We start from the raw sequence: 288,358 nt of genomic DNA on the forward strand, positions 1-288,358 counted from the left end.
GCTCTGCGCAGTGGAGAAGCCAAGGCTCATTACAATACTGTCCAAGCTCTCTCTAAGATAGTCCTATCAGAAGCTTGGCTAACCAAAAGCCCATACAATGAGTTATGAGGGACTATTTATAGTAAAGGGTGGGGTGACCCTTGACATTCCCCTTTGTGACAGTTCATCTATCCTCATGACTCTTCATCTACTCTATGACTGTTACATCCAACTATCGACACTTGAACTTACACTTGACAAGATGTTACATTACAATGCACATGTACCCATGTGAGACAAAAAATGGCTTGAGCAAGCCATGCTAGACATCACTATGACTCAGACAACTATTGGAAGACCAACTCTTCGACATCTTCATTGTGATTGACAGTAGCGAATTGATGCCAAGATCAGTAGTTCGCGATGGTGTCCTTGTGCTCCAAGGTGACATCTTTCTGGATCCTGACTCTTGCCTCCATAGCATATGGGTACACTACTCGGGCTCCTATGTCCAACTCGTTTGAAAGCATGTGCATCATTGTCTTCAATGCGGCCAAACCAACAACATACTTGTGCATGATATCTACACTAATGGGCAAGTCTGGGTTGGTGGCAATGCACATCAACTTGTCAAAGTACGAGTCAAGCTCTAGTCAGACCTATACCTTTGTCTTCACCTGGGTGAGAGTCCCAATAGATGGGATCTCATGTACACGCACCACAACATCCATACTCTTGAATACATGTGCATGGGAAGCCTGTAGACTAGTGATGAGCTGTGGGAGCTCTTCGTAATTCTGAATCTGACTCCGGATGCGTGCCTTCAGCTCGACTGCTCTAAGCTTCATCATCTTAGGCAAGTGAAGCGGGGCTCCCTTGTATCTCATCGTCCATGTTTTCATGTAATCAACAATAACATGCACGTTTGACAAGATACATGCTCTTCTAACACATCGCTGCTGCCATCCATTGAGATGGACGACTGCCTTATGCACGGTACCAAACTTGGAATACAACGCTCGCATAACTGTGTCAAGGGACAATACTTCATCTAGTATTGCCTTCTTCAGTTCAGCTTGGGCGGATGCTATCACCAACTCCCCTCCTTGCTTGGTCGTTTGTAGTTCTTTAGCCATTCGCTCATTCTCAACTATCAGAAAGCAAACACTTGAGCTAGTGGCTTCGACATATGCTCTGGTAGCATTGGCCAAGGCTGCTGGATGTTTGCACACGTCAGAAATGATCACTCATTCCTCATACTGTGCAAGAGATGTATGATCTTCTAAAGTTGACACTCTGCAGGATTGCACAACTCTATGTTGAGACTCGTCAAATGAGATGTTGTGCAACTCTCCTTCCGGCTGATCTCTAAGGATCTCAGTGTCTCCTTCGTCACTTGGGACTTTCTCATCTTCTGGATGTGATGAAGCTAGTGGGTTGACCACTTGGTGGTGAGGCATGAGGTCGATGTCTTGCTCTAACTCCTGCTGCTCCATGTCCGTATCCATCCGTTCAAGTGATCGCTCTATCTCCTGAGCAAAGTCTTGCTCCTGCGATGGTTCACCCTGTTCGCCTGATGCCAGCTATTCTAATGAGTCCACTACTTGTACGAGATCTATTTCATCCATCTGCACATGTTGCGCCCCCATACTATACCTATTGCTGTTGAGCTTCCCTCTCTTGATTTCACAACTCTTGTTCCTTTCGAAGTTGCTCCTTCAACTCATGCAACTCCTTCTCTGTTTCCTCCATTCTCCGTTTCTCCCTCTGCCTTTGCACGATTCACTTATCGTGCTATTGCCTCTTCGCCTCTATAAACATAACTTCTTTCTCTACAAGTGGATATGCTCGTAACTTGCAGCTTTGCTCTTCCTCCATGTGATTGACAATCTTCCTCTTGCCCTTGTCGTGCACTGGTATGTTCACCTCTACTGTTGCTGCTGCTTCTGGTGCTTTCTGGGATGCTGCTTCACTAACCACTCTACAAGGAAGCCGACCTGTTCATTGGCTCTGGAAGATTTGTAGCAATATCTCCATGGGTCCTCCTCCGCCCAATGAAATGCTCTGTGGATGGGAACACGGGGTATCTGCATGCAATTTGATACAAGCTAGACTTGAGGATGTTCACATATACCTGGCGGTCTTCGAGTTCTTCCCCAAATGTGCTTGTAAATGCATCATTGACCTCTTGCCATTTCAACTTGATGTCCTTGTCTAGAAACAACTTGGTATCTTCATAGATCAGTAGACTTGTGGACACTCACTAAATCCCTACTCTAGTTGCACTTCCATTAATTTCCTTTGATCCTACTCTCTTGGAGGGCATTGATCCTGAGCTGTTAAGAGGCGGATGAACACCTTCTAGATCTGGAGACAAAGTGACATGCATGGAAAGAAATCTGTCAGCGAAAACCAAAGCAAGTTGGAGGAATGATATAACACATGCCTGGGGAAACACTGGCAGGGATTGCGCAATTTCTTCTGGGAGGCTGAGTGACTGGTTGCCAGAACTACGCAAAATGCAGTCTGGGCTGTCTCGGAGGCATGACTAGCTGCCGGGATTGCACAATGCACAATCCAAGCTGACTGTTGACTGCTGGAATTGTGCAATGCGCAATTTCAGCTAGCAATGGCTGCAATCTCAGTGAATGCATTGCGCAATTTTCTGAGCCAGTAGTCATTGTCCCTCAGAATTGTGCAAAGCAGGCCTGGGGAACAACTGCTCGGAAGAAATGCGCATTTCTTGAGGGGAAGACAGAGCCTTCCCTCTCAGGTTTTCACAATGTTGTCTTGGTGAGGTAGAGTCCGGGCCAAGGCTGCCCAGACCCACCGACGAGCAACTGAAAGCATATGTTAAAGTGAATGCATGGCGATACTGAGTGTAGGCAAAAGTAAATGATCGTGCATGAAAATAGTGAATGGAAGATTTAGAAAAAAAAACAACATGCATGTGGGTGAAGTGAGTTGCCGAATCGACGACCGTTCGTGAAAAACAATTTCGTGTATGCGATATCAGTGAGATAGCAACAAGCTAGTATGCATGTAAATGACAACAAGCATTCAAAGAAATCAAGAAAACAACACTCATACAAGCAAAAACAAAAAAAGCAACAGAAATGTTGTAAAAGACAAGTTGAGACCACTTACCCGTGAATAGATGAGCTGGATGTGTCGAAGAGTCCTGGATGTGCTGTGGGATGTCAGAGCTCCAAGATCGATGTGAAGAAATGAGCTCTGAAGCATCAAATAAATAAGTTTGAAGCTCATGACGTGCATGCCACAAATCTAGGAAAAAGCGACACTTGGAGGAAAGATTCTAAAATGATCTTTGCATGTAACCTCCAGCTGATAAAAGTAGCTCCCTAAATCATGGGCTGCTTTTTGCTATTCTAGGAAAAAGCAAGTCAAGTTTCCTTGGTCCCGGGTGGAATTGGTCAAACCAACTGCACATGCAAGAGCCTTCTCAATTGTTGGGAGAAAATGCGCATTTCTGGAAGGGAGCTGGGCTGACTGCCCAAGAGATTTGCGCAATTTCTGGGTAGAGCAACTAACTACTGCCCAAGATTGCGCAATTCTTAGGCTGAGCAGCCCTGTTGGGAGGAAATGCACAATTTTCTAGATGAAGATTGACTGGCAGAATTGCACAATTCTGGAGCCCAGCAGGCTGCCAGACTGAATTGCGCAATTTCTGGAGGGAAGGTTGGTTTCCCTCCAGAATTGTGCAATTTCTTGAGGGAGCTACTCAGCCTGCCGCTAAACCAATTATGGAGAAACAACCTGTGAGGGGAATGCATCAAGCTTTGATAGACAGGCTGCATTTCTGCAAGAAAATCACTGAAGATTGTGTAGTTGACATAGCAAGACATGATGCTATGATAGGTTGGTAGGGAGGCTCCAAAACGAAGTTAAGGCAAAATATTGGAGGGTGGTTGTAGCCGCTACAAGAAATTACATATTTTAAAGAAGCTAGGTGCTAAGCGAATTTCAATTAATTGATATTGTGAACTGATAATAAAACAAATTAAAGGGGAATATTTTGCTAAACATGCAAGGATGAGAGTCTATAGGAATGTTGTTTTGGATTTTTTAGAATCCTTCATTGAGTATAGCTTGTCTGTGGTCCCTAGAGATCAAAACATCCTACCTGATGGTCTTGCTACTTCAGCTAGTACCTGTAAATTTCCATTTAGTCCTAGCCACCAATATACTATTGAAATAAAAAGCAGACCTACCATACCAAACAATATCAGATACTGGCAAGTTTTTGGGAATGATGCCCAGATTGAAAGTTTTTTGCAGTTAAAAGATGAGTTTGAGTATGCTAATATAGATACAGAAGTTGACTTAGAAGATAGTGTACATAACGGTGTGACTAAATTATAATTGAAAGAAATAGATCAATAAAAAGAAGAATAAATTTTTTACAGTTAAAAGACAATGTTTTTCCTAAAGGATTAGTCCCCTTAGAAGATTTGTTTGACTTTAATGACGTAGCCAAAAAGCCTAAAATTGAACCTACTGGACCCGAAGTTGAAGAATATAACATTGGAACTGAACAAGAACCTAACATGGTTAAATTGTCCAAATCTATACCCCCAATAGAAAAACTAAAGTACATAGACTTGTTCAAATAATTCATAGATGTGTTTGCATGGAGTTATGAGGATTTGAAATCCTATGACAACAACATTATACAACATAAGATTCCCTTAAAAGAAGACCACAAGCCTTTTAAGCACAAATTAAGGATAATCAACCCAATGCTTATGCCTCTAATTGAAAAGGAGGTCAAAAGAATGTATGACGCTAAGATCATAATACCATTAAGATATTCTAAATGGGTGTCTAATTTAGTTCCAACTAGGAAAAACACTGGAGAAATCAGACTTTGTATTGATTTCCGAAATATTAATAAAGCCTCTTTGAAAGATAATTACCCTTTGCCTAAGATGGATCACATTTTGTAGAAGGTGGTTGGATCTAGTAGAATTTCCCTTTTAGATGGCTTTTCTGGTTATAATCAAGTCCTAGTACATCCTGAAGACCAAGAAAAGACAACATTTACTACACCTTGGGGCACTTTCATGTATGTGAAGATGTCTTTTGGTCTAATGAATGTTGGTGCCACTTTCCAAAGAGCCATGGAATTTACCTTTGCAGATGAAATGGGTCATTTTATAGTCATATATCTTGATGATATCATTGTTTTTTCGAAAACAGATGAGGAACACTTACTTCACCTAAGGAGAGTCTTTGAAAAATGTAGGAGATTTGGTATTTCCCTCAACCCAAAGAAAACATTGTTTGGTTTACAAGAAGGAAAACTGCTAGGACATATCATTTCAAAGGAAGGAATTAAAATAGATCCCAGCATAATTGAAGCTATATTAAAAATAAATCCCCCTAGAAATGTAAAGGAAGTTCAATCTTTCATTGGCCAGATCAATTTTCTGAGGAAATTTATTCCTAATCTAGAAGAGCTTTTAAAGAATATAACAAACATGTTGAGAAAAGATATAGAGGTAAAATGGAACATTGAGGCTAAACAATCATTTAATAAGGTAAAACAAGTCTTAACCCAAGCTCCTGCGTTGATTAGCCCATATTTTACAGAAGATTTTCTGATTTTCTGATTTGCTTCTGAGCATACCATTGCTGCACAAAGAACTAATGAAGGACATGAACAACCTATTGCTTTCTTTAGTAAAGCCCTGAGAGATGCTGCATTTAAATACGATATCATGGAAAAATAGGCTTTCGCCTTTGTAAAAGCATAAAATATTTTAGAGTGTATATCCTCCATTCACATATAATTTCCTTTGTTCCAAATGCAGTGGCAAAAGACATACTAACCCAAAATGATACTAATGGGAGAAGGGGTAAATGGATTGGCATTATCTTAGAATATGACATTGAAATCAGACCTACCAAACTCATTAAAGGTCAGGGGTTAGCTAAATTAATGGCTGAATCTAATTTACATGCTTTGGATATAAATTTTCTAGCTATACTTGACAAACTAGAAGAGCTGGCGACTCCACAAGTAGCAGATTATTTTGCTACCTCTCCTTGGTATGAAGACCTTATTTTTGTTCTACATCATTTACAAGCTCCTCCTGGTTTGACCAAAACGAAAGCTAGATTTCTTAAACTCAAAGCTATGAAATTTTGTATTTTAGATAATAATCTGTATTGGAAAGATACTGGTGGAATTTTACTAAATTTCTTGTTGAAAGATGAGGCAGATAAAGTGATGCAGGAATTTCATGAAGGAGACTGTGGTGGACACCTATACTGGAAGACTACTGCCAACAAGATCCTAAGAGAAAGTTTTTATTGGCCAACCTTATTTTCTGATGTCCAAAAGAAAGTCACCTCATGCCACAAATGCCAAATATTTGAAGGAAAAAGGAAACTATTGCCTTTACCCTTAAAGCCCATATCTGTTGAAACTCCTTTTCAGCAATGGGGTTTGGATTTTATAGGAGAAATTCACCCTTCCTCTTCTTCCCAACATAAGTGGATTCTTACAGCCACTGATTATTTTACCAAATGGATAGAAGCCATACCTACTAGACAAGCCTCTGATGCAGTAATCATTAAATTCCTAGAGAATAATATTCTTTCAAGATTTGGATGCCCTAGGAAAATCATTACAGATAATGTTGCAACATTTAGGTCAAAGAGAATGGTGGAATTTTGCAACAAATATCAAATAACGTTGGGACATTCTACAGCCTATTACCCTCAGGGAAATGGACTAGCAGAATCTTCCAACAAAATTCTGGTTAATATTATCAAAAAATTGTTGCAGGATAACAAGAAATCATGGCACAACAAGCTTGTAAATGCATTATGGGCAGACAAAATTACAACTAAGAAATCAATTGGTATGTCTCCATACCAATTAGTTTATGGGATGGATGTTGTTTTTCCAACTTCGTTGGGAATTCTTGTTTTGAAAATGATGCAAGAATTGGAGGTTGAACCAAATGACCTACAAAGAAGAATAAATCAAACAATTCACCTGCAACAGTCAAGAGAGGAAGTTCACAACACAACTCAATTGATCCATGAAATATATATATGTGTGTGTGTGTGTGTGTGTGTGACAGAAGAACTAAGGCAGATGATTTGTAGATAGGCAATCATGTTCTGAAATGGGATTCCATAAGAGAAGATAAAGGCAAGCATGGTAAGTTTGATATATTATGGGTGGGACCTTACATAATCCATTCTTACAGAGGAAATAATGCATTTTTTCTGAAGGACATGGATGGAATGAAGCTACCTGGAGGACCTGTCAATGACAAGATGTTGAAACATTATGTTTTTCAGGAATAAAAGCAGTTTTCATCACACCCATTGTAGATACCATTTCTTTTGTATTGTTATGATTGGGTAACTTATGTCTGAAAGTTGAAGCCCGTGGAGAAGACCCTGAGCTTTTAGTCATTTTTCCACCATAACTACAACAACCACAAAAAAATTAGATGCAGTAAAACTATGAAGACAAGGATTCAAGGCTACTAGTCCACTGTTCTTGACACCTCACAAGGAGAGTACCATCCCCAACTAGAGCGACCGTTAGGGTTCTATAATCTATAGGATCAAATGGTGATTGGATGTTTTCTTTTAGTATTTCAAAATGTAAATAATATTGCATACTCCAAATGATTTCCAATATATATATATATATATATATATATATATATATATATATATATATATATATATATATATATATATATATAAAATGAAAAGAGGGTATATATAGAAAAAATTGAAAAAAAAAGAAATGATAAAAGAACCCCACAAAAAATGAAAAAAATGTGAAAGTGATGCCACTTGAAGTGCCACTGATAGTAAAATATTTTTGTAGAGAATAAATTCATGAAATTGTGTCCAACTTGTCTAAAATGCCACAATGAATCTTTTTGTTTGTAACATAATGTTTAATCATGTTCAAGCAAATTTCAATTTATGCCAATTAGATTAGAATGAATAACTTAGCCAAACAGTGTAATCTTGGGTAAGATTATGTTAGGTAGAATAGGTGAATAAATTAATCCAACAATTTAATATGGATTAATGAAATTATCATACTAGTTTAGTTGTTTTAATAGATGCTTTTAGTCCTTTAAAATGGAGAAATAACTGAGGGTTTGCGCACTAAATGCACCCTAATTGGTTTAGTTAGATTAGATTAGGGGAAAATGAAATTTATCTCAAGGAATGCTATTTGTAAATATTGTTATTTGTCCAAGGTCAAGCCTAATTGTAAAAAATATAGGCCCGTGATATGACGTTGTACCGTTGGTGTTAAAAACCGTACATCTCCCCACACCAATCATGATCCTATTTTAATCTGATCGCTCTAAGGCCATTTCTGCACCCATGCCATATTCCCTTTACCAGCGAGGGGAGGGTCCGAAAACCGGTTTCCCCACCGCTATGTGTCCTCCCCTCATCATTTCGCACCCCCCTCTCAATACCACATACCGCTCCTACCCCCTCTGAAAGCGTTTTCCCTGCTCCCGCCATAACTCACACTCCCGGTTACGTCACCCTCCACTTCCGCTCCACCTCCACTACCCTATTTCCACATAGCCCCTTCTACCTATCACCTCACGCCAACAGTCTCGCACCTTCATCCGCCTATCCCTTGCCACCATGTCGACGACCATTACACCTTTCCGTTGCAACTCCCTCCCGTTGCCTCCGTCCCGTTGTTGATTAAATGCTCCTGAACAACCGTTTAGCCAACGGTCCTGCTCCACTAACAAATCTTCCTTCTCTCCCACAATCACACTCTTTTCTCACTCTCTTACTCTCACAGTGCTCTCGATCCATACTTTCTATTTTTCTTGTCGACTATTGATCATAGAGGAATTGCCTCAAAGCTTTTTCCCATGCAATTAATAGTTTCCCTCTGCAAATTCCGTCTGTCATCCTCTGCATTTTCATCCTACTACCACAATGGATCCCAAAGCTAACACTGATGCTACTGTGGTTAACCTGATTCTCCCTCCCCCTGTGGATTTAGACCATATCCCCCTAGCTGACAGAGATTATAAAATCGTTGAAACACAGTGTGAATTTGACCTCTTCGAGTTACAGTACTGGTTTCGTGACACTTATCTTGACGAGTCTGATAAGATTAACCTCTAGCAATCTAGATTACACCTCTTCGTTTCTCCCAATCGTACTATTTCCCTGAATTATTCCTCAAGTGTCATGCCTCTTATCTCTCAAGTAAGAGGGCTATCATCTCCCCTATTGGTGAAATCCTTTTCACCATTACCTCTGAAAATATAAACCAAATGTTGCAAGTCCCATACAGTGACTCTCTGACTCCCTTTTCCATTGAGGTTCTTAAAGAAATTTATCAAAAACTCACTTTTCCCCAGAGAGCCAAGATTTTTGAGGTCTTCCTGCCAAAATATTCTCAACTGCCCAAGAAGAACCCCCCTTACCCCTCTTCTATTGTCCCTCGAAGAACCAGACAAATCATTTATGTCTTGTCCTGCTTACTTGGATACTTTTAAGATGAATGGGTAGATAAGCCTATTTTAGGCTTTCTATCCACCCTTTCCACAAATGAAGGACTATTAGTCACCTTTCACTATGGTCACTTCCTTGCATATGTAATTCATGAACAATTCCTTCAGTTTTTAACTCAATGAATATTAAGGTAATCTTCCATTCTTATGTACATGTTTATTTTCTTCAAGAACGACAGGTTTCCCTTTGTAGTGCAGAACCTCAATCAATGAGGAGAGACTCAGTCCATTATTTTCTGGACCTCCATTATCATAAAGCAATCACACGAGTTCAGTTTCAAAGAGTTTATTGATGAGTTTGTATATCCAACAACTTGTTTTCTAAGTGGCCAACAATTTCCAAGAATCAATGAGGACATCCAAAAGGTGCTACATCTCAGTGAACAAGTGAAGACATGAGATTGGTATTTGTACCAGTAATTTACAGAGATCGGAGTTTATGGCTCTGAGCTGCCACCATATAAACTTCCAAAGTACCTTCCAATGAGGATATTTTCCTTGGAGTATATCAGGAAAATAATCCACTCAAACAACATCCATTTTGTGGCAGCTAAGAAGAAGTCTCAATTCAAAATTAATACACGGATAGGACCTTTTATCTGTAACAACAGAGCAACATGAGAGGAAGCAGATCTCTTGCTGAAACAATTCCCTCTTAGCTTTACATGGTCTTATGGCATTCTTACAGGCACAGGGTCCTCAACCAAAGTCAACAACCGACTTCAATCAGACTACCTTTGAGTTTGAGGCAAAGGATGTTCATCCTTTGGATCAGATGGAAATGCATAGAAAAATAGGAGATATGGTCTACTCAACATTCACACAAACTTCCCTTACTGCTTCCAAACTACAACTTTCTTTGAACAATGTTCAATCTCAGCTCAAAGTGGAGAATATTTCCTCCTTGGCCAAAGATAACAGAATTAAATATTTGGAGGAAATGGTCATTAAAGCAAGTTTTGATCTTGGTAATTCAAAATCCATGGAGGATATAATTAAGAAAAAGAATGTTGATATATGATCTCTAGGGAAGAAATTGAAACAACTTGCTACTGAAGATCCCCGGGCAAAGGAATTAGGAGAAACAAAGATACAGAAAGAAGAAATGTTGAAGTTGTTGGTGGAACAGAGTGCACAGATTAAGGAAATGGAGGCATAGAGGGACAAGTTGATCAAAGAGAACGAACAAAGTTCTCAACTAGCAGTGGTTCCTCTTGATGCAATGCCTATTGCATCCATACTTCAAACATGTATTCCTACAACAACTACAATAGTAGGAGCATCCTCTTCTATAGTACTTCCCACATCAACTGCAGATGATTCAATTAAATTGGATCAATCAATGGAAAACATGTCGATATAGGGAGAAGAAATTAAAAACTGAGAGAAGATGTGAAATTCCTATAGGAGCACAACAATAGATATGAGAATTCTCTCATGATAGAGATGCAGAAGTCTCAGACACTTTCCCAGAGATTGCAACAGATGGAAAAAGAGACTGTTGTGGGTAATACCCTCGCCCAGGTTAAAGAAAACACTTGGAAACGGATAAATGAAGATATGATAGATATTTTTCCATCTATACAAATTATATTTGAGCAACAGGAACTGATTGAAAGATCTAATGAAGCCATTGAAGAAGTCAAAAAACAGTTGGGTGACAAACCCAATGAAGCTACTGAGCTCATCAAGTTCCTCAACTCTAAAAACAAACAGGAATCAGAAGAGCTAGAGATTGGAGATAGAACAGAAACTATACTGGAGGCCAAAAAGGTGTTGACTAAGATAAATTTGATGAGGCAACTTGAAGAAAAGGTTCAAATTTTGGACATTGGTGTACAAAGGTTCTTCAACAAGCTAGAAGCCCTCTACAAAAAGGGACTTCCTAATTTATTAGTAATAAATGATAAGCTCAGTACATGGTCCAATTACAATGAGAAATTGATGACCAAGGCTAAAGACAATTCTAAAGTTACAAGAGGAAGAATCAATATGACATGAAAAGAATTCTTGGAAGCATTGGCATATGACCTAGACATTTAGTATGAAATTAAACACAACTTCATTTCCAAACCAACATTCGCAAAATACACTGAAGTGGATGAGGTTTATAGAAAGTTACTGAAGACACCTATCCCTAGTGAGCAACGTTGGGATAAATTATGCGAATTACTGGAGTAAGCAGAGGATTTGGTTGTACAACTTAGCATCAACAACACAACATGATTCAAAGGGCCAGACAGTCACCGGTTCCAAAAATTTAGTGCCAGCACTTTAGACAGTTCAAATTTTCCTAGATTTTTGTAATAAGTTAGATAGATTCAGTTGAGGAATTCCTAAATACATCCTAGTCATTTTTTATAGGATTTTTTGTAAATATCTTATAAATACTTCTCTTTTTGAAGTATCAAGGATTGATTTCTGCGTTGATTTTTGCAATCCAGAAAAATATTGTACTAATTTCATTTGATGAGCTATTCAGTAATAAACAAGATATTCTTCATAGGATTCATGTGTTGGACTATTTGGTGAAGTGCTTCTCTCACCGTCTATGTGTTTATTCCTTTGTTTCCATGCTTATGTTTTCTTAAATCTGAATTATTTTACAGAAAGTTGATGAACAAAATTTGTTGAAAAATACACTCTGATTCTGGTTGTGGATAATTTAAATGTTTTCTTCTGATATCATGTTAAGGAATTATTAATTGCTCTTTAACTTCAATTGAACTTATATCTTTTCTTTTATCACACTTCATTTAAACATAAAGGATCCAATTAGTTTAGCTACCTTGCCCTGTGAAACTCCTTTGAAACCCTGAAACAGATCCACGTTAAATTGTAGACTCCATAGCCCAATGGAAATTTCAGGCATTTAATCAACCAATCAATTTTAAAATCAAAATCCCAACCCTCATAACTAGCCTAGTATTATTTAGAAGAACATAGCTAGATCAGAGAGAGAGATCCCTCTCTGGAGTTGGAAGGGCTAGATTTCCAACTCCCAAAGTGGTTTTGTGGTTACCTCTGTGTTTTCTTTCACAAACTCGGAAATTACAGAGTGCTAACAATATTTATTCAAGAAAAGAAATATTATTTTTATAATATATGTCGATGAGTTTCTTGCTACTTGAAATATGTCTAGCACATGTTAAAGTGCTATAGGTGAGTCAAATAGTCAAAAGAAAATGTTGAAGACCTTGAGGGCATGTTGCACCATGTATATGTTTGTATAAGATTCAAAGAATACTCCTCCAAGCAAAGTCAAGTCTCCTCCAAGGAAGAAACACCATCAAAGAGTCTCCTCCAAAGCAAAGACACCATCAAAAGAATCCAATCGAAGCTAAGACATCAAGTCAGCCTACAAACAACTAGTCACCCTTCAAGTCAGCCTAAATGAGGGACAATCCTCTCTATATAGAGGATTTCCACTCCAAAGATAACACACTCATATCTCTGAAATTTGCGAATAAAAGAGGCAAGTAAAGGGTAACGAAGGACGAAGAAGAGGTCTCCAAGTGAAACAAGGAAGAAGGATACATAACCGAGCCTAAGAGGACTATTATAGGGCTAGTTACAAACACACATGCGAGGAAAGGAAGGTTGTCTTTGTGGTTATGACAACAACAACAAACAATCAACCATCTCCCATTGTTTAGGGTTAAATCTAGGCCTACAAGGCCTCCTACTCAAGCATATAAGAAGGGGACTCAAGTGAAGGAGAGAATGGTATACAACATCAAGTAAACCTCCTACACGTGCGAGAATCTAGAGCTACTTTGCATTCACTTCAGTCTACACCTACATCTCAAGAAGGATCTCATTTGAAGGAAGGTGTCTACATAAGTGAAAGATATCTGTAAGTATAGAAGAGAAGCATCTCATCTAGAGCAAGTGCAACAAGGTTTACAAACAGTTGAAATAAGAATGAAGTGTCGAAAGGAGGAGGATGAAGTGCCGGAAGAAGGAAGTGTCGAGGAACAAAGTGCAGAAAGGACAAGGACTTGACTTGTGCTTGGAGGACATTCTAGTCAAGGGTCTAGGGTTTGTCATTGATCAATAAGAAGCTTCAATAAGAGAAACTTACTAAAGGGTTTTCCTCTCAAGAGAAGAGAGGTTTTGGCCCTAGAAAAGAGACAACATCTTGTGTTCTTGTTCTTATGTTTTTTGTAGTAGTTTGATGAAGTGCACACACATGCATTAATGAGAAGAAGAAGATTAAGCTAACAAGAAAAGTAAAAAGACTCCACAAATTGTTATCAAGTCAAGAAGAATCACACACCTAATTGCCCTTGATTCTTCAACATGGTATCGGAGCTAAGGTGACATATCAAGGAAAGGGCATCTCAAGAACACTCATCAAGGAAGGAAATCTACAAAAGTTGAAGCATCAAGCCAAGACGTATCAATCACTTCAAGTACAAGAAGGTCTACTGTCTATCTTTCATCAAGGAAGACTACAAAGCAAGATGAAGAGCCTTACATAAAGGCACCTACAATGAGAGCAAATCAAAGTAGGACCTACATCAAGCTACAAGTCATCAAGCAACACTCATCATCAAGCAAGTCCACTTGGAGAAAACAACTTGAAGAACGTCAAGATCTAAGAAAGGCAAGTCATCAAGTCTTCAAGGAGAAAGCAAGTCTACTACATCTCAAAATATATCAAGTAAGTATATGTCTCCTTCTAAATATACATCAATGTCTTTTTGTAAGGAAAGCAACAAATTGGTAGGTACCAATAATTTTCTTGCATGGAAGAAGAGGACTGATTTACTTCTCAAGAAGAATGAACTCCTAGAACACATCAAAAGGAATGTTACTATTCCTGCTAAGGAACAAACTCAAGCCTTAGCCAAGTATAATAAGGATGAGACAAGAGCTCAAAGGATTCTAATAGAATCCATCAAAGACTCTCTCATTGCTTATGTCTCCAAACTTGAAACATCAAAAGAAACCTATGATAAACTAGTAGAACTATTCTCGGTAACCACAACTGGAGAAGTGATATCTCTATGAAATGAATTGTACAAGATGCATATATCAAGGAAGGAATATCTCCCTACTTCATGAAGATCTATGAGATGAGGGATCAACTTCAAGAGCTAGGGGAAGTCATGTTTGATAGAGAAATGACAATCGTAGTACTCAATGCTCTACCTGAGGATTGGGGAAACTTCACATCAAGCATATATTAAAATAAGGAAGCCACCCCACTAAGTGACATGTGGTCTCTATGCAAGATAGAGGAAACAAGACTCAAAGAAAAGGAAGATGTGGGATCAAAGGAGAAAACATTTGCTACCATGGCCAAGAGAAAGGGAAAATTTGGCAAATTTGGTCCATGAAAAACAAACAACAAAGATATGTCCAAAATCCAATGCTATGGATGCTAAGAATATGGACACTACAAAAGGAATTGTCCTAAACTAAAGAAGGACAACAAAAACAAAAGAAAAAGGGAAGAAGCTCATGTGACTCAAGAAATGAAAGAAGAAGACATGAAGCAAAAGAAGGAATATCCTCATTATCTCTACTATGAATAAGTATACTTCTTTACTTGAGGTCTTCTTTCAAAGTTTTGAGTAGTATAGGAGCATGTAGGAATAAAATAAAATTGCATGGATAGAAACATCTTCTAGAATCTAGAAGCATGATGTACATAGAGTTCAAAATACTCATTAGAATGAGCATTTATAAATAGAACAAAATGAATGGTTTGAAATATCTCCTAGAATATAGAAGCATGATAGATATAGCTCAAGATATTCATGTAGAAGGAGCATACCTAGTATAGGACCTCATCCACAATGAAAGAAATTTTATCATGATTAAGAATCGTGGAAGACCACCATCATCAAAAGGAAAGAAACATTTGCAACGTAAGGGTCTTCAAGATCCTATGATGGAATCTTCAAAAGAAGATTCATAAACAAAAGTAGATGTCTCATTGGGAATCCCATTCATGGGATTCAAGAAAAGGATGATATGTAGGCAAGCTAAGATGAAGCAAGAAGGGCCACATCAAGGACAAACAAAATCAAGCTAAGATGATCAAATGAGAATCAAGATGAGGTATGTATGCATCAAAGTTTAGTCATGTTATCATATGTATATTATTGAGTCATGGGAATATTTCTATAACATGGTCAAGTAGGAAAGAATCTCTTTCACCAATGACAAGCTCGAAGGCATGTACTACAATGAAATCAAGGTCAACAAAAAGGGAATACTCACATATGGAGTATAAGATCACTGACTAAGAAGCAAGTAAAGAAGAAATGCTGACTAGTCCTAGAAGCAAGCAATGAAGAAGTGCTATCACAAGGAGCATAAGGTGGTTGACCAATATATCCAAGAAGAAGCAAGTGAAGAAAGGGATCAAGCATGTCAAGAACACCATGATCACCAATAATAACTATCTTACAAGATACTTTGAGGGCATCTCCCGAAAGAATGCAAGACAACTTTGACTAAGAAAATATCAAAGGACCCTTGACACCTATGAAGACCTTGGAGATATGAAAGGTGCAGATAATTGATTCTACTCTACAAAGATGTCATGATGAACAAGATATCCAACAAAAACACTATTTAATGTTGAAGCAATATCAGGATGAAGTCATAAAGGGCTACTATATCAAAGCATGAGAACAAGCAAGTACAAAGAAGCATCCATGTGAAGGGTATTCTGAAGCATAGAAAAGATGACAAGGAATAACCAGATGACAAGAGAACCTGATATATGACAAGGCCATTTTCCATGAAGGAAACAATGACATGACAAACCAGGAAGGAAAGTGATCAATGGATTGTGCCCTACCAAGAAGAAGTTCGAACAAAGACTTCATGACATCAAAGGAAGGAAGGAGATCAAGCAGCTGGAGGACCCATGAAGAAGAAGTTTTTGATGAATGGACAAGTCCCTACCTAAGAGGGAGTTATAACAAGTTCCCAATTACAAAGGAACTTGGACAAGTACCTTGTCAGAGGATACTTGGGCATGTCTTCCTCAATTGAGAGGAAGTGATAGACACAACATTCTTGTCTTCACTTGGGAATAAATAATGGGAGGATTGGGTAATCATATAACATTCAATACTCTTTGAGGATGTATAGGGCATCCAAGACAAGAGTAGGCAAGAGGACCGATACTCTTTGAGGGCTAGGAACCCAAGACAAGAATAGTCCTAGAAGGTCATACTCAGTGAACACCCGAGTGGGTTTGTAACTTGAGAGATAATGACTAAGATGTCTATAATTCATTGGTCTCGCCAACATTGTGCTCTGATCTATTGAGATATAGAGTTGTCAATCAAGGCCTTGCTGCAGAAACAATGTTGGTTACTATGATGCTATAACAGATGGATTACCAATCTGGTTTCTCTTATGTGAATTTTTCATGTTTGAAACATATCCAAACACCTTGTAATGTTGTATGAATACCTCCTTAGTTAAGAGGGAGGGTTGAAGGAAATGTAACTAAGTTCCGTCTTCATAAATATACTTTTGATATTTGTATTTATTCAAGAAAAGAAATATTATTTTTATAATAGATGTCAATGAGTTTCTTTCTCATTGAAATAGGTGTAGCACACGTTAAAGTGATATAAGTGAGTCAAATAGTCAAAACAAAATATTGAAGACCTTAACGACATGTTACACCATGTATATGTTTGTATAAGAGTCAAAGAATACTCCTCCAAGCAAAGTCAAGTCTCCACCAAAGAAAAGACACCATCAAAAGAAGCCAACCAAAGCTAAGACATCAAGTTGGCCTACAAACAGCTAGTCAGCCTTCAAGTCGGCCTAAAGGAGGGACAATCCTCTATATATAGAGGTTGTCCACTCCTCCAAAGATAACACACTCATATCTCTGAAATATGTGAAGAAAAGAGGCAAGTAAAGGGTAACGAAGGACGAAGAAGAGGTCTCCAAGTGCAGCAAAGAAGAAGGATACATAACCGAGCCTAAGAGGACTGTTCTAGGGCTAGTTACAACCACACATGCGAGGAAAGGAAGGTTGTCTCTGCGGTTATGATAGAAACAAAAAATAGTCAACCATCTCTCATGGTTTGGGATTAAATCTAGGCCTACAAGGCCTCCTACTCAAGCATAGAAGAAGGGGACTCAGGCGAAGGAGAGAAGGGTATACAACATCAAGTAAACCTCCCACATGTGCGAGAATTTAGGGTTGTTGTATAGTGACTTCAGTCTACACGTACATCTCAAGAAGGATCTCATATGAAGGAAGGTGTCTACATAAGTGAAGGATATCTCTAAGTATAGAAGAGAAGCATCTCATATAGAGCAAGTGCAACAAGGTTTACAAACAGTTGAAAGAAGAACAGAGTGTCGGAAGGAGGAGGACGAATTGTCGGGGAACGAAGTGCCGGAAGAAGGAAGTGTCAGGGAACAAAGTGCAGAAAGGAGAAAGGACTTAACTTGTGCTTGGAGACACCATCTTGTGTTCTTGTTCTTATGTTTTTGGTATAAGTTTGATGAAGTACACACACATGCATTAATAATAAGAAGAAGATTAAGCTAACAAGAAAAGTAAAAAGACTCCACAAACTGTTATCAAGTCAAGAAGAATCACAGTACACCTAATTGCCCTTGATTCTTCAACAAGAGGGAGCCAGAAAAAGAAGTTTCTTACTTGGAAGAAACTTGGAAATTCCTAAGTCAAGAGGGAGCTTAGGTACATTCCTTTTGTAAGAATGAGTACATTCTTTATTGGAATATGGCCTCCCTATTTGAGAGGGAGAGATGGACATGACATTCTAGTCTTCACCTAGGAAGACATAATGGAGAATTGGGTAATCATTTGGCATCTGATACTCTTTGAGGATGAGATAGGGCATCCAACAAAAAGAGTAGTCATGGAGGACCGATATTCTTTGAGGGCTGGGGAGTCCAAGATAAGAATAGTCCTCATGGAACATACCTTGAGAGAACCCAGGTGGGGTATGTTCCGAGAGAGACAATGATGAGGGTGTTTATAGATCATTGGTCTCGCCAACATTGAGCTCAGATCTTGTGGAGATAAGGAGCTATTAGTTAAGGCCTTTCTATGTAACAATGTTGGTTGATATGATGCTATACAAATGAGTTACCAATCTGAATTCTTCTTATGAGAAATTATTCAGATTGAGAGAGTCCGAGTACCATTATGAATACCTCCCTAGTTAAGAGGGAGTGTTGAAAAGTGTAACTAGGTTCGGTCTTCATAATGACATGTAATTATGATTTTATGTAATGAGATGTAAAGAAGAAAAATAAAATTATTATTGACTTGCTTCATGGGTTTCATGAGCAAGAGATTTTGTTTTTGAGTCAAGACTCTCATTGAGAGTCTCTAGAAATTATTTGTCATCAGCCTCACTTGAACACAAGAAACTCGACTTGCATTCGATCAAGAGAAGTGCGAAGAAGGAGCAACAAAAGAAGATTCTTCTGGGACAATGAAAGAGTTTCTTCTGGGGCAACGAAAGAGATTCTTCTAGGTCAAGCGAAGAAAGGTTCTTCTGGATCAACAAAGGAGATATTCTTCTGGGACAACAAAGAAGGTATTTTTCTGGGCAAGCGAAGGAGAGGTTTCTTCTGGGCTAGCGAAGGAGAGTTTTCTTATGAGGCAACAAAGGAAGGATTCTTTTGGGTGACCGAGATAGAGATCTAGAGACCGAGTTTCTCTAGAGAAGATCAGTGAAAGCCTAGAGACTTAGATTCTCTAGAGGAAGCCGAGGAGCAGTGTGAAGAATAAAGGTTGAGTTTCTCTAGAAGGAGTCGAGGAAAGTTGTTCGAGATCAAGAAGAAAGTCGAGGAAGAGAAGAGGCAAAGCATCAAGATTAATGACAAGGTTCTTATTAGGATACTAGAGTCAAGGGTTTATGTGATGGTCTTGGCACTCATCAATTGAAGATCTAGAAGAAGAATTTTGATCGGGTTTTCCTCTAAATAGGTGAGAGGTTTTGGCCCTCTATGACAAGCCTACATGCTGTGTCACTTGTCTTTTATTGTGCATATTGGAAATTGCCTTAATGAAAAGAACACAATAATAACATAACAAAGAAAAGACTATAAGCTAAGAAGTAAAAGTATATCACAAGCAATTATCAAGCAGAGAAATCTTTTAACTATTCATGCCCTAGATTTCTCAACAACTAAGCCTCACATAATCCTGGTGACAACATCCTACTATTGGACAAACCATTTTTCCATTAAGGCTAGCCCCAACCTAGGAACCAAAAACAAAGTTATTAACAAGTGAAATAGAACTTATATTTGATTATGTTTGAGTGATAGTTTGTGGTTGTGATATCGAACTTCAACTATCATTGTATATTATGGAGGTTCATTTTAATTGTGCCTTTTTAAAAATCTAAAAGGTTCATTTTAATTGTGCTTTTTTTGGAGCCTCAAATAATAATTCTAGTTTTGTAATTGCCTTAAAAGAGGTCATTGAATATTGTTTCCAAATTTTGTTCTTTGTCAATTAGTCTTTGTTTTTCTCGCTTTGAAATGTATACACAATGCATTTTATCTCCTTGTTGAAATGGGAACAATGTCATATGCAAAAGGTTGAAGGATTGTAATTGGTATAAAAGTGGAGACAAAATTTGGGATATGAATAACATTCTAGCCCTATCAATTTTTTTTTCCCATACTATTATGGTCACAAGAAGGATATCATAATAAAATCATATTTTTATTTGGTTCATGCATCTTGGACCTGGCCCAAAATTGAAATAATGGGGTTTAAGGTACACTTGGTGTTTGTGTGTGATAAATCATTTTTGAATGTTTAATAATATTTTGTTCTAGTTTTTTGACACATTTAATTTAACAAATGGGGAAACACACTAAGTAGCAAATTGTAAATCAATCAAGAACAAACACTTCTTTGAATTAAGAGTTGATTGAAAATCTAATTGTAGAAATTGAAGAAGATTAAGTCATTGAACAAAACCATTAGATTGTATTGTAAAAAGTTGTCTAACAACCTATCTAAAATTGAATAAAGTCATTGCCATAAATTAAATGAATTAATTAAATTTAAAAAATATTGTAAAAATCACAGCTTGGAGTGCATGATTGATAACTACCTAACATGCTAAGGTTGGCAACATAGAAAAAAGTGTAAATACAAGAGCATAAAAATTGTAAAAAAAAAAGGAGGATTTGCAAAATGCTAATCAAGAAAGTAAATGACTATAGAGAACTCTTCACATGAATTAGATAATTGGATTATTATTCTTCACAAGTAAATCGATTTGGATGATAAATTGATTAATTGAAAGGAGTAGTGAATTGAAAATATTGGTTGACACAACTTGTGACACGAATAATCTAATGCAAATTGTTGATGTTAGTTGTGATGTAAATGACTTAATAGTTGATACAAATACAAGAAGTAATATGTGGTTGATGATTTCTTAACTAATCATGAGAAGGACCCACTTATAGACAATGAATCAATGAAGATTTTTTAAGGTGAGTCCAAAGAATAAGCAAGGAGTTATCTTTTCAAATCTATTATCAGACCTTGGGAAGAAATCCATGAATACAAATAAAAAACAAGACTTGGATATGATAAGGAAGTTACATTTTATATTACCAACTATTCTAGACCAATCCATTTGTATAGTGCAAGATTCCTTAAAGGAGATTCCACTTTTCTTATTCCAATGCAATATCAAAATGCTAAGTGCCAACATTGTCATCAAGTTGGTCACATGGAGAATCAATGTCTTCATCTCCATCTTTGTTTTCATTGTGGGATGACAAATCAACTCCTATAAAAATGTTAATTAAAAGAACAAAACAAAACAAAAAATCAATAAGCTCATTATGTTTGGATTAGTGATGGAATAAACAAGTCAATATTTTGCACAAGCGTTACCATCTAGTTTAGACATAGATAAAGACATTTGAATGGTTAAACTACAAAAGCCATTGATTAATTATTTCAAGGGATGATTTTGGCATTATTGGGCTCAATCCAAAAAAAATTGAAAATTGAGTCCATGACTCTGGATAGGTACTCTTGCAGTTGAAGAGGGTAGTAATTTGTCAATTTAAAATCACTAGTGGTCAACCAAAACCACCAAATACAGTAATGAAAGATTCATTGAAGGCTCAAAAGCCCAAACTTGTCCCTTTAACAATCTTTTCCTCTTGCAATTGGCAAGCGAGAATATCAATGATGATATTCAAGGTTCAAGTTTTGAAGTCCCACCAATCAAAATTCATTAATAATTTCAAAATTCCAACATGTCAACAAGTCTCCTCAATAAGATATCTATAATTCAAACAACTTCAATTAATCTCATAAAATCAACATATTTGGGAAGTGTTATTCTCCAAAGGGTAACTACATTAGAGGCACTCCCATAAGGGTGTATTGTTGTTGATTGCATGAACTTTCTTGCTAAGACTCTCCAAATTCAAGCACCTCTCTTAGTTTCTCCTTAAGAAATATCATTGTGCTAGCTCAACTATGGTATATTGGATGCTCCACCCCCATCTATAATATTGATATATGCATTTATGGATGGTAGAGTTTGATTTAACCATACTTTATTATATATTCAATGCATCAATTGTCTTACCTAGATGTGATGCTATAACTTCTAGGTCATCTTGTGAAGTGGTGAACTCTAAATGAGATTTGATAACACACCATAGTATTATACTTTTATTTTTTTCCTCATTGTATCATGGAGAACATGATTTTCCTTTAGAAGTGTCATCATTTCTCAAGTCAATTCGTACCACTGAGACTCTGGTTTACGTAGCATCTTCCACCCATATGTAACACTTTTCACTTGCCCCCTCCACTCCATCCTATCCATAAAAATCTATCCCATTTCGTGTTTGACTTATTAAAAGATCACCAAAAGGTATAAATGAAGAAAAACCTTAGTCACTAAGCCGGAAAGCCTAAGAGGTGGAGAGGCAATAAAATGTAAGGCTTGAGTGAATTGACCTTGCTATGAGGCCATTGCCCCTAGTTTCTTGCTTATCTATGAATATCTAAAGGAAAGGGGACCTATTCATTGAAACAAACACATGAAGAAAAAGGAAAAAGGTTTAATAAGAAACAATCCCAGGAGAAGACAACTTGATGCTAAGTTCCCTCTATAAAGGCTTATACATGAAATTCCTAGCTCTTGAAAGCCATATGATCAAATATAAGACCTATATGTCATTACATGACTTTGAGAGTCATCACATAAAGCTTTCCCCTTCCCTTTCATAATTTTCGATCACATCACCTATCTTTTACTTAGGAACTTGAAAAATACACTTTGTCCTAGGACTATATAAGAGTTAATTGTTATTCCCCCCATGGTAAAACTTAAGCAAATTTAAAATCTAACCTTTATTATGTTCAATGGGAAGAAATCACTAAAATTATACCGCCCAATGACACATTAGGAAGTTGGATCTACCACCACAAGTGGGCACTTTTCATTGCAATTTGTGTACCATGCATCTTGGATCCATGGCATTGCATTAGGATCCATGATGTTGCATTGGGATCCATGTGCTTATATTTGGCCATATCTACAGAGATTAGATCCATGCCACTTTTCTGGAGATCCATGTAGTTCATTGTGATGGATGTCATCACATTAGACTTCATGACAATGCATAAAGGAATGACAAGGATGCCACATCATCATAGTTGACACATTGCCCATTCAGAGATGGCCCTGTTGCCCAATTGGATGCCTTACTCATATAAGCATGATTATTCCCTACTTGAACCACACATGAGAGTTTCTTGAGGCATTGGAGGATTCCTAATAGTTGGTCACACAAAGTCATATGTTGTTATAGTAGGTTACAAATGGCATGGCATGGCAATTGACCACCTTCTTTTATCTAAGGAGTGCCCTACTTGAGAAGCCACATATTCCATCTCACATTGGATTCTATCTTGGAAATCCCACATGTTTGGGGTGATGTCATACAAATGGAGGTTGTTATTTCTTGTTTTCTCCACTTCCTTGCTTTTGGGAGTTGGTTTGAGGGGCACCCTAATCCCCGGGCCCTTGTTGATATTTTCTTCACTCACTTTTGGGATATCAACACATTTTATGAGGGGACATACTTTCAACCCCTTTAGCCCACATGCGTGGCCACTTTTTTAGAATATTTGACCATTTCTAGTGGGGTACTCTTCTTTTGGAGCATTTGAGGGTGTTTTGTGCCAACTTCTTGTATTCTGCTCATGGTTTTAAGATGAGCTAATGATTTTTTCTCATGGTTTTGAGCTAGCACATTGTATTCACATCTTATATTATGGAGGCCACTCATTTTCATTTGTTAGAGACTATTGATAAAACTTGCCTAAAAAGTTCTTGTGCATCTATCTTTTTCTAGGTGATTATGTATATATTTTATAAGGGTTAGATTAGGATATTTTTCTAAATTTTCTAGAGAACTACTACAAGGCCAAAGAAGGGCACCTTGCTCCACTTGGAAGAGTAAATCAAGGTATAGTCCTTTTTCCTTTATGTTTTGACCATTGAGGAATTGTTACATTCCATTGACGTACGCTGTTCTTGGGCTCTCCGCTCTTGCCTCGACCAACTTTTGAGATCACCTTGCTAGCAATTGGGTAGGATTCCTAGAGGATTATCCCTCCATCCATCTTGAGAAAACCTAGTAACCCTAGCCAACACTAGAGATATTATCCCCCTTGGCACACTCAACATTGTGTCATCTTAAACCCTAAGCTTCACCTAAGATTTGTGTAGCGACCCCATATCCCTTTCTAAGCATTGGTCTATCTATTTCTTCACCAAAAAGCTTCATTGTTTTCCCTTTATATTTATTTGTTTTGAAACCTAGGGATTTACTTGTTTGATATCTTAATCTAGGTTGTTGGATTTAAGGTATTTCATAGTTATATCATTAATTATTTAGATCTTGTCATGCTTTTATCAACCTTTATCATCGGATCAAGTCTTATTTCATGTGTCAATCTTTGAATCCTACCCTAATGTTAAGGAAACTTTGAAGTTGTTTGAAATCTTTCATATCTATAAGGTTGCTTTAAATCCATGCTTGGAAACACATAAGTATTGACCTTACTCTCAATTCATGCCAATGTTGAGCCATTTTTGTGATCCATGTGTTAAATGAAGATAGGTTGATGGTAAAATAACAACAACAATCCAACTTTTGATTGAAACCACTTGCATTTGAAGTTGGAAGTCTAGGGTTTTGAACTTGAACTTTCCAAATCTGAACATGTTCATATCAATGTTATCATATTTTGATATCTCACTTGACACTCACCTAAGCACACCAACCTTTCTTTTATTAGTCCAGCTCTTTAGCACTTGAGAATACGGTACATGGGTTTACATGAATTGTTTAACTTTGAGTCTTGTACCATTGGTTCTTCTTGCAAACTTTTGATAGATTTAACATATAAGGCACCTTTGGAAACAAATCATTGGACCATTAAGAGGAGTGACTTGCTTCAAAGGGGAAACATCACCTAGTTTCAAGCCGTTGTGAGGAACCTTAACTCTGGTTTATTGCAAAATTATGCTCCTTCCTTCAAATCTGGGTTATAACACTTTAATATATCAACTCTTTTAAATACTTAACATTTGAGACAAGGTTTGGTATTTTGCATACACTTTTCTTGCAATGTTTGGGTGCATATGATAAGTATTCGTTTGAGGGATTTACTTATCGCAGAATGTGTGGTCTCTCATATGTGTGAATAACAAACACTCTTAACACTTGATTTGATCTAAATGAAACACGCTTTAATATTGGTACATAATCATATGTAGCTTACATTGTATTTTTTTTATATGAATCCCAAAACTTCTCTTTTTACTCATTGCATGGTGGATGGTTAATTTCATAACTGTACTTAAACCTCAATTTAGATTTAAGCATCTAAGAGGATATTACACTACTGACATACTCTTTCATAAGTTCACATAACACTATAGTAAATACTTGTTATTCTAATGTGTTTTCTCATGATAACAGACTAGTGGTAACATACCTTTGAGTGCTCATTGTTTTATGGGTTAAACTTAGTGCTAAATATCTTGTGGCAATATATGTTAAAGAAGTTGATTTTTGTGTAGCATCGGGAGGTATTCCCACATGCCAAGAGACCTCCTAAGTCAGCCGAGAAGAATTACAGATATTAAAATAAAAGAAATTTTATTGGACATCATGAAAGGGTGACACTTGAAAGTCAAGTCGGCTCCACCATGAAAGGGTGTGTTCCTTGGTAAAATTCACCCATTCGACTTGTATATATATACATGGTGTGACACTTCATTTGATCACTCACTCATCATCAACTCTATCCTATAATAGCCACACGTGGGAGCAGATAAAGGACAAATTTCACTGAAGTTTGGACTTGAATTTTGGCACTAATTTCTAGACAATTTGGAATTGTAAACCTTGCTGAAGAATAATTTCTCCTAGAAGAAAAGTTGGGTTTTCTCCCAAGTTTGGGTTTCCCAGGGAAAATTTGTTGTCTCTATTGTGCATGGCTGTCTCCTTACGATCTTACTATTTTCACTACATTACTGTTGAGATTTTATGTATGTAAATGCTCAATGATATAAATGGTATAAAGATAAATAGTTAAAGATCATTAGGTAGTAATTATCATATTAGAAAATTTGGTTTCTATTGTTCATGTTGTAGAAAATTCAATAAAAGATTGACTTCATTTTGAGTGTAGTTGGCATATAGGACTGATCATTATGAACACAAATTAACATTATGAGCTTATATTTAATCGACACTCTCATGGTTAAATGATGCACTAGTAATCGATGTGGGCATATAATTACTCACCACTCATTCCATTCTTCTAGAATATTTTTTCATGGTCACAACTTAAGCATTCAAATAACTATGTATGTTTGAAGCAAAACATTTATATTCCATGGTTCAATTCTCATGATTAAACAATGCATTGATAATCACTGGCTAGCTTATTGGATGATATAGCTATGCTATGAGTTGGTTGTCCTCTCTGTTCAAAATAACAACAATATACTTTGGTTTATCACTGCAAATCTTTAGTACAAGACCTCTTGATGATGATATTAATCATTGATGCTATGATGTGATGGACAACTAAATGGTTTTGAGCCCTCTAATTGTTAATGTTGTTCTTTATTTTCATGGTTATGGATGCAAATGGATGCATGTTTCACATTGTCAGTAGCACTTCGTGGCATACAAAAATTTGAGCAAGATTTAAGTTTTCCTCTTCCAAGCATAATTTTCGATAAGCATTGTTATCTAATTTAAATATCTTAAGCTTATTCACATTTGGCAATTTGATCTACTATTCACACCTACACAAGCTTACCCTTTACCTTTAAACTAGGTGGTATCTAGTTGTCTTAGTCAAACCAAATCATAGAGTTCCCCTTTATTACTTAATGACTTTGACATGGTTTGACCCTTAGAAACAACGTCCTTAGGGTTAGGAACCTTTCTTCCTTGGTCTTAAAGTGAGGGGCACAACCACCAAGGTAATAGTGGGCGGCTTGCTCAAGAGTTGCCTCTTGGCTCTCCCGTTGGGGTTATAAATTTTCCTCTTAGGTGAGAATTTGAGTTACAATAGGAAGATCTAGCACAATATTTATTTGGTGGTCACAAATCTTGGCCCAAGGAGAATATTTTTTTCCCCAAAATTCCTTGGTTCTCCATCATCAACTTTTTCAATTATGGCAATAGGGACAAGGATTTAATTGATAGACAAACAAGACCCTTATGACATTATCATAACTTAAAGATCAATTTAGATTGGCAAACCTAAACAAGATTATCATTGATAGCATCAAAACCCTTGATTCACTCTTCATTAAGGTTGACCTCCAAGGCTCTCAACTTTGGTATTTGACAGAAAATGGAACATATCTACGACCTTTGCTACATTTAAATCTAGATGTGGTTACAAGTGGCTATGACTCAAGCCCATACTAGATGACTTGTTTAACTAGATCCAGACATTAAGATCAATATTTAAGACTTGGCCTTTAAAGCTCTGGAGCATTTTGAAGTCTTTGACGGAACCCAAAAATACATTATTTGCATAGTCACTAATAATGGTGGCCTTCATGTTGGTAGGCAAATAAATCCCCTGGGATTGTTGCATCCTAGATGTTCTCTTTAAGTTGAAACACTCAAACACCTTTTCTAGTTTTATCTACTTGCCAAGCTTCCCTAGGAGTGGGTCTAGTGTTTCTATGTTTAATTTGTGCTCATCCACATCATTGAAAGTAGCTCTATGAGACGATAAACTCCCATGGGTTGTGGAGTTTCAAACTCCATGGCAACTAATAAGAGTGGAACATCCCTTTTTCATTTGCAAAAAAAAATATCGATGCCTTATTTAATTGCGTACACCCTACTAGATGTTTCTCTTGGGATGACAATTCCATAATGCATTCAAGCTTGTTCAAGTAGAGCCTTTGTGCAAGTTTACGTGGTAATAGACGGTAACCCGCTTAAAACAACTTCTCAGTTTTGGGGGAGGCACCCTATGCTCTATGTAGATAGCCACCTAAAGGCTTCCCAGCACATTTAGATCACTCTCGGCAGTCACAAAGCTCTAAGGGGCACCAAACATCAAGTTGGCCGAGTAGTAAGAGATAGGAAGGAATCACTGACACAATTGCTTATCTCTTACAATGGTTGAGGACCAACCCCACAAGGACATGATGATCCACGATGCAAAATTGCGCTGCTCCCCGACGTTGTTGAACTTTTGCTTGTTTCTAGGCCAAGGGTTGCTCGATTATGATATCGTTTGGTTGCTTTATGAACTACACACACACAAAGCATGCCCAAAGGGGAAATGTTAATGTAGTGGCCATTTTTGGTGCGTAACCAACTCAACTTGGAGCTTTGCTACTGCTTGTGGCTGTTGTGATGGTAGCCCACGTTTTATTGTATAAAATATGTATGTACATCTTTTGTTTATATTATATAGTTTATCACACCCACAAATTTAACCAAAAGAAACCTAGTTGTCTCTGCATTATCCACTTACCCACCTACCATGGTCTGTTTTACCAAAGTACGGGGGAAGATTAAGTGTTGATATGGCTTTTGGATTGGGGTATACACCATTGTCACAGGAATCACAATTTAAATCACCAAATTGTGTTTCTAACTTGGATCGACACTCAAAATATCCGATAGGAGTTTTTGTCACAAGCTTGCTCGACTCTTGGCCTTGTTGTGTCTCTTCACTTGCCTTCACTTATCGACCTCTGGTGAACCCAACGTGAACTCAGCGCAAACCTACTTGGTTTTTTCACGCTCTGCGACCTTACATACGGCTTCCTCACCTTTCAATGGTCTGACGTCCCTTCAAACCTTTGGTGAACCTCTGATGAACTTTTAGTGAACTTCGAGTGAAAATAATGAGACAACTACTACACAGCAGACATTTTATAATAACACACAAGTATTCAAATGCAGAAATTTCTTCTCATATTATTTCTCAGGAATGGATTCAGATTATAGATCACAGATTACAGAGAGTATTCCTTTCAAAGATAGACTATGGTTGCATTTATCGGACTTTTGCTTCTCATAGAAGACTAAGCATTATCGAAGGCTTCCTGGTAACACATAGGCTCTGTCTAAGAATATATAGACTCGATTGACTTCCAACTTCTAATAGATTTGGCCACTTTAGGTTCTTATCAGTGCCGTGCACACTGATACACAGGCTTCTTAGATCTCTAAGACTCTAAGACTCCGAATGCCTCATTAATGAGCCTTACCCTCTTTTTATAGAAAAAGAGGGGGCAAACATTACTGTAGGGCATCTAAAAAAAGGATGGAATCATTGCTTTTGGGTAACACCGAGGTGACATCGGCACTAAGATTCTAGTCCGGAAAAGTAAATCTTACAGAAAATATGCTAATTGTATAAATTACATAAGCCCACGAGAAAAGCTGGCCACAATTAAGTCATTGTGACTGGACAACATGATTACACTGATGGATGCTTTTATTGGTTAAGCCCATGGGAATCGTCAAAACACAGTGATTTCAGGGAATCTACGTTTTTTATATGGTAATTCATCCCATGCTTTGGTAAAAATTCTTCGGACAATCATGGGTTTCCTTAGAATGATTTGATGCTTTACTTTGGTTAATACAAGCCATTCATAATGTCTGGCCATGTATTCTTTTAAGGACTTATTTTCATCATGAAAAGGTGACCATTCTAGTGTCATCATTTGATTAACAGTTTTATATGGTAGATGAAAATAGTCTCCAATGTTGTACTCAAAACATATATCATAATGGAGTCGACAGTGTGCTTCATGATATAATGGATCCATTGCTGTCCTGTTGACTCCGTAGTCAGCCCACCATTTCTGTAGCCAATCGCATTGTTGATTTCTTTGCATTATTCCAGTTGTGCTAAATTTTAATTTAGTATAGTGGGTTTCTTCCTTGTCTACATTTAGTAGGTCCCACCATAATTGTTTATAGCTGTGGAAATCATATACTGTATCTGGAAAAATTAATTTTGGATCTCCTCCTAGCCATAATGCTGCAGTTTGTGCAGGCATGGGCCATGTAAGGTTTCTGGTCCGATTTATACAAAAATATTTTTCATAGATCCCTCTACGGATTCCTCCATGTGACCAAATACATGTGATATCATGAAAATCTCTTTTGAGAGCATCTTCTGCATATAGTGCATCAATCTTGGCTTTTCTGTAAATCATGTCGTGTATCCATCTGCTTCCTTTTGGGTACACTTTTCTTTCTGGTACAAAATGCAAAATATCTGTATGTGCTTGTAGATTTGCATCCAATACTTTGGTATTTCTTAACTACCAGGTTGGCTTCCAATTATCTCTGTATTGTGTAGGCATGGGCCATGTAAGGTTTCTGGTCCGATTTATACAGAAATATTTTTCATAGATCCCTCTACGGATTCCTCCATGTGACCAAATACATGTGATATCATGAAAATCCCTTTTGAGAGCATCTTCTGCATATAGTGCATCAGTTTTGGCTTTTGTGTAAATCATGTCGTGTATCCATCTGCTTCCTTTTGGGTACACTTTTCTTTCTGGTACAAGATGCAGAATATCTGTATGTGCTTGTAGATTTGCATCCAATACTTTGGTATTTCTTAACTACCAGGTTGGCTTCCAATTATATCTGTATTCAGACCAGTCCTGGTTATCTGGTATTGTTCACAGAACTTCTTGTTTCTGGCTTTGGTCCCATTCTGTGACAATAATCATTATATGTTCTTGTTGCTGGATAAATTCTCTGCTGAGAAAGTCTGGTAAACAATTTTTTGTACCTTTTATATGTTCAACCTCAAAGTCAAAATTGGCAAAAAGGGCTTGCCATCTAGCAAATTTAGCTTCACCTGGTTTCTTTATATCCTTAGTCAAGCCTTTTTGTAAGGCCGAGGCATCTGTTCACAAAAGAAACTTTTTGTTTACCAAATGGATGTCAAATTTACTGATACAATTCCATGCAACTTTTACCTCTTTTTCAATTGTGGAATAGTTCTGTTCAACAGGATTCCAAGTGCCTGATGCAAACTGGACAATTTGTTCAGCACCATCCTTCTTTTGTTTGAGGATACCTCCCCATCCTATGTCGTTGGTGTCTGACTCTACGATCTTGAATGAACTGTCATCAGATACATATAAAATAGGAAGAGTTTTTACCTTTGCCTTGATTTTCTGGACAGCTTTGGTATGTATGTCTGACCACTGGGGTGGATCTTTCTTGAGTCTTTGATTCAGTAAACTTCTATCTTTGGCACAGTCCTGGTAGAAGTTACTAACATAATTTAAACATCCCAAAAACCTTTGAAGTTGGGTTTTATCTGTGATAACATCTGGGAATTTATCAGAGAATTCAAGTGCATGCTTCTGCAAAGTTATTTGGCCATTAAAGATAGTATGGCCAAGAAATCTGATAGAGGTTTGAAAAACTTCTATCTTCTTTTTGCTCAGGACCAAACCATTTCGTTTTACCAGCTGTACAAATGTATGGATGTGCTTGAAATGGTCTTGGATATTCTTTGAAAATATCAAAATGTCACCAATATAAACTATAAACCAATCAAAATAAGGCTTAAAGATTTTGTCCATTACCTTTTGGAATTTTAATGGAGCATTCTTTAATCGGAAAGGCATGACGTTCCACTCATAATGTCCTGCAGGAATACTGAAAGCAGTTTTGAATTTATTTTCTTCAAAAATGGCGACTTGCCAAAATCCTACCTTCAGATCAAATTTGGAGAATATCTTTTCTCCTACTATCCTTCCTATTAGATCTCCTTTATGAGGGATAGGATAAGTGTTATCTGCAAGAACAAAATTTAGAGGTTTAAAGTTTATCACTAATCTTGGAATTCCTCTAATTTGTTCCGCTCTCTCGTTAACATAGAATCCATAATAGTTCCATGGAATGTCATATTCTCGAATGAGCTTGCGATCCAGTAACTGTTTGATTTCTTTTTCACATAGATCCCGATATTCCTTATTCATAGGAATAGCTCTACTTTTACAAGGCTTGCCTGTATACCCATCTTTGTAAGGAAGTTGGATTGTATGCTGTTTTCTGTGCCAAAAGGCATTTGGCTCTTTAGAGCAACATTCTTCTTCTATATGCTTTTTTAGTTCTTCAATTTTTCTTTTGACTTGAATAACTTTTAACTATTCTTCTACCTTCAATGTAGACTTCAGATCTTTTAAATATGTCAATTTTGCTTCAGCTTTGTCTAATTCTTGGACAGTCTAGATCATAGTAGAGATTCTGGGGTTTGAAATATAGGGCATCTCAATTCTTCTTCTTGTTCCTTTTGAAGTGGGAACAGTGATGAAATAACCAGAGTTATTTCCTTTTAATCTAGTTGATCCATGAGGCTCAACTGTTGCTAAGAAGATATTTCCCAGAATGCAATCGACTGGAATTTCTGCAACGGCAAATTTCAAATTTATACAGTGATTATCAAAACAAATGGAAGCTTTTGGAATTTCATAGTTGAGCGTTTTGTTGCCTAGCCCAACAACTTTTCTTTTTGCAGAGACCCAATACTTTGCTGGAATGACTTTTTTTATTTAAAATATTCACATCAGCACCTGAGTCAAGAAGTGTTGTTACTACAAACATTTCTCCTTGTATACAGATTTTAACTTGAACGTGACACTGTTGGTATGATATGGCAAGAATTCTCATTTCTTGGAATCCTAAAACAGGATCTTGTCTCCCTTCATTTATTTCAATATTTGGATTCTTGCTATATATTGTTGTATCCCAAGGATGTGCGGATTCTTCTATAGCTTCTACAACGTGTTTTCTTTTTTGTATTTCAGCTATTTGAGATTTCAAAGTTGAGATTCTATACTTGAGCGTTTTGTTGCCTAGCCCAACAACTTTTCTTTTTGCAGAGACCCAATACTTTGTGGAATGACTTTTATTTAAAATATTCACATCAGCAGCTGAGTCAAGAAGTGTTGTTAATTCAAACATTTCTCCTTGTATATAGATTTTAACTTGAACATGATGATGTTGGTATGATATGGCAAGAATTCTCATTTCTTGGAATCCTAAAACAGGATCTTGTCTCCCTTCAATTATTTCAATATTTGGATTCTTGCTATATATTGTTGTATCCCAAGGATGTGCAGATTCTTCTATAGCTTCTACAGCCTGTTTTCCTTTTTATATTTCAGCTATTTGAGATTTCAAAGTAGAGATTTCTATTTTGATGTTATGGATTTCTCTACTTACCTAGCCCAATGTGAGTGAGCGAACTTTGTCTGTTGGAGTCTGGTGTCTCTGGAACGACCTGGTATTTCGTTCAAAAGAGGCATCAACAAATAATGGTTTCTTAGCTGAATTTTTGGAAGAGCCGGAATGGCGCTGATCCATGAATGCTTCTGTAACCCTGTTCTTCATTTCTCCTTCATCCATTGCACAGATCTGAGAGAGAATTTTAATCTCTTCCTCTTCTGTGGCGGCCATCAATATCTTTTCTTTTTGTGGGAGAAAATCATGTTCTTCAATACTAGAATCACTGTAAGATTCAGAATCAACGTCAGTATACATGTGACAAGCACAATTTTCTGATTCTGAGCATGAACGGTCTGAGTATGAGCAAGGCTGTATATATGCCTGTAATTATTCTTTGGATGAAGAAGAACTGTAAGAGTCAAGAGATGACTCTTCGAGCTGCTGCTGGTGGATTTGGTCTCTAATAACCACATTAGGACATCGTTCTGTTTTATGGGTGCGAGAGCCGCACTTCATGCATGTAATTGTCCCTCAGTTTTGACAGTTTTGCCTCTTTGGAAGAAAGCTTGGGACTTTTTGCCTCTGTTCTTTTTTGACTCTTTCACCTTCTGGACATTTAGTTGAAGTGTGTCCAATTTTTCCACATAACCAGCAAGTAAGCTTGTTCCATTTTTCTTGCTTGGAGGTATGTAGATGAATATCAGAGGGCTTGTAATAATGTGTCTTCGGGGCATACCTGTAGTAGCCTTTTATTGCTGTGGAGGAATCTTTAGGCCTGCGAGGGGGTTTTCTTTGATACTTATGGAATTTAGCAGTTTGTTTATACTCCTTTTTGGCCCTTTTCTTAGCTTTCCTTTTTCTGACCAAAGGATCATCAATTGTGAGTCCATATTTGCTGCAAATGGACTTTCTGTCTGGAAGCTTGGAAAGTTTTTCCAATGATCTGTTCACTTTGGAACTTGTACACAGACTGACTAATGTCTTGGTTATGTGAGAATAAATTTCTCCCCAAGTATATGACTCAAAAGGCAACTGAAAGATTTCTTGCAATCTGATGTAGTCAACAAATCTAGATGGAAGAGCAGCAAGATATACCTATTTCCATAATAGATTTTTAGAATCTTTCACTTCATAAATTCTTTGCATCCAATCACAGTGAAAGTCTTCAAATTGTGACATTTTGTGGCATTTGAGATTCATCAGAATAACTTCATGTTTGTCTGCAATCTCTGTTTCACAGCCACACCAATGCTCTAATATCATGGAAGTTAGAGCTCCAATCATGTTGCTTGTTGTTGTGCCATCTGTATTGTGAATCACATCTCCTGCTTCATCTTTGAGAACTTCAGCTTCCATTTTTGCTAATAATGCTGGAGATGATTCTGTTTCCCACCATCCGAGTAGTGTTCCTGTAAAACACTAAATAATGGTTTTGCATGCTTCTATTTCACTCTTACCTCGGAGGTACATGAGATTATATTCGGTAAACATCATATCAAGCAACTGTCTAATATGATCAACACTCAGATTATCAATATTCCATTCACGGTGTGATTCAAGGAAAAAAGTATGAGATTCTGGAAGTGTGCCTTTTCCTTCTATATCAGGTGCAAGATACTGAACCGACTTTCCAAAGGTTCATAAATAGGGAGAATCTGAGGTTCATATTCTTTCTGTTCTTCTTCTTCCTTGAATAAGGAAGCAATTGTAATTTTCTCTGTAGCTTCTGAAGATGGGGCTACTTCTTTTGGAAATAATGTCGGAAATCTGTCAACTGGTTTGACAGGATCTTGAATCTTAATATTTCTTTTATAAAGAAATGAAGTAGGAACTGGTTTATCAACTTTGGACAAGCTCAATTTTTCAACTTTTTCTGTTAAACTAGTTATTAAGCTTTTAGTAGTACCAATGTGGTCTACTATTTTTTCTTCTACTTCTTCTATTTTATTCAAAGATTCTTTGGCATATGATCTAACAACTGATGAAGAATATTGTACATCATTGAGGCTTCTGTTTACCTCATTGAGAGAAACTTGAACAGTATCAAACTGTTCTTTTATTTCAGCAGTCTTTGCTGTGTTCATTTCTAGGCCTTTAATTGCAGTATTGGTCCAGTTAATTTGCTCACTAGCTTTTTGAATTCTACCATCTATTCCCAATGCATTATCATCTTTCTGAACTAGAGGAATTGCTTTTGTTGTATTATGGTTTTCTCCTATTATGATTCCTCTGTATGGGGGAAAAGTAGATGGTGTCTCCACTTTGCTACCATCTAAAGCAGTCCAGGAATGTTTGGTAGAAGAAGAAGATGTCCCAGTGATTAACACTGCTTCAATATTAACTTCTCTTTTCCATTCATAAAAAGAAATCCAAGAATTGGTTACTTCCATGTAATGTTTCCAATCTTGTGATAACCTAATCGTTTCTTCAACAGAATAAGACCGACCAAATTGTTCTACTTCAGGATGAGTAAATAAATCCCAGTTCAACATGGCTTTCATCCATTTAGAACTTATTTGAGATTTTAGCCAGTGATTCATCAAAGTAAAGAACTTATGCATTTCCATTACGACTGGTTTTTTGCAATCTTCTGGAATGGGGCCAAATCTGGATGGAGGGATTAGACCTTTTGCTTGTTCTAAATACCCTAATCCATATTTTGGCTTGGTTGGCCTCATCGTGCTGAATATTTTTGTTAATCTTGGATCTTCATTTTCCAAGGTAACAATTTCATGCATCATCAAAATATGATCAGACTCAGGTTCATGTGGAAAAGGAATGTCTGAGCATTTTGGATTTGGACATGGATTGACTGATGTGGAAGGAGGGGCTTCTCCAGTCCTTGGATGATGATTTTCATGAATTACTGATTTAGCAAGGGTGCATAAATTTACCGCAGACTAACATTCAGGGCACTTGACTTCTACAGAAGAGAAATTTACAAGTTGGGCAAATTCAAATAAAGAAATATCTCTGCGAGGATTAGAACTTGAGCAGGCGGTATCTATAGTGGATGGATCACGATAATATCGATAACTTTTGCAGGCTTGTTCAATCCTTCTGTAATCTATTGTAGATCTTCTTGGAAAAGATAAGACAGCAATGGATTGGTTTTCTTGGATGTTTGCAGAGGTTATCTTTTTTAGCGCTGGAGGCTTGGGATTTGAGACTACCCAGTGCTCAGGGAATGTGAGGTCTTCCCATCGAATAGTCTCGTGTTCTATCTTCTGGTTCTTTGAATCAGTTAGAACAACAACACTGGCTTTTGAATCTCGACTGGGCGTATGGAGGACAACAGGATATAAAGTATTGGTATACCTGAAACATCCTATAGTCTGTATGGCTATATTATGTCTTTTCTTATGCATATCAAATCCTGTAGTTTGAATCTGTAATTGTAAGATTTGATCTATCGTTTCGTAAAACACAGACTGAGAAATTAGGGTAGCAGTGGAAATAAACTGGGCCATTTGACATAGGTGCGACAATACCTCCTATTAAAGAATCGATGTACTTATTATGCGTAAGGTCTCTAACTGTGGCTAAAACAAAGGTGTTTAAGCCTTGGTGGGTTAGAGGATTTATCCCGATTCTTATACATCCCAAATGTAAATACTTTGTATTCAACCTCTTAGCTTCAGCCTGTAATTGTTTTGGATTAAGAAGAGGAATGGACTAGATACTATCAAAATTTTATTGGATCTGGGTAATGGACTCTTTGATACTTATTCTAATAGCGGCTCTCAAATGAAAGATAGACAAATCACCATAAACTTCAGATGCAGAGATACTAGGGAGTTGCCATCGGGCAGAAGGTTGTGATTCTTCATATTCTAGTTCGGCCTGATTTAAAACACGACTAGAACTTGATGCAAACATATCTCTGAGTGGGTTTTCTATGGCAAAAGACTCTCTTCTAATTCACGAAAAGATACAGATTTCCTGAATGAATCCATTTTCTTAATGAGTGATGTATTATGAATACCAACCTCTAGAACCAGAGGTTACTGGCTCTGATACCAATTTTGCAGCAGGGGCTTCTGTCACAAGCTTGCTCGACTCTTGGCCTTGCTGTGTCTCTTCGCTTGCCTTCACTTATCGACCTCTGGTGAACCCAACGTGAACTCAACACGAACCTACTTGGTTTTTTCACTTTCTGTGACCTTTATGAATTTTTTTGGAGGTTTTTCGTCATGTTCTGCCGTCTGTTTGAGCTAGTTCCTCCTCTACCAAGTGAGGAACATTGACTATCAGTGATCGGGATCCTACATCTACTTGGCTTAAATTGGAGCAGACTCCTTTAGCCTTCAGAACTCAGAGAACCTCGAGGGTCAAGCAGCCAAAGACATGGGAGAATCTGCTTTTTAGTTTTTTCACTGTCAACTCTCAGACTTCAGTATTTACTATCTAATTAAATTTTATAAGCAGATGCTTCCATCTCTCTGTTTGGAGTCTGAACTCATATTATGGAAGAGATACCTTTCCATCTGTGAAATTTTGGATATCTATTGATATTTTGCATCGTATGGACATCGCTTTATTATATATCAATGAAAAATGTTTTTCTAAATGAAAAAATGTGTATATCTTTGATTTTTTGTATTTACCAATTTTTTCTTGATCGAATTCAAACTCTTCGCTCATTTGCCTCACTGAAATTTTGCTGATCATCAATTCTGGACATTTATGCTTTAATATTCAAGAACAGGTGAATCAAATGTAATTAGACACATAGCCCCTCGTGGTGCATTTGCAAACAAATACCAAATTATGCCCCAGATTAAGTTGTTCCATTGTCAGACCCTGACCTACCTACCCACAATCAGAACAGCAATTGATCCCTGTACAAGGAGCAAATCCCTGGAACAATGCACTGATATTAAACTCGTATTTTCTTTTGGCCTTCAGAGAAATCATTGCATCACTATCATACAGTTCAGAATCAATATATCAAATATCCACAGATAGAATGCATAAAACTATTCCATCTTAGCACAAAATAAATTGTGTGCTTGGTTCTTTACGAAAGGAACCACAGTATTCATGCCATTATACAAAACACCATCTGATCAATACATATCGACCATATCAATTATGTCCCCTTTGATCATGTTAAAGCTCCAGTTGTCCTTCCTACCTTTGTAGTTCCAGCTATTCTTCTGTCACGTCCACCTCAGATGTCCACACAATGTCCTTTAAAGCAGTAGAAAAATTCTCGTAGAACTGCATTTATGAACAAAACTGCATCACCTTCTTTAAAAGAGTAGGCAAAAGGACTATTGATGCTCCTGCTCAAGTTTTACAGTTTTGTATCTTACCAAAGCTTCCAGTCAAATGATGGGTCATTATCAAATACATGTCCCTTTATGATCAAAGAAAAACAGTACGCCAATTACCTTGTTGTACTCCAGGGTATCCCCGCCAGCTTTTTTCACTTCCACAACAAAGAGAGAAGGAGAAACTTCAAAAACCTACAAACAAAAAATTTGTATAGGACTTTAGCGAATAATAATATTTTCCTAAATAGTAAAACCAAAAACAAAAGGCCCCTGTAAAATGTGACAATTAAGCACATTCTAGCTGTTACATAAAATGTGATTTAAATGCTGTTCTAATAAAGTTTCTGGATGTCAAAACAAATGCTTGCTAGTTGTCGAATCTTAAGGGGAAAAAAATCTAGCCTCACCTCTGTAGCTACAGAAAGATGCCCCTTTCTACCTGTTTCAGACCCCTGGAACCTCATCTGTTCCAAAGTCCAACATTAACAGGAAGGTAAGTACATAAAAATGCAATAATTCAAATTTTAAACTATAAAAGTGATTTAACAGGTAACTACTAATTCCTAAACCTATATAAGATAGAAATGAATCATGACTCTTCAGTAGTAAGGCCTCACCATGCCTGTGCTGGACCTTAGAGATGTTTAATGGATCTGTTGAGCAAGGGAGACAAGTATGCAAGGACAGTAGCTTCATAGCTCCTATGGTGGCATGTACACAATTCCTGCCCTGAATTAAGGTGCCTTTAAAGGATTGAATGGTATGTACTACATATAGAAATCTGGAGGAGAATGGAGCGTTCAGGTTGTACAATGTATTACTTCAGTCTTATGATTTATCAATGTTCTGTTGGAAACTAAGTTGATTGCTGGTAGAGTGCTGTTGCATTGTTTTGTTGTAAAATAAGTTGACCGCTGGTAGAGTGCTGCTGCATTGTAACTTTGAGGGTATCTCTATTTTCGGAGCATACAGGAGAATGTTACTGTTAATTCTAGAGGCCTCTGTTCAAGGCATTTTTATGTCATGTCCTGATGGGTAGAGGTGCTTCCAAATTCACTCTGTTCTAAGCTATGGGCTAAAGAATGGTCAATGACATAATGTTATTGAATAAGACTTACATGACTTTAAGAATGGTTGGATATCTTCCTGCTAAAGAGGGAAATTTGTTGGGAAATTCTTATGATGTCATGCTTGAACAATGAAAACCATTCTGCACAGAGAAAGGTGTAATTTTTTTTGTATCCAATTGTCTTTTGGATGGTACATAAGATAGTACAGTTGGTGTAAATTGCTGAATCAGTGTTTATCACTGGAGTTAAAATATTATGATCTTAGGCATTGAATGGCCCTGTTGGGTGGAGTAAATAGTTTCTCACATTAACAGCTTGCAACCTTTGATTTCTCTTCCTCTTTACCATTATGTTTTGTGGGATATTTCTGGCCAGATGTTTTGTCGTTCTTCCTATTTGAACAATATCATTGTTGTGAGAAATAGTGGCCAGGCAGTGCAAGTGTTGGACCAAGTATTTTTTTCAGTAATAGTAGCCTTACAGCCTCTGGCTTCTTTAAAACTGGGGAGTCTTGACAAATGCCTGTCCTGAGATCTTAATTCCCGAGAGCCCTCAACAGATCCAGTATCATCTATAATGAGGAAATATTTTGAGAGATGATAAGCTCCATGCCCTATGATTGAGCCTGTAGATTGAAACTGTAGACATACTTGCAGTTTGTGCTTGGTTTGTCTTTGTCTTGTGTAGCCATATAGAGTTTACGGCCTGTAAGGATGGAGAGTTTCATTTCCATTCCTCCTTCCACCCCCCTCCCCTCCCCACCCTTGTTATTTCCTGTGAAGCTAATATTTCCAATAAACTGATCCTCTCAAGCCCGAAAACACCAACATCCCTTATCACCAGCTTGTACACGGCTCTAAATAGCAAACATGTGCTGTGTATGAATGATAGGCACATTTACAGGAACTAAAGAGGTTAATAAGCATGACAAATTGACCACAGAAGCAATCCTGCTTGGAAAGACTTAATGCATACAACACTTCACCTTGTAATCACGTCTTTTAACATTGAACCCAAGTGGCTTCACGCTCTCCTCCATCTTTGTGATGATTTCTGTAGCTGGGTGCTTAGATGTGAACCTTGCTTCCCTAGTAGCACTCTGAATAGTAGACCATAAACAATGAGTTTTTGATATATAACAAATTTATCATTTCTGACATTTTGGAATTTTACTTTTATTAATCATTGTAAAACCAGAAAATGACAAAAGGAGATCATTATTAAAAACTAGAAATTATTCATAAAACAAAAGAGATTTTAAATTAAAAAACTAAGAATTGAACACACCTGTTTTTTCTCAAACAGACCAGATAGATTCAGCCCCTTAGACAATGAAATGATATCAAATGCATTCATAAGAGAAGGTCTGCCCCCCTTCAATTCCTTCTGTTCCATTACAAGGTGTTCCTGTGTTTGGAAAAATGGCACCTTGTTACTACTTAGGTTCAACACTGATGCCAAAGAAGAAATGCACTTATATCTGAAGAATCTATCAACTGTGCCAAAAATTAACCCAAAAATTTTGGTCAGTGAAAGCCCTGGTGTGCTCGTAGAAAATAGTAAACACTGAGGCAAAGAACACTCATCATGAAAGGTGTGGGTGTAGAAAAACTTAACATAGGAAGCAGCCTAATGATTGTTGATGTTTTGGGTAGCATTAGGGGTATTTTCATGCGTGGGGCAAGTGGGCTAAGTGATGGGGCTTTGCACCCATAAACCCATGGTATTCTGATAACCCATGCTGTAGATCCATGGTATTGCACCCTTCGGGAAGGTATAAGCACAAGGGTGAGTGATTCATTCTTGTGGCTTGGCAAAAGGGCCAAGCAAGGCACAGAGATGTGCAATAGCACATGACATTGAGAGGGATGCATGAGTAATATTGCAGGTTTGCTGTGAATGAGATACTCAGTTGCGCTGGGTCCAAGGAGAGAGCATGGAGCAGCAAAGGAGATCCACATCAGCCAGTTTGATGATGGATCTAGGGCTTGATCTGCTGGATCAGATCCAGAGTAATTGTTGTATATGTTAGTTTTTGGTAGCTTGGAGGTACTTCTACGTTGATGGTGCCTAGCATATAGAAGTAACCAAGCATATTTCATTCTCTAAGCACTACACTTCATAAAGTTAAAAAGTGACTTTATGGGTTTATTAAAGTCGTGTGATTTTTCCTTACCTAATGAGAAAATACATGGTACACTTTATATTATTAAAGTGATTTTATGTTTTGAAGTGACTGTGTCATAAAGTACGTGGTACACTTTTATATTATTAAAGTGACTATGTTTTAAAGTTACTTCATGTGTCATAAAGTACATGGTACCTTTTATGTTATGAAAGTGACTAGGAGGGTCAACTAATGAAAAGGGGGTCAATGTGAGATTAGATCTCCACCATTGATCAAGAGGCTGAGATTTACTCTCAGCCCTTAATCCTAGGTTAGGTCTTTTTATTCATTATGAGAACATAAAAGGGGGAAAAGACACTTTGAGAGAGTCATTCTTCATGTGTGGGATTAGAAAAGAGGAGGCTGAGAGAAAAAGTACAACAGGAGAAGAGCTAGTACAACAAGGAAAGGACATACATTTCAAGTCTGAGTATAGCACAGAAATTGAGGTACTCTCCCAGCATTTATTGTAGCCATGTCAACGAATTTTTCAAGACAGACAGGGGCTGGGTTTCAAGGGCTGTTAGGCTGAATTAATTGCTGCCAGGAACAACATGAATTTTGGGATCTCAGGCGTGAATTCTGAGGTCTGACAAGCATTTATTGAAGCCTGTTAAAACTGCAAACCAGTGTGGAAATCGAGGCTGCCTAAGCATAGATTTGGAGGCAACCTAAGCAGAACTTTTGTAGGTTTGTATGTGCGAATTTTGAGGCAACCTGAGAAGAATCTGGGCATGGAAGTCGAGGCTTCCTGAGAAAAAAAATTGTGGGTCTGTCCACACAGATTTCAAGGCAGATTAAGGCATGAATTTCGAGACTGTATGAGCAGAAATTCAAGGTGCTGTTAGGGACAAATTTCAAGGCTGTATGTACACAGAAATCAAGAAGCTACTGAGGAACAACTACAACACATTTCCCAAGGAGTTCTGAGCAAAGAAATCAGGGAGATAAGTTGACTGTTTTGTTATAAAATACTGTTCCAAATTTCTCTTAAGAAAATTAAAAGCTCCCATCCTCACTGGTTTTCCCTTTGGGTTTTTTCTAGGGTCAGCTTGACCAAAAATTTGTGTCCTAATTTCATAAATGTTTGTGTTACTTCTCAGCAAATGTGAAAATTAGAGTAGCTCCCTTCTGTTGCCTTTTGCAATTTATATTCAAGTTTATATCAGTTGTTAATAATGAGGGGAAATGCAATAAACTTGATGCAAAAACCAAACTTTGAAACCGGGAGGGATTTGTAGTGCATAATACATATTTCCTACATGGTATCAAACCAAGTGGGTTGGACAGCTGAGAACAGTGACCAAGCAATAACATAACAACAGTTTAAACTTTAAACAGGGTTGTGTAGGACCAAACAACAGGTTAAATAGGGTTGTGTGGTTGAGAGGGAGTTGAGTTTAACCTTGGGACAGATTTGTGTTGGGTTCTTGAAGTCATGGCAACTAGGTTGACGGTGGAAGATAGGCTGAGTGGGGCTGAAAACTTTAGCCCATGAAAGAGAGATTTGTACTGGTGCTTCAGGAGTTTGAGTTGTGGGACATTGTCAAGAAGACAGTTACTGTACCCATTGATCTAGTACAACTAGCTGATTTTAACAAGAGAAATGTTAAGGCCAAAAGGCTCCTTCTTGATGCTACTAAAGATCACCTTATTCCTCATGTTTCATGGAAGACTCATGCCTTTGAAATGTGTGCAGCCTTGATCAAGCTTTTCTGGAGAATTAATGAGAACAAGAAGATGGTGTTGAGGGAAAAATTAAGGCAAGCCGAGATGATTAAAACCGACACTATATCCTCAGAGCTCACCAGGGTCACCCAAGTAAGAAATGAGTTGGCAGCTGTGGGTAGAACCATCTCTGATGAGCAGCTGGTTAGATCAGCCATGAGTGTTTTTTCCAAGGAGTGGGTTGCCGCCATTGATGGGATAGTTGCCCATGATAATCTTCTAGATTGAGGAAGAATGTGGGATGATTTCCATCAAGAGGAGATAAGGCGAAATACCAAGAACGGTGTGCAACATGGTGGGCGAGATGAGGAGAATGTTGCTCTTGCGACAAAAGGGCAAAGGTAAGGTAAGGTAAAGGGAAGTGGGGGCTTTGCTTCTGAAAAGGACACTAGCAATGTCAAGTCCTTTGCATGTCACGAGTTTGGCCATTATGTAGGCCAATGTCCGAATAAGAGGAAAAGTTGTTGAAGAATCTAGGGCAATGAGATGTAGAGTGATTCCTTGGGACTAGATAACAATTTGTGAAGTCCTTTTACAATTTGTCTTTGTTAGCTTAATCTTCTTCTTCTCTTATTAATGCATGTGTGTACTTCATCAAACTGCTATCAAAAACATAAAACAAGAAAACAAGATATTGGCTCTTTGCCAGGGCCAAAACCTCTCTTCTCTTGAGAGGAAAACCCTTCGATAAGTTTTCTCTTATTGAAGCTTCTTTCTTGATCAATGCCAAACCCTAGACCCTTGACAAGAATATCCTCCAAGCACAAGTCAAGTCCTTCCTCCTTTCTGCACTTTGTTTCCTAGCATTTCCTTCTTACAACACTTCGTTTCCCAACACTTCGTCCTCCTTCCAACTGTTGTTAGATCTTGTCGCACATGCTCTAGAAGAGATACCTTTGATGAGACCCTTTCCTTATGATGATCCCTTCCTTCTCTTCACCAACCAACGAACTTGTATGACTGTAATGGGAGGGCTGTTATGACAGCAGAGACAACCTCCTCTTCGCACATGTGACTGTATTCCTTGTGATATTGACCTCTTCCTTCTTCGCTTGAGTGAGAGGCCTTATAGGCCTACTTAGATTGCCCAACCAACGAAGTTATGTGACTGTGATAGTAGTGCTGTAATGACTGTAGGAAGAGGCTCTTTCCTTCACATGTATGACTGTAATAAGCCCTAGAACAGACCTCTAAGGCTCGATGTTTCTTCCTCCTCCTTTGTTGTCCTTGGAGACCCTTTTCTCGTCCTTTTGTTACCCTTTACTTGCCTCCTTACTTCGCTGATTTCAGAGATATAAATGCATTGTCTTTAGAGGAGTGGAAAACCTCTATATATAGAGGACTCTCCCTCCTTTAGGCCAACTTGTCTTCTTTGCTACAGATGGGTTCTTTTGATGGTGCCTTTGCTTGGAGGTGACTTCTTTGACTCTAATACATAAGTATACCTATAGTAACATGCCCTTAAGGTCTTCAACATAATTCTTTTGACTCTTTGACTCACCTATAGCACTTTAACATGTGCTAGACCTATTTCAATGAGCAAGAAACTCATTGACATATATTATAAAAATAATATTTCTTTTCTTGAATAAATACAAATATCAAAAGTACATTTATGAAAACTAAACCTAGTTACATTTCCTTCAACACTCCCTCTTAACTAGGGAGGTATTCATACAACATTACAAGGTGTTTGGCTATTTTTCAATCTTGAAGAATTCACATAAGAGAAACTGGATTGGCAATCCATCTGTTATAGCATCATAGTAACCAACATTGTATCCACAACAAGGCCTTGACTAACAACTCTATCTCTCAATAGATCAGAGCACAATGTTGGCGAGACCAATGACATATAGACACCATAGTCATTGTCTCTCAAGGTACATACCCACCCGGGTGTTCACTGAGTATGACATTCTAGGACTATTCTTATCTTGGGTTCCCAACCCTCAAAGAATATCAGTCCTCTTGCCTACTCTTGTCTTGAATGTCCTACACATCCTCAAAGAGTATCGAATGCCAGATGATTACCCAATCCTCCCATTCTTTCTTCACAAGCGAAGACAAGAATGTTGTGTCTATTCCTTCCTCCAAAATGAGGAAGACATACCCAAGTTTCCTTTGACAGGTAACTTGCCCAAGTTCCTTTGAGAACTTGTCAAAACTCCCTCTTAGCTAGGGACTTGTCCATACATCAGCAACTTCTTCTTCGTGGGTCCTTCAACTGCTCGATTTTCTTCTTTCCTTCGATGTCATGAAGTCTTTGTTCGAACTTCCTTTTTGGTAGGGCACCATCCATCGATCACTTTCCTTCCTGGTTATTCATGTCATTGCTTCCTTCGTGGAAAGTGGCCTTCTTGTCATATATCAAGTTCTCTTGTCATCTTGTCTATGCTTTGGACTACTCTTCACATGGATGTTTCTTTGTACTTGCTTGTTCCCATGCTTTGATCTAGTAGCCCTTCATGACTTCATCCTGATATTGCTTCAACATTAAATGGTGCTTTTGTTGGATGGCTTTTTCATCATGACATCTTCGTAGAGTAGAATCAGTTATCTGCATCTTTCATATCTCCAAGGCCTTCATAGGTGTCAAGGGTCCTTTGATCTTTTTCTTCCTTTGTCAGAGTTGTCATGCCTTCTTTCGAGAGATGTCTTCAATGTATCTTGTCAGATAGTGATTCTTTGTGATCATGGTGTTCTTCACATGCTTGATCTCTTTCTTCATTTGCTTCTTCATGGAGAGATTGGTCAACCACCTTCTACTCCTTGTGGGAGCACTTCTTCATTGCTTGCTTTTAGGACCAGTCAACATTTCTTCTTCACATGTTTCTTAGTCAATAATTTTATACTCCTTATGTGAGTATTTCCTTTTGTTGACCTTCATTGCATTGTAGTACATGCCTTTGAGCATGTCATTGATGAAAAAGATTCTTCCCTACTTGATCATGTTATAGAACTATTCCCATGACTCAATAATATACATATAATAACATGACTAAAATTTGATGCATACATACCTCATCTTGGTTCTCCTTTGATCATCTTAGCTTCATTTGGTTATCCTTGGTGTGGCCCTTCTTGCTTCATCTTAGCTTGCCTTCATATCATCCTTTTCTTGAATCCCATGAATGGGATTCCCAATGAGACATCTGCTTTTGTTTATGAATCTTCTTTTGAAGATTCCATCATAGGATCTTGAAGACCCTTACCCTGCAAATGTTTCTTTCTTTTTGATGATGGAGGTCTCCTAAGATTCTTAATCATGATCAATTTTTTCATTGTGGATGAGGTCCTATTCTAGTTATGCTCCTTCTACATGAATATCTTGAGCTATATCTACCATGCCTCTATATTCTAGAAGATATTTCTAACCCAGCATTTAGTTCTATTTATAAATGCTCCTTTTACATCATGCTTCTAGATTCTAGAAGATGTTTCTAGCCATGCAATTTTATTCTATTCCTACATGCTCCTATACTACTCAAAACTTTGAACAAAGACTTTAAGTACAGAAGTAGACTTAGTCATAGTAGAGATTCGGAGGATCTTCCTTCTTTTGCTTCTTGCCTTCTTTTATTGCTTGAGTCATATGAGCTTCTTCCCATTTTCTCTTGTTGTTGTTGTCCTTCTTAAGTTTAGGACAATTCCTTTTGTAGTGTCCATATTCTTGGCATCCAAAACATTGGATTTTGGACATGTCTTTGTTGTTTGTTCTTCATGGACCAAATTTGCCAAATTTTCCCTTTCTCTTAACCATGGTAGCAAATGCTTGCTCCTTTGATCCCACGTCTTCCTTAGCTTTGAGTCTAGATTCCTCTATCTTGCATAGAGACCACATTTCACTTAGTGTGGTAGCTTCCTTCTTGGCATATATGTGAAGTTGCCCCAGTCCTCAAGTAGAGCATTGAGTACTATGGTTGTCATTTCTTTGTCGGACATGACTTCCACTAGCTTTTGAAGTTGATTCCTCACCTCAGAGATTTTCATGAAGTAGGGAGCTATTGCTTCCTTTGTTATCATCACTTTGTATAATTCATTCCTTAGAGATATCACTTCTCCGACTGTGGATACTGAGAATAGCTCTACTAGCTTATCATAAATTTATTTTGATGTCTCAAATTTGGAGACATAAGGAATGAGAGAGTCCTTAATAAATTCTATTAGAATCCTTTGAGCTCGTCTCATCCTTATTATATTTGGCTAAGGCTTGAGTTTGTTCCTTAGCAGGGATAGTGATATTCCCTTTGATATGTTCTAAAAGTTCATTCTCCTTGAGAAGTAGATCAATCCTCTTCTTTCATGCAAGAAAGTTATTGGTACCTACCAATTTGTTGTTTTCCTTGCAAAAAGACATTGATGTATATTCAGAAGGGGACATATACTTGATAAGTTTTGAAATGTAGTTGATTCCTTTTCTCTTTGAAGTCTTGATGGCTTGCTTTCCTTGAATCTTGATGTTCCTCAAGATGTTTTCTCCAAGTGGATTTGCTTGATGATTTGTGGCTTGATGTAGATCCCTCTTTGATCTACTCTTCTTTGTAGGTGCCTTTATATACAACTCTTCTTCTATCTTTGTAGTCTCCCCTGATGAATGACAGATGATAGACATTCTTATCCTTGATGTGATAAAGGCTTCTTCGCTTGATGTTTCAACTTTTGTAGATGTCCTTCCTTGATGAGTGTTCTTAAGCTGCCCTTTCCTTGATGTGTCACCTTAGCTCCGATACCATGTTGAAGAATCTAGGGCAATGAGATGTAGAGTGAATCTTCGAGACTAGATAACAATTTGTGAAGTCTTTTTACAGTTTGTCTTTGTTAGCTTAATCTTATCTTCTCTTATTAATGCATGTGTGTGTACTTCATCAAACTGCTATCAAAAACATAAAATAAGAACACAAGATATTGGCTCTCTGCCAGAGCCAAAACCTCTCTTCTCTTGAGAGGAAAACTTGTCGATAAGTTTTCTTTTATTGAAGCTTCTTTCTTGATCAATGCCAAACCTTAGACCCTTGACAAGAATATCCTCCAAGCACAAGTCAAGTCCTTCCTCCTTTCTGCACTTTGTTCCCCAACACTTCCTTCTTCTGGCACTTCGTTTCCCAACACTTCGTCCTCCTTCCAACTGTTGTTAGATCTTGTTGCACTTTCTCTAGAAGAGATACCTTTGATGAGACCCTTTCCTTATGATGATCCCTTCCTTCCCTTCACCAAACAACAAACTTGTATGACTATAATGGGAGGGTTGTTATGACAGCAGAGACAACCTCCTTCTCTTCGCACATGTGATTGTATTCCTTGTGATATTGACCTCTTCCTTCTTCGCTTGAGTGAGAGGCCTTATAGGCCTACTTAGATTACCCAACCAACAAAGTTATGTGACTGTAATAGTAGTGCTGCAATGACCGCAGGAAGAGGCTCTTTCCTTTGCACGTGTGACTGTAATAAGCCCTAGAACAAAGCTCTAAGGCTCGGTGTTTCTTCCTCCCTGATTTCAGAGATATGAATTCGTTGTCTTTAGAGGAGTGGACAACCTCTATATATAGAGGACTCTCCCTCCTTTAGGCCGACTTGTAGATTGCAGGCTGACTTGTCTTCTTTGCTTCGGATGGGTTCTTTTGATGGTGCCTTTGCTTGGAGGAGACTTGACTTTGCTTGGAGGTGACTTCTTTGACTCTATAAATAAGCATACCTATAGTAACATGCCCTTAAAGTCTTCAACATAATTCTTTTGACTCTTTGACTCACCTATAGCACTTTAACATGTGCTAGACCTATTTCAATATGCAAGAAACTCATTGACATATATTATAAAAATAATATTTATTTTCTTGAATAGATACAACTACCAAAAGTACATTTATGAAGACCGAACCTAGTTACATTTCCTTCAACAAAAGCAAGGAGGAGGACAAGGGCCAGGTCGCTGCATCAACTAAGGTTGATGAGTTTTCGGAAAAGTTTGAGAAGGAATTATCCTTAGTATTTTATGTTTTGAGTAGTGTTGCTAAGAGTGAGGAAACTGGTACATGGGTTGTGAATAGCGGGGCATCACACCGCACGATAGGGACTAGAGCTATGTTCTCGAGTCTTATAGATATTGACTCAAACATGCAAGTTGATAGTGGAATTAACACCACACATGTGGTGAGGGGGATTAGATACGTGAGGTTCCAGTTGAAGTCAAGAGGGTATCTAGAGGTGGCCAATGTGTTAACTATTGAAAAGTGTAACTATGTTCGGTCTTCATAATGACATGTAGTTATGATTTTATGTAATAGATGAAAGGAAGAAAAATAAAATTATTGTAATGCTTGCATCATGGGTTTCATGAGCAAGAGATTTTATTTGTAGTTCAGGCTCCCACTGAGAGCTCTTAGGGATATTGTCATCTAGTTACAAAAGTCTAAAGAGTCACTGTCATGTATTGAACGCATGTTACACATTGTAAAGAGTCAAATTTGCTTTGTATAATTTACCCTCGAAGACCTTGTCACTAGCCCTCATGAAGTTGGCCTACAAAGGAAGGATTATTTTAGAAAGGTGAAGTCGGCCTACTTCAAGGGATCATGTCGGCCTAACAGTGATGAACCAACCACGATATATAGCAGTGCTCGGCCTCATTTGGAGGACTTGAATTCGGTGAAGAAAGTCTCAAAGAAGAAGTGCGAAAATTATACTAAGAAAGATCTTCAAGATCAGCGAAGGAAGAAGATAAGAAGAGTGAAGGAGGTGACATCATTGAAAGACTATTTCTAGGCTATTACTCGGCTTCCTCACACCTGCGAAGATCACAGATCTGAAGCAAGCCAAAGGTTGCAATCATACATAGGTGTTCTTGGTTGGGTGGAAATCTTCGCTAAAGGAATCCGAGTAAGATAGAGAAAAGAGTCTCTCTCTTGAAGAAATTATTCAAGGAACAAATCTGATCTAGGGTTTCTGTGGTAAAGAAAAGAGTTGTAGACTTACAAGTAGAGATTCTGAAGGAAGCCGAGAAGAGAAAGAAGAAGGGCATCATTGATCCAAGGAGGTTTGTGACTTGGTCTTGGAAGGGCTCTCATGTCAAGGGTCTTTGTCATGGTCTTGGTACTCATCAATTGAAGGTTCTATAAGAAGAATTTGTTTGGGTTTTCCTATCAAAGAGTGAGAGGTTTTGGCCCTCGCTAACAACTTATATACTGTGTCTCTTTATTGTTCATGAATTGGTAATTGTCTTGATGAAAAGGACACAATAATAACTCAAGAAGAGAAGACCATAATCAAGAAGTAAAAAGACTATCACAAGCAATTATCTAATCTAGAGAAATCATCTATCCACTGATGCCCCAGACTTCTCAACATGGAATCAAAGCTAAGGTGACAAAGTCAAGAAAGGAGCATCTTATCAAGGGACACTCAAGGATCGAATCTTGAGAAAGACACCAAGGCAAGTTGAAGGGTATCAAGGTGTAATCGAGATCTACATAAAAATGTCAAACCCTAGATCAAAGAAGAAGTACACACCAACAAAAGTTTTGGGAACCTCTAGTCATCATCAAAAGACCACAAAGACCCTCATCAAGTTGAAGAGATCTACAAAGCAAGGTAGCCCAAAGTATAGACATCCAAGAGAAGCACTTCAAGGACAAAGATCACATCATCTTGGAGAAATTTGAAACCCTAGAAGCATTTCTGGATCTGCACTCATTCACCACCGAAGAAGTCGAAGTATCTTGAAGGCTAGTTATCTAAAGAAGGCTAAAGGCATTGTCATCATCTTCAAAAGGCTATAAGGAAAGTTCCCTCTCATTGAAGCAAATCCCCTCCCTTATCCTTAAAGAAGATCTGAGGAAGCATCAAGACATCCTCATCAATCACCATCAACACAGGGATCAAGTTGAAGATCTTATCTTCACTTGACAAGTACCTTTTCTTCTATAATCTAATCTAGTAAAATGACTTCATTTTGCAAGGAGATCTATAAGCTGGTTGGGTCATCGAACTTCCTTGCATGGAAAAGAAGGATAGACATAGTCCTCAAAGAAAATGAAGTCATTGATCATGTCCATGGAAAGGTCTCCAAACCACCCAAAGATCAAGCACTATCTGAATACATGGAAAGGGAACTAAGGGCTCAAAATATTCTTATAAAATCTATCAAAGATCCCCTCATTCCCTATATAGCCAAGCTGGAGATATCAAAAGAGATATATGATAAGCTGGTAGAACTATTCTCTGAAAGTGCAATAAGAAAGATCATATCACTTAGATCTGATCTATATAAATTGAAGGTATCAAAGGATGAATGGATATCTACTTGTCTCTCAAAAGCATCTCAAATAAGAACTCAACTGCAAGATCTAGGAGAGATGATATCTGATAAAGAAATGATCTCCATTGTTCTAAATGCATTAACTGATGCACAAGGCAACCTCGTATCTAATGCCCATAAGGAAAAGGAAGTTATCCCATTCAACAACTTGTGGTTTCTATGCAAGATAGAAGAAAACAGGTCGAAGGGAGAAAGTGATGAAGGACAAAGAGAAAGGGGTCAAACAGTTAATAAAAGAAAGGGAAAGTTTGGTAAATTTGGTCCTCAAAAGAAAAAGAAGAACATGGCTAAGGTTCACTACTATGGATGTCAAGAATATGGGCACTATAGAATAAATTGTCCTAAACTTAAAAGGGACAATAACAAGAGAAATAAGGAAGAAGCCCATATTACCGAAGAAGTGGAAGAACCTGAGATGAAGAAGCCTAAGAAGGAGGAAGTAAGTGATCTCTACTATGCGTGAGATAATCTCCTTCATTAATACTACTCTTCTGTTGTAGATAGGAAGTGTTGACCCCGCCGCCTACACCCACCTACAAGTCAGTGAGAAAATCCTTCAACCCCACAAGGTGTGGTTGGTGGCAAGGAACTCATAGAAGGGTCTGTCAAACTAATCTCGACTCTCTCTTCATGCTTATCTTATGATGGTTATTGTTCATAGCAGTTTTTGCTTATAAATCTTAAAGAGATAATCTATTTAACTCTAACAATTCTCCTAGAAACTCACATCCTTTTTAACTTAACTTTTCATTAAGGACCACCCCCCTTAGCTAACCTAGGAGATAGCTCAAATGGAGAGAGTCGTGATTAGTTTGGCAACCCCTTCTCTGAGTTCCCTGCCACCAACCACATCTTGTGGGGTTGAAGGCTTTTCTCACTAACTTGTAGGTAGGTGTAGGCAGCAGGGTCAACATGAAGCATTGTAAATAAGATAGGATGCATCATATTAGAAATTGGCATTAGAAGAGCTCGTAATCAACATGAAGGATGTTTGGAAAAAAAATCTATGGTAGGAAACCTCATTGAAAGCTCAAGGAAGAAGTCATCTAGGACAAGGCTCATCATACATTAGTCAAAAGGAAACATCTGCAGGATAGGCAAGATCCTCAAGATTCTCTGATGGAATCTTCATTGTAAGGTTCACCGATCATTAGGGGAAGCTAGTGTTTCATCAAGAATTCCAAACTTTTGGAATCCATGGGATGATGGTATGATGACATAACAAAGAAGCAGATCAAGGGAATGAAGCTACTTCATTCAAAGAAAGATGTTGCAAGAAGTTTGGATGACACAAAGCAAAGATGAGGTATGTATGTTAATATTTGATATTATGGAAGTCATGTCATATGGTTGCAGACAACATGGATCAATGCTCTATCTTTAGAAGCATGATCAAAGAAAGGATCTCCTCCCTCGAAGGGATGCAAGAATGCATGGGTTGTGAAAATTCGAGAATCCCACCCAAATCACCTACTGCAGCAACTGATTAAACTTCTCCTATCTGTTAAATACTGAAACAAATTATTTATTGTTTCCTACAACAAATATCGAAGCTAACACATTGCAACTTTCACTTAATTAATTAATTTACCCAAAACAAGAACAAAACAAATAGAGAAAGATGCACAAGTGACAATATTTTTTGGACAAATGTCCCCGGAAAAACCCAATGTGGAAAAACCAGTGCAACAACTTTGAGGGTTTTATATTATTAAGCAGTAGTTTCTTAATACAACTCTGTATGCCCTTTCAGCAATCCAGTTACAGAAAAAATAAACTGGCAGAAAAACTTAGAGAGATTACTTCACTCTACCCAGCAATTCCGACTGTTCCAGCAGCTGAACCAACTGTCCTCGACGATCTCTGCGTTGGCTCTGCGTAGTGTTGATTTTAGGTAGCATCGGATGTGCTCTAGCCTTGAAAATTGGTGGAGAGGCTAAGGCACGTGAGATCTCCAAGACCCAGAAATTGTTTGGAGAAATTCCACCCATATGAGGATTTATTAAAATAATTAATATTTTTAATGGGTTCCTAAGTCTAAACATAGGAAAATAAAAAATATTATGTGTATCAATAAAATATGGGGGAGAAAGTTCTAAAGTGACGAGGATCAAGCCAGTTCTAATCTTATCGATTGATTAGAGACTTAATCTCAGCCGTTGATTCGTCAATAGGAAAAGTATAAGAGGAGGCTTGAGGGTTAGTTGGAGACACACCATATTGATCAAAGAATTTGATTTTCTGGGGCGAGGTTTGTTGAGTAAATCGAGTTACTGATCAGAGTTGCAGTGAGGGGCAGTTCAACAAGGGAATTTCATTCGAGGCTGAAGAATACATAGCAGAGAGGCAGTGCAATGCCGGGAGAGACAGTGCAGGTCCTAGAAGGGCTCTGATGCAGAGGCTGAAGCACTGATGCAGAGGACGCAGAAGGCTAACGTAGAGGACGCAAAAGTTGTAGAGGCTGACACTGGGCCTCAGAGGCAGCGTTGGGGAGATTCTGTGGGACAAACTGAGAGCAGATCAACAAATTCTGAGTCGGGAGAGCGTGACACAACTCCTGGAGGAGTCACGTAGTTCCAGAGCAGTGTTTAGAGCAGCTTTCGCTATCCAGCATAGGGAACAACCGAAGTCACTGTGGGGTTTGATCATTTGGCTGCTAATTTGCTGGAATATCCATCTCCGGATAGAGGTACTATTGCCGAGGATATTCTTTGTTGGGTGAGCCATTTATGGCACCCTAGTTGTATTCACGAATCTGCTTAATAATACAAACCCTCTATATGCTGCACCGATTTTCCTAAATTGGGTTTTTCCGGGGACGATTGCCCAAAAATAACGGTGTCCCTTGTGTTATTTTCTCAGTTTATTTCAGTGCATGATTTGTATATTTGTGAAGGTTGCAATAGTGTTTACTTCGATGTTTATGCAATTAAATAACTTGTTAATGTGAAGAACAAGTAGGAGATTGTAAACCGGTAATTGCAATAGGAGTTTTTGATGTGTTAGATTTAGGAATTTTCACACGTAGGCCCTCTGTCAACCTCAACAGGCTCTGCATTAGCTCAACTGGGAAACATTTGCTCCCTAGAGCAGTTTCCAACCTTCCCAGCTCAGAAATATCAACTCCCCAGCACATTTCGGATTTCTACACTGGAAGACTGCGTTGCCTGTGTTGGCCCAGCGTCAACACCTCTTGGGTCTACGTTTCCTCCTCCGGGTGTCTCTCTGCTGCTGATACTGGGTCCTGGAGAAGATACTCCAATCCATCTATCCCCACCCCTCACTGCAAAAGCTCACTATCGAAAATCTCCCGGCAACTACTGTGCTTCAGAAAATTGATTCTCTGAACTCTCTCTATGTGTTTTCCAAGTGACCCTCAAGCCTCCTTAAATAATCTCCTCGTTGACATTCAACGACCCAGATTAGAAGTTAATCAATGGCTAAGATCATTTCTACTTGATCCTCGTCTTCTTCTAGAAGTTACACCCACAGTTTATATTAATACCCTTTAATTATTTTATTTTCCTAAGTTTAGACTTAGGGTCCCATTAAAAATAATTAATTATTTTAATACAATTGTTTCTGGGTGGAATTTCCCAAAACGATTTCTGGGTTCTTTGGAATACATGTGCCTAAGCCTCCCTGCAAAATTTGAGACTTAGAGCACATTCGATGCTACCAGAAATCAACACTCCCTCTTAGCGAGGAATGTGCTCTAGTAATGCCTCCAACTGAAGCATCACACTGTTCTGTAACATCTCCCTCTGCACTGCTAATGTCTGACATGTTGTCCACCAACCTCTCCGCAAATGTTGCATCTGTACTACTGTTGACCCTACCACTGTCAACACTTCATCCGTACTGCAACTCCCAATGAATTTTTGCATCCGTGTTGTTGTTGGCACTGCCACTGCCAACTGCTACTGCATCAACAATGGAAAAACATCCCAAATTACTGAACTAACTATGTTTAGTATGATACCACATGAATGTTGAAGCCTGATTGTTGTTAGTCTTTGCGTTGACCCTCCAAATCTACTGCGTTGTTGCTAACCTCTGTTATGTGCCATCTGCACTTCTGCCAACTCTGCTCTGCGCTGCTCAAACTCTGGCACTCCTAGCCACTGCAACTATCTCTCCGACATTCCTTGGCGTCATCCGACATTAGTCCATCCTGCTATCTTTGATCTGGGCTCCCATAGCAAGGAAATGATCCAAGAGGTGGGCTCCTCAAGGATCTTTCCCATCCATATCTCTTTCGAACTACAACTCCAAATCAACCCACCTCCCTCCTGGAGGTATCTTGGCTGTCATGGCGAACTCCTCTTTGATCTTCACGGGCGCAGCCTTCAGATCATATCTCTCATCTTTGTCCTTCTTCCTAAGAGGACACTATGTAGCGCAGTGACCCATCTCACCACACCTGTAACACTTGATCTTCAAGACGTCCTTCTTACGTCTTCGTTGCCCCTGCTGTCCCTTCGATGCAAGGGTTGCATTCTCCTCCTCATTGGGCTTCGACCCACTAAGTCTCTCCTCAGCTCCTCTTGTTTTAGAGTTGTCCACATCTCATCCCAATTCGGCAAAGCTGCTCTGCCCAGGATACTTTGGACAAAGACTTGCCACTCATTTGAGACAAAATTGAGGGCTAGTCTAATCAACTCTGAATCTTGAGGTGTATGCCCCACAACAAACAATTCATCACAGGGCTCTTGAAGCTTCGTGAGGAATGGATCCACATGCTTGCCCTTCTGCATCTGAGCAGATCTCAATTTCTGTTCAAGGTACATCTTCCGCTACTCGGAAGATCCCTGATATAACATAGACAATGCATCCCACATCTCCTTAGTGGTCCCTCTACTAGTGATATGACAGACCACATGATCCTTCAATCCATCGAGGATCATTCTTTTTGCCTTTGCCATCTCAGCCTTATATTTCTTCAATGGATCTAGATCTACTGGTTCAACCACCACGTTTTCGACGTATGTCTTGAGAGCATGCTCATCTAGAAGGAATGACATTCTTGCCTTCTAGATGACGTAGTTGGATGCCCCATCAATGATCCCTCAAGCCACTGGTCATTTGGCAGTTCTTGTGGCAATGCAAGTAGGAGGCTGCGTAGAAATGTGTACCCAATCAATGAGAAGAGAGAGAGGTGTGAAGATGCGTGTGTCCAAATGAGGCTAAGTCACCTTCTATTTATATGCAACATTGAGGATGAATAGACGTGACTGTTGGGCTTTAGAGCCTATATGAGTTTGTTGGCCGACCTTGACAATTTGTCCATAATCAAAATAAATTCATAACTTCATTTGTACATGTTAGAATCGGATGATCTCTAGATCAATCCTACACCTCTCGGAGAGAGGAATCCAAGAAAAAATATCAGTTGTCATAAATAAGATGACCCATGTGGAGTTTGGCACTAGTTGCCAATTTTAACACTCCCTCTCAACTAGGAAGAACTCCATCTGCTAATCTATCTGCCAATCTGTATTATCTCTACCATGAATGCACTACTCTGCACTATTCTGCTCTGCTGCGTTGAACTATGAAGAAGAATAAGTGATCAAGAACGTATCATACCATTCTCTACTGACCCGAAGTCAGTCCCAATCAAAAGAGAGTGTCTCATACCACTCTTACTAACCCGAAGTTAGTTCCAATCAAAAGAGAGTGTCTCATACCACTCTTACTGACCCGAAGTCAGTTCCCATTGATCCCAGATCAATATCGATCATCCTAGCATAGGGAGTATGGTAGTACACGATGCGTCCATCGGTAGTACTATGGTCCCTATCCTCATTTCCCTACTCACTGGCCAGATGAGAGATACTTCCCATGAGTCCCAGACTGCATGGGTAAGATGTTTCAGCAAGAAAAGGATGAACCACTCACCCTGCCTACATGTCGCCAAGGGGTATCGCAAGGGAAGGCTGAACCACTCACCTTATGGTTGCTCACCACTCCAAGAAGTACCCCAAGCCCCCCGGAGCTCCCAAAGCTCAATGTCCATCTCATACAGGACCCTCATAAGAGGGTCTCTCCACGACTCCAAGTCGTTCTCGGAAGGCCAAGAATTTGACCTTCCCCAGGGGCTTTGTCAGAATATCGGTGACCTACTCATCAGTCCCAATGTGATGGAGCCTTATTGCTCCTCGTTGTACCATATCCTGGATAAAGTGGTACCTGATATCTATATGCTTGGAGCGATCATGAAACACGGGATTCTCTGATAATCAGATCCCACTTTGGTTGTCGCAGAGGATCACGGTGGTATCCAACACATGTCCAAACAACTCACCGAAGAGCTTCCTCAACCAGACAGCTTCACAGGAGGTCATACTAGCTGCTATGTATTCAGCCTCGGCGGTGCTCAAGGAAACCGATTTTTGCTTCTTGCTCATCTAGGATATCGAAGCAGAACCCAAAGAAAAACAACATCCAGAAGTGCTCTTGTGATCCACCACACTGCGAGCCCAATCAACATCAAAATAACCATGCGGCCTCACATTTCCGGTAGTGTATCTCAGTTCATGAGTGATTATGCCCTGAAGATATCTTAGAAGATTCTTGGCAGCAATCCAATGTATATGATCAGGCTCAACCATGTATTGGCTCAATGTGTTAACTACAAAACATATGTCCGGACGGGAGTTCACCAAGAACATCAGTACTCCTATGAGTTGACGATACTCAAAAGCATTTCCCAATTCAGGCCCAACGGCACTACCACGTAACTTCTTAAAGTTAAGTTCCATTGGAGTAGTCACAAGCTTGCAGTCCAGCATCCCAAATCTTTCCAATATCTTCACAACATATTTTCCTTGAGAGAGGAAAATTTCACCTGGTTTTTGCCAGACCTCCAACCCTAGGAAATAGTGCATTGGTCCTAGGTCCTTCATCTCAAATTCAGAAGCCAACTCCTTCTTACATTTGTGAATGAGAGGGTCTACACCTATCAGAAAGAGGTCGTCCACATAAAGCACCAAAATAAGAGGTTTATCATTTTCAACCTTAAAGTAAAGGTTCAGATCAGCTTCACTTCTAGCGAATCCCAACTTCATTAGATAGCTATCGATCCTCTCATACCAAGCTCGGTGTGCTTGCTTCAATCCATAGAGAGCTTTCTTCAACCAGCATAAATGAAATTCTCAATCATATAATTCAAACCCCTCGGGTTGTTCCAAATAGACTTCCTCTTTGATTGAACCATGCAAGAAGGCGGTCTTGACATCCATCTGATGTAGGTTCCATCCTTGTGAGGCAGCAACGACTATGATCGAGTGGATGGTGGTGTATCGGGCAACAAGTGCAAATATCTCATCGTAATCTACACCTTCCTTTTGAGAGAGGCCTCGGGCAACAAAGCAAGCCTTGAACTTTTCTGCACTTCCATCAACTCCATGCTTGATTTTGTAGAGCCACTTGGAGGTGACAACCAATTTGCCCTGGGTCTAGGGACCACATCCTAGACATCATTCTTCATAATTGACTCGTATTCTTCATTCCTAGCATCCTTCCATATCTGTTGCTTCACGACTTCTTCGAATGATGAAGGCTCGTTTTGAATGATAATGCTCATGGAGGTCAAATATCCTTGATAATTGTTCGGCTTCTTGCTTTCACAGAAAGTTCCCCTTGGTGCAATGTGCCTCTCAGCATCTTCGAGAGTCTCCCTGAGCCATGAGGGTCTCCTTTTAAAGGAGGAGGGCTCATGAGGAGGAGGATCAATAGGATCCAAAGGTTCATCAACATCAGGCATCGTTTCATCCTCTTTTTCACCCTGATTTATGGTGTCATCTTCTTTGTCCATCCTTAGGATAGGAAGGTTGTTGATCTTCCTGATGGCCATATCTTCGTCGAAGGTGACATCTCGACTTATCTCAACTTCCTTTTAACCAACCACATAAATTCTATATCCCTTAGAATTTTCACTATAGCTGTTAAAATTGGCAACCAGGGCAAAACTTCATGTGAGTCATCTTATTCATGGCTGATAATATTTTTATTAGATTCCTCTCGTCGAGAGGTGTAGAATTGATATAAAGATCATCCGATTCTGATAAGTATTCATGGAGATATGAATTTATTTTGATTATGGAATTATTATCAAGCCGACCTACAACTCATGTAGGCTCAGAAGCCCAACAGTCGCATCTATTCAAACACCAACGTTGTGTATAAATATAAGAGGACTTTTCCTCATTTGCACTCACTCTTCTCATCACATCTCTCTCTCTCTACTGCGCAGAAATGAGTCTCTTCTCTACTGCGCAGAAATGGGTCTCTCTCTCACACATGTGAAGCCGGAAGCTGTTGAACCTGAAGCTGCAACTGCAGAAGCAAAGATTGACCTGCGTGGCCTAGAAGATCTCCTCTTTGGAACTGCGCTGTAGGTCCATCTAGATCTCCTCTGAAAGCCGCAACTTTTGGTGGTGGAATGAAGTCAATCCGACGAACGGTTTGCAAGATATCGACTGCCCTAGTTTGAAGCCGAAAACTGCTGAAACTGAAGCTGCAACTGCAGAAGTAAAGATTGACCTGCATGGCCTAGAAGATCTCCTCATCTAAACTGCATTGTAGGTTCATCTGAACCTCCTCTAGAAGCCGCAACTTTTGGTGGTGGAATGAAGTCAATCCGACGGTTGGTTTGTGAGATATCGTCTACCCTAGTTTGATAATGAAGCCGCTAATACTGATGTTGCTGATCTAGGGTTTGCTACTGCTGATATGAATCAGATTTATTGTATTATTTCTCTCTGCTGAATTATTGAAGATAAAAGAAGATTTGATCAAAGGGTTTCCCCACACATTGTGGGGTTTGTCCCTGGCTAGCCGCCACATCTTGTGTCTCTTGTCTTGGTTTGTTTACTGTCAATCATTTAATGTTCTATCTGCACTTTACCTTATGTACATGTGATTGCTAATCTGTGGAATATAATAAGAAAAAGAAGTAAACTGTTATAAGCATAGAACATACCATAACTTAACATGGTATCGGAGCTGAGGTGAAGACAAAGCCCGAGCAAGAGCAAGAGCAATCACCGAAGAGAAGATTGGCAAGGCTATCCTAAAAGAACTATGGGGTCCTCAACACTCTTTCCTGCCGAAGACAAGCTCCGTGAGAAAGATGACTATCACGCATGGAAGATGTCTATCGATCTAACCCTAGAAGATCCAGGAGTGTTGGACCATGTAAGAGGCAATATTGTTGAGCCTCCATCAAATGCATCCACTGCTGCATGGAACAAATGGAAAACCGAAGAAGTCAAAATAGAAGATCATCCGGGACTCTATCGACAAGCACTTGGTGGCCTACATCTCTGAACTGGACACCTCCAAGGAAATCTATGATATACTGGGAAATGGCACTCATGACTCTTGGAGGATTACCATCCGAATAGTACGTGTTCAGGACTACTCTTCTGAACTATAATGTAATTCCTGGTTTCGAGGAATTAATGGCTAGATGCATTTAGGAAGAAACAAGGGAAGAAGAGCAAGAAATGCCCATGCCTAAAGGGCTTCCTGCTGCCTTTTCTTCTCATGCTAAGAAAAGAAATAATTCCGGAACTAAATCAAACGGAAAGGCTGGACCTAAGGGTGGAAGAAAAGGACGATGTTACATCTGCGATAAAGCAGGTCACTATGCAAGAGAGTGCCCTGATAGAAAGGACTCACACCGGGACGATGATCAAAATCCCTCTGATGGCAAATCAAAGGAATGACAAATTCAACAGCAAGGTAAGAGGAGAGCTGGGGATCGAGGAAGAGGACAACCATTCAAGAAGGCTAGAAAGTCCAGGATGTATTAAATGCACCTACCTCAAAAAGAACCTAGTGTCCATCTCCGCAATGGAAGACAAAGGCTACAAGGTAACCTTCAGCGATGGCAAGGTATGTATATGGAAAAATAATGTTAAAGATGCCTTTACTCTTGGGTTTAGTGTTGATTCATTATATCAGGTCAATGAAAGTCCGCTATGTATCATGTCTTGTGACACAACTCTTCAGTCCGAACTTTGGCATCAGAGGTTTGCCCACCTTCATTACAAAGCTCTACCCGATGTAAGACAGATGGTAACAGGGATGCCCGAATTCCAAGTAGAGAAAGAAGGTGTATGTCCGGGATGTGTCGAAGGAAAACTCAAAAGGGGCCCATTCCCCTCAAGCCAAAGCAAGACCTCCAATATATTACAGTTGGTTCACTTAGGCATATCTAAGGTTGGCATTAAGAGGGAGACTACTACACCACGTACCCCTAAGCAGAATGGTGTGGCGGGAAGGAAGAACCGCACGATTGTGGAAGCTGTCTAGGCCATGCTACATGATCAAAGACTTCCGAAGTTTCTATGGGTTGAAACTACAAACACTGTCGTATAGCATTGGGTTCCAAGACTCCTGAAGAAAAGTTCACCGGTAAGAAACCTGATGTTTCTCATTTTAGAATTTTTGGAAGCCCTGTATATTTTCATGTGCCGAAAGAGAAAAGAAATAAATTGGATGCATCTGGAAAGAAGGGAATTTTCGTGGGCTATGGTGAAAATACTAAAGGCTATAGAATCTATGTAGCCGGTCAAAGGGAAGTCGTAATTAGTCATGATGTCACCTTTGACGAAGATATGGCTCTCAGCAAGGTGAACAATCTTCCGACTTTGAGGAGCTCTCAAGAAGCCGACACCAGGTAACCGAAAGAAAAGGCTGATGAATCAATGCCTGATGTAGAAGAACCCATGGATCCGATTGATCCTCCTCCACATGAGCCTTCCTCTTCTAGGAAGAGGCCTTCATGGCTTAGGGGGCTACTTGATGATGCTGAAGGACATGTTGCACCCCGAGGAACCTTTCGTGAAAGTAAGAAACCTAATAGGTATCAGGGATACCTGACCATCATGAGCACGATCATACAAAATAAGCCTTCATCATTCTCAAACATCGTCAAGCATCAAGTATGGAAGGATACTATGACCGAAGAATATGAGTCTATCATGAAGAATGATGTCTGGGAAGTAGTTCCTAGACCCCATGACAAGACAGTTGTTACTTCCAAATGGCTTTACAAGATAAAGCATGCAGCAGATGGAAGTACGGAAAAGTATAAGGCTCGTTTTGTTGCTTGTGGTTTCTCCAAGAAGGAAGGTATAGACTATGATGTGATATTTGCACCTGTTACCAGATATACGACCATCTGCTCAATCATAGCCCTTGTCGCTTCACAAGGATGGAACCTACATCAGATGGATGTCAAGACTGCGTTCTTACACGGCTCGATCAAAGAAGAGGTCTACGTGGAGCAACCTGAAAGATTTGAAATTTATGATCGAAAATCTCATGTATGCAGGTTGAAGAAGGATCTCTATGGGCTGAAGCAAGCACCCCAAGCATGGTATGAGAGGATCGACAGCTACTTGATGAAGTTGGAATTCACTAGGAGTGAAGCCGATCCTAACCTTTACTTTAAGGTTGAAGATGACAAGCCTCTCATACTGGTGTTGTATGTGGATGACCTCTTTCTAACAGGTGCAGACCCTCTCATTCACAAATGTAAGAGGGAGTTGGCTTCTGAATTTGAAATGAAGGACCAAGGACTTGAAGTATGCTAGAAGCCAAGGGAAATTTTCCTATCTCAAGGAAAATATGTGGTAAAGATATTGGAAAGATTTGGTATGATGGACTCCAAGCCTGTGACTACCTCGAGGATCTTAACTTTTAGAAGTTATATGGTAGTGAAATCGGACCAGATTTGGGAAATGCCCTTGAGTTTCAAAAACTCATTCGCATTGATGTTCTTGGTGAACCTCTGTCCGAACATATGTTTTGCAATTAACATTGTGAGCTCATATTTGGTTGAGCCTCACTGCATTGATGCCAACAATCTTCTAAGATATCTTCATGACACAATTACTAATGGATTGAGATACACTACCAGAAATATGAAACTGCATGATTATTCGAATGCTGATTAGGAAGGTAGTGTGGAGGATCACTGGAGCACTTTTTAGTGTTGTTTCTCTTTCGGATTCTGCTTCGATATAATGGATAAGCAAGAAGCAGAAGTCAGTTGCCATAAGCACCACCGAGACCGGATACATATCTATGAGTATGATCTCGTATGAAGTTCCCTGGTTGGGGAAGCTCTTCAGTGCGCTGTTTGAACACATACCATTGTGATTCTCTGTAACAACCAGAGGTGGGATTCGATTATTAAGGAATCCTGTATTCGTCGATTGCTCCAGCAGATAGACATCATCTGGGATATGGTAAGACGATGAGCAAGGAGGCTCCATCACATTAAGATGATGTACAGGCCGATACATCTTGTCAAAGCCCCGAGGAAAGATCTAATATGTGATTTTCCCAAACGACTTGGAGTCGTCAAGAAACCCTTGTACAAGGGTCCTGCATGTTGCATACATTGAGCTCTGGGAGCTCTAAGGGCTTGCGGTTCTTACTAGAGCAACATATGACCACAGGGTGACTCACCCTCCCCTAGTGGTGCGCACCGGAACAAGATGACTCGCTCTCTTGTGGGACAAGATGATTCGCTCTCTTGTGGAACAGAATGATTCGCTCTCCTGTGTAGCAGGATTGATGTGTTCTCCTGTGAGGCCTGGATTGATGTGTTCTCAATGGCGATTGTAGCAGGATTGATGTGTTCCCCGGTGAGGCCTAGATTGATGTGTTCTCCATGGCGGCCTGGATTGATGTGTTCTCTATGGCGATTGTAGCAGGATTGATGTGTTCTCCTGTGAGGACAGGATTGATTAGTTCTCCTGTCGAGGCATCCTACCCATGCAGTCTGGGACTCATGGGAAGTACCTCTCATCTGATCAATGAACAGGGAAATGAAGTAAGGGACCATAGTAGTATAGATGGACGCATCGTTGTATCTACCGTACTCCCTATGCTAGGATGACCTCCATTGATCTGGGATCAATGATACTAGTCTGGGACCAGTGGTAGGAGTTGTACCATACTATGACGCTAACTTCGGGTCGGTTGAGACTGGTCTGGGACCAGTGGTACATACTCCGAGACTGACTTCGTGTCAGTGTAATACTGGTCTGGGACCAATGAGAGTGGTACATACTATGATGCTGACTTCGGGTCCGTTGAGACTGGTCTGGGACCAGTGGTACACTCTCTGAGATTGCGATACTGGTCTGGGACCAGTGGTAGGAGTGGTACTTACTATGAAGCTAACTTCGGGTCGGCTGAGACTGGTCTAGGACCAGTGGTACGCACTCTGAGACTGACTTTGAGTCAGTGGAGGATGATACTGGTCTAGGACCAGTGGAGTTGTACTCACTATGATGCTGACTTCGGGTTGGTTGAGACTGGTCTAGGACCAGTGGTACATACTCTGAGGCTGACTTTGAGTCAGTATGATACATCCTCGATCATTTCTTCTTCTTCATAATTCGGACAAAAGCATAGCAGAACAGAACAATGCAAGAGCAGAGCAGAACAGAGCAAAACAGTACCGATCAGTACAGGGCAGAACAAGACAAAGCAGAACAGGCAGAATAGAGGAAAGCAGGGCAAGGGTCAGGCTGTACAGGGCAGTGCATTTGATGGATGAATAGTAACGACCGATAGACAGATTGCAGATGAAGTTCTCCCTGGTTGAGAGGGAGTGTTAAAATTGGAAATCAGAGCAAAACTTTATGTGGTTCATCTTATTCATCACTGATAATATTTTTATTAGATTCCTCTCGTCGAGAGGTGTAGGATTGATATAAAGATCATCCGATTCTGATAAGTATTCATGGATATATGAATTTATTTTGACTATGGAATTATTATCAAGCCGACCTACAACTCATGTAGGCTCAGAAGCCCAACAGTCGCATCTATTCAAACACCAACGTTGTGTATAAATATAAGAGGACTTTTCCTCATTTGCACTCACTCTTCTCATCACATCTCTCTCTCTCTACTGCGCAGAAATGAGTCTCTTCTCTACTGCGCAGAAATGGGTCTCTCTCTCACACATGTGAAGCCGGAAGCTGTTGAACCTGAAGCTGCAACTGCAGAAGCAAAGATTGACCTGCGTGGCCTAGAAGATCTCCTCTTTGGAACTACGTTGTAGGTCCATCTGGATCTCCTCTGAAAGCCGCAACTTTTGGTGGTGGAATGAAGTCAATCCGACGAACGGTTTGCAAGATATCGACTGCCCTAGTTTGAAGCCGAAAACTGCTGAAACTGAAGCTGCAACTGCAGAAGTAAAGATTGACCTGCATGGCCTAGAAGATCTCCTCATCTAAACTGCATTGTCGGTTCATCTGAACCTCCTCTAGAAGCCGCAACTTTTGGTGGTGGAATGAAGTCAATCCGACGGTTGGTTTGTGAGATATCGTCTACCCTAGTTTGATAATGAAGCCGCTAATACTGATGTTGCTGATCTAGGGTTTGCTACTGCTGATATGAATCAGATTTATTGTATTATTTCTCTCTGCTGAATTATTGAAGATAAAAGAAGATTTGATCAAAGGGTTTCCCCACACATTGTGGGGTTTGTCCCTGGCTAGCCGCCACATCTTGTGTCTCTTGTCTTGGCTTGTTTTCTGTCAATCATTTAATGTTCTATCTGCACTTTACTTTACGTACATGTGATTGCTAATCTGTGGAATATAATAAGAAAAAGAAGTAAACTGTTATAAGCATAGAACATACCATAACTTAACAATAGCGCACAAAGATTCCTTTCATTCCAGATGCACCCAATTTGCTTCTCTTCTCTTTCGGCACATGAAAATATATGGGGCTTCCAAAAATTATAAAATGAGAGACATCGGGTTTCTTACCAGTGAACATTTCTTCGGGAGTCTTAAAGTCCAATGCTTGATGAGGGCATCGGTTTTGAACATACACAACAGTATTTGCAGCTTCAGCCCATAGAAACTTTGGAAGGCCTTGATCATGAAGCATGGCACGAACAAGTTCTACAATAGAGCGATTCTTCCTTTCAGCCACACTATTCTGCTCGGGAGCGTATGGCATTGTAGTCTCCCTCTTAATGCCAGCGTCTCTGCAATAATCTTGGAATTCATTGGATTCGTACTTGATCCCATTATCAGTCCTCAATATCTTGATTTTCTTCTCGAATTGGTTTTCGATCAAGGCTTTGAAATGTCGGAACCAGGTGAACACTTCATCCTTCTTCTTCAAGAAGTAGATCCAGGTCTTGTGAGAATAATCATCCACAAAGGTGAGATAATATAAGTATCCTCCCAAGGAGTTTACGGGCATCATACCAGATATGTCGGAGTGGATCAATTGCAATATGTCTGTGGTCTTGCTATTACTTGAGGGGAATGGTCCCTTGTAAGTTTTCCTTCGACACATCCCAGACATACACCTTCATGCTCTACTTTGAACTCGGGCATACCTGTCACCATCTGTCTCACATCGGGTAGGGCCTTATAATGAAGATGGGCAAACCTCCGGTGCCATAGTTCAAATTGTAGAGATGTGTCGCAAGACATGGCTCCCAATGGACTTCCTCCAACTTGATATAAAGTGTCAACCCTGAACCCAAGAGTAAAAGCATCTTTAAAATTTATTTTCCAAACACGTACCTTTCCATCGATAAAAGCCACCTTGAATCCTTTGTCTTCCATTGCTGAAATGGACACCAGGTTCTTCTTGAGATCGGGTACATATAGTACTTCTTGCAAATGAATATTGTTACCTTGATTCAATTGAAGGGTAACATTCCCTACTCACTTCACGGGACAGGTGGCATCGTCTCCAAGGATGATCTCCAAGTTTGTCTCCTTTTCTATCAGATTAGAGAGGGCTTCCTTGTATCCAGTGAAGTGCTTGAGGCACCACTATCAATCAACCAATTTCCAAAGTGTCCGGAGGAGAGGCAGTGGAGAGGATCGATATAAGATAGTACACTTTTTGCTTATTGTTAACAACATTGGATTCTTCATACCTGGAGTTCCTTGATTTCTTGGAGGGTCGACCATTTCCTTGATGTCCCGCATTCCTTTTTCCCTTGCCATTGGACCTGCCATTTCTTTGATCGTTGTTGTTGAAGTTGCCCCTGGAGTTGTTATGATAGTCATCATCTCGAGGTGTATCCCTTCTATTAGGACACTCCCTTGCATAGTGGCCAAACTTATTGCAAACAAAGCATCTTCCCTTCCTTCCATTTTTGAATCCCGGTCTTCCTTGACTTTACTTCTTTGAACCTGCATTGTTCTTCCTCTTGGCATGAGCGGAGAATGCAGTGGGGTTGCTTCTATTAGAAGGCATTTCTTGCTCCACCATTCTTGTTTCTTCTTGAATGCATCTTGACATCAATTCTTCAAACCCTGGAATTTGATCATTGTTGAGTATAGTGGTTCTAAATACATACCACTCAGGTGGGAGTCCTCCAAGGGTGGTGAGAGTAAGTTCCCTGTCAAAAATGACTTCTCCAATCAAGAGTAGATCATTATTGATCTCAATAATCCTGAACATGCCAACCAACCTGTCAATATCTCCTTGGAGGTCTTCAATTCGGAGATGTAGGCCACCAGAGGCTTCTCAACGGAATCCCTGATAATCTTCTTCGCTTTCACTTCAGCCCTATTGTACTTGGTCTTCTCAACAATCGGTGCATTTGAAGGAGGTTCAGGTATTTTACCCTACACATAATCCATCACTTATTTTTCTTCCAAGGTCAAATCAAGAGACCTCTTCCATCCATGATAGTCAGATTTATCATGGAGCTTGTCTTTAGCCAGGAAGTAGGATGAGGAACCCATTGAGTCTTTTGTTTTGTCCAACTGTCTTTGGTGATTGCTCTTTCACTCTTGCTTGGGCTTTGTCTTCACCTCATCTCTGATACCATGTTAATTTTAGGAAGCAATGGTATGTTCTATGCTTTAGAGCAATTTTACTTCAATTTCTTTATTAGCCCAATATCAATATTCAGATTAACAATCACATCAACATGATAGTAAAATGCAGATAAAACATAAACATAAACCGCAAAAGACAAGCCAAGACAAGAAGACACAAGATGTAGCACCCGCCAGGAACAAACCCCAATGTGGGGAAACCCTTGATCAATTCTTCTTATAGTCTTCAATAGTTCAGCAATTTACAAATTTGATAATTTATAACAACAGCAAAAGAGCCCTAACCAGAAAAGTCAACACTGGTCAACAGGGCAGATTTGACCCTCAACAATTCGGTCAACTTCAGTCAACTTCGGCCTCCAAATAGCAAGATGAATCAACCCTCAAAACAGTCAAATTCAGCCTAGTCAAAATCTGGTCAGACAGTCCACTTGCAGTTAACCCTAACCATAGTCAACGCTGGTCAAACAATGAATAGTTTGCCTTGATTTTTGTGCCCTGAAATGTGGCCTACCCAAACAGAAATTCCTCATACAAAAACACAATCAAACAGGTCAACATTGCTAGTCAACGCTTGGTCAAACTATCCCTGAAATTCGGTCAATGCTGGTCAATGCCCAAAACAGAAAATTGCCCTTCTTTCCTTCGCACGTGTGGAGAGAGATGCTACCCAGAAATGCGTACCCAATCAATGAGAGAGAGATGTGTGAAGATGAGTGTGTCCAAATGAGGCTAAGTCACCTTCTATTTATTTGCAACGTTGAGGATGAATAGACATGACTGTTGGGCTTCTGAGCCTACATGAGTTTGCTCGCTGACCTTGACAATTTGTCCATAATCAAAAGAAATTCATAACTTCATTTGTACATGTCAGAATCAGATGATCTCTAAATTAATCCTACACCTCTCGGAAAGAGGAATCCAAAAAAAATATCAGTTGTCATAAATAAGATGACACGTGGAGTTTGGCCCTAGTTACCAATTTTAACATTATTGGAATAGATATGTCCTCCCTAATTGAGAGGGAGAGATAGACACATCATTCTTGTCTTCACTTGGGAAGATAGAATGGAGGATTGGGTACTCATTTGGCATCTAATGCTCTTTGAGGATGAGATAGGGCATCCAAGATAAGAGTAGTCATGGAGGATTGATATTCTTTGAGGACTGGGAAACCAAGATAAGAATAGTCCTGATGGAACACACCCTGAGAACCCAGGTGGGGTATGTTCCGAGAGAGACAGTGATGAGAGTGTCTATAAATCATTTGTCTCACCAGCATTGAGCTCAGGTCTTGTGGAGAGATAGAGTTGTGAGTCAAGGCCTTGCTATGTGACAATGCTAGTTGATATGATGCTATAATAGATGGGTTACCAATCTGATTCTTCTTATGAGAAATTATTCAAATTAAGAATGACCAAGTACCATTATGAATACCTCCCTAGTTAGAAGGGAGTGTTGAAAAATGTAACTAGGTTCAGTCTTCATAATGACATGTAATTATGATTTTATGTAATAAATGAAATGAAGAAAAATAAAATTATTGTAATGCTTGTATCATGGGTTTCATGAGAAAGAGACTTTATTTGTAGTTAAGGCTCCCATTGAGAGCTCTTTGGGATACTGTCATCTAGTTATAAAAGTGTAAAGAGTCATTGTCATGTATTGAACACATGTTACACATTGTAAAGAGTCAAATTTGTTTTGTATAATTTACCCTCCAAGACCTTGTCACTAGCCCTCATCAAGTTGACCTACAAAGGAAGGATTATTCTATAAAGGTAAAGTCAGCTTACTTCAAAGGATCATGTCGACCTAACAGTGATGAAACAACCACTATATATAGCAGTGATTGGCCTCATTTGGAGGACATGAATTTGGTGAAGAAAGTCTCTAAGAAAAAGTGTGAAAATTATACTAAGAAAGAGCTTCAAGATCAACAAAGGAAGAAGACGCCTACTTCAAGGGATCATGTCGGCCTAACAGTGATGAACCAACCACTATATATAGCAGTGCTCAGCCTCATTTGCAGGACATGAATTCAATGAAGAAAGTCTCTAAGAAGAAGTGTGAAAATTGTACTAAGAAAGAGCTTCAAGATCAACAAAGGAAGAAGACAAGAAGAGCGAAGGAGGTGACATCATTGAAGGACTATTTTTGGGCTATTCTACTCTCACACGCGCGAAGATCACAGATCCGAAGGAGGCCGAAGGTTGCAGTCATACATAGGCGTTCTTGGTTGGGTGGAAATCTTCGCTAAAGGAAGTCGAGTAAGATAGAGAAAAGAGTCTCTCTCTTGAAGAAACTATTCAAGGAACAAATCTGATCTAGGGTTTTTGGGGTAAAGAAAAGAGTTCCAGCCTTAGAAAGATAAGCCTAGATTTTGAAGGAAGTTGAGAAGAGAAAGAAGAAGGGCAGCGTTGATCTAAGGAGGTTTGTGACTTGATCTTGGAAGGGCTCTAATGTCAAGGGTGTTAATTTTTGGTATGTTCTATGCTTAAGAGCGATTTACTTCAATTTTCTTATTAGCTCAATGTCAATACCCAAATTAGCAATTACATCAACATGATTGTAAAATGCAAAATGAACATAAACATAAACAGTAGAAGACAAGAGGACACAAGATGTGGCACCAACGAGAGACAAACCCCAATGTGGGGAAACCCTTGATCAATTCTTCTTATATTCTTCAATAGTTCAACAGAGAGATAGAGATAGTACAAATATACAAAACGGATCATTTTATGACAAAAATAGTAAGTCCATCATTCTGCTAATTATGACTGGTCAAAGATGCAACCTTGAATTCTCATGACAGTCTTCAACCAATCACTAAGAGTGATGTAGCATATCCTTTGAGGAGATCATCAAACTAATGACCCTCCATATAACACTATTGCAACATTCCTTTGATTGCTCGCTACTCCTGCAATTCTAGTCAAGGCACAATATGCAGCCCTTAATCAGCAAACGAAGTTCTTCTAGGGCTATGGTCCACCTAGGAGAGACTCCCCTTTATCCACGCTATCTCCTGCAAGCAATGTACACCTCAATGCTACCTTGGAACAACCTTAGCTGCTTGCTATGGCTTGGAGCCTAGCAAAGCAACTAGCTGTAGCTTTCGGCCTGCCCAAATGACACTCAAATGGCAACGTTTCCTTCTTGAAGATATCAACCTAGCTGTCTACTCTTGGCAGGACCCAAACGCATAACCAATTCTGCCCTATGTTGTCTTGAAGACAGACTTCTTCATCACAATGCATCTCCTTATGACTGTAACTTCCAGCCTTGCTAACAACCCTTTAATTCAAGCCTTAAGGCTGCCTTATTTGCCTTGTTGTCACCAACAACACACAAAGATTTCCACGTTGTCCATCTAGACTTCTACACGCTATGATGAGGTCTCCTCTTGTTGTGGCTAGGTCCCTTCTTGCCTTGGTGCGTCTAGGTCCCTTCTGCCTTGCTGCGACTAGGGATTCATTGACTGCACTAGGGCTTTATTATGACAGCAGCTAGGTCTCCTTTCCGCGCTGCGTATTAGGACTCTTCTTAAACTGCAGATAGGGCCTCCCTCTAGCTACAGATTAGGGCTTTCTTTGTTGTGGATAGGCCTCTTCTTGACAGCGTCTAAATGACCTTAGTTGACTGTAGCTAGATCTTGCTTTTGCTGAGGATTAGGAGCCTCTCTTGCTGAGTATTGGAGCCTTCCCTTTGATTGCGGCTAGGGCTAGATCTCCTTCTTTTAGGACTGCGACTAGGTCTCCCACTTGAGCTCTCTTGCCACCAAACCCAAACGAGTGGAGAGAGATCATGAGAGATTTGCGTCTAAAATGACTTGAGATCACCTCTATTTATAATGCAACATTGAGGTTGAGCTGGGGGTAATTTGCTTGCTGGCCGATCTTCACAATTTGTCAAATAATACAAATAAATTCATATCTCCATAAATACATGTCGTAATTGGATGATCTTTAGATCAATCCTATGCCTCTCGAAGAGAGGAATCCAAGAAAAATATCAGCTGCCATAAATAAGATGACCCACATGGATTTTGGCCCTAGTTGCCAATTTTAACACTTCCTCTTTACTAGGGAGACTTCCATCTGCTAATCCATCTGTCAATCGGTACTATCTCTGCCATCAATGCACTTCTCTTCACTTCTCTGTTGAACTATGAAGAAGAAGAAGTGATCGAGAATGTATCATACCATTCTCTACTGACCCGAAGTCAGTCGCATATAAAGAGAGTGTCTCATACCACTCGTACTGATCTGAAATCAGTTCCAAATAAGGAGAGTGTCTCATACCACTCTTATTGATTTGAAATCAGTTCCAAATAAGAAGAGTGTCTCATACTACTCTTACTGACCCAAAGTCAGTTCCAATTGATCCAAGATCAATATCATCCTAGCATAAGGAGTACAGCGGTACACAATGCATCCATCGGTAGTACTATGGTCCCTATCCTCATTTCCCTGCTCATTGGCCAAATGAGAGGTACTTCCCATTAGTCCCAGACTGCATGGGTAGGATGTCTCAGCAGGAGAAGGATGAACCACTCATCCTGCCTAAATGTCGCCAGGGGTATCCTAGGGGAAGGCTGAACCACTCACCCTATACACAACAAATCACTAGGGGAAGGCTGGACCACTCATCCTATGATTGTGTCTCAGCAAGAGAAGGATGAACCACTCATCCTGCCTACATAGAAAACCACTAAGGGAACGCTGAACCAGTGTTTTACAACCAGGCCGAGTCAACTCAGAAACGGCCTGGTCAAACCGAGCCGATAAAAAAATTTACGACCAGGCCAAGTAACCGGCTAGGTTGGCCGAGTCAACTATGACTCGGCCTAGTCATCCAATGACCAGGCCGAGTCATAGTTGACTCGGTCAACCAGGCCGAGTCCGTATTGACCAGGCCGGGTCAATGAAAACCGGCTGGGCAGCGTAAATCATGTTTTTTTTTTCACTTTTTTACCTCATAACTGTGTGTCAGAGATTTTACTTTTTGAAATATGTGTATGTTAAAAATTGAAAAAGGCTGCCAGCCAAGTTGAATAGGCTCACTAAGGCATGTTGGATCCTCCAAATAGACATGTCTCTTCATAGACTCAAACAAGTATATATACCCAACTGAACTTGTCCATTTTAGCTCTGAAATTTTCAGTCAAGAGAGTACAGAAAAAATTGGTTAAGAAGAGGTGAATTGCAAAAAAGAGCAAAGAGTTAAAAAAGGATGAATTTTGGTGAAGATTCTGTGATTGGGATTTGATCGATATACTATGCAAACCTGAGAATTGTGTCACAAGCATAATTTGGAAACGAAGGACAGAACCTGAGTACTGTTTGGGCCCACAAATCTCACACTTTTTCAGAACTATGGTGTCTTCTGCTTGTAAAACGAATTAGTGGATCTGTGAAAGAATTTAAACCTGTTGTAGCTTGGATTTGTAGTGGGATTTTTTGGACTTGTGGAAGCATTTAAAATCAGATCCGTGGTGACAAAGTTTTGCACTGTGGAGGACATTTTCTTTGAACCATTGAAGCTCAGATCTGTTGAAAATAGTTTGGTCCAATATAGAACATCAGCAGATCTGTGGAGCATCTCTTCTTGACATGGACAGTCTTTTGAAACAGTTTTAAGCAGCCCTTTGAGACAATTTGAGCAGACCTAGGAGGCATTTTGCAGCACTCCCTTGATGTCTTTAGAGCAGCCCTTGAAAAGATTCTGAAGCAGCATTTTGTAGACATGCAAGCACCTTGGAGCAGATTTTGAAGGGCTCTGAAGATAACATCTAAAGCAGTATTGAAGTGCCTTGGAAGCCATTACTGGGATAGCCCTTAGAAGATCTCTTGAGCAGACTTGAAAGCCTGTTGGTGCAGATCTTGAAGACTTCTTAAGCAGGACTTCAAGTGATTCTAATGCAAGTTCTTGGGGATGATCTGAAGCCTACCTTGAGTACTTATAGAGGCATCTAGGGGACAGAGCTATTAGCAGAATTTGGAAGTCTTTGAGGAATTTTTGAAGGTGTTTAGATCAGACTAAGAGTCGGTTTAATCCTTGTATGACAGTTGACTATGTTTAATCCTTGGTTATTTGTATTTTGTTTTGAGTCTTTGATCATGTATGACAGTTGACTATGTATTGCCATTGGGTACCATTTTGATATAATGGATTGGTTCATGAGCCTACTTTGATCATATGTTGTCTTCCATCTATATTATAATGCTATGTGTTTGGAAACATGAATGAAAATCTTTAAAATTATGTTTAAAATATTTAAAATTATGTTTTTTTATAAAAAAAATAAATATTTAATGTATTTTTTACAACGACCGAGTCATTGAAATCGACTAGGCCGAGTCATTACCGATTCGGAGTCGGAGTCGGAGTCGATCCTCGGCCGAGTCGGAGTCCTGGTCGGAGTCGTAAAACACTGGGCTGAACCACTCACCTTATGGTTGCCCATCGCTCCAAGAAGTACCCCAAGCCCCTCGGAGCTCCCAAAGCTCAATATCCATATCATACAGGACCCTCAAGAGAGGTCCTATCCACGACTCCTAGTCATTCTCAAAAAGTCAAGAATTTGACCTTTCCCAGGGGCTTCGTCAGAATATCAACAACCTGCACATCAGTGCCAATGTGATGGAGTCTTATTGCTCCTTGTTGTACCATATCCCAGATAAAGTGGTACCTGATGTCTATATGCTTGGAGCGATCATGAAATAGAGGATTTTTTGATAATCGGATCCCACTCTGGTTGTCGCAAAGGATCATGGTGGCATTCAGTGCATGTCCAAACAACTCATGGAAGAGCTTCCTCAACCAGACAACTTCACAAGAGGCCATACTCGCAGCTATGTATTCGGCCTCAACGGTGCTCAAAGTAACTGACTTCTGCTTCCTGCTCATCCATCCAGGATATCAAGGCAGGACCCAAAGAGAAACAAGACTCAAAACTGCTTTTGCGATCCACCATACTGCCTGCCCAATCAGCATCAAATTAACCATGCAGCCTCACATCTCCGACATTGTATCTCAGTCCATGAGTGATTGTGCCCCAAAGATATCTCATAAGATTCTTGGCACCAATCCAATGTGAGTGATGAGGCTCAACCATATATTGGCTCAACATGTTAACTGCAAAACATATATCCGGACGGGAGTTCACCAAGAACATCAATGCTACTATGAGTTGACGATACTCAGAAGCATTACCCAATTCAAGTCCAACAACACTACCGCATAACTTCTTAAAGTTAAGCTCCATCGAGGTAGTCACAAGCTTGCAGCGCAGCATTCCAAATTCGGATCCAACTCCCACTTACGTTTGTAAATGAGAGGGTTTGCACCTGTCAGAAAGAGGCCGTCCACATAAAGTACTAGTATGAGAGGTCCATCATCCAAAACCTTAAAGCAAAGGTTTGGATCAGCTTCACTCCTAGTGAATCCCAACTTCATCAGATAGCTATCGATCCTCTCATACCAAGCCCAGGGTGCTTGCTTCAAACCATAAAGAGCTTTCTTCAACCTACATATATGAGATTCTTGGTCATGAACCTCAAACCCCTCGGGTTGTTCCACATTTGTGGTCTTGCTATTACTTGAGGGGAATATCCCCTTGTAAGCTTTCCCTCGGTACATCCTGAACATATACCTTCATGCTCTTCTTTGAACTCAGACATCCCTGTCACCATCTGACTCATATCGGGTAGGGCCTTGTAATGAAGATGAGCAAACCTCCGGTGCCATAGATCAGATTGTAGAGATGTGTCGCAAGACATGGCCCCCAATGGACTTCCTGCAACTTGATACAAAGTGCCAACCCTGAACCCAAGAGTAATAGCATCTTTAAATTTCTTTTCCAAACACGTACCTTTCCATCGATGAATGCCACCTTGTAACTTTTGTCTTCCATTGTCGAAATGGACACCAGGTTCTTCTTGAGATTAGGTACATAAAGAACTTCTTGTAAATGAATCGAGTTACCCTGGTCCAATTGAAGAGTAACATTCCCTACACCCTTTATGGGACAGGTGGCATCGTCTCCAAGAATAATCTCCAAGTTTGTCTCCTTCTCTATCATATTAGAGAGAGCTTCCTTGAATCCGATGAAGTGCCTTCAAGCACCACTATCAATAAGCCAATTTCCCAAAATGTCCAGAGGAGAGGTAGTGGAGAGGGCCGATATAAAGTCATACTCCTTTTTTCTTATAAGAAACAACATTTGATTCTTCATACCTGGAGTTCCTTGCTTTCTTGGAGGGTCGACCTTGATGTCCTGCATTCCTTTTGCCTTTGCCATTTTACATGTCATTCCTCCGATCATTGTTGTTGAAGTTGCCCCTGGAGTGATTGTGATCATCATTATGTGATGTGTCACTTCTATTTGGACACTCCCTTGCATAGTGGCCAAACTTATTGCAAACAAAGCACCTCCCTTTCCTTCCTCCCTTAGATCCAGGCTTTCCATGGAAATGACTTTTAGACCCTGCATTATTTCTCCTTTTGGCATGAGTGGAGAAAGCAGTGAGGTTGCCTCTCCACCATTCTTGTTTCTTCCTGAATGCATCTTGACATCAATTCTTGAAATCCCAAAATTCGATCATTATTGAGAATAGTAGTTCTGAATATATACCACTCGGGTGGGAGCCCTCCAAGGGTAGTGATAGTAAGTTCCCTGTCAGGAATGACTTCTCCAATCGATAGAAGATCATTCTTGATCTCAGTGATCCTTAAGAAGTAGGATTGAATATCCTCGTCCTTGCCCTTCTTAATATCCTTCAACTTATTTTTGAGGAACAAAATTTGATTTGCATCACTAACCTTGAACATGCTTACCAATCTATCATAGATTTCCTTGGAGGTGTTTAGATCGGAGATGTAGGCCACCAGACGCTTGTCAATGGAATCTCTGATAATCTTCTTCACTTTGACTTCACCCTTGGTGTACTTGTTCTTTGTAGCAGCTGGTGCATTTGATGGAGGCTCAGGGATTTTACCCTTCACATAATCCAACACTTCTTGTTCTTCCAATGTCAGATCAAGAGACATCTTCCATCCGTGATAGTCAGGCTTTTCGCGAAGCTTATCTTCAACTGAGAAATGGGATGAGGAACCCATTGAGCCTTTTGTCCTTTCCAACTGCCTTTGGTGATTGCTCTTTCACTCTTGCTTGGGCTTTGTCTTTACCTCAGCTCTGATACCATGTTAATTTTTTGTATTTTCTATGCTTAAGAGCAATTTACTTCAATTTTCTTATTAGCTCAATGTCAATATCCAGATTAGCAATCACATCAGCATGATAGTAAAATGCAGATAAAACATAAACATAAATAGTACAAGACAAGCCAAGACAAGAGGACACAAGATGTGGCACCAACCAGGGACAAACCCCAATGTGGGGAAACCCTTGATCAGTTCTTCTTATATTCTTCAATAGTTCAGCAAAGAGATAGAGATAGTACAAATATACAAAACTGATCTTTTTATGACAGCAGTAGTAAGTCCATCATTCTGCTAATGATGACTGTTCAAAGATGCAGCCCTGAATTCTCATGACAGTCTTCAACCAATCACTAAGAGTGTTGTAGCATATCCTTTGAGGAGATCATCAAACTAATGGCCCTCCACATAACACTGTTGCAACATTCCTCTGATTGCTTGCTGCTCCTGCAATTCTGGTTAGGGCACAATATGCAGCCCTTAATCAGCAAACTAAGTTCTTCTAGGGTTGTGGTCCACCTAGGAGAGACTCCCCTTTATCCACGCTGCCTCCTGCAAGCAATGTACACCTCAATGTTGCCTTGGAACAGCCTTAGCTGCTTGCTATGGCTTGCAGCCTAGCAAAGCAGCTAGTTGTAGCTTTCAGCCTGCCCAAATGACACTCAAATGGCAGCGTTTCCTTCCTGAAGATCTCGGCCTAGCTGTCTACTCTTGGCAGCACCCAAACGCATAACCAATTCTGCCCTACGTTGTCTTGAAGACAGACTTCTTCATCGCAATGCATCTCCTTATGATTGTAACTTCCAGCCTTGCTAACAGTCCTTTAATTCAAGCCTTAACACTGCCTTATTTGCCCTGTTGTCACCAACAACACACAGATTTCCACGATGTCCATCTAGACTTCTACACACTATGATGAGGTCTCCTCTTGCTGTGGCTAGGGCTTCATTGATTGCGGCTAGGGCTTTATTATGACAACGGCTAGGTCTCCTTTCTGAGCTGCGTATTAGGCCTCTTCTTAAACTGCGGATAGGGCCTCCCTCTAGCTACGGATTAGGGCCTTCTTTGCTATGGATAGGCCTCTTCTTGACAACATCTAAATGACCTTAGTTGACTGCAGATAGATCTTGTTTTTGCTGCGGATTAAGAGCCTCTCTTGCTGCGTATTGGAGCCTTCCCTTTGACTACGGTTAGAGCTAGATCTCCTTCTTTCAGGACTACGGCTAGGTCTCCCACTTGACCTCTCTTGCCACCAAACCCAAACGAGTGGAGAGAGATCATGAGAGATGTGCGTCTAAAATGACTTGAGATCACCTCTATTTATAATGCAACGTTGAGGTTGAGTTGGGGGTAATTTGCTTGTTGGCCGACCTCGACAATTTGTCAACTAATACAAATAAATTCATATCTCCATAAATACATGTTGGAATCGAATGATCTTTAAATCAATCCTACACCTCTCTAAGAGAGGAATCCAAGAAAAATATCAGTCGCCATAAATAAGATGACCCACATGGAGTTTGGCCCTAGTTTCCAATTTTAACATCTTTGTCATGGTCTTGGTATTCATCAATTAAAGGTTTGATAAGAAGAAATTGTTTGGTTTTTCCTCTCAAAGAGTGAGAGGTTTTGGCCCTCGCTGATAGCCTATATACTATGTAGCTTGTCTCTTTATTGCTCATGAATTGGTAATTGTCTTGATGAGAAAAACACAATAAGAAGGTCATAATCAAGAAGTGAAAATACTATCACAAGCAATTATCTAATCTAGAGAAATCGTTTATCTACTTATGCCCCATATTTTTCAACATTAAGGGTACCAAAGTGGAGGACAAACATTATCTCTGTGTTAACTCTCGAGGATGAACAGTATGCAATCATGTTCTCCAATGGACAAGCAATGATGTCTCCGATGGAGAGAGTAGGGATGCAACACGAGTGCTTGGTGTCCATGAGGGCAGGCTGTACAAGTTGAGAGGTGTTGAAAAAAAAATATGGTAGCCAGGGTCAGTGTTTTCATCATAAAATAAATTCGAAAAATTCGAATTTAATTTTGCCTCCTTAATTGTCAAGTCGATTGCACTGAAAGGTAGGTCAATCGGGCCCCTAAGATGCACCCATTCGACCCCCACTTGAAGATTATATATAGGAAATCATTTCTCCTCATTTGGACACACACGATTTTGTCTCATGTATCTCTGATCCAACGAAATTACAGGAGGGCTGAAATTTCAAGAGGAGGCTGAAATTCTAGGGATGTTCGAAATTTCAGGAAATTGGTGTTTGACATGGCACTTAATCATGATCTTGGTTACTAGTTTGGGCCTTGCCTACTATTTTTTGCTATGGTTATTTTTGACGTTAATAATGAATCTTGAATTCTCTCCATCTCTTATAAGAAAAGATTTATGGGTTTTCCCCTTGTGGGTTTTGCCCTGGCCTCAAGTCTAAATTTTTTGTGTCTCTTGTTTTATTGTCTCGGTTTCTTGATGTTTTTCGTACAACTCTTTCATGCTTATGAATGAATTTTCTTAATACTGTATTTAATGATGTAACATTCTAATAATTGTTATTTGTGTAAGAAACATTAGAGGAAATTTCAACATAAAACTGCCAATGAAATTTTCACATAATTTCCATGTCATAATATGTAAACCAATCAAATTCCTTTAAATTTGAAAAGAGGTACATGTCTTAAATAATATTAAATTGTTTAATTTTGGTATCTGTGAAATATTTTATTAATAATTTGGGTATTGGTGAAACATTATATTATTAATTTGGGTATGTGGAATATTTTATTAACATTATTTACCTACCTTACCTATAAGAATTAGAATATCAAAAAAGTTATTAATTAAATGTAAATCTTGATATTAGTGAAGAAATATAAATTAGAAGTGTGGACCCACTTGACATTAATAACCAAGGCCCCAAAAAAACACCAAAAAAATAGTTAAATATAAAATAGCGAAATAGTTAAAAAAATATAATCCATAAAGGACGGACTATGGCAAAAAATATATTCCGGGCGAAATTATGGCCTCAGTAGACAACAATGTTGAAAAACACCAACAAAAATTAGTTAAATATAAAATATATATAGACAATTAAATATAAAATATAAATATAGATAGTTAAATTTAAATATAAAATATATATAGACAATTATTTTAAAAAGTGTCATATATTGAGGGATTTCGATAAAAGTAAAAAATTAGAAATAGTATATTAATTTTTTTATTAAATCTCATGCTAATAAATATTGTGGAACATAGATAAAAGTAAAGTAATATTAAAAAATTGTCTACATGGTATTTTTTATTAATTTCTTGATTTTTCCTTAGGAGGCCACTTTTAGGCTGAAATTTCCTTTAATGATTGTTCTAAGCTTCGCCCTTAGTCAAAATTCAACATGGCATCAGAGCTGGGAGGACATTGAAGAGGAGTGAATAGACAAATGATCCTATAAGAAGAAGCTGAATCTGTGAGACTCCTTGTGGATGCAACAATCCAATCTCAGTGACGAAAGGAAGACTATTATCTCAGGTACGCATTCCATGGTATCATCAATATTTTACAATGGCTTATCTTAATATCTGTGAAGGCTTGTAACCTGTTTCTAACCTTGCATCTGTAATCTCAGGGCTTACGTCAAAGTTTATAAGGCTGACTGTATATACTTTTTATATTTGGTAAATCGCACTACTCCTGAAGTTTGTGCTTGTGACTCGCACCATAATCTATGACCCTAAGATTTTATATGTATTAAAGCTCTCTGGCTCTCACCTGTTGCTTGTTGTCCCAGCTGTAAAATAAGTACAATTGTTTGTATACAGTATTCCTCCATTGTGGCAGCTAACAAGCTCACTATATATATGATGGCTTGCCATACATGTTACAACAATCTCAGATATGTCAAAAATTTTCGATATAACAATGACCTAATAGAGATGTTTTCAAGATATTCACATTACATATGATTCAAATAGTGGCTCTATGATCGCATTCAATGGATCCTTACCTATGGCTCGTAGTTCTGAGATGGTATCGCAATTTTGCAGTGTTGAAAATATCGGTATCGGCAAAATATCGGCGAGGGTCCAGAAAATATCTTATCGGCAATATCAGCGAAAATATCGGCAAAATATCGGCAAATATCGGCAAGCATAAAAAATAATTTTTTCAATTTTTAAATATAGCCGATATTTTGCCGATATTTTCAAAATATCGCGATATTTTGCCGATATTTTCCGATATTTGCCGATATTTTGAAAATATCGCGATATTTTCAAAACAGAAAATATCACGATATTTTCTCGGCGATATATCGTTTTGCCGAAAATATCGCGATATTTCCGAATATCGCCGATATATCGCCGATATTATCAACAGTGCAATTTTGTGACTCTATGGATTACCTTCAGTGGTGGCTCATCTTATATACAGTTACAGTGGCTATAGTGACTCACTAATCACATGATATATGGTAACAATATTAAGATGCAACAATGTTTTGATTGTCATGAGGATTAAGGTATATGGTAGTAACTCTAAGTATAATATACCTCTACAGTAATAAGCAAGAAATCTCAATACACATGACAGTAGCCTTGATCACATTTTTCAATAGTTTGGTATCACATTCTCGATTGAGGTGTGACTCGCATCATTAGCACTCTATGACTGGGTGACTTGGAGGAATGAGCAAGTGGTTCCCACGTTGTTTAAACAGAAATTTGTTAGCTATATGTGATACCTATTACAATGTTTATGGAACAATGAAATCGTAACCTATGCGACAGTGGAAAGAGCAAATCGTTATGGCATGATATGCGAACCTCCTAGGAGTTCTATTTTGCTAAGTATCTTTGTATAACAAGATTGATCAAGTCCCTAAAGTAACCTATCTACCTTTGAGAGATACAAATCTTATATAATCATTTTTTAAAGTTTGAGAGGTTAAAATAAGAATGAGGCCTATCTACTTTGTGCATTAGTATATGATGTGCTCTTAAACCATTTCTATGTCCTATACTGTGACAAAAATTAGTAAACGATTTGGATCTGAGATCACATGGAGGATACCCTATCCTATTCATATAGATCGACATTTCTCTCTCTGGAGTCTGGACTAGGCCGACTTGATTGATTAAAGCCGATTGGATCCCTTGTATATTGAGTAGAGGTCTCAAAATTAAAATCTCTAAAGACCGTAGGCATGTCTCTGTGATCTGAGACAATTCTGAGCAATATATATGTCTTTTATATTACATGGACATATGAATCCTTATGATGACGTGGATGATGATGAACTCTTTGATGGTGATCTAGACTCCTTAATGCTTACTCTTTGATGATGATAATGTTTAATCCTTCATGATGACGATGTGGACTTCTTGATGATATGGAGTCATTTGATGATGACATGCTCAAGTTCAACTCCTTGATGACATAAACAAGTTTAGCTACCTGATAATGTTGACAAAATTAATTTCTTGTTGATATGGACAAGATTTTTGACTCCGTATAGACATAGATTCCTTTAATGATGATGGTGTAGATATGAATCCCATTCATGATGATGATTTGGAGTTATTTAATGATAAATCTTGGATGATCTGAACAAATTTATCTTCTTGATGATATGGACTATTCCCCTGATGATTGACCTCCCTAGTCTTGCTGATATGATTGATTGCAAGAAGGTTAAGATTAAGAGGGAGCTGACACACTCTCAAGAGATAAGTACTTTATTATTTATTTCTATTATTGTCTCATTATGAATCTCTTGTCTTTGCATATCTTGTTTGGTTGTATTTCTTCTTCCATGACCTCCTAGTGAGGATTGCAGGTACATATTGAATATTGCCAAGGTGTGGCAACTGTTGAAAATGGATGGAAGAAGGAAGTGACAAGGTGGCTCGTGATTGGATGAGCTCTAGATTCAGAGGGAGGAAACATGAACAACTTGATTGAAGCATGTTTTGACCCATGAAGTTCAATATGAAGATGGCTTGAAGTCCTAAAGGAAGATTTTGATCTACTGAAGACCAGTTCGTGAACTCCTCTATCGTGTGTTGATGATATGTTTCTCACGAAGGTTGAGAACCTCTTCAATATAAGAGGGAGCTGATTGAAAGTGTCGCATGAGCATGATAAAATACTTGATGAGAATGTGGCATGATGGACTATGAATCCATGGACACTTGCTTGATAAAGAAGTTGCAAGACTCCATTGTTGATGTGTTGATTTGGCCCATTATGTTGAAATATGTAACTAGGTTCGGTCTTCATAATGTATATTGTAATCATGATTTTATATATTTGATATTAAAGAGAAAAGAGATTTATTATTATCATTCTTGAGACATGGGTTTCATGCTCAAGATAAAATTATTTATAGGTCAAACACCCTTTGAGTGCTTCTAGGTTTGTCATAGAAATATGAAGTCAAAAGAGTCATTGTCATACATGTAAGACCCCTTTGGGCATGTTGTATCTTGTAAAGAAATTTTTTGTAGAATCAAAAATGTCATAAAGACCCTCCAAGACCTTGTCAAGCAAGTTAGCCTATATGAAAGATCAAGTCAGCCTCATGAAAGCAATTCGTACCCCTGGAAAGCCTATATATAAGAAGGAACTCGACCTCATTTGTGCAAAAAACAAGCAAGTTCAATCTCCTCAAGAAAGAAGCTGAAAAAGGACGAAAATCAAGGATAAGAAGAACAAAAACAAGATCAAAGTTTTGGACCTCTCTCTCTTTCTCTTTCTCTTGTGTTAGGGTTTCTAAGGTTGTTGGGCAAGTCGAAATTGTAGAAGTCGCTGGGCAAGTCGAAATTGTTGGAAGTTGTTGGAAAAGTTGTTGGGGTCGAAGTTGTTGTTGGAAGGTCAAAATTTGTTGATGTGAGTTGTGTAAGGAGAGTTCATCAAGAAGGAAGGTTGGCTTAGTCTTGGAGGGGTCTTTGTCAAGGGTCTTAGGTCTTGGAATTTGTCATTTGAAGATTCTATAAGAAGAGAAAAATTCTTATGGGTTTCCCTCTCAAGAGGAGAGGTTTTGGCCTTGGCTGACAGCCTACATTTTGTATCCTCTTGTCTCTTTGATCTTCATTGTTTGGTAGTTGTTTGATGATAGAAAACACAATAATAATCAAGTTAAAGAAGAAGCTAATCAAGTTAAGTAAAAAGACATCACAAGCAGTTATCAAAGTAAGAGAAATCACCTAATCTAGTTGCCCCTAGATTTCTCAACATGGTATCAGAGCTAAGGTGACAAGTCAAGAAGAGGCAGCTTGAAGATCACATCATTGAAGAAGGATACATAAGGGTCGAGCACAAGGAAATCATTAAAGAGGACTAAGAAGCACCAAGGAGGAGTACTCATCTCAAAAGATCACATCATCACAAGGAGAAGAAGACCTCAAGGACCCTACCTCCACTCAAAGAAAGGACTACACATTTGAAGCATCTTGAAGTCTCCATATTCTACATTTCTACATCCCAAGGAAGCAAGAAGAAGCATTGCCATCATCATCAAAGAAATCAAGGTGATCTCCCTCTCTTTGAAGAAAGGATCACATCTCAAGCATATTTGAAGAAAGACATCTCTAGAAGAAGAAGTATTGTCATCTTCAAGGAAGCAAACATCATCAATCATCATCAAAATCAAGAAGGCATCAAGTTGAAGATATCATCATCAAAGGAGCATCTTCACTTGAAAAGTAAGTATCTTTATATCTATGTCTGAATCTACTATCAAAATGACTTCATTCTACAAGGAAAGCAATAAACTGGTTGGGTCATCAAATTTCCTTGCATGGAAGAAGAGGATAGATTTGATCCTCATGAAAATGAAGTTATTGTTAAAATATGTAACTAGGTTCAATACTCATAATGGCATGTATGTAATTGATGAAAAGAAGGAAAATAAAATTATTTATGTTATGCTTGAGTCATGGGTTTCATGCTCAAGGAATTTCATTTTATAGATGAAACTTCCATTGTGAGCTATTAGGTTTTTTCATCAAGTCATAAAGTCTAATGAGTCAATGTCATGTATTGAAGACCCATTTGGGCATGTTACATATGTAATTAAGTCATTGTAAAGAGTCAAAAGATCCTCCAAGCCCAAGTTCAAGCACCTCCAACAAGTCGGCCTTCAATGAAGCAATCAACTTTCACTAAGATCAAGTCAACCTAGAACCAATGGCAATTCGGCCTCAATTCATGAACAAGAAGCCTATACAAAGGAGGCACTCAGCCTCTCTCAAGGACACACTTCACACTTGACACTCAAACACGAGCAAGAGGAAAAGGTGCGAGATAAAGGAGGACGAAAGAAGGAAAGAAGATTGAAGTTTTGGGATCAATTTTGAGTTACTTCTCTCCACACATGCGAAGAGATCTAGGGTTTCAATCTGCTGCAGAAAGGCCGAGTTGCAGTCACATCAAAGTGTCAAAAGATTGGTGTCAACAAGGTCTAGTTTGAAGGCTAAATTAGCTACAAAAGAAGGGGAAGCATAGAGAAGGCAAAGGACGATAGATCTCTCCATTATCTCCTCTCTCATGTGACCTAGGGTTTCTGAAGCTAGGGCCGAAAATTTGCAGAAGTTGCAAGCCGAATTGCAGTAAGGAAGGACGAAGTTGCAATAAAAGTGTTGTTGAGGTTGAAGTTGAAGTCAAGGAAGAAGCTACTTTGATTTAAGGGCAAGGGTGACTTGGTCTTGGAAGAATCTTGGTCAAGGGTCTTGGTCTTGGAATTCATCACTTGAAGATTCTATAAGAAGACGAATTCATTTGGGTTTTCCTCTCATGATCGAGAGGTTTTGGCCCTCGCTGATCCCCTACATTTTGTGTCCCTTATCTCATGCTTATTTATGATTTGGTAGTTGTTTGATGATAGAAAACATTAACGTAATTAAGAGAAAGAAAGAAGCTAATAAAAGACTAAGTAAAATTGCATCACACACAATTATTGTAATGACCCACCTACAACTATAAACATAATGTGAATATTAGCATACATAAGGGACATCCAAATGATAGCTACATATGCATGAACCGCATGTGAAAAAAAATTAAGTTTATGTGAATGAATCAATTATCGAAATAAATTCCTAAACTCACGAAAAAATAATAAATATACCAAGTGGGGCATTGATATGTGTACCACCCTAATAGAACTATATATATGACTAATATTTTAAATCAATAATATATATATAATAAAGAGAATGAAGATATAAATTAAAATTTAATTAATCTATAATTAATTAAAGTAAATAAAAGAATTTAATTAAAGGTTAAATAAAGTAATTTATTTAATATATGAATAAAACAACTTTAGAAACTAAAATTTAATAAAATACTAATAAGATAACAAAACAAAAAAAATTACTTCAAATGATTCTTTTCAATTAAGAACTGCCTCCATCCAAAAGGAAGAAGGGCCGAGAAGAGTAGGAGAATGACAACGAAGAGAAATAGGAAGCGGTGGAGGAAGGAGGCAGACAACAAGAAGGTCGGAATCAGTGTTTTTAAAACCGGAACCAGTGACCGAACCGGTCCACCTAATGAACCGGTTTACCGACCGGAACCGGTCTAACCGGGACTGGTTTGGTCTAAACGAACCGGTTTTTAAAAAATACATTAAATAATTAATTTTTAATGAAACAAAACTATTTTTAAGATGTAAAACCATGATTCCAAGCCAATAGAGACAAAATATGCAAAGTTTGCTCATTTATATACCATGCAAAGGTGAATATATCAAAATGGCACCGAGTGCAATACATATCATCGACAAAATAGCAAAATACATAAGAAATGAGGCTCTAAATGGCCTATAAAGTCCAAAAACAATGCTGCAAGCTATGAGGCCATTGGCCTACTACAAGTCTACAGTGTACACATGATCAATCATCAAGTCCATCACCACTACTAGACACATGATCATCATCAGGAGCTACATAGACATCATCTGGTTCAGAGTCTGAGGATGCCTCTGCCTCATTTGCAACATAAGTATCAATGCCACCAATGACAATAGAAGTGGACCTAATGGAAGCACGAGTTTGTCGACCTGCACGACTAGTGCCTTCCATTGGTTCCTTGCCTTTCCTTGATGCCGCTACTGATCCTGGTTCTGATGCCGCCACATAATCTGCCTCATCCTCCGCTAAAGCCATGTCGATATCAAAATCAGCCTCAAACACAGGATCTTCAGTCTCCTCCACCCATTCTGATGTTGGATCAATATCGTCCAACACAATGGGATCTAGATCAGGTGATTTGCTCATCATTTGGTTCCTCTTCAGTCGAAGGTTGTATTGCACAAAAACAAGATCATTTAACCGTTTTTGTTCCAAACGGTTTCTCTTCTTCGTGTGTATGCGCTCAAAAACAGACCAATTGCGCTCACAACCTGAAGCACTGCAAGTTTGACTGAGGACTCTAATTGCAAACCTTTGCAATTGAGGACACTAGCCACCAAATGACTCCCACCAATGTGCTGCAAAGAAAAAGACAATAATTAGTAACTTAGTTTATAATTTGAATTGTAAAGAACGTAAACAATTTTAACTTGAAATGAAAAACAAAATGGAAATTGGAATTGCTTACCTGGTTGGTCCACATCTCTTGCCATCTTTGCCAAGTTTTTGCCAAAAGTACCACTTGCTTGATTGAAAATAGTAATCTGTCTATGTATATCCAACTGGTCTACATGGTTAGGGACCATGCGCTCCAAGCAATCAATCAATCCAGCTCTGACCTCCCCATCATGCTGATCTCCTAGCCGATTTTTATAGTGATACCTTGGGTTCAAAAAATACCCGGCTGCATGTATAGGACGATGGAGTTGATTGTTCCATCTGTTATCAATGATCTCCCATATACGGCCATATTTAGCTAACCTGTCATTGTAAGCTGCCCGTATCTGCTCCTTTGCCTGATCCATAGCTTCATAAATGTAGCCCATGGCCAATCTTTCCCCATCCACCAACCTTAGCACCTTAACAAGGGGCTCGGTAATTTTCACAAGCTCTACAGACCTTTTCCAAAAATAAGTGTCTAACACTTTCTTTTTGGTGTCTTTTCCATCTGGTCTACGAGCCCACCGAGATTCAGACCATTCATCAGAGGAAAACATTTTCTGCAAGTTTCTATGTTGACCATTGAGACATTGCAACGTGAGGAAGTGAGTTGCAAATCTCGTAATTGCAGGCCTAACAAGCTCTTTGCCTCCAGTGTGTTTCCTCATTAGGCTCAATACCCATGAGTGGTTGTAAATGTATTTTGTAATGCACTTGGCATGCTCTACAGTGTTTTTTACCCACTCCACCTTGCCTATATCCTCAAGCATGAGGTCTATGCAATGTGCAGCACATGGAGTCCAAAATATGGTCTTATATTTGGCCTCAAGCATCTTTCCAGCAAGAACATAGTTTGAGGCATTATCAGTGATGACCTGCACAACATGCTGCTCCCCAACTTCCTGAATAATGTTATCCAAAAGCTCAAATAGAAGGCTTGCATCCTTTACCCTATCAGATGCATCAACTGATTTCAAAAACATGGTTCCTTGAGGGCAAGAAACAAGGAAATTAATGATAGTGCGGTTCTTTCCATCGGTCCATCCATCTGACATAATGGAACAACCTGTTTTGACCCATGACTCTTTAAACTCAACCAAATACTCATCAATGGAAGATATCTCTTTTTGCAAAAGAGCTCCCCTCAAGTCATGCATACTAGGGCCTTTGAAGCCCTTTCCTGCAGCTATAACAGAGTCCCACATAGCTTGGTAATAAGGTGAGCGAGCAGCATTAAATGGGATATCTGAATCATACCACCATCTAGCAATGTATTGGTGAGAAGTTTCTTTGCATTGTTTTTTCCAATGCTGATCCAAAGTGGGTTGAGAACTTGGCTGGGAGGAAGTGGGATTAGATTTAGAAGAGGCAATGGTGGCAGAAGATGAGAAATAACTTTGGATGTTTGGTCTCTTTGTTCCTTTTGATGGTTGGCCAACTCCAACAGAAGGATGAACATAGTGAAAGGGGTCATTGGTGGAAGGGATAGAAGTGGAGTCTTGAATCTCATAATCATTATACCCACTCTGTTTCAAAACATTCATGGTTTCCATTAATTCCCTCTTCCTTGCAATTTCATCTTGGATGGCCTTCTCCCTAGCCTTATCCTCATAAAATTTTTCAAGCTTGGCAATGTATTCTGCCCTAATAGGACCTAACAGTTCTTTTGGTGCATCACATGGCTTTACTTGGCCTCTTACCCCAGCCAAGTGTTGTTTCAACCTAAGAATACCCCCACCTCCAATAGATTTATGGCATAATTTGCATATCATTTTTCCCTCAATTACATCACAATGAACCCATGCACTGTCCTTTCCTTTTGGAGCCATGTTTGCTTGAAATAATAACAATTTGCAAATAAATCTGCCATTTAAAAAAAAAATTGCAGCTAAGGAACATGGAAAACCAATGATAAATGTAGGAAAAAAATGCACATGCAAGCTACAAAATTTGATAGCATAGAGCTAGAGAGTTCATAGGCTTAGCATAGATGATAGATCATTGAAGTGAGAAGTTTATAGCACAAAAAAAATAATTCATGGACAGCAGACTCAAATGAGGAATTATCAAGTGCAAATCCTTACCTGGAAATGCAAAGTAGCTCCCTTAGCCTCCTCTTGATGATGGCAACTCCACTGACAGCTACACACTATCTCCAAAATAGCTCCAACTCCAACTCCAAGATGACTACTTCAGCAAAAACTCCACACTCTCCAAGCTCACAAACACTCACAAACACTCCAAATCAGTTGTGTGAGACAAATGAGAGTGAGAGGGGTGTCTTATAGCAAGTGTGAGGGTGTTTTTGGAGGGAAAATACCTTTCCCTCACCCCCAAAACCCCTAAACCGCCCTCATTTCCAAAACCGCTGCGCTTTTTTGCTTTAACCGGCGGCCTGTCCATAAACCGGCCGGTTTAGGACGGAACCGGCCGGTTTGCTATAAACCGGCCGGTTCCGCCCTAAACCGGTCGGTTTTTACCGGTTAGGGCCTTTTTTTGGGCACGAGGGTGTCTAAACCGGGTTAGAAGGGCCGGTTCGGACCGAACAGGCTTCCAACCGGCCGATTAGGCCGGTAACCGGTTTTTTCCACCGGTTTTTTAAACTATGGTTGGAATATGAAAATTACTAAATAGAAATCCTACTGCAATGATTAATATTATTTCTTCTGCTTATTATCTCATAAATAAGTTATCCACAATATTCTTACGGCAAATATCGAAATATATTCTACTGCGGCCTTCACAATTAAAGCATTGCAGAAAATAAATGTAAGGAAAAATATTGGCACAAATACAATCACAATGACATTTAATTTTGGACAATCGTCCCCGGAAAAACCCAATGTGGGAAAATCGGTGCAATAGATGAGGGTTTTATTATTCTTCAACAAATTCTCATGTACAAACTACAGCCAACAAAATAGGAATGAGAAATTTTACAGACACTTCTTGACCAAACTCTTCCCCAAGTGAAACACTTCTTCCTCCCCGGAATCCTTCTGATCCTCTCTGTGTCAAACTGCTCTCCCTGGCTCAGCGTCAAGCTGCCCACGCAAGCTCTGCGTCAAACTGCCTCTGCGTTGCCTCTTTCTGCGTCACCCTATTCCTACTCTGCGTCTTGTTGCCTTGCACTCTTTGAATATGTTGATGCCCTCTCTTCCTTTCTCACCTGCAACTCTCCCTCTAATTCGATTTTCTCTTACCAAACTTCAACCAGTGAGAAAATCGATCTTACTCGGGTAACTCTACCTCTGGTGTGTTCTCCAAGTGCTCATTAAGTCTCCTCTTATAATCCTCTCGCTAATCAATCAACGACCTAGATTAGATTCTAATCAATGGTTAGGATCATTTGACTTGATCTCTGCCTTCTTCTCGAAGTTCCACCTACAGTTTAGATTAATACCCATTAATTATTTTAATTTCCTAAGTTTAGACTTAGGGTCCCATTAAAAATAATTAATTATTTTAATAAAATTGTTTCCGAGTGGAATTTCCCAAAACGATTTCTGGGTATTGGAGAATGCAGGTGTCTTAGCCTTCCTGCAAATTTTGAGGCCTAGAGCACATCCGATGCTACCCCAAATCAACATGGAAGACAGTGGAATAAAAGATATAAGGGAGTGAAGAAGGCCATGACGGGGGAATTTACAGAGAGGAGGAATTACAAAGAAGGGAAATTACAAAAAGGAGAAAATTCCATGACTGATAGAAGGAAGTCTGAGCTCAGTTGTTCTTGAAATTTTGGGCACAGGGGCTAGAGTACCTCGAATTTGAAGTACTTTGGACCTGGGTACTAAAGTTGTGCTCAGTTTGGCAAGGAGGTTTTGGTCGTTTTGGTAACAAGAGCAAATTGGAGCTACAACCGCGCGAGATCGACTTCATACTCGAAAGTCAGGTATGTATATGTGAATTAAATTGATCGCTGCTAATTTCTGTAGAATTTAGAAATTTAAATTCTGAAATAAATAATAGCTGGTAAAATCTCGTAGAATTTCTGGAATAAAATTGTGGTTTGGTCCCAAGAGTTATCATTTCTAGAGAAATCAACTCATCCCTCTACCGTAGATTTCTCAACAATTATTAAATATGCAAAAGGCTCCATCACCAAACCATCTCAAGAGCAAGTTCAAGCATTACCGAAGTATATGAAAGGGAAAATAAGGGCGCAAAGAATCCCCATAGAATCAATCAAGGATTCACTCATCCCTTATGTAGAAAATATGGAAACATCAAAAGAAATCTATGAAAAGTTGGTAGAATTGTTTTCTGTAAGCACTGCAGGAGAAGTCATATCATTGAGAACTGAATTATACAAAATGAAGGTATCAAAGAAAGAAGGGATATCCTCATACCTTTGTTAGTTTTTGTAGCATCAGAGGTGTTATAGTCTCAAAACTTTGTGGAGAGGCTAAAACACAGGAGTTCTCCATAACCTAGAAATCGTTTATGGAAATTCCACCTAGAAGTGTCTCAATTAGATTATTACCTATTTTTAAATATTTCCTAAGTCTAAACTTAAGAAAAGGGGTTAATTAATCAAAATTAATTGAGAAAGGTGAGAATCATCTAGAAACTCACATGGATCGACTGAAAAATAATCTTAGCCCTTGATTAAGTTTTAATCTTGGCCGTTGGAGTCCCAACAGAAGATTATAAGAAGAAGTCGATGGGTAGATGGAGAACACACACTTGACACACTAGAGATCGATTTCCTTAGGTAGTTCGATTTTCCAGAGAGCAACAGCAGTTGTTGGAAGAGTTCGAGCCAGAGAAGGGAAGTAGAGGCAGAGAAGGGAAGGGACATTGACTCCGAAGGAAGAGATTCCAGTTCCAGAGAGTACATTGTAGAGAGGCATAGAGAGCCACGAAGAGGTTGGGTAAGGGTTGCGTAGAAGCCTCGAAGAGGCAGTTTGATTTGCAGATTCGGGAAGTCATTTCAGTGTTCCAGAGGCAGAAGAATTTCGCAGAGGCTGGGAGGAATGTTTCCAGAGTCAAAGGCAAGTTGAAGAGCCAGCTCAGTGTGATATCCAGGTCGTACAGATTCGTGCCTGCACAGAGGGTGACATAGGGCAATTCGTGGAGGGGTTTCAAAGGCCAGTCTTCAGTACCTGATTGCTTGTGGGGTGAGAAAAATTTCTCACTATATTTTTGCCAGTATTTCTCTCTGTAGGATTCTCAAATTTTGGCATCCTGTTGTACTCAGAATTTCTCACTGCTGCTTAATAATAAAAACCCTCAACTATTGCACCAATTTTCCCAAGTTGGGTTTTTCCGAGGACTTTTGTCCAAAAATAACTGTATCAAGTTTTTGTGTGTGTGCCATTGTTTTCTTAATTTCCAGTTTATCTTCAGCATTGTTTTTATTTTTAAAGGTTGTAGTATGATTAATTCATTGTTGTCGTAGCAATAAACTGAATAATTAGCTTATCAGTTAGGAGAATTAATTCCACTCGCTGCAATAGGATTTATCATTTCAGTAGTTGAAATTTTCACATGGTATCAGACTGATTTTGATCGGAAGGGGAAGCTTAGAAGCAGAAGCAAGAATTCGTTGTTCAAAAGGAGCAGCAGGATGAATTTCTGGAAGTTGCGCAAAGCCTAAGCCAGATAGTGTGAGTTGCTCAAGGAGTTCGATTTTTCAGTGCAAGTTGGCAAAAAAATTCGGCTTGTCATTTGAGTGATTCCAATAGGCAAAGGGAGCAACAACTTAGGTATTCTCACTAGGCCGATTCCTTGTTTGGGCACAAAAGGATTTTGCAACAACAGAATCAGCACCAGGTGGAAGAGAAAGGCACACAAAGAGAATTTCTCTCAGGCAGTTCCGAATTCTAGAAATCTGATTTTCCGGTTGTAGATTAGCAAAAGTTGTGAGCAGAGTTTCTCGCTCCAGAAAGGAGTGCGTGTAGCAAACTCAGCAGCCAAGGAGCAGGAAAGAGGGAGATTTTCGTCCAGATTCAGAGATGGCCACAACTAGGTTTGGAGATTAGGATAGATTGGAGGGAGCCTCCAACTTTGTCATCTAGAAGGCTAGGATGTCATTCCCGATGGATGAACATGGCCTGAAAGCCTATGTGGATAATGTGGTGGGAGTACCCCAGGATGTAGATCAGCCGAAGGAATACAAGAGAGAGATGGCGAAGGCAAAGCAGTTGATCTTGGATGGAGTTCGAGACCATATAGTCTCGCATGTATCTGACAAGAATACTGCCAAGGAAATGTGGGACGCTCTCGACCAGCTATATCAGAACCCTTCCAAGCAGCGGAAGATGTTCCTACAGGAGAAGTTGAGCAACATCAGGATATAGAAGGGTGAAGGCATAGATCCCTTCCTCATCGGGATTCAAGAGGTCTGAGATCAACTTGCAGCCGTTGGGGAGGCACCTCTACCAACAAAGTTTGTATAGTTGGCACTGAATAGCGTTTCAGAGGAGTGGCAAGTCTTTGTCCAAAGTATCTTTTGCTGAGACAACTTGCCTAGATGGGATAAGATGTGGTCAGACCTACAGCAAGAGGAGTTGAGGCGAGCTCTATTAAAGAGCACCATCAGTGGAAGCAACAATAAGAGCACGAAGGGTGAGAAGGAGGAGGAGAATGTGGCCCTAGCATCAAAGGGTCCTAGTCAGGGACAGGGAGAAAAGAAGAAGAAGAAGGACCTACCTAAGGTCAAGTGCTTCAGGTGTCGCAAGTTTGGCCACTACAGTACTCAGTGTCCTCTCAAGAAGAAGGACAAACAAAAGAAGCAGGACTGGGCGGCAGCGTCCGTAGAGATAGACAAGTTGTCCTTGTGAAAATTCCAGAAACTAGAATCCTATTGCAGCGACTGGAAATAATTCTCCTAATTGTTAATTTAATTATTAACAATTTATTTACTATATGCTACAACAAACATTGAATCAATCACACTACAACCTACACAAATAAACTGCGAAATAAATAAACACTGGAAGAAATACTAGCACACACACATAAAATGACAGTTATTTTTGGACCCATGTCCCCGGAAAAAACCTAACTTGGGAAAATTGGTGCAACAACTGAGGGTTTTATTATTATACAGTAGTGAAATAATCTGAGAACAACTAGATGCCAACATTGGCAATCCTACAGAGAAAAATTGGCAAGAAAAATCTAGTGAAGAATTTTTTCACTCCACAAGCAAATTCGGGCTTTGACCTCAGTTCAAATTGAGCCGTCCAAACTGGCTATACGCAGTCACTGCATCACCCTAGCACAGTTGCCCCTGCACTCAACTTAGAACAACTTCTCCTTGTTGATATCTGTAGCATCAGATGTGCTCTTGCCTCAGGATTTTGCAAAGAGGCTAAGGCACATGCATTATCCAATACCCAAAAATCGTTTTGGAAAATTCCACATAGAGATGGTTTAATTAAAATAATTAACTTTTTTAAATGGTTCCCTAAGTCTAACCTTTGGAAATCTGGTTAATTAAAGGGTATTAATTAAATCAGATGTGAATCTTCTAGAAAAAGACGAGGATCAACTCCCAGTTAATCTTAGCCCTTGATTATGTTTTAATCTTCGTTGTTGGAGCTCCAACGAGAGATTATAAGAAGGAGTTTGATGGGCACGTGGAGAACATATCGAGTCAATGAGATCAGAGATCAAATTTCTCAAGAAAAGCAGCGTTGGGTTGCCGAATGATATCGAGTGATCTTCTTGCAGTGAAGAGCAGAGATAGTAGTCCGAAGGTGAGTTTTCCAGATCCAAAGAGTGCAAAGCAGAGATGGCATAGAGCAATTCGGTGAGGCAGCACAGTGCCACGCAGAGGCAGCACACAGCTTTAAATGGAGTTTGAAATCCAGTTGGGAGAGTTGAGATCTACTGCCAGAAGTCGGAGTGTGAGACCAAAGGGCTAGAATGTCAAATTTCTAGATAGCAGGAGATCAGCAGAGCAAGTGACGCATGTCAGTTTTTGGTAGCATCGGAAGTGCTCTAGCCTTGAAAATTGGTGGAGAGGCTAAGGCACATGAGTTCTAAAGAACCGATAAATCGTTTCGGGAAATTCCACCCGGATTGTATTTTATTAAAATAATTAATATTTTTTAATGGAGTTCCTAAGTCTAAACTTTAGGGAAATTAAAATATTAATGGGTATTAATCAAAATATGGGTGAGAATGATCTAGAAGACGGATCAAGTCATGTTTTAATCTTAGCCATTGATTAGAGACTTAATCTCAGTGGTTGAAGACTCAACAGGAAAAGTATAAAATGGAGGATTGGGGTTCATTTGGAAACACATATAGAGAGATTGAGGAAATCAATTTTCTAAGGTGAGAAGTTTTCAAGAGGAAAATCGATAGGGGAGATCTTGCAGCAGAGCGGCAGTGAGAATCTGGGAGAAGGACTTTCCGGAGAATACAATGCAAAGAGAGGACAAAAAGACTTCCAGAGGAGGGCTGACGCTGGCCTACGCAGTGCTAACACAGAGGCAGCACAGTCAATGAGGGGAATTCAAAATTCTGCAGAGGGAATTCGATTTACAGTTGCTAGGAGCCAGGGTGTGAAACTGGAGGCAAGAAAGTCGAATTCTCACCTAGCAGAAGATCCAGAGCAGAGAGGCAGTGTAATACCCAGCAGGGGTGATGCAGAAGTTGCCCAGGGTGATGCAGTTTGACGCAGAGGCCATTAGAGGGTGATGCAAAGCCTCCCAGAGCTGAGGATCAGTCACTATTTCTCCAGTGACAGGTGAGATCATTTCATCAGTCTTTGTCCAGTATTTTCTCTGTAAAGGGTTGCTAGATGAGCATCCTATATTTGTATTCATATATTTCTCCTGCATAATAATAAACCCATAGAGTTGCTGCATCGGTTTTCCTGCATTGGGTTTTTCTGAGGACTATTGTGTCCAAAAATAAGTGTGTCCTATATATCTTGTTCTTTGCTTTTTTTATGTTTCATGAGATCAAATATTTAATTAGTATAGGCTGCAGAAGTAATTTGCATCAGTATTCAGAAGAATAACTTGATGAATGTAATTTAAAAATCAAGTAGTTGAAATAGATTCAGATTTGTTGCAGAAGGGGTTACTTCGAGTCTAGGAATTTTCATATGGAATTAGAGCATTGATTTTGAAACAGGAAGAGCAAATCAAGTGCTGAGTAGTAAGGCCGAAAGTTGCACTTGGCAGCGATTTGAATCCCCTTGAAGGGATTGCGTAGTCCTTGCAGGAAACCAAATACAAGGAAATCTCTCTCTGAGTGAGACGATAGAGAGGTACGATTTCCAGTTCATGAGTTTGCAGAGGCAGAGGGAGTGACGCAGAGACTCAACGCAGTAATTGAAGGGCACAGTTTCTATTGGGGCAGAAATCCGCTGGAAAAGAACGAAGACACGTAGAAGGAGAATTTTCTCCTCAAAGAAATTTCCGCCAAAAAGTTCGAATTTCTCACTTGCTGAGCAGTGCTAGGCAATGACTAGAGAGTCAGTTCAACAGTTGGGTGAGATGGCATCGCATGGGCTCAGAGATCAGGATAGGTTGGAAGGAGCTTCCAACTATGTCATATGGAATACCATAATCTTAGTTGTTCTGGAGGAATATGATCTAGAGGCCTACGTCAATAGTGTTGAACTAGTTCCTGCTGACAACGATCAAAAGAAGAAGTACAAAGCCGAGCAAGGGAAGGCAAAGAGGCTCATTCTCGATGGAGTTCGAGATCATGTGGTCTCACACTTGCAGGGCAAGGATACAACCCAAGAGATGTGGGAAGCCTTGTCTTCTATGTATGAAGGACCTTTCGAACAATGGAAGATGTACCTAGCACAGAAGTTGCTACGAACTTTGATGCAGAAATGAGAAGGGGTGAACCTCTACCTTCAACGTCTTTAGGACACTAGAGACCAACTTGCTGCAGTGGGGTCCACTCCTCAGCCAACCGCGATGCTGAGGATAGCCCTGAATGGAGTCTCGGATGAATGGCAAGTTTTCGTCCAAAGCATATTGGGCAGGGAAAAACTACCTTCATGGGAGGAGATGAGAGCGACTCTTCAATAGTGGGAGTTAAGGAGGGACCTAGTGAAGTTCAACCTCAATGGCAGTCGTGGGAGTGGCACAAAGACAAAGGAGGAGGAGGAAAACGCAGCTTTAGCATCGAAGGGACAACAGAAGCAGAAGCGGAAGGACATTTCGAATGTGAAATGTTTTAGATGTCGCGAGATGGGTCACTTGGCATCTCAGTGTCCTTTGAAGCAAAAAGGATAAGGATGAGAAGCATGATCCAAAGGTTGCAACCGCGAAGATAGACAAAGAAAAGTATGTCTTAAGTGCCCACACATCTCCAGGAGGGAAATGGGGCGATATTGAGTTGTATTGAAGAGGACTACATGTGGGCAGGATCCTTGAGGAGTCCACCTCTTGGATCAATTCCTTGCTACAGGAGCCCAGGATTCAACTGTAGCAAGATAGACTTAGTGTCAGAGGATGCAGTGGATTTTTTGGAGGAAAGATGCAGTGGCTTGGGACCAGAGACTGATGAGCGCAGAGCAAGGTTGGTAGCAGTGCAGTTGGCACAGTATAGGAGTCAACAACAGCGCAGAAGATTCAGAGGGTCAGAATCAGCAGCAATCAGATTCCAACATTCATTGTATTATGCTGAACACAGTTAAGTTCAACTAATTTTGGATGTTTTTCAGTTGCTTCTCTCAGCGACTGAGTGACATTACAGATGCAGTGTTAACAGTGGCAATGCTAACAGCATAACAGATGCAGCGTTTGAGAGGGAGTTGTAGTACAAATGCAGCATTTGAGAGGGAGTTGTAGTAAGAATGCAGCAATGGCAGTGGCAGTGTCATGGGCAACAATACAATAGCAGCAACATCACAGTGTTGGTGGCAACAACAGTGTAGAAAGGAGGAGCTTCATAAACAGAGCAACATGCAGGTGGACATTGTTGCTAGAGCACTTTCCTCGCTAAGAGGGAGTGTTAGTTTTTGGTAGCATAGGAAGTGCTCTAGCCTTGAAAATTGGTGGAGAGGCTAAGGCACATGAGTTCTAAAGAACCCATAAACTGTTTGCTGAAATTCCACCGGGATTGTATTTTATTAAAATAATTAATATTTTTAACAGAGTTCCAAAGTCTAAACTCAGGGAAACTAAAATATTAATGGGTATTAATCAAAATATGGGTGAGAATGATCTAGAAGGCAGATCAAGTCATGTTTTAATCTTGGCCATTGATTAGAGACTTAATCTCAACCGTTGAAGACTCAACAGGAAAAGTATAAAATGGAGGCTTGGGGTTCATTTGGAAACACATACAGAGATATTTGAGGAAATCGATTTTCTAAGGTGAGAAGTTCTCAAGAGGAAAATCGATTGGGGATATCTTGCAGCAGAGGGGGCGGTGAGAATCCGGGAGAAGGACTTTTCGGAGAATACAACACAAAGAGAGGACAGAAAGACGTCTAGAGGAGGGTTGACGCTGGCCTACGCAATGCTTACACAAAGGCAACGAAGTCAGTGAGGGGAATTCGAAATTCTGCAGAGGGAATTCAATTTGTAGTTATCGGGAGCCAGGGTGTGAGACTGGAGGCAAGAAAGTTGAATTCTCAACCAGCAGAAGATCCAGAGCAGAGAGGCAGTGTAATACCCAGCAGGGGTGACGCAGAAGCTGCCCAGGGTGATGCAGTTTGACGCAGAGGCCATCAGAGGGTGACGCAAAGCCTCCCAAAGCTGAGGATCAGTCACTATTTCTCCAGTGATAGGGTGAGATCATTTCACTAGTCTTTTTTCTAGTATTTTCTCTGTAAAGGATTGCTAGATGAGCATCCTAGATTTGTATTCAGATATTTCTCCTGCATAATAATAAACCCTCAGAGCTGTTGCACCGGTTTTCCCACATTGGGTTTTTCCGGGGACTATTGTGTCCAAAAATAAGTGTGTCCTATGTATCTTGTTCTTTGCTCTGTTTTATGTTTCATGAGATCAAATATTTAATTAGTGTAGGCTACAGAAGTAATTTGCTTCAATATTCAGAAGAATAACTTGATGAATGTAATTTAAAAATCAAGTAGGTGAAGTAGATTCAGATTCGCTGCAATAGAGGTTCCTTTGAGTCTAGAAATTTTCACAATGCAGAGCCTAGCCAGTGTGACACAAATCTTCGTAGGATTGACGCAGAAGCTGCGTAGAGGCAGCGTGGGGCCAGCCAACCAGCCCCTGATCAATGTCGGATCTCCCGAATCAGTGTGAGATTTTTCTCACTAACTCTTTGCCAACATTTCTCTGTATCAGATAACCAGTTTGGGCATCCAATGATTTGTACTCAAATTTACTACTGCATAATAATTAAAACCCTCAATTGTTGCATCGGTTTTCCCACATTGGGTTTTTCCGAGGACATTGTCCAAAAACAACGGTGTTGATGTGTGTTTATTTCTCTCCAATGCAGTGCTTAGTTTCCGCAGTATTTTTTTTTTGCGTAGTCTGCAATGTATGTATTTCAATATTTGTCGTAGAAAACTGCAAGTAACTTGTTCGAGAAATTTAACAAGTAGGTGAAATATTATCAGTTTGCTGCAGTAGGAATCGGGTAACCGGATTTTCACACTACTCAAGTCGTCTAATCAGTTGTTGTCTAGGAAAATGACTCCTGGCCTCTGGAACCTCTACCCAGCTTTTGGCACTGAAACTCTGCTTCTCCCCAACAAAATTGAAATTGCCTTTAGAGGCTATTGCGCTACTCTGCGTCAGTGACGTCAGCCTCTTTGTGGCTCCTCTACCTCTCTACAAATGCACTCACCGAAACTGGAATCATTCCTTCGGCTTCACTGTCCTTGCCCCTCTCTCACTGCTTTGATCTCACTAGCTCTCTCTCTAACAACTGACTGTTGCTACTCTGGAAATCGATCTACCAAGAAATCGAACTTCAAAAGTGAATTCTCTAAGCCCTATTGACTTCTTCTTATAATCCTCTGTTGAGACTTCAACAACCAAGATTAGATCTTAATCGGTGGCTAGGATTAACTTGAAGTCGATCTGTGTGAGTTTCTAGAACATTCACACCTTAACTTAATTAGTTCTGATTAATTAGTCATATTCCCTAAGTTTAGACTTAGGAAATATTTAAAAACTGACTAATAATCTAATTAAGTCATTTCTAGGTAGAATTTTCAGAAGTTATGGAGCTATAGTCCCAAAGTTGCAGAGGTTGTGTAGGGTCCATTGAGGTGTCCTCCTAATGGATCATTACTTTGCTACAGAGGCCCACAATGTTCAGTAGAAGGATGGATTAGTGTCAGTTGACGTAGTCAGATTCCAGAGTGACAGTTGCAGACTAGTTGTAGTCAAGTGTTGAAGAGCACAGAGCAGTGTTGACAGCAGAGCAAGAGGCTCAGTGGCAAAGTCAGTGACAACGTAGATTTCTTAGTAGACAGTGTCGAGGCTAGTAGCAATTAGGACTCAGGAGATATATGCATCACAAATACAATTGATTCAGTATTTTGGATGCTTCTCAGTGGCAGTAGTTGCAATAGCAGCAACAACAGTTGAGAGGGAGTTGCAGTCCAAATGAAGAGTTGACAGCAGTATGGCAGTGTCAACAGCAGCATAGTTGCAACATAAGAGTTGCGCAATGGTTAGTGGGCAGTGGCAAGCAATCACAGTGGTCAGACATCAACATCGTACAAAGGGTGATACAGAGATAGGGTGTTGTAGCAGTAGTGGAACACTAAAACACCTTCCTCGCTAAGAGGGAGCATTAGTTTTGTAGCATCGAAGACGTTCTAGTCTCAAAACTTTGTGGAGAGGCTAAAACACGAGTTCTCCATAACCCAAAAATCGTTTCTAGAAATTCTATCTACAAGTGTCTCAATTAGATTATTAGCCTATTTTTAAATATTTCCTAAGTCTAAGCTTAGGAAAAGGGGTTAATTAATCAAAATTAATTGAGAAAGGTGAGAATCATCTAGAAACTCACACAGATCAATTGGGAAGTGATCTTAGCCCTTGATTAAGTTTTAATTTTGACCGCTGGAGGCCCAACAGAAGATTATAAGAAGTCGATGGGTAGATGGGAAACACACACTTGACACACTAGAGATCAATTTCATTGGGCAGCACGATTTTCCAGAGAGCAGTAACAGTTGTTGGAAGAGTTCGAGCTAGATAAGGGAATCAAAGACAGACAGGGGCAAGGACAGTGAGTTCAAAGAAAGAGATTCCATTTCCGAAAAGTACACTACAAAGAGGCAAAGACAACTACAAATAGGTTGTGCAAGGGTTGCACAGAAGCCTCTAAGAGGCGGTTCGATTTGCAAATTCGGGAAGTCATTTCAATGTTCAAGAGGAAGAAAAACTTCGCAGAGGCCGGGATGAAAATTTCTAGAGTCAATGGCAAGTTGAAGAGCCAGCTCAGTGTGAGATCCAGGCTATACAGATTTATGCCTGCGCAAAGGATGACGCAGGGCAATTCATGGAGGGGTTTCAGAGGCCAGTCTTCAATGCTAGATTGCTTGTGGGGTGAGGAAAATTCTTCACTAAATTTTTGGCAGTATTTTTCTCTATAAGATTGCCAAATTTCGACATTCAGTGCTACTCAGAATTTCTCACTGTTGCTTAATAATAAAAACCCTCAGTTGTTGCACCAATTTTCACGAGTTGGGTTTTTCCGAAGACTTTTGTCCAAAAATAACTGTCAATGTTTTGTGTGTGTGACAATATTTTCTTAGATTCCAGTTTATCTTCAGCAATATTTTTATTTGTGAAGATTGCAATGTGATTAATTCGTTGTTGTCATAGCAATAAACTGAATAATTAATTTATCAGTTAGAAAAATTAATTCCAGTTGCTGCAATAGGATTTCAGTGGTTCAAAATTTTCACAACCTTATGAGGGTATTGTTGAGAAATCTAAGGGAAACTAAACTAGCTGATTTCTCTTACTTTGATAATTCATTGTGATGTAATTTTACTTGACTTGATTAGCTACTTCTTTCACTTGATTATTATTATATTCTTATCATCAAACAACTACCAAACTATGAAGATCAAATAGACAAGAGGACACAAAATGTAGGCTGCAAGTCAGGGCCAAAACCTCTCCTCTTGAGAGGAAAACCCACAAGAATTCTTCTCTTCTTATAGAATGTTTAGATGACGAATTCCAAGACCTAAGACCCTTGTCAAAGACCCCTCCAAGACCAAGTCAAACTTCTTCGTGATAAATTTTTCCAGCTACTTTAACCTAGCAACTTCTAGAAATTTCGACCCAAGAACTTCTCTTGCAACTTTGACTTCTCAAGTAGTTTCTTTTGCAACTTTGACTTCTCCAGCAGTTTCTTCTACAACTTCGACTTCCCCAACAATTTGCTCTGCAACTCCGACTTCCCCAAAAACTTCTACAATTTTGGTCTAGCAACTACTTTAGAAACCCTAACAAGAGAGAGAAAGAGGTTCAAAATTGCTTTTCTTCGTTCTTTTCCTTGATCTTCATCCTTTTCTAGCTTCTTTCTTGAGGAGATTGAACTTCTTGCTTGATCGAATTGTGTCTTTAAATGAAGTCGAGGTTGCCTTATACATAGGCTTCTTAGGAGGTTGGATTGTTGTCCTTAAGGCCGACTTGATCCTTCTTGTAGGCCGACTTGTTTGACAAGGTCTTGGAGGGTCTTTATGAGACTTTTGACTTTACAAAAAAAATCTTTACAAGATACAACATGCCCAAAGGGATCATACATGTATGACAATGATTCTTTTGGCTTCATAATTCTATGACAAACCTAGAAGCACTCAATGGGTGCTTGACCAACAAATAAATTTATCTTGAGCATGAAACCCATGCCTCAAGAATGACACTAACAAATTTCTTCTCTTTAATATCAAATATATAAAATCATGATTACAATAGACATTATCAAGACCTAACCTAGTTACACATTTCAATAGGTATCACAAATAAGAGATCAACTACAAGAACTAGGAGAAATAATGTTTGATAAAGAAATGACCACCGTTGTGCTCAATGCACTACTTGATGAATGGGGCAACTTTGTATTGAGTATCTATGGAAAGAAGGAGGCCACTCCATTCAGTGACCTTTGGTCATTATGTGTTAATTTTAGGCAACAATGATATGTTCTATGCTTTAGAGCAATTTTACTTCAATTTCTTTATTAGCACAGTATCATTATTCAAATTAGCAATCACATCAACATGATAGTAAAATGCAGATAGAACATAAACACAAATAGTAGAAGACAAGCCAAGACAAGAGGGCACAAGATGGGGCACCAACGAAAGATAAACCCCAATGTGGGGAAACCCTTGATCAAATCTTCTTTTAGTCTTCAATAGTTCAGCAGAGAGAGAGTACAATTTAGAAATCTGATAATTTATAACAACAACAAAAGAGCCCTAACCAAAAAAGTCAACGTTGGTCAATAGGGCAAATTTGACCCTCAACAAATTGGTCAACTTCACTCAACTTCGGCCTCCAAACAACAAGATGAATCAGCCCTCAAAACAACCCACAAACAGCCCAGTCAAATCTAGTCAAACAGCCAACCTGCGGTTAGCCCTCGCTGCAGTCAACGCTAGTCAAAGTCAACGTTTGGCCTCGATTTCTATGCCCAAAAATGCGGCCTGACCAAACAGAGATAGCCCTCACAAAAAACGCAGTTAAAGGAGGTCAATGCATGCTGGTCAACGCTTGGTCAAACTGTCCAGAAATTCGGACCCCTGAAATTCGTCAACGCTTGGTCAAACTGTCTAGAAATTCTGCTTCCTGAAATTTCGGACATGTGGAGAGAGAGGGATGTCTGAAGTGAGTGTGTCCAAATGAGGCTAACACATCATGTATTTATAGCAAACATTGAGGATGAATAGACATGACTGTTGGGCTTCTGAGCCTACATAAGTTTGTTCGTCGACCTTGACAATTTGTCCATAATCAAAATAAATTCATAACTTCATTTGTACATGTTGAAATCATACGATCTTTAGATCAATCCTACACCTCTCGGAGAGAGGAATCCAAGAAAAATATCAATTGTCATAAATAGGATGACTCATGTGGAGTTTGGCCCTAGTTTCCAATTTTAACACTCTCTCTCAACTAGGGAGAACTCCATCTGCTAATCCATCTGCCAATCTGCACTATCTCTGCCAAAATGCACTGCTCTGCTAAAATATGAAGAAGAAGTGATCGAGAACGTATCATACCATTCTCTATTGACCCGAAGTCAGTCCCAAATAAAAGAGAGTGTCACATACCACTCTTACTAACCCAAAGTCAGTTCCAATCAAAAGAGAGTGTCTCATACCACTCTTACTGACCTGAAGTTAGTTCCCATTGATCCTAGATCAACATGGGTCATCCTAGCATAAGGAGTACAGTAGTACACGATGCGTCCATCGATAGTACTATGGTCCCTATCCTCATTTCCCTACTCATTGGCCAGATGAGAGGTACTTCCCATGAGTCCCAGACTACATGGGTAGGATGTTTCAGCAGGAGAAGGATGAACCACTCATCCTACCTACATTATGCCAAGGGGTATTACAGGGGAAGCCTGAACCACTCACCCTATACACAACAAACCACTAGGGGAAGGCTGAACCACTCACCCTATGGTTGCTCATCGCTCCAAGAAGTACCCCAAGCCCCCCAAAGCTCTCAAAGCTCAATGTCCATCTCATGCAGGACCCTCACAAGAGGGTCTCTCCACGACTCCAAGTCGTTTTCAGAAGGCCAAGAACTTGACCTTCCCCAGGGGCTTTGTCAGAATATCGATGACCTGCTCACCAATCCCAATGTGATGGAGCCTTATTGCTCTTCGTTGTACCATATCCCGGATAAAGTGATACCTGATATCTATATGCTTGGAGCAAACATGAAACACGGGATTCTCTGATAATCGAATCCCATCTGGTTGTCACAGAGGATCATGGTGGTATCCAGCACATGTCCAAACAGCGCACTGAAGAGCTTCCTCAACCAGACAGCCTCACAGGAGGCCATACTAGCAACTATGTATTCGGCCTCGACGGTGCTCAAGGCAATCGATTTTTGCTTCCTGCTCATCCAAGATATCAAAGCAGAACCCAAAGAAAAATAACATCCGTAAGTGCTCTTATGATCCACCACACTACAAGCCCAATCAGCACCAGAGTAACCATGCAGACTCACAATTTTGACAGTGTATCTCTGTCCATGAGTGATTGTGCCCCGAAGATATCTCAGAAGATTCGTGGCAGCAATCTAATGTATATGATGAGGCTCAACCATGTATTGGCTCAATGTGTTAACTGCAAAACATATGTTTGGATGGGAGTTCACCAAGAACATCAGTGCTCCTATGAGTTGACAATACTTAGAAGCATTTCCCAATTTAGGTCCAACAGCACTACCACATAACTTCTTAAGGTTAAGTTCCATCGGGGTAGTCGCAGGCTTGCAGTCCACCATCCCAAATCTTTTCAATATCTTCACAACAAATTTTCCTTAAGATAGGAAAATTTCACCTCGCTTTTGCTAGACCTCCAACCCTAGGAAGTAGTGCATCAAGCATAGGTCCTTCATCTCAAATTCATAAGCCAACTCCCTCTTACATTTGAGAATGAGAGGGTTTGCACCTATCAGAAAGAGGTCGTCCACATAAAGTACTAGAATGAGAGGTTTATTATTTTCAGCCTTAAAGTAAAGGTTTAGATAGGCATCACTTCTAGTGAATTCCAGCTTCATCAGATAGCTATTGATTCTCTCATACCAAGCCCGGGGTGCTTGTTTCAATCCATAGAGAGTTTTCTTCAATCAGCGTACATGAGATTCCCGGTCATGAACCTCAAACCCCTCGGGTTGTTCCACATAGACTTCCTCTTTGATTGAACCATGCAAGAAAGCAGTTTTGACATCCATTTGATGTAGGTTCCATCCTTGTGAGGTAACAAGGGCTATGATCGAGCAGATGGTTGTGTATCGGGCAATAGGTCCAAATATCTCATCATAATCTACGCCTTCCTTTTGAGAGAAACCTCAAACAACAAATCGAGCCTTGAACTTTTCTACACTACCATCAGCTCCATGCTTGATTTTGAAGAGCCACTTGGAGGTGACAACCAATTTGTCCTAAGGTCTGGGGACGACATCCCAGGCATCATTCTTCATAATTGACTCGTACTCTTCATTCATAGCATCCTTCCATACTTGTTGTTTCACGACTTATTCGAATGATGAAGGCTCATTTTGAATGATAGTGCTCACGACGATCAAGTATCCTTGATACCTGTTCGGCTTCTTGCTTTCACAGAAAGTCACCCTTGGTGCAATGTGTCTCTTGGCATCTTCGAGAGTCTCCCTAAGCCATGCGGGACTTCCAAAAATTCTAAAATGAGAGACATCAAGTTTCTTACCAGTGAACATTTCTTTGAGAGTCTTGGAGTCCAATGCTTGATGAGGGCATTGGTTTTGAACATACACGATGGTATTTGCAGCTTCATCCCATAGCAACTTCAAAAGGCCTTGATCATGAAGCATTGCACGAACAACTTCTACAATAAAGCGATTCTTCCTTTCAGCCACACCATTCTGCTCAGGAGTGTATGGTGTTGTAGTCCCCCTCTTAATGCCAGCTTCTCTGCAATAATCTTGGAATTCATTGGATTAGTACTTAGACCCATTATCAGTCCTCAATATTTTGATTTTCTGTTGAAATTTGGTACCGGAGGACAGGTGGTTCCCTTAGGCTTTGACCTTTGGCCTAGGGAAAAGTGTCCAAAAGAATTTAATTTTTCTCCTAAAGTGACTTTGTAATTTTATAAAGTTAAATCTAATTTAAAAGTGACTTTAAGTGATAAAGTTATTAAGTCTAATTTTAAAGTGACTTTTATAAAGTCAATGAAAAATTAGAAAGGAAAAGTGACTTTGGAAATAAATGACTAAGTGGGTCTTTATTAAAGTGGGGTGAATTAAAAAATAGAAAGTGAGATTTAAATAAGCATTTAATCTCAACCATTGATCTAAATCTATTTCAGCCATTGGATTTAGAGATCACCCAAAAGTCACTTGGAGTTATATTAAAGGAGGAAAAGGAGGAAAAGATCATTCATTCTTTCATGAGCAGATTGGGAGAAGGAGAGCAAGAGAGCAAGAGAGATTTCTGAGCAGGAAGGAGAAGGAGACAGCAGCTTGGCACACATTCCAAGGCAGCAGTTGAGCAGATTTGTACAGCTGATTCAGCACATAGTGAAAGGCAGATTTTTGCACAAAAATCGAGGAGCAGTTTGCTGATTTTTCTGCACACAAAACGGAGGTCGTACAGCATTTATTGCTGTCATGTTTGCTGTAATTTCCAGATTGCTGTGAGGCACGGGAAAGGAGATAAGTTGTAAATTTGCTTGCTGATTTTTTGCTGAATAATTCTCACTGTAAAAAGACAATTTTCAGAAATAAAGAAGAGCTCTCAAACTGGTTTTCCCCAAGAGTTGTAGGGGGTTTTTCCAGGGTCAAGTTGACCAAAAATATCAGTGTTTTAATGTGTTTTAATGGCTGTTTTTAATTGCTGATTTTTATTTCTGCAATTTCCAGCATTCTGAAAAATTTCCAGAATTTGTGTTTTCAGCCATATTTATTTTTTTCAGTCTGTTAAATGTATGGTTATGGGAATGGGCATTTAACTACATGGGAGAAATAAGGTGAAACTGAAAAACGGGGTGGGAAAACAGAAATTTTTACATTTTCTTCTCGAATTGGGTTTTGATCAAGGCTTTGAAATGTCAGAACCAAGTGAACACTTCATCCTTCTTTTTCAAGAAGTAGATCTAGGTCTTGCGAGAATAATCATCAGTAAAGGTGAGATAATATAAGTATCCTCCCAAAGAGTTTACAGGCATCATACCAGATATGTCGAAATGGACCAATTGCAATATATCTGTGGTCTTGCTATTACTTGAGGGGAATGGTCCCCTTGTATGTTTTCCTTCGGCACATCCCGAACATATACCTTCATGCTCTACTTTGAACCCGGGCATACCTATCACCATCTGTCTCACATCTGGTAAGGCCTTATAATGAAGATGGGCAAACCTCTAGTGCCATAGTTCAGATTGTAGAGATGTGTCGCAAAACATGGCTCCCAATGGACTTCATCCAACTTGATATAAAGTGTCAACCCTAAACCTAAGAGTAAAAGCATCTTTAAAATTTCTTTCACAAACACGTACCTTTCCATCAATAAAAGCCACCTTGAATCCTTTATCCTCCATGGCTTGATTCAATTGAAGGGTAACATTCCCTACTCCCTTCATGGGATAGGTGACATCGTCTCCAAGGATGATCTCCAAGTTTGTCTCCTTTTCTATCATATTACAGAGGGCTTCCTTGTATCCAGTGATGTGCTTTGAGGCACCACTATCACTCAACCAATTTCCCAAAGTGTCCGGAGGAGAGGCAGTGGAGAGGGCCGATATAAGATAGTACTCTTTTTGCTTATTGTTAACAACCTGGAGTTCCTTGATTTTTTGGAAGGTCGGCCATTTCCTTTATGTCCTGCATTCATTTTTCCCTTGCCATTGGACCTGCCATTTCTTTGATCGTTATTGTTGAAGTTGCCCCTGGAATGATTGTGATCATCATCATGTGATGTGTCCCTTCCATTTGGACACTCCCTTGCATAGTGGCCAAACTTATTGCAAACAAAGCATCTTTCCTTCCTTCCTCCCTTAGATCCAAGCTTTCCATGGAAATGACTTTTAGACCTTGCATTATTTCTCCTTTTGTCATGAGTGGAGAATGCAGTGGGGTTGCTTATATTAGAAGGCATTTCTTGCTCCACCATTCTTGTTTCTTCTTGAATGCATCTCGACATCAATTCTTCAAACCCTGGAATTCGATCATTGTTGAGGACAACGGTTATAAATACATACCACTTAGGTGGGAGTCCTCCAAGGGTGGTGAGAGTAAGTTCCCTGTCAGGAATGACTTCTCAAATCGAGAGTAGATCATTATTGATCTCAATAATCCTCAAGAAACAAGATTGAATATCCTCAGCCCTTTCCCTTCTTAATATCCTTCAACTTATTCTTAAAAAATAGAATTTGATTAGCATTACTAGCCTTGAACATGCCGACCAACCTGTCGTAGATCTCCTTGGAGGTCTTCAATTCGGAGACATAGGCCACCAGATGCTTGTCAATGGAATCCCTAATAATCTTCTTTGCTTTGACTTCAGCCCTACTGTACTTGGTCTTCGCAATAGCCGGTGCATTTGAAGGAGGTTCATGGATTTTACCCTGCACATAGTCCATCACTTCTTTTCCTTCCAAGGTCAAATCAAGAAAAATCTTCCAACCATGATAGTCAGATTTATCATGGAGCTTGTCTTCAGCCGGGAAGTAGGGTGAGGAACCCATTGAACCTTTTGTCCTTGTCCAACCGTCTTTGGTGATTGCTCTTTCCCTCTTGCTTGGACTTTGTCTTCACCTCAGCTCTGATACCATGTTAATTAAAAATGTTAGGCAACAATGGTATGTTCTATACTTTAAAGCAATTTTACTTCAATTTCTTTATTAGCCCAATATCAATATTCAGATTAGCAATCACATGAATGTGATAACAAAATGCAGATAGAACATAAACATAAACAGTAGAAGACAAGCCAAGACAAGAGGACACAAGATGTGGCACCAGCGAGGGACAAACCCCAATGTGGGGAAACCCTTGATCAAATTTTCTTTTAGTCTTCAATAGTTCAACAGAGAGAGAGAGTACAATTTACAAATTTGATAATTTATAAAAGCAGCAAAAGAGCCCTAACCAAAAAAGTCAAAGTTGGTCGACAAGGCAAATTTAACCCACAACAAATTAGTCAACTTCAGTTGACTTCGGTCTCCAAAAACCAAGATGAATTGGCCCTCAAAACAACCCAGTCAAATTTGGTCAAACAACCAACCTGCGGTCAGCGCTAGCTGCAATCAACGCTTGTCAAAGTCAATATTTGGCCTCGATTTCTATGCCCATAATGCAGCCTGCCCAAATAGAGATAGCCCTCACAAAAAATGCAGTCAAAGAAGGTCAACGCTTGGTCAAACTGTCCAGAAATTCGGTCTCCTGAAATTTCGACCCCCTGAAATTTCACTCTCCTTTTCGGATGTGTGGAGAGAGAGACGGATGTGTGAAGTGAGTGTATCCAAATGAGGTTAAGGCATCATGTATTTATAGAAAAAGTTGAGAATGAATAGACGTGATTGTTGGGCTTCTGAGCCTACATAAGTTTCCTAGCCGACCTTGACAATTTATCCATAATCAAAATAAATTCATAACTTCATTTGTACATGTCGGAATCGGATGATCTTTAGATCAATCCTACACCTCTCAGAGAGAGGAATCCAAGAAAAATATCAGTGGTCATTAATAAGATGACCCATGTGGAGTTTGTCCCTAGTTGCCAATTTTAACATTAGGTAAGATTGAAGAAACTAGGTTGAAGGCAAAAGGCAATGTTGGATCAAATGAAAAAGTTCAAGCATATGCTACCATGGCTAGGAGAAAAGGAAAGTTTGGTCCTCGGAAAAAGAAGAAGAACGACATGTCAAAGATACAATGTCATGAGTGTAACGAATATGGGCACTACAAAAGGAATTGTCCCAAACTCAACAAGGACAACAAGAAGAGAAAGGAAAGAAATGGAGCCCATATCACCGAAAAAGTAGAAGAACCTAAAAAGAAGAAATCAAAGGAGGAAGTGAAAGATCTCTACTATGACTGAGATAATCTCCTTAAGTTCTTTTTAGTTATAGAAAATGTGTTAATTTTGGGTTGTTCTATGCTTAAGAGAAATTTACTTCAAATTTCTTATTAGCCCAATATCAATTTCTAGATTAGCAATCACATCCACATGATAGTAAGATTCAGATAGAATATAAACATAAATAGTGGAAGACAAGCCAAGACAAGAGGACACAAGATGTGGCACTAGCCAAGGACAAACACCAATGTGGGGAAACCCTTGATCAATTCTTCTTATAATCTTCAATAGTTCAACGGAGAGAGAGAGATTGTACAAATATACAATTCTGATATTTTATGACAGCAACAACAAACCCTAACCAGCAAAGTCAAAGCTAGTCAAACAAGTCAGATTTGACCTCCAATCAACACGGTCAATACCCCAAACAACTCGGCCTCCAACAACAACAAGAAGCAGCCCAAAACAGTCCCAAAATTCAGTCAAACGAAGGTCAACAGAAGTCAACATGCAGCCAGCAATTAGGGCAGTGGACGCTGGTCAAACCTGAGGTTAGATCACCTTAGTTTGCGTGCCAAAATCTACGGCTTGCCAAGGATAAGCAGCCACACCTAATCCGCAATCAAGGAGGAGCCCACGCTGGTCAACGCTAGTCAGATTACCTTCCTACAGCCTCGGTCAATGCAGCCCTAGTCCAAAAACAGACTTCGTCCTTTCACACATGTGAGAGAGGCAACTCCAGAAATGCGTACCCAAACAAGAGAGAAGAGAGAATGACGAATGGATGAGATGATGAAATAATGCCACAAAGTCTCCTCCTTTTATATGCAATGTTGAGGTTAAGTTGGGGGTGAAAATGACTATTTTGCTTGCTGGCCGACCTTGACAAATTGTCAAGAATATAAATAAATTCATATCTCCATAAATACATGTCGGAATCGGATGATCTTTAAATCAATCCTACACCTCTCGGAGAGAGGAATCCAAGAAAAATATCACCTGCCATAAATAAGGTGACCCACATGGAGTTTGGCCCTAGTTGCCAATTTTAACAAAATGAGAATAGACAGCATCATGAGTATGATAGGATCAATGTTTTTAAAACCAGAACCGGTGACCGGACCGGTCCACCTAATGAATCGGTTTACCGACCGGAACCGGTCTAACCGGGACTGGTTTGGTCTAAACGAACCGGTTTTAAAAAAATACATTAAATAATTAATTTTTAATGAAACAAAACTATTTTTAAGATGTAAAACCATGATTCCAAGCCAATAGAGACAAAATATGCAAAGTTTGCTCATTTATATACCATGTAAAGGTGAATATATCAAAATGGCACCGAGTGCAACACATATCATCGACAAAAATAGCAAATTACATAAGAAATGAGGCTCTAAATGGCCTATAAAGTCCAAAAACAATGTTGCAAGCTATGAGGCCATTGGCCTACTACAAGTCTACAGTGTACACATGATCAATCATCAAGTTCATCACCACTACTAGACAAAGGATCATCATCAGGAGCTACATAGACATCATCTGGTTCAAAGTCTGAGGATGCCTCAACCTGATCTGCAACCTCAGTATCAATGCCACCAATGACAATAGAAGTGGACCTAATGGAAGCACGAGTTTGTCGACCTGCATGACTAGTGCCTTCCATTGGTTCTTTGCCTTTCCTTGATGCCGCTACTGATCCTGGTTCTGATGCCACCACATAATCTGCTTCATCCCCTGCTAAAGCCATGTCGATATCAAAATCAGCCTCAAACACAGGTTCTTCAATCTCCTCCACCCATTCTAATGTTGGATCAATATCATCCAACACAAGGGGATCTAGATCAGGAGTTTTGCTCATCATTTGGAGCTCCGATTGCATTTATTGTTTACCCCCAAACCATGAAATCCTGAAAACCATTAACTCTGCTGAATTTTGAGTGAAACCTAAAATTCTAGTTTCTCCATATGAAATCCAATGAGGTCGAAACCACTCTCAAACATCCTGAGTCATTTCATGGTAATGTTAAAAATTTAAGTAAAAGGACGAAAATGAAAATTAAAGGAAATTTCCTTTAAGTTTCATTTCCTTTTACTTTTAAAGGAAATGTTGAAAGTCACATTTCCTTTAATTTTCATTTTCGTCCTTTTACTTTAAGAATTTAACATTACCATTAATTTCCAACATTGTTAGGGTTGAAACACCCTTAGTTCCCCCCCAAAACCCCTAAAACACAGTCAAAAATATGCTTTTCTAACTTTACGGTGGGCATGCCTAAAACCAGCCGGTTCCGTCCTAAACCGGCCGGTTTTCACCGGTTAGGGCAAAAAAATGGCGAAATGGCCTTTCCAACCGGGTTTTTTGGCCGGTTTAGACCGGCGGCCTTGCTAACCGGCCGGTTAGACCGGTAACCGGTTTTTAAAAACGGTTTTGAAAACACTGGATAGGATGCATTATAGCATGATAGAGATGACATCATCATAAAAGCATGGAAGGATAGCTGAAGTAGAAAGTCTACATGATTATAGCAGTCATCATGATAGAAATGGCATCTCCATTGGAGGCATATAAGGACAACCGAAGTAGAAGTATATATGTTTGGAGGAAAGTCATCTAGCAAGATAAAAGAAAAAGAAAGGTCATCATACATCATCATTATTAGAAAGGAGCATTTACAGAATGAGGATCATCGAGATCCTCCACTAGAATCTTTATAAGAAGATTCACCTCTACTTGGAAGAAGCAAGTGTCTCATTGATTGTCTACATTCCACCTTGTGTGGGATCCATTGTTTAGAAGGATGATGGTATGGTGACGAAGGAGTCCAACATGTCAAATAAATTGAAGTACTTTCATCTTCAAGAAAAGAAAGAAAGTTGCTAGAAGGAAGTCTAGATGACCAAAAAAAAGGAAGCGGTATGTATATCTTTGATAGAGAAAGTCATGTCATCATATAGTTGTAGATAGCATGATTGAATGCTCTATCTCATGAGCATGATCGAAGAAGAAGGATCTCTTCCATTAGAATGATGCATGAAGGCATGTAGACAATGTGCTTTGAACTCTTCTACATATTGATGAGATGAAATCAACATAATATGACCTGATATGGAAGATGAAGTGGTTGACAATTATGGTTCCTATAATGAAGGAACTATGTATAGAAGTTCCTGGGGTAGCAATATGTGAAGAAAGGAAGAAGAGTTCATGAAAGATGCAACTATAGTCATGTACGATTAGATAAGTGATCAACATCCGATAACTAGAAAGATTAGCTATGATGTCTCCATGAAGAAGGTATGAAGACCTTGATAAGTATGCTAGAAAAAGAAAACCTTGGTAATATGTGTCTTGGAGATGGACTCATACATGTGTAGGATGTTGATGTTGATGTTGATGTTGCAAGACGCTGATGTCATGATGAAAGGCCATCATTAAAAAGTAGCTTTGATTTGATGTTCATTTTGATTTTTGAAAACATCTGGTTGGGTTGTTACAAGGTTACCAAAAGAAGGTTGTAGAAGTCACCTACAACTAATACTCGTGTCATTGGATGGAAGATCCTGAAAGAAACATCACTTGGAAAAGGTAGTTGTATAAAGAAAACCTAGATGTGGACTAGAAGATCACTCTCTGATGAAGAGAAGGATGACATGACTATTGGTTCAACATTATGGTTCGTTGAAGGGAAGTGAAGGAGAAGATGGTCAATTCCCTACAATAAAGTTATGATGAAGAAGATAAAGTTCATGACATGATGCAGAAAAAGGAGCCCTACAAGCAACTGATAGTACCATGATCTCCACGAAAGAGAAGATAGTTGTTGTTGGAAACAAGTCCCTAGTTGAAAAGGAGCTTGGGCAAGTCCCTAATTAAAAAGGAGCTTGGGAATATTCCTTTATAAGAATGTGTAGATCCTCCCTAGTTGAGAGGGAGAGATAGACACATCATTCTTGTCTTCGTGTTATGAAGAAAGAATGGAGGATTGGGTAAGCATATGGTTTTCGATACTCTTTGAGGATGTGGTAGGGCATCCAGTAAGTAAGAGTTGTCAAAGAGGAAATTCCTTGAGGATGTGTTATTCCAAGACAGGAATTGTCCTAAGACATACCTTGTGAACATTCAGGTGGGGTATGTCCCTGAAGAGACAATGATGATAGTGTCTATCAGTCATTGTTTCGCCAACATTATGCTTTGATCTTGTGAAGAGATAAAGGCCTTGCTATGTGACAATGTTGGTTGGTATGATGAGATGCAATGAGATAAGTTGAAATAATAGCTTATGAGATGCTTACCAATCCGACTCTTATTATGAGAGTTCTTTAGTTTGAAAATGTCCATGTACCATGTATGGATTATGAATACCTCCCTAGTTAAGAGGGAGTGTTGAAATATGTAACTAGGTTCGGTCTTCATAATGTCTATTGTAATCATGATTTTATGTATTTGATATTAAAAGGAAAAGAAATTTATTATCGTCATTCTCGAGGCATGGGTTTCATGCTCAAGATAAAAATATTTATAGGTCAACCACCAATTGAGTGCTTCTAGGTTTTTCATAGAATTATGAAGTCAAAAGATCCATTGTCATACATGTAAGATCCCTTTGGGCATGTATCTTGTAAAGAAATTTTTTGTAGAGACAAAAATGTCATAAAGACCTTGTCAAGCAAGTCGGCCTACATGAAAGATCAAGTCAGCCTCATGCAAGCAATTCATACCCGTGAAAAGCTTATATATAAGAAGGAACTCAACCTCATTTGTGCAAAAGACAAGCAAGTTCGATCTCCTCATGAAAGAAGTTGAAAAAGGATGAAAATCAAGGATAAGAAGAACAAGAACAAGATCGAAGTTTTGGACCTCTCTCTCTCTCTCTCTTGTGTTAGGGTTTCTAAAGTTGTTGGGCAAGTCGAAATTGCAAAAGTTGTTGGCCAAGTCAAAGTTGTTGAAGTTGTTTGGCAAGTCGAAATTGTTGGAAGTTGTTGAAGTTGCTAGAAAAGTTGTTGGGGTAGAAGTTGCTAGAAAAGTTGTTGGGATAGAAGTTACTGGAAAAGTTGTTAGATCGAAATTACTGGAGAAGTTGATGGGGTCGAAGTTGTTGCTGGAAGGTCAAAGTTCGTTGCTGTGATTTGTGTAAGGAGAGCTCATCAAGAAGGAAGGTTGAATTGATCTTGGAGGGGTCTTTATCAAGGGTCTTAGGTCTTGGAATTCGTCACTTGAAGATTCTACAGGAAGAGAAGAAGTCTTGTGGGTTTTCCTCTCAAGAGGAGAGGTTTGTGTCCTCTTGTCTCTTTTATATTCATTTTTTTATAGTTATTTGATGATAGAAAACACAATAATAATCAAGTTAAGTAAAAAGACATCACAAGCAGTTATCAAAGTAAGAGAAATCACCAAATCTAGTTGCCTCTAGATTTATCAACACGTTAAGCAAAGGAAGAGCACTGATAAGTTGTTGATGTTTGCTTATGGTTAAAGCTGAGTGAATAGTTGGATGTTGTTACTGAAACAAGTGTTGAAATCCACCATGGCTATGATTCTGCTTCTGAACAGGTTGATGATTATGTAAGAAGCTTGGAATGGTCGTGGATCCCTTTGAGAAGGAGCATTGATTTGATAGCATCATAGAAATACTTTGTTCATGTTATTGTGAGACTTATGTGGTCAGGGAGTTTGGTTCTCAGGCCCGATGTGATCCTTTCAAGTTATCATGAGGTATTGTTTTCATCTCTCCTGAAAGGAGATTGATGGTGTATTATTTTCATCTCTCTTGAGAAGAGATTGATGGTGTATTGTTTTCATCTCTCCTGAGAGGAGAGAGATGGTGCATTGTTTTCATCTCTCTCGAGAGGAGATTGATGGTGTATTGTTTTCATTTCTCCATGAGAAGATTGATGGTGTATTGTTTTCATCTCACCCTTAGAGGAGATCGATGGTATGATCCCTTCCTTGTTTGATGAAGGATGAGTTATCTCTGAGAGATTGGACTATGTTGTGGCCTCATGAACAATGTTGTTTGGTTTGATGCTATCAACTTTCCTTTGAGACTGATGATCTCTCCCTTCGGTGTTCCGTGAGACCTTTGAGATGGTCGGGGAGATTAATCGTGATAACGAGAGAGAGAATGAAAAGTACCTCCCTGGCTAAGAGGGAGTGTTGAAAAAAAAATGGTAGCCATGGTCGATATTTTCTTCATAAAAGAAATTTGAAAAAATCGAATTTGATTTTGCCTCTTTAATTGTCAAGTCGATTGCACTGAAAGTTAGGTGGGTTGGGTCCCTAAGATGCACCCATTCGACCCCCACTTGAAGACTATATATAGGAGATCATTTCTCCTCATTTGGATACATGATTTTGTCTCATCCATCTCTGATCCAATGAAGTTACAAGAGGGCCGAAATTTTAAGAGGAGGCCGAATTTCTAGGGAGGGCAGAAATTTCAAGAAATTGGTTTTTTGACATGGCATTTGATCATGACCTTGGTTACTGGTTTGGCTATTATTTTTTGCTATCGTTATTTCTGATGTAATAATGAATCTAAAACTGTCTCTCTCTCTCTCTCTCTCTCTCTCTCTCTCTCTTATAAGGAAAGATTTATGGGTTTTCCCCTTGTGGGTTTTTTGTGTCTCTTGTTTAATTGTCTCATGGTTTCTTGATGTTTTTCCTACTGCTCTTTCATGCTTATGAATGAATTCTCTTAATACTATATCTAATGATATAACATTCTAATAATTGCTATATGTGCAAGCAAATTGTTCTAAGCTTCGCCCTATACAAAATTGAACAAGAGCACATCTTGTGGATGGTGATTCTGGTTGGATTTCACACTCGGTGGTAGTGTCGGAGGCTATCAAAGGGGAGGCTTCTTCTAGCTCGATCAGAAAGCCTTTATGGTATGATATGACACTGGAGGATGCTTAGGATGGGAGAGAGGAGTCTCCCCAGAGCAAAGGTTACAGGCACAAGTATTTAAGCCAAGGTTCAAGGCAAGTAGCATAATAGGCTTTAGGTTCAGAGGGAACAACTATAGATGATGAGATGGGCTTGGAGACAGATCCGAATGGTGGAGGTGCCAGAAGTACCTCCCTCTCTAAGAGGGAGTGTTAATTTTTGGTAGCTCGGAGGTACTTTTGCATTGACAGTGCCTAGCATGTAGAAGTAACCAATCATATTTCATTCTCTAGGCAATTTACTTTATAAAGTGATTTTATAAAGTTAAAAAGTGACTTTGTGAGTTTATTAAAGTCATGTGACTTTTAGTTACTTTATGACAAAATACATGGTACACTGTATATTATTAAAGAGACTTTATGTTTTAAATTTACTTTATGTGTCGTAAAGTACATGGTACACTTTTATATTATTAAAGCGATTTTATGTTTTAAAGTTGCTTTATGTGTCATTAAGTAAATGGTACCTTTTGTTGGAGAAAGTAACTAGTTTCGGTCTTCATAATTTGTATCATTATGTAATTTATGTAAAAACAAAAGAAAAGAAAAAAAAAAATATTATTATTTTCTAGATAAGCATGTTCTTTGTGTTGAAGAAAGTGTAACTAAGTTCAGTGTTTATAATGACATGATCTTTGTAAATGATGTAATAAATTATTTTTGTATATCTCGCTGCATGGGTTTCATGAGCAAGAAGTGTCATAGGTCAAAAGACTTCTTCTTGATGTCTTTAGGATTTTATTATTATGTCAAAGAGTCATGTCATGTGTAAAGAAGCTCTTTAAGAGACTATGTAAAATGTATTTAAGTAAAATAAGCCCCCCAAGACCAAGAATAAAAGAAGCTCTTTACCTTTAGGATTTTATTATTACGTCAAAGAGTCATGTCATGTGTAAAGAAGCTCTTTAAGAGACTATGTAAAATGTATTTAAGTAAAATAAGCCCCCCAAGACCAAGAATAATCCTCCATTGCCATGCTCAAGAAGTTTGCAAGCAAATCGATTCAAAACTCCTCAAGTCGGCTTCAATATCAAATTAATATAAATGGCAGTCATGTCATCTTGGTTAAAATGACATGTCGGTTCATGAACTCATGTCGGCTCAAATATGTGGCACAAACCACTATAAATACTCGTCTAGGGTCAGCGCAAAATACACAAGAAAATCTCGCAATCTATCTCTGAAATTTCAGGTGATTATGGGCACAAATATCCGCATCAAAGGAGGGATAAATCTAGGGTTTAACTGCTACCTCGGATGGGTATAAGGAGCAGAAGAACCCGGGTTAATCCCATTCTCGGCATTCCTGTGAATTGAAGGTGCAGTCAAGCTAGATCTCGGATGCATGAAGCAGAAAGGACTTCAGATGAGGACGCAGTATTGGTATGAGTTCTGGACTAGATACATTCTCGGCATAAACATAATTCTTGTGATGACAATCTCGGCATTTCTGAAGAATGGAGTCATACCATCTTAGCTCATGTAATCTCGGTAGATATCACAGTATACGGATTTGTCTTGATATATATATCTCAGTGATATCACAACAGCACTGCTAATAGTCTCGGCATACATATAAGTGTATCTGTGCTCTTATTACCTCGCATACAACAGACCTCAGTGCAATGATTTAGTTGGTTACAGTATTGGTGAAATCAAAGATGCAGTCCTAATCACAGTAATCTCAGTGCAATGAGCAATATCACAGTCCTTTCGTGATAAGAAGGAACAGTACCATAGCCTCGGCATAATATGAAGAAGCAATGATAAGGGAGATCAGTCTCATCATGATGAGAAGGAGTAACAAGGATCATCACAGTTTCAGTATGATCTTATGATCCTATCTCAGTTATGATCCCAGTCTTGAAGGTCATGATCTCAATGAAGACAAGAGATCTCAGTGACATGATGAAGAGGCAGTAACGAAGATCTCAGTGATGCAACAATGATCTCAGTGAGGCAACAGTGATGGCTTCAATGGTGCAACAATCATGATGATCTCAGCAGTGTTCGAAGAAGAGGATTGATGTCTTGGTCTTGGAGAGGCAGAATGTGTCAAGGGTCAAGGTCTTGGTATTCATCAATTGGAATCTCTATAAGAAGAATTTTGTGCGGGTTTTCCTCTCTAAGAGGGAGAGGTTTTGGCCCTGGCAGAAAGCCAAATACTTTGTGTTTTTGTCTCTTTTGTTTTGATAGCAGTTTGATGAAGTAAATACACACACTAATAATAATATGAAGATCAAGCTAAGATAAAATTGTAAAAGAACTTCACAAATTGTTATCATATTAAGAAGAATCACTCTAATTTATGGTTGCCCTAGATTCTTCAACACTTTGTGCGTCTAGGTTTTTGAGTCAAAGTCCTATTTTGGACCTATTGTAAAATAAAATGGAAAATAAATTTTAAATGTAAATTTTGGGACAGAAACCCCTCTAGATGCCAAGTTGGTCTACATGTCAAGTCGGCCTTGCCCAAATGGACATGTCTATTCGCACCCCTCTGAATTGTATAAATAGAGGATGGATGGAGCTCATTTGGACACACACTTGGATGAATTTTTGGTCTAAAATATCACGGAAGGGCAGAGAAGAAGTGGAGGACGAAGTCTAGAAGAAAGGATTTCTTCTTGGAGCTAGGGTTTGTGAAAGATCTATCTTGGTTTGCTTCTTGTTGTTAGTCCCTTGCTGGTGAATTTGTTGCAAGTAAGACTTGACTTGGCATCTAGAGGTGGAATTTTTTGTGGTTATGGGTCTTGGATATCTCATTTGATTTTATTCTATAAGAAGAGATTTCCTGGGTTTTCCCCTTCGAGGGGTTTTGCCCTAGCTTGGAGCCTATATCGTGTTCTATTGTCTTCAGTGATCTTCATGTTTTATGATAATTGCTTGATGAAGAAAGAAAACATAATAAAATGCTAACAATTTCACAAGTAATTAATCATGTGTAATATCCCCAAGGAAAATTAACAGTAAATATGTAAAGCAAACATAGACAAAAACACCATTAAACAGTAACAAACAATCAGACCACATATTGGCACCAAAAACTGCATTATGTACTCTTTTTATTAATGAAAAAGGAGTGTACAATAAGGTGTTGGAATGAGTGCACCTAGGCTTTCTCTAGGCAAGCTAGCAAATCCCAAAACGACAAATGAGACACCCTCCTCCAAATTGTTGATATGTTGCCCAAGTACTGCGTTGTAGATGCCTAGAAATGTGTTGTTGCTTGAAAGGATCTGCTGCTAGGGCGCTCTCCACTGCTCAGAAAATTTTGGGAAATTAATCTCAGCCTCTCCTCAATGAACCTAGAATAACCCACGAAAGGGTTTGGCCAAAGCTTGACCACAGAAATTCGACCCTCTTTGGCTTGAGTGGCTCTGCTGCTGGGCAAATCGACCCACCTGTATAATATGCTACTAAATGCCCCAAAAATGCTTGCAATCCTTGTTAGAAGGCTCCCCAGGCCTTCCCTCCAAGTTTCCACCTCAAACTCCACTCACTCCTCAACCTCCTGGAGTGACTCTACCCAAGACTACACAGCCCCTGTGCTGCCGTAGTATGGCCTCACTGCTGCTAGTATGATTGAGGACTAAGTAGAACTCCCTCCTTGGGCTGGCACTTGAAGTCCACCAAAGCAAGGGTTGGGATTTCCACTCGGAAACACCCGTGTGTTGAACAACACATGCAGACTCAGCTCATTGCTCAAGCGTGCTATGTCAAGAGACAATTTCTAAAATGATAGATGAATGAGAAAAATGAAAGTCCCTTCTTCCTTTTGTCATGTTACCTCCAAGATTGCCCATGTGGGTCCACATCGAACTCCTCACACCAATTCTGCTCCAATGAGAGCGTACTCTCCATGTGGGCCGAAATTCCCTTGTGGTGGCCCCCACGCTCCACCAAGGCTGCAATCTTTCCTCTAACTCTAATGTTAGAGTGCCTCCTACGCCAAATATCAAATATGGGTCCTCTAAGCCCACTTCTCCTAAGTGTAACCATGTAATAAACCAACATTGAGCAAAATTGATGTTTACTTAGTAAATTAATAAGTAGGAATATCACAGTCCTCAAGCAACTGCAATGAAGGATGTTTGTAGTATCTGCTCCCCCTCCCAGGTGGCACCCTCATCCGAAAGATTCCTCCATCAGATCAAAAACTCCCTGATGACCCTATTATGCAAATGTCTCTCCCTAGTATCCAAAATGGCCTCCGGTTCCAGCACCAAATGCCCCTCATCGTCCATAGGGGGTAGCTCTGTAGTTGTTGTAAGTTGTAACATGTTGTCCCAGTGCCTTTTTTAGGCAGGACACATGAGAGATGTTGTGCACCCCGCTCTCCGAGGGTAGCTCCAGCTCATATGCTACCTCCCCCACCCTCTGAGTGACACGATATGGTCCATAGAAGCGGGGTTTAAGCTTCTCCACCCCCTTCTGTTTGAGTGTAGACTGTCGGTACGGTTGGAGCCTCAAGAATACCAAGTCCCCTACTTCGAACTACCTCTCAACTTTGCCCCTGTCTACATAAAGCTTCTACTTGTTTTGGGCCATCTACGTGTTGTCTTTCAAAGCCCTCGAGATATCTTGGCTCTCCTGTATCCACTCCTTTGCCCTTGGGGCCCTAGTGTCTCCAAACATAATGTCAGCAAAAGACAATGCATCGTAACCATACAGAGCTAGGAATGGTGACATACCTATGGACATGTGGTGCATAATGTTGTAGCAGTATTCACTCAAGTGTAGCCACTGTATCCATGCTCTCTGCTGACCTGTCGCATAGTTACGCAAGTATCCCTCCAGCCACTTGTTAACTATCTCCGTCTACCTGTCTGTCTGAGGGTGGTAACTGGTACTCTATATGAGCTCAGTGCCCTCCAACCAAAACAGTTCCTACCAAAATCCACGTATGAACCGGCTACCCTGGTCACTGACAATGGTCTTTGGTAGACAATGTAGCCGAAACACCTCCCTAAAGAACAATTTAGCCACCTGTGAGGCCGAGTACCAGCCTAGGATGGCGAAGAAGTGAGCATACTTCGTCAAGCGGTCCACCACTACATATATGCAATCTTTGCCCTGTACTGTGGGCAGCCCGATAATGAAATCCATCGATATGCTCTCCCATTTCCCCTCTGGAATGGGAAGCGGCTACAATAGACCTGCGGGGTGTGTCTTCTCACCCTTGTTCCACTGGCATGTGTCACACTCCTGAATATGCCTTAGAACATCATCCTTGAGGCCCTTCCATGCAAAGCGCTCTCTAATGGCCCGGTATGTCTTCGTGAACCCTTGGTGCCCTGCTAATGGTGAATCGTGGGCAGCTTGTAGAATCTTCTCACTTAGTGGGGATTTGGTTACCAAGTAGATTCAGTCTCAATAGTATATCACCGTGTTCATCACCTGATACCGGTCATCCGTCACCAAACCATCAAGGACCTCACACGCGAACCAGTCCTTGGAGTACTCCACTAGTAACTGCACCCTCCAATCCGGGGCAATGCTCATCAAAGAAAGAGTAGTTGGCCTCCTGGACAACGCATCAGCCACTACGTTGTGCTTCCCTTTGACATACTCAATGTCAAAGTCATATGCTTGGAGCTTGCTCACCCACTTCTGCTACCTCTCCTGCAATTGTTTTTGCTCCAAGAAGAACCTAAGGCTGTTGTGATCTATCTTGACTTTAAACCTGTTCCCCACCAAATACTGTCTGAAATTGGCCAATGCATGCATGATGGCCAACATCTCCTTCTCATATATGGAGTACAATAGCTCATGGGGCAGTATCTTCCAACTCTCGAAAGCTATGGGGTGCCCTCCCTACATCAACACGGCCCCCACACTCACTCTTGATGCATCACACTCCAACACGAAAGGTTGAGTGAAGTCAGGAAGTGCCAACAGAGAACAGCTACTCATGACCTCCTTGAGACAATCAAATGCCTCTTGCAATGTATTGGTCCACTCGAATGCCCCTTTCTTCATCAAGTCTGTGAGGGGTGCTGCTAGTTTGGAGAAGCCCTTCACGAACTTCCTGTAATAAGTGCAAATACCTACGAAACCCCTCAGCTCGGTCACATTTCGGGGCTTTGGCCAATCCCGAATAGCCCTGATCTTCTCCTCATGTACTCTCACACTATCCACCCCAATGATGTGCCCTAGGTAGAGCATCTCAGTTAGCCCAAACTCGCACTTGGACAGTTTGGCATAGAACTGCTACTCCTCTAGAATGCGCAATATTGTCTCAAGGTGTTGCAAATGCTCCTCCCAAGTCCGGCTATAAATCAGTATGTCATCAAAGAACACCAGCACGAACTTCCTCAACTACCCACGAAACACGTGGTTCATGCATGACTGGAAGGTAGTTGGTGCGTTGGTCAACTGGAAGGGCATAACCAAGAACTCGAAGTGCCCATAATGGCACCAAAATGCTGTCTTCGGGACATCTTGGTCCCTCACCCAGATCTAATGGTACCCCGATTGTAGATCAATCTTTGAAAGAACTTAGCTCCCCTCAACTCATCCATCAACTCATCTATACGTGGGATGGGGTAGCAGTTCTTCAGTGTCTTCTTGTTGAGGGCCCGGTAATCGATGCACATACGTAAGGACCCATCCTTCTTCTTCACCAGCACAACCGATGAAGCAAAAGGGCTAGAGATGGGCCCAATATGCCCAAGTGCCAAAAACTCGTGGATGGCCCTCTCTATCTCATCCCGATATGCCTTGGGATGTCGGTAAGGAGTGGTGATGGCAGCCTGCACTCCCAGCTCCAGCTCAATAGTGTGCTCAAACCCCTGGTCAGGTGGTTGACCCGGTGGTATGTCCCCAAATACAACTAGATACCCATCAAGAATAGCCTGTATCTTCGGATGTGGAGGCTTGGATTTGCCCCCAGCCTCCAAGATCCTCAACTCCACATCCCACTCAATGTCCCCATGTCTCAAATCGGCCTCCATCCTGTGGGCCAAAACAGTTTGTGGTGGGTATGAGTGCATTCCTCAAAGCAACACTGACTTTCCATCTGGCCCTACAAACTCCATCTCCAACTTCCTCCAGTTGGTTGTGACTCTGCCAAGCGGATAGAGCCACTGGACACCCAACACCACATTGGTGTCCAATACGTCTACTACAAAGAAATGATCTGTCCTGGAGTAGTTCCCCATGGTAACTATCAAAGTTGGCACATAGAAAGTACACTACATGGTTCTGTCCTCGGGCACAAGAACTGTGAATCCCTCAAACTCCTCAGTTGTGATGCCTCTCCTCTGAACCAACTGAGCATCAATGAAATTGTGGGTAGCCCCACTGTCCACCAGAACTAATACACATTGCCCCTAAACAGTGCCTCTGATCCTCAAGGTAAAAAATTTGGGTACCCCACGCAGTGATGCAAGGACCCCTCTAGAAGGTGCAAAGGAAACTCCCCTGTTGTTGTTGGTGGTAGTGGTGGTCCTCCCTCCTGAGGTCTTGCGCTGTCATCTCCACCCATCTCAAAGTAGGTCTCATCCTCTGCATCATTGTCAGAAAAGACCTCGATGTAGTGGGCCTTTCCCGCTACACATCTGTGGCTTGGTGCCCACGACTCCTGACAAGTGAAGCACAGTTTCCTCCTCAGGAGGTCTCTCTGGGTCTCCTCATCCAGCTACCCACGCCCCTGATTGGCCCTTACTGGTGGAGCCCTGGTGTCTTTTCCCCTCTGCTAGAAACCCTGTCTAGGGGGTAGTGGTGCTTGAGCCCTAGGTAGGGCATGTTGAAAATAGCAACAAGAAATGCTAAAAATAGAATTGCTAAAAACAGCACTGCTATAAATCGCAGTTCGGCCAGTGTTGATCTTAGCAACAATGGATGGAAAAATGGAAGTGCTAAAAATAGCATTCTATAAATAGCATTTCGAGATACCTTCCTATTTTAGTCAGTCCCTAAAATAAAATAGTCAGGTAAAATTTGAATTTTTGCAAAATAATTAATTAATTCATCTTGAGTTAATTAGTTAAGGAAAATCAAACTTGAAGTCTATGTGGGAACATGCAACAGTTTCTCCATTAATTGAGGAATTTATCCATTAGTTAAAGAGATAAGAGTGGGTTGTAATTTGAGTTGTAATTAGTTGACTTAGTTATCTGAGTCAAGTCCAGTTAGATTAATTCAAACAATTTGTTGAATTAATGTGAGTTCAGTTAGTTAATGCTTGCATGCATGTAACTACTGCACTTCAGATAATTGAGTATTGTCTCATAAATAATTCATGCATGTCAGTTCAGACAGAGACCCAGTTGAGATCAGATGGAGGGGCAGTGTACTATCAGTTGCTAGAATATTCCATTGTGAATATTCCTTGCATGCAGAAGGAATTCTTTCCTTGAGGATTGCACAATTACTTCTTCAAGTTTAGTGAGTGTGATGAGGCCAATTCACACACATGTGACATCATTGGACCCCAAGAAAAATTGCGCAAGGAAATAGGAGGCTTGGAGGGCTTAAGCAGGACATATACAGTGTCTATTCAGTCTGTGAGCTGTATTGTAGAGAGCGGGATAACTTGAGCGCTGATTCTTTTTGTAACTTGAACAAGATTTCCACGTGTATGATAATATAGAGTTGGGATTTTAGGCTGAGGCTTTCCCCGTGATATTTCTTCTGTGTTATGTATGATTGATTTCTCTTTCTCAGTTATATGTGTTCTCTTGATCTTGCTCAATTTGATTAAGCTTCTGCAAAGTGTTGTAGAAGTAGATCTTGTATTGTGTTTTAGTATATTGCATAATCTGTCAATCTACAGTGGGAATTTCTACATGGTATCAGAGCAAAGATGATTAAGGCGAAAAACAGTATACAAGAAGGAGAAGTTCGACGTTTGGTTCCTGAAAATAGAAATCGAGTTCTTATCACATCTCTATTTCACCTATGGCGTTCAGTGGTTTAAGACTCGAGTATGCCCTTGGTGGCAGCTCGAATTATATAGCCTCGAAGGATCACATGGAAGCAGTGTTAGAGGATAACGGTCTAAAGGACTTCATTGATCAAGAAGTCACCAAGCCGACTGATGCTACTCAACTAGCGAAATGGAAGAAATGTGTGGCTAGAGCAAGGAGAATCCTCCTAGAGGGAGTTCGAGATCACATTGTCTCGAACCTCCATGGGAAGGAGACTCCGTTTTCGATGTGGAAAACATTGAAAGATTTATATCAAAACAACAGCGATCAGAGGAAGCTGGCGCTGAAAGATAAGCTTCATAAGATCAAGTGTGAAAAGGGTGACACGATCTCTACATATCTGAACAAGCTCACCGCCTACAGGGATGAGCTTGGAAGTGTAGGGATCACTACCACTGATGATGACATGGTGAGTCTTGCACTCCTCGGTCTTCCTAAGAGCTGGCATAGCTACCAGGACTCAGTTAATGGAAGAGAAAAACTGCGAGATTGGGAACGACTTTGGTCAGATCTGATGCAGGAGGAAATAAGAAGAAGCACCAGAGATGGATCCTCATCGAAGCAAGATGATGAGGAAAATCTGGCCTTAGCGAGTAAGGTGAGGAAAGGGAAAGGGAATGCGTCCCATCCCAAATCCGGTTCTTCCCATGGTGGGAAGAAGATTGACAAATCGAAAGTGCGATGCTTTCATTGTCATGAAGTGGGCCATTATGCTGCGAATTGTCCACAAAAGAAATCCAAGAAGGGTTCCTCAAAGGGATCTGATGGTGAGGCACTGGCCTCACAGTTTGAGCTAGGTTTCTCGCGTATCGCATGCATGGTTTCATCCATGGTAGGATGTGTGTGGTACCTGGACAGTGGAGCTTCATTCCACATGTCAGGTGACAAGAATCTTTTCAGTACCTTGGAGGAGAAGGATCTCTAGATGCGGATCGAGATGGGCGATGATGGAAAGTACCGTGTTTCAGGTGAAATTACAGTTGTGTTTCAGAGGGAGCATGGGGCTCCCCTCACCCTGACTGATGTAAAGTATGTACCAGGTTTGAAGAAGAATCTTGTGTCTGTCGCTATGCTAGAAGATAAAGGCTATGATGTAGTCTTTAGTCAAGGAAAGGTATTCTTGAGGCATATCGATACTGGATAGACAAAGCGAATAGGGATTCGAGTCAAGAATCTCTACAAGTTGGAGGTAGACAACTGTGCTGCTTTGAGTTCCAAAGCTGAGATGATGCAGAGCCAAGATGTTGGCGAGCTATGGTATAGAAGACTGGGCCACTTGCACCATGGAGCCCTGAAGATCATGCAGTAGATTTCTACCGAATTACCCAATGGAAAACTTGAGTAGACGACTACATGCAAAGGTTGTACCTTGGGTAAGTATGCAAAATCTTCCTTTCTGGATCGAGACAGTAGAGCTAGAGCAATCCTGGAGCGAGTTCACTCAAATGTTTGTGGACCCTTCTCTACAGCCTCCACCGCTAAACAAAGGTACTATGTTATTTTTATTGATGATTTTTCTCGTAGATGCTGGATCTACTTTATGCAAAAGAAGGATCAAACCTTCTTGAGGTTTTGTGAGTTTAAAGCCTTGGCAGAGAAAGAATCTGGAAAGAAAATAAAAGCCTTGCGTAGTGACAATGGTGGAGAGTATGTCTCCCAACAGTTTAAAGACTTCTGCGCTGCAGAAGGTATTAAACGGGAACTGACGGCACCCCATAACCCACAGCAGAATGGGGTGGCCAAAAGGAAGAATAGATTGATTGTGGGAGCAGCTCGAGTGATGTTGCATGACCCAAGCTTACCACTGCATTTGTGGGCTAAGGCATGCAATATAGCAGTATACTTGCAGAACAAAAGCCTGCACTGTATACTAAGGATGAAGACACCTATGGAGGCATATTCCGGGAAGTGACCTAATGTAAGTCACTTTCGAATCTTTGGATCATCAGTTTACTGTCATGTGACCAAAGATGCCAGGAAGAAGCTAGACCCAACAGCTGAGTTGGGAATACTTGTGGGGTACACGGATACACCCCACAACTATCGGGTGTACCTTCCTTCCACTCAGAGGACTGTGGTACACAGGGATCTGAAGTTCGACGAGCAGAAAGCCATGCACTTATCACTTGAGAGGGAGCTCGAGTTGCATGCAGATGAGGAACTTTGAGTTCATAAGGATGAGGAGTCTCAGATTGGTGCGGAGCAGCCGCATGCAGAGGATCCGAGAGTGGAGACATCCACTCATGCTGATACTTGCAGAGATGGGCGGAAACGCTCAAGGGAAGCTGACAGGTTGATGCTGGATGCGCGAGAGAATGTGGGACAGCCATCTTCTCAGCGCAGACGGAGGAGGTCACCTAAGCGGTACACTGGGTACATGGCCCTGGTTGGAGAGTATGTAGATACCGAACCTTCTTCATTCGAGGAGGCAGTGCAGCAACCAGTCTGGGTTGATGCAATGGTAGAGGAGTACGACTCTATCAGTCGGAACAGTGTGTAAGATGTTGTCCCAAGGCCTCAGGGCAAGTCAGTGGTGAGTTCCAAATGGCTTTACAACATAAAGCAAGCAGCTGATGGCAGTGTTGAGAAACATAAGGCAAGGTTTGTTGCCTAGGGTTTCTCACAGGTCGAGGGGATCGACTACGATGAGACTTTTGCTCCCATAGCAAGGTACTCATCGATTAAATCAATGTTGGCACTATCAGCTCAGATGGGGTGGAAGATCCCCCAGATGGATGTGAAGACAACATTCCTCAATGGAAAGATTGAGGAGGAGGTGTACATTGAGCAGCCAAAAGGTTTCAAAACCTTCGATCGTGAGTCGCATGTGTGCAGACTCAAGAGGGCTCTCTATGGGCTGAGGCAAGCACCCCATGCTTGGTACACCAGGATCGGCAGCTATTTCATTGGTTTGGACTTCACCAAGAGTGAAGCAGATGCGAACCTTTACCACGTCATGGTAGAAGGTAAACCATTGATCATTGTTCTTTATGTCGATGATCTGATTTTGACAAGTGATGATCATCTGATACAGTCTTGCAAGGAGGACCTTGCAAGAGAGTTCGAGATGAAGGACATGGGCCTTATGCACTACTTTCTAGGCATGGAGGTGTGGCAGAAAGATGGGGAAGTATTTGTGTCTCAAGGCAAGTATGCCAATGAGATACTCAGGAACTTTCACATGGAGAAGTGCAAGCCCATGTAGACTCCTCTAGCTAGGAACTCGAGGAAGGAGGATGCTACTTCAGGTGAAGTAGTAGCTGCTATTGTTTATCGGCAGTTGGTGGGTTCACTTATGTATCTGGTGAACACACAACCCGACTTATTCTTTGCGGTGAACCAACTGAGTCAAGCTATGGTTCAACCTACCAAGCTGTTTTGGATGGCAGCGAAGCATGTGTTGAGATACCTCAAAGGCACATCTCAGTGCGGATTGTGGTACAGACGGACCGAGGGAGTGAAGCTTCGGGGCTTCACAGATGCAGATTGGGCAGGGAGTCCATCAGATCAGAAGAGCACTTCTGGAGGAATCCTCATCCTTCGTTCAGCTGCAGTTTCCTGGTACAGCAGGAAACAGAGATCAATTGCACTTAGCTCAGCAGACGTTGAATACATGGCTGCTAGTCACGCTGCATGTGAGGCCATTTGGATGCGGAAGATTCTAGTGGGATTGTTTGGTCAGATGATGGATCCTACAGTGATTTGCTGCGATAACTAGAGTTGTATCAAACTCTCGGAGAATTCAATTTTTCATGACAGGTCCAAGCACATAGATATCCGATATCACCATCTTCGAGACTGTGTGGTCAAGAGGATCATGTTGTTGCTGTATGTTTCGACCGAGGAACAGGATGCAGATATCTTAACTAAGGCATTGTTAAGATGCAAGTTCGAGTTCCACAGAGACAGGATTGGGGTTACTGATAATCCCTTTCTTGTTGAGAGGTAGTGTTGAAAATAGCAACAAGAAATGCTAAAAATAGAATTGCTAAAAATAGCACTGCTATAAATAGCACTGCTATAAATAGCAGTTCAACCAGCGTTGATCTTAGCAACAATGGATGGAAAAATGGAAGTGCTAAAAATAGCATTCTATAAATAGCATTTCGGGATACCTTCCTATTTTAGTCAATCCCTAAACTAAAATAGTGAAGTAAAATTCGAATTTGATCTTAGCAGCAGTTTGTAAAATAATTAATTAATTCATCTTGAGTTAATTAGTTAAGGAAAATCAAACTTGAAGTCTTTGTGGGGACATGCAACAGTTTCTCCATTAATTGAGGAATTTATCCATCAGTTAAAGAGATACGAGTGAGTTGTAATTTGAGTTGTAATTAGTTGACTTAGTTATCTGAGTCAAGTCCAATTAGATTAATTCAAACAGTTTGTTGAATTAATGTAAGTTCAGTTAGTTAATGCTTGCATGCATGTAACTACTACACTTCAGATAACTAAGTATTGTCTCATAAATAATTCATGCATGTCAGTTCAGACAGAGACCCAGTTGAGATCAAATGGAGGGGCAGTGTACTATCAGTTGCTAGAATATTCCATTGTGAATATTCCTTGCATGCAGAAGGAATTCTTTCCTTGAGGATTGCGCAGTTACTTCTTCAAGTTTAGTGAGTGCGATGAGGCCAATTCACACACATGTGACATCATTGTACCCCAAGAAAAATTGCGCAAGGAAATAGGAGGCTTGGAGGGCTTAAGGAGGACATATACAGTGACTATTCAGTCTGTGAGCTGTATTGTTTGATTGCAGAGAGAGCAGGATAGCTTGAGCGCTGATTCTTTTTGTAACTTGAACAAGATTTCCACGTGTATGATAATATAAAGTTGGGGTTTTAGGCTGAGGCTTTCCCCGTGATATTTCTTCTGTGTTATGTATGATTGATTTCTCTTTCTCAGTTATATGTGTTCTCTTGATCTTGCTCAATTCGATTAAGCTTCTGCAAAGTGTTGTAGAAGTAGATCTCGTATTGTGTTTTAGTATATTGCATAATCTGTCGATCTACAGTGGGAATTTCTACAAGGCATCCTGTAAATCTCAGGCTCTCCCTACCGCATCCTGTAATGTAGTGGGCCTATTGGACCTCACTAACCCGCGCAATGGCTCTTCTAGCCCATCCACAAACATGTAGATCCTCCTAGACTCCAACAAATCTGGCACCATCACAGACAATCGCAAAAATTCTGAAATGTATGCTTTTGCACTCCCAGTCTACTTGAGCCTTGTCAACTCCCCAAAATACTCCTCCGGATCTTTCCTCTCAAACCGCTCCAACACCCTCCTGGTGAAATCATCATAAGCAGTTACTCCTACATGTCCCAACATGGTCAGCCCATGGAACCACCAGTCATGGGCTTCCCCCTCCAAATGCAACGTGGCAATCTTGATTGCCTCTCCTTCCGTCATTTGATTCAGCTAGAAATAGACATCCAACTTTTTGACCCATGCCTTGGCCGAGCTCTTGGAGGACCCATCGAAAGTTGGGAGAAACAACCTCCCCACAGTGTGTTGCAAGTCTGTCCCTTGCATGTAGCCTCCTCCACTCTGTCCCTTGGGCCTATTATTTCCCTTCAACTGGCAGAAATATTTGAAAGTAATGGCCCTCCCAAAATTAGGTCCATAGGACTGATACTCCAGGAAATAGTCCCCATAAGGTGCCTCCTCCTGCTCTGGTTGCCCACCAGCTCCAAATTGTAGGAATGTGGGAATGGTGAACCTAGGTGGTGTGTCGGGATCAATGGCATGTTGGCATTGAGAGATGTGTGGTGCTGTGAAGTGTCAGACCCTTCTCCATAGTGGAAATCCCCTTGGACTCCCTTACCCTTGTTGACATTGCCATTTCATTGGCCCATTCTCTCAATGTTCCAGGATAAGTCCTGCATTGCCTTCAGTAGGAGTTGGGCAAACTCCTTTTCCTCATTCCTTCCGTCTCCTTCATTGTCCCCCATGTTGGCTTCTTCTACCTCAAACTTTGTAGTCACAGGATCAGGGGTAATTTCCAACTGTCTTTCTTTGCTTATGTAGCTTTGCCTTCAGTATGTCACGTTCTGCTTATCCTCTGGTGTCATAGACTGCGCTGCTCCCACAGGTTGTGCCAAGTCTATGAGCTATGATACCACTGTAATATCCCTAAGGAAAATTAACAGTAAATATGCAAAGCAAACACAAACAAAATCACCATGAAACAGTAACAAACAATCAAACCATAAATTGGCTCCAAAAACTGCATTGTGTACTCCTTTTATTAATGAGTGCACCTGGGCTTGCTCCAGGCAACCTAGCAAAGACCAAAATGACAAGTGAGACACCCTCCTCCAAACTACTACTATGCTGCCCAACTACTGCATTTTAGATGCCCAAAAATGTGTTGCTGCCTGAAAGGATCTGTTGCTAGGGCCCTCTCCATTGCTCAGAAAATTCTGAGAAATTAATCCCAACCTCTCCTCAATAAACCCAGAATAACCCAGGAAGGGTTTGGCCAAAGCTTGACCCCGAAAATTCAACCCTCTTTGGCTTGAGTGGCTCTGTTGCTAAACAAATCGACCCACTTGTAGAATCTACTACTAAATGCCCCAAAAATGCCGCAATCCTTGTTAGAAGGCTCCCCAGGCATTCCCTCCAAACTCCACTCACTCCTTAACCTCCCAAAGTGGCTCTACCCAAGACAGCGCAGTCCCTACGCTACTATAGCTTCCCCTTTGTTGTAGTACAGCCTCACTGCTACTGGTATGATTCAGGACTAAGTAGAACTCCCTCCTTGGGCTGGCACTCGAAGTCCACCGAAGCAAGGGCTGGGATCTTTGCTCGGAAACACCGGTGTGCTGAACAGCACATGCAGACTTGACTCACTGCTCAAGCATTCTATGTCAAGAGACAATTTCTGAAATGATAAATGAATGAGCAAAATGAAAGTCCCTTCTTTTTGTCAAGTTGCATCCAAGATTGCCCATGTGGGCCCACATTGAACTTCTCACACCGATTCCGCTCCAATGAGAGCTTACTCTCCATGTGGGCCGAAATTCCCTTGTGGTGCCCCCACGCTCCACCAAGGCCGCAATCTTTCCTCTAAATCTAATGTTGGAGTGCCGCCTACGCCAAAAATCAAATGTGGGTCCTCTAAGCCCACTTCTACTCATGTAATAAACCAAAATTGAGCAAAATTGATATTTACTTAGTAAAATACTAAGTAGGAATATCACATCATGTAATGGAAATCTAAAGATAAGATTGAAAACCTCCCGATTTCCAACACCTTTTATGTTATTAAAGTGACTAGGAGCGTCAATTAATGAAAAGGGGGACTTAAGGGGATCAATGTGAGATTAGATCTCCACCATTGATCAAGAGAGGCTAAGATGTAATCTCAGCCCTTGATCCCAGGGTTACGTATTTTTCTTCATTATGAGAACATAAAAGGGGATAAAGTACTTTGAGAGAGTCATTCTTCATGTGTGAGATGGGAGAACAGAAGGAGGCCGAGACGAAAAGTACAGCAGGAGAAGAGTTAGTATTGCAGCAGGTACTACAAGGAGAGGGCATACATTTTCAATCTGAGTATAGCACAGAAATCGAGGTACTCTCCCAGCATTTATTGCAGCTGTGTCAGCAAGTTTTTCAAGGCAGATGGGGGCCAAGTTTCAGGGGCTGTTAGGCCACATTAATTACTTCCAGGAACAACATGAATTTCGACATCTGGCAGGCATTTATTGCAGCCTATCAGAACTATAGATTAGCATGGAAATCGAGGCTGCCTAACAGATTTAGAGGCAGCCTTAGCAGAATTTTTGTGGGTTTGTCTGTGCAGATTTCGAGGCAACCTGAGCAGAAAATGGGCATGGAAATTGATGCTGCATGAGCACAGATTTCTAGGCAGCTTGAGCAGAATTTTTGTGGGTCTATCAGCACGGATTTCAAGGCAGATTCAGGCATGAATTTCGAGACTGTCTGAACAGACATTCGAGGTGCTGTCAGGGACAAATTTCAAGGTTGTCTGTGCACAGAAATCAAGGAGCTGCTGAGGAACAGCTACAGCACATTTCCCAAGGAGTTCTGAGCAAAGAAATCAGGGAGATAAGTTGGCTGTTTTTCTGTAATGTACTGTTGTAACAAATTTCTCTTAAGAAAAATAGGATCCCCCTTCGTGACAAGTTTTCCCTTCAGGGTTTTTCCAGGGTCAGCTTGACCAAAAAAAAATTGTGTCCTAATTTCATGAATGTTTGTGTTACTTCTCAGCAAATGTGAAAAGTAGAGTATATCTCTTGTGTTTCCTTTTGAGATTTATATTCAAGTTTATATCAGCTGCTAATAATGAGGGGAAGTGCATTAAACTTGATGTGAAAACCAAACTTGAAACTGGAAGGGATTTACTGTGCATGTTTTCTACAGTATGTGTAATTTCCTTGAGGGCCATTATTCCAATAAGGGAGCCTGAGTAGCTTTTGCAAAGAATTTGATAAAAAGTTGTTGATTGGGAAAAAATAGTGTAATATGTTATTGTGCATAATCTAATTGCTAGTTTTATAAGTTCCACTTCGCAAGATTTGGTTAGGCACATCAGTGTGTTTCAGTTAAATAGTTAATTTAAGACTGTTACCAGATCTGGTGTGTGTGTGTGTGCGTGCACTAAGTTTAGTGCCCAAAATTCTAACATGGTATCAATTTATCAAAGCATGGTCTCTAAAAATGGTAGTTGGATCTGAGTTTTGCATAGGAGATAGCTCTGATAGGGAATTGTAGGAACTGTTGTAGGTAGTAGCAGTGTTTTGAAGAAACCATGCCAAGAGAGTTGGCTATGTATGGAAAACTGCTTGTATGTGTCAAGAAGGTAGGACCAAGATGGTTAGAGGGCTGAGATAACCATTGGAGATTCAAGTGAGAAACTTGGGAATGAAGGTCAAGCAGAGACCTTGAGGGCCGAGAAGGCTTATGATATGGAACCTTCTGGTTTAGGAAGTCATGGTACAAGATGGCCATGCAAGATGCTCAAGAGCAAGAGGCTTCTATGAGTAGGGTGTCTTCGATGAAGGGTCCCCATGATACAACAAGAATTGCATATGTGTCATATGGAGCAGCTGTGGTAGCAGATCAAGGGTGGAAATGTGTTTCAGGTTCGAAGGTAGAGCCACTTCCAGGTGGTGTTGTGAGAATACATCCCTCACTAAGAGGGAGTGTTGATGTTTTGGGTAGCATAACAAGTATTCTCACGTGTGGGGCAAGTAGGCTAAGTGATGGGGCTTTGCACCCATAGAGCTGTTGAAGAAAGTGTAACTAGGTTCGGTCTTCATAATGAAATGATCTTTGTAAGTGATGTAATAAAAGAGAACAACTTATTTTTGTATGCCTTGCTACATGGGTTTCATGAGAAAAAGTGTCATTAGGTCAAAGACTTCTTCTTGATGTCTTTAGGATTTTATTAATAATGTCAAAGAGTCAAGTCATGTATGAAGCAGCTCTTCTTAAGCCTATATTTAATGTATACTAGTCTACAAAATGTGTAGAAGCCCTACAAAGACCAAGCACAATCCTCCAGCTACAAGCACAAAGAAGTCTGCAAGCAAAACGAGAAGGAGATCATCATGTCGACCTCAAAATTAATTAAATAACAAAAATGGCAGTCATGTCGGCTTGTATAAAAGACATGTTGGTTCACCTGTTATAGTCGGCTCAAAATAGGAAGCACAAACCACTATAAATACCCATCTAGGGTATCCGCAAATGTGAAGCACAGAACTCGGATCCTCCTCTGAAATCTCGGATGGGTAAGGTGCAGGAAGGAGGATGGGTACAGGATCTCGGACGTCTTGCAGATTTGGATGAGGAGCAGTGAAAATCTTCGCATGCCTGTAAGGTTCAGACTTTGGACAAATAAGATCACTGTAGTTTTCGGATGGGTGCAGGCAGATCAAGTCTCGGTCAAGCAAATACCATAGGGTCTCGGATGAGGTACAAGAGAGTAAAACAAGTCTCTGCAATTCGCACTACAGGAGAACACAACTTCGGACCTGTCTCCTAGCAACCTTGGCATTCTAATGATGAAGATGATCCATGTGGTATCTCTGTTGCAGTCTCAGCATAACAAGAAGCAGTGACAAGGGTTACAGTCTCGGCATAATTATTATGGTCTCAAAAAACCCTACAGTTTCAATGAAGAGGATCACGATGATCCCACAGTAGCACATATTTATCCCTCTCGGCATACTTACAGTCACAGCTGTAACGATATCAGTTCACACTCCTTGACATTCCAGATAGACGCAGCATATGATGACTTATATCTCAGTCGTATACTTGGTGCTTACTGTATCATTAAATATAATCACAGTCTTGATATATTCGTGATAAGGAGGGTTCTCTGTGATAACTTCTCATACACAGCCTTGATCCTGGCATAGATGTAATTATGATAGTTATAGGATCATGTTTTTGATCTCGATATAACTCTCATATCTCAGGGATCTCATTATGATCTCGGTGCAGCAAGGTGCAGGAAAGATGCAATAGTAAATGATCTTGGTGGTACTAATGTGAAGGTCTCAGTATGTACATCAATGATGATCTCAGTGAAGGAGCAGCAAGGATTATCTCAGTGAAGGTGCAGCAGTACTGTGATGACACAAGTATAGTAGCAGTGATGATAATGATATCAGCAGCAACAGAGAAAAGGGATGGATGTCTTGGTCTTGGAATGGCAGAATAGGTCAAGGGTCATGGTCTTGGTATTCGTCAATTGAATCTCTATAAGAAGAATTTTGTGCTGGTTTTCCTCTCCAAGAAAGAGAGTTTTTAGCCCTGGCAGAAAGCCAAACATCTTGTGTTCTTGTCTCTTGTTTTTTATGGCAGTTTGATGAAGTAATCTCACACACTAATAATAACAAGAAAATCAAGCTAAGAAAAATTGCAAAAGAACTTCACAAATCGTTATCATGCTAAGAAGAATCAGATTCTTTAATTCTGAATGCCCTAGATTCTTCAACAAGACCCATGGTATTCTGATGACCCATGGTATTTTGATAACCCATGGTATAGATGCATGGTATTGCACCCTTTGGAAAGGTATAAGTACAAGGGTGAATGATTCATTCTTGTGGCTTGGCAAGAGGTCCGAGAGGGCCTATGGAGAGCTGAGAGGATTGAGCAAGGTTGAGAGGGCTAAGAGGGTCAAGCAAGGCTGAGTAGGGCACAAAGACATGCAGGAGCATGAGATATTGAGAGAGAGATTCTCTCAAGTAAGCAAGAGATCTACATGAGTAATATTGCAGGTTTGTTGTGAGTGAGATACTCAGTTATACCGGGTCCAAGGAAAGAGCATGGAGTAACAAAGGAGATCCACATCAGCAAAATCGAGGACGGATCTCGGGCTTGATCCACTAGATCAAATCTAGGGCAATTGCTGTACATGTAATTTCCTCAAGGGCCATTATCCAGAAAGGGAGCCCGAGCAAGTTTTAAGAAGAATTTAATGAAGAACTGTTGATTGGGCAAAACTTGTGTAATATGTTACTGTGCATGATCTAATTGCTGGTTTAATAAGTTCCCCTGTGCAAGATTTGGTTAGGCACATCAGTGTGTTTTAGTTAATTAATTAATTCGAGACTGTTATCGGATCTGTTGTGTGTGTGTGTGCACTGAGTCTAGTGCCCAAAATTTTAACAATGTTGAGGTGCAATTGCTGCATATGTAATATTCATTTTGACAAGAGTGCATGTAAGCAGTGATGCATAGATATATAGAAAAGCAAAATAAGGCTTACACATATTCACTTACAACAGAATCACTAAATACTGCATCGATGTCATCAAGGCTGGTATCTCTTTCTTCTTCAAATTTGACTGGATTGTAGCCTTTCTTGAACCAAGAACTTTCTAACATCTGAGGTATTGTAATCCGCTGATACAGGAAATAATTACAAGTCAAAGACACAGAACAAATATCAATAAACTGGTAGCACTCAGAATTGAACCAAGCAAAGACACCCAACACTCCAATGTCAATATAGCAAGGAAATAACTTACTGAAGTGTATTATTATTCTTAATAAAAACATACATATTCAGAATTTGGCTCAAGTATTCTCAGAATCAGTTTCCGAGCTCCTGGAGAAAACCATTTCGGGCAAGTGAAATCTGCTCTGTATATCTGCAAATAAATTTAAAAAGGGCTGAGGAATATTAGAAAATTAGTACATTTTAAGAACTGAGTTTCATCCTCTAGACAAAACAGTTTGCTGCAATATGAAAATAAACCTTCTTATAAAGCGCTATGATGTTGGGTTCATCAAATGGTAAATAGCCAGCCATGAGGACAAAGAGAATGACTCCACAAGACCACAGATCAGCTTTAGCACCATCATATCCCTTGTCCACAATGACCTATTACACAAAGCATCCATAAATCATCCATGAAGTTATTATGTGCCATGTTTAGACTTCTTATCATACAAATTATGGGGGTTATTTGATGATTAGCAAATAAAGGAAATACAAATAACCCTACTACCTCTGGGGCAACATAGTTGGGGGTTCCACAAGCAGTATGCAACAGCCCATCTTCCTACAAGGATTGCACCATATAAACAGATTTTCAATGTCGTGTCAACAATCCTGGTAGTACACTTTTAACTTGAAAAAAACTAATATGTCATGATTTTCCTTCAAAAGCAAATTTTGCATCTTCTTCTGTCAAAGAGAAAAAGCATGAAAAAAGCACACAATAAACTTTCATATGACACTTTTTTTATCAAAATATTATTACAGTAATCTAAAATTATGTCTAATATAAATGCTCACAAATAGTGAAAGCTAAAGCCACAAACTTTATTAAGCAAGCATGTGCACAGCATGTATGAATCAATAGACAGAATAAACATCAAACCTGTTATCTATAGTACAACAACTCCTTGGCCTTGTGTTTCTCTCAACACAATCTACTTGTCTCAGCCAAGAGAATTAGAAATGGATGTCTAAAACTTTATAATCCTGGAGCTTTAGTTCAAACAGCATAGAGTCTAGACAGAACTTATTTCTCCTTGCATGGGAATTTGCTACAACCTTTCAGCTTCCAAGCACTATACACAGTTAACTCACTAACCAACTTATTCTCTGGATCCATCAATGCTTCAAATCAACCAGCCAACTTCTTATGCCAATCCTCTGTCTGGGGTGTGCATATGCATATGCATCTTGCAAATATGAAACCAACAAGAACAAGATTCCTGCTGCTTTTTATGTGCCATTAAATTAGGTGCTTAGACCAAAGCAATGCAGTTGTTGCAACTTTGAACAGAAAGGATGCAGTGGATGGCATCAATCCAAGCTAAAATACTAATGAAATGACACGGAAATTCTTAGTCTGATGTTGAGATGCTTCGGTTTGACCAACCAAAAAGGTCAATTGTGTTGTCAATATGGAATTGCTGAGAAATGCAATTCTTCTTCTGCAAATGCAGTAGCTCAAAAAGATACAACTTTTCCACAAATGAAAGAGATGCAAATGTTAAAACTAGTCTACTAAATTATTCCTCAGGTCTTCCAGCCCATGTTACAGTTATATTGTTTAAAGACTGTATACGGCCACTGTTACCTAGTCTTTGCCATGGATATAAAGCTAATGAATCACTTGTAATTGTGGCTTTTCTTTCAAAAAAACATTAAACTGTTCAAGAGAAAGATATTCACCCTCTTTTCAAATGCCAACATACTTGCACATAAAGTTCACTCCCCAAGTAATCTACATGAATAATTTTGCTATATGTTTAAGAAAATATGTCATTTAGAATTTACCATATTCAACCAGCAGTATATAGCATCTAAAATATCTAGGTAGTTCCACCCTTTAAAAACTGAATTATTGTGAAGTACAGCTAATCTGTGACATGCTCTTAGCAAAGCAAAAACCGATTACAAAGATCCCTATCAAAGTCCTCAAATTATTGTTATAGTATAAATTCTTAATTTAGGTGACAGAACTACATATGGACTTGTATAGAGAACTATTACTTAAAATTCAACTTAAATTGCAAATTGGTGAAAAAAAACTAAAAAGAATAGAAGCCAGGGCAATCATTTGAGAACTTGAGGAAATTAATACAGTGCACCTAAACTGAAGTTTACCATAAAGATAGCATGCTCTTTTAGGATCTGCTAACATAAAACATCATCAAAAAAAGGATAGGAAAATGTCACCAGTAAATACCTTCACTTGCTGTGAAAGTGCACTAAGACCAAAATCTGAGATCTTCAGATTTCCTTTTGAATCCAAAAGAAGGTTCTCTGGCTGGAAATAAAGTTCAACTACATATCAGAAACCATTTTACCTTCAATTTGAAGAAATTATGCTCAACAATAATCTATTAATCAATCAATTTTTTTTCCTGTTAAAATATCCATGCCATGAAGCGAACTACTAAACGAATGAAATTTATGGTGTCAATGCAGCCTGCTTTATATTGGGAGCAATAAACCACACCTTAAGATCCCTATGGTAAACTCCTCTGCTATGACAATAATCAACTGCATTTATAAGTTGCTGAAAATATTTTCTGGCATCATCTTCCTTTAATTTCCCATGTTGAGCCTGGCATTAAAAAGATATTTTATTAAATTTATTTCATTACATTAATATTTCCAATTTGAACTATAGTACCAAGATTCAGCCACATTGACATTTGAAATTTGCTGTATGAAAATTTGGTAGTTGTACAAAATTTGACAAATTTTCAATATAGCATGGATACAGTACAGACAATTTTCTTTCTAATATCTTTGATAATAATAAATATACATCATGCCTTTCATTCCTGTCCAGTTATAAACTCAAAAAAAAGCCAATATTTTAAAGAAACACTTTAAAAAACTTATAAAAAGTTAATTCTTATAATCAAAGTAGTCAATTTGATCCTTACAATAGCAGAGTTTCACTTTGCTCCAGAAGATAAAAGTGATAAAGAGGTCAAGATATAGCTACTAGCCTACTAGCAGTGAATTCTAGATACTTTCATTTTGGCACAAATTGCAATGCAGCCATTTCAGGCCATACAACAACAGATTTCATGGTGCTCCAAAATGAAGAATGTTCAGGATAATAAACTCTATCAGCTCAAAAAAATTTAGAAAAAAATTGGGCAGTTAAGTTTTATTTTTCTTGTTTCAAGGATTCCTACCAACTTAGTACTTGTCAGATCAACCCCAAAGCTTGGAAAAGAATCCAGATGTTCAGAAATGATATTTTCGGCTGTAGGTGGTCAGTTATGTTCAATTCACTCCGCAGATCCATTTTATTGATGTGCAGACTGTTGCCGCACAAACTAGCAGGCCTTGTGAAGAGGCAAAAGCTAGAGGGCACAACAACACTTGGGACAGAGGCCCACTATCACCACAGCCTAAGTCCCCTGCTCTTCTCGGATTTTCACCGACGGGAGGAGTCCCAGTATTACTCACTTGTGATAAATGTCTTTATGATAGGTTTGAAGTGAGGCAAGGTAGCTCATTCAATGGAAAGATTCAACCAAGGTGCAAGCTTTGGGAGAAGCTAGTAAGACTTTCCACGAAAAACCCCTTTGAAAATAAACTACACAAGACCTAGGGTTGAGACTTGACACGAATTATATGTGCATCCAAGGTCAAGGTAGGTAAGAGGTTCCCTCTTGATGTGATAACTAGAGCATCAAAATTTATGGAGAATCCACCGTGAAAATTCTACCAAAATTTGAGGTCCTCTAGAGGAGACAAAGGAAGATTTCTATCCAAATGAAATTCAAAAGTTCCTCCTACAAGCGATTTCACACCAAGCCCTAGATGAGCCTCCTTATCCTTAAAGGGACGAAAAATATAGGTTAAAAGAGAAATAATTTTGAGTTTTTGGTGACCACCAAGGAAATTTGACCAGTGCCTAGACCCTTGGGAGGTTTGGAGTCATGAATGATCTTGATATGGGCAATTCGCTCTTCAAGGAGACCTAAAGGAACAAACTTTCGCTACCCCTTTAGATATTTATACCTCTTAGACACTTGTTAATGGAGTTTCAAGGATAAAATGCAATAATCCCCTAGGAACATTCATTCATTCACTATCAAATGAGTAACACATGCAAAAATTCCCAATAGTTACAATTTTAAACAATATTCAACAATTAGGGCACATTAATAACCATGAGACATTATTCCATGCATTAGACATTAGCAAAAATCAGAAATTCGTCATAAAGAGCACTTACAAGATAGTGAAGAGTATATCCATCCATAACAATGCCATATAGAAGCTCCAAAAATGAGACAAAATTATCCACACATCAAAATGCATCCATAATCACCAAAAATCCTCCACGAATTGCAAGTCTGAAATTGCCAATGAGGCCGAAAATCCAAGAAGTGATGGTGAGATCTCAAATGAGGTCTCCCAAATATATACAAGACCTATGAGGTCGAATTACAAATGAACAAGCCCCTCTAACATGTCTAAGATGCTAAGTAACCCACCCATGGTTACAAGCCAACCATGATAGCTTTTAAAAATTAATTTCTCTCTCTCTAGCCCACGCAAGGCTAATGTCATGCATGCGAAGAAGCCTAGGGAGGCAATGGGGCCTCTTGTGCTAGAACTTTGGTAGAGGGCCTCAAAAATCATGATGAAGAGGGTGACATCCTCATTATGTTGCAAAACATCTCTGGGACCCCTATTTTGGGCTTGGGGCTCCAAAATGGGTCTCCAAGTGGCTCAAAATCATGTCAATGCTCCATCAATGAGGGCTCAAAGATGACACATGCCCTCCCATGTCTCCCTAGGAAAGACATAACCTCCTCTGGGCCTTGGATCAACTGCCAAGTGTCAGGTGCAATGTGTAGTCGATTGGGGCATCATGGTCCAAGTGCATCATCTCTTGAATAATTGGGGCGACAAACAAGCTAGTAATGATGCTGAAGAAGCCCATGGTGTGGCAATCAATGCTCTGCATGAATGGAGGCCCATGGCTCTCAACACTCACCCTACAAATGCCATCATGATCCTTTGGAGGGCTTGAATCCCATATAGAGAGGCCAAGTCCAAGATGAAAACCCACCTACAATCTTGTATAAGATCCAATGTGTCTCCTCACCTTCAGATACAATAATTCATTAGTGCAATTGAGTGAATAAGCTTGTTAAACAAGGGCAGAAATGAAACTTCATAGTGGGTTTCCCTTCCAAATTTGGCGCTTTGAGAATGTAATGGTGTTACCTCTCTGGGTAGGAATGGCTAATAAACAACCTTATTAGGACATGTCCAAGGTACATCCTTCAAGTGGTAGGTGTCATGTGGATAATGATGAGGTCGACGGGGACTATTGCACACTTTTTGTCAAAGTTCCAAGGAAGCAGATTTGCCAAAAAAATTCAAAGCATTGGATAATCAATTAGCTGTTTATTGAGTCACTGTAAACCCATTCTGCAAATTTATAATGTAAATGATGCTGGTAAGATCGTGTGTATGTAAAAACCTAGGTAAGCCTATTATTTTGGCAAGAGCTTCATTCTACGAGGTTTTTCGTTTCACTGACTCATTTGAGTTTCATTTGTGTTTCTAAACACGGACGGTCGGCAAAGTTTTGTTGAAATTTCTAAGTCTGACACATTAGAAACCCCTACTGCATTATCTGGTTTATTTCTCCTACTTGTTTATTCCATTAACAAGTTATTTATAAATATAAATATTGAAATAAACACAAATGCAGCCTTAACTCATATACAGATCATCAACTGAAATACTGAAACAAACACACAAGGGACACCGTTATTTTTGGACAATCGTCCCCGGAAAAACCCAATGCGGGAAAACCGATGCAACAGTTCTAAGGGTTTTATTATTATGCAGATTTCTTGAGTACAACTAGGGTGTCGAAATGGCTCACCCAACAAAGATTGTTACACGGCAATAATACCTCTTCTCAGAGACAGATATTCAGCCTCTCAACTCTAGTCTGCCCCACGAAAATCCTTTTGGCACTTCCTCTTGGCTCTGTGTCAACCTTGCTAGCTTTAGATTAGCTCTTGAAGCCTTTACATCAGTCCTCTGGCCCTCTACGTCAGCACTCTGGCCCTTTGCGTCATCTCTCTGACCTTCTGCATCACCCACGCTGGCCCCTCAACCTCTACGCAGTCTCTAGCTGCCTCTACGTCAGCCTCTTCAGTCACTGCGCTGACCCTCAAGCACTATACCTGCCTCTTTGCTATGTAATCACTGCCCCTCGCTACAACAGATCACTTGTTCGAATTTTCTCAGCAAGCCCCACTCCAGAAAATTGAACTAACTGATCAATCTTGGTGTATCTCCAACTGACCCTCAAGCCTCCTCTTATACTTTTCCTGTTGAGTCTTCAACGACCAACATTAAATCTCTAATCAACAACTAAGATTAGATTTGGCTTGATCCATGTCATTTAGAACATTCTCACCCAGTGTTATATTAATACCCATTAATATTTTAATTTTCCTAAGTTTAGACTTAGGAACCCCATTAAAAATATTAATTATTTTAATATCTCTCCAACAGGGTGGATTTCCCCAAACCATTTCTGGGTCTTGGAAATTTTATGTGCCTTAGCCTCTCCACCAATTTTCATGGCTAGAGCACATCCGATGCTACCACAAATCAAGACTTCCTCTTAGCAAGGAATGTGCTCTAGTAATGCTCCACCACTAAACATCACATTGATCCTTCCGCATCGGTACCTGTGCTGATGTTGGGCCGGCTGCCCTACATCCACTGCCTTGCTGCCCATGGCTCTGCCGCTGCCATTACTACATCTTTACTGCAGCTCCCTCTCAACATGTTGCCTATGTTGCCCCTAACACTGCCACTGCTAACTGTTGCACTGCAACTCTGATACCGAGAATTAAGTAACTGATCTACCCAAATACTTACATCCTTGTCAGTCTAGAAGCCTCCTGATGCTGAAGTTGCCTGTGCTGCTATCTTGTGCTCCATTTGCGCTGCTGCAACCACCTCTCGCACTGCTGCAAACACCTTTGTGCCTCTCGCACTGCTGCAAACACCTCTGTGTCTCTCACACTGCTGCAACCCCCACTACGCTGCTACAGACCTCTACACTCTAGCACTGCCTTGTTGCTCCATCGCATCTTGCTACTGTCATTAAGGGCTCCCGTAGCCGAATATGATCCAAGAGTTTGGGCACCTCAAGGATCCTACCCCTAGTATGCAGTCCTCTTGACTACAACTCGATGTCTCCCCACCTCTTCTCTAGAGGTGCATGAGCACTCATGGTATAGTCGTCATCAGTCTCGACTTTTTCTCTGCCTTAGCCGGAGTTGTCTTGGAGTCAGAAGCCTCTCCCTTGTTCTTCTTCCTGGGACACTGGGATGCATAATGACCCAGCGCCCCACAATGGAAGCACTTCACCTTGGAGATATCCTTCTTCTTCCTCTTCCCCTGTTGTCCCGCAGATGCTAAAGCCACATCCTCCTCCTCTTTCTTGGTTTGACTTCCCTTCCCACCACTCCCCGCCTTGGTCAACCGTCTAATCTCTTCTTGGCAAAGAGCTACCCACATCTCTTCTCATCCTAGAAGATTAGCTCTGCCCAAAATTCTTTGGACAAATGTCTCCCACTCCTCGGAGACTGCATTCAGGGCGGTCCTCACCATGAACTCCTGATCCGATGTGGACCCTATGGAAGTAAGATGGTCACGAATCTCCTGCAATCTGAGCAAGAATAGATCTATCTGCTCCCCCTTCTGCATCTGATACGTCTGCAGCTGATTCTCCAATAGCATCTTCCACTGCACGGTAGTGCCCTGATACAATGTCAAAGTATCCCACATCTCCTTTGTTGTGTTTTTTTCAGCAATATGTGGTACAACATGATCCTTGACCCCATCAAGGATTATGCACTTTGCCCTCGCCATTGCATCCTCATACTTCTCATTATCAGCTGGATCCTGGCCTTCCAGATGACAAAGTTGGACGCCCTGTCCAACCTGTCATGATCCCTCAGTGCATTCACTGCTATCTCCACTCCTCTTCTGGACTCCCTCTAAGTTCTGACTTCCCTCCTGGAAGTTTCCCTCTAAGTCCTGATTTCCCTACTGGAAATCTTCCCGCCAAATGTCGACCACTCCTCTCCAATCCTCTTTGCAATTGCAACTCGAATCTTAATTTCTTGACCAAAAATTCGTCAAGGCAGTGACTCCCTCTACCTTGGTTCTGTCCCGTTAGGTATTGCTCTGCTTCGACAGAAACAACACCCCACCAGGTTCCTAATCCATAATCTACCCACAGCTCCCTAGGCCCCAGCAACTGAAGAAACTGAGCCTTCTAGCTCTGCGCAATCCCGAAAAGCACTGAATCACTCCTCTGGCCAACTGCGTCAAGCCTACCTAGCTAAGTAGGATGACGTGGCTCTTCGTGAGCCTCTTCTGCCTCTCTTTGCCTCTGCATTGGCCCTCTCTCTAGCTCGAAATGATGACGCAAGCCCTCTGCGTCACTCCTTCTCTGCTGCCTTCTGCTTAGGAGCAACTCTGTCTCTCGGGACAGCTGCTACTGCTGCAAATTTCCAATATCGCTGATGCCTTCAGTCCTCCTGTGATCTGCAACGCTCTGATACCATGTTGAAATTTCTAAGTCTGACACGTTAGAAACCCCTATTGCATTATCTGGTTTATTTCTCCTACTTGTTTATTCCATTAACAAGTTATTTATAAATATAAATACTGAAATAAACACAAATGCAGCGTTAACTCATATACAAATCATCAACTAAAATACTAAAACAAACACACAAGGGACACCGTTATTTTTGGACAATCGTCCCTGGAAAAACCCAATGCGGGAAAATCAGTGCAGTAGTTCTGAGGGTTTTATTATTATGCAGATTTCTTGAGTACAACTAGGGTGTCGAAATGGCTCACCCAACATAGATTGTTACACGGCAATAATACCTCTTCTCGGAGACAGATATTTTGCCTCTCAGCTCTAGTCTACCCCACGAAAATCCTTTTGACGCTTCCTCTTGGCTCTGCGTCAGCCTTGCCAGCTTCAAATCAGCCCCTGAAACCTCTGCGTCAGTCCTCTGGCCCTATGCATCATCTCTCTGGCCTTTTGCATCACCCACGCAGGCCCCTCAACCTCTGCGCAGAATCAAGCCAACTAGCCGTTAATTTTCCACTTGGAGGATTTATTTATAAATAGTCATTTGAGTCTCAAGCCATCTAATGTTTGTCTAAGAAAATTTTGCAGAAAAAACTAATGTAACGCTGCTATCCCGCTGGGAACGTTTTTTTGAATCATAATAAAGACTTTGGGGTGCAGTGCATGGTGTTTATTGTCTACTGATTTGTGGCATGTGTTGGGTACGAGCTTTCCTATATTTTATTGGTAGATTTTGGGTTTATCTTGGGCGATTTGATTCGCCATATGTCTAACAGGTTTTCTTGAGAAAAATATATAGTGTATGCAGCTTCCCCAGTCGTTGGACTCCAAGTTCACACAATGTGGGCATGAATTGACCTTGTTCGGACTTCACATATTTTATGGTTTAGCTAACTTCGCTAAGGCTTTAACTTGCATTTATTTTCCAAAGTATTATTAACCATTTATCAAAGGAAAAACTCCATAAAAATTTATTCTTCATAATTTCTTTTAAAAAGCATTGTAAATTTGTTAATTTTGTAAATAAATTTGTATAATTTATTTGTAGATTATTTTTTCTAATCGGGGTCTTGGGGTTCTAAGATTTTTTGTATATATTGGGATTTTGGGGTTTTACGATTTTTTGTATATACTGGGGTTTTGGGTATTTTTATCTCCACTTTTTGCAAGTGAGATCAAATGAAAGAGCTTGAATACAACTAGATCTAGGTCCTTGAGGGTAAGATCTAGTCTCCGAAATTTTTTGCAGGGCCATCCATTGAATAATTTGCAGCAAATTTCAGATCTGAAGCAAATTGATTTTTCTAAAAGCAACGGTTTGAAGTTTCAACCCTCCTGGGCCTGGATCCAACGTCTCCCTCTCCTAACCATGCATCAGCCTATTAGGCCCCTGTGTCACCTTTTCTAGCCTCACTTGAGGCCTGGGTCAGCCTCTAGGCCTCTCGACCTTCCCTCCTTGGCCCAGCGATGAGGATTTCAGGCCATTTTCGGCCTAGCTGTGAGCCCTAAGCCACTCGGCCCTCGTCCTTGAACTTGGACGGTTGCCTTTAGGGTCGGTCGTGAGTTTCTCAAACCCCCTCCTAGCCTCTTCCTCCTCAACCCCCCTCTCTCCCCTTCGCTCTCCTTTTTTGGCCTCTTTTGACCCCCTTTTAGCCCTCATTCAACATCTAACCCTAGCCGCTAGCCCTTAGAGGGCTTTCTCCCTCCAGCGTCAGTCCTACTCCTCCTTAGCCTTTTCTCACCTCCTTTTCCTCTTTTTAGGCCTTCTAGGCCCTCTCTTGCCCAACGTTAGCCCTACTAGGCTTAGCGTTTCCCTTTTTTGGCCCTAATTTGACCCTTGCTTATCTCTAAAATTTTTTGGGACTGAAGCTTGGTGTGTTTTGCAGAAAATTTGGCCCTAAGTTGGTGTTTTCAGGTGGCAAAATCATTGGAGAAATTTTGACAAGTTTTGGGCAAGTGATCTACAAGGCCTTGGGCCTAGGGTTTGCTCTCTAAACCCTCATTTTATCTCTGTTTTCCTACAGCTGTAATATATTTTTCATAACAGTGATATAAATGCCCTAAAATCACAACTAAGTGATCCAAAGACTCTAAAAATTTCATAATAATTTTCCTAATTTTTTGGCCACTTGGGCATTGCGTATCTAGCCTAGATCTAGTTTTTAGCTTGCTGGGATATCTCTGCATAACTGTGAAATCAAATATGACATTTTCTGAATATTGCATCCCAAAAAAATAAAAAATCAAATTTTTCAACTTGGCAAAGCTTATTCTAAGTTTTGGGCATAATTTGGAATTTGTTGTGCCAATAATAACTCACTGATTGTTCACTTTACTCACTGTTGTAATAAGGTTTCAAATCTGATACAACAGTTGGTAATTCGTCATAAGTGAGCTAAAATTCACTAATTTACATTGCAAGTCATTAGATTACTCCTTGGTCATCTTCTGATTTTCATATGTTTGACAATTTCCTTGTTTTGAAGTGAGATATTCACTGTTGCACCACATTGCATCATAAGTAGCTCTTCATGATTTACCTGGTTCATAGTGGTCGATGTTGTTAAGCTCTAACAATTGTTTGTCTTGTGATAGATTTTTAAAAATTTGTTAACTTGGCACTAAAATCACTCACACATCTAAGTTCTAATCAAGTAACTTTGGGCATTTGAAATCTAATTGCCATTGTGGCATGGACATAACATCAATATTGGAATATCTTGAAGTAATTATGATTGGCATCTTGTGTCGATAATCATTGCTTAATTAATAAGTGGATAAGTGCTCTAAGATCCTTCAATTGTTGTCATTGATTAAGTATCTTGTGGATTGATTTATTGTTGGCACTAAGTTATTGGCACTTTCTCGGTTGTAAAATTGCATTTTGATTTACAAGTACTCTTGTCTTTAAAGAAGTATCATAACTTAAGTACTTAAACCTTAAGCAATCTTAACTAAGAATCTCACTCATAATCATTGCATAAGCATTCTAGGTTTAACTTGCAATCATAGTACATGAGTTACCCCAGCCTTTGTTTTTCCACCTTTCATTTTCCTTTTGCCTTTTATTGATTTTTCTTTTATTACACTAGTCAGGGTGTTGGAAAATGTAACTAGGTTCGGTCTTCATTAATGTATTTGAGTCATCATGAAATGTAATTGTCAAAAGAATAAAGTAAATAATTTTTATTATTGTATCAATGACTTATTAAAGCATGGTCTTCATGCTTGGGTCATCATTATATTAGTCAAAGTCCCCATTGTGGACTACTAAGATTAATATTGAGTTTATAAAGTCATTGTACATTCAAAGAGACCCTTCTTGGGCTTTTGAATCATGTAAAAATGTTTACTATTGAATCAAATATAATTTATGTATCCTCCACACCAAGTCGGCCTAAGGACACTAATTCGACCTCACTTGAACTCTATAAATAGAAGCAAGTTGAATTCATTTGGAGCATCTCATCTCAAGCAAATTCGATATCTCAAAAGAAGCTGGAGAAGTACGAAGTGGGTCTAAGGAAGCAAAAGGAAGTGCAAGACGGGTGGAATCTAAGGAGAAGAAGAAAATCACTCTTTTGGTGCCTCTCTCTCTCTGTTTCATGCCCTAGTTTGGGAGATCGAAGTCTTCCAAGTTCTGCTACTGCCTGATGCTGAAAGCCACTGCATAGTCGAAGTTGCTGGAAAGGAAGTGTTGCTGGAAAGAGGTCGAAGATCTGGGAGGCTAACTTGGTGTGGAGGGAAGGTTTGGTCTTTGTCTAGGCCCTAGGGTGAAGAGTCTCAAAGAATACTATTGAAAGGAAAGAATTTTTTATTGGGTTTTCCCCTCGAGGAGGGTTTTGCCCTAGCATAGTGCCTACATCTTGTGTCTCTTGTTTTGTGATCTTCATACACACATAGTATTGTAATTGCTTAATGAAAGATAAAATAATAAAGAAGTAAAAGAAGCCAACATAACTCACAAGTAATTATCAAGAAAGGAGAATCAAACCCTAATCTATTTGCATTGATTTTCCAACACGGGGTTCCAAGGGATGAGAGCATGTTGTGTATGATATAGCAGTGATTACCCCCTTAAGGTAGGGCAGTTCATCGCTCACCAATGGTTGGAACATGCATGGGTTCCTTAATGATGTAGGGAGCACTCATAGGGGCCCTAAGAACAAGAGTGATGGCCATAATGATTGGGGGTAGAGCTCATGTTTGGCCTTTGCCCACGTGCTAATTTTATTGTTCGACCATCTTTTTCATTTTGTGGTATTATTTCCTTTTGTATGTGGCCATTTAAGTTTTTATCTTTTTTTTTAAGTTGCATCAACCCCCAAGGCATCATTTCAGGCTCGATCCAAACATGTGGACAAAGGGAGGGAGAAACCAAAGCCTTGTGGACCCAGTGATCATGTGGACCCAAAGAAGGAAGATGATGAAATAAGGCATGTAATGTGTGGAGAGGAGTGAAAAATGTGAAACAAGGAAACGGGACCATGCTACCAAGACCAAGGTTTCCCAAGTAGTGGCCATCCTAAAGCTATAAGCCAATAGGGGAGATCCCACGGGACTAGGGTTGAAGATTAACCTCCCAATTAAGGTAAGGGAACAAGACTACTATCAAAACCCTTCCTTCTTCCCAGTCACCCAGTAATCCATACCTAAGTGTGCCCATGAAAAACTAGCATAAACACCTGATTGCATAATGAAAAACTATACCTTTAGGATTGGATGGCCCACCCTCAAACATATGATCTCTACATATGGGTGAGGGTACATGATGGTTGGCTCAAGTGGCGAAGACAAAGTAGCACATCAAAGTTATCAAGTGGCTCTTAGGGATTGTTGTTGTCGGCTGAAGGAGAATACATCGAAAAAGGAAAGCTCTCCAAAGGGGTACCCCACTTTTGGTGGGCTACATCTGGCTCCAGCTAGGACATGAGCTCACCATAGAGCACATGACCCATGTACTCAATCAGGGAGGTCATGAGAACCTCAACAATCCTCTGGGACCATAGACTTATTACCTACACATCACAGACTATGTTTCAAAGCATGTGCACTAGGCGTCCTTGATCGCCTTGTTTTTCATCAAATATATAATAAACCATATAATAAATAAAATCTATTCTAAGATGCAATATTAAGCTAAATGCAATCTAATCTACCATGAGCAATCAATATGATATTAAATTTTAATGCAAAAATCAATATGCAATGCACCTACTCTAACATGCATATGATACGATGTCATGTGTCTAAGACAGTGGTGATTGGTAGTTGACTTGACCGGTGCGGGCCAAGTCTCACAATCCAGGCTAACTATGTAATAATATCCTTCACCGACTCTCCCAAGAATCTTAACAGGCATAGGGTTGTCCCCAACCAAGACAACATCGCTAGGTTTAAAATCTTTAGGTCTGGTCACCCACTGCTTCTTAGATTTGATTGATTTGGGTGGTGGCTTTTTAAGGAGACAAACTTCATGTGGTGGAGGGGCATTGATTTTCTTAGGGACCTTCCCTTTTGGATTATGTTCAAGGTATGGATATGGTTCAAGTTCTTCAACATGTTGTGCGAGTAATGGTTCTCTATACAATATGAAAGGGGACCCATCAGGTAAAGGTATGGTGGCATATGACAAATCAAATTGCAAATGACCCCTAATTGACGCAGCACATTTTCTTGACAATAACATTCCCCAAACATCAAGGATATCCACCACTACAACATCCATGAACATAGTTATATCATTATTGCAAGCCAAACATACTTTAAGGTCTTTGATAACACCAGCAATAGGGATGGATTTGGAATCAAAACCACACACGTTCCTATAAGGTCCCGCGATACTCAACTCTAATTGATTCATGACTTTTAAATGCATAATGTTGACTGCGGCCCCGGAATCAAACATACAATTATGGAGGTGTAATATTCCTAATTGGAAATATTAAGTGAATAACATAACATGCACTATAACAACAACTAGGAAATTGAACACACAAAGAAAATCAAAACTCAAGAAAAAATGCACCAAACGTCTGAGCCATTTTATTAATTCTGAGTGGAACAGAGCCATTTCCTTAATTTTGAGTGGAACAGAGTATATATGATTAGGAAAAGGGGAACTTGGGTTGGCTATAGTAAGCTTGGCAAGACCCAAGTTGAAATTGTGATGCCCGAGTGTTGAAATGACTCCACCAAAAAACTTTGCGATGGCCCAGAAAATTCACTACCTCTGTTGCTGGAAAGAAATAGGAAAATGGCCCTCAGATGTGCTCAGAAAATTCTGAAATTGGAGTTGGTGCCTTTTCTCAACAAGGCCAACAAAACTCAGAAAGTGTTTGACCCCAAACCAACTCTCCAAAAAACCCAAAAAGTGATGTAAATTATCGTTTGACTAGTAAAACGAACTGCTAAAAGAAATTGGATTTTCGGTCTAAATATTGCTCGGATCACTCCAAAATCACAGCTACAAACTCCTCCAAATACCCACAAAAATCCAGAAAGGGTTTGGCTTGATTTTGAGTGATGAGAGAGCCCACCAAATAGTGCGACTGGCCCTCTGGCTGGCTACACGCACTGTTGTGAAATAATGCTCCAGAAACTCCCCAAATCCTCCACTAAAGTGCCACTGAAATTCCACACAAAATCCCCTCTGAAAACTACCTTTCTCCTCCAACCAATCTCCTCCGAAAATTAGTTCTCCTTTGCCTTGTGCAAGCTTTCTCTAGTGAGCTTTGCGCACTACCAGAATGGAGAAATTAGGCCCAACAAATGACCACGGCTTCTGCCATGCAAAACACTACCAAAATTCCGGTCTCAAGGTAGAAAAACTCTCTACAAATTCTCAAATCTCCCAACTCACTCCAATGGAAAAAATTTGTGCTCCACGAACTGCCTCTACGCCTAGGAAGTGCGCAGGACTAGTTAAACCCCTGCGATGTAGCTCTAGGAGAACCCTAAATTGGACTCCCAAAATTCCTCACTAGGGAGACACTCAAAGTTCTCCGAAATGAGGGTGGGATTTTGCCTGAAATCCCTGTGCTAAACAACACTTCTCTTCTTGTGCTCAACAACTCCAAGAGAAGATGGAATGTGAAGTGTAATAGTCAAAAGATAATCCACAAAATGAGTCCATCCTCCTTTTATAATTTCTCCTCATGCTTCTAGACTCCTTTTTAATATTATTTTATTGGTGGGGGCCATTTTCCACTAAGTGACTTTTGTCGCCATTTTAATAAAATAATAATTTGCCCCTTTTAAATTAATATTACTAAAATTGGGCAAAATTCCTTAGCGACTCCCATGTTCACAAAATTGGGGATATTACAGTCCTCCCCGTCAAAAATTGCTTTTACTCAAGCAATGCTCAAACAAGCACTCCCTCTTTGTTGACCCGAACTGTCACCGCAAACAATGTCGGGATCCCCAAATGTGCCACCAAGCCACCCTAAATCTGTGCACCATCTTGTCATAAATGAATCCCTCGATACCAAGGTCCCGAGTCATCCTACTCAATGTGGAGCACTCCTTGCCCCACAAGACACAATCACTAGAAGCACTCTGCATATGGCTAGCAAGTAGAGCATCCTGATCATGTTGAAACCTAACCAACTCCTCGTGAAGATGCCCTACTGAAAAACCAATCTTATGCACTAGAATAAACACCGGAGGATGTAATCCAACCCTCGTGGAGATGAATCCTCCCCCGCTTGAACTCTTCAGGATCTCCTCCTACTAACCATCCTGCCATACTGGTGAAGTGCCTCGCGCTATCTATAGAGGTCAATAGGGAGTGAAATGTTATTTGTAAATCTGAGACCCAACCTGATCTCCTACAAAAAATAGCTCATCCCTATGGGTAGTTGAATTGCCAAGCTCTGAAATGTCGGGGTACCATGCTAGTCTCAAAAGAATGCCACCTTTGCGACGTTGCGCCACTCTGATTATAACTAACTACGTATTGTGCACATGTCGTATCCTCCTCTTGTGGGACCTAATGATGAAATACCAGTAAAGGCTGAATACATCTTGCTCTAGCATCTCCACGATGTCAAAGCCTACCCACCCAGAGCTAACTCTGAACTTGCACAGCGATAGGGAAAGTTTGCCTTGCCATACAATGAAGGCCTTTGCGAACCCCTTGTGTCAACCCAAGAGTGAACAAGATCACTCTCTGCCATGACTTCGCTCATCACAAGATAGAGCGACCTATCAACCAATTGAATCCCTAGATCCTATAGCCAGATTTGTTGCGGCATAGCTCTAACAACTGTTGGAATCCATCTCTAGCCCTCGCGTGCAAATAATACATAGGCTCCATATATCATGAACTAATCTTATGCATATTAAATTGCCCTATGTCTGCCACTACGTAGTACTGATGACAGTTGGAAACCACATGTGCCAAATAACTAACCCCCAAATGCAACCAATAGATGTGTATTTGATACTCGCAATCGACGCAATGTACGCGGATTTGTCCTGCTCCTACCAACCATCACCACTAAGCCTGCCATCCAAACTCTTGATAATGTGCTAATGTCGTGTATGGAGCCTGGACACCCACTTGAAAACTACCTCAATCATACACGATATCCTTCACTCGAATAACATCTTGACACGCCCTGCAGAAAGAGCAACACATGTCTCCCTCGTGACTAGCGCCCTAAGTGTAGGCTCAATAATGAACAATATGCCACCCCTGCAGAAGATCACCTCATCCCCCAGCTTGTGGTTGTCAACTTGCACATCCACCCGACTCCTCTACTGGAAAATCTCTATTCTTCCCTTGAGGCATTGACTCTCATAGCGTCGTCTCAAGCAAATCCCCCAAGTCCTGCTATCCACAATGTGGGTCTGGATCAGACACAACAAGGTTCCCCTCAACTGCATGTGGTGCCAAAGAGTGCAAGATGTGTGGGTTCTGATGGGTATGATTAAGAACCCATGTGGACGTGCCCACCTGTCCTGTGACTGATCCACTCTCCCCACCTAGGTATGTCCACCTCAATGGCATGCTTGACATCCTCATCAAGGAATCTCCCTGCTAGTAGCAATCCCTCAATCTGCAATGCAGCCCCACACACTATTGCATATAACCATGTATCTTTGTGCCTCTTGGCATACAGCTGCACCTAGTTGCACATCTTTGTGCATTGTCGAACCCGGCTACATGTTGCTACATCATCTCGGATCAATGGGTACCCCTACTATATCGATGTGTCCTTCACTCTATGAAGAAAAGAACTGTGATGTGGACCATTCCTCCTATACCACGATGTAGGTTCTATAGCATCAAATTTGTTCTAGCCACGAAATTTGGTGGAGAGGCTAGAATACCAAAGATCTCCAAAACCCATAAATCGTTTTTGGAAATTCCACCTAGAGATGACTTAATTAGATTATTAACCATTTTTTTAATGTTTCCTAAGTCTAAACTTAGGAAAACTAGTTAATTAATCATAATTAATTAAGTTAAGGTGAGAATTCTCTAGAAACTCACATGGATCAATCCAGAAATGATCTAGGCCATCGATTAAGATTTAATCTTTGTCATTGGAGTCCCAATAGGATGATATAAGAAGGGATCGATGGGGTGATGGAGAATACACCAAAGTCACTTAGAGAATTCGATTTTCCAGAGTAGCAACAGTCAATTGCCAGAGATTTCGAGCCTTAGTGAGGAAGCATAGATAGTGAGGGGCAGAGACAATGATCTAGAGGAAGTTTTCCAGATCTGGAGAGGCAACAGCAAGGAGGCTGAGTTATTCCTAGTGAGGCAGCGCAGAGGACTGTGCAGTTGCTTCATAAAAGCAATTCGATTTGGCTGGAGGAAAAATCAATTTAGCTTCCAGAGGCCAAGAAAGTCTTCCAAAGGACTTTAGGATCAATTTCCTCAGCAGAGACAAGCAGAATGACTTCATTAGAGGCATTTTCAAGCTTAGACGTCCAAGGGTCTATGCAAGCATTGCGCAGAGGCTAGCGCAGAGGGTCCAAGAGGATGAATATTCTGAAGGGAAGTTGTGCCAGGGTTGCTTGTGGAAGAAGTAAAATTCCCTTAAATAATTTTGGCCAGATTTTCTTGTTGTTTGGATTGCCAGTTAGGCATCCATAGATTGTACTCAAAATTTCACTACTACATAATAATAAAACACTCAACTGCTACACCAGTTTTCCTAAGTTGGGTCTTTCCAGGGACTTTTGTCCAAAAATAAAGGTGTCATTTTTATTGTGTATGCTAGTATTTTCTCATTTTGTAGCACTATTTTTCTTCCGCAGTTTATTAGTGAAAATCACAATGTGAATTATTTGATATTTGTCATAGTAAACAACAAATAAATTGTTAAATAAATTAACATATAAGAGAATAATTTCCAGTGGTTGTGATAGATGAAATTTTCACATGGTATCAAAACGTGAGTGATCAACGAGAAAGCTCAGAAGCGAAGGAAAGAATTCCGTTGCTCAAAAGGAGAAGCAGGCCGGAATTCTTAGAGGCAGAGCAGTGCTCAGACAGGCAGGCCGAAATGTTGGGGCAAGAATTTGATTTTTAGTTGCAGGGTTGCAGAAAAGTCGAGTTGCCCAAGTTAGTGATTCCAGCAGTTAGAGGGAGCAGAAGCAACTCAAATTTTCGCTGAGCAGATTCCTTGATTGGTCGCAGAGGGTTTTGCAGTAGCAGAACCAGCGTCGAGTGGAAGGGAAAAACACACACAGCAGATGGAAATTTTCAAAAATTGAACTTCGAGTCTCAAAGTTCGATTTTTCCAGACAGATTGGCAGTAGCAACTAGCAAATCTGCGCATTCCAAGAGGGAGTGTGAGTGCTAGAGCAGCAACCAAGCACGGGGAAAGAGGGAGCTTTCGACTTGATCAGACATGGCCATAGCAAGGCTTAGAGATTGGGATAGGTTGGATGGAGCTTCCAACTATGTCATCTGGAAAGCTAGGATGTCCTTCCTTCTAGATGAATATGGCCTTAGAGCCTACATAGATAATGTGGTGGCAGTTCCCCAAGATGCGGATTAGCTAAAAGAATACAAGAAGGAAATGGCGATGCATCGGGATGCAGAAGGGTGAAGGCATAGATCCCTTCCTCACCAGGATTCAGGAGGTCCGAGACGAACTTGCAGTTGTTGGGTAGTGCCTCAACCAACAAAGCTAGTGAGATTGGCACTTAACAGTGTCTCTCCGTGGCAACTTTTTTTACAAACTATATTAGGCAAAGGCAAGCTACCAGAATGGGGCAAGATATGGTCAGACTTGCAACAGGAGGAGTTGAGGCAAGCTCTATTATAGAGCTCCATCAGTGGCAGCAGTAGCAGTTGATCGAAGGTGGTGAAGAAGGAGGAGAATGTGGCCCTCGCATCAAAGGGTCCCAGTCAACGACAGGGGGAACAAAAAAGGAAAAAGAAGGACTTGTCAAAGGTCAAGTGCTTCAGATGTGGTGAGCTCGGTCACTACAGCATGCAGTGTCCTCTCAGGAAGAAGAAGTCAAAGAAGCAAGACCAGCAGGCAATGTCAGCTAAGATCGACAAGTTGTCCTCCAGGTTGGAGGAAGACTTCGCAATGTTGGCAGCCATACCTCTAGGAGTGAGGAGGGGTGACTGGGAGTTGTAGCCCTAAAGAACTACAAAGATTGGGCAGGGTCCTTGAGATTTCCACCTCATGAATCATTACCTGGCTACAGGGAACCACAGTATTCAATAACAGGATGAATCAATGGCAGTTGATGCAGTCAGTACCAAAGTGACAGTTACAGATAAGTAGCAGTCATATGTTGAGGAGCGTAGTGCAGTGTTGACTGCAGAGCAAGTGGCTTAGTGCAGAGTTGGCAGCGGCGCAGATTCTACAGTGACAATGCAAATGCTAGTAGCAATAAAAGACTCTGGAGACAAATGCATCATACTGAACACAATGGATTCAGTATTTTGGATGCTTCTCAGTTGCAGTGGTTGCAATTGCAACAACAATAGATGAGAGGGAGTTGCAGTGCAGATGCAGAGTTGGCAGCAGTATGGCAGTGTCAGCAGCAGAACAGATACAGCGTTAGATTTGCGCAGTAGTTGGTGGGCAGTATGACCAAACATCAGCAGCATAACAGGAGGTGATACAGAGACAGGGTGTTGGGGCAAGACGTGCAGCACTAGAGAGAACACAGTCCTTGCTAAGAGGGAGTGTTAGTTTTTGTAGCATTGGACGTATTCTAGCCACGAAATTTGGTGGAGAAGCTAGAATACATGAGATCTCCAAAACCCATAAATCGTTTCTAGAAATTCCACCTAGAGATGACTTAATTAGATTATTAACCATTTTTTTAATGTTTCCCAAGTCTAAACTTAGGAAAACTGGTTAATTAATCAGAATTAATTAAGTCAAGGTGAGAATTCTTTAGAAACTCACACGAATCGATCTAGAAATGATCTGAACCATCGATTAAAATTTAATCTTGGTTGTTGGAGTCCCAACAAGAAGATAAAAGAAGGGATCGATGTGGTGATGGAGAATACACCAGAGTCACTTAGAAAATTCGATTTTCCAGAGTAGCAGCAGACAGTTGTCAGAGAGTTCGAGCTTCAGTGAGGAAGCAAAGACGATGAGGGACAGATACAGTTATCCGGAGGAAGTTTTCCAAATCTGAAGAGGCAACAGCAAGGAGGACGTGTTATTTCCAATGAGGCAACGCAAAGCACTATGCAGTTGCTTCATAAAAGCAATTCGATTTGGCTAGAGGAAACATCGATTCAGCTCCCAGAGGCAGGAAAGTCTCCCAAAGGACTGGAGAATCAATTTCCTCAACAGATACAGGCAGAACGACTTCATGAGAGGCAGTTTCGGGCTTAGACATCCAAGGGTCTACGCAAGCCCTACACAGAGGCTAACGCAGGGGGTCCAAGAGGACGAATTTTCTGAAGGAAGTTGTGTCGAGGTTGCTTGTGGAAGAAGGGAAATTCCTTCAAATAATTTTGGCCATATTTTCTTGTTGTTTGGATTGTCAGTTGGGCATCCATAGATTGTACTCAGAATTTCACCGCTGCATAATAATAAAACCTTCAACTATTGCACCGATTTTCCCAAGTTGGGCTTTTCCAGGGACTTTTGTCCAAAAATAATTGTGTCATTTTTATAGTGTGTGCTAGTATTTTCTCATTTTCCAGTGCTATTTTTCTTCCATAGTTTATTTGTGAAAATCACAGTATGAATTATTTGATATTTGTCGTAGTAAACAACAGATAAATTGTTAAATAAATTAACAATTAGGAGAATAGTTTCCAGTTGTGATAGATGAAATATTCAAATTGTGCACCTTCGTGCACCTCTGCATACTACTACGCACAGCTGCATACCCCTATCGACCCCTGGACATTATGGTCTAAAACTGAGTCCATAGGCATCAGCCTGCATCCTGTCAGGGCCGCCATCTCCACTACCACGCCTCCATAACCTCGAATGAGTGGACTTCCCCTCCTCATCCTCTGGGAGAGACTTGATAAGCAAACCTCCTTAAGTGCCAGTGGCGGTGTCGCTAACGTGTTGCTGCTCTGTGACCTCTGCTCCCCACATGTCCACGGAAAATCCTCATCCTCGTACAATGCTCTGTCTGGTGGCCGGCCTATTCCACCTCCTCCGATCAACGCTTGCCAAAGTGCACTAATCCTTCTATGACCCCACATGTCCAGCCAGCGTACCATGGAAACTCACAGAATCTGCCTACTACCTTGTCAATCCATTTTGTCAGTAGGGTTGTCTGGAACTCTAATGGAAATCTGAAAGTGTGTATGCGCTCAAGCACTGGATCCATCACAGAGTTGCTACTATCACCGACCAAATGTCTGATGTGATGGGGGATCCCACCTAGATCCCAGTACTAATCTGGCCTTGGAGCCCCTCTAGTAACCCACGACCCTTGTGGAACTTGTTGGAAATAATACTAAGAGGGGGGGTGAATCAGTATTATCAAATTCTTTTCAATATATCTTCCAGATTTATACTTTAATTTATTCTTCAGATATTGATCATTAGTTTGTATGTCAGTACCATATAATAATGAGCAAGAACAGGAAAAACAGATAATCACACCAAAAAACACCAGATATAAGGTGGAAACCCAATGTGGGTGAAAACCACCTGCTGCAATATGTCTCTATCTTCTTTCAATTAGAAACTTCTTTTACAATGATTTTATACTGGTGCAGTCCTTTATCAGTAGGGTTGTCTTCCGAAACCTGCTCCTGCATTCAGACTCTTCATGACCGAAGTTATTACAAATAGAACATTCAATTTCACTTTCAAGGGCAGAAAAGTTGTTATAGGTCTTTTTCGTGATTCCAATCATACTTCTTTGTTTTTGAGCTTCTCTAGTCATGATTGTCTTATAGGCAACACATTGAGCTGCTTTGTGACCAAAGTTATGGCAAGAGAAACATTGGCCATTGAAGAAACTCCTGCGATTATCAAATCTATCACCCAACCGATTGTAGTTTCTACTGACATCCATTCTTGAGGCAAATTGGGAAGATTTTACCTGTGGCTGGTTGTAGCTTCTGTTTGTCCTTAAGGTAGCTTGCCCCTGATTTTCTTGATAGTCTTTGTTCGTTCTTGAGATAAACTGTCCCTGATTTACCTGATGATTTCTATTAGGCCTTTGCTCGCTCCTCCTTGCTGCATCAAGATAACTTTTGGAGGTGGATGCTTGAGATGCTTCTCCATTATATCCCAGACCTGTCTTGATTAGTGGAGAACGCTGCACATTGATAATCTCATCCAGAGTTTCAGACCCTTTAACAAATTTAAGATTAAGAGCTTTTGTTTTCTCAATCTCTTTTCTAAGACTAACAATTTCACATTCCAATTTTTCGTGATGTTTTTCCCTTTCAGCTAGTTGACATTGCAGAGAATCAATAATCACATTTTTCTCTTCTAAACAAATTTTGAGATTAGAAATCTCTTCATAAAGACCTTCTTCATCTACAGCATCCATATAATCATCATCTTCAAAAGCCATTAAAAGTTTATAATTATTACCTCGTTCATCTTCGTCACTATTTGAAAGTCCATCACTATCTTCATGAGTGTAATAGCTTTTCTTATTTGCATTATGTTTCTTGTTCCATCTAACAGGTTCCTTCCCCTTGTCAATCTTATCCTTATGAGGACATTTGGCAGCATAGTGACCGACTCTTCCACAAGCAAAGCATTTGAAAGGTAACTTACCTCGAAATCGTCCAGCACCCCGTTGAAGGTTTTTGACAAAATTTGATTCTTCTTCTTCTTCTGACACGTGTCCTGACTCATAGTAATCTCCTTTGCCGAAAGCCTTAAAGGCAACTTCTCTCCTGTCTGATGGTCCTCCTTTCCTCATTTCATAAGCAGTCAGAATTCTGTGCAGCTGTGACATGGTAAGGTTTCGTAGATTCTCCTTTTCTTCTATTGCAGAAACTTTAGATTCAAACCTAGGGGACAAAGATCTTAGAACCTTTTCAACCACAACAGCCTCTTTTATTTCTTCACCCAAATTTTTCATACAATTAACAATCTCATCTACACGAAGGAAATAGTTAGCCACACTTTCATCGTTGTGCATTCTGAGATTTTCATACTGAATTCTGAAGGTTTGAAGTTTTGCTCGTTTTACCTGATCATCTCCTTCATAGCTCAGAACAATCTTATCCCATATTTCTTTTGCAGATTTATGCTGCATAACCTTCACGAATTCTGATTGAGATAGACATCCTAGTAGAGTATTGACAGCCTTTGCATTTGTTTCATATTTCTTCTTCTCAGCCAGATCTGTAGGAGTTGTTGATGGAAAAGTGTACCCTGTATCTATGATATCCCAGACTTCTGTACCAAGAGATTGAAGATAGGCAGTAACTCTTCTATGATATAAGTTTGTCCCGTCAAAAATTGGTGGCCTGATAGATGCTTCTCTCTCGTAGTTGCTCATGATGATGGATCTTCCTTCAAGCGATCAAGCTTCTTCAGAAGGACCTGCTCTAATACCAATTGTTGGAAATAATACTGAGAGGGGGGTGAATCAGTATTATCAAATTCTTTTCAATATATCTTCCAGATTTATACTTTAATTTATTCTTCAAATATTGATCATTAGTTTGTATGTCAGTACCATATAATAATGAGCAAGAACAGGAAAAACAGATAATCACACCAAAGAACACCAGATATAAGGTGGAAACCCAATGTGACTGAAAACCACCTGCTGCAATATGTTTCTATCTTCTTTCAATTAGAAACTTCTTTTACAATGATTTTGTACTGGTGCAGTCCTTTACCAGTACGCAAGCTGCAACCTGCTGAGAGCTACAACCCTCTCTCGTTTTCCAGTCTCTCCTGGAAGGGAGCTACAACCCCCTTAGCTCTTGTACTAGCTAATCTACTAGTACGTAGGTGCTGACCTACTTCTTTTCTTCCAAGGACCACTTTTCATAAATTTTCAAACTGGATCCATAAACATCAAATAATCATCAAGTACATGTGAATCAACCAATCTCCTTTTTCAATCAACCAATGAATCAACCAATAACTTCTCAGAATGCAGTAACCAAAACAACAATACCAGTAATCTAAACCCAGAACTCTTCAGCAATAGATAAAAGGCAGCCAACAAATATTTCAAGAAAAGTCCGCAACTTCACCAATAGAAACCTGCGAATATCCGCAGCTCTTCTGTGTCTAAACTACGCAGATCCGCACCTGGTCCTTCTTCTGCTCTACGTACCTCCGCACCTACTCCTTCTGCTGCACTGCGTACCTCTGCGCAGATCCGCACCTGCACTGTCTGCCTGACAGCGTACCTCCGCACCTGGTCCTTCTGTTCCTCTGCGTACCTCCGCACTGTGCCTTCTGCTGCGCTGCGTACCTCCGCACCAGCGCCTTCTGCTTCGCTGCGGACCCCCGCACCTGCGCCTTCTGCTGCGCTGCGGACCCCCGCACCTGCGCTGTGGATCGCCTACAGACCTCTGAATAGAGCCAAATTAACAGTCCTCCAATGTGCCACAGACAGTCAGATCCACAGATCTGATCATGCACCCGAGAGATCACGACCTATCAATAGATTCGCCTTAAATTTCACCTTGATTTAGATCTAGCTTTTCAAACCGATCACCCAAAATTTTAGATCTTAAGATATTCAAATTTCACCAGTGACTAGCCAAGTGATCTCCTTTCCTTTTTATAGGCAAGCCCTTATTCACACCATGGGACAAAACCATCGAAAACCAATACAAGGGATCCAAACCGGGGTTCAATAATTTAGATCCTATACCACGGGCCAAAACCATAGGATCATGAACGTCGGGCTAAATACCATGGGCCAGACATAAGAATTCCCACGTGTGCGCGCTTTCTTTGCATTGGAGTGAGTGGATTGGGGTCCGCACCTTCTGTTCGGATAACCTGCAGACATGACCGCACTTGGTGAACGGCGTGCCTACGGGCCCGCACCTTTTGAACGGTGTACCTGCGAACCCCTTATTTTCCATCATTTTGAGAGCGAGAACAGAGATTTGTCACTTGAATAAGTTGCCATCAAGTACAACACCTGTGCCATAACGCCAAACCTAAATCATAATGCCAACAGAACTATGGCCATGGATATATCCTGACACCTAACCCACTCCACCAGGTACCAACTCGAAATCTCTCGCCATCCAACCCCAATAGAGGAATCGAATGCACGAACTCCCGTACACAGAACAAGCTCTCCATCCTGTAAATGTTGCACCCTATGCAGCTCATGTTGCCTCATCTCATCATCCTGGTCAACACATAAAACCTATTGAGGTGGCTCTGCCTCTCCCTCTCCAACGTGCAGAGGTAACCTACTAGTGCTACAAGCTCCATTTATGTATGTCTAAAGAGGGTTGCTTTGATTCTCCAATGTGTACTCTAGTTGTACCATTAGGGAATCCAACAGTTCCCTAACGTGAGTCAATTTGGCCTCTGACTCGACATAAACCGCTCTCATACCCTCCAAATCCTCGTTCTGCTGCAAGATGGCCTCTCGTACTATCGTGGCCTTCTTTTTCAATGCTAGAAGGTCGGCCTAGAACTAATGAAATTGATGTTGGCCACTATCATCTGTAAACTTGGTCACAGCTCTGGACCCCTCTTTGTCTTTTGGCACCTCGTCAACGACAAATGTCTCAAGGCACCTCGTCAATCTCTTGTGGGTGGCTATCATCTGAAAACTCGGTCACAGCGATGGGTACCTCATCAACTGTTGGCACCTCATCAATAGGTGACGCCTCCTCAACGGATGGCCCTCTAAGTGTATGCTCTACTCTCTCCACTAAGGTATCAACTAGAGCTAGCAAGGTGATCTCCAACAATTGTGACTCCTGCATCTCACTAGGTATATCTACATGCTCCTCACACTCCTACGCTTCCTCTGCCTCATGCTCAACCCTCAAGCTCCTAATATCTAAAGGCAGGTCTCCACCAGCAGAAGCACACCTTGGTCTCACCCTCTATCTGCCCCTATCCAGTGCACTCCTTTTGAGGTTTGGTGCCCTAATTTTGTCGACTTATCTCACATGGTGTGAATGGTTGCACCCACATGGCCTGAGCACTTCTAGTGTCTCTATTGTAAGGATGAGGATGGATTTGGTCTGTCACCTTCCTCAACTGGGCCAATCTCTCATCGTTCCAGCAGATTCCACCTCAAAATTCCTGCATACTGAATCTTCCTTGAGCCATGGGTTTGTCTATGGTTTCACCTATCACTATGCATACATGCCCAACACCTTCATGATCTTGCTAGCTTCCCCATAGCGAGCCAAGATCATGCTTTGATACCACTATAATATTCCTAATTGCAAATATTAAGTGAATAACAAAACATGCACTATAACAACAACTAGGAAATTCAACACATACATAGAAAATCAAAACTCTAGAGAAAATGCATCAAATGCCTGAGCCATTTTATTAATTTTGAGTGGAACATAGTACATATGAGGAGGACAAGAGGAACCTAGGCTTGCTACAGCAGGGTAGGCAAGACCCAGGTTGAACTTATAATGCCCAAGTGCTAGACTTACTCCACCAAAAATCTTTGCGCTGGCTCAGAAAATTCACTGCCTTTGTTGCTGGAAAGAAATAGGAAATTGGCCCTCAGATGTGTTCAAAAAAAATTGAAATTGGAGTTGGTGCGTTTTCTCAACAAGGCCATCAAAACCCAGGAAGGGTTTGGCCCCAAACCAACTCTTCAAGAAACCCACAAAGTAATGCAAATTATCAATTGACTAGTAAAACGCACTATTGAAAGAAAGTGGATTTTCCGCCTGAACACTGCTCGGATCACTCTAAAATCACAAGCTACAAACTCCTCTCCCAATACCCACAAAAACCTAGAAAGGGTTTGGTCTGATTTTGAGTGACGCGAGAGCCCACCAAATGGTGCAAAGTGGCTCTTTGGCTGGCTACACACACTGTTGTGAAATAATGCTCCAGAAACTCCCAAATCTTCCACTAATGTGCCACAACAATTCAACAGAGAATCCCCTCCAAAAACTACCTTTCTCCTCCGAAAATAAATTTTCCTCTACCCTGCATAAGATTTCTCTAGTGAGCTCTGCACACTACTAGAATGGAGAAATTCAGCCCAACAAATGGCCACAACTTCAACTTTTCGCACAGAATGTCTAGGCACCACGACCATGGCTCAGATCGGGGGCTATCACCTTGATCCCCAATCTCTTTGTTTAAGTTGTCTCCCAACAGCATGCTAAGGAAGGTAGACCCTATGGAAATGAAATGAAGGAGAACTAGTTGGGAACCAACTAGTTCGGGAGACACAGTTAAGCGATTAAGAACTTGATTTTGATTTAGCAAGTCTTATAGGATTCGATTAGATTTAATTGATTGATACCAATGCCTTATGGAGTCAACTATCTTGCTAGGAAATTTAGGACCAAGTAATTGATTAGCAACTACTGCTTGGATGAATAACTATCTTATATGAAGTGCAGATCCTAAAGCTAATGTGAGATGCAGGAATCTTGGTAAATTTTAGTTAAATGTCTATCTAAGTTTTAACCCTTCAATCCTTTCTATATTGAGCCTGATTTCATAGTACATGGCAGAGAGAAGATAAGGTAAAGCACACTAAGGTGTGATTAACGATACCTCTCCTGAAAATCTAACATACCCAGTGCCTCCGGCGCTGCAGAGAGATGTGGCTCTGAGGACTGCAAAGTCACCGGTTTAAGTACTATTAAAAGCGGCCTTCTCAAGCAAAGATGGATGGGTACCTATCTTTCTATCGACCACGCTTACATTTGGAAGTAGATTTTAATTATGTAGAACTAACTTAATATACAAATTCAAAGTGAAATGATGTGATGGCGAAAGGAGGGCCTAAAAAATGAGTTAATTCTGAAATATGTCATGAGTGTTTTTTAACTTCAGGCTTAGAAAAATTATCTTAATGTAAAAACAAATACTTGCACCAGCAATGTAAAATAAGAAGTCCGCACAAACTGAAAACACAACAGAAAAACAATGTAAAATGTTGGAAATAAAACACTTTATATTCAAAAATCCATTTGCATAAGGTACTCAATCAGAGATCATTAGATGCATAAGTAAAACTAAATTGATCCTTCCTGAATGAGCATCTAAAAAAACAAATGTACTTCATAAATTAAATTAAGTGTTCAAATCACAACAATTGGGTGCACAAGTCTGAAATATCAACTCTAGCAATCTGATCTTAAAACAAATGGTAATGCCAACAATTTATTTTAAACCAATGATCCTATAACCATTCAAGATTTAGAATTTTTCTGTGTAACAGCAAAAACTTCAAATGACAAATTGATAACTAATAATTCAGAAAATTCTATGTTTAACTATTTCCAATCTAGTGATTCATTTGATCTTAAAACTCAAAAATAAATTATTGAAAATAACAGTGAGATAATATTCAAAAATTTGTTAATTAGCATGCAAAAGTTTCTGAAAATAAATCTATTTCTAAAATGTACTACAATAAAAGATGCAAACTAAATTTGTTGTTAAACTTTAGATAATTGTGCCAGTGTTAGTCTTGCTTTCAATCAGATAAATGAAATGAGATAAGGGTTTAGAGGATGTGCACCAGTCAGCGCTTATAGGGGCTTGAAGATACTTGGAGATAAGCTGCCCAAGTCACTGAAGTTCTTCCAATCCAAAAACCAACTCAGAAAATTTAGAAAAAATTTATTAAAATTTTGTTAAAATTTTTAGGAAAAAACTATGGTGAAGAGGGTGAAGGAAGAAAGGTTGAGAGGGGAATGCCTTGAGGCCGAAAGATGGAGATGAGGGAGGCCGAGAAAGGGAGGCCAAGGAGGAGGAGGGGGAGGCCGAGAAAGGGAGGACGAGAAGAAGATGAGGGAGGCTGAGAAAGGGGAGGTGAGGATGTCGTGAGGAAGAGGATGAACAGTGTTGATTTGGGGTAGCATCGGATGTGCTCTAGCCATGAAAATTCATGGACAGACTAAAGCACATGAGATCTCCGAGACCCAGAAATGGTTTGGACAGATTGTGACCAGTATGGGAAATATTAAAATAATTAATATTTTTAATGGACTTCCTAAGTCTGAACTTAAGAAAAATAAAATATTAATGGGTATTAATATAAAACTGGGTTAGAAGGTTCCAAAAGTCATGGATCAAGCCAAACCTAATCTTAGACATTGATTAGAGATTTAATCTCGGTTGTTGAAGGACCAACATGAAAAGTATAAGAGGAGGCTTGAGGGTCAGTGGGAAAACACACCAGAGTGACCAGTTATTCGATTTGCTAAAGCGGGGTTGCTAAGCAAAGTCAAATCAGTGATTAGCAGCGAGGGGCAATGAGTACTAAACAAAGAGGCAGAGATAATGCCAAAAGACCAACACAGAGGCAAAGAGTGAGAAGCAGCAGCCAAAGCAGGCCATGCAAAGCCCACCAGAGACAGCGCAGAGGCGAGAGGGATTGCATCATCCACTAGAGAGCATCTGGAGTGACGCAGAGGGTCCCAGAAGTTGCACAGTGCCTCAAAGGGTTGACGCAAAGGGGCTTGGGGCTGACACAGAGACCAAAAGGGCCAGCGCAGAGCTTCAGAGTCGCTTGAGAGGGTTTCGTGGGACAGGTTTTCTGAATCCCTGTTTCCGAATAGAGAGGTATTATTGCCAGTTATTTTTCTCTGTCGAGTGAGCCAGTTTGGCACCCAATTGTACTCAAGGAAATACTACATAATAATAAAGCCTCAGAAAAGTTCCACCGGTTTTCCCGCATTGGGTTTTTCCGGGGACATTTGTCTAAAAACAACGGTGTCACTTGTGTGTATGTTTTCTTTCAATTGATGATCTGTAGATATTGAGACGGTATTGTGTTTATTTCATTATTTATATGTTTTAAATAACTTGTTCGAATTTAACAAGTAGAAGAAATAAACCAGAAGAATACAGATTAAATTTCTAACGAATAGACTTAGAAATTTCAACATGGTATCAAAGCATGGTTGCAGATCACAGGAGAGCTGAAGGCATCAGCGAAGAAAAGCGTTTGCAGCAGAATCAACTGTCCCGAGTGACAAAAGTTGATCCTTGCAAAAGTGATAGAGAAAGGGTTGACGTAGAGGGACTGCATCATTAGTCCGAGCCAGAGAGAGGCCAGCACAGAGGGTGAGGAGGGCAAAAAGAGGCTCATGCAGAGCCATGCAGAGCCCAGTAGGGTTGAAGCAGTTACCTGAGGGAGCTGTTTTGCCAGTGTCGGGATTGCACAGAGCCTAAGGGCTTCATCCTTCAGTTGCTGGGGCATAGGACGCTGTGAGCAGTTTGCGGGAGCAAAGCTAGTGGGGCACTGGGGCAGAACAGTACCTAACAGGGCAAAACCAAGGTAGAGGGAGTTGCTAACGAGGCGGATTTCTAGCCAAGGAATCTGGATCAGTGTTACGGGTGCACAGAAGATCGAAGAGGTGCAACTTGACGATTCGCAGGAGGATTTCCATAAGGGAAATCGGGACTCAAAGGGAGTCTAGCAGAGAACTTCCAAGCAGGAAGTAGAGAGACTCAACAACAGTCGAAAAGAGAAGTTCCGAAGGGAAGTAGAGAGACTCGGAGGAGTCGACAGAGGAGCAAAGAGATGGCCATGAATGGGCTGAGGGATCAGGACAGGCTAGACGGGGCGTCCAACTTTGTGGTCTGGAAGACCAGGATCCTGTCCATTCTAGATAAACATTGCATCAAGGGCTTTGCCTTGATAATAATGGCTATCCTAGTTGACCCGGCAGCTAATGAGAAGTACAAGGAGGCAATGGCTAAGGCAAAATGCATCATCCTTGATGGGGTCAAAGATCATGTGGTCCAACATATTGCCGAGAAGGAGACGGCAAAGGAAATGTGGGACACCTTGAAGACGTACCAACATACTTTCATGCAAAGAAAGATGTTACTTGAGAATCAACTGCGGTCATACTAGATGCAAAAGGGGGAGTAGATAGATCACTTCCTCAGTCGGTTGAAGGAGATCCGGGACCAACTGACTTCCATAGGAGCCATGCCAGATGAAGAGTTGACAGTGAGGACCGCACTTAACGCAGTCTCCGAGGAGTGGGAGACATTTGTCCAAAGCATATTGGGCAGGGCAGATCTTCCAGATTGGGAAGAATTGTGGGTGGCTCTTCCCCAAGAGGAGATTAAGCGGCTGAGCAAGACGGGAAGTAGCAGCAAAGGTGTAAGGCCTCCGGGTGATGGTGCGACGGCGCCGGGCACGAACGCGGGCGGGCGCGCTGAACGACGGTTTGCGACACAAATGCGACGTTAAGAAATGCACAAAAAATGACTAAGTGTCTTTCACGCTTGTACGCATATGTTACAAGGGATGCACGAAGGTTTATACGTTGATGCGTTGAACATAAAGCATACCCCCAAGCCGACATCATAAAATATTATGTGGAGAGCTTCATGGTATTATTTAACATGTCGGCCCAAGGTTATGTGCCATGATGGGAAGCGTATATATATGGGGAGGCTGCTCCTCATTCAATCATACAACTTCGCACTTGATATCTACGCATAAGGGTAAAACAGCGGCGCAGGGGTAAAAGGGAATACACATGATTTATGTGTAGTTCTTCCCTTGTGTGGAAATGGAGTTTTGATCTGGGAGTTGCCCCTCCCTTTGTACTTGCTTATTGTTGATGTTCTCGGTTAATTGTATATGGTTAATGATTGAGAATGGTCTTCACTAAAGTATAAAGGATAATGCTTTTACTTGGTTGCAAAACATAAACTAAGTATGTTCATGATGAAATAGGCGTAGTCCACGAATGTTAGTATTGTTAAAAAGAAAGCGTTCGGTGGTGCCGCACCTCGCTACAAGCAGTTGGAAGATCACCGCAGGTGTAGGGGCGTGACAAAAGGAGTCTGGATCAAGAAGGAAGAGGAAGAGGATGCAGCGTTGGCATCTGCGGGAAATAAGGAGAAGAGGAAGAAAAAGGACCTCTCCAAGTTCAAATGCTTCAACTTTTGGGAACTGGGTCATTATGCGAACCAGTGTTTGAGGAAGAAGAATAAGGGAGAGGCGTCTGACTCTAAGGCAACGCCAACGAAGGCGGAGAAGGAAGTCAAGGAAGATGACGATTGTGCCATGAGTACTCATGTACCTCTAGAGAAGAGGTGGGGAGACATCGAGCTGTAGTCAAGAAGACTACAGGAGATGAGGGGCAGGATCCTTGAGGTACCCAACCTCTTGGATTATACCTTGCTACGGAAGCCCCGAAAAGAGAGTAGCACAACTGGCAGATGTGGGTAGAGACGGATGCAAATGAAGTGGCAAAGAGTGCTACAGTGCAGGAGTCCCCGGGCAGCACAAGGCTAGCAGGCTGCAATAGTGCGAGAGACACGGGAGTGTTGCAACAATGCAAAATGGCATAAAGAGGTGTGCAACGGTGCGAGATGCAGGGAGTTGTTACAGTAGCGCAGAGGTCAGTAGAGGGAGCACTTGTTAGCGACAGAGGGAGCTTCAGCATCGGGAGTGTTTCTAGCCTGACAGGGATGTCAGAAGTTGGGTGGATCAGTTACTTACTTCTTAGTAACTGAGTTGCAGTGTATTAGCAGTATGCAGTAGCACGATGCAGCATGATGAGAGGGGGATGCAGTGTTGGGAGGATGGACCAGCAACAACACAAATGCAGAGGGAGCTGTTGTACGGATGCAGCAGTGGCAGTGGCAGGGCCATGGGCAGTAGTACAGGATGCAACAGTGCAGAGGATGTTGGACGGGGAGGCCTAGCATCAGCACAGGTATTGATGCTGGATAATCAGAGTGATGCTCAGTGAGGAGTATTACTAGAGCACAGTCCTCGCTAAGGGGGAGTGTTGATTTGGGGTGGCATCGAATGCACTCTAGCCATGAAAATTGGTGGAGAGGCTAAAGCGCATGAAGTCTCCAAGACCCAGAAATGGTTTGGATAGATTGTACCCGGTTTGGGAGATATTAAAATAATTAATATTTTTAATGGAGTTCCTAAGTCTAAACTTAGGAAAACTAAAATATTAATGGGTATTAATATAAAACTAGGTTAGAAGGTTCCAAAAGTCATCGATTAAGCCAAATCTAATCTTAGTCGTTGATTAGAGATTTAATCTCAATGTTTGAAGGACCAACAAGAAAAGTAGAAGAGGAAGCTTGAGGGTCAGTTGGAGAACACACCAGAGTGATGAGTGATTCAATTTGCTAGAGCAGGATTGCTAAGAAAAAAAGAAATCAGTGATCAGCAACGAGAGGCAATGAGTACTAGACAAAGGAGCAGCGACAGTGCCAAAAGACCAGCGCAGAGGCAGAGAGCGAGAAGCAGTAGCCAGGGCAGGCCACGTAGAGCCCGGCAGAGACAGTGCAGAGGCCAGACGGACTGCGTCATCCATGCAGAGAGAATCTGGAGTGACGTGGAGGGTCTGAGAGGCTGCGCAATGCCTCAAAGTGCTGATGCAGAGGGGCTTGGGGCTGACGCAGAGGCCAGAAGGGCCAGAGCAGAGCTTCAAAGTCGCTGGAGAGGGTTTGGTGGGACAGGTTTTCTGAATCCCTATTTTTGAATAGAGAGGTATTGCTGCCAGTTATTTTTCTTTGTCGAGTGAGCCAGTTTGGCACCCAGTTGTACTCAAGGAAATACTGCATAATAATAAACCCTCTGAATAGATGCACAGGTTTTCCTGCATTGGGTTTTTCGGGGATATTTGTCCAAAAATAACGGTGTCACTTGTGTATTTGTTTTCTTTTAGCTGATGATCTGTAGATGTTGAGACTATATTGTGTTTATTTCATTATTTTTATGTTTTAAATAACTTGTTTGAATTTAACAAGTAGAAGAAATAAACGAGAACACAGATTAAATTTCTAACAGACAGAATTAGAAATTTCAACAAAGAGGAAGCGGAGGAGGGCTGAGAAGAAGAAGAGAGACCGAGAAAGAAGAGGAGAGGAGGAGAAAGGGAGGCCGAGAACAGGCCGAGAAGGAAAGAAGAGGGAGCAAGGGACTAGAGATGGTCAGCGCAAGGCCTCAAGGCCCTAAAAAGTTTGCCCACGATATTTTTGAAATTTCTCTTCAACCTGCAAATAAAATGGAGATCAGATCTTGCCCTCAAGGGCCTGGATCTGTCTCCAAAATCCACAAAAATCGTCTGCAATCTTCAGATCTGTCCTTGCACAAACAAAAGATAGAAAAATCCAAAGCATGTATGTACAAAAATATGAAATACCCAAAACCCCAATGAATTAAAAAACTTGAAATTTACAAATCTACAATAATATTCCACAGATCAAGCAGATCTGCAGATCAAAGTCCTCTATTAGCTAGATCTACACAATTTTTCAAGGATTTATAAATAAACTGGAAATTTTAGCCCTGCAAATAAAATATTTTGTACGAAGACTTCAGAAATTAAAAACAGTAGCCTCTTTAGATTTTGTAATCTGAGAGTCAATTGGTCCAGCTGAGGACTTCCCCAAACGTCCAAATGTTGAATAATAACTTTTGCACACTTAGATCTGATTGTTAGATTAATAGAGATCCAAAATAATCGTAAAATCATCAAGAAATACAGATACCTGCTAGTTTTATCAAAATCAAAATGATATTTTAAAAAATCCAGAAATCTGTGCAAAATACTTGGGCACAGATCAATCCTCAAAGGCTATTATCCAGCAAATACAAATAAAAGCAACAAAGTATTAAGAGCGATATTACCACATAAATCTGAAAGAGGAACACCACAGTGTGAAACCCCAAAGTCTTTGCAATTTATTAACCAAATAATGGAGAGAGGCCTCTAATTTTAGATAAATTCCCCAACAGCTATATGGCTTGATCCCAGTCAAAGCAATCTCAACCATTGATGAAGATCAAATGATGTTTTAATCATCACCGTTGAAATTATGTTACTTTTTAAAGAAATTCGAATTTCACTTTTAATTTCTTTTTAATTAACTCAAAAATGATTATTTTGAGTTAATTGCCTCAAAAAATTGACTTTGACTTAACTACTAAGGCCCAATGGTATAAAATATCTTGAAATTTTCAATATTCCCTTAGCCAGAGACCTCCAAATATTAAAAACTCTAAAACCCACGAATTTTAAATGTTGGAGAATTTAATTTTTCCAAGGACCTAAATTAATTAAATTTCTGGCTTAGCATTTTTAATTTATTTTAGCCAGAAAATTTAATTAATTGACTCATGAGGGGATTAATAATTTTTCCAACCCTCTAATATTTAGCCATGGTGTCTAATTATGAGGGACCATGCACTAAATATTTTTTACATCAGGATATTACAATTTAATACATGAAGGGGGAACACCCATTCGTTATAGACCCTCAACATTTACCCATTTCTGCGACACAAAATATGATCTAATAGACTAAGTGACTTGTAATAAAATAATCTAACCAAATAGCTAAGATTATTTCCAAATCCCTACCTCCCAAACATCATTCTGTGAAAATTTCTGAATCGAACAAGTCAGAAATCCTACTGCAGAAAATTGATTTACATCACCTACTTCTATTCTTCATTTAACAAGTTATTTTCAGAAATGTTCAGAAAATATTAATGTAAATACACTGCATCCTACACCACTGTATAGATCAAGGACTGAAAAATATATGAGACAATCATGCAAAGGACACACTTATTTTTGGACTAAACGTCACCGAAAAAACCCAATGCGGGAAAATCGGTGAAGCAATGCTGAGGGTTTTCTATTATTAAGCATAAGTTCTGAATACAAATGTTGGTTGCCCTCCCAACAAACCAGTGATAGATAAATACAATGGCAGAGAACTTGAGTGAGTTTTACCTCACTTCACCCGGCAAAATCCGGCTGATCTCGCAACAAAACTGGCTGACCCCGGCTACAACTTCGTTGCCCCTTCACAGTAACTGCGTGGGCCTGCATGGAGCTCTCTGAGGCTCTGCATCAACACTTCCACCCACTGCATCAGCTTTCCCGGTTGTTCGGGCAGTTTCTGGCAAGTCCCCAGCTTTCTGCGTGGAAGGCAGCTCTTCCTCTGCGCTGACCCTCCTAGCTCTGCATCAAGGCTGCCTGGGCCCAGAATGGCACAGCGTCAACTCTCCTGGCTACTGTGTGGCCTCCACAAGTTTCTCTCCGCCTCTCTATCAGTATTCCCGAACTATCACTGCCCCTCAGTTGCAAGATCTCCCCAATCAATTTTCCTCCTGAGAACTTTTCACCTCAGAAAATCGATTTCCTCGATCTCTCTGTGTATGTTCTCCAACTGACGCCAAGCCTTCCTTTATACTTTTCCTGTTGAGAAATCAACAGTCGAGATCTAATCTCTCATCAATGGCTAAGATTAAATTAGACTTGATCCTCATCTCTTAGAAGCTTCTCACCCATATTTTCATTAATACCCATTAATATTTTAATTTTCCTAAGTTTAGACTTAGGAACCCCATTAAAAATATTAATTATTTTAATAAAATACAATCCGAGAGGAATTTCACCAAATGATTTTTGGGTCTTGGAGATTTCGTGTATTCTAGCCCCTCCACCAAATTTCGGAGCTAGAATCCCTCCAGATTTGCTGACTACCGACCTCCTCAAAACTAGTTGGCTTTGTCTACACAACATCTGCCACAATGCCACCCAACCTCTCCGGTCTTTTTCTCTCCATCACTGACCACTTGGGTCTCCCCACTGCCTCCTAAGCCTCCTTCAAGGTCTCCCGAAGACATCTTGGTTTCCTCTTCCCTGTAGTAATCTCCTCTTGTGGTATGGGAAAATCCTCAATTGGCGCCTCTCCTGCTGACGAGGAAAGCTTTGCTATAACCAATGGAGATCCTAGACTTTGAGATACTGTGCCTGATGAGCCTGCACCAGATGATCCTGAACCAGGGGAAACTGTACTCTGTGAACCTGTCACCGCTGATGAAGGTGAACCTCCTGATCCTAAGGTACCACCTGATGCTCCTAAAACCTGTAGTGTGGGCCCCTAATAAGGAGCCTGCTGCTCTAACTGATTAACCTCCCGAGACCTCCTCAAAGCCCTCTCCTCCTCAAGTCTCACATCCCTCCTCAGGACAATCTTCCGTTGTGCAGTAAGATATATAAGGTAGGCTCTACTGGTCTCATTGTAACGCAATAGGATACCATTATGTGCAATGGGTTCCAACATCGGCCTCTTCTCCTTGGGGTTGTAAGGCACAATGACCTCCCTCTTGATGCCAACACTCCCACATGTGAAATTTTTATCTATTGCAACAACTGTAAATTATTCTTCTAACTATAACTTTAAATAGGCAGTTTATTTGCTACGGCAATCAACAAATAAAATCACAGCTGTAATTTTCACAATAAAAATACAGTAGAAAACAAAATACTGAAAACGGAAAAATTCTAGCACACACAAGAATTTTGACACAGTTATTTTTTGACAATTGTCCTCGGAAAAATCCAATGCAGGAAAACTAGTGCAGTAGATGAGGGTTTTATTATTAATCTTCAGCAACAAATTTGATTACAATAATTTAGATGCCCAACTGGCTATCTAATCTGAGGAAAATACTGGCAAAATTATTGTAAGAATTTTCCCTCGCCCAACAGTTAATTTCTACCTCCGAAATTACCTCCCCAGCCTCTACGTTGAGCCTCCTGCATCACCCTCTACGCAGAACTTACGCTAACCCTATGAGAATTTCAGCCTTCCCTCCTTTGTCTCTTCCAGGAACTAGAAACCTTCCTCCCGGAATGTTGCTACCCATGTCTTCCACTTGCTACTCACCCTCTGGCTGTATCTTTTGTGTTGAGCTAATGCTACTGAGAAAATCGAATTGCCTGGGCAACTGAGTATCTACACTGGTGTATTCTCCATCACCACATCGACCTCCTCTTATAATCCACTGTTGGAGCACCAACGGCCAAGATTAAAACTTAATCAATAGCTAAGATCATCTTTGGATCGATCCAAGTGAGTTTCTAGATGATTCTCACCTTATCTCAATTAACACTAATTAATTAACCATATTCCCTAAGTTTATACTTTGGAAATATTTTTAAAAACGGTTAATAATCTAATTGAGCCACTTTTAGACGAAATTTCCAGAAACGATTTCTGGATTTTGGAGATCTCATGTATTTTAGCCTCTCCACCAAATTTTGTGGCTGGAACACATCTAATGCTACAGAAACTAACACTCTCTTAGAAATGAATGTGTTCTAGTGCGACAACACACTCTATAGTAGCACCCCGTCTCTGCATCATCTCTTGTCACGTTGTTGATGTCTGGCCATATTGCCCACCAACCACTGCGCAACTCTAATATAGGCTGCATATGTGGTGTTGCTAACACTATTGTATTGTTGCCAACACCACATCTGCAATGCAACACCCTCTCATTTGTTGTTGCTACAGCTGAGAATCATCCAAGGTAACTTGCCATTGCAAATGAAACGGGTTCTCCACCATACCCATTTGTTCTCTAAAATAGACGAACTTAGCTCTTCCTAGAGCTTTCGTGAGAATATCTGCAACATGCACTTCTATGGGAACATACTGTAGCTAGACTGCTCCACATTGTACACAATCTCTAATGAAATGACGTCGAATATCTATGTGTTTTGACCTGTCATGAAACAATGGATTCTCAGAGAGATTTATGCAACTCTGATTATCATTGTAGACATTGATCGCCTCCATCCTCTACCTGAACAAGCTCACTAGCAACTTCCGAAGCCATATAGCTTCGCATGTAGTTGTGCTTGTTGCCATATACTCTGCTTTTGCAGAGCTCAGTGCTACTGACTTCTGCTTCCTGTTACACCAAGAAACCATTCCTGATCCAACACTAAAGTAGTACCCAAAGGTACTTTTCCTATCCACTGAATTGCTTGCCCAATCTGCATCTGTGAATCCACATAATCTGACATCATCTCCTCAGGTATATCTCAACCCATACTCAATTGTGCCACGCACATACCTCAGAATGTGCCTCGCTGCTGCCCAATGTACCCTCTTCGGCTCTACCATGAACTGACTAAGGGTATTGACTGCGAAGCAAATATCTGGCCTCGTATTGACTAGATACATGAGAGATCCAATAAGTTGTCTATACAAGGTGGGGTCGACATCCTTGTCATCTGATGCATCTATCTTCTTCCAGTTGGTGATCATGGGTGTAGACAAGGGTCTGCAATCCTGCATTCTGAACCTCTTCAGAATATCTATAGCGTATCTTCCTTGCCCAAGGAAGATCTCCCCATCCTTCTACCATACTTCCAATCCAAGGAAATAGTGCATCAACCACAAATCCTTCATGTCGAACTCTGTTGTCAAGTTCCTCTTGCAGTGCTCTATGAGCCCTGATGGTCCTGTCAAAAAGAGATCATCCACACACAAAACTAGAAAGACTGGCTCGCCCTCTACCATAAAATAGTAAAGGTTAGGATCTGCGTCTCTCTTGATGAATCCCATTCGCTGCAAGTAGTTGTCAATCCTACCATACCATGCCTTGGGACCCTGTTTGAGTCCGTATAGAGCTTTCTTCAGTCTACACACGAGTGCTCCTCTCATTAGACTCAGCCCTCTAGATGTTCTATGTACACTTCTTCCTCTATCACCCCGTTCAAGAAGGTTGTCTTGACATCCATCTGGTGAATCTGCCATCCCATCTGAGCTGTTAGGGATATCACTAGCCAGACAGAAGCGTATCAGGCAACTGGGGCGAAAGTCTCCTCATAATCTATTCCTTTTTTCTATGCATACCCCTTTGCCACGAACCTAGCCTTGTATTTCTCCACACTGTCATCTGCAGCATAATTGATCTTGTAGATCCAACTAGAACCTACAACTGATTTGTCTTCCGGCCTTGGCACCATCTCCCAAACATCATTCGTCATGATACAGCTATACTCTTCTACCATGGCATCTACCCATACCTGATGTTGTGCGGCCTCTTAAAAGCTAGAAGGTTCTGCAAACTGAGCTACCAATGCTTGGTACTTGTCAAGCTATTTGCGTTGTCTTTTGTTCGTCCTAGGTGTTTCAATAAACTCATCTGCATCTCTCAATGTCTGACGAACCTCTTCGCTGGCTCAAACACTAGTCATGGGAGGTTCAGCTAGCTCCTCCTCATCATGCCTTTGCTCCATCTGCTTAGAACTCCCCAGATTTCCTGCACCTGAGGAAACACTGGTACTCGTCACAGTACTTGATCCTTGTGACTGTCCTCCTACCTATCCCACAGGCTGAACCTACTGTTGGACCAAAGGAGATTCTGCTGACTGATTCTAATCACTTGCAGGCATCTCACAAGATCTCCTGAAAGCTCGATCCTCCATGAAATTCACGTCTCGCCTTACCCCAAGCTTCCTATTGGTAGGAATGTAGATTTTGTATGCCTTCGAGGTTTCGCTATACCCAACGAAGAACCCCTTTCTCTGTAGTTTGATCTAGTTTGGTACGTTTATCATCTGGCACATGGCAATAAGCAATGCTGCCAAAAATTCTGAAGTGGCTAACTTCAGGCTTCTTCCCTATGAAGACTCATTATGGCATTTTCTTTCCCAATGCTCCATGACAAGTCTTGTTTTGAATATATACTGTCGTGTTACATGCCCCTACCCATAGAAATCTGGGTAGATCCTGGTCATATAACATAGCCTTTGCAGCTCCAACAGTGGTTCTCTTTTTCCGCTCTGCTACACCATTCTATTGTTGATTATATGGAGTTGTCCATCCTCTCTTGATGTCTTCCTTCGTAGAGAAATCTGTGAAGTCTTTATCAATATATTCTCCACCATTATCTGAGTGAAGCACCTTGATATTCTTCCCTGTCACATTCTCCAGGAGAGCTTTAAACTCTCTAAAACGATCGAAGACTTCATCTTTGGTCTTCAAGAGGTAGATCCAGGTTTTCCTGGAATAGTCATCAATAAAGATGACGAAATATTCAACACCGTTGAGAGCTCTAGTGGACATCGAGATGCAAATATCTGAATGTATGATTCCTAACACACCATCCGCTCTGTTGTCACTTCTTGGAAATGTTGCCTTAGCATACTTCCCAGGTACGCATCCTCTGCACATATCATCATGTTCTGTGCCACGTTCTAGAACCCCTGTTACTATTTCCCTGAGCATCCCGAGTGCTCCATGGTGTAGATGTCCCATTCTCCTATGCCATAAATTATTCAACTCCTTCCCACCACTACTATCACTACCTATTAGTGCCATTGGAGAATCAATTTGTAACTGGTACAATCTGTTACTTCGAACTCCAATTTGTCTTACCTTTTTCCAGCTTGGGTGTTTGACATACACTTTCTTCCCTACAAAGTGAATATAATACCCTTCATCATGTAATTAGGATAATGAAATCAGGTTCATACACAATCCTGGCACATGCAAACATCTGTAGTGTTGGTGCTTGCTCCTGACTCCCTCTGAAAATCTATGATACCTCTCCCTACTTGAGTACATTTCGTTTTGTTTCCCATAGTAATCTGGAAGTCCATCTACTCCTCCTTGTAGCTAGAGAAATATTCTCTAGCCCCTGTCATGTGAGTTGATGCTCCACTATCTATATATCAGACACCCTGTGAAGTTGATCCTGATAAGCAAGCAAACTCGTCCTCCAATCTGGAAGACAAATTTGAAGTCTCATGAATGTTACTTTTGTCCACAGTTATGCTAAAGAATTTATAGTGTACTATTTCTCTTTTCCACCCCGACGTTGGCTCTGTTCTTAGCAAATTGTTGCAAAAATCCTCTGCGTCCAGCTAGAAATCTGCCCAACAAAAAAATCTAAGTTGGTCCCTTTGCCTCTGGAATCACTCGATTTGGAAGGATCGAATTTTTTTGCCCCTCTCAGAAAAATCGGTCTTCCTTAAGCAATTCGGCCTCTTGGCAAAAGACTGCGCTGCCTTTGGGAATTTCACCCTGATGCCCACATTGAGCAGCGAAATTCCTTCTTTTCGCCTCTAAGCTCTCCGGCTGATCAACTATGCTCTGATACCATGTAAAAAATTTATCTGTTGCCCAAGTGGAAATTATTCTTCTAACTGTAACTTTAGTTATGTAGTTTATTAGCTATGCCAAACAACAAATAAAATCACAACTACAATTTTCACCATAAAAATAATGCGAAAAATAAAATATTGAAAACTAAGAAATTCTAGAACACACACAAGAATTTTGACATAGTTAATTTTGGACAATTGTCCCCGGAAAAACACAATGCGGGAAAACCAATGCAGCAGTTGAGGGTTTTATTATTATTCAACAACAATTTTGAGTACAATAATTTAGATGCCCAACTAGCTATCTAATCTGAGGAAAATACTGGCAAAAATTATTGTGAGAATTTTCTCTCACCCCACAATTAATTTCTGCCTCTGAAATTACCTCCCCAGCCTCTGGGTTGAGCCTCTTGTGTCACCCTCTGCGCAGAGCTTACGATGACCCTATGAGAATTTCGGCCTTCCTTCCTTTACCTCTTCTGGGAACTGGAAACCTTCCTCTTGGAATGCTACTACCCTCCTCTTCTACTTGCTACTCACCCTCTGACTCTATCTTCTCTACTGAGCCACTACTACTGAGAAAATCGAACTACTTGGGCAACTGAGTATTTGTCCTGGTGTATTCTCCATCACCACATCGACCTCTTATAATCCACCGTTGGAGCACCAACGGCCAAAATTAAAACTTAATCAAAGGCTAAGATGATCTCTAGATCAATCCATGTGAGTTTCTAGAAGATTCTCACCTTATCTCAATTAATACTGATTAATTAACCACATTCCCTAAGTTTACACTTTGGAAATATTTAAAAAATCGGTTAATAATCCAATTTAGACACTTCTTGGCGGAATTTCCAGAAACGATTTATGGGTTTTGGAGATCTCATGTATTCTAGCCTCTCCAAATTCTGTCGCTAGAACCATGTTTCTAAAATCAGTTGATGCATCTGATAGGGTGAAAGATGCACACTTGTTGTTTCAGCTTTTGGATGAGATTGTTGAAGAGGTGGGGTGGCTAATGTTGTTCAAATCATCATAGATAATACCTCTAACTATGTTCTTGCTAGTAAAATGTTGAGGAAAAACACAAAACCATTTTTGGACCCCATGTGCTACACATTGCATAGACCTCATGCTTGAGGATATTGGTAAAATAGATTGGATCAAGAACACTGTAGGGCATGCCAAAAGCATAACAAAATATATCTACAATCACTCATGGATTTTGAACCTGATGAGGAAACACATAGGGGGCAGGGATATTATTAGGCATGTCATCACTAGATTTGCAACTCATTTTTTGACATTGCAATCTATGCTTCCCCAAAATACAAACTTGTGAAGGGTGTTTTCCAATGATAAATGGAATGAATGTCAATGGTCTCACAAACAGGATGGCAAAGATGTGAGAAAGAAAGTTAATGAAGAAATATTTTGGAAAAAGGCAGCAAAGATTGTGAAGGTTGTTAAGCCACTGGTTAAGGTGTTGCAGTTGGTGGATGGGGAAAGATTGGCTATGGGCTTCATTTATGAGGCTATGGATCAAGCAAAGGAGCAAATAAAGGCAACATACAAGGATAGAGTGGCTAAGTATGGGCCCATTTGGGAAATCATTGATCAAATATGGAACAATCAACTCCATCGCCCTATACATGCAGCTGGGTATTTTCTGAACCCAAGGTATCATTATAAAGCTCTGGAGGCAGAAGCTTTGACTGGGGAGGTTAGAGATGGATTGATTGACTACATTGATTGCATGGTCCCTAAGGAGAGTGACCAGCTAGATATACACCGACAGATCACTTGTTTCTGCAGAGCCATAGGTACCTTTGGCAAGAACCTAGCAAGGATTGCAAGGGAAGCAGATGAGCCAGGTAAACAAACAATTTCAATTTTCAAATTCTTATTTTGTTAAATAGTTTATAATTTTAAGGTTGGATATAATTTGTTGAGCTGACTCGATACACAACTATGTTTTTGCAGCACATTGGTGGGAGGCATTTGCTAGCCATTGTCCTCAATTATAGAAGTTTGCAATCTGTATTTTGAGTCAAACTTGTAGTGCTACTAGGTGTGAGCACAATTGGTCTGTCTTCGAGAGGATTCACACGAAGAAGAGAAACCGTTTGGAACAAAAACAGTTAAATGATCTAGTCTATGTCCAATACAACCTCTGGCTAAGACGCAACCAATTGTTGAACAAAAGACCTGATACAGATCCCATTGTGTTGGAAGATATTGATCCAACATCAGATTGGGTAGTGGAGAGTCATCCAGCAGAGTTTGATTCTAATGAGGATATTGGTATTGATTTGGATTTACAGATGGAGGCAGTAGTTGAACATCATGTTCAGTTAAATGCAGATCCACTAGTACCAGGCCCAGCCCAAAGTCCTCCAGTTCCAGGTATTTCCTCTAACCCAGCCACGATGGAAGCGCATAGCTCGTCTATCTCAACGTGCCACTGTTGCACCTGCTAGTGCTACTACTTTTGCAATAGCAGTTGGAGACGGTGATGAGGAGGAGGAGCCTTGGGTTTCCCTGTCTGACTCTGATTCAGAGTCTGAGCCAGATGATGTTGGCTTCTCTAGCAGTAGCCAGTAGTACTAGTGACTAGTGATGTTTTACAGTTTCACTTTTGTTGTAGAGGGCCAGAGGCTATTTAGAGCCTCCTTAGTTATGCGTTTTTGTTTTGATATCTATATCATGTATGTATTGGATAGTGCACTAGGTGCCATTTTGATATAATGGATATATTCATGAGCCTACTTTGATCATATGGTGTCTTCTCTCTACATCTAATGCTTTGTGTTTGGAAACATGAATGAAAAATTATGTTTTTTCATAAAAAAAATAAATATTTCATGTATTTTGTACAATGACCGAGTCATTGAAATCAAACCGGCTGATTCGATACTGAGTCGAAGTCAGAGTCAGAGTCAACCGTCAACTGGTTCCAAACCCGAGTCGGAGTTTTAAAACATTGCTCCTTGGAACTATTTTCAACAATTTGTTGAGTTCATTGGCTGAGATAAGTTGTTGGTGCTAAGAGACAGAGGGAGTTGAGCAAAAAGGTGCTAACACATAGAGCAAGAGAAGTCATAACACTTGTGCTATGAGCCCTTCTTTGAAGAATTGGTTTGTAAACCCTAGAAGATTGGAAGTCTTAGATGTCAAATCCCTAGGGTTTATGGATAAAAACCCTGGAGTTGGACCTAGACCAATGTTTCTGTTGAAAGAAGAAACCCTAGCTCATGCAAGGAAGGAAAGGATGATGAGTTTGATAATAAGGGTGAGGATGATGAGTTTGCAAATGGATGCAGGGAGGCAAGGATGAAGAGGGAGATTCTCTACAATCTTCAAAAGGAAAGTACTTTATATCTCTCTTCCTAGTGAGGATTGCAGGTACATCGTGAAAGCTACTAAGGCTCTGGAAACAAGTGGAAGTATTGGAAGAACGAAGCAAAATTTGTAGCAAAAGGATTCTGACATCTGTAACCATACTTGATGATCGAAAGAGCTCTTAGTTCAAAGGGAGCAGGCAAGGTAGCAAGTTTTTTAGGATGTCATTGTGCCGAGATCTGTGGAAAGTCAGTGATGACTTCAAAGTGGATATACAAGATCAAGCATTTGGTAGATGGCAACATAGAGAAGTACAAAGTGAGGATTCTCTCAGGAAGAGGGAGAGAACTATGAGGAGACATTTGCTCCAGTTGTCAGGAAGAAGTGTACAAGGAAAAACCTTTGGACTTTGAGGTACATGAGAGGGGATCTCATGTTTGCAGACTGGAGAAAGCTTTGTACGGACCTTGGGCTTGGTATGGGTATCTGAGAAATCTTGGTTGATCTTATTTCTGATGAGTGGAAGGACTCACTCGTCAGAGGGAGCAACAGTGGCAGGAGGATTTGCTTTTTGATAGAGGAAGCACTCGTGACAAAGGGAGTTGATCTCTAGGATTGAAATGAAGGATCTTAGTTGGATATATTACTTCTTGAGACTAAAAGTGTGGAAGAATCCAGATGAGAACTTCCTCGGTCAAAAGGAAGTGTATTGTTACGATCCTTCAAAGATTTGGGATGATGGACAACAAGTCCATGGCCATTCCCATGGTATCCAATCTGATGAAGCTGAGTGGCAAAGGGAGCAGCCTGGATTGTCTCAACAGAATTTGTTTCAGTGTTAGAGGGAGCACCCAGTGAGGGTGACCAGAAAACAATGGTGGTGATGTATTCAAGTTAGTCAGTTTATGGTTAAGCCAAGGCATGTGGCACAACATGTGTTGAGGTACTGACATTGAGCTAAGAAGATGAGAAAAGTACATCAAGATGATGATTCAGCTTGGGGTCTGCTATGATGAGCAGGAAGTTGACAGCACTACTGAAGCAGAGTATATTGCAGTTTGTTTGGCAAGTCGTGAAGCAGTGTTGCTTCGAAAGCTACTTGCATAATTGTTTGATCAAGTGTAGGAGACAACCGTGATGACAAGTCAAAGCACGTGGTACAAAAGGAGCAGTGAGGCTCCTATGTATTTCTATAATCGAGTTGGTTGCTGACATTCTCACAAAGCCTCTGTCCTTGGATGAAGTTGGCATACTTCTGGGACAAGCTTGGAGTGATTGAGAATGCTTCCCTTGGTTGAAGGGAGTGTTGATGTTGTAGCATCAAGGGGTAGATAATCTCCCTTAGGTCATGGGTATTGACCAGGAAGCCATGTAATATGGCTGGGGAGATTGGCCCAGTAGCATCAAGGCTTAGATTGCTCCCCCAGTCAAGGGTTATCTGACCATATTGCCATGGGTTTTGGCTAGTGGGTTGAGCTTGTGCGGCAAGTATTTTTACCATTCAATAGCATGTGACGACATGTGGGAATGGTAAATGGGCCTCGGGTTTCACCATGGGTCAGGTGGGTTCCTGACAAGACTCCAAGTGACGACTTGGTAGATTGGTGACCCAAGGACTAGTCTTGTGTCAGGGGGTGCCTGACCTGCCAATGGGTATTTGGCTTGTGTTTGACTAGATCCTTTGCAAAGGAGATGTGACTAGTGGGTTACTAGATCCCTTTACATGATGTTGATGCGAGATGCTTTCCACATGTAGTGGATGGATTCATCAACATAGCTGAGCTCATTCAACCTTTTCTTGGGATAGAGAAATTTTTATTCAACAAGAGAACATCTGGGAAAGTCATTATGAATACCTCCCTAGCTAAGAGGGAGTGTTGAATTTTTGTAGCTATGGTCAATCTTTATAATTTGTTTTAGCCCTCCAAATAAAAGAAAATGATAAATATGAAAGCGACTTTCAAGTCGATTTCAAGAGAGGGAAAATGAATTTTGAAATTCAAATTATTTTTGCCTCCCAAATTATGTCGGCTATCCCCAAAGGTTCAAGTCAGCCTAACCCTTTGACACACCTATTCTGGCTCATTGAGTTACTCTATATAAAGGCAACTTGTTTTCCTCATTTGAACACCAATTCACATTACTCATTTCATATACATATTCTTATGTTCATGCCAATGAAAGAGAGAGATAACAAACCGAGCTTATGGGCAGACAAAAGTTTCTTCTGAGGAAGACTGACGCTAACCGAAATATCTGAGGCATGACTAACCAAATTTTTTAGGCTATCTCAACGAGACGAATTTATCACAATTTGACCAGGTTTGGCTTGGGTTTGGTTATTGGTTAGTTTGACTTTTATTTGACTGAATAGTTCAGATTGTATCTCTTGTTGAAATGGACAATTTCTCTAAGAAAAGGTTGTTGGGTTTTTCCCTGGTTAGGGTTTCCCCAAGATAAATTTTGTCTCTTGCGTTTGGTTGTCTCTTCATGATCCTACTACCATTATTGTTTTACTCTTGAAGTTTTTTATGTACAATTTCTTAATGATGAATGTGACACAAGTTAAACTAATGAAGAAATCATTAGAAGTAATTATCAATCTAGGAAATCATGAAAAATCAACACAAACTCCACTCATATGTAGTAAAAGTGGAAACCTGAAAGGGACTTCTTTGAACATTTGAAGATTGACCTTAGTTTTTCCAAGGTTGGTCGTCAACTCTTGAAGGTCACAAGACATTGCAAGAGCACCCAGTCATCTTTATAGGCCCTTAAGAGTGGAGGCCATGAGGACCACATCATCAACGAAAGATCAAGACATGATGGGAAAAGACATTATGTCGACTAGTTGGATGTGCTCATGCAAAAAAGCCTCCAACTCATCTATAGATATCCCAAATAAATTGGGCGAGAGGGGACACCCTTCCTTCACCCAAATGATGTTCTTGATGAAATCAAATAATCAATGTGTTGTACCAAGGTGATAGATGATTGTTTCATAGGGTTGTAGAATAGCAGCTATAAGAAATTAAGAATCTTTGAAACCTCAATGTCTCTAAGCCTCCGAACATGGCTTCCCAAGGAACTAAATAAAAATCTTTCCAAAAACCTACAAAACAACAAAAGATTTTCAAAGAGCGATGTCTCACCTCCTCAATGATGACCTACAAAGTGATAACAAAGACCCCGACATAAATCTAGGAGGTTATTAGTTAGACTCCACATCTCAATCAACACCAAAATTTAGCTCAATTGATTGCATAATCCACCCAAGGCATGTTGCTTATGGGGAGACCACAAGTAACAAGTTCAAATCTAGTCAAGTCCATTGGGGCCACACGATTGAGCAACCCTCCATTCAAATATTGTTGAATTTTCTCTTAGGGCTATAATGTTCTTTGCTTTGATAATTGCATTACATCATTTACACATTGATTTCAGTTCACAACATTATAACATCATATGCAATTATGTAGAAAGAACGACATCATCAGTAACACAGTGGAACAGTAAAAATGAACAATTGAAGAAAAGCAAGCACACATAGAGACACCAAGATTGGTCTAAGACCAAGGCAAAACCCCACAAAGGGGGGAAACCAAGAATTCTTCTTCGTCAATTGTTCAGCTAAGATACAAAGTACAATGCTACATATCAAACCAATTAGGCCACCTAGGGCCAACCAAGGATCATTTATGATCCTTAAACTACATCATGTCACAAATATCTATATCACATGAGCAGGCTTATATCTCTTCCACTGTCATTGATATCCCACTATAGGAATCTCACAAACATAGGGTCTATGTCACTGTAATAATGATAGTGACATAGACTATTTATTTATTCATCTTCTACATCATGTTGCCACAACTATCCTAAAGGTACGGCCATGTTATCATTACTATACAGTCAAGTGTTACTGTCATTTATATATTATCACAAGCATGTTGTCATATACGCTGACACAAGTAACAGGGACTCTGCATATACTCATATGATTATACCAATATGATTCAGCTGTATTAGTTCGCAATATTGCTCTACAATGCCATATCAATAGCCCATGCCAATATAGTTCTACAATACACAATACTATTCATATAGTGTAACAAAGTTGTTGTATTGAAACCACTGTAGCAATAATATGACTGTGCAATCCATCCAACTGATGCAATAATATTATGTCATCTACAATTATAGTATGATTATCCCATACCAACGAGTGAATACCATACACAATGAGCGAGTACCTTACCAGTGAGTGCTATAGTGAGAACTGTAGAGCAAACCATATACTTGTACCATAAACCATGGATCAAGGTATTAGGTGTGGACCATGAGACTGAATCTGCAATGTATGTTGACACTGTAGTGATGCCAAGACTAAATAATATATATGTGATGCCTGGAAGATGTATGTGATAACTAAAAGATATATGCAATTCCAAAACTATGAGATATATGAGATCTGATATGCCAACAATGCGATATCAAGCCTCATATTGACTAGATACATAAGAGATCCAATAAGTTGTCTATACAAGGTGGCGTCGACATCCTTGTCGTCCGATGCATCTATCTTCTTCCACTTGGTGATCATGGGCGTAGCCATGGATCTACAATCCTGTATTTGAACCTCTTCAGAATATTTGTAGCGTATCTTCCTTGCCCAAGGAAGATCTCCCCATCCTTCTGCCATAGTTCCAATCCTAGGAAATAGTGCATCAACCCCAAATCCTTCATGTCGAACTCTATTGTCAGGTTCCTCTTGCAGTCCTCTATGAGCCCTGATGATCCTGTCAAAAAGAGATCATCCACATACAAAACTAGAATGAGTGGCTCACCCTCTACCATCAAATAGTAAAGGTTGGGATCCACGTCACTCTTGACGAATCCCATCTACTGCAAGTAGTTGTCAATCCTACCATACCATGCCCTAGGAGCCTGTTTGCGTCTGTATGGAGCTTTCTTCAGTTTGCACACGTGAGCGCTCCTCTCATCAGACTTGAAGCCCTATGGTTGTTCTATGTACACTTCTTCCTCTATCACCATGTTCAAGAAGGTTGTTTTGACGTCCATCTGGTGAATCTGCCATCCCATCTGAGCTGCTAGGTATATAACTGACGAGATAGAAGTGTATTTGGCAACTGGGGCAAAGCTCTCATAATCTATTCCTTCTTTCTATGCATACCCCTTTGCCACGAACATAGCCTTGTATTTCTCCACATTGTCGTCTGCATCATATTTGATCTTGTAGATCCATCTAGAACTTGCAACTAATTTGTCTTCTGGTCTTGGCACCACCTCCCAAACATCATTCATCATGATAGAGAATTACTCTTCTACCGTGGCAACTACCCATACCTGATGTTGTGCGGCCTCCTGAAAGCTGGAAGGTTCTGCAACCTGACCTACCAACGCTTGGTACCTGTCAGGTTGTCTACATTGTCTTTTTTTCATCCTAGGTGTTCCAATAAACTCCTCTGCATCTCTCAATGTCTGACGAACCTTTGTGCTAGCTCAACCACTAGTCGTGGGAGGCTCAGCCAGCTCCTCCTCATCCTACCTCTACTACTCCATTTGCTTTGAAATCCCTGGATCTCCTACACCTAAGGAAACACTAGTACTGGTCACAGTACTCAATCCTTGTGAATGTCCTCGTGCCTGTCCCACTGGTTGGCCCTGCTGTTGAACCAAAGGAGCTTTTTCTGACTGATTCTGATCACCTGCAGGCATCTCACCAGATCTCCTAAAAGCTTGGTCCTCCACAAACTTCACGTCTCGCCTTACTACAATCTTCCTATTGCTAGAAATGTAGATTTTCTATGCCTTTGAGGTTTCGCTATACCCAACGAAGAACCACTTTTCTGCAATCTGATCTAGTTTGGTACATTTAGCATCCCGCACATGGCAATAAGCAACGCTACCAAAAATTCTGAAGTGGCTAAATTCAGGCTTCTTCCCTATGAAGACTCCTTCTACCATTTTCTTCCCCAATGCTCTATGAGGAGTCCTGTTGTAAATGTATATTGTCGTGTTACATGCCTCTGCCCATAAAAACTTGGATAGATCCTGGTCATATAACATAGTCTTTGCAGCTACAACAATGGTTCTGTTTTTCCACTCCGCTACACCATTATGCTGTGGATTATATGGAGTTTTCCATTCTCTCTTGATGCCTTCCTTCGCACAAAAATCTGTGAAGTCTTTATCAATATATTCTCCACCATTATCTGAGTGAAGCACCTTGATCTTCTTCCCTGTCGTATTCTCCATGAGAGCTTTAAACTCTCTGAAACGATCGAAGACCTCATCTTTGGTGTTCAAGAAGTAGATCCAGGTTTTCCTGGAATGGTCACCAATAAAAGTGACGAAATATTCGGCACCGCTGAGAGCTCTAGTGGACATCAAGCCGCAAATATCTGAATGTATGAGTCCTAACACACCATCAGCTCTGCTATCACTTCTTGGAAATGTTGCCTTAGCATACTTCCCAAGTACACATCCTCTGCACATATCATCGTGTTCTGTGCCAATTTCTGGAACCCATGTTACTGTTTCTCTGAGCATCGTGAGTGCTCCATGGCGTAGATGTCCCATTCTCCTATGCTATAACTCATTCATCTCCTTACCACTGCTACTATCACTGCCTATTAGTGCAATTAGAGAATCAATTGTAACAGGGACAATCTGTTACTTCGAACTCCAATCTGTCTCACCTTTTTCCAACTTGGGTGTTTGACATACACTTTCTTTTTAAGTATTGAGGGGTTTTCACAGTGCATTATATTAGATATCATTTTTTGGGATTCAACTGCGTTAAGTCATTCATCTATGACCATTTCCATGAGTGGTAGTCATAACTAACTAATTTCTCATGATTTTTGAATAGTCCACTTAGCACTCATTACATCAGGTGATGCTCACAGGGGTGAAGAAGTGGGATTGAAACTAGTGAAATGAATCACATAGCGTCAATCATCACTTTCGAGGCTTGCACCCGATAACCAGGACTTCCCGGGAGGTCACCCATCGAAGTGAATATCATACCCCTTATCCTATAACTGGGATATTGAAATCAAGTTCATACCCAATCCTGGCAAATGCAATACATCTGTAGCGCTGGTGCTTGCCCCTGACTCCCTCTGAAAATCTATGGTACCTCTCCCTACTTGAGTACATTTCGTTTTGTTTCCCATAGTAATCTGAAAGTCCATCTAATCCTCCTTGTAGCTAGAGAAATCTTCTCTAACCCCTATCATGTGAGTTGATGCTCCATTGTCTATATACCAGACACGCTATGAGTTGATCCTAATAAGCAAGCAATTTCATCCTCCAATCTGGAAGACAAATTTGAACTCTCCTGAATGTTACTTTTGTCCATGGTTATGTTGAAGAATTTATAGTGTACTATTTCTCTTTTCCACCCCAACGCTAGCTATGTTCTGAGCGAACTGCTGCAAAAACTCTCTATGTCTAGCTAGAGATCTGCCTAACGAAAAAATCTGAGTTGTTCCCTTTGCCTCTGGAATCACTCAATCTGGAAGGATTGAACTTTTCTGCCCCTCTCAGAAAAAATCGGTCTTCCTTAAGCAATCCAGCCTCCTGGCAAAAGACTGCGCTGCCCGTCGGAATTCCAGCCTGATGCCCACACTTAGCAATGAAATTCCTTATTTTCGCCTCTGAGTTCTCTGGCTGATCAATTGTGATCTGATACCATGTGAAATATTTATCTATTACAGCAACTAGAAATTATTCTTCTAACTGTAACTTTAATTATGCAGTTTATTTGCTACGGCAAACAACGAATAAAATCACAACTGCAATTTTCACCATAAAAATACTACGGAAAATAAAATACTGAAAACTGAGAAATTCTAGCACACGCACAAGAATTTTGACACAGTTATATTTCGACAATTGTCCCCAGAAAGGCCCAATGTGGGAAAACTGGTGCAGCAGGTGAGGGTTTTATTATTATTCTTCAGCAACAATTCTGAGTACAATAATTTAGATGCCCAACTGGCAATCTAATTTGAGGAAAATACTAGCAAAATTATTGTGAGAATTTTCTCTCACCCCACAGCTAATTTCTGCCTTCGAAATTACCTCACCAACCTCTGCGTTGAGCCTCCTGGGTCACCCTCTACGCAAAGCTTACGCTAACCCTATGAGAATTTCTACCTTCCTTCCCTTACCTCTTCTGGGAACTAGAAACCTTCCTCCCGGAATGTTACTAGCCTCCTCTTCCACTTGCTACACACCCTCTAGCTCTATCTTCTCTACTAAGCTACTGCTACTAAGAAAATCAAAATGTTTGGGCAACTGAGTATCTGCACTGGTGTATTCTCCATCAACACATTGACCTCCTCTTATAATTCATTGTTGGAGCACCAACGACCAAGATTAAAACTTAATCAATGGCTAGGATCATCTCTGGATCGATCCTTGTGAGTTTTTAGACGATCCTCACCTTATCCCAATTAATACTTATTAATTAACCATATTCCCTAAGTTTAGACTTAGGAAATAATTTTAAAAACGGTTAATAATCTAATTGAGACACTTCTTAGCGGAATTTCCATAAACGATTTCTGGTTTTTGGAGATATCATGTATTCTAGCCTCTCCACCAAATTTCGTGGCTAGAACACATTTGATACTACAGAAACTAACACCACAAAACTCCATCTCCGTGGGGGTATAATCGCCCCCATTGGCTGATCTCAACACCCTGATTTTCCTCCCTAATTTACGATCCTTCAGAGATTTGGGATGATGGACAACAAGTCCATGGCCATTCCCATGGTATCCAATCTGCTGAAGCTAAGTGGCAGAGGGAGCAGCCTGGATTGTCTCAACATAACCTGTTATAGTGTTAGAGGGAGCACCCAGTCAGGGTAACCAGAAAACAGTTGTGGTGATAGATTCAAGCTAGTCAGTTATGGTTAAGCCAAGGCATGTGGCACATGTGTTAACGTACCGAATACCTCCCTAGCTAAGGGGGAGTGTTGAATTTTTGTAGCTATGGTCAGTCTTCATAATTTGTTTTAGCCCTCCAAATAAAAGAAAATGATAAATATGAAAGTGACTTTCAAGTCGACTTCAAGAGAGGGAAAATGAATTTTGAAATTCAAATTATTCTTGCCTCCAAAATCAAGTCGGCTAACCCCAAAGGTTCAAGTCAGCCTAACCCTTTGACACACCTATTCGGGCTCATTGATTTACTATATATAAAGGCAACTTGTTTTCCTCATTTGAACACCAATTCACATCACTCATTTCATATACATATTCTTATGTTCATGCCAATGAAAGAGAGAGATAACAAACCGAGCTTATGGGCAGACAAAAGTTTCTTCTGAGGAAGACTGACGCTAACCGAAATATCTGAGGCATGACTAACCAAATTTTTTAGGCTATCTCAACAAGACGAATTTATCACAATTTGACCAGGTTTGACCTGGGTTTGGTTATTGGTTAGTTTGACTTTTATTTGACTGAATAGTTCAAATTGTATCTCTTGTTCAAATGGACAATTTCTCTAAGAAAAAGTTGTTGGGTTTTTCCCTGGTGAGGGTTTCCCCAAGATAAATTTTGTCTCTTGTGTTTGGTTGTCTCTTCATGATCCTACTACCATTATTGTTTTACTCTTGAAGTTTTTTATGTACAATTGCTTAATGATGAATGTGACACAAGTTAAACTAATGAAGAAATCATTGGAAGTAATTATCAATCTAGGAAATCATGAAAAATCAACACAAACTCCACTCATATGGAGTAAAAGTTTTTTATGTACAATTGCTTAATGATGAATGTGACACAAGTTAAACTAATGAAGAAACCATTGGAAGTAATTATCAATCTAGGAAATCATGAAAAATCAACACAAACTCCACTCATATGGAGTAAAAGTGGAAACCTGAAAGGGACTTCTTTGAACATTTGAAGATTGACCTTAGTTTTCCCAAGGTTGGTCATCAACTCTTGAAGGTCACAAGACATTGCAAGAGCACCCAGTCATCTTTATAGGCCCTTAAGAGTGGAGGCCATGAGGACCACATCATCAACGAAAGAGCAAGACATGATGGGAAAAGACATTGTGTCGACTAGTTGGATGTGCTCATGCAAAAAAGCCTCCAACTCATCTATAAATATCCTAAATAACTTGGGCGAGAGGGGACACCCTTGCTTCACCCAAATGATGTTCTTGATGAAATCAAACAATCAATGTGTTGTACCAAGGTGATAGAGGATTGTTTCATAGAGTTGTAGAATAGCAGCTATAAGAAATTAAGAATCTTTGAAACCTCAATGTCTCTAAGCCTCCGAACATGGCTTCCCAAGGAACTACATAAAAATATTTCCAAAAACCTACAAAACAACAAAATATTTTCAAAGAGTGATGTCTCAACTCCTCAATGATGACCTACAAAGTGATAACAAAGACCCCGACATAAATCTAGGAGGTTATTAGTTAGACTCCACATCTCAATCAACACCAAAATTTAGCTCAATTGATTGCATAATCCACCCAAGGCATGTTGCTTATGGGGAGACCACAAGTAACAAGTTCAAATCTAGTCAAGTCCATTGGGGCCACACAGTTGAGCAACCCTCCATTCAAATATTGTTGAATTTATCTTAGGGCTATAATGTTCTTTGCTTTGATAATTGCATTACATCATTTACACATTGATTTCACTTCACAACATTATAACATCATATGCAATTATGTAGAAAGAACGACATCATCAGTAATGCAGTGGAATAGTGAAAATGAACAATCGAAGAAAAGCAAGCACACATAGAGACACCAAGATTGGTCTAAGTCCAAGGCAAAACCCCACAAAGGGGGGAAACCAGGAAATTGTTTAGCTGAGATACAGAGTACAATGCTACATATCAAACCAATTAGGCCACCTAGGACCAACCAAGGATCATTTATGATCCTTAAACTACATCATGTCACAAATATCTATATCACATGAGCAAGCTTATATCTCTGCCACTGTCATTGATATCCCACTATAGGAATCCCACAAACATAGGGTCTATGTCACTGTCATAATGATAGTGACATAGACTATTTATTTATTCATCTTCTTCATCATGTTGCCACAACTGTCCTGAAGGTACGGTCATGTTATCATTACTATACAGTCAAGTGTTACTGTCATTTATATATTATCACGAGCATGTTGTCATATACGCTGACACAAGTAACAGGGACTCTGCATATACTCATATGACTATACCAATATGATTCAGTTGTATCAATTCGCAATACTGCTCTACAATGCCATATCAATAGCCCATGCCAATATAGTTCTACAATACACAATACTATTCATATAGTGTAACAAAGTTGTTGTATTGAAACCACTGTAGCAATAATATGACTGTGCCATCCATCGAACTGATGCAATAATATTATGTCATCTACAATTATAGTATGATTATCCCATACCAACGAGTGAATACCATACACAATGAGCGAGTACCTTACCAGTGAGTGCTATAGTGTGAACTGTAGAGCAAACCATATACTTGTACCATAAACCATGGATCAGGGTATTAGGTGTGGACCATGAGACTGAATCTGCAATGTATGTTGACACTGTAGTGATGCCAAGACTAAATAATATATATGTGATGCCCGAAAGATGTATGTGATAACGAAAAGATATATGCAATTCCAAAACTGTGAGATATATGAGATCCAATATGCCAACACTGCGATATGCCAACACTGTGACGTGCCAACACTGCGATGTATATGCGAAGACTGCGATATGCCAACACTGCGATGTATACAATATGCTAACACTGCGATATATATGATATGCCAAAACTGTGATATATAGTATATGTGATCAAGAACTGTAATATAAATGCAAAGCGAGGACTTGAGAGTATATACAATATTGCATGATACATAAAGATGGTGCGAAAAACAAGATATCAAAGGAGCGAGAGCCAAACGAGACGACAACAACGAGTATTATATAGATGCAAGATCCATTGACGTGATACCATTACAGACCAATGCGATTTTCGTCCAAACTTTTTCGATCATCAATTGAGATCAATAGGTTCCTTATATATAGATAAATGTGGAGTCTTTGACGTATCTTTTGCTCAAGCCAACCATGAATTCTTTTTGGAGGGAAATGCTTTAATTAAAAATTTGAACACACACACACATATATATATATTTTCTTTTTTCTTTTAAATAAACACAAACCCAAGTTAATTTTCCTTTGACGAATATAATTCAAGTTCTCCCTTTTTTGATCAAAATAAATCCTCTTCTAAGGGCAAGATGGGCTTTTCTTAGGGCTTAGGGTTTCTATGGGAATTCATCTCGAAGCTGCCCATATTTTAACACTCCCTCTCAACTAGGGAGGAATTTCCATCATCATCATAAGCCGTATCTAAGATGTATCATCATGACGAAACTCGAATGAACATATCTCAATCATAAAGAAGGCAGACAACTGTATCATCAATAGGACCCACCCATCTCATATCGTCTCATATCACCAATGGTAGGGGAGATTAGCCTTCCAAACCCTACCTGTCTTCAGGTCAAATCACATGTCCTCCTCCTCAGCTATATTAACAAAATATCTCATCACATCTTGCCCTTTGATCATCAGTTGAACAATCTTGATCTAAATAAGAAGAAGAATCTAACATCATAGTGGAGCCCATCTTAACCCACAACAACATCAAAAAGTTTAAGCTCAATCCGGAAGAACATCAAGGAGCCTTGCTCAACCTAGAACCACATTCGGAAGCCTATCCCAATCCGGGAATCTCATCATCAGGAAGCCAATGCTACCACCCAGAATCTACAAACAAAAGGAAGGATGCCACTTACCTTATGAGGTAAGTATCATGCCTATCCTACTACCTGGCGATAATAGGAGGGATACCACTTACAATGAATAGTAAGGATCGCGCCTATCCTATTATTTGTTGATCTTCCCAGTAATGACCCATTGTCATCTCTACTAAATATTTTTGAATCTAAAGAAGAAAAAGAACATCACAAGGAGCCCTTTGCTTCCACCCTGTATCCAAAGACAATGGGCAATATCACACCTACCCCAATGCGTAGGGATCACACTCTATCCAAAGTACCTGGCAATAGGTGAGATCAATTTACCAAAGGTAAGGATCAAACTCTACCCTATTGTCCTTGATCTTCCCATCTTGACCTTTGAGAGTCAGATGGTAGAACACCTGCATCCACCAACTTGGGCGAGAACCACCTACTGCAAGGGGTAGGGATCATACTCTATCCCAAGTCCCTCATCCCATTAGCGAGATGGGGAGGTTATCCCACAAAGTGGGCAGGATGCTAACTGGGGCATACTCTGACTAGGGGAGATCCCAAATATCTACAAACCCAATCGATCAAAGGTCTCTCATCCCCAAGAGTCCTCTAGCTCCATTCCCCACCCTGGGAGCTCAACCAAGGGGGAAGAGCAATGCTCATTGTTCTCGATCAGCCTGGACCCTTACCCAATAGGGTCACATCCATCAATCTGTGTTGCTCTCTAAAGATCAAAAACATATCAAAGTGCCAACTCAAACAACTCACTGGAGAGTTCAATCACATTGCCTCATGTATTACCAAGAGCAGCAGTCCTTTGATTTCCTGTTCATATGGGACACAAATCAAAATATTATGTTAGAACAAATATATGACATAAAAGAATATCTTATCCATCCTTTCTCCCTCTCATTGAGGCAACAACCACAAGCCTAAGCATGTCTCATATAGCAGCACTTTCTTAATACATGAAGATATATTTGTCCCAGCTATATACGAGATTCTATGTCAATAGGAACCCACTCTCGATGTTGCACAAATGTCACTGTTGTGTCCAAGACCTACTCACACAATTCTCCAAAGAGCTTTCTCCACCAAACTTTCCCACAGCTAGCCATGTTAGCAATAGTGTACTCAACCTTGACCGTGCTGAAAGCTATGGACTTCTCTTTCCTTCTTATCCAAGATACCATCATAGATCCAAACTAAATCAACACTCAGGTGTGCTCTTTTTGTCAATAGCCAAATCATTATCATTGTATCCATGCAGATTCATATCTCGAACTCAAAGGACAACTCCTTCTTATGCCTGATCATCAGGGGCTCACTACCTGTCAAGAATAGATTGTCAGTATAAAACCAAAATCCATGCTTAGCCAGGTAACTGCCACTTTGGGCATACCAAACTCGAGGAGCTTACTTCAAACCACATAATGTTGTCTTGTGAGTCTCCTTTAAATTCCAAATGTTGCTCAACACATACTTCTTCCTTAGGTCTTGGCACAACATCCTACACATCATTATTCATAACGAAGCCATTATGGTCTTTTCCTTTAACAACATCAGATGATCATCTATTCATGCTCAGAAATCTTGTTTTATTTTGCCATCATCCATCACAAATAATAGAAGGGGTTGGGATCTCATCAAGAGTCTCTCCCTCTGAATGGTAAGCCTCTTCAATTAACCTGTCTATAATATTGTCATGCATCAATACAACTGTTATATCACAGAGTCAGGGTATATCAAATTTAAAAACATATATGCAAATCGTCATCATCTGCTTGATTTGTCACATATGAACATGTCATCAAATATTCATCAAAGGTTAGTGTCATATAAGAGTATCTTCATAATTCGAGGATTTTAATCACAACATCATTTCTTTATCACATCAAGTCAAGGCATCCATTTGTCACATAGTAAAATTTACCATGCTTGATAAGACATCATAGCAGTTATAATTTGTTAAGGCCTTATCAAGATCAACAAGAAAATAGCCAATAGATCAATCTTACAATCACATTATTGCCATCAAGGTTATCATAGTCATTACAAGTATTGAAAACAATATCAAGTTACCGCACATCAAAATCAAAGATTTTGACCTTACTTTACAAAATCATATGATAGGTATCAAATCGTCATATATCAAGGAGATCATATTCATTGTTACTATGGAGTGCACCAATATATCACATGTACCGGAGATCTTACTTTCATATGCATGTAACTGGCATGCACGAATCAAATCAGTCATAGGGGTGATATTCTTGTCATACCCTAGGGCTCAACTTGTCATCCAACATTGCAACTAAACTAAAACATATATTATACATACCTTGTAATATTTGAATACCTTTATCAACTTGTAACATTTAGATAACATATACGCAACTTGCATATTGCTCTAACTTCCTCTTTCCTGCACTAGCTTTCATCTTGTTCCTACACTGGCTTCCAAATGATCTTTAAGAAGGATCAATTACTCACATCTTCATCAGGAGGTTAGAAATACTCAAACATTCATGCAGGAAGAATAAGTAATAGTCAAAATAAATCTAAACAAGAGTAGTGTCATAACATATATCTAGAAGGTACTTATCTTTAACAAGAGGTGATCAGCTCCTTGAACCAATCTTCAAAAATCATTGTTGTCTATATCTCAATGCATGATCATCAACCATATATCATTGCTATTTAACGAAAGGGGAGGTGCTTCAACTAACAATAGCCAATTCAAGTCTTGTGATCATTCTATCTCCTGGAGTGAAACTAGCCCATCAGGGTTTATCTATTACAGATATTGATTACGCTAGGGTTTCAAGAGTTGAAGAGCGCAAGCCTTTATCATATCCAAATCCTTCTTCCAAACACATTCCAAGGGTTTTTGTCAAACCCTAACCACCAAACCCTAAGTACTCTTGTTAGAACAAGGTTGCCTAGGGTTTCCTTAAAACCCTAGCTTTCTTTTAGGTCTCCATTTTTACTTGCTTCCATCAACGGTGTCTTCACAGGGGTGATATCCATGACTTTTCTTCCAGCCTAGCTTTGATACCCTGTTAATTTTTCTCTTAGGGCTATAATGTTCTTTGCTATGATAATTGCACTACATCATTTACACATTGATTTCACTTCATAACATTATAACATCATATGCAATTATGTAGAAATAACGATATCAACAGTAATGCAGTGGATAAGTAAAAAGGAACAATAGAAGAAAAGAAAGCACACCTAGAGACACCAAGATTGGTCGGAGACCAACGCAAAACCCCACAAAGGAGGAAAACCAAGAATTCTTCTTCTTCTATAAGATTTCATCAATTGTTCAGTTGAGATACAAAGTACAATGCTACATATCAAACCAATTAGGCCACCTAGGGCCAACCAAGGATCATTTATGATCCTTAAACTACATCATGTCACAAATATCTATTATCACATGAGCAGGCATATATCTTTGCCACTGTCATCAAGATCCTGCTATAGGAATCTCACAAACATAGGGCCTATGCCACTATCGTAATGACAAACTATTTATTTATTCATCTTCTTCATCACATTGCCACAACTATCCTGAAGGTACGATCATGCTATCATCGCTATACAGTCGAGTGTTATTGTTATCTATATATTATCGTGAACATGTTGTCATATATGTTGACAAAAGTAACAAGGGCTTTGCATATACTCGTATGACTATACCGATATGATTTAGTTGTATCAGCTCTCAATACTGCTCTATGATGCCTTATCAATAGCCCATGCCAATATAGTTCTACAATACACAATATTGTTCATATAGTGTAAAAGTTGTTGTATTGAAACCACTGTAGCAATAATGTCATCTACAATTATAGTATGACTATCCCACACCAATGAGTGAATACCATACACAATGAGCGAGTACCTTACCAGTGAGTGTTATAATTATTATTATTATACAATTTTAAGGTCACGGTCAAGCCAAACACCAAATTAGTGTATGAGAACCCCTTGTTTGAGGGACAAGGGACCCACCTCCTCGCAACGATTTCATACACTAACCTCCCTCTAGTTTTGAACTTATGACCTCTTAGGAGGAAACACATGCTCTTAACCATTAGGCCCACTCAAACTGTATAGCACTATAGAGCAAACCACATACCTATACCGTAAACCATGGATCAGAGTATCAGGTGTGGACCATGAGACTGAATCTGCAATGTATGTTGAGACTGTAGTGATGCCAAGACTGAATAATATATATGTGATGCTCGAATGATGTATGCGATAATTGTAAGATATATGCAATTCCAAGACTGTGAGATATATGAGATCTGATATGCCAACACTATGATGTATATGATATGCCAACACTGCGATATATATGCCAGGACTATGATATGCCAGCACTGCAATGTGATATGAGGACCTGAGGATATATGCGATCAAGAATTGTAATATAAATGCTAAGTGAGGACATGAGAGTATATGTGATGTTGCATGATACATAAAGATGAAACGAAAAACAAGATATCGGAGGAGCGAGAGCCAAACGAAACTGCAACAGAGTATTATATAGATGCGAGAGCCATTGACGCGAGACCATTATAGACAAATGTGATTTTCGTCCAAACTTTTTCGATCATCAATTGAGATCAATATTTTCTTATATATAGATCAATGTGGAGTCTTTGACGTATCTTTTGCTCAAGCCAACCATGAATTATTTTTTGAGGGAAATGCTTTAACTAAAAATTTGAACATATATATATATTCTTTTAAATGAATACAAACCCAAGTTAATTTTCCTTTGACGAATATAATTCAAGTTCTCCCTTTTTTATCAAAATAAATCCTCTTCTAAGGGCCAGGTGGGCTTTTCTTAAGGCTTAGGGTTTCTATGGGAATTCATCCTGAATTTGCCCATATTTTAACAAATATTATGTAGAAGACGATGGATCTCAGGAAGTTTTTCTTGAAAACAAGAAAGATTCCACATCAAGGTTGATGATTAGTAATGATATGGACCCAATTGACATGGTCAATTATGATTAGCTAGCGATGATGTGGAACTAATTTACATGGTCAACGATGATTATTAAAAAAACTACAGGATTTTTGGGGCCAATAAAAGGTTGCCTACATGTAGGCAATGGGTGTGTCCAAAGATAGCTTGAAGTTATAGTTTGGAGGTGCAAGACCAAGTCATAGGACCTAGGTTTGGTTGTTAGTATGGTTGGTGTACATTGAGGCTTCAAGTTTGCACTATGAGATATCGAAGATATGTTTTATTAAAAATTTGAATGTTGTTGTGTACAACGCTTTGTGGCTTTGTTTATGAAATGAATTTATTCAATTGAGTAAAAATGGCTTAAACAACAATTCATCCGTTTATTTGCTGAAATTGTGTTGAACTATCTACTTGTTGTGTTGAGTAAACTTCCAACGATAAATTTGTGGTTTCTTGTTTTATCAATATCAATTGTTGTGTGTGTTCTAGTGCATTATACCCAATCTTACTGCTTCCCCAAGGGCTCTCCTATAAGTTGTTCTATCACCTCTACAACAACATTCTCAACCATACTATCAATGTCCTTTTCCACATGTTTGCAAGTCTCTATCCTCATTTCTTGTTGTTTATTGTATAAATCATGTGGAAGTTGATCCTCCCTCGAACTTTCTTCCATCTCAACTCAATTGTTGGTACTTCTCCCTTCACATCTTCTTTTGAACTATAATGTTGTAGCTCACCTCCTACCTTCTCATGTATGGCTACATATGAATCCATACCTGCACTTTTCTTTTCTTCAAACATGTTTAGTAAGTTTTCCCTTCCTTATATCACACCTTTGTTGATTCTACATGTTGTTCTTCAACACATTTGATTGTTTCCTTCAAGGATTCTTTATCAAACCACAACACTACTTTATCGTCTTTCTTTCTCTCATCTTTCATAGGTAAGTGTTCATTTTGCCATCTTAAAACACATAGCAACCAAATTGCCATTGTCGATATCAAACCACATAAAAGCTCCTCATAGTAGCATCCAATATTAAACTTATTAAACATCGCTTTGAAACAAGCATTGTATGTCTTGCAACTAAGAAACATGGTGGGCATTGGGATGTGGCAAACATTTCATATATAACTCTGCAATGACCTCTATGGACACTAAACTTCATGTGTTACCTCCATCTATAATCAAATTACAAAGCTTACATCTTATTTTGCACTTGATTCAAAAAATATTCTTCCCTTGCTTGAAATCCTTCTCAAATAGCTTGTCCAACTACAACAATATTCTTCATAACAAAAAATTCTTTCCTTATTCCTGCTATACTTTTAAATGCATGGTCTTCAATTACATCTTCTACTATCTCAACCATGTGTTCTCTTGCATCTTTATTTCTTCCACCATTCAAGGTCTCTAGGAATTCATTGTTGAAGAATGTAACTAGGTTCGGTCTTCATAATTGTATTTGAGTTACAGTAAAATGTATTTATCAAAAGAATGAAAAAATATATTTTTATTATTATTATTATGACTTGTTAAAGCATGGGTTTCATGCTTGGGTCATCATGTTTTAAGTCAAAGTCCACATTGAGGACTTCTAGGATTTATTCTGAGTCATTAGAGTCATTGTCCATTTAAAGAGACCCTTCTTTGGCTTTTGAATCATGTAAAAAGGTTTATTATTGAGTCAAATAAGGTATTTGTCACCTCCACACCAAGTTGGCCTCAAGGAGATCAAGTCGGCCTCAAACTGGGTAATTCGACCTCACCAAAAGCCTATATATTGGAGCAGTTTGAATTCATTTGGAGCACTCACTCTCTCTCACACAAGTTCGATATCTAGAAGAAAGAGTTGGAAAAGTGCGAAGTAGGAAAAGAAGGCTAAAAGGAGTGCGAAGTTGGAGAAGAAGAAAGAAAGGGTCAAGATTGAAATTTTGGGCTATCTATCTCTCTCTCATGTGGATTCCTCTAGGAGATCGAAGTCTCTCTTGTCAAGTCGAAGTTGTTGTTGTTGCTGCTGCTGCCAGTTGTTGGGTCAATGTTGTTCTTGCAAGTTGTTGTTGCTAGGTCAAAGTTGTTGCTGCCAATTGTTGGGTCAACATTGTTAGGTCGAAGTTGCTTACTATCGGAAGCTTACTCAACATAGCAAGTAAATAACAATGTTCAACACAAACACATCCCACAAGGTGGGGGGCACACTCCTCATGTTTCCCACACTCTTAGGACAATGGGACACCTGAGGAAACATTACGCCATGTCCCCCTTTTGGAGAAACTCCAAGAAATACAGGAGGGGAATGTTTCCCTATTTAGGGGACATGTTTCCGCAAAAGGGGTGCTTGTGGGAGTCCCCCCCTCAAAAAGGGGTAGCTTCTGGAATAACGTGTTTCACAAGGACATGTTCCATAGGGTTGGGGACTCACTGCTCACTTTTCCCACACTCCTAGGACAACGGGACACCCGAGGAAACTTTACCCGATGTCCCCCTTTTGGAGAAACTCCAGGAAATGCAAGGGGGGTATGTTTCATTGATGTAAGGGGCGTGTCTCCCTGAAAGGGGTGCTTGTGGGAGTCCCTCCTCAAAAAGGGGGGCTTTTGGTTGTCCCCCCTCAAAACGAGGGGCTTTCGGGCATCCCCCCTCTAAAGGAGGACATCTAAGCATCCCCCCTGAATTCTGCCTAAATACAATAATTTATGAGTGGGGAGGCCTAATATTCAATCCCATGGCCCTATTTGTTGAATTTTGTAACTATGGTCAGTCTTCATAATGTATATTTTCATCATTTATTATAAGCATGTTCTTCATGCTTAAAAGAAAATTATATTATTTGTATTTGTCAAAGAAAAATTAGAAAGCTTGTTCTTCAACACCTTCCAAAAGAAAAATTTGTATTTGTATTGTGCATTTTTATTGTGCCATGGCTCCACAAGATGTCCAAGTCGACCCCTCCTGCTCAAGTAGGCTTGGCCCCTTGGAGGCACCCATTCAACCCCCCTGGATGACTATATATATGCACTCACTCCTCCTCCATGAGACATACTTCGACTCATACATAAGAGTAAAATTTGTCTACTCCCAAGTGAAGGAAAGAAGCCAAAGTCAAAGAGAAGCTGACCAAATCAAAGAAGAAAGAGAAGGTGACCTCACACATGTGGATTTTGCCTTTCCGATGCTCACACATGTGACTATTCTAGGCCGAGTTTTTTTTGGTGCACCTTTCTATGGTCAAGTCTAAACCTTTGTGGTGAACATAGGCCAAATTGCAAACCTTATTGTAGACCTTGAACGAATTTGACTTGGAGGAGTCTTGGAGGAGAGTAGAATTGGCATCTTGGTGGTTTGTTGGCCTTGTCATCTTGGTGGTTTGTTGGTCTTGTCATCTTGCTAGTCCATTTGTCCATCATTTTGACTTGGATGTCTCTCTTGTTGAATTGATTCTATAAGGAAAGGTTGTTGGGTTTTTCCCATGTAGGTTTTCCCAGGGTAAGCTCTTGTGTTATTTTGTGGCTATCTCTTTATGATCCTCTAGCATTTTGTTATATTGTTGAAGTTCTCTGTGTAGTTGTTTTATGATGAATAATAAATGTGAGAAAAGATCAATCTAAGAAAAATCATAAGAAACAATTATCAAATTAGAGAACTAAAGAAAAATCAACATCCTATCAAAGTTATGGTGAAAGAGCAGCCCTGAAAAGAAGTCCTTTAGTCATCCTCTAGGGCTTTATTTGCCAATCAATCCTAGATACCCTAGCTCCAGAATTAAAGGTCAAGATTTGATAAATGTCTCTATTGTTTAGACCAAGTTCTTGCCACCAAAGCATCATGTAATTCATGCCCTAACTAGGGTTTGTCCATACATTGAGAAGCAGAAAATCTTTGTGTACAGAATAAACTTGTGTCCAAGAAACCTCGAGAAAAGGAACCAAAGTTTCAATTTGTGTAGGACGAAAGATCCTCAGATGTGAAAGTCTTGGAGGTTATCTCATAACTTGTTTTTGAGGATCAAAAGCCTCAAAACATAAGGCCGAAGTTCAAGTCTAATATCTCGGAAAATCCAAAATTTTGAAGGAGGTCAAGGATATTTTTTTGAGAAGATCTCAAATGCTCTAAGGTCTACCTCAGATAGATTGAAAAGCCTCAAATCATCTACCAAAAGTTCCGAAGATCTCAGAACTAATAATAGAGGTCGAGTAACCTCAGAAAAGTCGAATCATCACAGTCAATCTATAATCCTACAAAGAAGAAGGGCTCAGGTCAAATGCTAGAAGGTTGAATGACTCCATCAAATGACCTCAAAAATATCAAATTTGTTTTTGGTTTCAAAGGACGATGTCAACATCTAGAGAAGTCTTGAATTTGTGGTTAAAGCAAAGGAATCCCGGAAATTCAAAAGTCATCAAGAAGTCTCAAATGCAGGTCACCATTGCGCAAGCATCTGGAAGAAGATTTGTTGTCACTATAATTCTAAAAGATGTCGAGTTTGATAGTTCAAGTCATTTCTAGAATTTAAGGGTTGATCCTCTTATATTCTTTAAGGATTCGAACTTGTATCACTTCAAAGAATAAAAATCATTGTAAGTCAAAATTTTCTATTGCCTTGAAAGTTGTGTAGATCAGTCTGAGTCATTGGTTCTAAGGTTGTACCAAATTGCCCTTAATAAGTCTTTGTGATTGCTTGGATCATGATAAGTCATTCAAAAATATTGTAATAAATCTTGAAGTTCAACTACAGTCCAAGGTTTGATCTCAAAGTTACAAGTGTTGTTGAACAATGTGTGAAATTTATGATCTTATAGTGAAGAATAGGTTGAGTCCTCTTTTAAAGTTGAGAGTCCGCTCAAGAAAAATAAGTGATTCGCAGAACTCGATGTGTGTAGGCTACTTGGTTGAAACATTCAAAAAACAATGTTAGTAAGCTCAAATACGTTGGTTAATGGAATATGAAAGGAGAATCTTACATTGCAATGGATTTGTAAAAGTCTAGGGTTTTGGAAGTCTAAAAGTCTTGGATAAAAAAATAAAGGCTTTGAGGTGCATAGAAGTCTCATGATTGAAGAAGGCCTTATTTGAAGAGGGAGTATACCTCGGAGATCGAGATATTAGATTACCACCGACATTGTCAAGCTAGAGAGTTGAAAGACAATAGTGGCAGAGGGAGCAACCTGAGTTACCACAGCGATATATGTCTCGATCCGTGAGGGAGCACCCAATCGGGGTGACCAAAAAGCATCTGTGATCTAGCGGATTAGATTATGGTTGAGCCAAGATATGTTTCTCAACGTGTGTTGGAGTACCAACATGGTACAATTGGTTATGGAAACGTTGGTTGTAATTTGATATTCGTCTCAAATAGTGAAAATACATTTACAGATTCAGATCGGTTTACAAGCGTTGAAGACAAAAAGAGTTTATGAGGATATCACTTCAGTTTGGGCTCTATTATGATTTCATTGGATGAGCTGGAAGCGAACATCTATTGCACTCAGTATTGCGAAAGCCTAGTATATTGCAGTTGGTTGAGTAGCAGCTTGGCTTTAGAGGCTATTTGCAGGATTGTCTTGATCAGGTGCAGGTGATGATCCAGGTGGATATTGGTGGCAACCCACCTATTCCACTTAGACCTCCAGTCAATTTCATTTGTTTCCTTGTTTATTACAGCATTTACTATTTTTAGCAATTTTTCGAGCCCTGAACTTCCAAAGCTGTTTTGACCCCCTAAACGGCGCTTCTTTGAGGTCCACTACAGGCCCATAGCCGTAGGCAAGGACCTACAACAAATCTTGTAGTACTCGGAGAGACCTTTCCAACAAGGTATCGTACGTGCCAAACAGAGATAATATGACCAAGTTATGACCCTGGGAAGTTGGCTGCCCAACTAACCCCAACGGGGCCCACAAACTCTTGGCGTTACATCTCCTAGGGTTAGGGTTTTGGTTGTTTAGGGTTTTCTCACCCAACCGCGATGCTGAGGATAGCCCTGAATGGAGTCTCGGATGAATGGCAAGTTTTCATCCAAAGCATATTGGGTAGGGAAAAACTACCTTCATGGGAGAAGATGTGGGCGGCTCTTCAACAGGAGGAGTTAAGGAGGGACCTAGTGAAGGTCAACCTCAATGTCAGTAATGGGAGTGGCACAAAGACGAAAGAGGAGCAAAATGCAGCTCTAGCATTGAAGGGACAGAAAACTTGACTTGATCCACTTTCTAGATCATTCTCACCCATATTTTGATTAATACCCATTAATGTTTTAATTTCCCTAAGTTTAGAATTAGGAACTCCATTAAAAATGTTAATTATTTTAATAAAATACAATCCGGGTGGAATTTCACCAAACAGTTTTTGAGTTCTTTAGAACTCATGTGCCTTAGCCTCTCCACCAATTTTCAAGGCTATAGCACTTCCGATGCTACCAAAAGCTAACACTCCCTCTTAGCAAGGAAGGTGCTCTAGCAACAATGTCTACCTGCATGTTGCTCTGTTTCTGAAGAACCTCCTTTTTGCACTACTGCTGCGACCAACACTGTGCTGCTACTGCTACTGTACTATTGCCCATGACACTACCACTGCCACTGCTACATCTGTACTACAACTCCCTCTCAAATGTTGCATCTGCTATGCTATTAGCACTGCCACTGTTAACACCGCATTCGTACTGCAACTTAGTTGCTGAGAGAAGCAACTGAAAAAATCCAAAATTAGCTGAACTTAACTGTGTTCAGCGTAATACAATGAATGTTGGATTCTGACTGTTGTTGACCCTCTGAATCTTTTGCATTGTTGCTGACTTTTGCACTGTGCCATCTGCACTGCTGCCAACCTTACTCTGCGCTGATCAGTCTCTGGTCCCAAGCCACTGCATCTGTCCTCCAAACACTCCACTGCATCATCTGACACTAAGTCCATCTCGATACTGCATAATCTTGGGCTCCTGTAGCAAGGAATTGATCCAAGAAGTGGACTCCTCAAGGATCCTTCCCACATGTAGTCCTCCCGACTACAACTCAATATTGCCACGTCTCCCTCCTGGAGATGTGTGGGCTTTTTGCTGCTGTCATAAATTATCATATTTGTAAATTGTACTATCTCTCTCTCTGCTGAACTATTAAAGAATATAAGAAGAATTGATCAAGGGTTTCCCCACATTGGGGTTTGTCCCTGGCGGGTGCCACATCTTGTGTCCTCTTGGCTTGGCTTGGCTTGTCTTCTATTGTTTATGTTTATGTTCTATCTGCATTTTACTATCATGATGATGTGATTGCTAAACAAGATATTGATATTGGGCTAATAAACAAATTGAAGTAAATTGCTCTAAAGCATAGAACATACCATTGTTACCTAAAATTAACATGGTATCAGAGCTGAGGTGAAGACAAAGCCCAAGCAAGAGTGAAAGAGCATCACCACAAACAATTGGACAAGGACAAAAGGCTCAATGGGTTCCTCATCCCACTTCCCGGCTGAAGACAAGCTCCGGAAAAATCTGACTATCATGGATAAAAGATGTCTCTTGATTTGACCTTGGAAAAACAAGAAGCGTTGGATTATGTGAAGGGTAGAATCCTTGAGCCTCCTTCAAATGCACCGACCGATGCGAAGACCAAGTACAATAGGGCTAAAGTCAAAGCAAAAAAGATTATCAGGGATTCCATTAACAAGCGTCTGGTGGCCCACATCTCCGAATTGAAGACCTCCAAGGAGATCTACGATAGGTTGATCAGCATGTTCAAGGTTAGTGATGCTAATCAAATTTTATTTCTCAAAAATAAGTTTAAGGATATTAAGAAGGGCAAGGACAAGGATATTCAATCCTACTTCTTAAGGATCATTGAGATCAAGAATGATCTACTTTCGATTGAAGAGTCCATTCCTAACAGAGAACTTACTATCACTACCCTTGGAGGACTCCCACCTAAGTGGTATATATTTAGAACCACTATTCTCAATAATGATTGAATTGCAGGGCTTGAAGAATTGATGTCGAGATGCATTCAAGAAGAAACAAGAATGGTGGAGCAAGAAATGCCTTCAAATAGAAGCAACCCCACCGCATTCTCCGCTCATGCCAAAAGGAGAAATAATGCAGGGTCTGAAGGTCATTTCAATGGAAATCTTGGATCTAAGGGAGGAAGGAAGGGCAGGTGCTTTGTTTGCGATAAGTTTGGCCACTATGCAAGGGAGTGTCCAAATAGAAGGGACATGTCGCATGATGATGATCACAATCTTTCCAGGGGAAATTTCAACAATAATGATCAAAGGAATGGCAGGTCTTATGGCAAGGGAAAAAGGAATGCAGGACATCAAGGAAATGGTCGACCCTCCAAGAAAGAAAGGAACTCTAGGTATGAAGAATCAAATGTTGTTAACAAAAGCAAAAGGAGTACTATCTTATATCGGCCCTCTCCACTACCTCTCCACCGGACACTTTGGGGAATTGGCTATTTGATAGTGGTAACTCAAGGCACTTCACCAGATTCAAGGAAGCTCTCTCTAATCTGATAGAGAAAGAGACAAACTTGGAGATTATCCTTAGAGACGATGCCACCTATTGTTAAAATTTGGGTACCAGAGGACAAGTGGTTCCCTAAGGCTTTGATCTTTGGCCTAGGGAAAAGTGGCCAAATTTATTTTTTTACTTTTCTCCTAAAGTGACTTTATAAGTGGTAAAGTCAATTTAATTTAAAAGTGACTTTATAAGTGGTAAAGTTACATTCTAATTTAAAAGTGACTTTATAAGTGGTAAAGTTACATTCTAATTTAAAGGTGACTTTATTAAAGTGAATGAAGAATTAGAAAGTGAAAAAGTGACTAGGGAAATAAAAGGCTACGTGGGTCTTTATTTGAGTGGGTGAATTAAAAAATAAAAAGTGAGAATTAAATGCACATTTATTCTCATCCTTAGATCTAAATGAATCTCAGCCATTAGATCTTAGGGTAGCTCAAAAGATCATTTAGAGAATAAAAGGAGAAGAGAAGAGGAAAAGATCAATTCATTCTTTCATGAGCATTTCAGAGAAAGAGGAGAGAGAGCAAGGAGAAAATTTCTGAGCAGTGAAGAAGTGAAAGAGAGCAGCAAAAAGACATTTCAGCAAATCTGGACAGCGACAATTATTGGCACGCATCCCAATGAAAAACGTACAATAGGAAGAAAAAAAAAGGCACAAAAATCGAGGAAGAGGGACATCAAGTTCTGGGCACGTTTTTTGAAGCTGGTCGTACAGCATTTAATGTTGTTTTATTGCTGTAAAAATTTCTATTTTGGTTGTTTGTTGATTGGCACGATTTTCGAGGCAGAGTGCAAGCACGAAAATCGAGATAAGTTGTAATTTGTGGTTGCTGAAATTTTTACTGTGTATTTCAATTTCTCTGTAAAAGCATTTTTAGAAATAAAGAAGAGTTCTCAAACTGGTTTTCCCCGAGAGTTGTAGGAGTTTTTCCAGCGTCACATTGACCAAAAATCACTGTGTTACTTTCTATGTGTGGCTGTCATAATTTTGCTGTGTTTTATTTATGCAATTTCAGCGGTTGTGAAATCTCTAAAATTGTGTTTTCAGAAAATTATTGTCATTTCCAGATTTTAGAATTTTTATCATGCTTGGATTTAAAACTAAATGCATGGAGTGATAAGGAAAACTGATAACCGGAGTGGGGGTTGAAATTTCTTCACCTATCCCGTGAAGGGAGTAGGGAATGTTACCCTTCAATCGAATCAAGGTAACACTATTCATTTACAAGAAGTACTATATGTCCCTGATCTCAAGAAGAACCTGGTGTCCATTTCGGCAATGGAAGACAAAGGATTCAAGGTGGCATTCATCGATGGAAAGGTACGTGTTTGGAAAAGAAATTTTAAAGATGCTTTTACTCTTGGGTTTAGGGTTGACACTTTGTATCAAGTTGGAGGAAGTCCATTGGGAACCATGTCTTGCGACACATCTCTACAATCTGAACTATGGCACCGGAGGTTTGCCCATCTTCATTATAAGGCCCTACTCGATGTGAGACAGATGGTGACAGGTACGCCCGAGTTCAAGATAGAGCATGAAGGTGTATGTCCGAGATGTGCCGAAGGAAAGCTTACAGGGGGACCATTTCTCTCAAGTAATAGCAAGACCACAGATATATTACAATTGATCCACTCCGACATATCTGGTATGATGCCCATAAACTCTTTGGGAGGATACTTATATTATCTAACCTTTACAGATGATTATTCTCGCAAGACCTGGATCTACTTCTTGAAAAAGAAGGATGAAGTGTTCACCTGGTTCTGTCACTTCAAAGCCTTGATCGAAAACCAATCCGAGAAGAAAATCAAGATATTAAGGACTGATAATGGGACCAAGTACGAATCAAATGAATTCCATGATTATTGCAGAGAAGCTGGCATTAAGAGGGAGACTACAACGCCATACACCCCTGAGCAAAATGGTGTGGCTAAAAGGAAGAATCGCACTATTGTAGAAGTTGTTCGTGCCATGCTTCATGATCAAGGGTTTCTGAAGTTCCTATGGTCTGAAGCTGCAAATACCGTCGTGTATGTTCAAAACCGATGCCCTCATCAAGCATTGGACTCCAAGACTCCCGAAGAAATGTTCACTAGTAAGAAACCCAATGTCTCTCATTTTAGAATTTTCGGAAGTCCCGTATATTTTCATGTGCCGAAAGAGAAAAGAAGCAAATTGGGTGCATCTGGGAAGAAAGGAATCTTTGTGGGCTATAGTGAAAATTCTAAGGGTTATAGAATTTATGTGGTTGGTCAAAGGGAAGTTGAGATAAGTCATGATGTCACCTTCGACGAAGATATAGCCCTCAGAAAGATCAACAACCTTCCTATCCCAAGGAAGGGCAAAGAAGCTGACACCGGAAAACAGGGTGCAAAAGAAGATGAAACAATGTCGGATATTGATGAACCTATGGATCCTATTGATCCTCCTCCTCCAAGAGGAGACTCTCGCAGATGCCGAGAGACATATTGCACTAAGAGGGACTTTCTGTAAAAGCAAAAAGTCGAACAGGGATCAAGGATACTTGATCGTCATGAGCACTACCATTCAAAATGAGCCTTCATCATTTGAAGAAGCTATGAAGCAACAAGTATGGAAGGATGCTACAAATGAAGAATACAAGTCAATTATGAAGAATGATGTCTAGGATGTGGTCCCTAGACCCCAGGACAAATCAGTTGTTACCTCTAAGTGGCTCTACAAAATCAAGCATGGAGCTGATGGAAGTGCAGAAAAGTTCAAGGCTCGCTTTGTTGCTCGAGGTTTCTCTCAAAAGGAAGGAGTAGATTATGATGAAATATTTGCACATGTTGTCCGATACACCACCATCCGCTCGATCATAGCCCTTGCTATCTCGCAAGGATGGAACCTATATTAGATGGATGTCAAGACCGCTTTCTTGCATGGTTCATCAAAGAGGTAGTCTATGTGGAACAACCAGAGGGGTTTGAAGTTCATGACCAAGAATCTCATGTATGCAGGTTGAAGAAATCTCTCTATGGTTTGATGCAAGCACCCCGGGCTTGGTATGAGAAGATTGATAGTTATCTAATGAAGCTAAGATTCACTAGAAGTGAAATCGATCCGAACCTTTACTTTAAGGTTGAAAATGATAAACCTCTCGTACTAGTACTTTATGTAGACGACCTCTTTCTAATAGGTGCAGACCCTCTCATTCAAAAATGTAAGAGGTAGTTGGCTTCTGAATTTGAGATGAAAGACCTAGGACCGATGCACTACTTACTAGCACTGGAGGTCTGGCAAAAGCCAAGAGAAATTTTCCTATCTCAAGGAAAATATGTTGTGAAGATATTGGAAAGATTTGGGATGGTGGACTGCAAGCCTGTGACTACCCCAAAGGAACTTAACTTTAAGAAGTTATGTGGTAGTGTTGCCGAACCTAAATTGGGAAATGCTTCTGAGTATTGTCAACTCATAGGAGCATTGGTGTTCTTGGTGAACTCCCGTCCTGACATATGTTTTGCAGTTAACACCCTGAGCCAATATATGGTTGAGCCTCATCATATACATTGGATTGGTGCCAAGAATCTTCTGAGATATCTTCAGGGCACAATCACTCATGCACTGAGATACACTACCGGAGATGTGAGGCTGCATGGTTATTCTGATGCTGATTAGGTTGGTAGTGTGGTGGATCGCAAGAGCACTTCTCGATGTTGTTTTTCTTTGGGATCTGTTTCGATATCCTAGATGAGCAGGAAGCAGAAGTCGGTTTCCTTGAGCACCACTGAGGCCGAATACATAGCTGCTAGTATGGCCTCCTGTGAAGCTGTCTAGTTGAGGAAGCTCTTCAGTGAGATGTTTGGACATGTGTTGGATACCACCGTGATCCTCTGTGACAACCAGAGTGGGATCCGATTATCAGAGAATCCTGTGTTTCATGATCGCTCCAAGCATATAGATATCAGGTACCACTTTATCCGGGATATGGTACAACGAGGAGCAATAAGGCTCCATCACATTGGGACTGATGAGCAGGTCATCGATATTCTGACAAAGCCCCTGGGGAAGGTCAAGTTCTTGGCCTTTCGAGAACGACTTGGAGTCGTGGAGAGACCCTCTTGTGAGGGTCCTGTATGATATGGACATTGAGCTTTGGGAGCTCCGAGGGACTTGGGGTACTTCTTGGAGCGATGAGCAACCATAGGGTGAGTGGTTCAGCCTTCCCCTAGTGGTTTGTTGTGTACAGGGTGAGTGGTTCAGCCTTCCCCTGTGATACCTCGTGGCGACATGTAGGCAGGATGAGTGGTTCATCCTTCTCCTGCTGAGACATCCTACTCATGCAGTCTGGGACTCATGGGAAGTACCTCTCATCTGGCCAATGAGTAGGGAAATGGGGATAGGGACCATAGTACTACCGATGGATGCATCGTGTACTACCGTACTCCCTATGCTAGGATGACCGATATTGATCTAGGATCAATTGGAACTGACTTCGGGTCAGTAAGAGTGGTATGAGACACTCTCTTCTGAATGGAACTGACTTCGGGTCAGTAAGAGTGCTATGAGACACTCTCTTTTATCTGGGACTGACTTCGGGTCAGTAGAGAATGGTATGAGACATTCTCGATCACTTCTTCTCCTTCATAGTTCAGCAGAGCAGTGCATTGATGGCAGAGAGTACAGATTGGCAGATGGAGTTCTCCCTAGTTGAGAGGGAGTGTTAAAATTGGCAACTAGGGCCAAACTCCACATGGGTCATCTTATTTATGACCGCTGATATTTTTCTTGGATTCCTCTCTTCGAGAGGTGTAGGATTGATCTAAGAATCATCCGATTCCGACATGTACAAATGAAGATATGAATTATTTATATTATGGACAAATTGTCAAGGTCGGCCAACAAGCAAAATAGGCATTCAAACCCCCAACTCATCCTCAACGTTGCATATAAAAAGAGACCTCAAGTCATTTTCATCATCATCTCATCTCACATCTCTCTCTCTTCTCTTGTGATTGGGTATGCATTTTTGGGCATTCTTCTCTCTCACACGTGCGAAGGAAAGGAGGACAGATTTCTGTTGACTGCATTGACCAGCGTTGACCGAGCTGCAGGGAGGTTGTTTGACTGCGTTGACTTCAAGCGTTGACCTGTTTTGACTTCGGTTTGGGTGAGGCATCTCTGTCCTAGCAGGCCGCAGATCTGAGCACTCAAACCGAGGCAATCTGACCTCTTCTTTGACCAACGTTGACTATACTAGGGCTGACCACAAGATTGACTTTCATTTACCAGTTTTGACTGGACTTTTTCGGGCTGTTTTGGGCTGATTACTCTTGCTGTTGGAGGCCGAAGCTGACTAGGTTTGACCGAGCTGAATAGAGGAAGAATTATGCACTGTTGACCAGCATTGACTTTTCTGGTTAGGGCTTTTTGCTGCTGTCATAAATTATCAGAGTTGTAAATTGTACTATCTCTCTCTCTGCTGAACTATTGAAGAATATAAGAAGAATTGATCAAGGATTTCCCCACATTTGGGTTTGTCCCTGGCTGGTGCCACATCTTGTGTTCTCTTTCTTGGCTTGTCTTCTACTGTTTATGTTTATGTTCTATCTGCATTTTACTATCATGCTGATGTGATTGCTAAACTGGATATTGATATTGGACTAATAAAGAATTGGAGTAAAATTGCTCCAAAGCATAGAACATACCATTGTTACCTAAAATTAACAACATCCCCCCTGAATTTCCCTAAAATCTAGGGGTGCTCCCACACATCCCCTTGTGCATCTCCTCGTTCCCGCATCCCCCCGTCCCAGAAACTTGGTGGAACATTGATGAATAATTGTCCCGGGTTGGTAGCTCAAGTGATTGGGAGCAATGCTTTTTCTCCCATTCACCCAAGTTCAATTCATGTTTAGCCTGTTGTGATGAGGTTTAATGAGTAGGTGCTGCCACCCACGTGATGTCTTGGCTCTTGCTAAGTCATAAGTTATTGGTATACTTGGCTTGCGGGTTGTTGGATATGTTCTTGGCGTTATAATGGCAGCCGGAAGATTTGATCCTGGGCCTTGCCCAAATTAATCCAATGTGTTACCGATTTACCATGGTTTAAAAAAAAACACACACACAGCAAGTAAATAATTAAATGCACAGTTGTAGAAAGCAGATAAATAAAAGACAGTCTCAACAGTTTTTACTCAACTGAAATAGATTCATTCATAAACAAAATCCCACAGCACTGTCCACAAGAATCATTTAACAGAACACAGCTTCAATCCATCATATTGCAGGCTTGGAGCCTCACTCTAAATCAACCAGACTTACTAACAGCCAAAGTTAAGGTCCCACGACCTAATTCTGTGCCTCCAAATTGCAGCTTTAAACTATCTTTGGACCTTTTATGGGCCCTACGCCTCCTAGTGTTTGCTGATTATCATATAGTTGACTGTGTTAATTGAGTTCAGACTCCATACCATCACTATCTGATCATAGTTGACCATGTTAACAGGGTCCCCATCACCACTAATCATCAGCTGCCATGTGGAATCTAAGAGCCTCTTGAATTTATCCTAGGTCTCTGCATTGTGGTCCCTTTGCCCTCTGTTTCTCCTACTGAAATTTCAGCAAACTGGAAAACTGAAATGGAATTTGGGTGATGTAGGATTGCCAGCTACCCAAGGTTGCTCCTGCATCCGGAATAGAGCTCCTTAGATCCAGGGTTAGATGGGACCCCAATTTGAACAAGATTTTAGAAGACAAGGCCCCACCTATGTGCCTCGTCAACAAAATGCCCAGCTAAGTATGCCAGCAGAATATGTGGATCAGTCCACAACATTTTGGTCTCTATGTCTAATGTGAACAAATCTAGTGTAAGCTATACTACGTGTACTAAATCTGCCATCAGCTAGAAAGCCCAAGGTCTCCTGTTTCGGTAGTTATTATCTATGTAATGTATTCAATACGATGAGGCTACAGAACATGATTGGTTTTGTCCTGAGCTTTTGTATCCTATGTAAGATATTCCATATGATAAAGTCTCACTTTCTAAGCAAAGAAAGAATGAATGAAGAATAGCTTGGTGAGTAAGCTCGAGTGGTTGAGTGCTTTGAACTTATGCATGAAGTCTCGAGGCCAACCCACCACATTAGCTGTCTATGTTGTGTGTTTCACTTAATGCCCCTCCTGGTCTCACACCATAATCAGTGCTCATGGATATACATTGGATACCATCTGCAAAATGCAAAATGTGTCAAGAGTTTTCCCACAAGGTTTTCCTTGGAATAAAAAATGAATGAAGAATAAGTAGGCAAGCAAAATGTTTCTGTGCCCTTAGCAACATGCAGAATAGAGTAGGGCAAAGAGCAGGGAAGAAAGAATTAAGCTTCTATCAGGTAAATTCATTCGAGTTTATGGTTATAAGTTATAACACACCAAAGACAAGTCTGCTCTTTTCATGCTTAAACTACCTTACTAAAGCAGCCCTTAACCTCGAAGCATAGTTGGAATTTTTGAAAGAAATAAGACAACGTTATACAGATCAAATGAACGGAGCTCATGCCAGTACGTCTGTTTGTGCATAAAGAAACACACTTGCCGTTACCCACACCAACTTCTGCACCCTAGGGACGCCCATAACCAGGCATGGGTGCACGTACATACATACATCCACAAAAGAGGGTTAAGAAGAGACTGTGCTGCATGAGAATGGAACTTATAAGAGTGTAAGATGTAGCAGAACTTAATTTCTTCTAAACCAAACCCAATTTGCTAAAAACAAGAGATGTTGACGACAGCAGAAAATTAGGGAGAACAGCAAAAAGCAAAAATACAAACAAAGATGATACTTGCAGCAATTACATTGATCCGTTAAACCATATACAGACTAACTTAGGCTTATAATGATGCTTACAATTTGATTAAAAAGCTCTCCTCCTGTAACGTACTCAAGAACAAAATATATCTTTGTCTTGCTAGCCATAACCTGCATGAGTGCAAGGACAAAGAAAGATCAATATAAGAATAACCAATTGGCTAAAGACTTTATGCCGCAACTAATGACTTATAACAGATATACATTACAAGCACCATTAATAGCTGCAAATCTAACAAAATATACTGCACTATTTTATTAGAGAGATGTTCTAGGCAGACGGGTAAAATTACCTCGAAAAGCTGTACAATATTAGGATGCTTTACCAGTTTCATTGTACTGATCTCTATTTTTATCTGCAAACAAGAAAATGTATTAGCAAACTACAACAAGAGTTTGCACCGCATATATCAGAAACGATGAATTAACGAGCATAAATATTTAAACAGCAGAAGCATATCTCGATTTATCCAGGGTAAAAAGAAATGCCCTCTCACATTTTGCATGTCCGAAAGAAATATTTAGAACGCAACATGTAGATGATGCAAACTCTATAAATATTGCAGCTGAATCGTACCACAAGGAAGGAATACTATACTAGACCTGATTGAGATCATGGTTGAAACACCTCTCAGCATACACAAATCAGGGGACGTTACTGACCTCAACAGACCATGTAACTGCGACATGGGCTGCAATCAAAGGAATGTTTCTCGTTCATATCCGCGGGGTGAATCAGCGATAAGTGATTCAGGATAATGGTGACAATGTTATTTACTATCTACGATTGTATTATATCTGGTATCGCACTAATTCGTCAAACTTTTATCCAACAATAAATTGATAGGAATTTACCACCATCAACCCAAGTTTAATTATTCGTTTCTTCGTAATAGCTGTATCTCAATCCACAAAACAACAACAGATCCCAGTGAACTAACCCCACTCCCACCTTAAAAAACGGTTTTTTAAAATCTAAGGTGCGCAGAGCAAAGTTTGCGATCCTTAAGCATTCGCAAAACTTTACTCTAACCAAAAACTGATAGGAATTTGCCACCATCAACCCAAGTTTAATTTTCAATGCCTTCGTACCAAGACGACATATCACACTGGATTAACCCCACTACAACCTTAAAAACGTTTTAAAAAATGGCTTCTAAAATTTAAGGTACGCGATGCAAAGTTTGCGATCCTGTGGTTTCTGAAATCTAAAGTACGCAGTGCAAAGCTTGCGATCCTGACGCTAAAATATTTAAAAAGTCTCGAGGTTGAAATACTAACTTTGCATTCAACAAGTTATAAACCCTATGGATTAATATTTTCATACCTGCTAATTCTTGACATTCTAATTTTAAGATATAAGCTTGAAAATAAAAATTAAAAAGTACCTGCTCCACCATCTTATCCTTCAATATTCTCTCTTTGTTGAGCACCTTGATGGCCACACTTTGTCCCGTCTCCACGTTTTTTGCGAGTCGAACTTTGGCAAACGAGCCCTCTCCTATAACCCTACCAAGCTCATACTTTCCAAGTCGTGTACGCATAGGCCCGCCGTGGGGAGTCATTTTAGTAAACCAACTGATCTTGGAAAGAGATCCAACACGATAGCTCCTTTCACTGCTGGTAGTTATTTTGATGTTTAAAAAACTCAATCCCTCGCATCGGGAGGGTCAAAAAATCTCCAGTTTTCCAACCGTGCGCTAGAATAATCGGAGACAAAGCACATATCGTTGAGTACGGACTAGAGCCTCTGTAATAACAATCAATACAGCTTCAATGCATGACCACGGCTTTGTCTAAAAGCCGAAAGCGTGTCCTATGCCGCTAGTCCTCGGATAAAGCTTGATCTACGGTAACAACAAGCCGCAAATTTCGACAATATCTGAAGCGATTTCGAAAAGGCGAGTAGATCGATAAAAGAAACTTGTATTTGCTCCCATATCTGAAGCGACTTCGAAAAGACGAGTAGATCGATAAAAGAAACTTGTATTTGTTCCCTTATCGTGAGAATTACTAGATTTTCTCCGCAATCGGTTCCTGCGCCATTAAGTCTCCGCGCGCTTTTAGGCGTAATACTTAAATATCCATACGATCTTTGGGATCTTCAACAAGAACAACTACACAAATCAATATTAATTTCTCAAAATGGTCGGAATCTCCAATGAAATAATAATCAGTTGGAACTTCTCATTGCTAAAAGCGACAAAAGCTGAAATCTTTAAAACGCTCCAAAGAAGCGGCAAAACAAAAGCGTTAATGCCAGATATATCTTCTAGAAGCTTCAGTAGGTTCAGACTGGAAAACTGAAAGTCACGGAATAGCCGAGCCTAAGAGCTAATGAAGAGTCAATTTTTGCGAAGATGCCCGGAATGAAAATCCAAGATGCTTTCGAAATCAAGGGCTTCTGAAGCGTTCTAGAACGCTCAGGCATGAAGCACTGAAAAGCTTGAAGGGTGAAAACAGAAACGTGGAGACTCTGCGAGAATGCAAAGCATTTTTCGTTCTCGTGCAAAGGGGAGAGACGTACCTGGAATCCGACCTCCGCCGTTCGTCTTGCTGCACTTATCTGACAGTCGGCATATAGGGAGTCGTGCGAGAGAGAACCCGCCAGCCCTGTGCGCAGCGACTTGACAGTGCACATAGATAAATCTTTAACTCTCTTGTATTTTCTATTGCATGTCATCACTTGTTCGCGGAAGTATGATTTGTGGTAAGATTTTGTGCGGCCCAACAGTGTATATGATAAGGCCTATGGCCCACCTTTAGCAAATAAGTCCAAACAAAATAGAAGTTGCATTAATTGAACCTCCTTAGATAATGTTGAAAACATCAATTAATTAAATAAATATAATATAAGAATTTATTATGTTTTTTTACTTGATCAAGTAAATCAATATAATATTAAAAAAAAAAAATGTTTTTTTAACTGGAATAAGAGTGAGATTCGTTGTGTGTGAGATTGTTATGGGTTAAAAATTATAATAGCCATGGTTTTTAGGTGTTAGTTGGATAAAATTATAATAGTTTATGGTTTTTTTACTATTGGTTTGACAATTCAGTTATAAGAGTAAGATGGTTAGTTTTTTCTTTTTATTGTTGTTTTTCATTCTCTTATTGTTGTCTTTCCTCTTTAGTGTTGGTTTGACAAAATTATAATAGTTGATGGTTCTCTTCACTACTAAGTTATGATAGTTTTTCTTACTCTTGAAAAAATAATAATTTATTTTAGATTTAATTATATATTGATTTATATTAAATTCCTTTAAGTATAAACATTTAGTTTAAGTTTTATATTTTAAAAAGAGATCTACATTTCATATTTGATCTTATTTATTTATTCTGAAGGTAAACAATTTATATAATATTTCATGATATAATGGTTGTTAATTGAGTTGCTTGTGTGGGCAAAATATTTGATCTTTATTAATGCATAATAAAATCTATGCACTTCCCAAATTCGGGTGCTCCACCAAAATCAGTGGCAATCATTACGCATATGACGACTCACCTTAGTGCATTAAAGGCCAGGGAATGGTGGTGATCCTTGTTTTCCATTCCTACAGGTTGTATTCAATGCAACGGATAGGGTGGCAGAATACCAAGAACCTTGCATTCATTTTTTATTTGGGAAGTGGAGTTCAACTCTACTCCTCAGGTGCCTGAACATTCCCACATTTGCAGAGCTCAGCAGGAGGTCAAACACTCCAACATTTGCAAAGCCAAGAAGGACACTAAGCTTGGAGGTAAGAACAATGACATGTCTCACCTGACAAGCATGGTACGCAAATGTGGTCACACTAGGAGAGGAGGGAGAGGAAGAGGTTGTCAACCTCTGCCTCCATGGCATGGCCAAGGAGCTGACAAGTTCGACAAGGACCTCCCTTAGCGCATCAGGTGAATGGTCGTGGCCATGGAGGCATGTGAGATAAGAAACATTGGCAATGAACACTTGGAGGCAGGAACCTACTTGGTAGGCACTTGAAGGACCAAAAATAGGTCTCGTGTGTTGTGGAGGGAAAAATAATTTATTTAGATTTCCATCTGGTTTAGGCTCAATCAACTCTGCAAGTTTGAGCTGGCATTCTGGGAATTCAATTCCCCCTCCTCCCCCACTTTCGGCTTCCTCCAACTCCCCAAACAATTTAGACCCCTCCTCTCTGAGTCCCCCGGACTCAATTTTTCAAGGAGCAAAGCCTCCTAGCCCTTAGAAGTTGGGTCCTCTGTAAAGGATGGAGAAACAAATAGGTAAATCATTCACATATGGCAATGAGACAATGGAGCAAGCCACTGGCAACAAGGTAGTCACAGCAGACAATCCAACAAGAGAGACAATCCAACAAGATGCCAACATCAACACTATAGGGACACTTGTTGAATGGGAAAAACCACCATGGTTGTCAAAAGGTCAAGATGACCCCTTCAACTAATTATCAGCATGACATGGCTCGCCATCACTCTTCAAGAAGGCCTTCTCAGTTCTTGTTATTTGATGTTTTCTTGCATACTCGTTTAGTCTTTTATTGATAAAAGTTGGTCGCATATCACTCAAGGAGACCATTCACTTTCCCACCTAATGGTAGATGGCTACTCCCAAGGTCTCTCTTAGTTAGACGGGTCTTTTTGCTTCCTAAACATACTCAATTCAGACATAGTCTGTCAATGTTTTGACAAGACTGCACTCTATGTAAATTTATGTTAATCTAATGAAATTTTGTTTACTTACAAAAAAAAATAAAAATAAAAAATATGTACTATATGTCAACTTCATGTTAAATATAGAAGGACTTACATATATCATTCACACTAATATGCATGTGTGTAGCACCATATGTCAACTTCATGTTAAATATGGAAAATCTTATTGCAATAGGCTTCTTCCTTCTAGGTGAGCCCGTGACCTAGCCGCGCCCCTGCCTCCCGCGCTGCCTCCTGCAGCTTCCCTGCCTGGCAGCCTGCTGCTGTCAGGCTTCCTTCCTTCCCTCTGGCCTTCTGCTGGTGGGCTCCTTTTGTGCTGACTTCTCTTGTCCAGAGCTTGGCAACCTTCTGCTGCTGAGCTTCCTTCTGCCCAATGTCTCATCAGCCGGGGGATGGCTCTCCTTCTCCAAATGGCAATCCAAACCTAGAAGCAGCTTTCACCTCCTTAATAGTTGATCAAGGAGTCCCAAAAGCCAAACCAGTTGCAAGTAAATTTGTTAAAAAACTTCATGAAATTCCTAAGATAGCCTTACCCCCTACTCTACCTCGGAAAGCAGCCATTTCTCTGGCCGAACGGGGACTGGTTGGGCAGTTCACAGGTCTGTGGCCCTCCCCCAGAGCAGTTCAAAAATGGGTGGAGAGAAACTGGAGCGCCAATATACAAGGGAAAATAGCGATCAAGTTCTGTGGAAGGGGCTACTACACATTTTTATTCGAATCTAAAGAAGATAGGAACCTTATTTTCAGGAATGGACCATACTTCATGGATTCGCGAGGCCTATACTTGAACAGGTGGTCTCTGGACTTTGACCCTGAGATGGACATACCAAACGCAGTGCCGGTTTGGGTTAGGTTGCCGCATCTCCCACTTCACTGCTAGGGGGACGAATCAGTCAAAGCTATAGGGAATGTTGTGGGAAAGTATATTGATAGATGTGAACCAAAAGACAACATGCACGCTTGCGCCAGGATCTGCGTGGAAGTAGACTTGGGAAGAGGGCTCTCGGAGGCAATCAAACTTAGGGTGGATCAGTGGACGCACATCCAGCAGTTGGACTACGAGCAAATCCCTTTCAAATGCAAAGTATGTCATGAGTATGGTCATTTCGCTAATAGATGTAGCAAACTTAAGGATGTCGAGACAGTTGAGAACGCAGAAACCCAAGAAAATAACTGGGAACAAGTGAAAAGGAAGAAAACAAGTAATAAACAAAATACCCAGAACCCTCCTCAAGCAAATGAAAACACTGCTACTTCCTCTCACCCCCTCATCATCCCTGCTCCTCCGATTGAACCATCTACTAATCCTTTTGAATTTCTTGAAGATGACTTCCCATCTCCTCACTCCCCTCCCCGACCAAATGCTAATGCCAGTGCTTCCTCCCCCCCTTCAATCGATAGAATCCTCACCAAAAACAAAATCAAAGAAACAACCAATACTCTGGAACAACAAAAAAAAACTGGGAGGAAATCCAACAAGGAACTTAGAGATGAGGCTGCAGCAAAGGACATGGCTATCGGAACTCAATAGCCTATGGACACCTTCTTGGGCAAACAGAAAGGGAGTGTGGAAAAAATGCAGCCAAAGGAAAAGGCTGGGAACCACCATAAACCAAGTAAATAATGATCTTGGTCTCTTGGAACAGCAGGGGGTTGGGTTCTGCCTTAAAACTCAACGCAACAAGAGATCTGATAAAGCAGGAACAACCGGATGTTTTAATGATCCAAGAGACCAAAATTAATAACTGAGAATTTCAAAATTTGATAGCAACCCAAAAAAATTATGAAGGAATAGCAACATATTCAAACGGGGCATCAGGAGGCATTGGAACGTTGTGGAATAAATGGAACTAGAAAATTATCAGCCAAAAACTCAACAGCAGCTCGGTGAGGACAGATCTAATAAAGAAGAATACAAATATCACATATACGGTTATAAATATATACTCACCGAATCATTATAGAGACAAAGCCTTATGTTGGGAGTCTCTAAAAGAAGAGGTACAAGACGCCCAGATTGACAATCTAATAATGGGAGGGGATCTAAATTTGATCTGGAATATAGAGGAAAAGCTGGGAGCAGATTCATAGGAGACCCGTCAAGAGCTGCCTTTGAGGACATTATTGTTGAACATAAGTTGCTTGATATCCATCCCAACAACGGAAAATTCACATGGAGCAACAAAAGAACGGGCATTCATAACATAAAAGAAAGGCTTGATAGAATCTTGATCCAGGAGGATATTGCAGCAAATTTCTTGTCCATAAAGAGCAAAATCGTGCATGCCTCGGCCTCCGATCACAAGCCGGTTGTGCTCATTTTGGACAAATGGGAAAATCAGGGTCCGATCCCATTTAAGTACAGCAAAATTTGGGACAACAAGGACAACTTCAGGAATTTGATCAAAAAGAGTTGGGAAGAAGAGGTGTTGGGCTCCCCACAGTATGTATGGGAGACTAAGCTTAAAAATGTGAGAGAAAAAAATTAAAACGTGGGCCAGAGAAGAAGCTGTAAGAGACAAGAATCGTAAATCAGAATTGCAAGACAAGTTGGAGAAGTGGAACAAAGAAAAGGAAAGCCAGCAAGTCACTAAACAAGACAAAGCCCAGGAAGCAGAACTGTTTGCGGCTCTATATCAGCAAAATAGAAACGAAGAGGAGGAACTTAGACAAAAATCCAAATGTCTTTGGATCCAAGCTGGGGACAAGAACACAGCCTTCTTCCACAACAACCTCAAGATTCATCGAGCAGGCAACCAAATCGACAAAATCCATGTGGCAGGGCAGGAAATCAAGGGGAAAGAGGAAATAAAAGAAGCAACGTTTCACCACTTTAAATCCCTCCTCACAGCTGAGGAACAACAAGTGGACAACACTGATTTTCTTCATCAAATTAGCAGCAAAGTCAGCGATCAGCAAAATAGTGAGCTCGAGAAGGAGGTAACAACGGAAGAAATAAGGGAAGTTGTTTGGAGCATGCATCCAGAAAAAGCTCCAGGCCCTGATGGATTCACCATCGCCTTCTATAAGAGCCATTGGGAGACAATCCAAAAAGATCTGGTACGTATGATCAAGAATGTTTTCAAAAAGCATAAAGTGGGGGAAATACAAAAACTTCACACCTGGCTCTTATTCCCAAGGAGCCAAATCCAGTATCCTTTGACAGATTCAAGCCAATTTCTCTATGTAACTCTTCATATAAAATCATTACCAAGATTTTGGCAAACCGTCTAAAAAAAATCCTTCCTTGTATCATTTCGGAAAACCAAGGGGGCTTCGTTCCAAAAAGGCAAATAACTGACAATGTAATCCTCATTCAAGAGGCCATACACAGCAGCGTCCAAAACAATGAAAGAGGAATGGTTATAAAGTTGGATATGGCTAACGCCTTCGACCGCATTGGCCATCGTTTCCTTGCTGCAGTTTTACAAAAATTTGGCATTTCAGACAAGTTCATTAGGATCATTGAAGCATGTATTTCCAACCCATGGATCACCCCTCTGATTAATGGAAGACCCTGCAGATACTTTCGCAGCTCAAGAGCACTGAGGCAGGGATGCCCGCTCTCTCCTTTTCTGTATATAATTATGGTAGAAACTTTGAGTATATAGCTAGAAAATTAGCGTCTGAGAAGAGAGATTACAAGCATAAGAATAACATGAGGTGTTAAAGAAATTAATCACTCTCTCTTCGTAGACGACACCCTATTGATTGGGGGAGCATTCAGTATAATTGCCAGAAGGTTCAAAAAGGTGTTAGATGACTTTCTAGCTGTCTCTTGAGGTCTTTTGAACAACAAAAAATGTAGAATATACACTTGGAATGTGCCAAACAACATCATGCAAAGGATTTCCCAAATTCTGGAAATCCCAGTTCAGCAAAATTGGAGTCACTTCATATATTTGGGTTTACCATTGGCCAAAGAAGGGATTAAGACAGAGACTTGGAACAAACAAATTGAGAAAGTAAGAGGGAAAATCCAAAGTTGGGGAATGATGTGGTTAAACTTGGCTGGTAGAACTATCTTAATCAAAGCGCTCCTTTCGGCCTTGCCTATCTACCAGTTTGCTTTAATTTTGGCTCCAGCCAGCATCCATAAACAAATGGAACTCATCATTAGAGGCTTCCTTTGGTGGGGGGACAGGACTCCAAGAAGTTCAGTTTGGTTTGGTGGGATCAAGTCACCCTTCCTTTCGAATATGGAGGTATCTCTATCTGTCTCCCAAATTTAACAAACAAAGCTCTTGGTATAAAATTAGTCTGGCGCATGCTTATTGGTCAGGATCAGTGGTGGGGAGAAGCCTTGGCCAGGAAATACCTCAATGGCCAGAGGTCTTTGCTGATTAATGGGCTGATCTCGGACTGCCCTTGTACTCAAATTTGGAGACTTATCAAAAAATCCATCCCCCATATCAAAGATCATCTCTCAAAGAATCTTGGAAATGGAGAAAACACCTCCATCTGGAACGACAGAATCATGGGAGCAACCCCGTTAAAAGGACACCACAACTTGAATGACCTTCATGACTGGATGGAGGAGAAGGGCATATCTTCCTTATTCTCTATTTCGGAGTGGAACCAAGATAGATGGACAGCTTGGAAAAGGCCAGCTCTTCCAAATTGCCTTGCTGATCAGTGGGAAGATTTGAAGGCACTCCTATATGGCTTAGCTTCGATAAACAAACAGAACAAGGATACTTATATTTGGGATCCCAGTGGAGGAGACTACACTGTCAAATCTGGTTACAACTTCCTCCGAAATGATAGCAACCTCGATAAGTGGAGCCTCTGGACTGCTGTGTGGAAGAATGCTTGCCTTCCTAAAGTCAAGTTCTTCGTGTGGACCCTATTAAAAGGGAGGATTCTTACTGCTGAGAATTTGAGAAAAAATGGCATCCATGGGCTGTCAATGTGTGTTCTTTGCCTTGCTGAAGAAGAGAGCTGTAGGAATTTACAGGGTAAGTTCCTCATAAAGAACACCAAAAGGACACCGCTCACAACCAGATCACAGATCAATACACCAGTATTTTTGACGTGGTTAAAACCCTCAAAGAGGGAAACAGTCCACGGCATGTGCCAACGTGGCTACTACAGGCAATTTATTAATCAAAGAATGAAAATTTACATAAGCTTCTCTCATGCACGGATTACCCGAACAATGACCCTCCATGCGCTTTAAATAGAACTCATGGACCAATCGGGTGTCAAGCCACGGATCAAGTGTCAGTAATACCGAGGAGAGAGTGAACCGTCGGATCACTACATATCGTGACCGTCGGATTGTAAGTTACAAAATGTACAACGGTAAAGAAACACACTTTACCTAACTCTATACCTAACTCTACACTAGACCAAGTTGAACTTAACTATTTCCTATGTGTCGGAATATCCTAACATCCCCCCTTAAGAACAACTTGTGATAGAATTGAAGGATTTACAAATATGACACAATAGGAGAAGGAAGGAGGCACTAGAGCCTATCCCCCCTTAGTGACAACTTCTTGAACTCCAAGCATATATCGAAGTTTAGTGAACTTCGCCTCTGTGAGAGCCTTTGTGAAGATGTCTGCAACCTGATCATCTGTTGAACAATATTGCACTTCAAGAACATGGTCATGAATGAGCTTTCTGATGAAGTGCATGTGTAGTTCAATGTGTTTGTTGCGCTGATGCTGGACTGGATCTTTGCATAGCTGAATGGCACTTTGATTATCACACCAAAGTGTGGTTGGATGTTGCTGCTCAAAGCCAAACTCTGATAGGATCTGACGAAGCCACAAGGCTTCCTTACTAGCTTCCACGGCACCACGATACTCTGCTTCTGCTGACGAAATAGAAATGGCAGCCTGTTTCTTACAAGCCCATGTAATAGGTCCTGAACCAAGAGTGAAGACATAACCGGCAGTAGACTTCCGATCATCAGGGTCACCAGCCCAATCAGAATCAGTGAAACCAACTAATAGAGGAGCTGCTTTGGCACTGTAATGAATCCCAAACTGTACTGTACCTCGAACATAACGAAGTATTCTTTTGGCTGCTTTCCAATGACTTTCACGGGGGTTTTGCATAAAACGAGCAACAAGGCCAACGGCAAAGGAAAGGTCAGGACGAGTATGGGTTAAATACAAGAGTTTTCCTACAAGTTGACGGTATAAGGTAACATCAACTTCAGGAGAAGTACAAGAGACTGAAAGTTTGACTCCAGACTGAAAGGGAGAAGGGGCTGGCTTACAGTCTTCCATGTGAAAATGACGAAGAATATCACAAGCATACTTGGACTGGGAAAGGGAAATACCCTCCTTGGATCGCAAGACTTGAAGACCGAGAAAATAGTGTAAGTGTCCTAAGTCTGTCATTTCAAATTTCTTTTTAAGGCTGGACTTCACATGGTTTATAAGGTTGGGATCACTACATGTAAGAATAAGATCATCAACATAAAGAACAAGGATGATAAGAGAGTTGCCCACTTTCTTGGTGTAGACAGTATTGTCAGAATAACACCTAGAAAAGCCAGATTCTAAAAGAAAGCTATCCATTTTGGCATACCAAGCCCGAGGAGCTTGCTTGAGACCATAAAGAGATTTCTTAAGTCGACATACAAGGCTGGAGTCTGTTTGGATGAAGCCAATGGGTTGTTCCATATAGATTTCTTCATGCAAGAAGGCAGATTTAACATCCATCTGATGGACTTCCCATTTTAAAGAGGCAGCAAGGGAAAGAACAAGGCGGATAGAGTTCATTTTGGCAACAGGGGAGAAGGTTTCAGTGTAGTCAATGCCTTCAACCTGTGAAAAGCCCTTAGCAACAAGACGAGCTTTATGTTTATCAACTTTCCCATCTGGTCCATACTTGGTTCTGTAAACCCATTTACATCTAACAAGTTTGCGTCCCTTTGGTAGAGGAACAAGATCCCATGTATCATTTGTCAACAATGAATGATATTCTTCATTCATAGCTGCTTCCCAATGTGGATGGCCTGAAGCTTGTGCAAAAGTGTCAGGATCATGATTTACTGGAGCTTGAGCCAGTAAAGAAGAGGCTCTTTCAAACTGAGAACGTGTACGTCGCTGATCTGTAGGATCACCGGCAAGATCACCTGCTGCATCCCGAGTAGCACGGACCCATCTTGGAAGTTGAGGATCCTGAGAAGGTGGGGGAGGATTGTCATCCTCACTTTCATCATCTGAAGAAGAAATGTTTTCAAAAGTAGAAGAGATAGGAAGAGGTGGCACATCCGCCGGACTAGGCTCGCAGGCCGATTTATTTTCATCAAATTTTACATCTCTTCTAATGATAACATTTTTGGACTTAAATGGAATAAGTCTATAACCTTTTACATCTTCAGAATATCCAACAAAAGTACATTTCTCACTCTTAGGTTCTAAAGCTTTATGCTTTTCATCTGGAATATGGGCCCATGCTTCACTTCCAAAAACACGAAAGTGACTTACATCTGGTTTAATGGAACTCCAAGCTTCTTCTGGAGTGAGATTCTTTAGAACCTTAGTAGGAGTGCGATTTATTATATAATTTGCATAATTAATTGCTTCGGCCCAAAACTAAGACTGAGTCCTTTAGATTGCAACATACAATTAGCCATTTCCTTTAAGGTGCGATTTTTCCTTTCAGCTACACCATTTTGTTGTGGAGTGTATGGAACAGTATGTTGCATTTGAATTCCTTTTTCGGTGCAAAAGTTGATGAATGTGTTTTTAACATATTCTCCACCATTATCAGTTCTTAGCTTAAGAATTTGATGTCCAGATTGTTTTTCAACAAAGGCTTTGAAGGCCAAAAATGTGTTAAATACTTTGCTCTTGAGTTTTAAGAAGTATACCCAAGTGCGTCTGGAGAAATCATCAATGAAAGTTAAGAAATACTTGCAGCCAGAGAATGAAGCAACAGGAAGTGGACCACATAAATCACTGTGCACAAGCTGTAAAGGCGCTGAGGCGTGCCAAGAGACACGTTTTTCAAAACTGTCCCGATGATGTTTTCCGAGTACACATCCGGAACAAACACCATCTCTGCAAGATACCATAGGAAGACCTGTCACCATATTTTCTTTACATAGATGCTGAAGGGAGCGATAGTTTAAGTGACCAAATCGCTCATGCCAAAGTTTGCTCACTTCATCATTATGAGCAACAAATACTGAGGGAAGATTTGATGACCCAAAGTTGTGAAACTTATACAACCTTGTGGAATCATCAGCAATACCAGTAGCTAGAATCTGTTTAGGATTTCTTAGATCCTTGATTACAACATCATGAGGTGAAAATTCAACAATTTTACCTTCACCTGAATGAGTTATCTGATATACAGATAGAAGGTTGCAGGATAAGGTTGGAACACATAATACATCATTAAACTGACCATTGTCTAGATGAACAGTTCCAGTCCCTACAACATTAAGAGATCTATCATCACCAACATATATATTTTTGGTGTTACAATCATTTAAAGAAGAAAACATGGCTTTGTTTTTGGCCATGTGATAAGAGGCTCCAGAATCAATGAGCCACTCATGAGAATGAGAAGAAGAAGATACATTTAATGCATAACCAGACTGAGATGATTGACAGCGACATGCAGAAAGTGTCATTCCTGAAGATGAAGTTGAAGTTGAAGTTGAAGAATGCTCCACATGGATGTTATGTTTCTTCATTGCGGCTTCCATCTTCTTAAAGCATTTAGATTCTAAGTGGCCATCTCGATTACAAAAGTTACAATGTCTATCAGTCTTCTTCCATTTGTTTTTATTGGTCTTATCATTTTGCTGAAATGATCTTTCATTTTGAGGCTGAGTTTGCTTAGGACCCTTGTTTGGTTTAGGACCATTCTTTTTAGGATATGACTTCTTACGATTCTTTGAATTTGGTTGCTACTGGGCGGCTAACGCTTTCTTGGAAGAGTTTCCAAGATTAAGAAGACAAAGGTGTAAGAGTTTTTCTTGTTCTCTTATTAAAGAATCACAAAAAGAGTCAAAGGAAGGGGCCTTGTAGTCTTTTCCCTGACAAATGAAAGCTTCCCTTGTAGAATGGAAGGTGGAAACAAATACAGAGTAGGCTGGTCCCAACTTAGTAAGGATGGAATAAATAAGGTTACTATCTTCTTTCTTAACCTTAACACCTTCCAAGAGATATCTAAGGGTTTTGAATTTGGACAAGAAATCTTCAATGCAAGAAAAATTATTAGGATCCAATGTAAGCAACTCATTTTCAAGTTGATGGGCTCTAATTTCATTTTTAATCCCAAAAACTTTAGTGATTTGTTCCAATGCTTCATGAGGAGTCTCAAGTTCTACAATATGGAATCTAAGATCAGGAGAAATAGACATCCATATCAAACCACGTGCTTGATCTTGTCTATTTTCCCATTTTGCAACCTTGTCTTCATCTTTTGGTTTCTTGTCTTGGTCTGTGGCTATTCTGTAGAGACCTTTACTTCTAAGTAAATCTTCCATGTAGGATATCCATTGGAAGTAGTTAGTGTTGTCAAGAATGACTTGGCATGGACTTTCCATTTTTTTAAAAAAACTGAAGCTGAAGATGCTGAAAGTAAGTGTTCCAATGGATAGATCTCGAAAAATTAGGCTGTTTTAAAAAAAACGGCTCTGAAAAAGGCTTCCGGATGAAGAAGTTATGGCTTTTTGAAAACAATTTGTTGAAGTTGTCGGCAAAGTGCGCGAATGAAATAATCCGTCCCCACAAAATGGAGACTTGAACCCAAGACCTCTACTCTCTTAAAATAGCTCTGAACCAATTGATCTATACAAAAAAATTGAGAGAGAGAGAGAGAGGGGGGGGGGGGCCTTGGTTTGCGTGCTTGCCTTGAGAAAGCTCTTTTTCCCTACAAAACACAAAACACAAAACCCAACACGGACATGCAAAGAAAGCGAACCTTATGGCTCGAAGTTAGCTTTAGCCAAAAAACTAGATATTTAAAAAAATGAGCCTTGCAGCTCAAAGTTAGCTTTAGCCGAAAAACTAAATATTTTTCTCAATGTTTCTGATTTTTCGAGATCACACTAAGGTGCAGGGAAAAGAGCATACGCATGAGAAAAATCCTTCCTTTCTGTTTCTGATTTGCCCAGATCGCACAGATTCGCAGGGCAAAGAGCATACGCAGAAATGAAAGGTATAGATCCGGTTAAAAAAAAGCTAAATAAACCGAAACCGAAATAAGCAGAGAGAAAATAATAGTAAACTGCAAATAAAGACTGTATACCTCCAGATCTTAAAAATGACGCAGCTAGGGCTACCGGAAACCTTTTCGCGTGAAACGAAAGGGGTTCCTCACTGGAACAGATGCTCCGAACACAACAGAGCAGTCCTCTCGGCCCGAAAGCAGTCAGAAACAGCAGATCTAGGAAACGGCAGTCAGATGCAGTTCTACCGGCTTCAGATTTGGATCACCAACGGACGCAGCCCTCAAATAGCTCTGATACCATGTAGGAATTTACAGGGTAAGTTCCTCAGAAAGAACACCAAAAGGACACCGCTCACAACCAGATCACAGATCAATACACTAGTATTTTTGACGTGGTTAAAACCCTCTAAGAGGGAAACAGTCCACGGCCTGTGCCAACGTGGCTACTACAGGCAATTTATTAATCAAAGAATGAAAATTTACATAAGCTTCTCTCATGCACGGATTACCCGAACAATGACCCTCCATGCGCTTTAAATAGAACTCATGGACCAATCGGGTATCAAGCCACTGATCAAGTGTCGGTAATACCGAGGAGAGAGTGAACCGTCAGATCACTACATATCGTGACCGTCGGATTGTAAGTTATAAAATGTACAACGGTAAAGAAACACACTTTACCTAACTCTACACTAGACCAAGTTGAACTTAACTATTTCCTATGTGTCAGAATATCCTAACAAGAGCTCCCAACATCTCTTCTTGAATTGCCACATATCCAGACAGTGTTGGAAACAGGTTATCTGCCCCCTTGAAATGAATATTGATTCAATTGTGCAGCTGTCTTTGTTATTCAAAAATTGGGCGCACAACTATCCCCATGCAAAGCGAAATAAGGCAGCCATCTTAAGTGTTTGGAAGTGTCTTCCCTCCACACTTTGCTGGCACATCTGGCTGGCCAGGAACAAGTGCATCTTCAAGGGCAAAAAACCAAGTATAGGGACTATTCTTGCCAAAACTTGGGCTCATATAGCGGAAATGATCAATGCCAAAAGTATGCCTCCCCCTGATCAAACCAACTGGACACACGCAGAAAGAGTTTGGTACAATAAAATCCCCTTGGATGGCCTAGCCAGAAATTATATTCCAAAGATTGTCGGAAACAAACAAGCAAATTGGAAGCTGCGGGGAAATGAAAGGGAAGTAGAGGAATGGATCAAAAACCAAAAAAACTTCAAACTCTTCTTTGATGGAGCTTCAAAGAACAACCCCGGAAGAGCTGGGGCGGGTGGGCTAATCCGGGATCAGCAAGGTGAAATAATATCAACGTTCGAGTGGGGGCTTGGGACTATGTCAAACAATAGAGCAGAGGCTTATGGCTTGTTAATGGGAACCAACCTCCTCACAAAGCTCCAAGTCAAAGATCCAATTATTATAAGAGACTCCGCTATTATAATAGCAGCAATGGATTCTTGAAGAGACTTTAAAAACCTAGCCATGAATAAGATAAAGCAGAGAATCAATGAAAATATCAACCGGTTAGGGATAGTGGTCTATAAGCATGTGCTAAGAGTTCATAACCAGGCAACAGATGCCTTAGCCAACAAGGCGGTGGACAGAGAGGTTGGGACAGCAAAAGAAAATAATGTTGTCTACGAAAAATCAATTCCATAACCAGGCTGCTGGGGTGATATGGCTCATAACAAAGGAAAAACACTGGGAAAATCATTACTCATGGGAAAAAAGAAAATGCAGTACTATTCAGTCCCAAACTACGATTTTCCAGCAGATGACAGTCATAAATATCAAAGGAAACCTGCTTAGAGCAGAGCGGAAAATCGTTCTCGTTCGGAGCAGTAGACAGAGGATCCTCATGAATAAGAAATATCGTCCCCACGACAAGACAGAAGTGGGCAACAGTCTTTTCAAGCGCAGGGGAATCAGCTATGACACAGATCGCAATGTATCAACTATCAGGAAGGATCACGAGGGATTTCTCATCAACTTCTATAAGAAGCAGCCCAGGATAAGGTTGCCTCATATGAAGAAGCCTCTCAGCAGCGCGTGCAGAACAGGTCGCAGTGTTTGTTTCTGGAGGTGTCCGAAGAGCATTAGCTACTCCTCTTCCCTCTTGCGCGTCGGTAGAGGTATTGTTGTCTCAATTATTTGTCTATGTAATTTTTACGCTAACATCCAGCTTGTCCTTGTGGTTCCGTTTACGCTCGGGGCTTTCCAAGCTTTTCCAGGGGAGACTCTCTGTCCCACGCAGTTTAATCCCTCCCCTTGCCTCCAGATCTTCTCCCATCCACTCTATTTCTTCCCACCCTCATCGTCAAAAGTTTCTGACCCCCCTATCAGGCTGACACTTCCCCGTTGTCTCACCCTCCCTCCCAAAAGCCCTCTCTCCTTGAGGCATCTGCATCAGTCATCCTTTAGCGAAGTTCTGCTTTCCAAGCATTACTTGAACTGCAGCAAACTTCTATCCAAAGGGATAATTTCGGACAATAACTTCAGAATCGTTGCCTTCTGCCCACTCACATTCAGAAGATCTCAGGCACAGAACCGTAACGAGGACAAGAAGAGTTCCCCCCTGCCTCCAATATGTCTGGCAATCCTTTGGACCAGATCGAGAGCAACAGCAACTGCGCACTCTGCAAGGCAAATTGCTTCATGATCGGCCGCTTCATCAAATATTTCAATGAGCTCAAGGCTGAAGTGGAGTCTGAAAATAAATCCAAGAAGAAGAAATTCGAGAAGCAGAAAGCAGAAATTGAAGGGCTAAAAGAAAAATGTCAACATCTGGAAGAAGCAGTAAGATACATAAAGACATTGAATCAAAGCGAACAAGGCGAAGCCTCGACCAAGCTCAGCGATAAGAAAGACAAGCCTCCAGATGATTCTGTTAATCAGTTTTGGTGACCCCTTTGATAACTTCCTATGCAATGTAATTTTTGTTTACTGTTAGGGCAGTTCATTCGACAATATAGTCGTTATGTATTTCAAATTTTAAGAAGCTTGAGCAGTGATTTGGAAGAAGGGATTGCGTTCCCATTTTGCTCCAATCCCACTGACCTTCCCTCTCCATATGTACTGGGACCTAGTCCCCCTCTTGTTGTTTTATAATATATCAGTAACCGATCTTGTCAAAAAAAAGATGTTGCTAATCTTATATTAATATTATTGATATTAAAATATTTCACTAGAAGTAGAAATATTTTATTTTGATTCATATTTTTTTTTTTTTGTAAGCTGGGGTGGGACTCTCCGATTTACATGTCCATTATGTACCCCTCTACGGGGGAAGGGTAGCCCAAGATTTGAACCCAAGACTTCCGGTTCGGTGAGACTTCATTTCTACGGCCCTTGCCGCTTGAGCTACCCCATGTGGACTATTTTGATTCATATTTAAATATTCTGTATTAGTAATATATTTTGTTAGATTTAAGACTTTTTGTGACCCATAATGTAGATAGATGTCTTTTGGATTATTCACATAATCAGGGTTTGGTGACGTTTCGAAGCAACTAATGTGGTCCATCCTCTTGAGTATGGACCACTAGGATGAAGATGGACCACATTAGTTGGTTTGAAACATCACCAAATGCTGATTATGTGATTAATCCGAAAGACATATCTAAAAAAAATGTTAAGCATCAACTCATATTAAACATTAAAATATACAAAAGTGTTTATTAAATTTTCATTAAAATATACAAAAACAATTAATCATATATATATATATTATTTTTATTTTTTTTGAACTACTTTTTATATGCATAGAGTTGAAATTGAAATATATATATATATATATATAGATAGATAGATATATTATTAATTATATATAGCATCAATTTAAAACGGGAGGAATTGTTAAATTACACATTTCTCGTATTTTTATGTAAAAATTATTTATAGGGTATTTTTTTATTTTCAATTACTTTATTTTTATATAGATTTTATATAAGTTGGATATTGAATTTATTTTTTCATGGGTAAAGAAAAAATTTGCATGAAGATTTGATACTCGTTATTATTCAAATAAATAAAATTATAAAATAATTTATAGGGTAGATTTTCGTTCTTATCAAAAAAAATATATATATATATATATATATATATATTTATTTTAAATATGATCAAACTTTTAAGGGATAAAACATGATGTAGAAGCCTTTTTGATGCGATCTTTAAAATATTGATAAATATTATTGGTTTGCTTTAAAATATTATTTTTATGCAGTGGTTTTTTGGTTTCTAAAATTGCTTTAGTGTATTGTAAAAGTGTTTTTGCGTTTTTTAAGAAGATTTTATGGTTGATTTTGCCGAAAATTTGGTTATAAATTGGGAAAATTGTAATGTTAAGTTGTCGAGTTTGTAATATTGAAATGTTTCAAATGTTTTTTTTAAGATGATGAATTTAATATTACATTGAAAAATGGAGTTGTTTTTAGTGCGATTTTTTGGACTTCTAATGGCGGAATCTGGCGGAAAAATTTGAGGTGAATCTTGATTTGTGTTATTTAAACTGGTTTTTTCACTCTATATATGGATTCAACACCCTGAAAAACCTAGGGCACTTCCATTATGTAGGGGTTACCCTTCAAGCTTGTGATTTCAATAAATTCCTGCCAAATTTTAGAGAAATTAGACCTGAAAAAACCCACCAGAAAAGTTTCCAAAAAGTCTCACTAAAGACAACTCCTTTAAAAATACAATTTAAATAACAAGACATTTATAACTTCAATAAGAATCATTTTGCTGGATTTCGGTAGAAAAGGTGAAAGGTCACTTAGTTAAACTATATCATTAAATTTTATGAGTTAAAAAGCTATCATCATCATCATCCTCATAAAAAAAAAAAAAAAAAAAAAAAAAAAAATTGATAAGAATGAAATTTATCCTATAAATCATTTTATAATTTTATTTGAATAATAACTAGCATAGATCCATCTTAAGTTTAGATCTCCCAAGCTCCCAAAGGGATTAAATATTTTTTGAGTGCAAAAACTTGAGGAAATATTTGCACCTCCAGAGATTTGATTCCTCTTGATACCTAGTAGATCTAGAGTTACGATGGATTTATACTCGTTCTTAATAATATTATTTATTAAGCAAATAATTTTGGTAGAAATTACATAAGAGAAATTTTTGGCCAATGCATTTCGAACCAACAAGTGTGGTTCATCATCAAGACAAAAGCATGAATACAAAAAATAGTAGTTATATTAAATAAATTTCACATCCCTATATATAGAAATATTATTACTTGATATATATATATATATATTTTAATAAAAACAAAATTATAATATTTCCCGATGGGGTGGAAGAACAATCGCAAGAGGGCATTGGGATAGCGCCCACTACCCACCTATCCCCACGAGATTTAAGGCGGGGGTGGTGTGGTGCCTCTACACCATGTAGATGAAGTGTGGGAGAGTTAAGATAGAATGTGCATGAGGGTTATATTAGCACTTTGGTTTCTATTTGAAGAGATGTTGTAGAGAGGAATACAGATGGTATGTTGGTGGTTGGCTTTTTGATCCATCATCTTGGCATCTAGCGATGGTGTGTGCTTGTACTGGGTCGATTTGACTTCAATGTGGCCTGGTCAAGCCTTGTGGGGCGAGAAGTGTTTTGGGTGGCGAGGTGTAGTGCCCAATTTGCCTCGCCCTCTGATGCACTTCAATTGGGACCCCGAGATATGGCATTCTCTGCACCGAGGATTACAGTCTGGCTCGGGTTGTTCTGAGGTGGCGTTGCTTTGCGCTTTTGTGGATTAGAAGCAGAGCTCCCTTATGGAGGTCTAGTGTCGACTCGAGGTAATTTGGTTTTATTATCTGGTTTGAACTATCTTAATTATTGTTGAAGCGTTTAGTTGGATTTTCTTGGCCCCTAGGGCCATCTTCATTTGTAATGGTGGTCGCGATTCCTATGGCTTTAGGGTGTTGTGTTTGTTTTATGGTTTTTGGCTCTCTCTAGTTTTATTGTTTTAGGGTTGGTGCGAACTAAAAGGAAGGGCACTCGTTGTCATTAAACCATCTAGGCTCTTCTACATATGTTGGTGTCCATATGGTACTACTCAGGATTCATTGTGGTTCCAGGGTACCCAAACTTATACCTGTTTGTGGGAGTCTGGTTTGTTGTATTTGCTAAGTCGTTGGGGTTTTTTGAGTAATTCTTATTTGGAACTTGCAGACGCCTTGTTGCACTAGTATAGTTACAATGGGTTGGAGTTTTGCTGGAGGAGTCGGTGTTTACTTTGCCCTCTCGACATAGTTGGTGGGGTTTGTGGTCTGGCTGGTACAACCTAAGTTTGTTCAATAGTCACTTCAATTTCCTTGTCTTTTATTTTGCAGTGAATTTCTTAATATCGCATCAATGTGGCAGGGTAAGTCAAGGGGTAGGCGAACGAGGGCATTCTAATCGAACTCACCTGGAGGCTCTTAGCCATGAAGAGATAGTTGACCCCAAAATTGTTAACTCTCACAGGCCTTCATGATTTTGACCCTAGAAAAGGCAAAATTGACACTCAAATCCATCAACTTAAAATGCTTATGGAGCAGTTGAGCAGATATCGACATGATGATAGAAACGCAATCATTATTTTATGAATGACCTCTAGAGAAACCAATGGTATATGCAGGACAAACTTGCAAGTTTGTAGAGGGGACAATGGTGCCTTTAAGAAAAGATAGACTGGATGGAACGTACAATGGCTCACATGAAGAAACATATCCATTGTGAGTTTCGGTCTCTGCGATCGCCTGGTTCAGGACCGAACAAACCAACCCCAATCACATCTTCATATGTCTAATGAATCCATGGTTGCATTCTAATTTTGCTAGTCTTTTGGGCTTATGGGCCCTATAGCTTCTAGTCTTTCCGATATGCATGACATCTTGTTGTATTTTTGGGAAACTACCTACTCACCAATAAATGTGGTGGGAGTGAAACTAGTAACATTTTAGCAAAATGTTATCCTTGGTGTAGTCTTTCTATGTGAATGAAAAAACTTAATTTACAAAATAATATAAAAAATTGAATTGAATTTTTATTTTTATTACCTTTTATTTATTATTATTATTTTTAATTGAGTCTACATTATGCTTTATTATCATTACTATTATTATTTTATTTAATGCTTCATTTTATGCACGGTACAACATCTCTCATATTAAACCAATATTTAAATATTTACACTTATTTATAAACATCGCAATATCTTTTCCATATTAGATTATAAAATGTCTCAACACATTGTTAATCAACTAACGTTTACATAACAACATAAAAAAAAAATATTTAATCAATAATAATAATTGACGAACTAAAAAAATTGTAAATAATATATTTAATCAATAATAATAATTGACGAACTAAAAAAATTGTAAATATTTTCCATGCAAATTCAAGTGGACTCTCCTAAAGTATTTTGAGTAATTTTTATAAATAAAAAATTATCGTTGTAAAAATGTACGCAATACTTGGATATTTTTGTAAAATTTCAAACCAGAAAATTTATTGTATTAGTTTTAATATTTTGCGAAAATTTAAATTTAAATAATAAATTTATCTTCCAACCTAAAACAAAAATAATATTCTACCCGTACAACAACTAACAAATATATATCATACAAGATAATGTTCATAATATTTTGAGTAAAGTTTTAGATTAGACAGAGTTGTCATAAAAGTAGGTAGACCTTTTTGTAAAGTTTCAAGTAGGTACCCTATCGCATCAACTTTAACGTTTTGCAAAGCTTTGAGCAGGAATTCTATTACATAAATCTAAATTAAAGTTAATTTTTTTATTTATTTAAAAGAAATAATAATAAACATTTTAAGAGTATATGTTTTCATAAATTCATATATTAATTAAATTAAAATATTATATAAAAGATATGGAATATATTATTAGTTTATAGTAGTTTGAAGTGTTAAATATGCATGGAATATATTAAGGATAAGATAATCATGAGTTGCATTTAATATTCACAATGATATACATTTATAATACATTATTGTGATCATTGGTTTCATATTCCAAGATCTTTTGAATTTTAGTGATTTTATATTTCACATCCAAAACTCTTAGTAGATTAAATGTCTAACATTTCTCCTTTAATCCGAAAAGATATATACGAGTCCAAAAAGAGAGCTCTAATACAAATATGTAAAAAAAATGCATTTTAGTAATAGGTTGATTGTTCTCTCTGAAATGAGGTATAAGTGGGAGAACTCGAGGTCTCAACCAATGGTGGTTTAAGGATGACCACTAACACTATAACGCTTAGTGCAGTTCCTCTTCTAATGACAAGAAGTTGAAGTCTTCTGCTAGAGGAAGTGCTTCTGATTGTCTTGAAAAGGGAGACCATTGGAGTCTCAACCTAGAACGCTTAGTGCAGTTCCCGGAACAGTTCCAAATCTGGCAAGAAGTTGTTAGTCTCCTGCTAAACACAATTACCAATCAAACGGGAACTTCACCGAGTTCTCACTTTTTTAGAGGTAGCAAAAAATCATCTGATTTTGAAAAGTGTTGATTAAGAATACACATTTTTCTTTATGCACATTTGTTTTAAAATGTCAATGATTTTCATACTAATTTTGAAAAATGTTGATGCAACACTAACCCCCATTTTTTTTGGCTTCTTGTTTACACTTTAATTTTTTTGATATATTAAGTATGGATATTTTTTTTAAATGTTTATGACTCTCATGGGGATTTTGAAACGTTTTTTTTTTAGGCATATTTTTGACAACATTTTTTTTTGAAGTTTTTTTAAATCCCTGTTTAATGTATTTTTGCTTTTTCTATTTTTACTATTATTATTATCTAATTAGCTTTTATCTATTTGTTTTTCTAGTATTTTTTTTTTTTTTAATTATACTTTTTTTGGAATTTACTTTTTTGCTTTTTCATTTATTTTTTTTATATTTCTTAATTTTTATTTTTATTTTTATTTTTTTGTGAGCAATTTTGTTTTTTTTTTTTTTTTTTTTGTCGGCAAAAGTAAGACCTTTCATTTTCTATTGAAGCAAGTTATAATAAGTACATATATTTGGTGACCTCAACCCGCCCCGAAGGGAAACCGGGTCTGTTGGCCACCTGAAGTCTTTGAAAGCCAACCAGTAATAAAAAAGTACCAGCCTATCTATCCATGCCAGGTGAACTATACTACCGAAATTGCTAAAACTGCTTCCTTTCACCATTATAAACAAACTATAAACAAACAGAGGGCTCGACTATCTAACAAAATCCATGAACGAAGCTTGACAGTCTAGTCTACCTCGTTTTCAGGAGGGGTATCTTCAGCTTTTATCTCTGGCACTATCTTCTTCAGAAGTTGTTGAATTTCTTCCAGCTTGCTGTCTTGCATGAGCAGGGCGATCTGTAGGTTCTTCATTTATCTCTTTAAGTTTGGGATGCCCTGAGCCATTTCTGCCATTTCCATTGCTACTTGTTCCATCGCTTTTGCCATAATTCTCTTAAAAACCTAGTAAACATGAAGGGCCTGCTTATATAGGGACATGCGGCTTCTGGTGTTACCTGGATCAGGAATCAAATTTCCCCAGTCCTCCATCTCCATTTCTAAGTCCTCCTGAAAGGCATTGGCTTCCATTTCCTAGATTATCCTACGTATCTCAGCATTTGTGCCTTCATTATATGCTTTCTCCGCTTCTTGAACCATTTGATACATGGTTCTTCGTCCACGTCGTTGGTCTGCTGGCGGTTCTGAACTCTGTTCCTGCCTTTCAAATTTCCGCCCTCTACCTCTGCCTCGACGTCCTCTACCTCTGCCTGGATTCATAGGATTTTTCCTCGCTGCTGGCTCGCTTCCTTGACCAATTTCAAAACTTATGTTCTCTGTTAAATCCTCCCTTCCCTGTCCTCTGGTTCTCTTCTCCTGATTTGTTTTTCCGTCTTGTTGGTCTCTCCCTGGTCTCCGGATTTTCCTTTCTCCTCCTTTCCTCACCTGCGTTTGGTGAGGCTTCTCTATAATCTGCACTTCCTCATTAAGCCCTTGTTCCTCTATCGCCACCTGGCCCTGGTCTATGCCCTCCCGAGTTCCTCGCTTGGTTCTGACCTGTCCTATCCCGCTTCCCTCCATATTCGTGTCAATCTCAATCTTTCCCACGCTCTCCTCGTCTAATTTCAAACTGATATTGTGATAGCCTAGCTCCCGGCCTTTCTCCTCTTGGTTACTCTCTACAAATGTTATGTGTCTTACAGTTTCTAAGCTTCTACCTGTACTCACTGTCTGAGCATAAGTTTGATTCACCTTGGCGAGCCTATTCCAACTGCGAATATCCCAGCATACCACTCTTTCTTTACTACTTTGCGACTCCACCCTTTGGCGCGGTGCCACTCCTCCTTTACTGCTTTGCGTCTCCTCCCTTTGGCGCGTGCAGTCTTTTGGGTTGCCCTTGTCTTCTCTTATTAACCATGTGCCAGCTGCCTTCCGTCCTCTCGCATCAAAGCCGTCGGTCTTACACTCTCCCCTCATCTCTTGATCACTGCCCTTCTTGCCATCAACTGTCTTCATTACCCTGTCATTTCTTGGCCTCGGGATCCTGCCGGTTCTGAAAGCCATCATGACAGCTTGAATGGTTTTAATGTTTCATGGTGGCACACCAGGCCTCCTCTCTACTTTCATGATTTTGCCATGCTTCTCCACCTTCTCCACCCTGATCGGGGGTCATTTTTTCATATATATATATATAGAGATATATTTTGATATTATGTTTTAATATATTTTTTTTTATTTACTTGTTCTTATGTTTTTTTTTTTTTCAATCTTTTAATTTAATTTAATTTTGTATTTTTCATTTTTATTTATTTATTATTTTATTTTATTTTACTTTTTTCCTGCAAGGTCTGTGTTGATCCTCGATTAACAATCTGACCCTATTATGTTTCAATTTGATATTTGATTTTAAAGTTTTCATTATAATGGATCAAGTCTGCCCCACAGTGTTTCGATTTCATGGTCGATTTTTAAGTTTTCATTGTAATGGGTCGAGTTCACCTACACTCCGTATCAACTTGATAATTGATTTTTAATTTTTCGTTGCAATGTGTCAAGTTATCTTAGGCTAAATTTTAAAATAACTACATTTTTAACATTTAAAAAGGGAATTACTCTTGGTATCATGACTCTTTCATTTAAGTGTTCATTTTTTAAGTTTTTTTAGTCATATAACTTTTCCATAATATCATGGTTGAAATATGTTGAAAACTTAAGGATTTTTGTAGTCATGATATTTGATTTTAATTCCATGGTTGAAAATTTGTCCAAATTTTAAGGTTTTTCTAGGTCATGATATTTTATCTTTAATGCTATGGTTGAAAATAGTTATAAGTATTTTATCTTTAATGTCATTGCTGAAAATTGTTGGAACTTTAAGGTTTTTCAAAGATGTGATATTTTATCTTTAATTTCATGTTTGAAAATTGTTAAAATTTTAAGGTTTTCCGAAGTTATGATATTTTATTTTTAACGTTATTGCTAAATGAATGTTGAAAATTTACCCAAAAAAATGTTGTTCCAACATCAACACTATTCATTTTCATGGTGTTTTTTGTGCAAAAACAATTGGTTTTCACTGCCATTTTTTAAAATGTTGAAAAATTACCCTAAAAAAACAACGTTCTAACATACACACTTTTCATTTTCGAGTTGTTCATGTTTTTTTGGGGTTTTTTAAACTGAACTTAAACAAGAACGCAACAATTTACAGATATAATCATAAACACAGAGATGCAACAGAAAAACACTTCATTTCATTAATAGAAAAATATTGAACTATGCTTACAAACATTATGGAAATAAGATAGCTCGAGCGATGGTAGCTTATCTATGAAAAGAGATGTGGCAGCTACATGCCTCTGAACTGTGTTACAATAAGGCTCAAGGGCCTATTTATTATTGGAAAACATGAGAAAACCCTAAACAACCAAAACCCTAACCTAGAAGATGTAACACCAAGAGTTTGTGGGCCCCGTTGGGGTTAGTTGGGCAACCAACTTCCCGGGGTCGTAACTTGATCATATTATCTATGTTTGTCGTGTACGATACCTTGTTGGAAAGGTCTCGCCAAGTACTATAAGTCTCGCCACAAGCCCCTATCTACAATAATGGACTTGCTGCAGACCCCCAAAAAACGTCGTTTAGGGGGTCAAAACAGCTCCAGAAGTTCAAGACCCAAAAACTGCTAAAAATAGTAAATGTTGAAATGAACAAGGAAACAGATGAAACTGACTAGGGGGTCTAGGTGGAATAGGTGGGTGGCCACCAATATCCACCTGGATCATTCCTCCCCCCTAGGAAGCAATGGTCCCCATTGCATGTAGAGCCTCCATGAGGTGAGGAAATTTCTGTTGAACCTGGTCCCTGTTGAACCACTTGCCCTGGTGAAGGAGTTAGCATGCTTTGACAACTCGATATAATTGTATCCTCTATTGGAAAGTGTTATTGATCTATGTGTCCATGGTTTGTTTAGTTGTGGCATGTTTCATGTAGTCCGAGTTGAGCTTTGTTGGTGTGAGCTGTTCTGCAATGTCAGATGTGTCCAACAATGGTGGAAAGTATGGTCGAAGGCGATCTACATTGAACACTAGGTGCAGACCAAGGAACAGTGTGATGCTAAGCTCGAAGGCATTGTCACTGACGACCTTGGTGATGATGTATATCCCATATCAGAGCGGGCATTGCTTGTACTTAGCATTCGCCCTGTCTAATATATCATGGACTTGTTGGTAGATGTGTTGAATGCACTCAATTAAGTTGTTAGCCCTTTTAGCTTCGGACTGAATGTGAGCTTAATCTACCTGAGTGGATGCAAATGGTATGGCCACGTCAATGGGGCATAATGGCTGAAATCCCAGCCCTACCAGATAGGGGTTGTGGCCTGTTGAACTGTGGAGAGCTTTGTTGTAGCTGTGTTGGACATATGGGAGACTTTAATCCCTTGTGTGTGGATGCTTCAAGTTGTACATGTGTATAATGTGTATAATCATCATGTTGACAACCTTTGTTTGGCCATCAGTTTGGGGATGGAAATTCGTGGACTTAGTAAGTTTTGTATCCAACATCGACCATAGACTTGACCAAAATGCACTTAGGAATATATTATCCCGACCTAAGACAATGGACTGTGGGATCCCAAAGTGTATGCACACGTTAAAAGAAGAGATTAACAATGGCCTCTGCTGTGATACTCTTCTTGTAGGCCACCGTGATGGCCATCTTAGAGAATTTGTCGACGACCACGAACACGCAATCGTTGCTGTGCTTAGTAGAAGGAAGGTCCGACATGTAATCCATGGAAACATATTCCCAAGGCTGGCTAGGAGTAGCTAAAGGAGTATATAGGCCTTGCTTCTTGATGGTTGGTTTGGCAATGGCGCAGGCGATGTAGGATCTAATGTCGCTCCCAACATCCTGACGAAGTTTTGGCCAATAAAAATTCTTCTGCAATACCACCATGTTTTCTCTACTCCGAAATGTCCAACAACCCAACTGTAGTGCACCTCCCAAATCATCTTGGCACGCTCACTTGAAAGAACACAAATGTGTCCCAGGTGGCATAATAATGCATCATGAAGGTGAAAATTTGGAACTTGCTTCCCTTCCAGGAGTGTCTCATATATGCTGGCGAATTTTGGATCGCTCTTGCAAAGATGCGACCACCTCGATGTCTTGTGCCCACAGGAGTCGAGCACGGTGATCAGTGCCATGACTGGGGGTCGATTGAGGCAATCAGCGACATCATTGGTGCTTCCCTTCTTATACTTAATGTTCAAATGAAATTTTTGTAGATAGGTGGACCATTTATGATGGTGATCATTCTGCAACTTCTCTTGTGTCTATATGAATTGTAGAGGTCGGTGGTCTGTGTGGATGATCATTTCCTTCCCCATAATGTAATGCCTCCATTGACGGCAAGCCTGCACACTGGAATACATTTCTTTGTCATAAGTGGGGTACTTTCAGACTGTGTCTAAAAGTGGCTCACTGTGGTAATCCATTGGATGCCCATGTTGAGTAAGAGCCGCACCAATAGCATAGTCGGAGGCATCTGTCTCAATCTCAAATGGTTGTTGCAGGTTTGGTAATGTGAGCACTAGTGCAGAATAGAGGCGATTCTTCAACTCAGAGAATGATTTTTGTTGGGTTTCCAACCAAAAAAACTTTGCTTTCGCTCTGCCCTTGGTGACTTGACTTAAAGTCCAAGTGATATGAGAGAACCCCAACACGAACCTACGGTAGAAATTGGCAAGACCCAAAAATCTGCAGAGCTCTGTTAGAGTGGTTGGGGTTGGCCAATCTTGAATGACTTGTAACTTGGATGGGTCCACATGTACACCCTTCTCATTAATTATATATCCCATATATTGAACCTGGGTTAGGCCAAAGGTGCATTTCTCCAAGTTAGCACACATCTTGTGTTGTCGCGGGGTTTGAAGGACCTGTCGAATATGGGGATGGTGCTCTTCCCAAATATGGTTGAAGATCAAGATGTCATCTAAATACACCACCATGAATGCATTGGTGAAGGGTCGCAAGATGTCGTCCATCAGTCTCATGAAGGTTGTAGGGGCATTCTTCAATCCAAACAACATGACCAACCATTCAAAAAGGCCCTCCTTGGATTTGAAGGTAGTCTTCCACACATTGGAGGGTTCGATAGGCACTTGGTGATAACCTGACTTCAAGTCAATCTTGCTAAAATATTTGGCCCCTTTGAGCTAGTCCAGAAGGTCATCAATCAACGAGAATGGGTACCTATTCCAGATAATGATCTTGTTCAGCACCTGATAATTAATACAGAGCCTCCAGGTCCCATCCTTCTTTTGTACCAATATAATTGGGCTCCCACAAGGTGATGAGCTTGGCCTGATGTGCCCTTTCTACAATAGTTCTTGAATCTACCTCTTGATCTCATTGTTCTCCAGAATAGAGCATCAATAGATCGGTCCATTGGGCAGTGGCACGCCCGGGGTCATATCGATGGAGTGCTTGACCTGGCAGTGCAGAGGTACCCCTGTGGGTGAGACAAAAATATCGCTGTACTCCTCCACGACCTTGTCCATATGTTGTTGTTGTGCAAAGGAGCCCTGCCTAGAAGCCATGGCCACAACCTTCTTCTTTCTCTAGAGGTGAATCGTAAGCAAAACAAATTTCTTGGTCTAGGAAATGATATTACTGCATTGCTTTGCAGTGATCAAAGAGATGGAAGTAGGCGGAGCTACCTCTGGTATCCTGTACAACTTATTAGCCAAATTAATAATCACAAAGTGAGTTCTAGACTCATATACATCATGTCGCTTCCACAAGTATGGTTGTCCTAATAATACATCACAAACTTCAAGAGGAGCAATGTCACATAGTACCTCATCCGTGAAGGGCTTGATGTTGTAGGGAAGGCGACGCTATTGGCTGACGCGAAGATCTCATCCTTAGTGATGCCACTCGATGGTGTATGACTGTGGATGTGATGTATTCTTTAGGCCCAACCACTCCACAGCCTTTATTGAAATGAGGTTCTTTTGGCTCCTGTTGTTGACAATGAAATACAACGGAGAACCATTCACCCACATCTGTGAGTGGAAGAGGCATTCCCCCTCCTTTGGATCTTCAGGCTCAATCTTCTAGATCTTGGTGGTGGCCACGGTGGCACTGGGCTCCACATCAATGATTTTCTTCCCTTTGTCAGTTCCCTTATCGGGTTCTAATTCAGAGTCAAAACCCGCGTCTGATTTGAAATCCTTCAACTCAACCACCAGTGACTGCTTGGCCCTGTTAGCACTCCAGGAAACTTTCTTAGGTTGTAACTCGGAGATGCCTAGTAACATATAAATCTTCAATATTGTTCTTTGAACTCTCGGAATGGATTGGGGTTTGGATCAAGTCAGATGACTGTTTCAACTTTGTTTTCACTCAAGACATGCATGAACAGCCTCAGCTTGACAAGGTTTTTGACCACTAATGCTCAATAGTTTATAGATTCAATGAATATATGGAGAATCCTGTCTATACCAGCAGATGCATACATAAAAACATATGAATGGCTAGCTACAGAAAGTAAATGAAGCTTGCAAATATAATTTATCAACGCAGAGAAAAGATGACAGTTATATGGCATTAGACATAGAAGAAAACATGAATAACCTATTCAAGTGCAAGCTTAGAACAGAGGAGAAGATGGCGATTGAACATGTAATAACAAAAGAAGCTTGTATTACTGGAATGAAAATGAGATGTTGGGAGGAACAGAGTATCCACAGTCTCCAAAAGTTGAACCTCTATTACTTCTAACTTTCAGCCGTTTATAGGCTTTTTACAATACTCTCGAACTCTTTGAGACTCGAGATGTCTTAATCTATCCCCTCTGTCTTCTAACCACTTAATACCATAACTAGACAAACATGAACTTAGAGAGCTCTGTTTCTAACAAACATAGTAATCAAATTTTGGTAATTTTGTTGCATTGTCAGGTGGTTCACTCGTGTCAGCGATGTTCCATGATCATTTCTATTGGTTCGGTTGCATCATGCTGTTGTTTTTCCCCTTTCAGCCATGCATTCCGTTATTTCAGTTCAATTGTCCGACTGTCAAAAACATTGACAAAGCCAACAAATTTCCTCCCTGGGTGACTGATGGGAAGTAGGGTACGGGGGCACGTTGGATGGTGTGGATCGACGGTGGGGATGTTGGTCAGGTGGCGGAGGATGAACTATGGTGATCGTGAACGGGGGTCGTTGGATCGGGAGGAATGGGTGGAGGAGATCAATCGCCGGAGGCTTGAAGTCATGGCGGGAGTGGAATACTCTGGGCTGTCAGATCTTAGATGGGTAGATCGAACGACTGTCGGGCGGAGGAGGTGCTCGAAGGATAACGCCCGGGAGTGGTTTATTCAAGCGGAAATGGTTTATATCAGGCGGTCATTGGGCGGTAAGTGGTAAAGGTCGGAGCTCGCTCAATTCCATTCATCGCCCGCTACATAGCAACGGAGGAGAGAGAGGAAACCGCTTTATCAGGTGGGTATCCCTCTCTCTTGTTTTCCTGAGCGATATGCGCAATAGCCATTAGATCTGGCGGAAATGATCTAACGACGGTGATTGGTCGAAGCGGGTGAGCGTATAACGTTGGTCAGATGAAGTGTGGATCGTTAGATCAGTGGGAAGATCGACGGCGGGGGACACGAAGGTATGGGATGACCTCGAGAAATGTGCAAAGGGGTGCATATGGACGGAAAGGTAAGGTTTTCGGGGGCTTTTGCGCATTAGTGCATGTTTTCATGCGCTCTGAAAATATACCATTTCCCTTCTCTAGTCTTCAAAATAGCAGCACTGCACCTCAGGGCTAACACTGGCTCCTTCTAGGGATGAAATACTCCAGTAATAACCAAAACAAACTTATCTCCTAGTGTTCCATTGGGCATGGAGTTTATTTGCATAGAAAACAAAAATTGAGAAAACCTATTACAATATTAAGGCCTTAAAGCCTCATATCAAAAACACCTTCCCCCTCCAAATTGTGCAGAATGAAAGTATTGTTCATCTGAACTTGAGCAATGACAAATGCTCCCGTCCATAAGGCATCAAATTTACCATGGTTTCCCTTCTTTTTCTTCAATGCATCCCATTTGAGAACCCAGTCACCAACTTGAAAACTGTCCATTTTTGCCTTTCTATCAAAGGTTTCTTTGATTTTCTTATGATGAATTCTTGGATTCTCAATCAGTTGTTCTCTGATCTACTGTAATTCAACCAAGTTACTCATTCTCCTCGCCATGTCATTCTTTTCATCTTGTTCTTCTTGCAAGAATTTGGCCACAAGGAGAATCAGTTGGATAGGAAAAACAACATCAGCGCCATAAACCAACTTAAATGGAGAATTTCCTATGGACTTCTTGTTGATAACTCTGTCAGCCCACAGTGAAAACTTCAACTTGGAATCCCAGCTCTTTTTGTTGTCCTCCAACAGTTTTTTGATTATCCTTACAAGACTCTTGTTATATGATTCTGCCAGGCCATTGCCTTGAGGATAATATGAGGTAGTATGCACCAATTGAATGCCCATGGATTCACACATGTCCACCAATTCTTCTGCCCCAAAAGTTGTTGCATTATCAGGGACTAGTTTGGTTGGGCAACCAAATCTACTGAAAATATTCTCATTCAAGAACTTTATGATAACATGATGATTACATTTTTAGTGGGTATAGCCTCAATCCATTTGGTGAGATAATCAGTGGCTACCAAGATCCATTTGCGTTGGCCACTGGAATGTGGATTGATCTCTCCTATGAAGTCCAAGCCCCACTACTGGAAGGGACCATTGGTGTGTACTGGCTTCAAGGGCAGAGATTTTCGTTGTTGGCTTCCTGCAAACCTCTGACATTTGTCAGCAGACTTCACAAAAGAAAACACATCAGAGAACATAGTAGGCCAATAATACCCAGCTCTCAGGATCTTGTGGGCTGTGGTTTTCCAATAATGATGCCCTCCACAGATGCTAGAATGGAACTGGTGCATGACTTCCACAGATTGTCCTTTGTCTAGGCATCTCAAGAGGATCCCTGATGGGTCTCTCCAATAAAGTAGGTTTTTATTAATGTAGAATTTGGTTGATCTGAGCTTAATGGCCCGGGCTTGACTTGAGCTATGCCCTGGAGGGACTTCTAGCTTCTACAAAAAATGAACTACACTGGAATACCATTCATAGGTGGCTAGATTTTCAGCCAAAGACTGATTTTGCTCTTGCTCTTTTGCTTCTTCCTCTGTCCGCTCACCACTTGAATTTGAACTCATGCAATTGATGTCTAACAAACTGCAATTTTCCTAAGCCAAAAGCTTAGCCACCCCCTGGCCTTTGACAAGCTTGGCGGGCATCACCTCTGTGTTGAACTCTATGAATTTCGCAATCCATTTAGCTCTCTTTCCATCAATATCTCGCTGAGTTAGGACATCTTTTGATGAGGCTGAAGGTACATACACAACCACTTTGGAATGGAGAATATAAATTATGAATACCTTTAAAGATTTTATGAGAGCATAATCTTGTTTTTCAATAAGGTCATACCTTAGTTCAGTATCCCTAAGAGTTTTGTTGAAAAAGGCCATAGGGTGCTCTACACCTTCATCATTTTTCTGCAATAGAACTGCCGCAAGTGTATCATAAGAGGAAAAAGAGAATATATAAAACTCCCTGGCATAATTTGGTTGATTAGAGTGGGAGTTTCCATGATAGCTTGTTTGATGGCTTAAAAAGAACTTCTTGCACCATCTGTCCATTTTATTTCTGATCATTTATTCAGCATGGAAGTGATGTGCTTCACTAGCTCTGCAAAGTTTGGAATAAACCTACTGACAAAGTTAATCTTACCCAGGAAAAATTGAATGTCCCTTTTTGACCTTGGGATGGACAATGTCTGAATTGCTTGAACCTTGTTCGATCGATCTTCACACCTTCAACAGAAACAATATGTCCCAGAAGTTTGCCTTCTTCTAGAGAAAATTGTGACTTCTTTGGGTTCACAGAAATTCCAAACCGTCTACACTTTAGAAACACCTTCTTCAAATGATGCAAATGGTCCTTGTGACTACTGGAAAAGACTGTTATGTCATCAAAGTAAATAAGGACAAACTTGTCTTTCTCTCCCACAAAGGCTATGTCCATGGGCCTCTGAAAAGTAGCCCCAACATTCATCAATCCAAAAGGCATCTTGGAGTACATGAAAGTGCCCCAAGGAGTAGTGAAGGTGGTCTTTTCCTGATCTTCTGGATGTACAACAATCTGATTTTAACCTAAAAATCCATCTAAGAAAGACATGAATCTAGCCCCTGAAACTTTTTGCAGCAAGTGTTCCATCTTAGGCAAGGGGTAGTTGTCTTTTTTAGAGCATTTGCTCAGATTCCTGAAGTCAACACAAAGCTTGATTTCTCCATTCTTCTTTCTTACTACCACAAGGTTAGCTATCCACTTTGAATACCTTAGGGGAACTATGATCTTAGCATCCAACAGTTTCTTGATTTCCTTTTCAATCAAAGGTAATAAGAGAGGGTTGATAGGTCTTAATTTATGCTTAAAAGGGATGGTGTTCTTCTCCAGTGGAATCTTATGCTGGATGATGTTGGTGTCATAGGTCTTAAGATCACTGTACTCCCAAGAAAAAATATCAGCAAATTGTTTCATCAGGGTGCAATACTCGGAACTTTGGGCAGAAGACAAGTGAGTGGACAGATTTATGTACTTTGGATGGGCTGGACTCCCTACATTATGTCTATGAACTGCAAACTCATTTTCCTTTTTGGCAGGCTTATAAGGTACATCATTATGATCAAACAACTTCTCCAGGGGCACCAATCCTTTGGGTATATGGTTACTAGGCAACTGAACAATGCTATCCTGACCAATCTCGTCCTTTAGCTTGGACTGGTTGCATTCTTCAATGGTTTCGTTTTCTTGGTCAATGTGCATTTCAGAAAATTCATCAATGACTTGTAAAAACCTATTAATTTCATCATCATCTTCAAAAACTTTCCAGTATTTGACATTGTCAGGCAGAGATGGTCTATATTTCACCTGAACTTCATAAGTCAATTTAGGAGGCAAAGGAGGAATAAACGTGCTAGCAGACACAACAAGGGAATCAACAAGTTGGTTCTTCATTCTAGGGATGTAAGAAATGTTGAAACTATTAAAAGAACCCGTGAGCTTCCATACCTCATCTCTGTATGCTTTCAGCCTTGGATGCTTTGCTTGGAAAGTTTTGTTCACCTGCTAAATGATAAGGTCTACATCTCCAAACACCTTCAGACCTTTGATGCCCATTTCTTTAGCAGCGTTTAAGCCCAATATCAAGGCTTCATACTCTGCTATGTTATTTGTGACCTGAAAAGTTAACTTGAAAGATAAATGAATGCATTCTTGTGTGGGGGACACATGGACTACAACTGCCCCTGCATCTTCCTTAGAGAAAGCTCCATCAAAGAACATGTCCCAAATTTCTCACCTTCTTCCTTTGTGATCTGGAAAACTGGTTTCCTAAGCTACATGGAGGCCAACTGGGATTCTTCAATCTGAAGAATACAGGCTCCAAAATCAGTGTCGACAGCATAGATGGGATGTTTAGTGGGATTCCTTTCATCACTGATGATATAAGACAACTGAGCTTCTATGTATAATCTCCTACTCTCACCTCCAAAAACTGGGACAATAGCATAAGACTGATCATTTTGCAATGTTCCACCTAATCTCTTGATCCAACCTCTGGAAAGCAACATGCCAAACTTGGGCGGTACATCTGCTACCACAATATCCATCATCATGCTCTTCATGGGAAACTGAGACAAGGTGATGGCTAGGTCTTTGATTAATCCCAAACATTTCACTTTTCTAGAGTCACAAGAAAACAGGTCATGATAAGACATGGTAATGTCAAGGCCCAACTCATCCATGACAACCTTGGGCATTAGATTATGGTTGGCTCCCATGTCCAGAAGGCTGTTGTGAAGGATTTTTTTCATGAATAGTCAAAGAGACATAGAATGATGGGGAGTTGTCATCACAATTTTCAATCATTGGGCTAAGAACAACAGCTGGTTTGTCGTCTTGCAGATTTACATAGTCAATGGAGGCTTGGAGGGCTTTAGGCTCAAGGGCCTCGAGGATATATCTCTTTAAGGACTCATTCTTCACTAGTTCAATCAGAGGTATAGGTATGCTTAGCTTCTGAATTTCTGATTCAAAACTAAAAGGAGAAGGAGACTTGTCAAGGCCTCTTACCTCGTGAGCTAGAGCTTTGAGGATGATGGGATCAATTGCTGGTCGTTTCTGTTTATTAGCTTGCAGTATTGCAGGGACAATAGCTCTCTGAACAAAATTTTCCTTGACATTATTCATCTTCAACCTTAGATCATATCTGTGTTGATCATCAGTTCGCAGAACAACTCCAACATCCCACTCTTGGCTGATCTGGTCATTGAATAATGACTTTTCATAGGCAGTTAAGTTCAAAAAGGAGGCACTGCCTTTATCTTCCAGACAATGGATCTCATCATCTTCTTCAAATTGCTCTTCTTCCATGGCTACATTCTGGAAAGGGGTCTTCACCCTTTGGTCTTCATTGGCATCTTTGCTTCTTTGCAGAATCTGCAACTGCTCATTAGCTCTTCTATATGGATTTGGATTTCTAGGATCAAAGGTATTAGGAACTCTTCCTTTCCCAGGGTGCTGCTTAACCTTTAATTTGGAGATTTTAGAGGCTAATGACTCTATCATCTTGGTCATTTTATCTATCTTGGGATCTGTAGATGATGAAGATTCACCCCTCTGTCTCCTTCTATCAACATTCCCCTTGAGCTTCTCTGCAGCCATGATGTTTGATTCTACTTCCAAGGTTGCATCCTGCATATCAGCCAAGGTAGCACATTGTCTCTCCCTCAATAGTAGACAAAAGTCAGAATCAAAGGCACTGACATAGGTGAGTTTAGCAGAGGTAGTGGTGGGTTTTACTTCAACTAGTATCTTGTTGTACATGCGGTTAAACCTCTTATTAAAATCAGACAACAACTCACCATTTTCCCTCTTTAAGTTCCCAAACTCGGTGTGGTAGTAGAGTAGATCCTTCTTATCCCCCCAATGCTTTAGGAATGCATCATCTAAAGCCTCAATATCTGCTATAGACCTTGGGGTCAATTCTCTGAACCATTTTCTAGCCTCTCCATCTAGACTTTGGACAAAGACTCTCATCCATACATCAGCTTCACTAATGTCCAGGTTATCAGCATAGCTATAGAATGATTCAAGATGTTCCTCAGCTGTAACACCTTCAGTCCCAGTGAACTTAGGCATATACTTATGATATTCTCCAGTAGGCATGGCATTCAAAGGAGTGGGCAGTACTAGAGGTCCATACCTAGCAGCTATGATTCTTTCGATTTTGGTAGGTGCTTGTGGTGCTGCCATAGCTGTGGTGGCTATAAGGGTACTGGAAGTTTGAATGATAGAGGGTTGAGGAGTGACTGATAGGACTAAAGGAGTATGATGGATAGGAGGAGAGGCTTCCTTTGGGCTTACAACAAAAGAAGAACCTAAAGAATAAGGAGCTCTATGAATCTCTAAGATTTTTTCTTCACTGTTAGTATTAGATGCTATACTCTCAACATGTATTTGTTCTATTATAGGATTTCCTTGAAGAGCTATAGAATATTGTTCAGAAATACCTCAACATGATGCTCCTTTTTGCAACGCCTTTCTTTCTTTGATGATTTTTTCAAGGTTAGGTACTGGTTCAGCTCATGGCTTCTTAGGATTTCTCCGAGTATGCCTCACAAAGTGAGCCAGAATTATGGAGTGGAGTCGCTAAGAGGTTCGTCCTCCAGTAGAGTCACCAGATAGATGACTACAACCCAAATAGTGTCCAGACTTTGTCTATCATCAAATCTGGATTTGTGTCGTCCCTCAGGGAAGCTGAGCTTCAGTCTCCTCTCCTCGGCAATGGCGCCAATTATGTTAGCACTCCAGGAAACTCTCTTAGGTTGTAGCTTGGAGATGCCTGGTAACATATAAATCTTCAATATCATTCTCTGAACTATTGGAATGGATTGGGTTTTGGATCAAGTCAGATGACTGTTTCAACTCTATTTTCACTAAAGACATGCATGAACACCCTCAGCTTGACAAGGCTTTCGACCACTAATGCTCAATAGTTTATAGATTCAATGAATAGATGGAGAATCCTGACTGTACCAGCAGATGCATACATAAACACATATGAATGGCTAGCTACAGAAAGTAAATGAAGCTTGCAAATCTAATTTATCAACGTAGAGATAAGATGACAGTTATCTGGCATTAGACACGGAAGAAAACATGAATAACCTATTCAAGTGCAAGCTTAGAACAGAGGAGAAGATGGCAATTGAACATGTAACAACAAAAGAAGCTTGTATTACTGGAATGAAGATGAGACGCTGGGAGGAACAGAGTATCCACAATCTCCAAAAGTTGAACCTCTATTACTTCCAACTTTCAACCATTTATAGGCTTTTTACAATACTCTTGAACTCTCTGAGGCTCAAGATGTCTTAATCTATCCCCTTTGTCTTCTAACCACTTGATGCCATAAGTAGAAAAACATGAGCTCAGAGAGCTCTGTTTCTAACAAACACGGTAATCAAATTCTGGTAATTTCGCCGTGCTGTCAGGTGGTTCGCTTGTGCTAGCGATGTTCCATGATCATTTCTGTTGGTTCAACTGCATCATGCTGTTGTTTTTTCCCCTTTTGGCCATGAATTTCGTTATTTCAATTCAACTGTTCGACTGTCAAAAACACTGACAAAGCCAAAAAATTTCCTCCCCGGGTGACTGATGGGAAGTAGGGTACGGGGGCACATGGGCCGTTGGATGGTGTGGATCAACGGTTGGGATGTTGGTCAGACGACAGGGGATGAACTATGGTGATCGTGAACAAGGGTCGTTGGATAGGGAGGAATGGGCGGAGGAGATCAATCGCCGGAGGCTTGAAGTCGTGGCGAGAGCGGAATAAGTCTGAGCCGTCAGATCTTAGATGGGTAGATCGAACGGCTATCGGGCGAAGGAGATGCTTGAAGGATAACGCCCAGGAGTGGTTTATTCAAGCGGAAATGGTTTATATTAGGCGGTCATTGGGTAGTGAGTGCTAAAGGTCAGAGCCCGCTCGATTCCATTCATCGCCCGCCATGTAGCAGTGGAGGAGAGAGAGGAAACCACTTTATCGGGTGGGTATCCCTCTCTCTTGTTTGCCCGAGTGATATGCACGATAGCCGTTAGATTTGGTGGAAATGATCTAACGGTGGTGATTGGTCGAAGCAGGTGAGCGTATAACGTTTGTCGGATGAAGTTTGGACCGTCAGATTAGTGGGAAGATCGACGACGGGGGACACGAAGGTATGGGACGACCTCGAGAAATGTGCAAAGCGCTGCATATGGACGGAAAGGTAAGGTTTACAGGGGCTTTTACGCATTAGTGCATGTTTTCATGCGCTCTGAAAATAGACCATTTCCCTTTAGTCTTCAAAATAGCAGCACTGCACCTCAGGGATAACAGGGCCAACACTCACTTGTATTGTGAGTGGAGCTCTTACGGAACTCACACCATTTTCCCGTGTCCTTCTTCGTCTTTGTGGTGTTGTTCTTTGCTTGTGGCTTCAACGTGCTGTTATGGGTAGCCCCACCTTGGCTTGGTCGTTTTTTTTGTGGTTTGTGGGCACCTTTCCCTTGCTTTGGATTTGCAGATCCAAAGTCCCGCTTCTTTTGTTTAAACTTCTACTCAATCTTGACAGCGTACTGATACACCGTGTCGAGCGAGGAAATGTCCAGGAACTCCATCTCGTCCTGGATGTACTTGTGTAGACAGTCACGGTACTTGAACAACAAATGCCGCACAATATCCTTGATACCCAGCTTTGTTAGAAGGGTATGGAAAATATTCGTGAACTCTCGCACATCTTGGTCCCTTCCTTGCCATAGTGTGGCCCACTTTATGTATTTGTCTTCATAGCTCCCGACAGGGTAATATTGTTCCTTGATGGCATCTCGGAAAGAATTACAAGTGGGTGCGGTTGAAAACCGCCAAGGTTCACTCTCGTCCTTTTGTTCACAGTAGGTTTCCCACTAGTCTTTGACATGTGGGGCGACTTTGAGAAGTGCAAAAGTAATATTTTCTCGATTGGAAAAGTCATGAATTGAAAAATATCCTTCCAGTAGATTTAACCATTTTTTTATGATGTCTGCATCTATCAGGGCTTCTAATATGGGAATATCGAAGTTAACATGTACCTTAAAAGGAGTGGTCCCTCCAGAGTGGTTGTTGGATGAAGATGCATCGCCTGTGGGTAGTCTACAAAGGATCTGTGCAAAGTTATCCATCATCATGTCCCTCTGTCGCTCGAGGGCTTCCTCGAGCAATATTTTGAAAGGATCTCCTGCCCCCTTGTCTTTCTTTTCTTTCGGCATGGGAGGTCGTCGGGTTTTGTGAGGCCGATCTTGCAATGGTTCAACCAGATCAAGCCATAACTCCTTATACCCTAACCTAGTCGGGGACAACAAAGAAAAACAAATAAAGAGTAGACCGCTATGATACCATTGATCTGAACTTAAAAAATAATGCAACAACTTAAATATATAATCATAAGCACAGAGATGCAGTAGAAAAACACTTCATTTCATTAATAGAAAAATATTGAACTATGCTTACAAACAAAATCGAAATAAGATAGCTCGGGCGATGGTAGCTTATCTATGAGAAGAGATGTGGCGGCTACATGCCTCTGAAATGTGTTTCAATGAGGCTCAAGGACCTATTTATTATTGGAAAACATGAGAAAATCCTAAACAACCAAAACCCTAACCCAAGGAGATGTAACACCAAGAGTTTTTGGGCCCTCATTGGGGTTAGTTAGGCAGCCAACTTCCTGGGGTCGTAACTTGGTCATATTATCTCCGTTTAGCGTGTACAATACCTTGTTGGAAAGGTCTCACTGAGTAATACAAGTTTCTCTGCAAGCCCCTGCCAATGGCCACGGGCCTGCTGCAAACCCCCAAAAAAACTCCGTTTAGGGGGCCAAAACTGCTCCGAAAGTTCAAGACCCAAAAAACTGTTAAAAACAGTAAATGTTGAAATGAACAAGGAAGTAGATGAAACTGACTAGGGGGTATAGTTGTAATAGGTGGGTGGCCACCAATATCCACCTGGATCATTTTTTGCTAGAGTTCTTGTTTTAATGTCACCGTTTCGGTTTGATTGACAACTTTGTTGCTAGAGGAAATGTTCCGCTTTGAAGAGGGAGACCATCAACCTAGAAAAGGGAGGTTTCAACTTGCAGAAAAAAGATAGAACCTCAACATAAAAAGGGAGGTCTCAACCTATGATGGTTTAAGGAAGGCCACCAACCAAAGGTATGCTCATGGGCTTCTCTGTCTTTGGTTACAAGTTTGAATCTGGATATGGTTTACTCTAGTTCTAGGCTCAGGCAGCAGGTTCAGGTTGTGGCTCAAGCTCACTTGATTTACCTTTGAAGCTTGTAGATGAACATCAGCAAGACCTGTCAATATTCTAGAACAAATTTTGTGGTATGAGCAAATTATCTTCTTGGTTGTTGATGCCCATTGCCAAGAAGCGATCCATCCAAGGTGAATCTTTGTTCTTGCAGGAGGCTTGTTTTTGAAGCATTTGCTTGAATGATGCGAGTGTGTTGACCACAATGCTCACACAGATGAAGATAAAACAATGATCTTTCACATGGCCAACTCTGTCACAATGTGGGCATTTAACAATCCGTTGTGAATGTGGAGGAGCAAGATCTAGAATAGGTGAATGTGAACCGCCTTGAAGGAACGTAACACCCTGAAACTTGATGGGTTTGGAGTAGTGTGGAGTGTGAAAGGAGACTTCCTTGTCACAACCAAGACCGATTATGTTTCTATCATTGACAAGATCTTCCCAAGGTTTGATGATGGGCTTGGGAAGTGGACCCTGAACTTCTGCAATATGTAAAATTGCTCCTAAAATGGGCACTTGACCCGATTCAACTTTAGGTTTAATTTCTTGTTGTTGATGGGAGTATGTCTCAATCTCAAACAAAATATTGTTCTGAACATAAACAAGTTTAGAATTATGTCTATTTTGTTGTAGTTCATTTCGTCATAGTTGTGACTCAAGCTGCCAAAACTCAATCTTCTCTTATGCATTTTGTAAACAACATTAAATATCATCAAGAGTGGTTTTTCTAATTTTGACTGTGTCATCAACAGAACAGAGTATCATAGTCTTCAAGAACTCTAATACTGTATTAATTATGGTCATTTTCATTAAACAAATTAGGTGACTCTCTCGAATTACATGGCTAAAGAGGTTGTAATGATAAACAAGGATACTTGTTGGACACAATGCATAGAGATAATTTTGCACAATGGCCAAAACACACTCAAAATTAACAATATTACCAACGATCACTCCAAAATTTGCCACAATTATGGTACAGTTGAATGTACTCAATGCATCAAAACCAAGCCAAGCTCATTGCAGCCTCAAATTTGAAAACTCCTAAAACAAGGTGATGATGATTGCTTTAATAATCTCCAAAGGAAAAGTTCCTCATAAATTTGTAAATATCTGGATTTGCACAAGTGTATTTATAGCAACACCAAAAGTTTTGATTGAATCGGTCTAGATGGCTTAAGCATTTGAGCTGTGAAGGCAATATCTATACCAAAATTGATCTTCGAGTGTCATTATTTAATGCCATTTTGTTTAAAGAAAATTAAATCACAAGTATATTGCTCCCAATTATAGTTTCAGGTCGTCATTTGTCACAAAAAATGGAGTTGATGATAATTTTCAGTTAGTAATATTGGCTAACGGAACTTTAAATAGGGTGGCATACAATCTCTCAATGGAAAGAGACACCAATCAATGAAACATGCCAACTTTTAAAGTTGTTTTATGGCTGCACATAGAGTACCAAGGAGGGAACTGACAATGAGAAGGGCTAAGGAAAACATCGAGAGAACTCTCTTATGTTGCTCCATACAAATAAATGCACCAAGATTCAATGTCAAAAAGGGTGATGAATGCGTAAGAGTTGCATGCCACGTTACTAAGATGGAAAGAAATTGTTAAAACTCCAGCTGAGCCCTCCCAACCTAGGGATGCCCTTCGTAATTCACCTTCAGGTCAGTAGAGTTAAGGTAATAATCAATGAAAATTACAAGCTTAATATTTCTGTAAGTTGTTCCATGGAAGAGCTAAGAATTCATTCTTGCATTGAATGGACAAGGCATCCGTTTTTTTATAGCGAAATTTTTCTAGCCACTAAAGTTCCTCATGCCTCTAAATTCCAGTTCGTTGGATATTTAATGAGGTTCTGAATCCTCTCAACAAAAAATGTCTGTAGAAAGCGTGTTACATATATCTAATTTTCTTTTTGTTTTAACAAGGAGGGGATTCCTCCATATTTCTAATCAAGTAAGTGAATGAGCCACGGATTTCGCCTCCATGATGGTATGTAGATATTTGAGAGGACGTTGACAGGAAAAACCATCACAACAGAGGTTGAGAGATTTGATGAGGATATATGAAACGCACATTAGAAAAATATGAAATGCATGTTAGGTTGGCAATGACTGAAGAAACGCACCAGCGAACAAAATAACCAATGCAGGTTGGAAAATAATGCAGACTGAAGGAGAATATGACAGATTGGTAATACATTAATGAGACGTTATAAGAGAGGGTAGCACTTGCTGACAAGGAAATTAGACTAACCATATGACAAATCCAAGGATGACGCTGAGCATTTCAATGGTAGGAATAAATACCAAGATTTACAATGTGGAAGGTGTGGCAACGACCAGTTCTTAGGAATATGACAAATGGAGACTGGTGGGTAGAGAAAGGCCAGAAACCGGTGGCTCACACTAGAGCAAGGTAAGAATACGCATTCTCTGATACCATGTTAAACACACATGGAATAGGCAAGAGATAATATAATCGTGAGTTGCATTTACTATTCACAATGATATACATTATAATACATACTTATGACTGTTGGTTTCATATTCCAAGGTCTCTTGAACTCTAATGGATCTTCATATTCCGCACCCAAAATCCTTAGCGGATCAGGTGTCCAACATGAATAAAATTTAAGTAGTTTAAAAACAATGTGTTATAAATGTAGGTGTAACTTTGATGTTTTGTAAAGTTTTGAGTAAACAACTATTATATCAAGGTTTTAGGAAAACATTTATGGAAAATATGAGGGGTGTTTAAGATTTTTTATATCTTAGTGATGATTAAATTCAACATAATCCATAACACTTTTCTCATTATTAGAGAGTATATCTATAGAGGATTTTGAACTTTGACGAGAACTAGGAACTATAACATCATGATTTACAAAACGACCAACTCCATGACCTCTTGTATATATTTACATCAACAATGTTTTATATGTACAATGTTATCTCTAAAAGGTTGTGATGCAGTAGAATTTATGATGGTACCACTTAATTGTGTTGATGAGGGTGAGATGAATGTGGGAAGAGACTTGTCGTATGACTCATCTCTTCAATGGTTGGAGCTTGAGTGTTTTTGACAAAATGGAGATAGGCGAGATGACCTTGATATGATGACAAATGAAATGAAAATCATTCAACTGAACATAAATTGGTCAATTACATTTACTTTAGTGGTCGTGTGATGAAGTATTATCCCTCCCACTTAGGTTCTATTCCTATAAGTGGAATGACAAAGATTTTTTCTCATATATAATCAACTTTATCCAAGTTACTATCCTCAAAATGAGTGGAATCCAATTTACCTTGTGTACCATCCTCGAAATGAGGGGAAGTGCCCAATGGGTTTCCAAGGAAAATGCACTACATAATTTTTTTTTAAAGAATGAACATAAATTAGTTAAGGTTTAATGTTATGATCCTTTGGAAGGCTACTTATTAATCTCACTCAGAATTCCAATACCGACTGGATCAAGTAAGATAGATGATCAAGAATAAGCAAGGAATATGAAAGAAAAACCTTGGCCATCATTAGATGGGAGGAGAGATGAATAACTTGGATTAAAGGTATCGTGTGAGAGGAGAACCTAATCATCATTGGATCTTGGGGAAATAAATAATTTACTAAGCATATCAATATTCTTGAGAGTATTTCACAATATTCCTCCTCACAATCCTAAACAATGTTCTATTAGAAAGGATCAACGATCTGTGATATAGAAGACTTAACAAAATACAACACTGTTAAAAGACTTGACTTGTGGCCTTTGCCCACATCAATAAGAAGTTGTGGGAGATAACAAGGAAACAAGTACAAAACCAATGGAGGTTTACCAAATGGACTAATTGGAGATTAACAATTATGGGGATTGCGCAGAAGCTCAATTGTGTAAGAAAAGAACTTGAAAAGGAATCAAATGTTGAGGATGCATTGTATTGTTTGCACAATTACCCCCACGCATTGTACGTTGTGTCAGTGGCAGTGGGGTGGTCACAAAGGGGGATGTTAGCACCCCTTTGGTTTTGGGGGAAGGGTCATGGCGGGGGGGTGAGGCGAAGCCTTTGGGTTGTTGATTTTTTTTTAGTTTTTTGGCAAAAAATATTAGCGGTTTTATGGTGCATGGTATTTTAGCCCATGGTTTTATAATTATGCTTAAGGAACTTCAATTGTACTCTAATCCAGGGGTAAATGGATTGACGTTCTATAGATACCATGTGATACACACACGCATACTTCTTTTTTGTTTCTTAAGAATTTGTTTCCAACAATTATCTATCAAGTGTTAAAACCTATAAAGGAGTCATTGTCATAGTTTTGGGAGGCATAAAAATAAAAGGATTCAAAACGTAGTTGACAAGGTTCTTTGATTTGGATTGGGTAACTATATTATTTTTACCCATATTGATTATTTTATATTGGAAAAATTGGAGGAATCAGCTCACAGGACCATTATTACCAGCAGGTGTCAGTTTCGTGAATTGGGCTTTGAAACCTTTCATAGGAAATTTGAGGCATTAAATGAAGTTTTTTCGAGTCCAAAAACCCTTGCTTATGCCAAACGTTTTGCCATTATTCTACAATCAAAGAAATTTCCAGTGGTGCAAGAAAGACATCAAACATATCAGTGCATGTGCAAAGATTATGCCTCTTGAATGTTGACAAAACGTGATTCACCACCATAATTCGAGAGGATGCCTCGTCAGCTCCACTACTCATGGAAAAGGGGCTAGCCATGTGGGGACTAAAGGGTCAAGTTGTAACTCATGTTGATGGTTGAGTGGGTCAAATCTAAGCCAAGGTTGGCTATCGGGCTATGTTAAAATCGGGCCACTAGAAGGAGAAGGGCTTCCATTCTATTCGAGTGCATTTTGTTCCATAGCAGAGTATAGTAGCTAAGAGTGGAGAGAGAGAGTAGAAAAAGAGGTGTTTGTGTTCTGTAGCAGCCCACGGGTCACAAGTCTTGGTTAACTCCATAGAGAGTTCCTTCGCCTTTGTATTTGCATCATTTCCATTCCAAACAAAAGAGAGCATAACAACCCCACGTTCCAACTGGGTTTTCTCCGAAAATTGTTTCCTACAACGTATCTTAGTGTTCTTTGTGATTGGTGTGTGTTTATATTCCAATCCTTTATTTTTCATGCTTGATCGGTTGAATGTATAAATAACAAATATAGAATCTAAAAGGATGATTCGTTCATAGTATAGATTTTGGTTTATTCTAAGATATGTTATGAGGAATTGTCCAGTGAAATATCCATGGAAATTTACATATCAATTTTGTGCACATAATTTTGTATGAGAAGCCTATTAAAGAGGAAATATTCTCAAGTTCAGAGAAGTAATTGCATATATTCTACGAGTAGACCTATTGTGAAAATCCCATGCAAGTTGCTTGCAAGTGTCTTTGTTCCTTATGGATGCAAAGTGCAATTTTAATTTCACTAATTGTGGATTACAAGTCTATTGAAGCTAAAGAGAACTAATTAGTGTGTGAAGGGAAACCAATTTTCCAATCAGTATAGGTCCATTGTGGTTTGGTTGCATCATATTAGCACTTTGATACTAGTGAAATTGTTCTATGGTAGTAATGACTATGGGGAGGAGCAAATTTGGCCTCGATTTATTCTTACATTTCCAAGGGATTTTAGGTAATTTCAATAAATAAGAAGGAAAAGTGGCCATATAATGTGGAATAGAAATTGGAAGAGTGAACTCTCAAAATCTAATAAGTAGAGGGAGCGCATGAGACTAGAAAGGATCGACAAATAGTTATGAAAGTCATCAAAGCAATGATATCACTATGTCACATTTAAAAAATAATGTATCTTCTCTTTAATGATGTTTTTGCAAATTGCCAATATTACTCTCCATCCATGTCTTAAATCCTAGTGCATTTTTTTGGTTTGTTTATATTATTAATTATTGTAATAGTAACTCGCCCAAATGGTAGCCATATTCTTAGTTGATCGTACATTTTCCATCCAAGCCTATTCACTACAATTCTATGTTTTATTATAGAAATGTTTTTAATATCTAACAAAAATGAAACATTCACACAAATTTGCAATGAAAGAAATGAATTTCCACGTTTTTCTCTACTTAAGAATCCATTGTTCAAGTCTTACAATCTAGTTATTGAATGGGTGAAAACATCCAACATGCTCTAAAAATTTGTTGGATGTGTTCAATATTTTTTTTATTCTTTACTTTTACCAAGATCCAAAGGTTAGGTTATGTGGTGTTCTTTATTAGTAAATTGAAAGGTGTAGAACTTGAATACTAGATTTTACTAAGATTTAATATTGAAATGATATATTGCAACCATAAAAGAAAATAAAGAACTAAGTGCCACAAGATGTTATGACTTTATTGATGAAAGCAATGTCTGCTTGCCTCTTTAAGACGACGACGTCTAGTTGAGCGGAACTCTGACTATAATAAAATTCATAAGACATCTCATTACATTGCTTCTACTTATTTATATATTTCTATCTACCCCATAGTAACATTCTAGGGAGAAACTTTCTAGTAGTTGGAACCTTCTTGTAAGCCTTTTTACAATTATTGTTTTCACACTACTACATGGACCTTATTTACTAAAGATGGCCTTCAGACATAGAAACATATCTATCTACTCATGGAGTTACATGGACCTTATTTACTAAAGATAGCCTATAGACATAGAAACATATCTATCTACTGTTGGAGTGAAGATAAGACCCTAACATGCCCTCCAAATTTAAAAAGTAGCATTATCCTCGAGGCCATAGATGAGAGAATTGCTAAAGGATCTTTGTTGGTTCACATGTGGCATCATCAAGAATTGTATCCTTCCACTATATCAAGATCTCATGGATAGTGTACTAATGGAGACAACATTCTCTTTTATCAAGGATGGCCTTAGATTGCAACCAAATGGAACCTTGTTTATCCAATTCTAAAAGGCTAGTTTGAATATGCCAACTAGACCCAACCACTTTCTTTAAATTAGAGACATGAAAGATTGGATGAATTTTAGAATGAATTGGAAGTTATAATTTGCAATCCATTGGTTAAATACATTTGAGGGCCTTATAGGGGTCGTAAAACTTGAAGTGAGCTTCTAATGGTAGTTGTCTTTGAGGGAGGTCTGGTTATAAGGTTGCAAATGACGAAACACATGATCGCCTTCTTGAAGATGTCGCTATTAAGGATGTTGATTAACCTGTTGGTTCATCTACTTTTGAGCCATTACCAAATTGTTTTTGAGAGTGTGAAGAATGTCAACTTGAGATGTGAGGTTTTTTTCAACCTTATATACCTTACAGACTCTAGGTAAGTAGGATAATATTGAAGGGAGTTTTTGGCCATAGATAACCTCAAACAGAGTCATTTGAGTTGCACCGTGAGAAGTTGTTTTTTATCACCACTCTACTAAGGGTAACCATTTAAACAATTGGGGGTGTCATTCTAAAGTAAAGTCCTCAATTATGATTCCAAACACTTGTTAACATATTTAGTCTAACCATCGATGTAGAGTTGATATGCAGTGGTAAGATGCAATTGAGTGCCCTATATTTGAAACAACTATTTCTAGAAATTACTAGTGAAAGTGGGTCACAATTTGTCACAATAGATTCAAGCATATTGTGGAGATTGAAGATATTAGCCATGAATACTTGAGTGATCATGGAGGTTTTAAAGTGATTGTGTAGATAAAAAATGAGCATATTTGGAAAGGTGATCAACCACAACCATGACGGCATATATATTAACATATTTTGGGTAACCCCACAATGAATTCCATAGGAATGTTAGTCCATATAGCAAGTGGAATGGGAAATGGTCATATTTCACCTAGAGTTTTCACTATTTATCCCTTTTATCATTAGCGAAGGTCACATTCTACCATAAAACTATAGATGTCCTTCTTCCATTTCATGTATGTTATGTAAGTCATAATGACTTAATGTTGGAGAGGCATGGAGTTCATATAACACGATTAATTTAAAGGTGAAATGCTTGTTCAAATATACACACCCTCTAGAGTGAATCTCTTCATTATGCCAAGTGTATCCCTAATATGAATTGGGTGCCATTTGAAGTTGTTGGATCAAGCAATTAATCTTGTGACTTCTAAAATATTCTTTGCAGGCATCATTCGACCAATTTACTATGATGAAGGAGAATGAAAAGAGAGGCCATTCCTCTTCATACTTTTGAGAGAGAGAGCGTATGATACCACATTCTCTTGCCTCTTCTTATAAATTATCTCATAATCATATTCCAACATTTTAGCTACCCATTTCTATTGCTTAGGGGATGAATCCTTTGTTGTAGAAAGCATTTAAAGCTATGATAATTTGTTTTAATCTAGAAATGTTGCCCAAGTAAGTACATGCGGAAAATACCCACAAAATATATGTGATATAGCCATTATTTATTTCTCATAGATGTGTTTTCCCTCAAACAACTCAATAGCAAACACAACAACCAAAGTGTACCATTTAATTAGTAAATATATCAACAAAAATGCTCTTTCAAATATACTAGTCATAGTGTGTAAGTGAATTAATACACGTGTATTTCCACACATTTACTAATGAAGCAAACATGCAAATGCATTAAGTTTATTACATCATTTTTACAATGCAATATGGTAATGCAAAATATACATTCAAGTCAATCATGATCCAAAAAACATTTGTAAAAATATAATACAAGCAACTAATCATGCACACTCCATCATTACAGGAAACCAACAAACACAATCCACGATCCACAACCCACCCTTCATCCATTCTCCATTATCTACAGTCACCAACTAACCTTTCATGGTGGTTGAATGATCATGCTTGGGATGGCATGGGTCCCTCTACTATGATTAGTCATATATATATATGCTACCTCACTACCCCTATTATATGAAAGAATCCCAAAAGATCTAAGTATCTTAAAAGATACATGGCTCTAAGTATTAAAAAAACCCTAAAGATTTTTATGTATATATTATACTTTATGTAGGATTAGTGGTTGTGTCAATTCATATCCCCGACCTATTATGGTACTTTATTAAGATCCTTCATGCGCATGAGCTTCCATAAGATCTTTCATTGATCCAACCCTCAGAGCCCATCAATCAACTAAACTTATCAACCTCTTGCTCATATCATAATAGCAAAACGTCACTCATACTATGTATTCAAATAATAAATCACATGTATCGAATAATTTTCACCCCATGATTAATATATAGCTACAATAAATCACACATATATAATATGCTAACATGAATGACATATATCAAGTCACAAAGTATACCATTCCAAAAATGAACATCATCTGGTCATTAAATCCATTTCTTACTCATAATTAATTTTAACGCAACAATGAAATTATACGTGCCATACATCATGATTCACTCATAATGTTTTGTGGTTGTGTACATTAGTAACTTGTACAATCATAATTATAGTATGTTTATTCATAAACTAGTTTAATCATTGTATAATACCTATACCACAAATCACATTCATCTATGTAAATGAAAAATTAAAATGTGTAAATATACAATTAAGCTTTCATCATTATCGATGGCTCATATATTAGAGATTAAATCTCATAGTTATTAAAACATCAGAATCAATTCATACCAGTCCTAAATGAACATGGCAAAAAAAATGGTGTATTACATACTTTCGTCCATCCAAAACTTCATTCCAAAGTTATCTTTACTCACAAAAAATGATGAAATGTTGATGTATATCATGCACATATAAATACTCGAAGTAAATATAAACACATGGGATATCTCCCATACCTTGGATGACAAATCATTTTGCTTTAAAGAATCGTGCTTATTTCTTGGATGCCTAGCTATTGTTCGAGTTAGAGAGATGTATATTTTCACTTTTATTTAATGCTAAGAAGGGTAGCGAATAAGTGAGGTAAAGGATAGTAAGTACACTTATGGCGGTTTTGGTTTTGGAAGGAATTTTACATATGTGTGAAAGTTTCAGGTTTAAAATCGTGTACTAGAAATAAATAGCTTGCTCATGCCACTAATGCCATTAAATATGTTATCCCCTAAGAGGTTCCCCTTAAGAAAGGAATGATGCCATGGCATTTAAAGTCCACTTTGTCTCTTGATTTGCTCTTTAACCAAATGGGTATTCCCTTAACTTTTGCAAAACTCATTGACCAAATCACATTAGCAACGACTTTTCCATTCAATCTTGAAAAAGGAATGATTTCAATCAAGGTTCTCATATTATAGTTTTTAATGAAGCTCAAAAAAGGAAAAAGAAAATGGCTTATGAAGCATTGGTATGAAAATGAGACTTTAACAGGCCATAAGAACAAGTTCACAAGAGAAGAAGCATAAACAGTTTAGAGGACCTCTCCCTTAGGGCACCTTTCTCCTTCATTATAATACAATTATCAAATGTTGGTGAAATATTAAGAATATAGGAAGATAAATAAATATCTTCAAATCAAAAAGAGTAAGGGAGTTTTTGATATCTAAAGAATCACACAAATATCTTGAATTATAAAGGGAAAGGTAGTATCAAAAGTTTATTAATAAGAAATAAAATAGGTTAGGCATTTTGTGAAATTCATCTAATAGTTATAAACAACCACATAAAATAAATAACCATGGATTAAGCTTAAGGAAACATACAAATTTACTTTTGTTGATTGCAAGGGAGAAAATTTCAGAAACTTGGGTGTGACAAGCTAGAAAATTCATAATATCTTTTAGAGATTTATGTACAAATGGACAAGGAGGACAATACCATTGAATGCCTCATTTAATATACAATCACTCAACAATATAATAATAAGGGGGAAGATCCACCAAATACTATCAATTTGATTAAGTAGTTTACAAGATTCATTGTTACAACCTCTAGACTTAAGAAGAAAATAGAGATTAAATACCAATAAATAAGTGAAAACACCAAAAGGATAGTGTTACAGATGGAGTGACGAATCCTTTATTTTGAATGTCTAAGATTTGAATGCTTAGAATGCTCTTATTCTGCCTCTTTCTCCTTAGTTGCCTTGGCTAGCAAAAAAAAATCTAACATTTTCCCATGAGTCCTCCTCCTTCTTCTATTCTTTCTCCACATAGCCCAAATCAATGCCCCCTTTCTAGAAACTAACTCACAAAAAGGACTTGGTAAAAATACACTCATGATACCCACTGTTAAAACAAAATAGGAGAAATTTGTGCCTCCATAAAATTCACTGGAATTTAATTTCTAGGAAGGATTCCAAAGGAGTTGACATTTGAAACCATGCCCATGCTCTTCTCCAAGAAAATTTCATCCAATGAGCCTTTGTTTGTCAATTCCAACACCCTAAATTGAAGTCATGGCCCCATGAAGGTGGTATTCCAATTTAAATGGATAAGCTACCAATTCACAATCCTAATTACTCATTTGATTTCTATAACAAATATCAAACGAGAAACCCTAAGGAATCATTCCCAAGCTCTTCCTCATGAAAACACCTTCCCAATGAGCCTTCATTTGTTTTATTCCACAAATCCAAATTTATGACGTTCAAAATTCAGAGACATAACAATTGTTAGATTGTCATCCTTTGATTTGGGCCCTTGGATTGGGGGGATAGATTTTAATACCACTATATAGTGTAAATTGTTCTTGAATTATCTATGTGAAATAATTATTAACCTTTATAATTGTCTATTGAAGAGGATCATCCATGGATACTCCCTAAACAAACCTTGTTTAAATTTTCACTACAATGCCATCATGCCCTTATGCATAATCATCATTCACTTCCTCTACCCAGTCAAGTTTCAACTTGGTATAAGCCAACAACTCTACCATGTGTCCACTAAGTTAGTAGCCATCAATTGCCATGTGTCAAACAAATATTGAGCATTTCCATGTCATCATGCCCCTATTCCTAGCTATCATGCATATCCTCTCCGTAGTCATGTGCCAAGCTAGCTTAGATATATGTATCGCACCATGTGTCTACCAACTTAGCAACTAAGTAAATTGCCATGTATCAACCAAGGATCGAGGATTTCCATGTTGATGTATCATATGTGTTGAATAAAAAGTCGTATGCCTCGTCTTGTGCCAAGTTATCCTAGGTTAGCACACCTACGTCTCTACCAATTCCACTACTAGGTCAACTGCCACGTTTCAACAAAGGATTTAGGATTGCGTATGCCTTGCCTGTGTCTATCAAGTTAGTAGCTATGAATTTATCAAGTTAGTGGCTATGAATTTTTCCATGTGTTAGCCAAGGAATGGTGATTTCTATGTCCTATGTACATTTTCCTGATCACCATGTACATTGTTTGGCTCATGATGTGCAAAGTTTTCCTAATCTAAAGTATCCTACCATGTGCCCACTAAGTCAACAGTCAAGAAATTGCCAGGTATCAACCAAAGATTAAGGATTATCAAGGTGATGCATTGTATTGATGTATCATTGCTATTGAATAAAAATTCCTCTGATTAGTCATGTGCTAAGTGAACCTAGGTCAACATACCTTACCATGTGTTTACTAAGTCAATAGTTAAAAGTTCTCATGCATATACTACTTCCCATCATATGTCAAGTCAACTCAGGTCAATGTACCCTACCATGTGTCCATCAAGTTAGTAGCCAAGAGTCGTCATGCAAAACCTCTGCTTAGTCATGTGCCAAGTCAACCTACCCTATCATGAGTCCACCAAGTTAGCGAGTAGGTCAATCACCATGTGTCAACCAAGTATTAAGGATTTACAAGGTGATGTAATGTGTTGATATGTCTTAGGGGTGGAATAAAATTTCCTCTACCTAATCATGTGCCAAGTCAACCTAGGTTAAAACACTTTATCATGTGATTGTCAAGTTAGTAACCAAGTCAATTTCCATGTGCCAACCAAGGATTTAGGATCACTAAAGTGGTGCAACATGTTATTCACATCCTTTACCCACTCATGTTGCAATTTATACTAGATCAATATGCCCTACCATGTGTCTACCATGTTAGTACTCGGGTCAAATTTTATTGTCAACCAAGGATTGAGGATTACTAAGGTGATGGAATGTGTTGATGTGTCATACATGTTGACTAAAAATTCCTATGCCCACCCATGTGCCAACTCATCCTAGGTCAACAAACCCTACCATGTGTCCACCAAGTTAGCATCCAAGTCAACTCCCATGTGTCTACCAAGGATTGAGGATCATCAAGGTGTTCTCCTACTACACGTCCTCTATCTTTCCATACTCCGCCAATTATAGTAACACTCAGGAATGAGGCTCACAACTCCCCACCTTCGGGCAAAGAGGGTGTAATTATCTTCCCTGTGAAAAAATATGCCCCTAATTGTAAACCATTCAAGAAAACACAAACTCGGGTTAAGGTATAAAACCAAGCACATCCAATTCAGGGATGCTTCATTCTCAATTACCGTGGGTCTCAGAGTGGATTCATGATTTATTGAACACCTAGGTTGGACACAAACTATAGAACTTCATTGACCCTGACCTCTAACATTCCACAAACATGAAATATGTAAACGAATGCTATAACACAAAGTGAACCCACACAACATAAAGATATCCAATGTAGCGGCATAGAGCAACAACCCACAACCCAAGGCTACCCAACTTAGGAGACAATTAATGGTTTCCAACTCATTCACAACATATAAAGACAAAATATCTTGCAAGAGAGGAGGACACAAACAGCTAATACTTTTTCAAAGAAAATACCAAACAAAGTTAAAATACCAAACAAAGTTCAGAAGAAAAGTTTGAGATTTTAGGGGTACCCACCAATATTGAGGGCACTTCATTTCTTCATGAACTAGGTGAGAGTCTCGCCGCTTCAATTTGGCCATGACCAGGATTGTAGAATTAGCTTGACCAGGAAATCCTCCACATCTCTCATTCCCCGCGTTGCTTTTCCAATGTTCCAGTCGTTTCCTCCAATCAACCCTCCATGCAATATTTAGGGCAGTTGGCTCAGTAGTCCTTGCCAAAGTTTCCCTCCACAAACTCTAGTTTCTTTACAGTATTCATCCCTATAATCCCCCCGTGATAGAGAAATAGGCCTCTTTCAACCTGGATGGGCGCTTGAGTCCTCTCCCCCCTCGCTTGGTGTCTCTAGATTTGAATGCATTGTGCAAGAATTAATTTATAGTTGCATGTTATTGCATGTGAGGGGGCGACCATGCCACCCCTGCTATTAAGGCTCCTTTTATCTTCAGAGTGGCAAGCATGGTCCCAAAACCAACTACTCATCTCAAGATCCACCCCTATCAAGGGTATTAAAATAATATTATTATAATTAGAGTAAAGTTATAACTAGAAATTGCCCCAAAAAGGTGTAAAGGTATGCCAATAGGATTGTTAAATTGGAAAAAGTTTTAGATCAAAAGAACTATATGCACTATGGATGCTTTTGAATACAAAAAGGGTGATTTGTACTAGCATCTAATAGCGCTCCATGTCTGCAAAGATCTCCTTGAGGACATTGCATATGTCGAGGAGCTTAATGTTATTGTCAAACTAGTCATTGATCTACTTTTCATCTTTTTCACTAAGAGGAAGATCCAATTCCATTATTATTTTGGCGACGAAGGAATGAGTGAAGATCACAAATAGGAGGGCCAACTACATGTTGTCAAAACACTCCAAAAAAATAAATTACTCTCATAACAATGTTGTATATTATGTGAAAACAACATGCAACTTATATTTATAAATAAAATAAAAAGAAACTACAATATGCAAAGCAAACAATCCAATATGCAACTTAATTTCCCATAATTAAAATAATACAATAATACCCCATCAATCAATAGTCTCCAAAAATATGTATCTCAAATCAATACAATATGCAAAGAAAATAATCCACTTACGACTTAATTTCCCATAATTAAATACATTTAAAATAATACCTTAATACACAATCAATGAATATCACCAAAAACATACATCTCACATTAATAATGAAAGTTATTTGAAATGAATGACCATGAAACTTAATCTCGCATAATTAATCCCTTACACAAATTGGAGAAATTAATTACATTTAAAATACTTTCTAATGCAAAATCTTGATTGAAACTTACCTTGTATCATGGGAAATTGATTACATTTAAAATGCTTATAGGAAATTGATAATATTTAAAATACTTCTATAATACAATCCTAGTTGTTAGTTTCTATTAATTTAATGGAAACCCAATATTATACTACGAAAATGAAAAGTGGGGCATATCATGAAATGAGAGCATCATGGAATATATCATCTAGTTTCTTAATTTTCAAGTCATTTTTTTGCAACAAATTAAACATTGTATGTGTTTGTTTTGGTGGATAAGGATAATTTTTTGTGTCCAAGATTCTACCAAAAGTTAGAATATGTATGTTTTGGTGATATTGGATGTCGTTATTTTATGTCAAATATTTTGACCAAAAGTTGAACAATCTCACTAAAATTGAAACAACCAAAAGAGACACATGCTATCTTTGAGAAGTTATACTTCAACTTGGGCTATTATCATAACCATACCTTCCTTTCTATGGGAAATAGATAGGATTAAGTTAGGTAAGTGGATAAGAACGTAATCAATAACTTTGAAGATAATAGTCAAATCATATAAAGCATGGCTAAGCCTTGGTCAACACAAATTGATTTTGAGTGTACAACAAGCTTATTTGGTGCATTCGTGTGGTGTCACTAGATAAATAGATTGTAGCATCCACAAGCCAAACTCTAATACTAACACACACATTTTTTCTCATCTCAATTGCAAATACATAAAATCAATTGAGACTCTCCAATTGCAATAGTTGAGTTAGAAGAAACGATCAACACCCCCATATTCTAAGAGGACCCGTATATTATACAACCTTTTGCAGATTGATTTGAAAAAAACCTGCAAATGACATCAAAGAGTGTAAATTACTCACCCCTACCCTGTTCCCTTCCATTCCCACTCAAGAGACTACATATAATTAATCTAGAAACGAATTATCCGTTGTCTCTTCCTGTTTTTCCATTCTCATCCCAGATTTAATGGGTTTAGGCTGTCCACAAGCAATAAAAGTTGTATGAAATATCTATACATAAAGAGATCATGTTAAAATCATAAAGAAACCAAATTAAAATCTCTTGTTTGAACCTTTAGACTTGCAATTGAATGCCATCTCCACAAAATTTCCATCTTTTGTCACTGCCCCTCTTCAAAACATACCTTATGTGATATATGTTGTATTGGTCCAAAACATCAAAAGCAACATGAAAAATAGAAATGCCTACAAAGTCTATAGGCTAAAACACAATCTGTGAATGTCATTTTGTATCTTGTTAACTCCTAAAATGCTAAAAATAACTTAATTCCTACAATACAATACACTCACCTATAGTAATTTGGGTTTTTGTGCTGAGACTCATCAACAAGTTCAACTACTTCTTCCAATATTGCTTCCACTTCTGCAATTTCCCAACCAATGTCATTAGACGAAATTTTAGCATGCACTATAGAAGAATGCAGGAGCACAAATCTCCAAAAGCATGAACTCAATTTTGCTGATTCTGCCAGAACTTGCCACTGTGACATCAGAAATGCCCAAATTACAAAGTTGTAAGAAAAATCTTGTGCAAAATAATGAAAGTAAGGGATCAAAATCATCAGTAATATCATAGTTGAATTAGTTCTGGATTTTTCACCTAAGAGAGCATGGGCTCTATAATAATCTCTGGAAGGCGATGGATCTCATGATTTTGTCTTAAAGGCTTTGAAATTTATACTTTTCCATTGCCTGACCAGAATCTTTGCTTCCCTGAATTCCATTTGTGTTCTATGAAATGCATTATTTCTTTTCGCTCAAAGAGCTTTGCTACAATAATCCCTAACAAAAGAAGGGAACAACCAGTACAAGGATATTAATGCCCTACCTTCTGAAGAGCACAATGAATTTTACTGTTAGTTCCCTAATGACATCATAATACTATATAGACCAACCAAAATTAGTCTGAAAAAAATCACTTCTTCAAGTGCTTCATTTGATACTAAACAAAATAATATGTATTGTGTTGTGAATTTCTAGGATATGGATTATTTGTCATAGCAACACACCTTTAATAAATAATTTGTAATAACATACAAATGAGATGTGATTTTGAATAAGTTCCAAGAGCAACACATCCATGACACTATTTAAGCTGTAGAAAGATTATTTACATCAAGGTGAAAGAAAATGAAGTGTTAGTTTATGAGAAATAGCATTTAAGGCATTTAAAGTGATTTTCAGAGGGAACCCCCTCTAAACACACAATCACACTATGGAATATTTAAAGCAAATTGAAAAATGGCTTAAATAATTAAAATGACGTAATTAAAATTTTGATTTTCGTATACTCATATGGTTTTTCTCAGCTATAGTTGATATTAAAAGTTGAGATAATCACATTTTAATGTTAATAGCAAGCAACCTATATTACTTTCCACATTGACATTTCAGTTATTGACGCTAAGGTTGTCTCAAAGACAACTTTCATCGCTGAAGAATGGCAAGGAATATTTTACAGACCACCTACCATTGGTTCATTCTAGTGGCCTACAGATTGTGACTTTAGGGAACTTGAAGTGAAGAATACCTACTTCTGAAATTAGATCAAGTAATCAATCTAAAGTCATTCAGATATTTGCATTTCAATGTTACGAGGAACTTCCTTATAAGAGGTTATACCCTCTACTGCTTTCCACATTGACCTCCTAGCCAATGACCACCTCAACATTTTAGCTGGCTACAATACAACATTCATTGAAAAACCCTGATAGGGGTTGTCGGCACTTGACACTACCTACTTTGCATGAATTACCTCCGGTGGTGGGAAATGCACAAGATTGATGGCCTTATGAGGTTTCATTCAAATCTCCATTGAAAAATTATTTGTCTTGAACTTGAAGCTCCTCATCTTCACTAATTTTCTCCAAAGTTTCTAATCCAGTAAATGAGGCACTGTATTGATCACTTTCACAAAATCTCGGAGTCAATACAATCTATTTTTCCTTCTTGTAGTTTCCATTCATATCATAATCTCTATAGGTAACATTGGCAAAATTCCTTCTTAAACACACTTTGTACAAACATGAACATATTCCTAGATTTGTTTAAGCAAAGCATTTGAATGTATATTTCTTTAAAAGATAGCAAAAACTAAGACATTTCTTACAAAATGATGAAATACATCAAAGAAATCCACGTTTATTCTCTATGTAGTATTTGAAAATATTGTATAATAAATTATTTAAGAAAGTTTAGAAATCATCAGAAACTGACAAGGATCCTTTCCCGGCTACCTTTTGACCTTTTTATTTTCTCCTTTGATGTCAAATTTATCTTTGAAGAGATACCGACTTCATTAGAAATGTCCCCTGGAAAGTTTAATATACTTACCTTTGTACACATTCAGTATCTCTAAATCACTAGAAGATACAATGTGTTGATCATTTAAGAACAAATTCGAGTAGATACTACCAACCCTTGCTACCTAAGCTTTTTATTCAAAGAAGGTTCTTTGTAACAAACATTTACAACATGTATTCTTAAACTTGTCCTTCTTAAAGCATGGAAAAAATTTCAAATTGATGACACATAATTTCCTCAAAGTAAAAGTTAATTTTCAGAAGAAGAAAAAAAACTATTGTCTAAAAATAAGTTTATGTCTGGCTACGTTTTGTCATTTGAATCTTCCTCATTTGCATACCTATTTTCTATTGACAAGCTATTAGCTTAATTAAATGTTATTTGCAATGTTCCACACAGTCAAAACCTGCTGCTAGTGAGAAAATAAACCAACATTGCATGTGTTATGGAGTTACCAGCACAAAATTCCTGTAGGGTGGTCTCTAGTCCGCTAAGTGAATCACCACTTCACTCATATTTTTTCAATGTATAAGCAAATACTACTTTCTCTTCCTACTGATCATGCATATGAGGTTCTTTATCTTGAATCTCAGTGCAAGGTCTCGTAAAAGATACCTTGAATCATGGACACATTTTTTAGGCTGATGCCTTCTAATAATTTCGTTACAAACTAACTCTCAGAAATATTGAAAATAGTTTCAATGACCACCCTTTTCTCTGGTTACCTATTCACATTTTAGGCTCCCTCATTTGTAGACAATTGTAAATCTCTCCTTAACAAATCCATTTTACAAATAAAAAAAGAAAGAAACAAAATATTGAGTACTTACAACAAAACCCTTTTCGCACTAGAACAAAATAACTACCCCCACCTTTATATGATTGTAAATAAAAGTGGCTCCAACTATTTGATATTTGACAACGCCCATAAATTTGTTTCTACAACTTCCACTCGAGAAAAGCAAAACATAGTTGATTTTCTTCACACTGGTACAAAAGAACCGCTCAACGAAATAACTGTGCCATCTCTACATAATTGTGGAGAAGAATAGCCTGAATACTTGGCATTTGACAACAACCTCTAGTTGGATTCCTCATTTTTTATGCTAGGTAAAAAAGTAATGATAAGAATTATCTAGAGAGGAATCGTTGTGTAAAGCAAATAGTTTGAATTTGTCTTTCATCACCCCAATTTCACTACCATACTCTTTAAACCTATATTCTTCTTGCTTGAATGCCACAGGTACCTTCCCTTCACTGTAGAAAATTTAACATAGGATAATATGACAATTCAACTCTTTTGAATCTTGGTCTAATGATTGGGTAGGAGCAAACTGAAGAAGTTCAACAACCATGACACACCTTATCACCTGCTTCATGATGCCAAACCGCCAGTTTGGATCATCAAACATTTCTAAAAACTCGGGAAATGAGATACTTGTAGTGTATCCATGAACTTCCATCATGCCACTAACTCCCTCTGATGGAAGATAAACTGCTCTTAACAGTCTAATATAGGATTTTTCATCTAGCTTCCTAATTTGTGCAACAATACCCTTTGTTGAATGCTTCATAAAGCATCAAAAGGATAATGTTGCCTCCTCTGGGGAACTTGCACAAATGGGGTCAACAAGCCTAAATCCAATCTACCTAATCCTGTCCCATCCAATACATTTGACACTCTTTCATTTATTGCCTTGAGAACTCCTTGGAATGTGTTGGGCTTGAGAAAATGGAGCAATTTCCATAAAATTTGTTCAAGTTCTACTTTACGTATGGTTTTCTATGATACACCATTACCAAATTGAGAAATGGGCACTTTTGTTTTAGTTAATTCCTTTTTTAGAAGATTTATATCACAAATATTCAATCTAGTTAGCCTCTGGAAGCTTTTGATATCTAGAGTGTGTGACAAGTATTGTCTAGGTGTAGTTTTCCCACTTGCTCTTCTAAACCTGCCTGGTTCAACAACCAATATTCCTTCTTCCAAGCTTGCATCACCAGTTCCCATCTGTACCTCAGCTTCACAACCTCGATGGTCTTCTCTTCTAATCATTGAAGAAAGCCCTTTAGGCCTCTTCTAGAGATGCTTTAAACGCATAATAACATCATATAATTCCATCTTTTTTGTCAGTTTGAAAGCCTCTTTCAAAGCTTCTTTAGTTTCTTCAATACCCAACAATGCCACCACTTTGTTGAACTGATAATGCCAATGATTAGGATAGATAGAAATCACCTTCTTGTACATTTCTACATCTTTTTGGTACCTACCCATATCTCTAAACAAACCTCTAAGATTATACAAAGAATCCATATGGTCGGGCTTTAGTTCTATGGATTTTTGAAATTATTTATATGATTCTCTCATCCTCCCCCATGGCATGCACGACCAACCTAAGATCACAATGTGCATCAACATAATCAACCCGAAAAAATATAGCTTCGTCTAAATCCTTTTCCGCAACTCTATACTCACCCACGTCAAAGCAGAACCCTCATTCATGAATCACTGCAATCCTGAGCTCAGATTGTTCCTAGGCCCTTTTGGGATGGTGACGGTAAGAACCTCATTCTCCATCTCTACCTCGAGTTGCGCAACATTTGCATTAAGAGGTAGTGAGAGCCACCTCAAGTGTCCCACCTGCGACCGTTCTCCTTTGTGACAGCTCTTGCCACTAGGTGGCGCTGCCATCTTATTTCACCTACATATTTGCAAAACGCATCCATCCCCTATGATAATCTCCACATCATCCTTTCCTTCCCCTTCAGACACCACAAAAATCAAATCAATTAAAATCACACCCTCGAAACTGCAGAAACAAATAGAGAGAAACTCAAGATTTAAGGGAGCGAGGGTTTGTAATGGATGGTTACCAAGAAGGTTGGCTTGAATAATGTGCATGTCAGAGCTCTCCCACTAGTCGATGTGTGTTGGAGACAACTTGGGCGTACTTAGAGAAGAGGGAAGAGGGAGTGTAGTCCCACAAAGGGAAGGCGTCCAAAGAATCATCCATCAATCTCCCAAATAGGAATGGGTCAAAGAGGCTACTACGTTTGAAAAAGGAATCCAATAGGATTAAAGCCACTAGCTCAAGCTCATTCCTCCATGTCTGCAAATTTTTTCCCTCTTCCCCTCAGTTGAAGATTGATACAATTGCCATAGCCAACAATACAATGTAGTACACACCACTTCCTGTTAGAAAAACACTTTGACTCGACTAGCCATGTGTCATTCTTTTATTAGGAGAAGGACGATGAAAATAGAGATCGGCCATTGGATGGATCTTCCTAGCCAAAACTCGTAGAGGAACACCAGCATAATTATAATAATATTGCAAAATTTTAATATGAAATTTATTATATCAATTTTAATATACTCCAAAACTTTGAAAAAAATGATAATCTTACTACATCAAATTAAAATTAAAAATAATATTTTATCCGTACAACAATGGACAAATACATATCATACAAGATAATGTTTGTAGTATTTTGAGTAAAGTTTAAGATTAGATAGAGTTGTCGTAAATTAGGTGGACATTTCTATAATGTTTAAAGTAGTTACCCTATCACATCAACTTTGATGTTTTGGAAAGTTTCGAGTGGGAAAAACGATGTTTTATTTAATACGAATATTAACAATAAATATTTTAGGATTATATTTATTTTTTTCAAATTTATATATTATTAAAATAGGTTATACAATATTTTGAATAAAGTTTTAGTTTTAAATGGATTTGTTTATTATAAATGTAAGTGGAATTTTGATTTTTTATAAAGTTTTAAGTAGAAAATTTAACGTAGTGCTTATATATTATACTGACTTACTTTAAATGTGAGTTGTCATCTCACGGTTTCATTGTTCATAGTTCTACCAAAGGTACATTAAGGTTTCATGAGCATGAGCATTGCATATGGAATCTTGATGTACCTTTGGCGGAACCGTGAGCATGAGAGATCATACTTAACAACTCACATTTAAGGCGAGTCTATATAATATATAGGTGTTGTCAAAAACTTATTACACTAAAGTTTGAGGGCAAACATTTATGGCAAGTATATTGAGTGATTAACGTTTCTCATATTTTGAAAATGGTTCAATTCAATGTAATCCGTAACACTTTTCTTGTTATCAGAGAATATATCTATAGTGGATTTGAACTTTGATGGGGAACTATAACATCATGCGTTAGCAACAAACAAACTCCATGACCTCTCGTATATATTTACATCAAAAGTTTTTTATGGATACAATATTATCTCTAAAAAGGTTGTGATGCATAAGCATCTATGACTGTACCACTTAAGTGTGTTGATGAGCATGAGATGAATGTGGGAAGAGGTTTGTCGTATGACTCATGTCTTCAATGGATAGAGCTCCAGTGGTTTTCACAAAATGGAGATAACATAGATGAAACTGACATGATGAAAAATGAAGCAAAAGTCATTCAATTGAGCAACAATTAGTCAAATGCATTTACTCCAATGCTTGTATGATGAAGTGCCATCCTTCCCACCTAGATTCTATTCTTGTAAGTGGCATCACAAAGCTGTGTCCTTCTACAAAATATGGTTTACCCAAGGTATCATCCTTGAAATGAGGGGAATCTGATTTACCTTAGGTACCATCCTCATAATGAGGGGAAGTGCCTATTGGGTTTCCAAGGAAAATGCATTGCACAAAAGAATAAAAATATAAATAAATAAATGAGCATAAATCAATTAATGTTTAATGTTAGGATCCTTTTGAAGGCTACATATGATTCTCACTGAGAATCTCAATACCCACTGGATCAAGTAATATAGATGATTAAGAATAAGGGTATCAAATATAAAATAGAAACCATAGTCATTATTGGATGGGAGGAGAGATGAATAACTTGGATTAAAGGTAGTGTGTGAGAGGAGAACCTAATTATCATTGGAGCTTGGCGAAATCTATCATTGATAAAGCATATTGAGATTATTGGGAGTATTTCACAAGACCCCTCATGATCCTGATGAATGTCTGTTATGAAGGATCAATGATTTGTGATATAGGATACTTAATAAAAGACATGAGTGTTAAAAGACACGCAACCTTTGCCCATGTCCACAAGAAGTCGTGAGAGATAAAAAGGAAAAAATTATAAAGCCAATGAAGGTTCATCGAATGGACCAATTGGAGATTAACAATTATGGGATTAAAGAAGGAACTCAATCATGTAAGAAAATAACATGAAAAGGGATCAAATGTTGAGAAGTGATTGTCATAATTATGGAAGGCACAAGAATAAAAGGATTGAAGACATAGTTGAGAAGGGTTTTTGATTTGGATTGAATCATTGTTTTTCATCCATCTTGATGCTTTTAAAGTGGAAAATTTGAAGGAATCGACTCAAAGGGCCATTTTTATCAATGGGTCCTGATTTGGTGAATTGGGGTTTGAAACCTTGTCGAAGCAATTTGAGGCATTAAATGAAGTTTTTTGGGGTCAAAAAACTCTTGCTCACGCAAGAACCCCTAGCATTGGTATACACTAAAATATCTTTCCAAGGGTTCAAGAAAAACATCAAATATAATCTGTATGCAAAATTTATGCCTCCTAAAAGTTGATCTATCATGCTTGACCATCATAATTCAAGAGGATGCCACATCAACCCAGTTACCCATGTAAAATGAGCTAGACATGTTGGGAATATGAAGAAGACACTAGAAGGGTTGAGTTGTAACTCGTGTTTAGGGTTGAATGTGTCAAATCTAACCCCTAACTGACTAGCTATTGAAATGTGTTATAATCTAACCACTAAAAAGAAAAATAATTTCATTCTATTCAAGTATAAATATTAAGAATTTCTTATTGAATTTTTTACAAAAGTAGTTATAACAACAACTAAGATTAGTATCAACTAAAATGAAATAATATAATTAGAATTAAAATAAAACCAAGATATTGCATAATATTAGAGTGAAAAGAAATTTAAAGAAATGATTTAAACCAACTAAAATGAAACACAAACCATATTCAAGTGATATACATTACAAGGAGAAATAAATAAATAAATTATGAAGAAAGGAGACTATCATCGAAATTGCCGAAATGTAATAAGGTATCTTTAATATATTGGATTGAAGTGATTCAAAATGAAAAAATTATAAAATTGAAAATGAATAAAGGGATTAAAAAAATGATAAGAAATAAACTAAGGAATTAAGTTAATATGAAAGAAACGTTTTAAGGTAAATGAAAAATAAAAATATGAATAAGAAGGAAGAGTCAAATTAGTTAAATTAAAGAGGGCATTAATAAAAGAAAATTGGGAGGGGGTTTGGTTTGTGCAAGGTTAATAGTCGAGAGGAGGGTTTACTCATGAAGGTGATCAATGAGGGGTTTCTAAGAGTGGTTGAGTCTATAACCATCATCACAAGTAAACTTATTAGGTTTCTTTCTAATTTCAAGGGCTCCTTAGATATACATGAGGATTTTGTGAGCTCCAGAGTGTTAAAAACTTCAATACACATATGTCACACCTTTCTTTTGTCCAAATCGGCTTCTACTCCCTTATAAACAAAACCAAGTTTTATTAGGTGGGACATTTTTAGTAATAACAATCAAATCCTACTAAGGGACATCACCTCCTTATGAGGCCAGTTTGAACAAGTATCGTTATAGAAGATGCAAATGTAGTGCATTACACTTTGGGCTAAGGAGTCAAACATTACATCTCAATTTAGTTGTTGTGGCTCTAAAACAAGCATGCCAAGTACCCCAAAAAACTATGCATAGTGGAGTATGTGTCGTACTATAATATTTCATGTTGTTCACCTCTCTATACCTTCATGTTCCCCTAATCGCATTGCTTACTAAATATATTTTCTTGCTAATATGGTCTTGGACCTCATTTTCATCACTCAAATTGCATAACTAGCATGTGATGTACTTTTCAAATGCATAATGGAAGTTAATTTTTCTAGTTTGAACCCCACCAATACTATAAGGATATAAAATTTTACATAGAGAATAACAACGCATGTTCAAAATCCTCTTAAAGGTCTTTAAGGGCATTAACATAGTCACCAAATTACTTGTTGACACCAATCTAACACTTTTTCTAAAATAATGAAATAAGCCCCTCAATGAAACAATGAAATGCTTTATTGGTATACAAGTTGTTGAGTGGTCCTTTGGGTATAAGGGAC

At 39.6% G+C, this 288,358-nt stretch overlaps 1 protein-coding gene, 1 long non-coding RNA gene and 2 pseudogenes across 9 annotated transcripts; all 4 read right to left on the bottom strand.

The window, feature by feature from the left end:
* Positions 1–38,210: 38,210 nt before the first annotated feature.
* LOC149205854 (CBL-interacting serine/threonine-protein kinase 9-like) lies at positions 38,211–223,579 on the bottom strand. Of its 8 annotated transcripts, none has more exons than XM_089395183.1 (15): positions 223,392–223,529; positions 222,253–222,966; positions 221,158–221,220; positions 220,904–220,975; positions 142,647–142,754; positions 142,374–142,454; positions 140,679–140,732; positions 140,426–140,551; positions 140,229–140,318; positions 139,948–140,070; positions 40,990–41,109; positions 40,688–40,801; positions 39,040–39,096; positions 38,750–38,824; positions 38,211–38,576 (listed from the first exon to the last, which is right to left on the bottom strand). In XM_089395183.1, exons 2-15 carry the CDS (start codon positions 222,427–222,429, stop codon positions 38,505–38,507), a joined length of 1,332 nt encoding a protein of 443 aa, XP_089251309.1. In that variant the 5' UTR covers positions 222,430–222,966; positions 223,392–223,529; the 3' UTR covers positions 38,211–38,504. The 8 variants fall into 8 exon arrangements, with proteins under 8 accessions (XP_089251309.1, XP_089251311.1, XP_089251312.1 ...); XM_089395185.1 differs by having other exon boundaries at positions 222,253–222,981; positions 223,392–223,526; XM_089395186.1 differs by lacking the exon at positions 222,253–222,966 and having other exon boundaries at positions 223,392–223,579.
* Positions 219,197–220,895, bottom strand: LOC149205855 (uncharacterized). The gene is made up of 2 exons (XR_016252497.1): positions 220,461–220,895; positions 219,197–220,224 (listed from the first exon to the last, which is right to left on the bottom strand). It is a non-coding gene; the product is annotated as an uncharacterized LOC149205855 (long non-coding RNA).
* Positions 223,580–282,285: 58,706 nt separating the features above from the next.
* On the bottom strand, positions 282,286–283,665 carry LOC149205856 (putative TPR repeat-containing protein At2g32450; annotated as a pseudogene).
* Positions 283,666–283,674: 9 nt separating this feature from the next.
* On the bottom strand, positions 283,675–284,340 carry LOC149205857 (17.3 kDa class I heat shock protein-like; annotated as a pseudogene).
* Between the last annotated feature and the right edge of the window lie 4,018 nt (positions 284,341–288,358).

The sequence above is a fragment of the Pinus tabuliformis genome, chromosome 1_2 (assembly GCF_031772625.1).
Source record: "Pinus tabuliformis cultivar Carrire ecotype Pingquan chromosome 1_2, CPIR1, whole genome shotgun sequence".
Lineage (NCBI taxonomy): Eukaryota > Viridiplantae > Streptophyta > Pinopsida > Pinales > Pinaceae > Pinus > Pinus tabuliformis.

What these genes read in the sequence shown, in the direction of transcription:
- LOC149205854 (XM_089395183.1), bottom strand. Translation starts at nt 222,429, where the DNA reads ATGACTCCCCACGGCGGGCCTATGCGTACACGACTTGGAAAGTATGAG. An exon ending in CCAACTATGTTGCCCCAGAG is followed by an intron (nt 140,552 to 140,678) that starts GTAGTAGGGTTA and finishes TTTGTGTAATAG; the next exon opens with GTCATTGTGGACAAGGGATA. An exon ending in TCATAGCGCTTTATAAGAAG is followed by an intron (nt 140,319 to 140,425) that starts GTTTATTTTCAT and finishes ATTTATTTGCAG; the next exon opens with ATATACAGAGCAGATTTCAC.